Below are 247,676 nucleotides of genomic sequence, written 5' to 3' on the forward strand. Positions count from 1 at the left end.
GGCAACTATCTTGAATGTTTTCCACTTGTGAATGATTGACCACACAGTAGAATGACGGACGTTACATGGGTTGGAGATGGTCTTATAAACCTTCCAAGATTGATGGGCAGCAACAATTGCTTTTCTATTGTCATTGCTGATGTGTTTTCTCCTTGGCATTGTGTTAACACACATCTGAATGCTCCAAACCAGCAAACTGCTAAAACTTCAGCTTTTATAGAGGTGGGCATACGTAGTGATGATCAACTACTCAAGGGCATTTGATTAGCAGCACCTGACTGCTACTTAACCACTTAATTCCTATGGAAGCAGTAAGGATGCACTTAGTTTTTCACACATACTTTCTCCATTTTGGCTTTATTTTTGTTAAATAAATCATGACACTATGTAATATGTCATGTGTTGTTGTTCATCTGAGGTTGTATTTATCTAATTTTCAGACCTGCTAAGGACCAAATGATTTTTATTCTGTCCTGATATGCAAAACCATAGAATTCAAAGAGGGTGTACTTTTTTTTCACATGACTATATGAAATTTAGAAATTTTAAAAAATAAAAATGATATTAAATGTTTTTAAATCTCGATCAATGTTTAATTGTTTTTAATATACAATTGTGTATTGTATGTTGACTTATTATTGTATGGTTTTCATTGTTATGAGCCACCTTGGGTCCCCTATGAGGAGAAAGCTGGTATATACATAGAATGGTACCTCGCTTAACGATTGCCTTACTTAATGGGGAAATCACTGTACAATTAGGTTTTTGCAATGGCAAAATGATGGTTTAAATGGGTTTTTTCATTTAATGATGATCGGTTCCCTGCTTCGGGTTGAAATAGCTGATCATCGGGTTTCAAAATGGCCACCGGCTGAAGAAAAGTGCCCCCTGCTGTTTTCTAGGACGGATTCCTTGATTTACAGGCACCGAAAATGGCCACTGTATGGAAGATCTTTGCTGAACGAGCAGGTATTCAGCCCCTTGGAACGCATTGAACTGTTTTCAATGTGTTTCAATGGGTTTTTTTATTTCGCTTGACGATTTTTTCACTCTACAGCAATTTCGCTGGAACGAATTAACATCATCAAGTGAGGCACCACTGTACGTACGTGCGTACATACACACACACACACACACACACACACACACACACACACACATACATACATACATACATACAGTGGTGCCCCGCTTGACGACGATAATGCGTTCCAGCAAAATCACTGTACAGCGAAATCGTCATCAAGTGAAAGAAAAAACCCATTGGAATGCATTGAAAACCGGTCAATGCGTTCCAGTGGGGGAAATACCTGATCGTCCTGCGAAGATCCTCCATAGGGCAGCCATTTTCTGATGGCTGTATAGCGAAAATAGGTCAGCAAAACAGCAGGGAGCCATTTTGCAAACCGCCAATCAGTTGTTTTTAAATTGTCCTTAAGTGAAAAATCGGTTCTCGAAGCAGGGAACTGATCGTCGTGAAGCGAAAAAAACCCATTGAATCATCGTTTTGCAATCACTATAGCAATCACAAAAAACTCATCGTTAAGCGATTTCATCATCAAGCGGGGTCATCGTCAAGCAGGGCACCACTGTACATAGTACTGGATTTCAGCCACCGTCTTGCTCTATTCAAACAACTTCATTCCTCACCCTTGCAGCACGGCGTGGAAATACAGCACCAACCTGTCTGGTTTCCTCAGTAATAAAAGGAATGTGTTCCTCCTCTTGACTTAGGGCAGAATAATATGTACCATATTTGGATTAAAAATCAGTGTTTTCTTATTCAAGGTTTTTGAAGAGGACAGAGAGGTGTGTGAGAGAAAGTAGGTGTGGGAAGTACCTCCTTCTTTGCTGAATAAAGGAGGACAAGACAGGGAACATTTTTCATTCCGAGGCCAAATTCTTTCCAGGGTAACCTGTTAGGGCCAAACACCCAGAAAGGCTGAACTTGCAGCAGGCAGGGCTAGAGCAAAAGTGGATGGGAAGACTTATTCCTCAATTTCTGCCAGCCCCATGTCTCTCTCTTTCTGAAACTTTCTCATCTGTCACCTTCCTCCTTTCCCTCTTCATCCCTGCTGAGTGACTCTTCTTGTCAGAGAAGTGAACCGCTCACTTGCAAAGGACTTCTGGAACTGGGCCAAAGCTTGAAGCCATCGCTTGCCCATCTCTGGCAGTCCTGTGTGTCGAGAAGATTGAAGATGATTGATTGAGGAGGCTGGGAGAAAATTCTGGCTTGGAGAATTGTACTCTATATTCTATAGATGAGTAATAATTAATATAAATGTCAAGCTGAGAGGTAAATTACACATTGTATTGTGACCTTGTGAAGCAGAGGCGGGCCAGTGGCAGTTAGAGCCTACTGGGACTGGGAGGACAGAATGGCCAATATAATACGATTCGAAAGTCAATATTACACTGAGCCTGACAATTCTACTCTTGTCTCTGACTGCCTCCTTTGCAGTGACATTTCAGTACAACTTGTTTTAACATTTAACATCTAGCTGAGCCAAATTATAAAATCTCGTCTTGCTTCAGCAAGGTTCTGCACTACCAATACATTTGATGTATTTTCCATTGACTACACAACTGATCAAGAGTAAATGTGTCTCTTGAAGTGGGACCATCCTTATCAAGTAGGTGCCTCTTGTCTCTCCTCTGAACAATTTTTGTTATGCTTTTCCAGTTTAGTACTATATCAGATAAGCAATGTAATTTTAAAAGCTGGTTTATCAGTTCCCCACTATGTCATTTAATTAAGTGTTCCATGGGAATGACAACAGGGATTTAATTGTCCCTTTCTAGTTGTCCTCTCAGAGATCTTTTTAGGCACCATGCTCTCTGATTACCACTGAGCAAGAGTAGCCCTACTGTACTCACTAAATCTCTTTTTGGCTCTTTTTAACACAGAGAGAGAGAGAGAGAGAGACAGAGAGACAGAGAGACAGAGAGAGAGAGATTAATCAGGCTAAACAGCACAACTTCCTTCAATGCACTTTTCTTTTTAGGAGTTGAACACACAAAATTTTTGCACAGGCCTATATTCTCTTCCAGGAATGCTGAGTGGAAATAAAATCACGTAAGCATTGCTCCTTGCTAACAGGCTCCCCATCACATGCCCATTCTTGCATTGACTAGGAAACTGATCATGCACATGATCATGCAGTGGAGATCACAGTTAGAGCCTGCTTTTGCTCCTACCCCACATTTCGGTAAAAGGATACTGACCATAGTTTCTCTGGACAGAAGGCAAAACAACAGTGTTGCAAGCACCAGAAGGACTCTTCCAGGCAGGCAGCAAGATGGAAAAGTAAAGCAGTACAAACGGAGGCTCAGCTGTGCCAGTGTAAAGGGCTCATTGATGGGAGTAACACTGGATAGAAATTGGCACATTTATAAAAAAAACATTTTCTTTTTCAGGGCTGTGACATTTTGGATTGTGACAATATTAATGGTTCCTTAAAACAAACAAGTGTAATGCAAAGCAGATAATGGTTCTCAGCGAGCAAACCAAATTATGTTGTCAACAGCAATAGCAAGAATCAGGAATTTACATATTTCCCCTTTGGGACAGAAGGAGAAAGCAGGCTATGAGTTGCTGATCATTATTAATACTTAAAAGTCACTTGAAGTAATTGCAACCCCCCAAAAAGAACTATTTAAAACAGTTGTTATGAACAGTAACTCGAACAGCAGGGGTAATCAAAGAATGTTAGAAGGAAAGCTATCAGCCATTCCTTAGATCTTAGCAAACAAATTGCAACTGGTGAACCTTTTCTGAGAGTTCAAAAAGGCCCATAAACTCTAAACTCTGAGCAATAATCTCTCTCTCTAGCTCTCAGTCTCTCCCACACACAGAGAAGCTTGCAATTCTGGTACAGAGAATCTTTTCCTGCTCAAGTCCCAGACATCTATGGGTTTTCAGGAAAAGGAACATGGAGAAGATATATTTTTGCTTGTGGTCCCTTTCTCACTTTGATCTTTAAAAATAGTGTTTCTATTGCATCACTTAATCAGTTCTGGTTTCACAAAATGATTTCTGGGATTGATTCGTGATTGTGTTCATAGCAGTTGCTCATAGCATCATCTTTGGTTATAATGAGCAAAGATGTGCCAATGGTCTTTTCCATGAGTCTCCATATTAATTGGTGACATTTATCTCAGACCTTCAAAATGCTAACAAAGTTCCTCCTGAACACAATATCAGGAAGTGCTTTTTTGGAAAGTTGATGGCTGGTTGTAAAAATTCATTTCTGTGATGAACTTATAGCCGTCAGGAATCATCCAAGGCACTTAAGGCAACAGCCCCTCTCTTCCCTTGTCTGTTGCATCTAATTTGATGGAGCGACAGTTCCTCTATAAGGAAGTGAAAAGTGTGATCATTTTAGTTTTAGCCTTGTAACAGAAATGATACTATTCAGGCCAGACATCCTTTACTCTTAATCACATTTATCTAGTATAATAATAATAATACCTATGTGTCATGAAATTGATTCTGACTCAGGGTGACAGTTTCCAGGGTTTCCTGGGTATAATACAGTGGTGCCTCGCTTAATGATTGCCCCGCATTACAACGAAATTGCTGCACAACAATCTTTTTGCAATCGCAAAATGATGGTCTAAATAAGGTTTTTTCGCTTTGCGATGATCGGTTCCCTGCTTCGGGAACCGATTCTTCGCAAAACGATGTGTTTTTTAACAGCTGATCGGCAGTTTCAAAATGGCCACCGGGTGCTTAAAATGGCTCCCCGCTGTGTTTAGGGACGGATTCCTCGCTATACAGGCAGCGAAAATGGCTGCTGTATGGAGGATCTTCACTGGATGGTGAGTTTTTACCCCATTGGAATGCATTGAATGGGTTTCAATGTGTTTCAATGGGGTTTTTAATTCCGTTTTACAATGTTTTCGCTTAACAACGATTTTCCTGGAACCGATTATCGTCATTAAGTGAGGCACCACTGTATAATAATAGTGTGCAGTCAAGTCAATTCTGGCTTATGGCAGCTCTTTTAAGGGTTTTATAGGTAGAGAATAGTCACAAGTGAATTACCATTCCCTTCTTCTGGGAATGCCCAGGGACTGTGCAGCTTGTCCCGAGGTACACAGGCTGGCTCTTCTCGGATAACTGAACTCCCAGCCTCTGACTCCACAGCCAGATACCTAACTCACTCAGCTTTTCAGCCAGTTTTCTAGGTATAGAATAGAATTGGTTCATCACTCCCTTCTTCTTAGGTGGGATGGCACCTCACTTGCCCCAAAGGATCAGCTGGCACTGAGCTCTGCCCGTTTTTGTGAACATGACCTGTGTTAAACTTGATACAGGAAAGGGCCAAATTTGGAACTAGCATTTCATTTCCTCTGTTCCTCCACTCATCCACTCCATCCCAAAGAAATGAAGGAATTCCCAAGAGTAAGAAACAAGAAATAGTTTTCCAAATTCCATTTGTCCCTTGCCCTTCCCTCAAAACCACCCTTCTCCTTTCTTACTTCTGTAAGCTTTTGTAGCTGGGAGCCTTTCTAAAATGTACCTTTGGGGATTGCTCTGCAGGAGGCTTGAGGAAGAAAAGTAAGGCTACTGAGGTAGCTAGAAGGGAAAGGGTGCCTACAGGATAATGAGAAAGAGGGAGAGACTCAGAAATTAATGCTGTTCATCTGGTCTTAGAACAGTGGTGTCCAAACACTGGACTGGCTCATATTAAATATGAGGCTGGCTATGTGGAAGTGATAAAGCGCAACAGTTCTTATTTATCACAGGCCAGCTAGTAAACAGCTCTGTGTTATGGAATCAAGCCATTGTGAATTTTTGATTGAGTTCCATTTCAAGATTCAACTGCAAATTGTATCAACTTGGTTCCAATTCCACGCAGACATCCAATACGTTAATTCCAGTTCCCATGATAAAGTATAAATAGCCATATCATGGAAGAATAACCCCCCCCCTCCACCAATCTCTCACTCAGTCTCATTCACAATCCAGTAGCTCTCTTCCTGCCCAATAATCCCACAGTTTAGCTCTTCAGGGAAGCAGACTATAGAAGAAGCTTTTAGGAATTAAAAATATATAAATGTTCCCTGATGTTGGTTTTATTTCATATGCTCATTCTGTTTCTGATACAGCCAGTGAATGTACCATAATAGGCATTTGGTTGACTGGCAACTTTTTCCTGCCTTTTTGTTTTGTTTTGGTTCAGGTTCAACAGAAATGCTCAAATAATGCCTCAAGTTTGTTCCTGTTCAAGAAAAAAAAATTAAAGGTTGATTCCAATTTTTGATTCAGGTTTGAACTGTATTCCGTGCGATATATTAATCCTTCTTGCTTCAAACGATTCGGCAAACTTGCTTGTAAATGGTGAATTGACCGATAATATTAATATTAAATAAGGCACTACACAGGGATGTCCGCTCTCTCCATTGTTATTCATATTAATTTTGGAAGTATTAAATAGAAATGTGAGGAATGATCCAGAAAATAAAGGCACTAAAATAAAGGACGAGAATTACAAATTACAAGCATTTGCAGACTTTTTTGGTGTTCATTTTGGAAACAACATTGAGACTACTGGAGAAAATTGATGAATTTGGAGAAGTAGCAGGATTGAATATAAACAAAGAAAAAACAAAATTATAGTGAAAAATTTAATAGCCGAACAAAAAAGTCCACTTTCAGAGGTCAGACCTACAAATAGCTAAAAAAGTTAAATACCTCAGAATATATTTAACTGCTAGATGCATAACTATAAAAGAAGGCAATTATATAAAACTACTTAACCAAATAAAAATGGACCTAGAAAAATGGAAAAATCTACCCTTATCCCTATTAGGAAGGATTGCAACAATCAAAATGGATATCCTAACAAAACTACTCTTTCTATTTGAAACAGTGCCAGTGAATATAGAGAAGAAATGCTTTGATGAATCTAAACAAGGTGATATTAGAATTTATTTGACAAGGGAAGAAAGCCAGAATCAAACTGAAAATGTTGCAAGAATCCAAGGGAAAAGGAGGCTTCGGTTTACCGGACTGGACTTTATATTACCAATTATCTATCCTAATGTGGCTGAAAGAATGGATTAGTCTGAAAAACTAAATACTTTTGTATTTAAAGGGGCATGATTTATAGTTGGGTTGGCATGCCTTTTTATGGTATCAGAAAGCTAAAATCTACAGGTATTTCCAAAACCACTATATTAGAAACTCGTTATATATAATATGGGAAAAAATGAAAATGAAAATGTAAACAAAAATACCAGGATGGGTTTTACCTATAGAAACATTTGTTCATCCCAATCTTCTGAATTTTGAAAAAAAATACCTATACATATATATTAGATATAGATAGGAGATTAAAATCAAAACAAAACCTTATAAATCAAGGATTAGATGCATTGTGGTGACCCATAATGCGAATATAATCTAGGTATGAAAGGGATTTTAAATGTATGATTTTTATACATAACAGACGATGCTTGACCAAATAATGTTAGCATCAGATGATAAATTAATTAGAAAAATATATAAATTTCTTTTAAATTGGAAAATGGAGGACGAACAAGTCAAAGAAACGATGATTCAATGGGCAAAAATTTTTTGGATATAATATTGACTTTGAAAAATGGTCAAAACTGTGGTCTAGAAACTATAAAATGACAATAACATCTTATAAAGAGAATATAGACAGTTTTTGGGAGGAGGAGCTTCGTCTTGGTGAAGCTAGCAGCTCTTGGGAATAGCTCCCGGAGAAGCTAGAACCGCTTTCGTCTGGGACCTCCTAGAAATGGGGGAACCGAGGAAGGGTCAGGAGAGACCCTTCTGCAGCAGATGGTGAGCCACAGAAGTTAGAAGATTGGGCAGCAACTCAATTTTTCTTTCTTCTGGAAATTCACTAAGCACAAACCGAAGACGGGCATCATTTTTGGCAACTAGCCAAGACAGCTCCGTTTGCCGAGAATAAGAAAACAAGAAGCACAGCGAAAATATATATCAAAGTAAGTGGAAGCCCTTGTTCTATGAAAAACCCCATTAAAATGAAGAACAAGTGATTGTGTGAAAATTTATGACCAAAATGAGATAAGGAGCGGCGTATTCAGCATGCCAGCTTGTACTCAAGCTGAAGGTCGAGTTGTTTTTAAAGGAACAGCCAGGCTGTTTTTCCATTAAAGGAAAAAAAAATCCTGAATAATTAACACTGGACATGCTTTGAAAGAATAAATTCTGTTGTAAGCTGTTCACTTTGGACCCTTTTATTCTTTGGATATATATTTTTAGACTGTGTGCGACTCTGGTTTCTGTGGATAATATATTTGCTGAGACTCTGATTACTGGCCCTCCCTTTTCGGGGGAGGAGAAGGAAACCTTTGGAAGTAAAAGGGAGAAGAACGGACTGTGAGTTGTGAACTGGGGGCCATGCGGTTTGAACTGAACTGGGTTTTTTGATAAATGATACTCTAATAATATAGTCTTGCCGGGTGAAGGTAAAAATAAACTTTGAGAAGAGAAAGGAAGAAACAACCGGTCTGGAGGTCGGCGACGAGAAAAGGGACTGGACTACAAAGACACTTGAGAGATTCATGTTTTAGATTCCATTTCTTGCTTGACTGTGCCTGCTATTTTACTGTTAACATTGTAATAGTTGTAATGTGAAATATTAGAAACATTAGACTCAAGGTTGATCTACACATTATGTATATTTGGGCAAAGGGGAGAGGGAATTTCAAGTGAGGGATAAAATAGAGGAAACTGAAGAGTATTTTGTATATATAGATCAGATATACTGGAAAAATGGAACCTCCCCCTGAGAAAATTAGAGATCAATGGCTAGATTGGAAAACCTCTTTTCAAATGACAGTGTTGGAAAAATTTACACAGGTAAATTATTATCTTGACCAGATGCAAGACTTAATTAAAGACTCTAAGGAAGAAAAAATAGCAGAGGTTAAATTACACCTAAAAGAAATGCCAGAACTGGGTGTATTGATGGAAATATCAGATAATATAAAAGGGATGGAGTGTCACCCAGTAAGCAATGTAGCGATAGCAGCTAGGAAAATTGAGGTTGAAAAGCAAACTTTGAATGATATTGCTCCCCCTTTTAAAATATGGAAGAAAACAGAGTCACAGAAACAAAAGAAGCACATGGAGAAAAGGGGAGAAGTGAGCAGAATCTATACTATTTTAGGCCTGTCGAGTGTACTCTCAAGACAAAAGGAGGGTGAAAGAGGGGATATATCTGAAAATTGGTCTTGGTGTTCTGATGCTGTGGGAATAACTTAGATTTCAGCTGTACTATATGTGTAAGTTGAAAGCTAAAGGGGTAAATACTTAGACAAAATAGTTAGAAGAAGAAGAAGAAGAAAAAGAAGAAGAAGAAGAAGAAAGATGAGCTTTTACTGAAACATGAATTGATTAGATGTTTACATAGTTGATATGAAAAGATTGAATGATTATATATTTGATGTTTTCTTATACTCAAAACCCTCTTTCCACCCCTTCCACTGCCCTTTGCCTTCTGTATTCCTTCCCTATCACCCAATAGCTTTGAAAATAAAATACAATTATAAAAAAAGAGAATCTATACAAACTTTTTTATAGATGGCATATACCACCTGATAGATTAGCTTAAATGTGCTCCAATCGGTCAAGCAAATGCTGGAAATGTCATAAAAACCCTGTAACTTATTATCACCTTTCGTGTACCTGTGATAAAGCAAAAAAAAATTGGACATTTTAAGCCAGAACTCTTTTTATTAAGCATAATACTAGAGGGCTTTGATAAACAAAATGTATACTTAACACTGCATATTTTAGCAGCCACAAGGATTATATTCGCACAATACTGGAAGAATGAAGAAACACCTATAGATCAAGAAATAGTTAAAAATATTGGACTGTGCAGAAATGGATAGAGTGACACTGAAAATGAAAGGAAAGGAAGATGCATAATATTATCAAACACGAAACCTCTTTTAGCCATGGTTAGGAGCATGTTGTATAGAGCTTAATATGTATTGTAGTTGTATTAACAAATGATTATATGCTGAACCCAGGTGACACAATGTTAAATAAGCACAGATGGACTTTATAAATGATAATAATAATAATAAAAAGATTTTTTTTTTAAAAGAAAAGCTCAAATAATGCCTCAAGTTTGTTCCTGTTCAAGCAAAAAAAATTAAAGGTTGATTCCAATTTTTGGTTCAAGTTTGAACTGTATTTCCTGCTATATACTAATCCATCTTGCTTCAAATGATTGGGCAAACTTGCTTTTTTTTCAGTTTCAATATAGAACACAACCGATACAGAAAACCTCTTTTGTTCTGTTCTGTTCTGAAACCTTTAATGGCATTTACAAATTACAACAACACAAGCAAAATAGGAGAAATATACAGTAATTACACAAATTTCACAAATTAGGAGCGAGAAGCAGAGGACAATTTCAGAATTGCAGACATGAAACCTGCAACAGCAGCAGTCAGGGCATTACATTCATCGCTCATCAAAATAGAAAGAATTGACTTAGAGGAACTGGAAAAATAGAGGATACAAGAGTCAAGAAAAAAAATTCAGAGGTGAGAATGAGCAGGGCGGTATATGAACCATAGTGTCAGGTGTCTCCAAACAAAAAAAAAAAAGTCTTTTTTCACGAGGGATATTGAGAAATTGACCGGCATAGGTGGCCAAAGGAAAATATTAAAACGGGATTTTAAAAAGCCCTTCTTAGATGTGGGTTTACTAGGAAATGGAAATATTTGGGAGAATAATCCTGCAATGGAAAAAAATCCAACAGAAAAAGGGGAACATACAGGGTTAAGGTTATTGCATAGGTAATTGAATTCGGCATGACAGAGCTTGTCCTTGATTATGAAATAAGCCCTAGTGAGATTTGTATCTACCAAAGATTCCAGGGATATGTGAAGAGTTTCTTTTCAATAAGCTGGAACCAAGAAAAGGAGTAAGAATCGCACAATAAAATCATATATCAGGGATCCAGAATGTGAATTTTAAAAAAGACAGAGCCAAAATTTAAATGTGAGTAACCAGGCAGTTGTGGAAGGTAGGTGAATGCCCAATTCTAAAGAAACAGTAGAAAGCTGAATTAAATTGGGAACTTCTAATATTCTGCGAAAAAACGTTGCTGCAACTTGATCAATATCCAAATTAACCGAGTGTATCCATACAGGCACACCATATAGCAAGTGAGAAAGAATCTTAGACTGAAAAATCTGAATGGCTGCTCAGATATATTGGTTTCTGGAAGAATAATGAAATTTAGAAATAGCTTTTAATTGGGGAGAAATTGAAGAGATGGCAGCTTTTTAATGTAATGTCCAGCTGAGTTTGTGATGAATATGAAGACCCAGATACTTATAACAGTGTACTTGACAATAGGAAGAAGATCCTATTGTCAAAGTGGTAGGGGACCAAGAGTGGGGAAAAACCAAAATTTGGGTTTTGTTAGTGTTAATGGATAGATAATTAAGATCCCAGAAATCCTGAAATTTAAGTAAAGTGCGACGAAGACCTGATTTAGTACGAGTCATCAGCACTGTATCATCGGCATACAGGAGTATAGATAAGGGAACACCGTTAAGGGCTGGAGCCGACTGATTGCAAGGGGAAAGAAAAGAGGGAAGATCGGTTAAAAATAAATTAAATAATAAAGGAGCCAAAATGCAACCTTGGCGGACACCTTTGAAAATTGGATTTTTTTCATGAAGAGTGTTGGAATCAGGTAAACGAACCTGGCAGGAATTATGGGAATGCAATTGGCAGAGCAAAAATACCAGGCGTGGATCGATATTCCAATTGGAAAGTTTTTTCCATAGTAGATCTCTATTTACAGAATCAAATGCCCCTCAGAGGTCCACAAAGACAACAAAAAGTTTGCTTTTGTTGTAGGTTGCATATTTTTCAGCAAAAAAGTCAGCAAAAAGATATGATCCAGAGTGGACGCTCCGGCACGAAAGCCTATCTGTTCCTTTCCAGGAAGATCCTTATCAGCAGCCCATGTGGAGAGTTTTTTCAAGAGATATTTAGAATATAATTTTCCGATATTGGGTAATAAGCTTATTGGGCGATAATTTGAGGGTTGAGAGGGATCATATTTTTTATGAATAGGTATAAGTATGGATGATAACCAGGCATTTGGAAAACATCCACAGTGATTTATCAAGGTAAAAAGAGTAGCTAAGGGCTCTGCTCACCAGTGAGGGTTTATGGTCAAAGTCTCATTAAAAATGAGATCGGGGCCAGGAGCTTTGCCTGGCTTAAGTGAGATAATTAGTTTGAGGATCTCTTCAGGCGTGACTGGGGACCACTCAGGAAGGTCTTGTGATATGTTTACTGAAGAACATGAGGACATGATGGAGAAAATTTTAGTAAAATAATCAATCCAGGTAACAGTACAGAAAACCTTAACAATACACTATTGGAGGGAGGGGTGGGGTGAGCAGCAAAGCAGCAGGTCTCCTCGGGGCTCTGTGGAAGACAGGCTGTATAAAGTGGATCAAGACCCCCCCCCCAAGGAATCAGGGGCAGGGAGGTATAGGAGAACATCTCCCTGGGTCGCAGGGGATCGAGAGATCTCAAGGGGGGGCTGCAACCCGTTCTCTCATTGAGAGAAGATCCAGCTCAGCATCATGTTTTGGTGAATTAGCTGCATAGCACGCCTGGGACAGGAGATCACGCCCTTGGAGGTAACATTGATATCTCAATGAGGAAAGTGAGTAACTGAACTGAACCTTAGTCCCGAAGGACTATATACAGGGAGAGAACTCAATAACTTAATAATTAAACAAACAAGAATGATACCTTTATTATATTTTCACACAAACAAAGTCCCTTCCTAAAGAGAAGTAAAAGCAGGGAGATGAAGCAGCATGGAAGTCTTTGTCTAGGGGAAAGCTGTTCAGGTGGCAAGGAAAGCCCTGAGGGGGGACTGCAAATGGACTTGGAGAATTAGATAATTGACTTCTAACAGGGACTGTTGTGGTCTCAACAAAGGGGGAAAGGGAGGGATAGATCCTCAGTTAAAACTTTCAAAGCCCTTTTTTCCAGTCCCTCAAACCCCACCCCCTGTATCTAACCTGAGAGAAGAAAAGAACTGCCAATCTTACAGGAGTAAAGTGGCATCTATGAAACATTTTAAGGATGTTTTATCTAAGATACACTGGCTTAATCACTTTATGATTCTCTTTCCACATTTTTGTCCATTCATCAATATCAATACCCAAAGTTTTGTGCCCGTTTTACCATTGTATCCTTCACCCTCTCATCCTCTAAATCGTATTCTAATAAGTATTTATACATTTTTAAAATGATTTTCTCATTAATGTAAATCCATAATTCATCGACCTGGACTTTTCCCTTAAAAAAGCTTTTATTCTTTAGTTTTATCCTTTTTGTATCTTGATTCTGATTTCATCATTGATCACCAATCTGTAGCAAGGCCACCTCATGGCGCAGTGGTTAAACCGCTGTACTGCAGCCAAAACTGTGCTCACGACCTGGGGTTCAATCCCAGGTAGCGGCTCAAGGTTGACTCGGCCTTCTATCCTTCCGAGGTCGGTAAAATGAGTACCCAACTTGCTGGGGGGGGGCAATGTGTAGCCTGCATAACTAACTGGTAAACTGCCCAGAGAGTGCTTGAAGTGCTATGGGGTGGTATACAAGCAGCACGCTTTGCTTTGCTTTGCTTTCATATTCTGGTCTTTAGTTAATAAGTCTTTATACGTGAGTAACACTCCCTTCTGATTCTAACCTAAAGCCTCCATTCCAAACAAACAAAAGTAAAAATTGGTTAAGAAAATAATTGTTTGATAGTGAATAACTTTTTATATATCTGCACATTGTGAGAACATGCAAGTGAATAACACTGAGTGGCTGAGAGTACGTGACATTTCTTGCACAGTCAGTCAGAATCAGCAGGAGGAGAGAGTCAGAATCAGTCAGTGTCAGGGTGAATGAATGTTTGGATGGACATTGCAATCGTGTTTCTTCTTCAAGTCTTCTTAATAAAACCATTTGGTTTTTGTCAGGTAAAGTGACTTTCCAATATTATTACAGTGAATTTTGTAACAGTACATTTTTGGCTGAGCCTCAGAATAGATTGCTGGCTGAATTTGAAATGGAAAAGAACTGATGATGTTGATGAAGGTGCATCCTGTTCAAATACAAAATGAAGATTCTTCCAGTCCTCTTAAAAGGTGTCACTATTATAGCAAGGAGTATCTGTCAACTGGGGTCATGTGTACAAGTCCCAAAGACAAGCAGGTACCACATTGGGTGTTTTGTTATGAGATACTGTCCAACAAATCCATGAAACCATCACAATTGCAAGGACATCTCAATGATAAACTCAGAATACAAGTTTCAGCTATAATCCCGATATAACAAGGCTTGTAAGTGAAATGCAGCATCAGCCATCTCGTTAATTATACTGTAATTGTATGAACATAATATGTTCCCTTTTCCCCCACCCAGCATGTGTTTAATGAGGTACAATTTTGCAAAAATTATATTCATGCAGTTTTCTAACTTTGATTTTCATGTGACTTTTTATATGTGTCATACTATTGATGTTATAAGTTTGTAATTTCAGTTTCTCCAGCAAAAATTAAAGGCTGTTGTTGTTGTTGGAATAATTCCAATAAAAAAATTATAATAGGAGAGTGTATGCATTAACAGATTAACATATTTCTCTCTTCTCTCCAAATTTGAAGACCCTTCATGAAGAACTTTAAATAAACTTTTGATGCACTTTAGGGTTTTAAATCTTAAGTCTCAGTGGTCTGCAGCAACAAAAGATATTTAAAGGGGGTCTGTGGTAAAGAAAAGGTTGAGAATTGCTGGGTTAGTTCATTCTATTCAACTGAAATCTGCCAGCAGCCTACAGTACCATTTTGAGCCACTATGTGTCACGTCATAAAACAAAAACCCATTAAGGTGGAGGCCTGGCAGATTCGTCGGTCCACAGGGCCTCTTGGAAGTGCCACGTGTCTTCTCCTTTACAGTAGTGGTGCCCAACGCCCAGACTGTGGACATTTGAATGACCAGGTCACCGAGGCAGATCTTTGAGGGGTGGAGGAACATGCATATATGCATGCCCGCCCACCCCTCTGGATGCATGGACAGCTGCCCACTTCCTGTATGGATGTCTACCCACCCCCAGCCCTTCCACATGCACGCACAGAAACCTCCCCCACCCCCTGCATGCATGCACGCCCCCCCACACACAGGTGGACACCACACCACCCCCACCCCACCCCCACTCCTTAGGGGAAAGTTCTTCAACAAACCCAGTCTCTGGTGTTAAAAAGGTTGGGGACCACTGCTTTACAGGGTCCCCAAATTCTTCAAACAATTGAAACAGAAAGACTCTCCTGGTAAATTGGGAGAAGAGTGAAAAGAAGTTGGATGAACACCACAAAGAGGGCTAGAAAGATTAGCAAGGAATGAGTGAGAAAAGAAGGCATGAGGAAAAAGAGTACACAAACTAAGGATATAGAACTGCTGCTTAGTTGTATTTGATTTGTTTTTAAAAAGCATGCAGCAATCTCTACACTCCATAAAACCAACTGAAATATGGGATTATCATTTTGACTCCTTATAGGAGGCAGCCTAAATCTCGCAGGCAGAGACCAGGAAGAGCTTTTTAAAAATGTATTTTTCAGCAAAGTTGCATGGTGTGGCTTAACTAGCACTGTATATTGAAAAAGCTAATCAAATGGAGGCAAATTGGTTGCTTAGGGAGGGGGCAATGCTATTGTTGTCCCACATCTTTATTGATTAATTTATCATGCCATTGTTTGCATTTGATTTGTAGTGATTTCCATTCCACTTTGGATTAATAAATGGATGTGACTGCAAAGAGCCTAGCCTGACATCCAATCATTACAGCACTTTGCCCTGCTTCACTTTTTAGAATATATTCCTGGTGGCTGTTGCTTCCATGGACGATTCATCAAGTGTCACTTAACAAAGGTTGCTGTTCAGCTGTTTAAAACTAAATGCCACATAACCACATACTTTTAAAATGGTAATGAAGGAGCTCTCTTGTGCTGCCAGATCAAATATAAGATAAGGATAAGGATAATGAGTGAGAGGGAGGGGAATATGCTTCTATTTCATATTCATATGCTTGCATTTCCTAAACGAGAGCACCACAGGTGCTGGCAGTCCACCCCATGACTTTATCTTTCTAGGCATCAAACAAACACAGATTCAGATACTGTAAAGGAGATGATCCACTGCAGGTTACTCAAACTTTTTCCTAATGCCTTTTTTAATTGAAATAATATCAACTATGGGTCCCGATGGCAACTGTAGAGTACTGTTGTAGCGTTCACCCTTATTATGTTAAGTAGTTATGAATATTAATGTTTCAGGCTAATGTTGCTGAGAGGCGGAACCAAGAGATATATAATAAAGAGGTGGACTCACAGAGAGAACACCACAACTGTATTCTTAATTGTATTCTAATTTTTTTTAATCTTTTTATTGTATTTAAATTGTTGTAAGCTGCCCAGAGACCTTTGGGTAGTGTGGGTGGCATAAAAGTTAAATAAATAAATAAATAAAACTTTGCAGGAGCCATCCAAGCTGTAAAATAGTCTCAATAGCTTGGATAGTTCAGTAGACTAAAACCTGAAGTGGTTTCACCTCCTCCCACAACATTGGAATCACCAGTACCCACTTCAGTGATTTATATTGAAAGAACAAACGAGAAACGTTTCATTTTTCCTATCAAGCCTGATGAAGACTCTGCAGGACTCAAAAGCTTACATACTTTTGTGGCATTTTGATGTCCCAATACAGAGACCCAGAGTGGCATACAGATGATCAGTAAAGAGATATAACAAAAATACAGTAAGCTATAATATACATTTTTAAAAAATTTAATGTATAGAGGCCAGTATCCAATGACGAGTTCCAACAACAGCCGGTCTGCTGAGTCAGTGGGATTTACACAAGTGTTGCCTCACGATAATTGATTCAGTGAGTCTTGTTTGGAACAGGTTTTTGTGAAGTTCAGCCTGCTTCTTCAAACACACAATACTTGTTTTTGCTGCAGTAGACTAACAGAGATCCCTACCCCCTGAAATAATTACCACAATCTGAGTGAGAGACAAGGAGAAATCAGACTTGGGCAGGGTCAGCAAGAGTCTGGATTGGCTACTTATCTATGGCATGTAAGAAATATAGGAGAAGATGGATGAGAAGCTTTGGTAATTGTCAACCTCACGGCAGGATCCTTTCTCTCTTCTCTCAGTATGACAGTGATGGATTGCCCTAAAAATCCTGATGCTCCACAATCTCTTCTGGGGCTGTGTACGTTCTACATCCCATTGACAGGCAGCTGAAAGTCTGAAGACAGCAGAGGGCAGAAAATATTTTTTTTTCTTTATATATTTTTCTCTTTGACCGAGAGAACAGGAGCCCAGGGTTTTTCAGACCTGACAGTTAAGTCCCCTACTGTACAATTGTCAGAAACTAGACAACTTTAGCGACATGAATTTTATTTAACAAACCTCACAGTCATCTTCCTTAGAAATCCCTGTCCTTTCATCTCTAGCTTTATTTATTTATTTATTTATTTATTTATTTATTTATTTATTTATTTATTTATTTATTTATTTATTTATTGAACTTAAATGCCACCCATACTACCCAAAGGTCTCTGGGTGGCTTGCAACAATTACAATACAATTAAAAAGATAAAACAATTAAAATACAATTAAAATATGGTGCTCTAAAAATTGCCATCAGGACCTACAGTTGATATTATTTCAATTAAAAGCCTTCTGGAACAGGAAGGTTTTGACCTGGCGCCAAAATGTCATCAGCGTCGGCGTCATCCAAATCTCAGTCGGGAGGGCATTCCGTAGGCTGGGGGCAGCTACTGAAAAGGTCCTTTGTCTACAAGCCATCTCTCTTACTTCCTTGAGGGATGGCTCTTTCAAAAGGGCTCCTTGGCTAGATTTTAACTGCCAGGTAGGTTCATATGGAAGGAGGCGGTCCTTCAGGTATCCAGGGCCCAAGAAGTTTAGGGCTTTATATGTCAAAACAAGCACTTTAAATTGGGCCTGGGCAGCAACTGGTAGCCAATGTAATTTATACAGAATCGGCTTGATGTGTTCCCTAGTGGCCCCACCACTCACCAGCCACACAGCTCGATTCTGGACCAGTTACAGTCGCCGGACCATCTTCAAAGGCAGCTCCACGTAAAGCACATTGCAGTAATCTATGTGAGATGTTACCAGTGCATGTGTAACTGTCATGAGACTCCACTTGTCCAGGTAGGGCCATAGCTGGTATAATTTCCTCAGCTGAAGCTTCCTGTTGGTGGAATAAAAAGATCAATAGAGAGCCCCTGGCCACTGAGGCCACCTGGGCTGCCAGAGTTAGACTGGGGTCCAGGAGCACCCCCAGGCTGCGGACCCTGTCCCTTAGGGGGAGTGTAGCCCCATTCAGGGCAGGGAAATGGCCCTCCAACCTGTCTGGCGAAGCACCTACTAACAGCACTTCTGTCTTGTCTGGATTGAGTTTCAATTTATTGACCCTCATCCAGTCCATTATCAGGTCCGGACACGAGTTCAGCACAGAAACCAGCTCACCTGGATTGGTGGAAAATGAGAGGCAGAGCTGAGTCTCATCAGCATATTGCTGACTCCTCAGCCCAAACCTCCTGATGACCTCTCCCAGCGGTTTCATATAGATGTTAAACAGCATGGGAGACAGCATCACGCCCCGAGGAACTCCATGACATAAACACCATGGGGCAGAGCAACTGTCCCCCAACACCACCCTCTGGACACGGTCAGCCAGGAAGGAGCAGAACCTCCATAAAATGGTGCCCCCAACCCCCAACCCAGCCAGCCTATCCAGAAGGACACCATGGTCGATGGTGTTGAAAGCTGCTGAGAGGTCCAGGAATATCAACAGGGTCACTCCCGCTGTCTCTCTCCCAGCAAAGGTCATTGTACAGGGTGACCATACCAAAACCATTGTACAGGGTGACCATACCCGGCCTGAAACCCGATTGAAATGGATCCAGAAACCCGGCCTCAAACCCGATTGAAATGGATCCAGAAAATCCATTTCATCCAGCAGCGCCTGGAGTTGCCCGGCCACAACCTGCTACAACACTTTGCCCAAATAAGGGAAGTTTGCCACTGGTCGGTAGTTAACCACCAGCCTTGGGTTCAGGTCAGGCTTTTTTAGGCGTAGCCAAATTACCACCTCTTTCAAGGTGGTAGGGACCACTCCCTCTCTCAAAGAGGCATACACGGCCTCCTGGACCCAGGTGCGAACCCCCCGGCAGATCTTCCAATTAGCCAAGATAGGCAAGGGTCAAGCAGAGTGGTGGTAGAACGGACAGATCCAAGCACTCTATCCACATCCTCGGGTCTCAACAATTGGAACTCATCCATTAATACTTGACCTAAGCACGGCACAATGGACACATCCTCTGATTCTGCAGTAACGGTGGAGTACAACCCACTGCGAATCTGAGCGATTTCCCCCTCAAAATGAATGGCAAACTCATTAAAGCAAGCTAATGAGCAGTCCAGGACCTCCACTGGATTTTCCAGTTGAAGAAGATTCTGGACCATCCGAAACAGCTCTGCTGGACAACATTCCAAGGAAGCAATACAGCTGGAGAAATATTGCCATTTTGCCAGTCATATTGCCACAAAATAGGCCCAATAATGGGCTCTAAGACATGTTCAATCGGACTCCCAGTGGGATTTCCTCCCCCTGCCCTCCGGCCATCTCCCCTCTCGCTTCATCACCTGCAGTTCAGAAGTATACCAAGGAGCTGTCTGGGCTCTGTGTGCAGGGAGAGGGCACTTAGACACAATCATGTCAACTGCCCAAGTCATCTCCCTATTCTATAGAGTGACCTGAGCTTCGACAGGACCGCCGACCATATCAGACAGATAATTCCCCAGACCATTCAGGAAACCATCCGGATCCATTAGTCTCCAAGGGCAGATCATCTTAATAGATTCCCCCACCTTTGCAGAGGGGAGAAGAAGCTAATAGACTAAACTTGATTAGGAAATGATCTGACCATGACAATGGGGTCACAACCAGCCCCTCCACATCCAAACCACCATCTTCCAATCCCAATGAGAAAACTAGGTCCAAGGTATGGCCCTTCTCATGCATCGGGCTGATGACACATGGAGGCAGCCCCATGGTTGTCATGGTGGCCATGAAGTCCTGAGCCGCCCCAGTCAAGGGAGCCTCAGCATGGATGTTGAGGTCCCCGAGCACCAACAGCCTGTGAGTCCTCAACACCAGGTCTTCCTAGAAGACTAAGATCTTTTTCTTTTGTTTTGTATTTTGTTTTGTTTTGTTTCACTGTTGCTCACTGTGTTTCACCGAGTGCCCATCCTATTATGTGTTACTGTTCTCCCACATAAACATACAATTCACCTTCTCAGAGAGGACAATTGAGCAAGCAGATATGACAAAGAAAGGACAAAGCAGAGGATAAGGAGAAGCCATATTCCTTTCAGTTAATTATCCCTTTTTTCACTGACCACAACATTTCCTCTGACAAGAGCCTTAGCTTTCAGATTTGCAAATGAAGACTGTGTTAACCTTATATTAACAAATCACAAAACAAAACGTTCCAAATGCAAGACACAGAGGCAAGGAAAATCACAAGCAGATCTTTTCCATCATTTCAGGCAACACTGTTTACATATGTATGTGCTAAACTGGAGATTACCAGGAGTACAGTGGTGCCTCGCTTAACGACGATAATCCGTTCCAGGAAAATCACTGTTAAGCAAAAATGTCGTAAAGCTAAATTAAAAAACACATTGAAACACATTGAAAACCGTTCAGTGCGTTCCAGTGGGCAAAAAACTCACCATCCAGTGAAGATCCTCCATATGGCGGCCATTTTCGGTGCCTGCATAGCGAGGAATCCATCCCTAAGCACAGCGGAGAGCCCTTTTAAGCACCTGGTGACCATTTTGAAAACCCGACAATCAGCTGTTTTTGATCGTCATAAAGCGAAAATCGGTTCCCAAAGCAGGGAACTGATCATCGATAACCGAAATTCCTCCATTTAGACCATTATTTTGCTATCGCAATTGCGATTGCAAAACATCATCGTAAAGCAGATTTGTCGTAATGTGGGGTAATCGTTAAGCGGGGCACGACTGTATCAGATTGCTGGGTTATAGGCATTTATAGATGCCAGACAGTACCAATCCCTGATATTAGCCTTACATACTCTCAGATTTGTATTCCAAGGCACTCTTTGATTTGTCCTTTGCATGACGTGCAAACCATCAGGGTTATAGTGCTTGTGATCCCACAGATCTTCAAATAGATATTGAACCTATTTCCAACTATTCCTTATATGTCAGCTCCAAACCCTGAGCACCAGCTGCTTGCTAGAATGTTTTTTTTTTTTAATCCATGTACGAGACAGTGGTATCCTGCAAACAACATTTTTCCCCATCTCTGAGTGGTCAAACTGCACCATGCTTCACCCACTATTACACTAGTGATTGATTAATCATTTCTTAGAATACATCATCTTTTTCTTTCAATAGCAAAGGCTAAAATAGTTTCCTACTTGATCAGGTAGGAGACAACATGTCTTTGCTTGTATGTCCGATGAGACATAGGACTGAAAGATCTGCATGCCTGCTACAATAACAAATATAGCCATTTGTCTTAATGTTTGAGCTGATCCTACCTCACTGTTAAGCAAACCAAACATTTTCCTCTAACTTTATGTCTTCAGATTGATTTTTAATCAGTTCCCCTTTTACCAGACCCTGATGTGGAAGACAAAAGTAAAACTATGTTCTTGCCTTGCTATTAGCAAGGCTCTCATCTATTACCTCATTAAAGAGAAAGTGGATGCATGTCCTACTTTTCTCTCCAACTAAACTTTTCAGAGATTTTTTAAAATTCATTTTTGTTTTAGTTAGTATCCATCTTGCCTCCCTACATTGATTAACTAGACCACCTTCTTTCCTGTCAGTGGAATAAAAAGATCAATAGAGAGCTCTCTGAACTTTATAATGTGCTTTTTGCCCGGTTCTAACAGAACTGAAAGAAGAAAATTCATCCACTTCCAAAGAATATTTGTTTCCCGCAGCTTGGCACAGTTTCTGGTGCAAAGGTTCAGAATTTGAGGGCCAAGCTGGAAGCAGCAGCCGTGACAAATCAATGTGCAGTTTAAAAGAGAAAAGAAAACATGAATTTTTCTCACTGATGTAGAAAACAAGGGATTCGGGCCTTGTCCACCTGGAAGACTGAAAAAAGAATCTTTATGGGTGAGGTGTGCAGCCTTTGGCTGAAGGCTAATACTTGTTGGTCCAGCGGACTCTTTCACCTAGCCTGCCAGAAGTGTGCTGCCCTGTCATCTATATTCAATTAATGCTTCAAGACTGTAAAATCTCCTGAAATAACCTAGGGACTGCAGTGTGCATTTCCCAAGCAAGCACTTCAGGCAAACACCTGAAACGGGACTTAACTAGATGAAGAATAAAGGAAAACTATGTTGAGGCCATCTCCCCACAACCATCACTGCTCTTGCTTTTAACTTCCCCACTATCCCAATGGAAGGCACTGCTTTTCAGAAAGTTTAAAGTTTGTATACCCTTCTTGTTTATGCTTCTTGTTGCTGGTCCACTGAATAATCAGTCATCTATGAAGTAAATCATTTAAATGGCACAGAACAAAGATTGCTGGAGCGCGTAAGACTGAGTGTTTTGATGCGCTCCAGAAGAGCAGCCTTGACAAATAAATATTTTTGTTGTTGTTGCTGTCATTTCTATGATTTTTCACAGTGTACACAATGACTGGGTCACTCATGTAAGATAAAAGGGAAGGTCTGGTAAAGGGAGTGAGTTGCCAATCTGACCAAGCCATAACAAACCAAGAGCAATTTTGTACTCCAGTTGAAAGTGCAGCACTCAGCACGAGCCTCTGACATCCTCAGTCTTCAACCTTGGGCCTTACTTCCAACCGTAAATAGCATTGACAGCTAGAAGGCTCACTTCTGGTCTATTCTCAGTGACCATACACACTGGAAATGGACCAAACCAGAGTGATCCTACTTACACCAAAAACACAGAAGCCCTTGATAGGGACTCAGAGAGGTGTGGGTAGGAATACTCCGGGCCTGATTTGGTTTGCTCCAATGATTACATTGTGTGATCACTCCAAAAAAGGGGTGAACAAACCCGTCCCTGCAGCAGACCAAACAGAAAGTGAAATGCCCATCTGATATCCTGAAATGACCCTCAGACTACCATCACTCATACACTGCTGCTTCAGCAGCAACCTACAATTGACCCTGCAAAGTGCCAGTTTTCACTTTTGAAGCTCTACAAAGATCTAAAGACGGGAAGATTACATGGACTGCCTCCACTCACTGAAACCTCCCTATACAATTAGATCAGCATCCAGGAGCCCAGTTCCATCTTACAGCCAGTCATGCTGGCTCCTTCCTATTGAGCTTCCAGAAAGCAGCCAAAATTATATCACTATGATTGGCCTTTGGTTTTTAAAAAAAGGTTTCAAGATTGGCTATTAAAATAGATTTCCATCTGTTTTTAAATTGTGTGGGGGTTTTTTATGGTGCTCTATTTGGTGATACTGGTGCCCAGAGAAGTGTTAAATACATATTTTTAATGAATAAATAACAAATAAGACAGGGTATTCCCCACCCAGCTGAAAGATCTTTATTAGAACTGGCCCTACAGATGCTGTTGAGTAGAGTTCCATCCTCACTTAACATTGAGTAAGCTAGTCCAACAACATCTGGAGACAGTTATCCATCCCCAAACTATTTTGCTCAGCTTCCTCCACTTTGCCTTCCTCGTTCTTTCTGTTTAGGACTCTGCTTGCTGCCTTGTTGTGGTGAAGGCATCCAACATCCTACTGAGGAAGACCAGAGGAAAAGTACAAGCAGCTCCAGTGCTAATTAAGTGGTTGGGCCAAAGCCAAAAGGACGCTCAGCTGGATATGGAACAACTGATTGGTTCCAAATTGGGAAAGGAGTACGACAAGGCTCTATATTATCTCCCTGCTTATTTAACTTATATGCAGAATACATCATGCGGAAGGCTGGACTGGAGGAATCCCAAGCCGGAATTAAAATTGTCGGAAGAAATACCAATAGCCTCTGATATGCAGATGATACCACTCTAATGGCACAAAGTGAGGAGGAATTAAAGAACCTCTTCATGAGGGTGAAGGAGGAGAGCGCAAAAAATGGTTTGAAGCTCAACATCAAAAAACTAAGATCATGGCCACTGGTCCCATCACCTCCTGGCAAATAGAAGGGGAAGATATGGAGGCAGTGACAGATTTTACTTTCTTGGGCTCCCTGATCACCGCAGATGGAGACAGCAGCCACGAAATTAAAAGACGCCTGCTTCTTGGGAGGAAAGTGATGACAAACCTAGACAGCATCTTAAAAAGCAGATACATCACCTTGCTGACAAAGGTCTGCATAGTGAAAGCTATGGTTTTTTTCAGTAACAGTGTATGGAAGTGAGAGCAAGACCATAAAGAAGGCTGACCGAAAGAATTGATGCTTTTGAATTGTGGTGCTGGAGGAGGCTCTTGAGAATCCCCTGGACTGCAAGGGAAACAAACCTATCCATTCTGAAGGAAATCAACCCTGAGTGTTCACTGTAAAGACAGATCCTGAAGCTGAGGCTCCAATACTTTGGCCATCTCGTGAGAAGAGAAGACTCCCTGGAAAAGATCCTGATGTTGGGAAAGTGTGAGGGCAAGAGGAGAAGGGGACGACAGAGAATGAGATGGTTGGACAGTATCACTGAAGTTACCGACATGAATTTGACCCAACTCCGGGAGGCAGTGGAAGACAGGAGGGTCTGGCATGCTCTGGTCCATGGTGTCACAAAGAGTCAGATATGACTTAGCGACTAAACAACAACGATTTAGAAATTAAACTAATTTGTGTGTGTTTAAATGTAATGCAACTAAATCTTAGGTCCTGCTTCCAAATGCTCTGTGAGACAGTAGATTTTATAGATCCAATTGGTTTGTAGTGAGGGTTTTAATGGTTTTGTTGTTTACTTTGCTTTTAGTGATGTTGTTAACTGCCTTAAGCACTATTTTTATTCCCTGATGGGATAGAAACGTTATAAGAAGACAGCTATGAGATGCAGTGTGCAAAATAATGGACTAGAATACAGGATACTCACAAAGGGGTGGGAGTAGTAAGTCATTCCTTGAACATCACACTTATCCCCCCAAAAAAATCATTGGGGTTTCCATAGGACAGAAGTGACTTGACAACACATAGCAATAACTAAATAAACAACATACACTAAACCTGAAGAATCAAACACGATCATTTTGCTGTCCTGCAAACATCTGTGCTCAAGTGTTCATGGCAGCCTTATTGACTACATTGTGGAGCTGCAGAAAAGCACAAAGCAGGGAATTTAGGTACTTTTACCTCTCTCTGTGGCTGAGGCTAAAACATGTACGTCATTCTCTCATGACAATCATTGTTGGCATTTGACTAGTTTAAGCCCTTTTGTAATTTCTGTTTTTAAGAGACATCACACACACACACACACAAAACCCTTCTTTTCACAAATCCAGAAAGTTGTTCTCCTTTGCCAAAATTACAATGCTTTATTCCTCTGCTTTTTTATATATATACTGACAAGCCAACACCAAAAATGACGGTGGTTTCAAACCTGAAAGTCTTTTTGTATAAATACTCATATTAGGAAAGAGATGGGTGTGCTTACATGGTCTACAAAGCTTTATGTAGCTCATTTCCTCTTGATGAAGGAGGGAGCGTACTAGCAGTAGCACGTTAAAGAATGATTGCTTAAGTATATGTTTCATCTGCTGCTTCTATCCTTGTGCCTGGAGAAGCAATCAATTCACTTCTCATTTAATCTGACCACCATGTATTTCTCACTATTTTTCTTCCTTTTTTGGGGGGGGGAGGGGCTGCAAAGAGCATTCAACAGCTACAGGGCTGTTGAAAAGTTTTCAACAGCCCTGTAGCTATATAAAAAAACTTTTTAAAATTCCTGCTTTGTGACAGATCCCCAGTTGTCAGGCACGTGGTCACTGAAGTGGTAGGGAACATGGAAAGCATGGAAGGCAAAGGAGTGCCAAATATATATAAGAACAATGCCTTTTGCTGAGAGAGAGAGAGAGAGAGAGAGAGAGTTGTGGAAACAAGGAGGCTCGAGGAGGTCTTCTTACGAAGAAACAGGCACAGAGTGACATGGAAATCTATATTTCCTGCCATGTGCACTTTTTGACAGAGGTTATTGCAGCTGTCATACCAAGCCTTCGTAAGCAGGAAATGCTCTTTCAAAAAGAAAAGTCAACACTTTGATTCTGAGTATGAAGAAAGCACTTCTTGTCTTGAACCAGTTGAATTTATATCAGAACATAACCCCTCTCGTCTCCACTCTTAATTTCTCTGTGTGGACAGTGTCACGTCCCCACCTGTCCCCTGGCTGTCTTCCCAAGCAAAGGGCACAAGCCACATGTCCTGTCACTGCCACAAGTTGATTACCTCAACATTGTTTATTATTAATAATAGAGGGACTGGCAATGTGTCATTTTAAAAAGAACCAAATAGAAGTTGTTTATTGTTACAGGTGATGTTGTTAACAAAACATCATCCACCATCAACTGAATCCTCTCTCTCTCTCTCTCTCTCTCTCTCTCTCTCTCTCTCTCTCTCTCTCTCTCTCTCTCTCTCTCTCTTGCTCGCTCTCTACTCCCCAAACTCCAAATTGACAAAATCTCCTTCTCCCCCTCCTGCATAGACTATTATATCTGGTGACTCTGCCTCTCCAGCACGCTCATTGGTACATGCAGATAAGCTATTAATATTCATTACCTGGGCAAACACCACAGACAGCAATGTGTCTGGGAAAAAAATTCCAGCTTGTATGTAAGCTCTGCATGTGAGCAGTGTTAGACATCCTTCAGTCTCAAGAGACTATGGTAATGTGCTCTATATGGAGGACTTGGAACAGCGTCTAGTGTGGCTGAGAAGGCCAATTTGAGAATGACAATCCCTTCCACACTGAAGACAAATACAATCTGTCCCCTGTCCAGCTCCCTGATTTTGCTGCTTTCGGGACTGCCTCTTTGCCTCGGCCTGCTGGACAAGGGTCTCTTCAGACTGGGAGAGGCCGTGATGCACCGCCTGCCTCCAGGCTGAACGCTCTGATGTCAGGGCTTCCCATCTGTTCAGCTCCATTCCTAAGGCCTTCAGATCCCACTTGCAGATATCCGTGCATCGCAGCTGTGGTCTAACTCTGGCATTCCATGTTCTTGCTTATGTCCATAGCCTAGATGCAAACAGAAGGTCTTTTTCAGACCCATCGCTTTCCACATGGAGAAACAGCGATAGAGAGGAGAGGGCCTTATTGCACTTCTCTAAGTATGCTGAGAGCAACCTAGTAGGTAAAGATTGAATCAGGTTATTGCTGACACAGGATAACCACTTAGAAGGACAAGTGGGTTGGAAGGTAGTTGTGCCTATCTGTTGTAACAAAAACAACAAACTGGCACCTGGAAGGCTAATCAAGTTTTATTTGGCCTAAAGTTTCATTTAAAGAGCCAGTGTGGTGTCAGACTAGAACCCAAAAGACCTGGATAGGACTAAGGTGCAAGAGATCTGTATTCAAATCTCTGCTCACCCATAGAAAGGCTCAGTAAGGTGGCAGTGGTAAGTGGCTTCTTGAAAAGTCTCTCATACCTTGGAAACTACAATGGAGTTTGTGACAGCCTCCTCACACATCACAAAGGAGGTGTCACGTCACTCTCACATACACACTTTACACGCTGCCACCAACCACACACATATCTGACTCCTCAGGCAATTGTATGGATTTTAAAAATAAAATGATTGTTTATTGATACAACATAAGTAATAGTAAATCACTGTATTAACTAAACAAGGCAATCAATATAATAAAGTATCCCCTCATACACTCTCTCAAACAGACCTTCACTAACACAGTACCTCATAACCTGCACATGCCCTAAGTCCCTAACAAGACCCTAACCAAGTCCCTATCTGACTCACACATCATTCACTCCCCCTTATATACCTTAGCTCCTCCCTCTGAAGTCCCACCTCCTGTCCTGCCATAGGCAGATGAACTCCAGCCATAGCAATGACAGGCAGGTGACATCAACGCAGCCGTCACAGAGTTTAATAATAATCGTGTGCCGTCAAGTCAATTCTGACTTCTGCCAACCCTTTTCAGGGTTTTCTAGGTAGAAAGTACTCAGAAATGGTTTACCATCCCCTTATCATGGGGGCATCCTGGGGCTGATAGACTGGCTTCTTTCAGAAGTGGGGAAGTGAACAACCAAATTCTTATCCACAGCCAAATACCCAACTCAAAAAGCTATCAGTCAAAATTTCCTTGACAACATATGACAACTTTTGAGTACTGCAGCTCACTTTGTCAGAGGCACTAAAGTTCTGAAGATAAATTTCAGTGGAGGCTTGGATCAGGCAAGAAGGCATATGTGATGGGTGGTGACTACTCAACTTCCTTCCAAACCCCATGGTCTCTTGCTACACACATAGAATGAAGGGGAAGCTATACCAGTCCCTAGAGCAAATATCAGTATTTTCCCTTCCATTGAATGCAGACAGAGGGAAAACAGAAAAAGAGAAAAATGTCATGCATCCATGAAGGTTTTAAAGTCACACACACATACATCCCTCCTGCTCTGGCCAGCACAAATCTCAGACAATCCAGGTAGGGCAGTTTTTCTAATGCAGATTTTCCATCCTCTGCTGTCATAGGGCTGCATATTTAGGATTAAACCATCGTGCTAGCCTAATGAAAGTAAATGCAGGGTCATTCAGATAGCAGAGATAATGATGGTGTATACCCTGTGATATATCCAGAGATTTTGTGCCTATAAAGCAAGGCCTGGTGCCCATTCTGGTAGCCACTCAAGCCAGCTGGACAAAAGGTGGCTCTCCAGATGTTCTTGAACTGCAGATCCCTGCTATCCTTGCCATTGGCTAGGCAAGTTAAGGCTGGTTGGATAGAGAAGCAGTCCCCAACAACATCGGAAGGACTGTACTTTGCCAGTCATTCAGTAAGGTGAATCCTTGTTTCCTGCAATGCTATCCAGAAGTTTCTGTTGATAACATTAAAACACACACACACACACACACACACACACACACATACAGAGAGAGAGAGAGAGAGAGAGAGAGAGAGAGAGAGAGTTTCATTATACATGAACCAAATGGCTGCATCCATCTGCAATTAAATCTGCAGCCCCATGTAAATACAAATGCATTTGTAAAGTCAGAATAATTTATAGAGATTCTAATAGGGCTTTCAAGTGAGAGATTTACCAGTTCCACCACAACCTCCAGGGAGTTTCCATGGCTGAACAGGGATTAAAACTCAGGTCATAATCCATCCTTCTGTTCACTGCACCACAGGATAGGTGGTATATAGGTAACAGGAATGGGGATATAGGACATAGGAATGGAGTCATTTAGGAAAACACAGTCAGTCTCAAACAAACAGAATATGAAATTAAATATGAACATGTTAGAATCAGTTACACCACATAAACTCATACTTTTGGGCATTTTGCTCTTTACATGAATTAATAACCTCTTTTTCCTCATTTCTACCACAACATATCTCCAAAGCTCATGGTAATTAATTTTACTACGTGGTTTCTTATGACACAGTAATTGGTCTAGAAAGTACCTAGAGACGTCAGTCCTAATCATGCTATCTCAAAGAAGAGATGTGGCAGAAGGAGGGGGCAGAGTTTTACAAACCACAGTGTGAATCCATTTCTACTAGTAGAGTAGTTTAACAGTACATCCAAACCAGGCCATTGAAGACATTTCGGGAGCATGAATAAAATGGAGGCGAGGGTGGTTTCATTTATTTGTTGAGGTGTTTATACAAATTGTGAGGATAAATTCAAGATACTGATAATGTCAAGTTAGAATAAAGATTGTTCCTGGGAAGTGATACATCTCAGTTGCAGAATTTTTTTTGGGGGGGGGGAGGTAAAAATACCAGACAATCCATATTTCAAAGTCTGTGTGCAACACAATATAAGTCCTTACAACACCTTGCATTTGGTGCCCTTAAACATCAAAACATATTGAAAAAACTGCTTTCTAATTGAAATAAATAATAGAAGAGATCAAAGCAGTACAACAGCGTTCTGAGGTACGCCACTGCAGATGATTTCACACTGAAAATATTACTAGTCTATTTCGAGTAATTGTTATAGCATTGGTACTGGTCAGGTTCTCTAATGTTGGTTGAGATTGAGTACTCATGCATGCTAGTAAAGGGGCCACTACTAGTAGTAATTTCTTTAGCACTTTAAAATTTTGCAAAGTGCTATGTAAGTCTTTATTATGTTTTCCTTCTTATTACTGTCTTGGGAAGGCCATTATAATTCACATTTGGTAGATATGGAACTGAAAGAAAATGATTTGCCCACAACTTGCTGAGTTGTAATAAGAAAGAACTTGGAGCAGGCCAGTGATCCAGGTACAGTATGTTTTTGCCTCAGTAATGTTGAGTCTACCAACCAATTTCCATAATCAGAAAAGGCCTCTGTCACAACCCCATTCTCTCTCCTCAAATTTTGAATATAGTAGATGGATCATATGATTAAATACCCTTTCCCCATGTTTAAAGTCCTTTCCCCTGAATTCTTCTTAAAATGATGTTACAAAGGTATACTGTACATGTGTGTAAATTCTGTACAAATTTACTTTGTGAAAAAAAGTTTTTTAAAAGTATTCAGACACAATGACTTAACTACATCATTTCCCCTTAAATAAAGCCCTGTCTGCTTTTCTCTCTCTTTCCCCTTTTACTAGACCTGGCTGTGGGCCTGTGTTTTTAAAACCCTGCCAAGGAGCTGTAACTTAGCATTCTTTCGAAAATTTATTACCATTGCTGAGAGCCAAAATTTAGTTTAATTGAGTATGCATTTTTTTAAAAAAAACAACAACAGATCTGTTTGTGTATGTATGGGGGGGGGAGCAAAATACTGTGGCACCCTTAAAACTAAAAGGTTTAATTTTTGTACCAGGTGTGTTAGTCTTTCTCAGAATGCTGATTCCCAAAAAGGGAGAAAGAACAAAAAACAAAAAAAAACAGGACAAAATGTTGTGGAACTTTAAAGATTTAACAAATTTGTTTCAGTGTGAGGCCAAATCCCGAAATGTACCAAAATCCCATTCTTCAGGTACATTGGATACTTATACTGTGTCCTCATATAAAGTAAATCCCCGTGAGGGGCCAGACAAGGATCTGGTCTAGGGAAGGCATGAACTGCTGAACCAGCAATTAGTGCCCATTCATTTTTTTGGCCAAACAGGTGTTTGGTGCTTCCCCGTCCTGCCTCCTCTGGTGGGAACCCAGTCAGAGGCAGTGCCCAGAGGAGGCAGGGCAGGGAAGCCAGGGCATTGCCTCTGAATGTGTGCCCACCAGAGGAGGCAGAGCTGAGCAATGCCAAACACCTGTTCTGAGGAAAAACAAACCAGCACAAACTGTGGAATTAGAAATTCTTGCCCATCTCTAATCAGGTCCAGTTGTCTCCACAAATGATCTGGGATTTTGAAGCTGTTCATCCACAATGAGCAGGACCTGGATTCAGCAAGCACATAGATCACTTGATCACTGTCTTCCCCATTCCAGTGAGATCCACAGTAATTGTTACACTGAGTTTTTTTTTTTAAAAAAATCTCAGTTTGCATCTGTACATATGAATTGGCCTATACTATTTTATGCAAATCAGTGTTTCCTTCTGTTCTCCTTTTTGATAAAGGTATATGGAGTAGCAACAGGGATTATCTGTCAACACCATACAAGAAAGCTAAATTGTTTTCATCTTACCTGTCTTCAGAAAATTCTCAACATCTTGTTGTAGGCATCCTTCAGTCTTGAGAGACTATGGTAACGTGCTCTGAATAGAGATCATGGAAAAACATCTAGTGTGGCTGGAAAGGTCAATTTGAGAATGACAATCCCTTCCACATTGAAGACAAATAAAATCTTTCAGGACTGCCTCTTTTCCTCGGCCTGTTGGACAAGTGTCTCTTCAAATTGGGAGAGGCCATGCTGCACCGCCTGCCTCCAGGATGAACACTCAGATGTCAAGGTTTCCCATCTGTTCAGGTCCATTCCTAAGGCCGTGTATCGCAGCTGTGGTCTACCTCTGGGGTGCTTTCCCTGCTCTAATTCTCCATTCAGGAGATCTTTTGGAATCTGACTGTCAGCCATTCTCACGACATGCCCAAGCCAGCGTAGACATCACTGTTTCAGTAAAGCATACATGCTAAAAATTCCAGCTCATTCTAGGACTACTCTATTTGGAACTTTGTCCTGCCAGATGATACCAAAGATGCGTCGGAGGCAACGCATATGGAATGTGTTCAGCTTCCTCTCCTGCCATGCACAAAGAGTCCAGGACTCACTGCAGTACAGGAGTGTGCTCAAGACACAGGCTCTATAGACCTGGATCTTGGTATATGCCATCAGCTTATTATTAAGCCATACTCTCTCAACATCACATAACAGGATGTTAGAATATTGAGAATTTTACAAGCCTGAACAGGTCAAGACAGTAGTGGTAATAAGCTGCCATAATGATCACCTGTGTAAGACTCAGAAGTGCTGAGTCACAGTGACTGTGAAGAAGATGATGCAACATCTGTGTATGATGCAACACCCATGTATGAAGATGATACAACACCTGTCTTGATTGGACAGAGGCATCTGCTTAAATGTATATAAGTGTACAATGTGTATGTGATGTATCTTTTTCCTCTATACTCTGTTCTGCTATCCTCTATGCGCTTTGCCTCTATATTGCTGCCACATCGAAGGACTGCTGCTTTATATATTTGTACATTTCTGTAAATACACATGTCTTGAAGAAGAAGAGCATGTGTGCGTTTTTCTTTCATCAGAACTCTGCAAATTACCAGCAAGAAGCTGTCACAGGATAAAGACCCTGACACTGAAGCCTTGGAACAAACACAGCATTTTTGCAATGATCAAACAAGAACTTCAGGATGTCATCAAGATGGCAGATGATCATCTATCAAAAGGTGTTTTTTTTAATGGAACACTTGTTGTAGGTGTTTGACTGCTGGATGACCAAAGCATCAGTTCAGGGATACATTGAAGACAACACTGAGGGAATTTCATATTAACCATGACAATTGGGTTGATTTGGGCTATTTAGTCATGTGCATGTCCATCAACATGTTACGACTCAACTTTAGCCACCCATCTCTTCCTTCACTTACCCCCCATGGTGAATCTGATTGAAATTGTCTTCTTTGAAAATGGTGGATGGGATATATAGAGAGAGAAGCAGCTATCTTTAAAGAAAATGAAAGTCATTGGTATAAAGTCTCCAAATATCTCTGTTTAGAATAACACAAAGTACTGTTGTCTGTTATGTAGATATATATCCATGTAGCCCCAGTGTTGCTCTTCCACTGAGCTGTAAGCCCCATATTTTAAGGGTCATAATAAGCCTTAAATGTCCTTCTATAATCATAGAAAAACCTTCCTTTTGGAAATCTAATTCTTAGTTTCTGGACACTTACCAAAAGCATTGCAGTTTTTTACACTAATGTTTAGTATTCATGGAGCGCTTATATTCATTTATTCTTAATTTGTTCTTTAAATTGCCATCATTAGACACTTACTTCAAATGCTGAATCAAGTTGTTGACATTATGCAGCCTTTCTTTCTGCCCTCTTTTTAATCTCTTTTTAGGTGCTTTTATCTTCTAATGGGGTTGTTATTACCCTGAATTCGTGCCCATCATACATTCCAGAGCATCTGAATCTGTCAAAACAGTTTGAGGTGTTAGGTGCCGTCTATTGGTTTTCAGCTGACAGAACATAAGTATACAGTTTTCTCATTTCAGCGGGTCCTTTCCAATATTGAAGTTCAGCTTTATTATGACATCTCACATGCCCTTTCCACATATGAAGCCATAATGTTGCTTCTCATCCATCACTGTTTGGTTTTTGAACGATCTGTGAAAATAGGCTCAGTTCTGTACTGTTGTCTGCAAACTTCAGCAACTGGACTTTTTTTTATCTTGTTCTGTGTATAGCTGTGGGCATAACCAAGATTCAGCTCACCTTTTGTAAAACATATACATACATAGCAGTTGAGGTCTTGCAAGGAAGTCTGCTTCTACCAAACCTCTTTGCCATGCTTGTAATAGTTAAAATATTGCTGTTTTCATTCAGAAATGGAGAGACTCAAGAATTGCTATAAGAGCAGAGTGACACCTCTAATTCCCAGTCCATCAGGCTCATAATTGGACTTTTTCAGAGAAGGCCTTTTTTTGGTGGCAACTGCAAGGAGAACAAACCTATCAATTCTAAAGGAAATCAAACTTGAGTGCTCACTGGAAGGACAGATCCTGAAGCTGAGGCTCCAATACTTTGGCCATCTCATGAGAAGAGAAGACTCCCTGGAAAAGACCTTGATGTTGGGAAAGTGTGAAGGCAAGAGGACAAGAGGACGACAGAGGATGAGATGCTTGGACAGTGTCATCGAAGCAACCAACATGAATTTGACACAACTCCAGGAGGCAGTGGAAGATAGGAGGGCCTGGCATGCTCTAGCCCATGGGGTCACGAAGAATCGGACACGACTAAACGACTAAAAGACGACGGCACATTTCTCAGATGTTCTCCTCATGAGGCCCACCTGGTGCTGACATACTCATCTTTCTGGCAGCAGAACAAGACTTTTATGTCATATCCCTACAATTTGTTTGCAGGGAGGAACTGTTGCCCATTGTATGTTGTTGTGATGGAGACATTGTTTTAACTTTTGTATATTTTAATTGTCAGATGCCTTGAGTCTTTTCTCACAGGGAAAAGGGTCCATGAAACAGTAATAATAAGTAAAACTACATAAAATCCAATGGAAATATTAGAAGAAACTTGTTTTGCTCAAAACATTCTATGATTCAAAAACTATTACATATTTATAACCAAAGTCAGTGAGGTTTAATTAGCATTATAGATAAAATACTGTCCAATAGCCCTGTGCTGTTATTGTTGTTATGGGCCATCAAGTCGGAACCAATTTACAGCAGCCCTAATAGAGCTTTCAAAGTAAGTGAGATATTTAAAGAGTAGTTTATCAGTTCCATACCCTCAGTGAGTTTCCACAGCTGAGCAGAGATTTGAACACAAAGCTCCTGAGTCCTAGTCCATAGATCTATCCACTATACCATACTGGACATGCAATAGCGCTGGCTTGATTCAAATTAAAATCTCAGGAGTTCCACCTTACAGTGCCTGTTCTCTCTGCTCTCCCTTCTTTATTATGCTCTGCTTGCTCTCGCTCGCTCTCTTTCTCTGTGTCTTCATTTTAGTACTCATTCGTCTCATCCAAAGCATACAACTCTCAGAATCTTCCAGCCAACATGACTCTGATGAATGGACATTTAGAACTCTATCATACATAAACTTACAACATAATGAAAATATGTATGAAAATATGTAAAGTTTCTGAATTAATTGAAAATGTTTAAAATTATTGAGCTACACAGTTCTTCAGGCAACAAAAAAATCTTGCAGTCGTTTCTACTTTCTAATTCTTATTCGGGCTATATGTACAAGTTTCCCCTGCCCCACATATACACATTCTCAGTAGGATTACAGCTTTCTTAATACCACAAGAAGCATTTAATACTAGAATTTTCCAAGATGGAAAGAGGAACTATCTTTTGTCCTTCAGGGTGATAGAAACACCTTTTTTGCCTTCTGTCTGTTTGCTTTCATTTGAGGTTCTCCCACATCGGGTCTTCAGCAAGTACTAGCTTAGCAAAGGCCAAGGAATACTGAGGAGAAACATAGCAACATTCCACCATACATGAAAAAGGTTCAAAGGATATAAACCTGGCTCTATGTTTGGGGTTCTGTCAGCTATGTTAGCAGAGATATCTCTTGTATATCTGGAAGAAAAGGAGGGGAAGGATAAAGTGGGGGAGAAGTTGGAGGTGCATAAATAGTCTGCAATAATCTTCTCATGGTGTCCTATACCTTACCTCACCATTGCAAGTTGTGTTTGAAAACCCACAAGAACATACAATATGGAGGGGAAATGAACTGATTTGGTGCTGGAGCAGATGGCTACACATGTGAGAAATATCACAGGAAAAGTCACTGGCAGCCTGTACCCATCCGGAAAATTCCACACAAACCAAACAGGGCAGGAAGAGGGAGATGAGGATCCTGATACAGTCACTGTGACCCTATGGGTGTGTGAGCCCTGGGAAGCAGCTAGCTCATGTTTGCAATGAAGACTAGATGTATTCGCGAAGGCTTTCACGGCTGGGATCTAATGGTTGTTGTGGGTTTTTCGGGCTCTTTGGCCGTGTTCTGAAGGTTGTTCTTCCTAACGTTTCGCCAGTCTCTGTGGCCGGCATCTTCAGAGGACAGTGTTAGTGCTGTTCTCTGAAGGGTGCTGTCCTCTGAAGATGCCGGCCACAGAGACCGGCGAAACGTTAGGAAGAACAACCTTCGGAACACGGCCAAAGAGCCCAAAAACCCCACAGCAACCAGAAGATTAGATGCATTAAATCAACAGATCAGATTTCTTCTAAATAAAATCCATTTCAAACAAGCCCCTTTGTGAAAAGGGGGCATCTGCCAGGCAGACAGGCTGCTGCCAAGTTTTGAAAATGTACCAAAGGAGGGTAATCAAGACTGTCAAGTATTTTAACATGCTGTGATTTTTTTTCCTCCTGACTGATCAAATGCCTGAACCAGTTATATTGAATTAAATTCCAAAGCCTAATCAGGGCTGTGTATTTATTTTCTTAGATCATGTCTTTTTGTGGATGAAGTGATAGGAAATGTTAGATACATCAATTTCTTTTTATTTGCCCATCAGTTTTTCACATCCTCTGTATATGGACACCAGAGTCCCTATAAACACTTAATTATTCTTCCTGTCATGTGCTGTCTGTTTTCTTTGGGTGGGTGGGTGGATTAGTAAAGTGGTCTACAATTTTGCAGATCCTGTCTGGTTACTATCCCACAACAAGGTTTCTGTGTAAGAAAATTGGTACTACATTTTAAGAGTGTGAGGATCAGGCTAGACAATAAGGGAATGCATATCGCCTATAATTAACCAGTTTCCTCTCCCACAATGCTTTTTCCTCAGAAATGTGTGCCTCAGGAATCTGACATGCAAAATAATTCCTTATCAACCTACCAGTGACCAATAGCAAAACAAAGAACACTAAATCCTAGAGACCTGGGGGGAGGGAATCATATACAACAATTTCTGCCTGTCAGGGAAACATGTCTGCAAATAATATACTAAACATATTGTCTACTGGTACCATTAGTGACTATATTTTGCTCCCTTTCTGCATGATATGCTATATTGGGCTTCATATAGCTCACTGCCATGTAGTTGAGAAAAAGTTAGCTACGCACTACTTGAAGGAGTGTAATTTTCTTTCAGCTAACCTATCCACGAACAGGAGTTGTGGAGAACTGCTCCCAAAAATTTATTTGAAGAGATAAATGAATCTCTTTGAGATTCACACAGGGTACTTCTATTATTCCTCCAATTAGTTCCCCCCCCCCACCATAGAGGGATGTTTAATGTATTAGATTTTCTAATTAAGATGCTGGGAAACAGGACCATTCATAAGGTGCTTATTTATTACATTTATTTACAGTACTTGTAAACTGCTCAGCCTCTTAAGAAATTTCAAAGCAGGGAACGACTATAAAATTCTCAAAAGACAAAAGGACAAAATTCTAATGATTATTTACATTGGTGTAAGTGCAATGGCATAAATTCCAGCAGTGAAATGCCATGAGTTAATACGTTGATGCTTGTACTCCACATTGTGTCAAGGAATATAAGGAATGCTGACACATGACAAGGATTGCAAGCAATAACTATTATAGGTAAAAAAAAAAATTAAAAATTAAAATTAAACTATTAGAAAAATAAAATAAAAATGATTTACTTTTATTTTTAAATTTTGTTTTTAACCTATAATGCTTGCACAGATTAGCACGACTATCTCTTCTACAAGCAGTTACTAGTTAACTAGTGGCAATTCGACCCTGGCATTTATACCAGTACATGTACGCCAGCATAAGCAGCTAATAGGATCCTGGTCATTGTTTTAAATGTTTAAAATCTCAAACAATTGCATTAATAAACTATGGGTTTTGTTTCAGTCAGGGAAGGATTGTTTAGTTTAGAAGTGCATTCAGCAAGCACCAAGCACTGTGAAGGTCAATGGACTGGCATAGCAGAAGAGAACGCGGAAGGGGCAGATAGAGGGAAGCAGTGAGGAATAATTAGCAGATCTATTCCTGACATGAAAATATTCAACATTTGTGGCAAAAGCCGTTGCATGATAAAGAATACAAGCTGCCTTGAGTGACTCTTTTGAGAGAAAAAGTGTAGGCTATAAAATATCCAAATAAATATAATTGAAAAGCACTAATGAATTTGGTTCCCTACCATCCATTGTTTCACACTGTTTTTATGGTTCCTGGGCAGCTCCTTATTTGCAAGTACTGCAAACTGGTAAGAACACAGTAGGAGTAATGAGAGCCAAAACATCTTTTAAAAGAAATGCAGTCCGGAAGGGGTGGAGGAATTGTCTCTGGCGTGCGATTCCCAAGCCTTGAGTCCTCTGTCCTTACATTACATTACATATTTCTAGTCCTAAGCTTTGTCTTGTTTCTCATTTAAATTCCTCCAGTTCAAATTCAAAAATTTAATAATGTCACAAAGAAAGCCATAAGCTCTTCGACATATAGACCTGCCTTCAGCTCAGCTTGGGAGCAGTTTGAGACTTCTGCTTCACGGTTGTCTGCTGCAACCCTAGATCAGTTGTTACTGCAATACTCCGTATAATGGCTCAGGCTTTTCGTACCCAGTCTACTCTGACGCAACCTGACATCCTGGTGAGGCCTCCATCAATTCTGTATGCTCGTTTCTATATGCCACTTCTGAAACTCCAACTAAACCCATTGGTTGGCTTTTGCACTGAGTCAGTCTGTCCTGCTACATTTTCCCTCTCTTTCTGTTGCGAAAGAAGAAGGAGCAGTGAAGTTTCACCTCAGAATTGTCTCACGTGGGCTTCTGTCACATGAGCACCAGTGCCATTTTTCTTTGGTGGGTTGCTGCTTAAATGAGACCAAGGAATGTCAATCACTAGGTGCCATGCACGCTTTCAAGTAGTTATTTATAGTTATTTAAAGAATCTTCTACTTGGCAGGGGCAAGCTGTTCATATCTTCTTTAAATGTAATGAATCCTAAGAAGGACAAGCAAGGGCACTGACAAGTAACAAGGTGGGAGACTCAGTGAGCACTTGGGATGGCTGTTCCAAGCCTTTCCTCCTCCAGTGCAATAGATGACAATCTGTTTAAATTATAAATTTAATCTTTCATGTTGTACCCATTGTGTAATTCTCTATGAACCGATGTCCTTTTTGGTGACACCTCATAAGTGGCCACCCTAAAGCCAAAGCACAGGGGCCCAAATTAAGCACACTCCAGCAGTGTCTGCCCAGTAATTATGCAAAATTCAGGCTCTGGTTCTTCACATCTATAAGCAGATATTTTCTCTTTTAATCTCAGTTACTCCTTCTGGGAAATTGTTGCACTAACACTCAGTGTTTCCAGGGTTCTTGTTTCTTTACATTTCATAAAAGAGACTCCTTCTGGGTCAGACAGTGAGGGAAACCTGTGGTGTCACCTATTGCATCCCATTAACTTTTGCTCCTGAAAATCTCATCATTCTGAGTCTTTGATCTATTTTTTTTTTAAGGGCACATATGTAGAATTTATTCACACTCTCTTCACAGGCAAGCAACATGAAGTCATTAACATGCATTTCAATTAACAGGACTACAGTTGAAAATAAAACTAACACCTGGAAGTAAAGGACGGAAGTGGCAATAGGGTACATATTTGAAATCCTTCTTCCTTTGAAACTTTGTTGAACCTTTCATGAGAAAGGTTGCTGATGAATATGTCCACATAGTCAAGGAAGCTAGGGTTTTAGAATTTAATATTTGCACATATTTAGCATTTGCAAAACCATAGTACTGAATATTTCAATATTTGCACTCATTTAAATAATATTCCTAAATGCCCATGTTAAAAGCAAAAATATCAAACACTTCAGGTTGCTATGAATTAGGAAAATGGTAGATTCTGTCTTTATTCCTTTCTATTCATAAACTCTTTATCTAGGTAGCTCCTGTTGACAGAGGCAGGCCAGGTTGAGATTTGAACAGACCCATAGCAATGAAGAGAATGGAAAAATTAAAAAAAAAAATTGGTCAATAACTCTCAGAATCTCTCAGCCAGTAGTCCATTGGCCATGGTAGATGTGAGATCCTAGGTGCCATATGACAGGTTTGGGATAAACCTGAAGGAATTGTTAAATGCAGTTTTATGCATAGAAATAAGTATTTATCAGAATCACTACTAAAGAGAAAAGTAAAGTAAGAATTTATCCAGCTGAGTAAATTGTAACAGCTGAGAGAGCAATCCCAGGATTGGCTAACCCTGGGATAAAAGCTAGCAGGCCTAGCACACACACTCTGTGGTGGTGTGGGTTGGTGTCATCGTGGATTGCTGTTGTTGTGTTGGAGTATCCTGGAAGAAGCTGTGTCTTTGTGCTGAATATTGGGAGAAGAACTCTGTCTACTGGACTGAACATATGGTATATGACTGCTGAACTAATATACAAGGACTTTGACTCTGATTTATGCATTGAACTCTGTTGAAACTGCTGTGTATTACTTTGGGACTGGAAAGAAGGACTAAGCTGTACATGTATGTATATATCCTGTAAATAATATAACAATTCTGCTATCAACACTACTTTATTGCTTGGCGTCTTCATCTCTCAGGGAAGTTCTACTAGTTAGTGCCACCTGGTGCATCCTGGTAATACCGCAACTCTGTCACCATAGGACCAAAACATTACTTTTCCGACATCTGAAATTGTCCTTCTTGTGAGCCCCTCTCTGACACTGGTTAGCCTACTTCACAGCAGTATATCTGAGTCTGTGATCTGCCTTTCTGATTCCCCGTAATGCCTCAAAGCAACACAACATCACAGGTATGCTGGGAAATTTAAGTGTTGCCAGATCAAGAAGAGAGGTCAGGGGCTGTTGGGCTTTCAGCAGCTGTCAGTGTAAGTTTCCTCCTGATGCTAGCCTTGACAAAGAAGCTCAGGTATTGCCAAGATTTGATTCCAAGCTCTCAGATTTGAGCAATAAAGCAACAGCTCAGGTCTAGCAAGCTTTCTCTCATTTAACTCTCAAAATTGCATACTGCAACTTTCATAGGGCCATGTGAGTGCTGTCCCTTATGACTGTGAAACCTCCTATAATATTCTAGTTCAGTGGTTCTCAACCTTGGGTCCCCAGATGTTCTTGGACTGCAACTCCCAGAAATCCTGGCCAGCACAGCTAATGGTGAAGGCTTTTCAGAGTTTTAGTTCAAGAATATCTGGGGGGCCCAGGTTGGGAACCACTGTTCTAGATTTCTTACATTATATCAAGTATATTGGAAATGTTCCCCCTTTGGCCCTTCTTCCATCTTTGAAATGTCATTGCTTGCTGCCCTGAACCATCAGAACTGGTCATCCCAGTGGCATTATCTAATTCTATTAACAAGATTCTCAGTATGTCACTTATCTATGAGAATTCATGATATCAGTTTCCAGAGGGGTCTGTAAAGTCACATCTATAAGGTCATTCCTCACACGGTTCTTTGTCATCACTTTAACATCCTTTTCAATGATGTTGATATTAACTTAATGATTCCTTTTGATTTGTCCCTAATGCTATTCAGCAAGGACCATCATGATCACCCCACTAACAGCTTTTTTTAGCAAGGAGAAATGAGAGGAATAAGTGCATTTTGCATTCAGTGTCTTAACAAGCTGATTGACTTTAAGCTAAAGTTTCACAATTTTCCATTTGTCTCTAATTACATAGAGGAAGATGAGACATGAGCCTGAACTGAAAGTAATTAAAGAAGCATTGGAGAAAAGGGGGGAGAGGGGTGTTGTCTTCAAACATGAAGTCATGAGAGAAAGACAGAAAATGTGAACACCTTACAGATGCATTCTTGTGATCACTCCTTTGCTTGTAGTAATTATAGAGGACCAAAACATGTATGGCACAAACAAGAATCAATTCATTGAAGGAAGTCAATTAGCATTCTCCAAAGAACCCTTTTGTTGTCAGTCTAGTACTCTCTGATTGGAATAACCTTACTCCCAATCTCAGCCAAAAGTGAAATAAAAACATTTACGTTCCCATTTTTGATTGTACCACCTATCAAAATTGTCCTTGCTTTAATCATTCCAGATGACTGACTGTGCTATCAAAGGAAAACATCAGCACAGATCACACATCAAAGTGAAATATTTAAAACTCCTTTGAGTAGAAAAGGCAGGACAAAACTGGCAGAAGTACTCAGTTCTATGGAGCTTTTCTGCTTACAACTTATCACAACTCAGATTTATGCAGCATTGTGCTGCCTTTGGGTCTCTTTAAAAAAAAACAAAAAAAAACATTTGCTTCCCTGAAGGCATCAGAGTCTGACAGACACAGAGACAAGATGTATAGTAGAGAGTGTCTGTAATCAAATAAAAATTATTTTGCACTAAATCCATTAAATTGGATTTATAGATACTGAGGAAATTACTGATCTGTTTTGCCTGCCCACTCCATATATTTTACTTTCAAGTGTGTGTATGTGTGTGCACGCGCAAATGTGCACATCTATTCTATATGCATTGATGGAAAATATGTTTTATATACAGGAATACAGTATTTCTCTCCTGACAGAACCAGCTCCCCTCCCCCGCTGCCCTTGTGTGACTCTTTAGTTCCCTGCTAGGTGTGGATAGGCAGCTTCCAGGCCTTGATTTCTTTATTTGTAAAACAGACCTGCCTCTCAAACAGACAACTGTTCTTCTCGACCCTTTATATAGAAGGTAGTCCAGAGTTAAGAAACAGAACAAAACCTGATCACCTTAATACAATCTGACCCTTGGCAATGCAACAGTCAGTATCAGCTTCAGGGATAGTTAGACATCTGTAGGTCAGCCATTGATCCGTAAGCTCACAGTGTAATGAAACACTCACAGTAACAAGCCAAGGGCTCAAAAATTTGCAGTAGTCTGATGCAGGTTTCCATTTTTGGCTTTTTGTTTTTGCTTTATGGTTTCCAGTTTATCTTGATTCATACTTGTCACATTCTGTATTCCAATTTTATGTTTGTGCAGCATCAGACTTTCCTTTCACTTCTATGCATGTCAGCAACTAGACATCCTTCCAGCTTTAATCTGCTTGTGACATTAGCAACAGAACTATTTATACTTGTCTTTTTAATATTTTATTTTATTTAAAATATGACATTTATAAGGCTTATAGATGACTCAGCATATTGAAATCACTACTTATGGTGGTTTACAAAACATAAAACAAACCATACAATGAAATTTAAAAATATTCAAAGAAATATTCTCAGTAACCTAATCAAATGATATGAACAGAGAGAAGAATAGAGAAAAAACAAAAATGGCAACCCACAGCTGACCTCTGTCAATAACTAGAACCAAACTGGAGAGCCATAACAGAATAAGTATATATATAATATATCCAAATAATAAGTAATAAATAATTAATCAAATCCAAACCAGCAACTTATCTCCAGTAGCCAATTGAGTGCTTTCTGAATTGGAAGTCTCATCTTCCAGCATTATCTCTTATTTCATTTTTGACTGTCTCATCAGAGGATTTTCATGGTAAGAAAAGTTCAGCATTGGTTTGAATATTGCCACATTCTCCCAGTACTAGCAAAAGTTAGCTTGAGTGTCACTACCATTGCTTTCTCCTTCAACTACCACTGCTGCCCAGTAGCTTTCTTGAAGGGGGTGGATGCATCTTAGTCTGATGTCTCAGCCATGGCCAGTCCATCATGGGTGACTCTGCTAGGAGTCCAGGCTCATAATGGAGTGTGGTTTCCTGACGGCATTGCTCTCAGCTTCACTGACACACTCAAACGCTTTCACCACATTAAGATGTGACCCAAGAAAGGGATGTCTGTCTATCTGTCTGTCTGTCTGTCTGTCTCTGACAATGTATAACACTACTCTAAGCAATTTACAAATAATAACAATGACCCCAAACATCAACAGATCAACAAAAGACAATTTTAAGTACACAAATGCAATAACTAAATAAGACCCGCAAGTGATGACGCACTATGGGAACACTTGTAAAATAATGTAAGGGATGATGCCCTAAAATGCTTCTCAAAACACTTGTGTCTCAAGCATCCTCTTAAAAGAAGGGAGGGAAGATGTTTGACAACCTCCACTAGGAACCCATTCCATAAGGTGGGAACCATGGCACAGTGACTGGGAGAAGCAAGGCCTGTGAAGAACATTCTGAGGGAGAGACACTTCAACAAATATGTCATGTAGTCAATGGAAAACAATGCAAGTATGACTGTCCCAATCCTGGAGCAATTTCCATATTATTTGCCAAGGTAGTCATCTCCTAGGTAGAGAATAATTCTCAAGACTTGGAAAGTGACCATCCCAGGAGAACTGGAATAATCAGAAGCACTTAGGAATGTGAAATTGACAATTTGTCACCTAAAACAGGAGCTCAGTCTGGCATTAGTCCACTGTCTTGCAAACGTAGCTCCGAAAACACCCACAGCTCCGTTTCTGTGAACTTGAGCATAAGCACTTGGATTTAAAAGGATGAGGGAAGAAATGGCAGAGCCAGCTGCCTCTGGAGTAGATCGAAGCTGTTGTTCCTTTGGCTTTCAATGAGTTGTTTTATCTCAGCACTCCAGCAGCAGAAGAGTGGAGAAGCCATGTCAAATGAGAAATAAAAATGAGTGATGCCTATAAAAGAGAGATATCATGAGAATCTGCCATTTGGGAATAATGAAAGGCACCGGCAGCTCGAGCCGATTAGGCAGCCTTACCAGAGGCCTGTCAGCTTCGATAACAAAGGCAGCCATCAATTCCTATGAAAATGGCAACAGTGTGAATTGGAAATTCTGAAGCACCATTTAAGGTTGAAATGAGATTTTCTTCTGCATGCATTTGTCTGTGTGTTCCCGCTTGCTTGAAAGGCACTGGACAAATCAGAAAGAAAATGCAGCTATCAAAGCATTGGGTGTGGCTTATTATTACTACTACTACTATTAATTATTACTCATGCCATCTTCATTTTTTCCTCTCTGCTTTCTGGAAATAACATTTAAGTGTTCAGCATATTTAGAGAACAAATGAACTAACCAGTGGTACCCAGACAAACCATTCAAAACCAAAGGACAGTAATTTTCTTGAATAGCATCCATGTGAGTTACTAAAAGGGAGGGTTAAACCCCAGGTTTCCTCATCTGGTTGACAAGGAAAGAAGCCAGAAATTGTTTGCAAAATTATTGGACTTCCATTCAAAATCTCCAGGTCTGATGGTGGCTTGTGACTGCGGGAGATGGGTGCTCCCCCAAACTTGTGGGTGATGCACCCCTTCCAAATCCATGAGCCATCCCTGTCCAGGGCATTTTACAGTTAACTGTTAAAGCATAATGCTGTAATAGGGAATTTCAGCCTTCTGAGGGCATTCAAACTGGTGAGGCTGCGTCAACCAGCCCAACCTAATTCATTAAGCAGGAAGATATAATCATGTTTTGCTGAATGCGCTTACATTCAGTGTGTGACAATGCAGTCACTGGTCAGCAAATACAGAACAATTGCCAGGATGGAAAGTTTAGGGGTAGCAGAAGCAGAGCTGACCTGTATGGGCCCTCCATACCTACAGTTCTGAACACCCGCACGATGTTTTAGCGGCACTATAGTTAAACTGAAATCAAGAGGATTTCAGTTTGTCATGATCACATTGTCCCAATGGAACCAGAGGATTACTGTGGATACAGCACAACAAACCACTTTACTACAATAAAAAGCAATATGAGAAACAATCAACAAAGGATTTTTAAAATATATGCATAAGGTTAAGAGACCAGGGACAAATTGTTATTGGCACAGAAAATATACATACACATCTTTTAGTAAATGTATTAAAATGAACATAATAATAAATAGTATCCTGTTTCCCTGAAAATAAGCCCTAACCTGAAAAAAGCCCTAGTATGATTTTTCAGGATGCTCATAATATAAGCCCTACCCTTAAAAAAAGCCTCAGTTAAGTGAAACCCTGCCCTCACCATTGTACGGCAACCAGAAGAAGATAACATGACTGTATTTGAATAAATTTAGTTTGTTGTACATGAAAATAAAATAAAAATAAAACATCCCCTGAAAATAAGCCCTAATGCATTTTTGGAGCAAAAATTAATATAAGACCCTGTCTTATTTTCAGGGAAACACAATAACTGAATGCCATTTGAATCCAGTTGTTGATACAACCAACCTACAGAACTGATCTACAGCACATACTGTAATTAGGAATGATCAATGGTTTAAATCCAATTATTAGCCCCAACTAAAGTAGATCTATTGAATCAATGGGATTTATATAAATGCTGACATGGGAGTTAGTCATTGGTTGAATGGGCCTATGGAATAGTAATTGGATTTAGGCCATTAATTAGTTACGTGCTGTCATATCAACTGTGGCTTGTGGTGACCCTTTCCAGGGTATCAGAGTACTCAGAAATGATTTACCATTCCCTTCCTCCAGGAGCACCCTTGGACCACACAGCTTGCCAAAGTCTACAAAGGCCAACTCTTCTCTTCTGAGGCTCAGTGAGGAACACCTAGCCCTTGATTCTACAGCCAGGTATTCCAACTCTCTGAGCTACCAAAAGAAAAAAAACTTGAATACAGCTGTGCTCCATTGGTCTCTCAAAATTCTTTACTCTATTTATATACAAACAAATTGCAGAGATATAATTTCCCCATTTTTTCACCTATTTCATGAAACTCACCATTAACACTGGCTCTAGAACAATTTCTTTCTTTTTCCTGAGTTTATTGCCACACGGATTGGCACAGGGCAACATCAAGAATTGTGTTGACAGCCTGTCGGTCACTTGGTATTTTTCACAACACCCCAGACCTAGCACTGGGATGTTGTGTGGCTGACCAGGGAGAGTAGCTGCTATTTTTAAACGATGGGGAGAATATGGGAGTGCTTTTGTGCTTCAGGGATCAGGGAGAAAAATCTTACAATCTTACTCCAAACAGGGCACTGTCCCTTGTCTTTAAGTAAGGTGCTTCCAGGACCACTACATCCCAGCAAGCCCTGTAAGAGGTGGTGGTGGTGGTGGTGGTGGTGGTGGTGGTGGAGGAGGAGGAGGAGGAGGAGGAGGAGGAGGAGGAGGGCATGGTGTCCAGTTCCAGGAAGGAGTTGATGTGATGCCAAAATCCATCCTCCATTTTCCATTTCTTCTCTGTTCATGAAAGGGCCCCTTGGTTTTGTTGGTTGGTTTGGGTTTCATTTCGTGAATGTCTTTTGCCTGTACCTTCTGATTTACCTTATCCCTGCAACTTTGCAACTTGGCCAAGGTGTGGTGTCTGTCTCTCTCTCTCTCTCTCTCTCTCTCTCTCTCTCTCTCTCTCTCTCACACACACACACACACACACACACACACACACACACACACACACACACACACACACACACACACACACACACACACACTCTGACTGTACATCCCAATCTGAAAAAGTGCCCATGGGAGAGAAGTTGCCTCATGATGTCTACTCCTGGGTTTTAGCTGAAGTGGAGAAAGTCAGAGATGCTGCAAGATACTAGAGGGATTGTATAATAAAAGTTAGGCATTGCACCACACACACACTTCAGTCACCTTGCAAGTAGGATAAGCAGAAGAACCCTAAAATCTACCCTTAAGAAATTATGTTTTTCCCTCATTAAATTTTTTGTTCAGAAACAATTTATTTTGTATCAAACTGAAGGAGAAAGGACAATTAAATATGAAACTCTTGATAACACTAAAAAGTCAGTGCTAAGTTTTCAGTTCTGTTAAATTTTTAATTGAGATTTAAACTGAGGACAGACAAAATGTTACTGGATTGGGACTTCCAGTATTTTACCAACAGTGGTTATACAGCCTAGAACAGATGGAAGCGGTGGCCCATCATACCAGGAAGGGCACACTTTGTCCATCACTGATTAGAACAATAGCTACAATTCATTGTTCATCTCAGCTGGAATGGATGCCCTGAAATCAATGAAGCCTACTTTACTTGCGAGTAACAAGGCCCATTTATTTCAGTGGGCATAATGTAGCTGAACTCTACACCAGATTTATCCAAGGTTGAATGAACAGTTCCGACTCGGTAAATGTGTGTCTTCAAATATTTACAAGTTTATTTCCCCAAAGGTCACAGCAAAGCTTTAAATTCCTTTGAACATAATATTTAAACTACATAGGAAGAGAAACAGACATTCAATTCAAATAATTTATTGTCATTGTAAGTCTATACATAGTGTATGTATGTATATATATATATATATACAATGAAATTTACACAGACACCCAGAGACCAGATCCACATGCACACACATAAAACATCCCCAAACACTCCCCACCCACTAAAAGTCCCCCACTAAAAATGCAAAAATACAAACATGCTGCCAGACAGGACTGGAGGAGATTTGCTGGTGGAACACTCACCACATCCTGTGCCCTGATGTTGTGTGATGGACAAAGCAACAGCTGGAAGCAACTTTTCTTCCTCTTTTTTCTCCCATTGGCTGATGTGGTAAGACATTAGTTATGGCCGTTCCAGGATATTGCATCTTGTCTTGGAGGATGCTGAGAAAAGAAAGCAGCTTAGGATGTGACATCCATATGCCCACTCCCAGCATGCCCCATTTCCCCCAAACTGTGCCAGTGGAACCTCCACTAAAGGGGCAGGGGCATGGTCTCCTTTTCCCACCAGTTAACTACTAGCAGGTATCTTTGAAATATGTGAATGGCAAGAGGATTTCAAGGAGTTAAGCAGCCTACAGTCTGGGCAAGCAGCTGAGCAAATCTGATGGTTGGCATTCATTCAAACTAGCAGCTTCCAAGCCAAGGTCTATAGTCCAAGATTAATAGCTGGCCAAGAGAACGGGTGTTGGGTAGTAAAGAAATGCAAAACACAAGAAAGACAGCCCGGGCCATTTATAGCAGGGCATCCAGTGAGCATGTTCTGATCAGCAAAGAACACACCGAAGTAAACAAGTGATTCCCAGCACTGAACCCTAAGGAGTCAGAGGGTTACATGTTGTGGCTGAAACTGCCATTGCTTGGAACTCCATCAGGTATGAGCTACCTACCTCCAGGTCACCCTGTGAGCAGAGACCACTTGCTCTGGAGGAAGCCACTAATCAGGGGATGAGTTCTCCAACAGCTGTGGAGTCACCTTTTTTTCTCAGTATCAACCTTTCTCAGGGAGAGCCAGGCCTCCTCTACCAGAGGTGCTGTCCCTTGCATCTTTGAAGGTCCTGGGTTCATAGGGAGCGCTGGATGTTCAGCATTTATCCAATTCAGGACCTGAATTCCTCCCAACTGGAAGATTTGTCTGAAACAGGCATGGTAGACAGGGAGCAGACCACTTTGGATGGCCCCTTCAGCTGATATACCCAGTAGGGAAGCACTGCTGTATCAATTACTTGGGGAAGGGGGTTCCCCCTTCCTAATCAAATATTTTAGCCCAAGCATGTTTGGCTATTTGGCAGAACGAGGGGACTTCTACAACACATAAAACTAACTAGCATGTTTTTAAAATGTTGCTTTACCGTATACACACACATCACATACACATATATAAAATGAAGAAGAGGAGCCATATAAGAGCATGCTGCACATTAGTTATTATTCACCTCAAGAAAAATGGAAATAAAAGCTTGCATATTCTCAGTAGCCTGAAATTTTGTGGCAACAGTTCAAGTTCCAGCTCAAGAATATCAGCTTCTATGATTAATTCATAGTGCAGCCATTTCAAACACGGCTTCCATTAAGCTTTTATATTTTAACAGGAAAATCTTCAAGGAGAAACCAAACCTCTTAGGATGTATTTAAAACCAAAATCTACAAAAACAAAGTCAGTTTTAATATGCCCCTTTATCCTACCTCTCCAGAGTTCCTTCGTTAACGCTTCTTCAGGCAAATTGGAAAGTCCCCAAGTCCTCCTTCTCTCAGCTGGACTAGTTATGTCACTTAACTTTATTAATGTTTCTCTTTCTGTCGGGCACTTTTGCTTTGATAGGAAGAAAACAAGCCTGGTCCTCAGTTTTAACAGAAGTCTGGGGCCTCTGTCTTTGAGTCACTTCTTCATTTCTAGAAGTCTGCCTCAACGCTTTTCACTCTCCTTCCATTTTTACAAATAAGAAAGCATGACCTATTGGTTGTTGTGGGTTTTTCGGGCCCTTTGGCCATGTTCTGAAGGTTGTTCTTCCTGATGTTTCACCAGTCTCTGTGGACAGAGTTCCTATTCCAGTCCTCTGAAGATGCCGGCCACAGAGACTGGCGAAACGTCAGGAAGAACAACCTTCAGAACATGGCCAAAGGGCACGAAAAAACCCACAACAACCATTAGATCCTGGCCGTGAAAGCCTTCGCGAAAGCATGACCTATGTTTGAAGTGAGGCACATATTGGGTCTGTGTGACTAAAGCGCGTCTTTAATTCAGGGGTGGACAAAGTTTCTCTGCCACGCCCACCCTATGTGTTTTTCGCTGTTGGGTATATTGGCTAGGGTTGCTACGAGCTATGGTCCAAAAGCATCTTTGTGTAGCCCTGCTTTCATAAGTGATCTCTCTCCTGTAAATGTGAATTAACTATTTATCCAAATTACCTCATGAAATGTACTGTAAAAATTTCATTCCCTCACCTGTCAGGCCAATTTCATTATATGATTCTTACAGATCAATCTAATGGGAGGGGAAGACATCCTATGAAAGAGTTATCAGCACTGCTTGAGCTTTGCCAGTGTGCTGAACCCAGACTGAGCGACTCAGGGCACCTTCTTCCTCATATTTTCACTCCTTGCTTTTGTTTTTTGTATTTGTTTAATTCCCCCTGTCCACTGCAGTCAGTGGAAGGGCTGGTGCCATTGAGTCACCTTTTGTGAGGATCTAACAGTGGAAGTTACATTGCCCACTGACACATGACTGACAAGAAAAGAACATTAGTGTTTATAAATAAAGGTAATTAACAATACATCTTACCAAATCAATTTTGATTTACAGAGATTCTTTCCAGAGTTTTTGAGGAATAGAGTACTCAGAAATGGTTTGCTATTTCCTCATTCTGCGAGCATTCTGGGATTGTGCGCCTTTCCCAAGGTTATTCTTCTCTCAGGAATCACAAACAAGTAACTAGTCCAGGTTCTGAAGAAAACTCGAAGACCCATTTCCATTTCCCCCTTTTGCAGACCATAAGCAATATGATTCTCTAGTTTACCTGTATAGCCATGAGTGATGAAGGTCCACAGTTCTTTTATAAATTAATCCTCATGCAGGATTCTAATATAACCTGAATACAGCCCCCCCAAATCTGTTTTCCAAGTTCCAGTTTTGTCCGGCAAGTTGTACTTCAATTAATCTCTCCCATGGACAGGAATGGATTTGAGTATTTAGTATTGATTCGAGTGACCATTTTTAATACAATATTTGTTTTATTCTTTTTAAATATTTATATACTTACTATTTTTAGCTTTCAAATATTGCATTTTAATTGCTATAAGCCACCACCAGTTCTTTTAAGGAGAGAGGCAGGGTAAAAACAGTTGGAAGGAAGGAAGGAAGGAAGGAAGGAAGGAAGGAAGGAAGGAAGGAAGGAAGGAAGGACAGTTGAAAAAAACTTGTTTTGCAGCCAATATAAATTGATTTCACCCATGTGTCTTGTGCCCAGGAATCCATACATCGATATAAATAACATTATTATCCATTTAACTGCAGTTATTCTTGCCAGTGGAACCACACCCAAAGTTCATTAAACTACCACTAGTCACTGCAACATGGTTGGAGTTCTAGACTCTTCTTAAAAATAAAACAACAGGGCTGCAAAATGAAGACTAGAGTGAAGACAAAGATGGTTCTGCCATTTCATGCACACCCATAAAAGCTTGGAAGTTACAAGTAATACTTCCCTAAAGGTCTTAACTGCAAGAAAATAGTGCAACACGAGTGACAAGTAACATAATTCCCTTTAGTAACCTCTTTTGGGTAATTAGTAATGGAACAAGAAATTTCAAAGTTAATTTTAGATGAAATATTACATGTAACATTAACATTTCTAGTTACTTTTGAAAGTTACTTTTAATTATTATTTTAAGTATTTTAGGAGCGTTCTTAAAATATTTTTTGCTGCCGCCCCCCCTCAATTTTCTGGCAAGGGAAGTATTCTTTTGTTTTGCCTTTCGTGTTTTAGCAAATATTTGCAAACTACAGTATCAAAATTGGTCACAAGAGGGAACTAGAGAGTATTTGCTTCTTCTTTTTTGGCCCACCATTAAAGACAACAGAGTGTGTTGATAACATGCAATGCAACAATGGATAGGAGCAGTGGTAACTATAACAACAACCTGGCTATGGAGAAATAATGAGTTCTTTAAAAAAAAAGGATGGTCCAAGTTCTGAGTTAATTCTACTTCAGCACAGGTGACAGGACAGTGTCTTTTACTGCAGAGATGTATCTTGTAACAAAGGGGATTGACTGGAAAGGGAATGTCTGATACCAATGATTCCACCCACCCACCCGCAAAAGCTTGGTAGCTGTTACTCATTGCCGAATGGCCCGCCCTAGCTGCAAGGAAACAGTGCATCACCATCTGCTGGCTGGAGGTGCTACACATCTAATCAATACAATAGCTGTGGCATGTTTAGCGGTCCCCCATCTCTTTAATAATCTGCTGTTCAAGTGACTTTAACTAAAGATCACCCCTTTGAGACTGCAATGGAACCCATCCCGCCCCACATTTAACCACAGGGCTATTAAGGTAATAGGCATTAGTGTTAGATCTTCCCCTGGGGAGCGTTTATTTCACTTTGTGGTTAATAGCTCTGTACTGTCTTACAGCCTGCCCTTGAGGTGCCAGCTGCCTGACTCCTTCAAAGCTGGTGGTGTGTTTTATTTCTTTCTCCTGCATTTCCCTGCTCTTTTCTGCCATTAAGAAAAGAATGCTGAGCAGCCTTCTCATTTTTCCTGTATCCTCGGGCTGATATATTTATAGGGAGATTTGACCTAGGAAGGAGAGGAGAATACATAGGGCCAATTAAACAGCTGCGCAAGGTGTTTGAGGCGGGCAGAGATCATATCTTCCAAGTGGCAAAATGTTGCAGTTTAAATAAGAATCATAGGATTATTCTTATGCTGCATCAAACGAAAAGCTGTCCAGTCTGACATTCTCCTCTCTGTTATTTCTAACACAGCTACTTGGATAGCTCATGGAGCTCAGCATCTGCCCGAAGAGCCAGAGGTTGAGAGTTCAACTCCTCACTGTGTTCCCTGTGAGAAGAACCACCCTGTGTAGCCTTGGGCAAGCTGTAGAGTCCCAGGACACCCCCAGAAGAAGGCAATGGTAAATGTCTTCTAGGTACTTCCTACCTGGAAAACCCTGGAAAGGGTTAACATTACTCAGAATTGATTTGATCGCACATTATTATTATTAGTACTGTATCAAAAAATGCCAGGCACAATCAATCAAAATTATAAAAACATTGTCTGGTGTTATATCATAGATACAAGTTTCAACCAAAAACCTAAGTATCTGTTAAATATTGACATAGTATATATGCTGTTTCTAATGTTGCCATTTTTGTAGCTCTGATAATGTTACTTATGAAATCTGCAACTGCTTATATTACTGTGTGAAATTTCATGATATTGTTCCCAAAAGCCCCAATGACAATGGGGACGACTGAGGTATGTTTCATCCACAAGCGAGAAGTTTCAACTGCCAGATCTCTGTATTTTGTTAATTTTTCAAATTCTTTAGCTTCAACTCTGGCATCTCATAGAATTGCAATGTCAATGATCCAGACATTTCTTCATTCTGTTACTACTATGGCTGGTGTGTTATGTTTGAGATGTTTATCAGTTTGGATCTGGAAATCCCACAAGATCTTGACTTCCTCATTTTCTGACACCTTCTCCACCTGATGTTTCCATGGGTTTTTGGAAGCTGGCAAGTTATTATTATTATTATTTTGCATAATGATGAGTGCACTGATTTTGCCACTCTATCGTGCCTAATTTTGTAATCTGTTTGTGCAATCTTTGGACATTTGCAGATGAGATGTGACACAGTTTCATCTTTTCTTGGCAGAGCTGACATTTGCTATTAGCACTACTTCCTTGAATTTTAGCTTTCATCACGTTGGTTTGGAGTGCTTGTTTTTGTGCAGCAAAAATCAAGCCTTTGGTTTCTTTCTTAAGGGTTATATTATTATTTCTAACACAGCATCATAGCATTGTAGAATTGAGGCTCATCAAGTGTATCCCACAACTGGAACAGAAATACCACAGCTAAAGAAACAAGAGCACCCAACCATTATTTTGAAATCTCCAGTGAAGGAGGGTCCACCACCTTACTGTCTCTTACTGTCAGGACATCCTCCCAAATGTTTCTACAAATCACCTTCTTGTTGTTTGAATCCATTACTTTAGGTCCTACCCTTGGAACCACAGAAAACAAGCTTGCTCTATCTTGGTGGTGACAGTTCTTCAAATGGCAGACAAGCTCCATAAAGCTTTGTTCCTGGACTTTTTATAGTCTTGGTCACCATCTTCTGACTTGTAGAAACTGATCTGGGGATGGCTTAATGGGTGTAATATGGACAGATATACATAAAGCCATAAAGTACAGGTCAATGGAAATATGATGTAGTCCATAAATTGTTATTCCTTATTGTTCTTGTAAACATATATGTTTTCTTTATCTTGTGTATTGTCTTTAATATAAGATTGTGCTTTTTGTACATAAAAGGGGGCAGGTAGGTGGTATTTCATACTATACTGGGGAGGTAGAATATGGGGTGCTTGGTATAACTTTGTAAAACTTTGTTCATTATACTTTGGGCACATGGTGTAACTGTTCCATTGCTTGTAAATGGTGTCTTCTGTCTTGCTTCAGGAATTTTCTATGATAGCTGTCTCTATAGTATTATAACCATTCTGTACATCTAGAGTGGAAGCAAACAAATGTAGTATGTCTTTTTAACAATTAAAAAAAATCCTTAAAATGTCTTAAATCTTCTCTGGACACATTTCAGCTTGTCAGTGTCCTTCTTGAACTGTGGTGCCCAGAAATGGACAATGTATTTGGGGTGAGGTCTGATCGCAGTTCGAGAAAACTGTGCTGCGCTTTGGTAATCATAATAGAATAGTACTACTACTTCCCTTGGTCTGGACACTATACTTTCATTGATCCAGGCTTATACTGGATTCACTTGTTTTGCTGCTTCATCATCCTAGTGGCTTACATCTGTGGTCTAATAAAGGCCTTAGAGCCTTTTGACACACTGTACCGCCAAGCCAGAAGTTACCCCTTGGATTTTTTTTTGCCTTTGGTTTTTCCCACCTAAAAGTAAAACTTTCCTTTCCACCCACTCCCACCAAAATTTCTTTGGTTTTTTTGGACAAGTTCTACAATCTGATAAGCTTGTAGCTATCAGAAAAAGACGTACGATTAATCTAACAGTACTTGTTTTTGAGAAAACTGTGCCGTGTCTTGGTAATCATAGTGTTCTTTTCTAAATGGTAACAGGCTGACTATGTAATGATCTGTTCCAAAACCATTTCTGGTACTGATGTCAAGCTGACTGGTCATTAGTTGCCTGGATCATCTTTTTCTCCCTCCCTTTTTTGAAGATGGGGATGACATTTGCTTGCCTCCTGTCTTAAGGGACCTCATTTGTTCTCAAATAATTCTTGAGGTTTATAGACTGAAGCACTGTGATTACATCTGTAAGTTCCTTTAGTACCTTTGATGCAGTTCAACTGGCCCCAGAGACCCGAATTCATTTAAAGTAGCTAGGCGTTTTCATATCACTACTGGCTATTCTATTCTATTCCACCTAAAGTTCTCAGTGCTTGGTGAATTCTTCCCTGTTAAGTTAGGACTACATCCAGAACAGCTAATCCTCTTGCGGCTGTTTTATCACAATAGGATTGCTTCTGAACATGGTGATCTCATTACACAGGATGTATGGTACAGCAGTGTTAAGAATGGCACTCTAAAGATCCAGATTCAAATCCCCAGTGAGCCAGGAAATGACTGGCTCTTCTGATTTTCTCTCAGGCTGACCAACTTTATACGACTGTCATAATCATGAACTCCTCCTTCCAGGAGGCTGATATTCCTTCCCATTTGAAGGAGACAATGATCCACCCCATTCTGAAAAAAAAGTCAGTCTTCTGACCATTTAAACAACTATCGTCCTGTTGCTAATATAACAGGGAAATGGACTGAGAGGTTGGTGGTTGATCAAGTGCAGGCATTCTTGGAGGACACTGATAGTTTGGACCCATTTCAGATGGGATTTAGGCTGCACCACAGGACCGAGACAGTTTTGGTCTTTCTGCTATAGTAGATGACTTCCTTTGAGAGGCCAGCCGAGGAAATGTGGCCCTGTTGGTTCTCCTGGACCTCTCAGAAGCCTTTGATGCCATCGACTCCTGGAGTGGTTTGTCAGGGTTGGGGATCAGAGGTACAGCATCATCCAGATTGGAGGCTTTCCTCTTCCTCGACGATCAACACGAGAGGGTTCAGCTTGGGGAGGCCGTTTTGTCCCCAAGGGTATTGCAATTTGGTGTCCCACAGGAGTCAATCATCTCCCCATTGCTGTTCAACATCTATCTGAGGCTGCTAGGGGAGGTCATCTGGAGAGTTGGAATCCACTGCCATCAATATGCTGATGGCATACAACTCTATCTCTCTTTCATCTTCTCAATGGAAAGCTGTACAGACCCTGCAGCACTGCATGGCCACAATTATGGACTGGGCAATGGCTAACAGGTTGAAACTGAATCCTGACAAGATGGAGATCCTGTTCTTGGGACGGATTGATTAGGATGCTGCTTACCTGGTCTAGATATGGTGAGACTCCCACTGAAGGATCAAGGTTCACAATCTGGGTGCATTCCTGGACCTGGCCGTCTCAATGGAGAATCGGATCTCAGCCGTGGCCAGGTCTGCCTTTTCCCAGCTTAAGCAGATTGCGCATCTTACCCCATCTCGATGGGAGATTAGGGGACATCCCAAACAACAGTGTTTCATGTGCTGGTAATCTCAAGGATAAATGCTCTCTACGTGGGGTTGCCCATGAAAGTGATTCAGAAGCTGCAGCAAGTGCAGCATGCAGCAGCCAGGCTCGTATCAGGAATATCAAAATATGGCTATATTTATTTATTTATTTATTTATTTATTTGATTTTACCCCGCCCCTCTAGACCATGTCTACTCGGCTACATCTCGCTTGTGCTGCCGCATTTGGACTGACTGCCGGTTTGCTTCCAGACCAAGTTCAAGGCGCTTATGTTGACATTCAAAGCCCTAAACTGTTCAGGAACTTGATGCTTGTCTGAGTGCTTCTCCCATAGAATGACTTCCCATACCACCCACACCTCATGATCTGAGATGTTACAGATGGCAAACCTGAGGGTGGCCTGGAAATCAATAACCCAGAACGGTCCTTCTCTGTGGTGGCCCCTCACTGTGGAACTCCATCCCAGTACGGGTGCGACAGGCTCCTTCCATCCTTGGCTTCAGAAAACAAGTGAAGATGTAGTTGTTCATACAGGCCTTCCACAGCCTTCCCTCACATTAATTTTGTTGTTCTGGTTACTGACATCCCATACTGACATCCCGTGGAATAATTGTCTCTGTTATTCTGCTGTCTTTTATATCCATTATTTTTATGTATAGTTTGTAGAGATCTGAGGATTTTTTTTGGTTTGCCATTTTATTTTGAGTAGTATTGAATTATATATTATACAGATGTTGTGATATTGTAAGTCACCATGAGCAGTGGCCTGGCCACTACATGGGTGGGGTAAAAACTTAAACAAACAAACAAACAAATATTAGAAGGGGCAGAGCCATGTGTCCTATGTTCAGCAAACTGTGAAGGGAGTGCAGGATATAAACGTGACTAATAGAAATGTTTAAAGAAAAAGTAGCTGTCACGATAAGCAGTCATGTTGGAGTTAACAACTCTCCTTCCTAAATGACTGTCATGTTTTTCAAAGCCATCTACTTTGCCAGCCCATCAAAGGAGTACTTCCTTGAGCTGTCACCAGAGAATGCTTTTACCCCAACCCACAGCAAATAAGTGATAAATTCCTCTCCTTCTTCCTTTGTACAACTTCCTTTTTTTCTGACCTTTACGATATGGAGTAAGAGACAGAAAACAGACGTGCAGAAATGCTGCTGTCACTGTCTCTATTTCTTCCAGCATATATGATGATACGGGAGATATAATGGTGTCTTTAACTACCGGAACATATTGTGGCAGATGAAGGCGCGTGTAACCTTTCTCGTGCAGCGATGGCACACTTGGAAGTGCCACCGTTGTCTTCCTTCCAAATCAATGTACCTAATCCTGTCAAGGCTGAGCTTTGGGAAAGAGAAAGCAGACCCCCCCCCCTCCATGTCAAGCTGAAACAGGCTGTGTTCAGCCCCTGCACCCTTAGCCCCAACACCAGTCTTCACTGAATTCAAAAGAGTTTATGTCTGTCTTTCATTTCCTCTCTCCACCTCTCTCTTTTAATTAATAAGACAACAAGAGAGGAGGGTGTGTGTGTGTGTGTGTGTGTGTAATGGATGATGTATAATGATGTATAATGATATATAATAAAAATAAAAACGGAAGGGTTGGAGCACCTTTAACAGATTTGTTTAATAGTTCAGAGAGACAGTCTGCTTAGCCTGTTTCAACATCAACAACAAAACACAAAAACAAGCATTTTGCTACTTTTAAGACAAACTATATTGTTTCAGTATTCAGTGTGAGTTTTTGTGCATTAAAATCCACTTCTTCAGACACATGGATTACAATATTTAGACTACAGGTTTATAGTTTGAGGACTGCAATCCATGAAAGTTTGCACTGAAATATATCTGCTGGCTGAAAAGTGCCACAGTACATTAGTTTGTGTTATCCATGCAAAAAGGGACTAACATCATTACCTCTCTGAAAGCTTTAGACTACCATTCCCAGAACCCCCTAGCCAACATGGCAAGAGGGTTTTCCAAACTGGAACTTCCAAAAAGGTAAGAAAGCAGTCCATCTGCAGCACATAGGAAACAAGAGCAATGGTAGCATCCGTGGTGCCTCAAAACTCTGGGGCAGAGATTAAAGAAGGCACTCAATGGCATGAGTAGAAGAGTCCTCAGACACTGCAGGCTGGCTGATCACATTTGGAAGTAAGAGAAACAGCACAGGTTACTATCAATGGCCTAAATCCCAACTAAATGAGACCTACTGGATCAACAACTGACTATTAACATTTACATCAGTCCCATTGATTCAATGGGCCTACTCTGGTTGGTATTACCAGCTGGATAGAGGCCTAAACAGTGTGTGTGCATAATATCATGAAGTCGAGAGAGTCCATGGATCAGTAGACTATTGGGTAAGAATAACAACTGGGGCAGCATTTGATTTGCTGGTAGACCTTTCTGTCATTTCAGCTGTAAAAGCCAAAAAAGGAAGCTAATTCTCAGTGGAGCTTAAGAATTTGCTTTTCATCCTCCGTCTGTCTTCACCTTCAGTGTCCTGTGGCTCCATTACATTGTGTCACACTCAGGGTAAAATCCTTGGCACTGAGCAGCTCAAAGATGCATGAAAAGGAAGCAATGGAGAACTGCTCTTACCATGAAGCAACAGCGACACCTTAAGACGCTTTTCTTCCAAGACAGCTATTTAGCAGCATAAAGGTTTCATGGCTTTCCTGGATCACTAGAAACAATTGACTTTCATAGTACCCGGGAGGCTATTTGACCAGTGAAAGCGTTGTACACAGTCGTTGTGCTTCTTTTTGGGGAAGGGAAGGGAGAACACAGATGGAAGGTTTTCTCCCCCTTTATATAATAACAATAACCTTAGAATTCCAGGGCTAGAAGGGACCCTATGGATCATCAAGTCCAGCCCCATCAAGGAGCCACAGTGGGGAATTGAACTCTCAACCGCTTACTTCACAGCCAGAGACCTACTGTAAATCACTGAGCTATAGATGAATTTGTTTAGGACTGGTCAAATTAGACAGCAAGTGTGGTGAGAAGCTGTCTTTAGTAAGAGAGAGGTTTCGAACATGAGCAAAAACTAAACAGTGGATGATTATGTCAGCACAATTATGTATATCTTTATTTATCTGTCACCTGCATTTCCTTTGTGGAGGAATCTATATGTGTCCATTGTTCTTTTTAAGCTGCGGGTGCACACGCTCAACCCATCGGGGTTGTGCACGGGCACCCAGCAGCCTGTTTGTTTACTTCCCATTTTGAGTGAAGCCCTGCCCACCTCTGCACACACAGAACAAGGCTCCCACATTGTGGGACAGAAACTTAGAGGAAATGTTGCATATGACATGTAAACAGTACATTTGTTTTCAAGAAGGACTGGGGAAAGTAGTGGGGCTTGGGATAGCAGAGGTCAATAGAGTATTGGACTAGGACCCACAAAACCTGGGTTCAGTCATCACACAATAATGGAAACTCACTGCAGGGTGGCAATGGAACATCTGACATCCTCAAAACCCCTGTAGTATATGTGACACAAATTCACATCTGAATTAATGGTATTTTTAAGGTAAATGAGGAATTAAGGGGTGGTTTTCCAGAGCCGCCCTCCTCAGTGACTTATGCATGTTTTTGTGGCTGAGCAGGGATTCAAACCCAGGTCTCCTGAGTCCTGATCTGTACTTCTGCACTCTAGACCTCACGTCCTTGAAAACCTTATTAGGGTCACCATAAATCGGAACTGACTTGGCTATACAGTATATAACAGTGACTTTATCAACCCTCCTTCCATTCCGCACAGGCCAGTGCACATGGCCCTTTTTCTCTCCATTTTATTGCCACAGCAACGCTATGAGGTCAGTGAGACTCAGAGTTTGCAGCTGGCCCAGGGTTGTGAAAAGGGACATGGCTGAAAAGGAAGTTGAAAAGTTTTCTCTAAGAAGGGAACAGAAACAACTGCTCAGAGTGGAGTAATGTGACACTGTGAGAATGTGATAGTAATGAACACTTTGGTTGACAAGTCAGTACACAAATAATTGTGAAGTCAGTCCCCCCCCCACCTTCCTAGGGCCAGCAATATCTGAGTCTTTCCATAGGTGGTTGACGCCAGATTATTTTCCTTAAAATCCCCATCCCTTTAAAGTCCCCATCTTTTCTGGAAGTTCTGAGGAGAATGATGTTGACCTCATAATGGTCATATACTACTATGCAATTTTTAGTAGTTGCAAGCATAACGTGCTATCAAACTGTGTGTCAATTCAGCACACTGCTTAGAGTGCTAGTTCCAACACGTCAGAATGTATAAAGTAGGAAAAACACTCAACCAAAATGATGAGTGGGTTGGAGCAACTTTTTTTATGAGGGAATGTCATGAAATTGAGTCTTTTTTTTTTTTAATAGGCCATGGTATATAGGCTGATTTTCTTTAGAGGTCAATTCAGCAGTTTGGGCTGGATCCAAAGTGATTTGGATTGGATCTGATTTCATTTGCACCCCCAGATCCTAACTGCGACTCAGAAAATCCGATTCCCAGCACTTCCACTGACTTTCACTGAAAAACCAAAACAGCTATAACCTTTTTCTTTCCTCACTGATGAAGTGCATGAAATTTGAAGACATGGTAGATGCTAAAAAGCAGAATAAACCTGCCAAGTTTCAGACATCTAATAAGTTTGTTTGCTAGCTACCTTTAATTTTTTTTTCAGGAGGAGGATAAACAACATGGAGAATGTTCAGAGAGAACAACTCAGGTGGTTAACATTTAGGCCTGGTTGGGAGGAGGGAGAATATCTGTTTCTCTACCTAAAAACAAACATAAATTTACACCCAGTGAACAAATTGACAAACAGAGAATCAGGCAAAACAAAGGCAAAGCAATGGGAAGAGAAATTAAAATGCTAATCACTTGCTATCTAAGCATGTGAACCTACACGCCTAAAGGTAGTGTTTTAGCCCCATGTTGCTTTCAAAATGAAGATATATAGGCAGATTCTTCCTATGACCCAGAAACCCTCTCCTTCCTTTTGTTTTGCTTTGCTTTGTTTTGTTTCCCTCTTCTGGCTTACAAGAAGAAGCTGGTTGGACAGACAAGCTTCCCCTTTTTCAGGCTGTTGCTTTCAAATGTTGAAAGTGCAGACAGACAGAGGTGAGACTAGCACATTCCCTTCAGTGAATGTGGACTCCATGGACTTAGATAATGACCAAATTGGGCTAGAAAGGCAGAGCCACCCTCTGCAATCCCAAGGCCCACTATGGATCCCTAGGATCTGCAAAGTACTACACAAACTGCTAAACAAAAGAAAGGGTGTGTGCAATAATTGACAGGATAAAATTGATAATCTCATACAGCTCCTATTTCAGGCACAGTGATTGGAAAGCGGTGGTGAAATTCTTGCCTCAGGCTACATGTTAGAACTGCTCATGAGAAAATCTTAACTTCCCTCCCTATAACACTACCCTTTGTTGCTGTTGTTTAGTCGTTTAGTCGTGTCCGACTCTTCATGACCCCATGGACCAGAGCATGCCAGGCCCTCCTGTTTTCCTCTGCCTCCCAGAGTTGGGTCAAATTCATGTTGATAGCTTCGATGACACTGTCCAGCCATCTCGTCCTCTGTCGTGCCCTTCTCCTCTTGCCTTCACACTTTCCCAACATCAGGGTCTTTTCCAGGGAGTCTTCTCTTTTCATGAGATGGCCAAAGTATTGGAGCCTCAGCTTCAAGATCTGTCTTTCCAGTGAGCAATCAGGGTTTATTTCAAAATGGATAGGTTTGTTCTCTTTGCAGTCCAGGGGACTCTCAAGAGCCTCCTCCAGCACCACAATTCAAAAGCATTGATTCTTTGGCAGCCAGCCTTCTTTATGGTCCAGCTCTCACTTCCGTACATCACTACTGGAAAAACCATAGCTTTGATGATGCTGACCTTTGACGGCAAGGTGATGTCTCTGCTTTTTAAGATGTTGTCTAGGTTTCTCATCACTTTCCTCCCAAGAAGTAGGCATCTTTTGATTTCGTGGCTGCTGTCTCCATCTGCAGTGATCATAGAGCCCAAGGAAGTAAAATCTGTCACTGTCTCCATATCTTCTCCTTCTGTTTCTCAGGAGGTGACGGGACCAGCGGCCATGATCTTGGTTTTTCTGATGTTGACCTTCAGACAATTTTTTGGACTCTCCTCTTTCACCCTCATTAAGAGGTTTTTTAATTCCTTTTCACTTTCTGCCATCAGAGTGGTATCATCTGCATATCTGTAACACCAACCTAACATTTTCATTTCATTATTTTATTTTATTTTGAAAAAACAGTATGATTTTCCCCACTCGTTTTCAATATCCAGATCACCAAATCGGTCCAGATCCCTTTGCTCCAGAATCTAGCCATTCCACTTTGATTTAGATCTCATACAAATTGGGATGAACTGAGTTGATTGATTTGGGGATTTGGCCAAAGTGGATGCACAGCCCTGTTTTAGAATAAAAATACACACAGCATACAGAAAATGGAAAGAGATTTTTTTTCTGCCTCTTATACTGTACTACTAGATTTACTAGGGTCATCCAATTAAGCTGAATGGTGAGGGATTCAGGACCAATGAAAGAAAGCAACTTCTTCACATAGCCCATAGCTGAACTCTCTCTCTTTAGCACAAGATGTAGTTCCATTCCTGCTTTCCTTCACAGCAGCAGACAAAACCTTTTTCATTTAAAAAGGCCTGTGACAATTAAAAGCCTCCAGTTATAAGATCCCAGCAGATTGCTGCTTCTCATTGTTTCAAGTTAAATTATTATTACTATTATTTTAATTAATTTTATGGAGTTGTAATTGTAATTGCATCTTTAATCATATGATCAAATTTAATTCTCTCTTAGTGTTTGTTGTATTTTAATTTGGTATTGTTTTAAATTGCCCAGTAGGCTGCTGTGGTTCCCAGTTCTGGGAGAAAGGTGGAATACAAGAGAAACAAGCAAGCAATTAAATAATAATGGCCACCAATTCAGATGACATCAAAAGGGGATCAGGCAGTTTCCTAGAGAAAGTTGCTAAGAGCCAGAAGTCATGATAACTATACACTACAGCTGGCACAGTAGTACTGCAGCATCCACCTGGGTCCGTTCCAAAGACCTCCCTGCAGATGCCAAAAAATGCTAAAGTATCTAATAGTACACCTTGCACAGTCTCTGGCTCCCTCTAGTAGCCAGTTCTGGTAAATACACCCTGGAGGTTTTTATTTAGTATTTTCAGGCAGCAGATAAATGAATCAGCAAACACCGATTCTGCAGATGGGTGGGGTCTATGGTATTGGAGGCAGGATATATCTCCATACCAGTTATTGGGGAATATATGAAAAGGGTGAGGCCACTGTCTTTGTGTTCTTCATGTGGGTTTCCCATAGGCCATTGATTGGTTGCTATGACACATTCCTGAACCAGAAAAACTTTTGGTCTAAACCAGCAGGACTATCCTACATCTTTCCCTGCCAGTTTTACCCTGTCCCAAGAAACTGGAGAGGAGAATTCAGGAGGAAATAAAAGACATGTGGTTTAGGTATCTGGCTGCGGAGAGAGAGTTTGGGAGTTTGATTCCCTTACTATGTCTCTTGACGAGCAGGACTCGATGATCCCTTCTAACTCTACCATTCTAATGTGATGATGATGATGCTTGATTTGGTTTCAGTTGCCAATCACAGATGATCAGTAAGCTTTAAAATGGCATAGTTTACCAGAAATTTCTTATGTGCTTTCAAGTCAGAATCGGCTAGTAGCAAACCTAACGGGGTTTTCAAGTGAGGTATTTAAGAAGTGTTTTTACAATTTCCAAAAACCCAGTGAGTTTCCATGGCTGAGCAGGGATTCAAACCCAGGCCTCCTCAATCTTAGTCCATCACTCTCTCCACCATATCTCTTTCTAATACAGTAACTTACTTATGTTGGTTGGATTGCCATTCAAGATCCGCCAGAGATTCTGGCTTTTGCGAAACACAGTGGCCTATCTCTATAGAGGGGATGGGGAGAATCAGCTGTAGAATGGTCTCCTGGGTCTGCACTGGCATGGTGATTTTTTTAAAACAGAAATATCCTCATTTGTACAAGCTGTAAATATTTCTGGCCATATTGACCAACCTTTTCTTTTGATCCCACCTTAATCTCCTCCATTAGTACAGCCCACAATCAGTGCTCATTAAGAACTGCATGTTTCTTTACCTTGGAATGTGAGCTATACTTCTGAATAATCAGAAGTTTGTGAGTTGTTTTGTTTTAGTCTACTAAGATATTTATCACAATTGATGTAGCTCGGATTGAAATCCTAAATTTTACATTCCTCTAGAGATTTAAAGGGTTTGCTTTTTTTTCCCTTCAGGGAACTCCATATTGGTTGGTTTGTTTTTTATACATGCCTGCACTGTTGCTGACATTTGCCCACTCTTGGACAAATAATAGCATATTATTTCCATTCAAAATGATAACTCTGTGGTTTATGTGTCTGGCTGGTTAGGAGTTTGATTCTCACAGTGCCTCCCAGGAGACAAGCCAGTTTAGGAATACTTGAGCAATCTGGATTGCCTCAGAGCACCCTCAGAAGAAGGGAGTGGTAAACCATGACAGTATATTTTAGACCTGACAAGTCATGGCAAGGGTTCTATTTAGTCAGAACTGATTTTATGGAACATAAATATTATTAAATGCAGGAAATGCTATAAATGTCATGCCACAGGTGGATACCCAACGATCTGTGCTGGTGTAAATAGTTTGCATTTATTAGAAGTGTCTCTTTCCCACTTGTAGCAGCAGCCTGTCTTTGAGATTCTTGGAGTAAAATGGGTAAGGCTTTCTTTTCTGTTTGGTTTTTTAAAAATAAGACTTTACCAAGATTCACACATTTGGGATTAAATGTACTTGAGGGTTTTTGCTTTCGTTTTGGAAACATTAAATGTGGAAGAAAACAAAACTGATAAACTGATTCAGAAACAAACAACCGAACGAATGAACGAACGAATGAACGAACGAACGAACGAACGAATGAATGTGTAAGTCTGGGTTTGAAACACCAGCTGAAATCCTGTTGCTCAGTACAGTAAATTGCATTAAAGGAGGCCACTGTGTCGCAGAGGATTGGATGAATTAATTCCCCCATAAATTCCTTTGATTCAAATGGCCTACTCTAGTTGTGACTTACTTTAGCATAGGAAGTTGGAATCAATGAAACTTAGAGAAACTTACCAAATCCCCACAGATCCAATGGGCCTACTTTAAGGCAATTTCCTATGCTATGCAACAGGATTCCAGCCACTGGGTATTTGACCCTATCAGAATGAAATTAGGACTGGCACCTTTTTTTCCAGCACTAATTCTTCCATGCTTTCTTTACATAAAACACAGGCAGCTTTTTCTCTCACTCCTCTTGAAGAAAGATGGACCCTGCAGGTATATGATCAGCCTATTAAGGTTAGTGTCACTTACGCACATGCATTAAGATGGAGAACAATTCTTTTAATGGGAGTATGCATCCTTGATAGGATTTAATTGGTGCCTAGCTGGAGAGCTACACTTGCCAAGGAGGTAGAAAGTTCAAGGGAAAAGGAAAGTAGGGAAGAGCCATTACAAATTTAACCAGCTGTGTTAAAGCTTCAATGCTTTCAATTAAAAGCTTTCTTAAAAGCTTCCATCAGAGTCATTGAGTCATCAAAATTTAAATGCAGAATGATTCAAACATCAATGTTAACTAGATCTTTAGCTAGAATAACAAGAGGATGAAAGACAAGGAGACAGTTGGTGTGGGAGCCCAAGAGATACTCTTGTGTTATCAATAATGTTCTTCAGGGGATATAAATCCTAGGCTTAATCTGCAGAGTGCAGATTAAGCCTGTTTTGTTGACAGCAGGGTCTGCTGTCAACAAAACATCAATGAAAAATACCTCCATGAGTAAGAATAACTCAGTGCTATGACAGAACTCCCATATCCCCACAACAGCTCAACTCATTGCATGGGTAAAGTTGGCTGGTACATCTCACTGCTTTTGTAAGAGAGCTGTTGTGAAGAAATTCAGAAACCTAACGGCTTCCATCTTGGCTCTGAGGCCTGGTGGTGGTGGGAGTACTGTTCTACCGGCTGGCAAGATGCCATTCCTATGAGAATCTTCTCTTTTTTTTCCCTTCTTTTTTGCGGGCTAGATGGAACCCAATAGCTAATGATTTCCACCTGCCTGTTCATGGAAGTTGTGCAGCTTTGTCAGTGTTCCAGAAGTTTCTGCCTGAACTGGGTTTGGCTTGCCTGATGCATACCATCTCTATTACTAAGCATTAAAGTATATATATGGGTAAACACAGAGCCTACCTGGGCCTGGTATCTTTGGATGTTTGGCTCAACTCTCTATTTGAGCTGAACTCTGTATGACTTCAGGAACCTCAATTGTACTACTTTGAGGCCCTATTGTGTGAAAGTACTAGTTTGGCTAGTTAGACTTTATTTTCTCTGTGTTTTGGTTATTTCCAAACGGTTTCTGTAATTTGGCCTGGCTCTCCTCCTCCTCCTCCTCCTCCTCCTCCTCCTCCTCCTCCTCGTCCTCCTCCTCATTATTATTATTATTATTATTGTTGTTGTTGTTGTTGTTGTTGTTGTTTCTCTTTTTATTTGGCTTTTTTCCTTTTCTTCAAATAAATACAAAATCTTCACAAATTGTGATTATCGTTGTCGTTTAGTCATTTAGTCGTGTCCAACTCTTCATGACTCCATGGACCACAGCATGCCAGGCCCTCCTGTCTTCCACTGCATCCCAGAGTTGGGTCACATTCATTTTGGTTGCTTCGATGACACTGCCCAACCATCTCATCCTCTGCCGTCCCCTTCTCCTCTTGCCCTCACACTTTCTTAACATCAGGGTCTTTTCCAGGGGGTCTTCTCTTCTCATGAGATGGCCAAAGTATTGGAGCCTCAGCTTCAGGATCTATCCTTCCAGACTTCCTTCAGAATTGATAGGTTTGTTCTCCTTGCAGTTCAAGGGACTCTCAAGAGCCTCCTCCAGCACCACAATTCAAAAGCATCAATTCTTCGGAGGTCAGCCTTCTTTGTGGTCCAGCTCTCACTTCCATACATCACTACAGGGAAAACCATAGCTTTGACTATGTAGACTTTTGTTGGCAAGGTGATGTCTCTGCTTTATAAGATGCTGTCAAGGTTTGTCATCGCCTTCCTCCCAAGAAGCAGGCGTCTTTTAATTTCGTGGCTGCTGCCTCCATCTGCAGTGATCATGGAGCCCAAGAAAGTAAAATCTGTCACTGCCTCCATATTTTCCCCTTCTATTTCCCAGGAGGTGATGGGACCATTGGCCATGATTTTAGTTTTTCTGATGTTGAGCTTCAGACCATTTTTGCAGTCTCCTCTTTCACCCTCATTACAAGGTTCCTTAATTCCTCCTCACTTTCTGCCATCAGAGTGGCATCATCTGCATATCAGAGGTTGTTGATATTTCTTCCAGCAATCTTGATTCCGGCTTGGGATTCCTCCAGTCCAACCTTTCGCATGATATATTCTGCATATGAGTTGAATAAGCAGGGGGACAATATACAGCCTTGTCGTACTCCTTTCCCAATTTTGAACCAATCAGTTGTTCCATATCCAGTTCTAACTGTTGCTTCCTGTCCCATGTATAGGTTTCTCAGGAGATAGATAAGGTGGTGAGGCACTCCCATTTCTTTAAGGACTTGCCATAGTTTGCTGTGGTCCACACAGTCAAAGGCTTTTGCATAGTCAATGAAGCAGAAGTAGATGTTTTTCTGGAACTCTCTGGCTTTCTCTATAATCCAGCGCATATTAGCAATTTGGTCTCTGGTTCCTCTGCCCCTTCGGAATCCAGTTTGTACTTCTGGGAGTTCTCGGTCCACATACTGCTGAAGCCTACCTTGTAGGATTTTGAGCATAACCTTACTAGTGTGTGGAATGAGTGCAATTGTACGGTAGTTGGCACTCCCCTTCTTTGGGATTGGGATGTAAACTGATTTTTTCCCAGTCCTCTGGCCACTGTTGAGTTTTCCAAACTTGCTGGCATATCGAGTGTAGCACCTTCACCGCATCATCTTTTAAGATTTTAAATAGTTCCACTGGAATGCCATCACCTCCACTGGCCTTGTTGTTAGCCAAGCTTTCTAAGGCCCACTTGACTTCACTCTCCAGGATGTCTGGCTTAGAGAGCATTAAATCTACCATTGTCATGGCTTCTTAAGAAAGATGTGAGAATTGGCTTAGGGTAACGTTTAATTATTGTGAAGATTTTAACTGTAGCTTGAACTGATTTTTAATGCTTTTTATGATTTTATCTGAGTTTGCTTTTATTTTATTTTTATGATTCTATGATTGAATTTGTTTTTACACGTTATTATTATGTTTCATGATTATTGAAAACTTCGTTGAGTGTTACTTAGTAGCAGAAAGCTGGGTTGAAATGTAATAAACCATCATCATAATTAGGAAAATTGTGACAAGGTAGCCTTTCTCAGTTAGCAGCCTAAGTGGTAGCCCAGACCATGCTTACCCTTCAGATGTTTATCTTTATGCTGCACTTCAACTAGACTGCCCTTGAAACAGAGGACAGCTTCAGAGAGAGGATTGTCTCTCATAGCCACTCTAAGGCTATGGAAAGCAACTCCTATGAAGAAATATGGAGAAAACTGGGAGGGTTTAACCTAAATAAGAGAAGGCAGAGAGAATGGAGATTATAACCTTCTTCAGATTCTTGAAAAGCTGTCACACATTGACTTGTCCTTTACTTGCCCAAAAGGCAGGTTTACATCTAATGGGCTGGAGCAATGGAGGGAGTGTTCTAGTTGGACATTCTTAGAAATGTCCTGGTGTTTAAGAGACATTCAACCATGGAGTCCTAGACAGGTGGATGGACTCCTATCACCAGAGGTCTTCAAGCAAATCTGAGCATTGATCTGGGGCAGAAACTCTAGATCCTAGATTTCCTCTGCTGACCAAGGGATGGCTTACAAAACTTAGTCTAGGACTGTGATTTCTGTATACAGAGGATGATTTACAAGTCTACTCGAACTCAAGGATCCTTGCAAGTTGTTCAGAAACTGTCTGCATGGAATAAAAGCATGGAGGAGAGGAACAGACATGATTAGACGTTATTATGGATAGTCTGTCACCTGCAACATGGTTTCTGCTGGCCCAGGTTTTAGTTCTTCATACTTTCAATCTTGATTAGACTTCTTTCTCTTAATATCAAATGCAGAGTTCCTGTTTGGTGCACTTTTATCTGTTCCTTCAGAAGCTGAGAGGTTCCTATTAATTATGGGGAATGAAATGGGAACAGGGGTTCTAGAAGTTTATTTCTAATAATTTCATGCCATAAGGTCAATTCTGATTTATGATGCTCCTTTCCAGGATTTTTCTAAGTACAGTAAAGAGTACTCAGAAGTGGTTTACCATTCCTTTCTTCTAAGAACACTCTGGGACTGTGCAGCTTGCCCAAGGCTGGCCATCCTCCCAGAAGGCACAGTAGAAAAACAAACACTCAACCTCCAAACCTGCAGCCCAATACCCGCTATGCAGTACTCGCTATGCAATACTCGCTATGCATCTAGCTCTGGACATTTACCATTTTGTTAAATTTCAGACTTGTGCAAGTATTTATTTCTACTCTGACGTGGCTTTGGATAGCTATGCTTTCATTTTATCCTGGAAGAGCAAGGGAAAAATAGAAATAAAATAGGCTGTATGAGGTGGTGCTGATAAGTATTGAGCCTTTCCCATAAAAAAACTGAGCTAGGAAGCTGTAACTGCCACACTATTCCACATATTCCCCCAGGAAGTCAACACATTTGCGACAACTGTCCTGCAGCTTCTTAAGTCCCTGCAAATAAAATTCTTCCGACTGCTGGTGTAACCACTCATTTGCGGCATTAGTTGCCTTCAGAACACTCCCAAAGCATTGTCCCTTTAGGTGTTTTTTGTTTTGTTTTGTTTTAGTTTTAGTTTTTTGTTTTGTTTTTTTGTTGTTGTTTTTTATTTTAGTTTGGGGAACAGATAATAGTCACAAGGAGCCAGGTTGGGAGAATAGGGTGGATGAGGCATCACTTGAAAGCCTAAGGATGTCAGTTTTGCCATTGTTTCTCCTGCAGTGTGCGACAAGACATTGTCATGCAACAGGATGACACCTTTGGAGAGCTTTCCTCGATGTTTTTCCTTGATGGTTTGCCTCAACTTCGTCAATAAAGCACAGCAATATTTTGCATTGATGGTTGAACCCTGTTGGAGGTAGTCCACCAGAAGAACTCCCTTCTTATCCCAAAAAACTGTTGTCATTTGTTTCTGCACTGACCTTTGCACTCGGAACTTCTTTGCCCTGGGGGAAACACTATGCCTCCATTCCTTAGACTGTTCCTTTGTCTCAGGATCATAATAGTAGGTCCATGTCTCATCACCAGTTACTGATTTTGCCCAGGAAATCTGATTCATTTCTTGCAAAATGTTCCAAAACAGCCAATGATTACTCCACATGTTTCCTCTTTTGTTCGGTTGTCAAAAGTTTGGGGATCCACTTTGCTGCCAGCTTTCTCATTTCCAATTCATTGTGGATAATGGCACCAACTCTCTCACATGATATTCTCAGATATATAGCAATACTTTTGGCTGATATTCGGCGGTCCTCCATGGTCATGTCATGGATGGCTTTCACATTTGCAGGCAGAGACAGAAACAGGCCTTCCACTGGGTTTCTCACTTTCAACACCGAAATGGCTAGTTTTAAAACTGACAACCCAGCCAGTCCCTGGTTCAACAAAGCATGGTTTAAGCAAGGAAGCAGATGCCTCTGGACTGCTCTGCGTGCCAAAGTCAAATGAAGAACCGAAACCCAAATTTTGAATAGTCTTGTTTCCATAACACCTCAGCAAATCAATTTTAAAGGCAGATCTTCCTCTGGTAGCAGAATAGATTTGTGTTTTCCTTCAAAGTGCCCCATAAGGGACGCGGTGGCGCTGCAGGTTAAACCAAAGAAGCCTCTGTGCTGTAAGATCTGTAGATCTTCAGCTGTAAGATCGAATCCACGCGCCGGAGTGAGTGCCCGTCACTTGTCCCAGCTCCCACCAAACTAGCGGTTCGAAAGCATGCAAATGCAAGTAGATAGATAGGGACCACCTCGGTGGGAAGGTAACAGCGTTCCGTGTCTAAGTCGCACTGGCCATGTGACCACGGAACATTGTCTTCGGACAAAACGCTGGCTCTATGGCTTGGAAACGGGGATGAGCACCGCCCCCTAGAGTCGAACACGACTGGACAAAAATTGTCGAGGGGAACCTTTACCTTTACCTTTACCTTCGAAGTGCCTGTTCCCGTGTTACACTCCAGAGGCAGTTGCTGACAAGGCTGCCTTAGTGACCTGTGGCCGTATTCTACAAGCAAAAGTAGCACTGCTGGAATTTTTCAGGCTTTTCCACTTCTTGTTCTGGTTGCTAATACAGAGGGCAAAATTCTGGATATGTAGGAGCTATCTTTCCTGATCGGTGGAACTGTTGTGTGTGTGTTGACATGCCTGAGTCAGGCATGTCCAATCTCCCACGGATATGGGTTTTTTTTTTCCTACTGTAATTATTATTTGCTCATGGATCTTACACAGGTGCTAAGTTAATTGAAATAAGTTGCCAACAATCTCAAGGGCAATATAGCCATGTTGACACCAAAGCTTTGTATAGGGAAGGTCCCATGTCCAACCCCAAGGATCTCAAGATAGGGCTAGGAGAGCAGCTGCCAGTTAGAGTTGACAACATTGAGCTAGACCTGACTCAATATAAGGCAGGTTCCCATGTTTCCACTCCCAGCTGGTGGGACATGACCATAGCCAATTTGGTTTCCATGAGCCCCATGGTACAGTGCTTAAATTGCATTACTGCAGTCAAGACTCAGTTCATGACCTGAGTATGATCTCAATGGGCTAAGGCAGCTGGCTCAAGGTTGACTCAATATACCATTCTCTTGAGGACATTAATTTGAGTAATCAGCTCGGGGGGGGGGCATGTGCAGCCTGCTTAATTAAATTGTAAACTGCCCAGAGAGTGCTTTAAGCACTATGGGACCATATATAAGTAGCACATTTTGCTTTCCATGAAAAATGAACCATGCAAGGGAGAAGGAACACCTTCCTGTAAAGACACAGGAAGCATCATGTGCAAATGCAGCACATTGTTCTAGAGTTAGCCCACCTTGCATTATTCTACTCATCCTTGCAAGTTTTTTTTTTCTTTGCCTGAAGCAAGGGGAGGCTGTTCACTTTTACAGTACTGTTATTTATGAGGAGTGAAGTATGCCATAATCACAAGGCTGGAAAGAGACTGTTCAGCTGTAGTAAGATGCTCTTCAGATAGCGGCTCAGGGGAGAGCAGACTGTTTTTGCACTGCTAATTGCCTCATAAATTGGTTTTATTTTTGTGGCTGAGGCTAACTTCTCCATTTAGAGTCCATAAAAGGATTCCGTGTGTTCAGTATTTTCAGTCTCTGCAATCAGGGAGAGAGTTGGGTATTGTGGGGAGGGATCACTAAGAAGGAGAGGGACAGCCTTCACACTACAGAGGTAGTTTCAGGTTTTATGTGACACTGGTAGCATGGAGGTCATGCAAATGTTTACTCTCCTCCTAGCCCTGAAGATATTATAATTGTTGTTGTTGTTTAGTCGTTTAGTCGTGTCCGATTCTTCATGACCCCATGGACCTGAGCACGCCATGCCATCCTGTCTTCCACTGCCTCCCAGAGTTTGGTCAAATTCATGTTGGTAACGTCAATGACACTGTCCATTCATCTTGTCCTCTGTCGTCCCCTTCTCCTCTTGCCCTCACACTTTCCCAACATCAGGGGCTTTTCTAGGAAGTCTTCTCTTCTCATGAGATGGCCAAAATATTGGAGCCTCAGCTTCAGGATCTGTGCTTCCAGTGAGCACTCAGGCTTGATTTCCTTCAGAATTGATAGGTTTGTTCTTCTTGCAGTCCAGGGGACTCTCAAGAGTCTTATCCAGCACCACAATTCAAAAGCATTAATTCTTTGGCAGTCAGCCTTCCTTATGGCCCAGCTCTCACTTCCATACATCACTACTAGAAAAGCCATAGCTTTGACTATTTGGACCTTTGTCAGCAAGGTGATGTCTCTGCTTTTAAGATGCTGTCTAGGTTTGTCATCGCTTTCCTCCCAAGAAGCAGGCATGTTTTAATTTTGTGGCTGCTGTAACCATCTGCAGTAATCATGGAGCCCAAGAAAGTAAAATCTGTCACTGCCTCCATATCTTCTCTTTCTATTTGCCGGGAGGTGATTGGATCAGTGGCCATGATTTAAGTTGTTGTTGTTTTTATGTTGAGCTTCAGACCATTTTTGCACTCTCCTCTTTCACCCTCATTAAAAGGTTCTTTAATTCCTCTTCACTTTCTGCCATCAAAGTGGTCTCTGGCTTTCTCCATAATCCACCGCATGTTAGCAATTTGGTCCCTAGTTCCTCTGCCTCTTCGAAATCCAACTTGTACTTCTGGGCTTTCTCAATCCACATAGTGCTGAAGCCTACCTGGCAAAATGTTCCTTTAATAGCTCCAATTTTCTTTTTTCCTTCCATTTTTTCCTCTATATCTTTGCACTGTTCATTTAAGAAGGCCCTCTTGTCTCTCCTTGCTATTCTTTGGAAGTCAGCATTCAATTTCCTTAACTTTCCTTGTCTCCCTTGCATATTGTCTCCCTTCTCTTCTCTGCTATTTGTAAGGCCTCATTGGACAGCCACTTTGCTTTCTTGCATTTCCTTTTCTTTGGGATGGTTTTGTTGCTGCCTCCGGTACAATGTTACGAGCCTCCATCCAAAGTTCTTCAGGCACTCTGTCCACCAAATTGAGTTCCTTAAATCTGTTCTTCACTTCCACTGTGTATTCATAAGGGATTTGGTTTAGATTAAACCTGACTAACCCAGTGGTTTTTCCTTATTTCTTCAGTTTAAGCTTGAATTTTGCTATATGAAGCTGATGATCAGAGCCGCAGTCAGCTCCAGGTCTTGTTTTTGCTGACTGTATAGAGCTTCTCCATCTTTGGCTGCAGAGAACATAATCAATCTGATTTCAGTATTGCCCATCTGGTGATGTCCATGTGTAGAGTCACCTCGTGTTGTTGGAAAAGAGTGTTTGTGTTGACCAGTTTGTTCTCTTGACAAAACTCTATTAGCCTTTGTCCTGCTTCATTTTGAACTCCAAGGCCAAACTTACCTGTTGCTCCTTTTATCGCTTGACTCCCTACTTTAGCATTGGAGTCCCCTATAATGAGGAGAACGTATTTCTTTGGTGTCAGTTCTAGTTTTCATAGAATTGGTCAATTTCAGCCTCTTCAGCATCAGTGGTTGGTGCATAAATTTGGATTGCTATGATGTTGAAAGGTCTGTCTTGGATTCATATTGAAATCATTCTATCATTTTTGAGATTGTACTCCAGTACAGCTTTTCCCTCTCTTCCATTGACTTTGAGGGTTACTCCATTTCTTCTACAGGATTCTTACCCACAATAGTAGATATGATAATCATCTGAACTGAATTCACCCATTCGCATCCATTTTAGTTCACTGACGCCCAGGATGTCAATGTTTATTCTTGCCATCTCCTGTTTGACCACATCCAGCTTACCAAGGTTCATAGATCTTACATTCCAGATTCCTATGCAGTAATTTTCTTTGCAGCATCAGAACTTCCTTTCACTTCCACGCACTTCTGCAGCTGAGCATCCTATCGGCTTTGGCCCAACCACTTCATTAGCTCTTTGTACTTGTCCTCTGCTCTTCCTTAGTAGCATGTTGGACGCCTTCTGACCTGAGGAGCTCATCTTCCAGCATCATATCTTTTAGCCTTTTGTTTTTGTCCATGGAGTTTTCTTGGCAAAGATACTGGAGTGGCTTGCCAGTTCCTGCTCCAGGTGGATTGTGTTTAGTTGGAACTCTCCAATATGACTTGTCCGTCTTGTGTGTCCCTGCACGGCATAGTACATAGATTCTCTAAATTACTCAAGTCCCTTCTCCATGACAAGGCAGCAATCCGTGAAGGGGTATAATAGTACTGCCATCTAAACGGGGGGGGGGGTGTCAGATTACTGGCCATCTTTTGTTTAGAAAGATGGGTAATGAATTCCAAACCACTAGTTCTTGCAGACTACAAATCTCTCCATCGAAGAAGCTACACCTGGCCCAGCAGTGTTCATGAAATTTTTGGGATTTTAATATAAACATCTAATTTTGGAGGTACCCATGAGAACTTATTGGAGAGCCAGATGAAGATGAATTATCATTGAAAGCTCACTTTGTCGTTTGTTTAATTTTCTTAATGATCCAATAAAGGTACCACTGTTTCTACATTTGTGTAGTAACACAAAGGAAATTCAAATCTCATCTCAACTACAGTGGACCCTCAACTTATGCAGGGCTCCACTTATGAAATTTTCGACTTACGGACTTCTCCGGCCACAAAGTTTCTCATCGACTTGCAGCCAAAGAATCAACCTTTGACCAGAAGGGGGAGGCGGGGAAAGTGCCACATTCAAATTTGGCCCTTTCTGTGCCTCCCCCTTCCAGTCCGTAGGCTGCCACTGTTCTAGCAATGTCGCCTTCTTATTTGCAACATGAAAGGATTGTGTTACAGGTCTGTTATGAGGGCGAATGAGATAAGTGGGAGGGGTCCAAAGTTAAAATGAAGTTCTATATGCATTTGCTGAAATGTCAGCTGTACTGTGTTCAGTGAGACATAGTCTTATATGGCTAGGATTGCAGGCTCAGTTGGACCGAGAGTCAAGAGCCTGGAAAAGTTGCTTTTTGGACAACATCTCTCAGGATGTCCTAAATCACTAAATTGGGGAGCTGTAGTCTCCCAAATGTACTTTTTCCATCTCTAAACCAGACCCTGATCCATTTCATTCACAAACCCATTCCTCGCTTAACACACACAAACACACACCTGTAGTTACACATTGCAGGAAGGATCCAAACTGATGGGCAAGCTGGTCTTCAGGAAAGCCTATCTGCTGATATTGATCTCCTAATTTAATACCTCTGATCAGCCTCCCAGGAAACCAGTCTTCTCCAGAACACATTCTGAAAGCTGTTGTACAAACTAATAATAACATCTGCATTTACACAGATGAGGCAAATAGCCACTGATCAAAACAAAACAAAAATGGGAAAGAACACCTACGTTTAGATGTATGCCATTTTTTCTGCCTCATATCCAATCTATGTATTCGATTGTCTGACGTCTTTAGTGCTAGCATCAAACTTATGTAACTGTAACCACTTTTAGCTATTTTTTAAAGAAAGCTTTAGTGTCTTGCTTATGGACTCTAAGGGGTGCAATGATGCTCTCCAATTGTATCTCAATTAATTTCATTCTGGTGGCTGGCTGGGCTTAATTAAATAAAAATGTGAAGTGAGTTTAACTAAGGGCAATTAGATGGAAATGCAGTGTGTCTGGATATGAATGCTGATTAACCTAATAAGAGACAGTAATGCAGTTTTATGAGAGCTAAATGGTTTGTTTAATGGATAGAATGGCTTATAGTGTGTAATATATAAAGTCCTTAACAATAAACATTTAATTAGCAACTCCTCCTCTGTTTTTCTTCACCCTGCGGAGTGGAGCAGTTAATAAAAAACCCTCTTTGGATTGGAGTAATTTATGTTGGGATGAAAACTAATCTCTAAAATGCACTGGTAGTAACTGATAGAAATGTCTCTTCCTCTGAGATTTTGGAAGCCTTGAAAAAAAGCATTGCTTGATCATATATCATGTGTTTCAAGGCTGGTAGTTTCTTTCTTATAACAATACAGGGAAAGGGTTAGGTTGTGGGTCTTCTTCAAGACCATTCTAAGCAACCTGGGGTGAAACAGTCTTGCAAAGGTCAGAAAAATAAGGTCCTCTGACAGCTACAGTCATGTGAAAAAGAAAGTACACCCTCTTTGAATTCTATAGTTTTACATACAAGGACATAATAAAAACGATCTGGTCCTTGGCAGGTCTGGAAATTAGGTAAATAAAATCTATTGGTTGCCAGGAGAAAGCCTCTTCTCTCTGAAAAGAACATGGCAGCACAGCTTAGGTTTTCAAAGTAGCATCTGGACAAACCACGAGACTTCTTAACAATGTCCTTGGGACAAACAAAGCCAAAGTGAGGATGATTGGCCATAATGCCCAGTGCCATGTTTGGTGAAAACCAAACACAGAACATCAGCATAAACACCTCATACCAACTTTCAAGCATGATGGTGGAAGGGTGATGATTTGGGCTTGTTTTGCAGCCACAGGACCTGGGCACCTTGCAGTCATTAAGTTGACCATGAACTCATCTGTATACCAAAGTATTCTAGAGTCAAATGTGAGGCCATCTGTCCAACAGCGAAAGCTTGGCCAACATGGCATCATGCAACAGGACAATGATCCCAAGCACACCAGCAAATCTACAACAGAATGGCTTAAAAAGAAAAGAATCAAGGTATTGTATTGCAATGGCCCAAGTCAAAGTCCAGACTTCAACCCAATTGAAATGCTGTGGTGGGACATTAAGAGAGCTGTGCATAAACAAAATGCCCACAAACCTCAATAAATTGAAGCAATGTTGTAAAGAAGAGTGTGCCGAAATGAAATGAGAGAATGATGAAGTCATACAGAAAATGATTACTTATTACTTCTAAGGGTGATTTTACAAGCTATTGAATTGTAAGGTGTACTTAGTTTTTCACACATGGCTTCTCTATTCTGGCTTTATTTTTGTAACATAAGTCATCACATGATGTAATATGTCATGCATTATTGTTCACCTACCTAATTTTCAGACCTGCTAAGGACCAGATGATTTTTATTATGTTTTGATATAATAGATGTTGTCCGCTCCGTGGACTATCAATTCTGAAGTCCCACAGGGTTTGATCATCTCACCAATGCTATTTAATATCTATATGAGGTCACTGGGGAAGGTCATCAGAAGTTTTGGAGATTCACATGATCAATATGCAGATGATACCAAGCTCTATCTCTCCTTCCACCCTTCTGCAGGTCCCATTCCTTGAGCGCTGCCTGGATGCTATGCTGGGGTGGATGAAGGATACTAGACTGAGGCTGAACCCAGACAAGATGGATATCCTGCAGGTAGGGGCCCCTAGTGTCTGTGGTCTGGGTGCTTCCCTATTTTTTTTGGGGGGGGGTCACTCTTTCCGCAAAGGATGAGGTACATAGCTTGGGCATACTTCTGGACCCAGCTCTATCAACGGAGTCTCAGATACCATCTGTGGTCTGCACCTCCTATTTCCATCAAAGATGGACCGCTCAGGTGTGTCCCTACTTTGACACCAGGTCCCTCACCACACTGGTCCATGCACTGGTAGTCTCGATATTAGACTACTGCAATGCTCTCTACGTGGGGCTGCCCTTGGTGTTATCATGGAGATTTCAGCAGGTCCAGAACTCAGCTGCCAGATTACTAAATGGGGTGAGAAGACATCAACGTATCTCCCCAACCCTGGCCACCCTGCACTGGCTACCTGTTTCTTTCCATGCCAACTTCAAGGTAATGGTGTTAATATATAAAGCCCTAAATGGTTTGGGACCTTGTTATCAAGCAGAACGTCTCCTTCCGATCAGATCTGCCCATCCTGTAAGATGTTCTCAGGCTGGACAGTTGAGAGTTTTGACCCAAGAGAGGTTCAGAAAACAGTGATCAGTAACAGGGCCTTCTCGGTGGTAGCTCCATAACTGTGAATGCTCTCCCAACCCAAATCCACTTGGTGCCTTCATTGGTAATTTTTAAATGATTACTAAAAACATTTTTATTTAGAGAGGCCTTCCCGGACTCTATTATATCTTGATACAACAGTGCTTAAACAACCAGATATTCGCTAATGTTCAAGACCTGCCATGCTTTCAATATTTTATTTCAAAGTCTTCTGGTGATTATTTTCATTTGTCTTTGTTGTATTGATTATTTATATTATTGTCCTTATTGTATTGTTTTGTCTTTATGTTTCATTTTATTGTACTGTGTAAACCGCCCAGGGTGGCCCGGGTCACCAGATGGGCAGTATAGAATTTAATTAATTACATAAATAAGCAAAACCATAGATTTCAAAGAGGGTGTATTTTCCCCGTCATGTGTAACCTTTGAAATGAATGGGACTTGCTAGTCACAAGTAACATAAGCTCCACTAATTGGAATCGGTCTGCCCTGAGGGAGGGTGACTAAAATGGGATTTAGGCAGAAGGAGCGTTGTGCATAATTTTTTTTTTAAATGGCCTGAATTCGAGTTGGCCCATGATTGTTTGCTGCCTAAAGCAAATAGAACCATTACCTCCATCTAGATATCTCTCTCCTAAAGCCAACCAAATAATTGCAGAAATAATGCAGAAATAATTGATTGGCTTTAGGAGAGGAAAACCCCACAGGTGTCCCCTCAGTAGCAATAAAAGTGGACCCCAATACCTTCCAGCTATCAGATTAGTCCTGAATCATTTTAAACCCATCTCAGCCTGAAAGCTGCCAACCAGCTACACGAGAGGCAGGAAGAGTTCAGGCAGGAGAATTATGTTCTCTTTCCGGGGCTGCCAGCCAGGTGGAACTCCACCTACACCAGTGTGCCCTGCCTGGTGGAGTAGAAGGCCATTTTGGAGGACATCATGTCCTCCATGCCCATTCTGCCTGGGGGGAGAGAGGTGGGCATCAGTGCCATGGATTGGCTGGGCCTCTCCCAGATGGTTGGGGTGCTCAAGCCCTTCCAAGAGACCACTGATATCTTGTGTGACTACATGGTGTGCCTGGAGCAGGTCATCTCCGACTGATGCCCTCAATTGGTCCCTGGGGGTCTACTGTGGTGTCAGGATCCTCCCTCCTTCCGTGGAGTGAGGATGCAGCCAGGCATGCAGAAACAACTCCATCCTGTCTGCAGGGACAGAGCTTACAGCATGGCCTCCCGGTGTGATCCTCGAATCAAGGGCCGCTTGGTGGCACACACCATAGAGCTTGAAGAGTGGAGAACAAAGCTCACTGCTGAGGTTTGCAGGGCGATGGGCAAACAACACATGTGTGAGGAGCCGGGGATTCCAGGGCATGAGTCAGAGAAAGGGGAAGGGTGGTTCACAGTAGCCACAGACAGGTGAAGGCCCCAATTCCCATTTCTGGAGCTCTGTGGTGACCTGCTGCGGAGAACAGCCAGGCGGCAGAGGAGGACTCAGCAGGGACAATGGGGTGGGAGTACCTTTCAGAACCCCTCCCCCCAGCCCTCCAATCAGATTCCCTCCTTTTTGGGGTCCAGAATGTGGTCATATGGCCAGAGTTGTCCAATGTGGCCATGGACTGCCTTTTCATCCCTCCCCAACCAGCGTCCAGAGTGAGTGTGTGTTTTCCCATCTTGGAGACATGCTCCAACCATGCTGTTCGAGTTTGTATCCTGTAAGTGGGGAGAGACTGTCATTCATCAAGGTGGACCTTCCCTTGTTGGGCTTCCCCTATTGAACCCAAAGAGATATGGTTCCAATTACTGTCTCTCTGCTACCACCCTGCCTGCTTGCTTGCCCGAGGCCCCACTGGTTCACCATGCCACCTGCCTGCCTGCTCATTTGCCCACCCACATGCTCACCTGCCCATCTGCCCACCTGCCCCAATGCCTATTTCTGGCCTCAGGCCAAAACGAACTCAAGCCTCCAAATGGTCATCTCAGAGCTCAGTGCCTGCTGGGGGCAAACCAAACTCCCTCAATACTCCTTTTTTATTATTATTCATTTTCAATAGGAATAGGATTGGGAAAGGGGGGAGGGGGAGGGGGAATATATATGGATGGGGGAAAGATAAAATTCCAGAGATTTTACATCAAAATTTACATCCACTTGTACAGTTATGCTAAAGACAAAGATAACAACAACAACAAAATGTAACAAGTTTTACCAGAATTGCTATAGTTACTAATCTCTCCATTTCCTAGTTGGCCCTTTACAGTCTTCTTTTATCTATGTTTTCAAATCCATATTTCAAGTCCAGGTATAAAATTGTTCCCAGGATTTGAGTCCTTTTTTTTATGACCTTTCGTTTATTACTTCTGTTAGTACATCCATCTCCGCCACTTCCAGGTATCTTTTCTTGCGAGCTCCTCTAGGGACGGTATTTCTGCTCAAACTTTGCCTGCTGGAGACAAACCAAACTACCTAAAGGCCATTGGCCTCTGTGCCTGATGGCAAACTATGCCAGCTGGCTCTGTCACTTTCCTGAGGGGACCCATTTTGTAAGTGAGTAACTCAAGACATCCAAAAACCAATCTTCACCAGTGCCTTTAGAAAAGAGACACTGGAATGTTCTGTGTGATTTTGTTGTCTCTAGGTACCTTGGGGGGGATTTTCCAGGGTGAGCTCTCATTGTGGGTATTTAACCTGGACGTCCGAAACCCAAAGTTCACCAAACTTGCAGGGCTTGTAGAAAAGAGTCAGAGGAAGCTTTTTTGTGAATTTGGTGTCTCTTGGTCCTTTCTAGCAGTTTAAAGTGAAAATGAATCCACTAATTGATTCATCAAATCATCAAGAAAATATTTGTAAATTCCTATTTATTTAGTTGTCATTCTTGTTGAACTATGAATCACAAAAAATTGCCATTTTTTCGATTCATCCCTATCTCTACTTATGACTTTTCTTGTATTGAATGCACACTAAATGGGCATATGCAGAAACTAGGTTGTATTGATTTGGTGGTTAGGCCACCCTTTTCCCTGCACAATGCTCCCAATCAAAACAGGAGATGCTACTGTCCACACAGAATTGCTACTAACTCAAATAAAGGGCACTTTAGCCAAACATTGTATGCCTTGACACATATAGTCATGGGGACTAACCGTCACATAACCTGATGCCTTACACTGCTTTGTTGTGGCACCTCAAGACTGCAGTACATCATCTTGCATTGAACTCACTTTTAAATCCTTCCTGTGAGCTGTACAAGAGGGGCAAAACTTGGGAGAGTCAGTGTTTTAGATTACAATTCCCCCAAAGCACTAGGTCTGCTGGCTGGTGGGTTCTTGCTACAGTCCAAAAAAGTAACATTTCCAAACTGTATGCAGGAGTTATAAAGGACTCTTCTCTTCTAAGAAGGTAAAAAAAGTATAACAAGATCAACAAACCTTGACCTGAAAGAGCACTCCTGATCAATACACAAGCTACAATGCTGGTGCCAGGACAGTCTTACAAAAATTCATTTAAAAATGGGAAGTTTTAACATTCTTCAGGCTTTAGTCTCTCTTACTTTAAATAAAACAACGAAAGTAAATTCTGCTTCTGAAGGAGGCTTTTATTGTGCCATGATGCTAGCTCATTCGTGGGAGAGCCAGATGAACTCATCCCCAACTCGCAGGCCTCCTTTGTTTTCCTACCGTTTTTTTTTCCCTAACATTTTTTCCTCACCTAAAGGAAAATGTATGCAGTAACTTCAGAATGCCATTTAACTGTCCATAGTAGAAGCCTCCCGGCTGGAACCGCTCAGTGACTGAATGCTGAAATCAATGCCAGGGATGTCCACAGTCCCAGAGATTTGGTTTGGACCCAAGTAGGATATTTTGGAAACGAACCCATTTCTGACTGGACCCTTTCAGAACCCGTCTGCTTTGACTCAGTCAGTGTGATCTTGACCAAAATGTAAGAAAATCCAGTTATCATGTGGAATAAAAAACGAGTATAATTTTTGTTCTCTAGATGTGTTTTCTTTTAAGTTGGACAAAATTAGTAGATGGTTGTTGTGGGTTTTTCGGGCTCTTTCGCCGTGTTCTGAAGGTTGTTCTTCCTAATGTTTCGCCAGTCTCTGTGGCTGGCATCTTCAGAGGACAGAGTGCTGTCCTCTGAAGATGCCGGCCACAGGAAGAACAACCTTCAGAACATGGCCAAAGAGCCCGAAAAACCCACAACAACCATTAGACCCCAGCTGTGAAAGCCTTCGCGAATACAAAATTAGTAGACTTTGGTCTCGATGGGCAGAGTACTAAATAAATAAATAAATAAATTAGCAGGCTGAGTTAGTAGTCCCTTGGAAGAGAATTACTGTATGCCTGTCTAGTTGCATAAAACAGGGCAGACATGTTTGTGATGTGTGCCCTTTATTTATTTAATATAAGGGAACTTCCAATATAACTTCCCCGTGGCATAAATGAATGCTTCTACTTGGCAACTAATTAACTGAAATATACCTACGCAGAATAAACTGTCACAAATGTGTATAAAATTCATAGATGTGATGCCAGGAGAGCTGATTTAAAAGTCACAGTGTTTGGGTTGTAGCAACAATGAATGGTGAGGCCAAAACAAGCTGCCGTAGGCTGTTTCAAAATCCAGGAAATAGGAATATTAGGGATGGAACTTTCTGGTAATCCTGAACAGGGAAAACATGAAAAAGACACTTTTATTTTCAGAGTCTTTTGTGGTTTTATGGTAGACTGCTTCTGAAATACAAAAGATTCGGGATTTCAAGAGAGAAATTAATATTATTTATTTTGTACTTTATATTAGTCCACTTTGTGATCCTTTTTATTATTAATGTTTTGAGGGATTTTCCTCTATTTCCTTAATTGTTGCCTGGAGTGCCTGGCTGGCTGCCCTTCACCTGGTGAACTATTGCTTGCACTGCTGGACTGAAGCTATAAAAGTGGTAGAAGGCAGAGCAGCTTGTCCAGTCCTCCACATATTTTGATCATGATCATGATTATCATATTTCTCTTTCTCATCTGTATTATTCCCTCCCAATGAATTGATGAAAATGGTGATGTGATCATAAATACAAATATTCAAAAACTGCTAGTGTCTGAATAGGCCTGTCTGTGGTTGACTTGAGTTTTCTTACTCATGTTGGTGCCCATTTTTGGAGTGGATGATTGTTGGGGGGGGGGGTAGAATTGAGGATTTTATAGTGCTTAATTGGATCTAGCACCAGAAACCAGAATAAGAACTCTAAACCAAAAGAATCCCAAAAGCGTAGGTATTTCCAAGTTTACCAAAAGGGCCTGTATCTGAGAGAACCTCAAAATAAAAAAAGAGCCCACCAAAAGACCCCTAAACAAAAAAATAAGTTCTGAAGTCCTCTCCCCCCAACACACTCACATCTTTACTCAATATTTCACGGTTTCTAAGGCTTCTGGAAAATGATGGTGAAAAAGATATAAAGAGAAAAGGCTAAGCAGTTGGGAGTGAAAAGGGGATTTCAAAATGGTTCATAAGATCAGACATTTTCAGAAGAGTGGCTGTGCAGTCAAAACAACATTCTTTAGGCATCTTCAACAAGCAAATTTTATCGCAGAGTCATGAAGTCAGAAGGGCCCTATACAGCCATTGAGTCCAACCCCCTGCTCAGTGCAGGGATATAAATCAAAGGTGGTTGTCTACATTTCTCTTATCTAGTGTAAGTTTTAGTGTTGTCTCCTTCTTCAGCAGCTGCTTTTCATTCTTGGTGAGAGTAACCATAGGATTGTGAAACCTGACTAACTCAACATGTGGTCTTCCTATAGAGAGAGCTGCTTCATTCAATTTAAAGGGATCAAGACTAGAAAAATCAAATTCCATTATGGACATGCATGTGATACCAAACTGTCTGGCTATCACAGATACACATAAGAGCAAGAGGTTGGGTGTATGCACTACAAATAACCACCCCCACCCCCTAAGATAGATCAGTGAGCACAGAGGACAGATTTGTTGGGTTACACCCAGAATCATTCCAGTTAGAAACTAAGAAACATGGAAATTCTCCAGAAAAATGCAGAAATACAGGAGTCAGGTAAAATATCAGTCACAGCATGTCCCAGAATATCAGACTCCAGTAGGATACTAAAATATTCTGGCAAATATGTACGGCCTATTGATTTCTGCTTGGAATATGTGTGAAACCAGCTGACTTTATCAAATATTCCCCTCCATTCCTCCACCACCCTGCTGGCAAGAAAACAGCAACATTTCAGAAAGATTAGAAACTGGGCAAGGGGAGTTACCACAAAATTATGAAGTCTAAAAGGACCTCAATGTCTTGCAGTCCACTTTCTTACCAATATGGGAAATTATCAGCTAAAGCACCTTTGACAGATGGACACCCAACACCTGCTCTAAAATGTCCTGTGGAGAAAAATCCACCACTTCCTGCGGTAGCCCATTCCATTGTCAAGGAGTAATTACCATCAGGAATTTCCTATCATTTTTCATTGTTAAATATGATCCATGGAGGGTGAAAGACAGTAGTTTTTAACTGTGAATCAATAGCCTGGATCTAAACCAGAGGCATTTGCACAGGTTTATCTGCTTACAGTGATATAACTCATTTTCTTTATGATGAGAGTTCTATTGATGTATGCAGACACATAAGGCAATTGTGCAAACAGTGGGAGGTATTCTCTGGAATATCTATTGCACCCTGATCCTCCTGACTGTGCAACAGATTGTTTGATTGAATGCACTGTTCAATGTATGATCCCCAACTGAAAGAAGCAAAAAACAAAAAAAAAATAAACTCTGATCCTATTACCATTAGACACACAGTTTCCCACAACAGAATTTTGTGTAACTTTTGTTAGCACTGCGCTGGCACTACATGAAATTGCACCCAAAGCTTGTATGTAGAAGAACCCTGAGCGTAGAGATAATCAGATTTCCCTTGGATTTTCCCAGATCCATAAGTGTATGGTCTTAGAAAGACAGATGATAAAATCACTTACATGCAGAGACTGTAAAAGAAGACCAGTACACAAAGAGGCAGAATGACACAAAATTATATTTTTGAACATATGGGATAAATAAATCCATGAAATACATGTCATTAAACTTAGGAGTCACACACCAGGATCTTTTTAAAAACTTTTTGTAAAACAAAAGGAAATAACACCTGAAATGTCAGGTGTTCTGTGAGCTGCAGGGTCAAAATCAGTGGACTAGATAACAGATGAAATGATGGCATTTTTTAAAATACAGAGAGTCAAAGTCATTGACCTAGGAGAGTATTAGAAAAGAGGGACAGCATCCAGTGAGCTTCAGGTAAAGATTATGTCCATTAGGAACAGTGGACAAGTTAGCTGTATCTGCAAGTCAGAGAATTTCATAGGCAAGAAATAGTAAAGAATGTTAACCGCAGTGTTCCATGTATTAGTTTTCCTAACAATGTAGAAGTACCTTATTTTTAAAGCTCGATTATGGTATTCTCACGCCAAGAGTAAATAGAGAGGGTAGGAAGGAGGATTTCAATATGAAATTAAAAGGCAGCTGCTATCTGTTGTTTCAGGATCGTTTATATGCATTTTATGATACCTGTGTAAAGCATGTAATACAGAAGAGTGAAACGTGCCACCAAGAAACCTCATTGAGCAGGGAGACATTTGGGCCCATCCAAGATCCAAACTAAATCACACTTACTGATCTGTAAACTGGCCACTTCTGGCTAGCAAGAAATACAGTTCCATTCCAAACACTCACATCCCAAATCTGCAATCTTCACCCAATTTTAACATCTTCCATTCTCCACGGTGAAATAGCTCTAATTGTTGGTATTGTCTCAAATTTAAAAACAAACACCCTACCTCATTTATGTTAGTTTTTATGGTCATGATTTTCTCTCACCATGCAACTATGTGTAGAATGGCCTGGCTAGCCATGTACATAAACTGGAATGCTCCTTTCCACTGGTTGCAATAGCAGCCTCACTACATTTTGGGAAGGCTGAGCTCTAGGGAGCGAAGAGGCAACTGTGGCTTCCAATCCAATCCATTGTGTTTCTCTCCTAGTAAGGCAGAGGCAAAGAGTGTATTTCCTATCCCTTAATGACAAGTTTCCAAGAGGATCCCACCCCCATTTGATTTGGCAATTTCTAAAGACCTTGAGGAAACTCTCCAGAGTGTAGTATATGACTAACCCACTGAGATGCTCAGCATTAGAGAAACTCTTGCAGTCCCAAAACACCTCACAGAACAAAATCTTCTGAGCCTGCACTTTGTCCAGCAGAGTGCTGGAATAGGTGGGAAATTGACTGATTGGCTTTTAGCACTGCACTGCTCACCTGGAGCAGATGAGTTGTTTAAATGTGTGAATTGGCCATATCTGGTACTAGTCTCTTCGTAACCTATAAACATGTTATCAGTGACTGAAAGTTTAAGGGTATATGGGAATCCTTAGGAGAACCTTATATTTCTGTTTTCTTTCAGCAGTGCAATATGTGGCTGATTGTGAGTAGTTAGAAATGTGGTGCACATTCTCTGCCTAAGTTGCTCAAGTTGTTCACATGGTAAGAAACAAGGAAGGGTGGTTCTCTATTGAAATAACAACATTCTATATTGGAATAAATGTAGGAAACTCCACCAGGGAGATAAGAGCTTTAAAACAAAGAAAGTGGGGGGGGGGGAGATAGAATTAGTTGTCCAATTTGTTTCCTTTTGATCTGCTCAACATTCAGTAATGACCTCAGACTAATGTGGCATATGAGCCAACTTCAGTGTTAGAACATAAGATGCTTTTAACATGGGCCAACCATGCTTCTTTCTCAACTAAAGTTCCTGCAGCAATCTTTCCGAATCTTTTCAGTGTATCTTTGTCAATGTTATAAAGTTTTAAAATGCAGATTATGGTCGGTGAGCAGCTGGAATGTTCCTACATGTGGTACAGTAATGTGTTCTTTGGTAGAGGAGGACCAGACCTACCCCTCCAAACCTCTCCCTTATGAAATGCATTCCACATTCGAATACCTTCGTAATAATTGTTTCAACTTGCAAAGTTATCCACTTATCTGTTGGCATATTCACAATCTTTCTTAGATTTAGGCTGAAAGCCAGTAATAAATTGCAACCAGAGAGTAGAGTTATTGAATCAACAAAACTTATGGAGTTGACTCACCATATCCCCACTGATTCAATGAGCCTACTCTAGTTGCAATTTGCTACTGGATTTCAGCCTTAGGGTCTGAGATTTAAAGGATCTGTTATCTGATGTTCAAAACCTCTTGACTTCTTCAGAATTCAGTAAGGCCCAGACAAGCTGGTGCTTTGCAGATGGTGGTTACAGATGCTATCGCACACATAATAGTTGAGAATATGGCTCAGTGAAATCCACTTCCAAGTAGTCCAAAATTTATATTAATTTAACAGGAAATCTGGAGGTTATTGATTTAGGAAGAGAATAGGATATTAATTATTTCCCCCCTTTCCCCTAAGTCTTCTGTAAATGATACTTGTCACTCAACAGGGAAGAAAGATAATGTCAAATAACCATGTGCAAGTTTCTCATTAATTTTCCTAATTTCACATTCTTTTCCATCAGGAAAACCCATACATCCTTGGGGTCACTATTCTGTTGCAAAGGGACCAGGCATAATGCTCTGCCCACAGAGTTCACACACTATCTCTAACTAACTGTAATTCAAGAGGAAATCTCCCTTTCAAAGCAATAGATCTTCCATTTGGCCAACAGAATAGCCATTTACAAAGGCTCCAAAAGACTGCTGTATGACCTGAAGGAATTAAGAGGGTTCCACTCTAGGGTTGCAACCCAATTAACGAATTTTAAAATTTATGTCTGGTCTACTGCATTTAATATGCCTACAAGTGAAAACAACTGAATCCTGCATATTTGTTCAACTAGCAGTAGAGTCACCAAGTGGAGTTCTGCTCAGAACATATCCATGTATGGAAAGCAGGGGAGCCCATCTTCGCAGAGTTGCCAAATCACCCCAAATTCCATTCTTCTATCCTGCCAGGGGGAAAAAATCAGGGAATACTGGCAATTCCAAGGGGAAGGGAGGAATTGCCTCAAGCTACCTCTTTCCCTGCCTGGTCAGCAGAAAAGTTTTGCTGAATCAAAAACCTCATACCAATTGCTTCCATCAGCAGGCAGCTTTTTTCTGAATGCGACCCAGGATTGTTTAGCAAGAAACAAGACAGCTTTTTAGATTATTCATATGTGATGTGTCACACCACATCTAGTCTCAGAAGAGGCACTGCCCCTGCATATGAGATAAGACAGAATGCCTCTTTTAAAAGTGATGATTGTTGTCTGCAGCTTTTATTAAATGTTATATGCTCTATATTTTAAAAAAAAACCTGTTGGTTGATTGGGAACCATCTTAGTTAGCTAAAGATATTTTGAATTGATTCATCTCATCAGTCAATCACTGAATCCCAAATACAAGCATATTCTATTCTAATGGGAATTTTACTTGTCCACATGAAGCAGTTGCTGTTAATTTCAGCTGAATTATGCCTTCATCATTGAGCAGATTTCTTCAGAAGCAAATTGAGATCAAGTGAAAGAGACCCGTTTCCCTGCTGCAGCAACTGAAGAAAACTGATGAAACCTGAGAACTACAAGCTTATCAACCATCATTTTAAAGGCCAAGCGCTATACCATTTTGTACAGCATCAGAATACATAACCAGTAAAGACACAATACAGTACTGAATGGCTGCTTTTCCACAACAAAAACATTTTTGTAACACTTCTGTGAATAATCAGACACAAATGTCAAGAAAAGAAACAATGAATATGAAGTCAGCAAAAAATAAAAAATAAAACAGGTATTATATGCCCTAGCAACTAGAGAAGCAATATAAGTGTCACACTTTAATTCTGGAAATTTATAATATCACCACCACTACCAGCCTCCTTTTTAAAAAGAAAATCCACAGGGTCAGATTTTTTTTCCTTTTTGCAAAAAAATAGATATTACACTTATACTTTCTCGTTGGATAAAGACATTTTTAGTTAATATTCTTTTACAGATGCCTCACAATCTTTCTCTTAGAAGGACAGCCTCATTTTTATAAATGCATAAAAATACTTTTTTTAAAAAGGACAGGCTGTAATGAGACAAATATGTTGCAGCAACTCTGTACACCAACCGTGCCATAGTGTCCACACTTGCAGTGGGTGAATTTCAGGAGATCTGCATTCCAGGATACAGAGGAATCTGAATAATAGGAAGTGTGGCTGGAGGATATGTCATTAAATCCAGAATTTATTGATCTTTTTAAAGCCCCAATGAGTAAAATGCAGTCTTTAAAACACTACCATAAAGACTAGTCCTTCCCCAAAAGAGAACTTAAGTGGTTGTAAGTGATAAGCAATTGTAACTAATCTACAGCATTCACAGTATACTCTCCAAATTCCTGGGCTTTATGTAGGCATTATTGACATTATTGATGGTTATTTACATTGGCAACACATAGCTGGACTAATGACTTGTTACCAAGTAAAACAAAAGCTTCCTCTTTGGACCTAAAGTCCTGTATTGTTGGCAGTCTCACACATACTTTATGCTCCTAAAAGCTATTTTAAGTTTAACTTGATTTTATTTTATTTTTGGGGGTGCAACATGGCTTGTCATGCTTTTCTAAAAACATTTTATGGGATTATTCAATATAACAATCTCACATGTTATTTCAATGCAAGAGGAGATATCCTGTCCTAAAGGAATACCTTCACGCCAAAACAGAAAAAGCATTTAAAACAAATCAGTACAGAATTTGGAAACAAACGAACCCAGCCATAAAAGGATCTGAGGAGCTCCCTAGCTACATCAGTCATTCAAGTACAGTCAACCCTTGATTTACGAACTTACGTTCCGGAAGTCAGTTCGTAAATCGGAAAGTTTAAAGTCCTGTTCAGTACAGTGGTGCTTGGAGAAAGCAAACCTGTTGCTACTGATAGATTCATTGTTCACTCTACCAACTGCCTAGTAATTTGCTTGCTCATCATAATGCACAGAATAAACAAACAAATAAGAGGAGCAATGCAAATGCAAATACATTAGACCCATGGTGTTCACCCTATCTACCATGAGGAAGTCTTCCCAACCTTGATTAGTGATGCATCCTCTGCATGACAAAGGATTCTAGGAGAAATTCCAAGGGGCATGTTCAGTTCAACAGGTCAGGCCTGTTAGGTGCCATGGCTGCCCTGCATAAAGTGCTGCCTAAAAAAACAGACAGCTCCGCATTGTAGGGGAGATAATTAACACTGAGTTGATTTGTAAGAAAGCTGCCCCTCCACTGCTGGCCTTCTCACTGAAGAACATATGCTAATCCGAGCAGACCTCGGTTTTCCCAAAATAAAGTCTGAAACCATTGTAGTAAACACAGGGGTGCCATTTTCAAAATGGCAGTTTAGATTACAATGCTTGAAAACTGAAAAATTTCAACCAACTTGTTTTTTTGAAAATAAGATGTGAATTATCTATGAACCACTGCATGAGCCAATACATGTTTAAGATAGTGTGTGCAAATTGCTCCACCAGCATGCTTGCCACAAGCAATGACCTTGCAAGCAGGCCCAGGGAGTTGCACGGGTACAGCGCATGAGAAGGGATTACTGGATAAGCAACAACCTCCACCAGCGTACCAAGGTAGCCTCCTAGGAGGCCTCTGTACTACAGAGCCACCTACAGTAGTGGTACTGTACAGAACAAACATTTGGTAGTAACACAATGGAACAGCTCCTGACAGGCAGCACAGCTGGTTGGATTTGCAAAGCACAGGACATTCTTACAGCTTAATCAGTGCTGAAAAGATTTGGACATTCACCAACTGTGGATGGGACAAAACAAATAAATGAGGTGCTTGCATGCACAATTTCCCCACAAATACTGAGAAATTAAAGGCCATATTCCAGCAATATACTTTGGTATCCAATTCTATTGGAGTCAGAACTTCCTTCCCCTCCTGCTGCAGTCTTCTGTGGTACCCATGAAGCTTCAAGGATTTTAGGGTGCCTAGGGGACTACAGGAGAAAGACAAGGGTGCTGATTTTGGCAAAAGCAATGGGATTCAGCAGAACTGGCTGAAAACTGAAAGCAATTTTTTTTGTTCCCATCAGTGGAAACAAAATGCAATCATGGCCAGGTTGAACCTGTTGGTATTTGTGTAAGGACTGAGTAACTTGCAACAGCCAACTGCAGCTAGTTGCTGAGGTGCCAGGAGACATCTCAGTTGAGTGCCTGGTCACATAGTTCATCATGCAAGCAAGATGCGCTCTTGCACATTGTCAGCTGGCTGGAAAGTTATGCAAACCTTATACAAACACCATCAGGATTCCAGCCAACATGTTCTTTTTGACATGTTATTCTTTTACATTTCTCTCTTCGTTTCTCCCTTGGATTTTAAGCCAGCTTCTGCTCATTCTAAGTTTGGTTTACTAAATCAGCAATAGGTTAATATTTGTTTTAAAAAAACCAAATAAAGCTATTTTTATACTTGTATAGCATTTTTAAAAGGACAAAAAGATACCAATGTAATAGGCTAACTCACATCCTTGAAGCAGCTTTGGATGAGGCATAGCTTCCTCATCTTTCTTTCTGATATGCACTCAGGAGTTTATTTTGTTTGCATTTCAATGTATAAAACCACAGGTCTTATTAGAGTTTCCAAAGGAAGAACAACACACTCGCACACATATACATAATCATAATTTGTGAACATTGTACACTAAATATTTCTTTTCAACAGCATAACAGGCTTATGGCAGCAGGTTTGAGTAATCTGAAAGGTCTGAAATTCAGGGGATGCCACATAAGCAACTTCAGCCACAAGACAGGTTGACTTCACCTTCCCACAAAGGTAAACATTATTGTGTAGTGTCAGGATAACGGGACAGTATTTCACGGCTTATTATGCCAAACACGCCCTAACGCCAATTTTCACAAAATGACTCTGCCTTTTGGTGATAATCTTCTTAACATTAGCACTGTTCAAACAAAAAAGTAAAGGGGATTGTTTTCAACCTATCTTTCTTTATGACCTATATATTTGATAACAACACTCTGAATTCAATGTACTGTACTTCTAAAACATTATGTTCTGTGAAGAATCCAACCTTTTTATGCTTTTGTTCCTTTAAAATTCTCTTATTTTTAGGCTATCCCCAAGGGGATGTGGGGACAAAACACCTTTTCCTGCTGAAGAGAAGCCACATTGGAGCCATGGGCCCTCACTGCACGCGCTCTGTGAAATTTTCTGGGAAAACTCCTCGACTTTGGTCAAGTTCTTTGTGCTGAAGCCAGTCAGATTCTTTTACACCCATCAACCATCCTTCATCCTGCCAGAGGTGGAAAGAGATAAAAGTTCACATTACATGACGTGAAAACTCCCAATTCAAAGAGCATTTACGGCTTAGATTACGGAAGATGGTGTCGGGTATATAAAGTGACATTCTGCATGTCCATGAAAAATAAGGCTGCAATAAATGTTTTAGTCTTTAAATAACTGCACTTGGGTAAATTAAGTTTCCTGACCAATTTTATTCTGTAGTAACCCTATTCTGCTGTCTATGTGGTAAACTAGACCCTGGTTAGTAGCATATTTTGGGGATCTTAAATCAGTAATCTAATACCCATAAAAGTGATCAACCAAAATATTTTCTCTAAACTGGCTTATTTACTGTGTCTTGGCCATTTCATGTTCTTTATGCAACACAAACAATTTCTTTAGGTTTTCCTTTAATGAAGGTACACGTGAACAGTTTACCTTTAGTGAATGTACACACAAATTTCTGTACATCCATAACTCAGCCCCAAATTTTATGTTCACTCAAAGTAAAAGTAAGTTACAACTGAGGCACTGACTTCATTCATGCACAACAACAAAACCCAAACCTTCCTTTCTCAGAAACCACAGAAAACTTTATTTGTCTGGACTGTTAGAATAACCTGACTGTCATATTGTTAGACAACACGTGACATTAGCCTTCAGAGCACTATATACCCTTGATCATTCAGTCTATGAAGTTTGTCATAGCTAACTATCCCTATGTATGGTTTTGTATAGAGTGGGATCCAGACAACTTGTTATATACATAAGTATTTTTTCCTTCTGGATATCCTGCATATTTCTTATCCCAGAAGCAGATAAAATGTCCAGAAGAATTATTCCTTATCTTCCTTTTATTGAATATGCAAACAAGACTGTATCTAATATCATTTTCTCTAAAAATTTGAATAGCAAATATTAATCTTGAATTATGAAATAATGAAAGGAAGCCATTTCAATAAGTAAAGTTTTAAGGACCTAAACATCTATAGAATAGAACTTCAAAGAACACTACAGTTTCAAAACCACCCTTATCTTAAAGTCTATAGCTTAAGCCAATTATATAGTCAATTTCAGTTTAAGCATCAAGCTTACCCAAGCAGAGTGTCTCCCCGTAATACTTTTAAAGGAGAAATGTAGTGCTACTGAACTGAACTGAGTCTGGAGCATTGCCTAATGCACCACTACAAAATGACACTGCTGTAACTGGATTTAACAATCCTTTCCCACAAGCACATCAATCAATACTGTCAATCACTGGTCATACCATAGGGCAGAGGGTGCCAATTCTGGTGGGTCCCATGGGAATTGTCTGCCCCAAGACCCTCCAAAAGTTAGTTTTACCAGCAAAAGATGAAACTTGATGTGGCAAGAAGTCCACTTTCAGTTTAAGAAGTTACTATCTGGAGGTGCAGTGGGCCTCTATGATGTATTTAAAAGATGCAGTCTTAATGTAACATATAGTGTAAACACACTTAAAAGTGCTGTTGGCTAAGATGAAACATTCCTGTTTGTTCACTGTGAGAAGACAGTATGCTTTATTTTTTTAAAAAAAAAATTAAAAAGCAATAAAGTATTTCCCTCCCTCTCTCAGAATACAGTGCCATCTGCTGGACTGCTATTCAGCAGAATGCACTGTATTAAAAAACAAACTTGATTGCAGTTTTTGCATCACAAAGTCTTTGTTACAGAAAGGAAGAACTCACATAGGACAGAAAACCATCTGCAGTATCATGCGATGTTTTCTCATACAAGTGAAGAACAGTCACGTTTCAGTTTGGATGCCAAGACAGTGATTCAATGGCTACTTAGGCAATGCATTGTGTTATCTTCCGAGGATGTCCTCAGGTTTGATAGCAAAATAGTGTGCAGAGGCCCAGGGCTCTGATCAAACCTGAAGAGATTATTTTTTTTAACCTGGTACCATACCTCTTTTGCATTTAGTGGAGTGAGCTAACCAGACACTATGTCTCCTCACCATTCCGTCAGGTTTATACAGTAATTTGGAATGTCTTATTTTGTCCCCTAAATTGATCTCCCCCATCTCTCAAGTACATCTCGTTATTTCTCCATTGAAGCATGTGAGTATGGGTACTCCCAAACAAACCAGTTCAAAGAGCCAAAGAGATTGTTATGTGGAAGGCCAGGATTTTGCTACATATCATCCTCTTTGTGGGATCACACTGAAGTTTCATTATGATAGTTTCATGCCCCAAACGGTGGTTTGAACCCAAGTCATCCTGGCCCAGGTCCGATGTTCTATGTACTATATACCACTGGAACAAACAAACGTTCCGCATGCTCTCCTTACCTGCTCCTCGGGGTTGTCAAATGGAATCACCAGGACAACATCCCCAGCCTTCAGTTGTAATTCATCAGCATCGGTGGCAGCATAGTCATGCATGGCTTGGACCTGCAAAGGAAAGACAATTCTAGTGAGGAGAGTGGAGGTCTTGTTTAATCTGATAAACAACAGCTACTCCACCTTTTGTACAGCCATAGCTCACCTGCATACCAAATACATGAACAAACTATTATCAGTCATCTGTTTGGCTTTTCCTTCCCTGGTGAAGTAGGGAAGCTGTGTGGTAAGCTGATTATCTCTAAATGGTTCCTCAGCCAAACATGTTAGAAAAGAGGTATGGGGAACAATTGAACTATGAAGGAGCAAAGTGGCCCAGTCTCCTGTAAGCTCTTGATCTTCCTTAGCTATTCAAGTAGAGAAGACTAGAAGAAAGGGTTTGGTTTTTCCCCTAAAATTGCTGGGATGAGACTTAAGAGGGTATATCTACCACTCCGAACAGCAAGTAGTGCTGTAATAATTACTGAAATAATGTATGTGAGCCAAGTTATGCATTTAAAAAAACGATACATGGTCTGTTTTACGATATCCACAGCATTTCCCAAACAGATACTAATGTATCTGAAGCCACACACTCAATGTTATATGTAATAAAGATGTAGGTCATCAGTCCAAATACATGTGGAATGACATGTATAAGGCCTTGGGTTTTTCAGGTGACCCAGATCAATGTTGTGGATCGTTACTTCCACGCTGCTTGCTTATCATTTTCTATTTTACTAGCAAACTACAGTATTTGGTTTTTATGAAGTTCTTTTGGAAAGGCTTGCCTAGCCAGGGTAAGTAATCCAAGCATGTCTCATACTTACTTTAAACAGAAAACCTGGCGGCATGTCCGCCCTTTCAGAGGAGGCTCCACTCTCAACTGTTCCATTGACCGTGGCTGGGAAAGTCTCCACAACTACAGCAGGCAGAGAGCTCTAATGCAGGAAGAGAAAGGAGACCGAAAAAAATGAGGATTTAGGTAAAAATAATGGAATGAAACAGTAGGCCCTGCTTCAGAGGATGACAGAGGCCTATAATAAATCCCAGATGGTTCAATCCCCAAATAGCAGCCCTTGTTCATTTATTTATGACTCTTTTGTTGAAAAATTCATTAGGTGCCAAGGCTTTCCCTGTTTTAACTCCGTGCCCTGGAGGTTCTGAATTACAGCCTAGAGTAGACACTGAGATAAGGAGAATGATTTATGAAAAGATGGGAATAAAAAAAGGCAAGCACAGAAGGGGGCAAATATTAGTAGGAAACTGGTGGGTGGGTGTGTAAAGACTAATGAAACAAACAGGAGGTTCTGCCAAAAAGGAATGATGAGAGTTAGGTTCACGGTAATAGGCAGCGGTCCTTCTGTATCTTTTTTTCTTGGCTAACTCAATATATATTGTTCTCATCCCATGTGACTAAGAACTGAGTGTGAGCTTCTGAGGGCAACAAGTGTAGTGCCTAAGGTGAGACCTTTTTAGCACAGCCGGACATGGGGAGACAATGGAAGCTGACTTTAGTGAGAGCAAAAGAGACTTTTCAGTCGTGGATTCTGTGCTAGGCCTTTATAATCAGCCTGGAGGGATGTGTCATAGCAAGCACTGGCTGTCGGCCATGTCTGCTTAGCTCTTTGCATCAAGGCAAAGGTTTTCCTAAGAAAAGCCATCTACAGATAATTGGTGGGCTTTGCTCTGTTAAAAAAGCAAGTACAGTAAACTGGGTCTCTCCACCAGCAATTCTGTCCATCAGGCATTATATGGGCAACACAAGCTATAACACTCTAGCTTCTAGAGTTGGGCTGGCATCTGTTTGTGATATGGGGGAAACAGTGACTAATCTCATATGCCAGCTTGAGCCAGCCGCCGGGGAGAATGAGAAACACAGACCCTCCCTCTTCCCTTGCCTGCAATCTTACTGAGGCGGATCCTGAGTCAGTTTCGGTTTTAGCAGCTTCAGCTCCAGCTACTGCTTCTTTGCCAGCTGCCTCAGCACCAGCAGGAGCGGCTTCTGTGGACTGCAACACAAAAGCCAGTTAAATTCCTAGAACCTTGGTGTGCCTTTTGGAGCGAAGTGCCACAAGCTGCTGCATTTTTAGGGCTTGTCTAAACTATGGGCTCTTGCTGATCAGTGCTAAAGGAATTACATTCACACAGTAAATGGCTGGGATTCAGTGTCAGGCCCTCCTGATGTGTATGCTAGCATGGTTCCAAACAGCACTACTATTATAAAGAGCAAAAAGCCTCTAGGCCAGGATGTAGCCTATGATCTACACTGTAGTTATAGCAGTTTTGTTCTACTTTCTATGGCTCCAGAAGGAATTCTGACATTCGTAATTTGGTGAGGTGCCTAGAATGCTCTGCAACAGTTCAGAAAAGTTCACAAGAAGATGAATTCTAAGTATCTCACCAAACTACGAAACCCAGGACTTCACAGCAGGCAGCCATAGCAGTTAAAGTGGTATCATACTGATAGAACTATGTAGTGCAGCTACAGTCCTGGAACTACTCAAGTTATGACTTTATATTACGTCCTTGTGGTTGTCTTGAATAGATTAAGGCCATCTGTCTCGAAGCATTTTTATACTGAGGCCTGAAGCAGACTCACCTTTGTACTGTCTCCTGCACTATTTGAGTTAATCTGGGTTCATGCGGAAAAGAGAGGAGAGGAGAGGTTGCAATGCAATGAAGGTTTTACACATGTGAATTACAAATAGGTTGAAAGCAAAGACTAAAACTTGACACCTGAAAACATGTTTGTTGCCCATCTCTTCACCTCTGCATAGTTGCCCCATCCTTTGGCGCATAGACCCGTAGCATGCACAGCTTTTGTATCTTCCAAATGATTACAGGGATGTTGTGGCCTTCCCACCCACCCATCCATTACTGCTGCTGTTTCTTTCTTGCAAAAACTCTTGTTAAAACTTTCATTCTGCTTTGGATAAATGTGGTTGGCAGACAAAACTCCTGCTGAGAAGACTGGGGGGGGGGGGAGGGGACTATGAATTCTACGCTGACAATTAGCTCCTTCTATCAACAGAACCTGTGTATTGGATATGGGATGCATAAACACCAAGCTCACTGTTTTAACCAACAAGAAAAAGTAGACAGCTCGTTATGAAAATGGCATGTCATTGGTCAATTACAACACAGAGACATTAGCAGAAGTAACTACAGATGGTAAAAAATATAAACTGTTGCAAAGGCAGATTTCCCCTCTTGACTGAAAAGAACATTCATGATATCGAAGGCTGCTACCCTGATGAGAAAGCTAGTAAGAACCTATCTAGTTTTATATGTCTCTATATAAATCAGAATGGGCAACGTGTGGCCCTCTAGATGCTGTTAGACTGCAACTCTCATACCACTACCCACCATAGCTAATGGTAAGAAATTATGGGAGCTGCCATCTCAGCATCATCTGAAGTTCCACAAGTTATCCTCCCCAATCTAGAAATCATACAGTTCTCAAGTCTAGTATGTTCTATTCAGGATACAGGTAAGAAAGATTTAGGACCTAGGTTCTTAACCTGCAGTGCCCAGACCCACGGAGAGGCGGGATGGGTGGGGAGAGGCACAATGTTATCACAGGGGTTCTGTGAAGGCTTGAAGAAATGTTACGATCTTTTTTAGTTAAAAACAGAAAGACTGAATGAATGAGAGCAAGAAAGAAAAGGAAACGTAAAACAAAATCTTAATTTCCCTTGCTTGTTTGTGTAAATGTTGGCTTGTCTAACAACAATTAAAAACAAACAAAAGTAAAAATCAGTTATGAAAATAGTTGTTTGATAGCAAATAACGGTGTGATATTTCTGCACATAGAGAGAACATGCAAGTGAATGATGCTGAGTGGCTGAGAGAAAGTACATGACATTTCTTGCCACTGCACAGACATTCAGAAGCCATGGGAAGAGAGATTCAGAATTGGTCAGTGTCAGTGTGATAATATTATTATTTTAAATTTGTATGGAATGATTCCAATAAAAATAACAGGAATGTGTGCATTAACAGATTAACTTATTTCTCCCTTCTCTCTAAAGTTGAAGACCTTCCTGAGAAACTTTAAATAAACTTTAGGGTTTCAAATCTTGAGTTAAGTCTTGGTGGTCTGCAGCAACCTTAGAAACTTAAAGGGAGTTCGTGGTAAATCCATGATTTAGAAAATGGTAGTGGATATTGTGAAAGAGGTAAGACAGAAACTCAACTTGCTATGACATTCTGAGTGGTTGTTTGACCAGATAGGTGGGATATATATATATATATATATATATATATATATATATATATATATATATATATATATATATATATATATATATATATATATATATATATATATATATATATATATATATATATATATATATATATATATATATATATATATATATATATATATATATATATATATATATATATATATATATAAATAAATAAATAAATAAATAAATAAATAAATAAATTTACTGCAGCAACTGTTCCTCTGAAACAAGGCGGGGAAACATGTGACTACTGAACTTTAACTTCCAGCAACTATGTTAAAATCAGTGGTGATAGGTTATGCAGTACAAAAATTATTAAGAGGACCATAGGTTCCTTGCCCCTGATCCAAGGAAAGCCAGATGTAAGTCCCATGCCCTATAAGGCAAATGGTTGTGCTGTACTTTTGATTCAAAAAAGTGCTTCATAAGACAGAACAGTGGGAAGTATCAGCTAGAACAGGGGTCTCCAAACCTTTCAGTATGAGGGCCACATCATATATTTTACACATTTTCACGGGCCAAAGGAGGGAAGGGGGACCCAAGCAATCCCCCACACCCGCTGTCTTTGCAAAGACAGAGGGGGGTGGGGGATTGCTTGGGTCCTCCCCCTTCCCTCCTCTTCCCATGCCTGAGTCGGATAAAAAGGCAAGGCGGGCCGGATGTGGCCCGCAGGCTGTAGTTTGGAGACCTCTGAGCTAGAATAATCTAAAATAATATGGGCCCAAAATCTTTTTAGAACATCCACTTTTTCATATGCTTACTGAGGATTAAGTTATGCTGTGTTCAAGTTAAAATATGCATGGGGATGCATTCCTTGTTCTCTCTCAAACTGCCTGCGTTGGGGAAAGAACGCAGCAATTTCCTGCTGTCCTGTACAAAGAACAAATGCATCCTCCTGTGTCTCATTCCATCTGTTCTGCCCCCTGCCCCTCAGACTCACTATATGAGTCCAGAGAAGCTATAGGATTTTCCTAGACCTAGATAACTGTTTTCCCAGCCCTTGACTGCATAGAAGTTGTAAGATCTGACTAATGATCACTGTTGCTATTGATCTCAGCTGCAGATAGATTGGATATCCACATCTGATTGCCACCACTCCAAGCGACTGTAGGTGAGATCAGGTGCAGTGGTTCTATCATAAATTTTACAAATACTTGGTTTCACATGAGCTTCTGCTCTTGTGGAAATGTGGGAACATCCAACCTTAAGCTAATCAGAAAATGTAAGCTAGCACACAGCTTTATGACGTCACAAGAATGAGCCATTCTTCTAATCAATTTCATACACATGCTGCTTGGTTCATTTGGGCTGCTTTCCCACTGCTAGTATTCATCTGCGAAACACATAATTTTGCTTTTCAATGGACGTCTTTAAAAAAATTATTCACTAGTAAGGAAGGTAGATTTACCTTTTTTTTAAAAAAAAACTTTCTTCTTTTTTGTCTTATCTACAAACAGGACTATAAGCATGAGGCATTGGATAGAGACCCAGCCACTACCCGTGTCTCTCACCCTACAGAACTTAGGATAGTGGTCAGTTGTTCATATTTGCATTTTCTTCTTGTTTATTAACATGATTCGTAGTAAATTACTATTGTATTTGTAAATATCTCACTCAGCCTACTTTTCATATAACTACAGTGACCACCCACATTATACTTAAGGCCAACTCAAATCCTCTCACTATAAGCCTGTTTATGCAAGGAAACATTCTTACTTTTATTCTTACCCTCATAATTTTTTTCATACAATGGTACATAATCATGATAAACGAATATCCTATAGGATGCTTAAAAATGAAATTTAAACAGATCAATGAGTAACAAGCCTCCAGGAATTGCCTTTTTCCTATTTTCAATTACTTTCCTGGACTGTTTTGTCCTGTGTGGTCACTGTTAAAAATCTGTTTCTTTACCCAATTTTGCCTCCTTTTCTGAGACTCTGTACTATTTTTCTATTATTGTATTGAATGTATTCTTATTTTCACCTACAGCTTTGGCATCTTTGATACCCTTGGTGCATATGGTAACTCTTAACTTTGAAAAGCAAATACTCAGCAGGCCTCTATGACTTTATGCATTTCTCTCATGTCCAAAGCATAGACTGTGAAGGAAAGTGCAGAAGAAGGGCAAGTAATACAGAAACAGAGGCTCCGTGCTGTGAGACTTCATCAACAACACCAAAGCAAACGACCAAGTTTGTCCCCTGTTGTATCAATGGAATTACTTCACATCAGTTTTGCCACAGAAGAGCTTTAAGAACCAGAGATGGAAACGTTGACTTTTTTGGACTACAGCTCCCAGAATCCCCCAGCCAGCCATGTTAAGGACATACCACTTGCCCCATGAATAGAAATGTATGACTTCATAGACTAGAAATATTGGATAACATAAAGCAAACCGAAATATTAGAAGGTGAGACTAGCTCTCCTGTAGAGACACATAGGAGGATCTCTTAAAACTGCAGTCAAATACATCTTCAGTAATCATTACCCATTTCATTGGACACGGGTTCTATAGCTTAACTTTCAGAGGAGGAGCCCTGCTGTGTCAGTCCTAGGTTCTTCTGTTTCCTACAATGAAAACCAGTTGCCTGCGGGAAGCTCACAAGGTCTACTGCATGAGGTCTCCTGCAACGGACATTCAGTGCTATAGAACATCTGAATCTGGAAGCTTTATATAGTTGTCATGATGAATAGAGATAATGGAAGGAAATGAAAAATATTAAAATAACTAATATAGATAAATAAATATTGGCTAATGATAGACATACCCTCAAAATAAAAGAGAAAAAGGTAGGGGGAGAAAATTATCCTAGGTCTCTAAAAACCTTCTAAGCTAGCAGCTATTACCACACTGTGTGGCAGCAGGTTCAATGTACAGTGGTGCCTCGCAAGATGACTGCTTTGCATGATGACGCATTTGCTTTACGATGAGGTTTTCGGAGCGATCTTGCGCTTCGTTTAACAATGTTTCCTATGGGCGATTTTTGCTTTACGATGTTAGGGACCTTGCCTCACAAGACGGTTAAATTTTAGGTGCCTGTTTTTCGCTTTACGATGTTTTTGAGAGCTTGATCTTGCTTCGCTATACGAGTCTTTTAATGGTCTCTGTTTCGTTAGACGGCTGTCTTCGCTTGGGAACTGCGTTTCGCTTAACGATGTTTCCTATAGCAATTTTCGCTATACGATGACAATCTGTTCCCATTAGAACGGATTATTAGGTTTTCAATGCATTTCAATGGGAAAACGTGTTTCGCAAGACGATGTTTTCGATTAACAGTGATTTTCGCGGAATGAATTAACATTGTCTTGCGAGGCACCACTGTATTAACTATATGCTGTATTAAGAAGTCCTTTCTTTTCCCTGTACTTAATGCACTACTGGCCACTTTCAATGGATAATTCAGGGTTCAGGAGGGGAAAAAATCTTACTGCCTGCTTTCTACACTTCATATATAATTTCCCCTGTTAACCGACTTATTTTTCTAAACTACAAAGCTCCAAGCAGCCCCTTGCAGGGAAGATGCTCCAGACCTTTTGTCACTTAAGTCACTACTTCCACAAATTCTCCTGCTCTGCTATATTTTTATTAATGAGGTGATCAGAAATATATACAATATTTCAATTGGGGCTATAATGCCATTTCATTTTATTTTTTCTTTATAGCATTATCAATACGGGGCCATTTCCAGAATGTCCTCGGCTATGTTTCCCTCCATATCCTGCAATTGTAAAGATTCCCCTTGACATTTTAGTCCAGTCATGTCCGACTCTAGAGGCGGTGCTCATCCCCATCTCCAAGCCGTAGAGTCAGCGTTTGTCTGTAGACAGTTTCCGTGGTGACCTGGCCAGCACAACTAGACATGGAATGCCATTATCTTCCCACCGTGGTGGTACCTATTTATCGCATTTTTATATGCTTTTGAACTGCTAGGTTGGCAGGAGCTGGGACAAGCGACCGGATCTCACTCCGTTGCATGGATTCGATCTTACGACTTCTGGTCTTCCAACCGTGCAGCACAGAGGCTTCTGCGGTTTAACCTGCAGCAGCATCACATCCCTGCATCCCCCGTTTTCTACATGCTTATTTCCTGAATCCATTTTCCCCTTCATATTTTACATAGCAAAGGGGGGGAGATACACCTTTTTTTTCCTATGTTGCACATATCACAACCAATGAGGTAAGCTGCACAAATTTACTCCAAGTTGGTTTTTCTGCTGATAGAATACATAATCTTGTGCAAAGTATTGAGCAACACAGTACTTCAGAAATCTGTGTTTTTAAATTATGCTTATAAAATATGGAATATATGGCTGAAATGAAACACTGTACGTACAGTGGTGGGATTCAAATACATTAACAACAGGTTCTATGTCCTAATGATAAATAAATAAATAAATAAATAAATAAATAAATAAATAAATAAATAAATAAATAAATAAATAAATAAATAAATAAATAAATAAATAAATAAATAAATAAATAAATAAATAAATAAATAAATAAATAAATAAATAAATGCCCAGGACAGTGGATCCGATGAGGGTTTCTTCCACAGTGGTCTCCCAGCGGTATGCGCAAACAGTGTATCTGTTTGGGCATACCGCTGCTGTTACCCTCACTATGGGCATGTGCCAAACACACACACACACAAACACACACCTCACAGTGGGTGCTTATGACCAAGTTTGACAGAGAACTGACACATCTCTCCTTCCCTTTACCTCCTATTTCACCCTATAACTCACCAGCAAAAATTGCTTCCCTCCCCTTTCCTCCTCCTGAAATGACTGATAGCCCTGCTTGTTGTTACCTGGAGGCCGCCTTTATGCACCTGTTGTGGAGTTATTCCCCACACACACACACACACACACTTCCTTCTGGCTTGGAAGGTATGGTCTCTTTTCAATCTGTCACCACTCCACCTCAACCCCACCACCTAAATCAGTCCTTCAGTTACTGACTCCTCTGAGGTCTCCTCCTCCTCCATCTTTCCCCTCCACCCCGCACCCACCGCTTCTCCTCACCAGTCGCTTTGAGGGGTGTTGGTGTTGGTGGAGGCGCTGGTGGTGATGATGGCTTCCCTCAGAGCCCTGGCAGGCTCCACCTCCCCCACTGACCCTCAGCGGCCGCTTCTGAGAGAAGAGTTTCAATTCCCCTTATCTATTTATATGTTTATGTGTTTTCCTTTCTTGGACCTGGATATATGGCCTTCAAGAATAGTAAATCTTACTAGTGTTAAAATACTGATAGCTGTCTTCCTCCTTCTAACAGAGTGGGCCATATGTGTGCCATTTGTCTCCCAAAACTGTCAGTTTTGAGGCAGGAGGAAAAGTTCTTTGCTATTCTAAATGAGGCCTGGAGGTTTGATCTCTTTGTGGTGTGAGTGACTTTTCTATTGCATACTTGCTTGCGTGGATCAGTGAGACCGTCACTGGTTCATGCATTGGATATTCTCTCAGATATTTTTAAAAAAACTGTTTCTAGGCAGAGCAACAGTCTTATGTGGTACCTTTAACTTGAAAAAAATCATAGTAAAACGAGGACGGTTGGGTGTTTGACTGAAGCGGTCTCACCCCAAAACTTTTTCCCTGTGTCCTGCCCACATGCCTTGTCAATCACCACCCCTCAAGGAGTCATCCTCCCCCCTTTCCCCCCAGTGATGCCTCTTCTCTTTCCAGGGCTCTGTCTCTCTCACCCCCACCCCACCTCAGACGGCACAGTGTGGCACGGGAAGGGAGGCAGCTAATTGTGCCCCCTTCCCCCCCCGCTCGTCGCTGGTCACCTGGCCCCTCCTCCTTCATTCATCTCAAGCCAGCAAACGGTTCTAAGAACCAACAGTACATTTAGGAACCGGTTCTATAGAATAGGTGAGAACCTGCTGAATCCCACCTCTGTGTACGTACTAAATGCAACCACCTTGCAAAGGCAAATTGGTTGGCAGCCTGTCAAGATAACGGAACCATTGCTTACTGTACTTGAAGTGTTTACTGTATCTTATGGAATTACTTTTGCTGCCTCAGATTCATGCTACTCTGTTTTGTGTGGCAGCACATAGGGCCACCATATTATTAGTAGTTGTAATAGTAATAGTAGCATATATTGTGTTTCTTATTTGTTTGTTTGTTTAACTTATATGCCGCCCACTCTACCCAAAGGTCTCTGGGCAGCTTACAACAATTTAAAATTCAATTAAAATACAATAAAAGATAAAATGATACAATTAAAATTGCCATCAGGACTCACAGTTGATGTTATTTCAATTAAAAGCCTTCTGGAACAGGAAGGTTTTGACCTGGCGCCGAAATGTCATCAACGTCGGCGCCAGACGAATTTCAGTCAGGAGGGCATTCCATAGTCTGGGGGCAGCTGCCAAAAAGGCCCTTTCTCTACAAGCCATCCCTCTTACCTCTTTGAGGGACGGCTCTTTCAAAAGGGCCCCCTGGCTAGATCTTAACTGCCGGGTAGGTTCATATGGAAGGAGGCGGTCCTTCAGGTATCCAGGGCCCAAGCCGTTTAGGGCTTTATATGTCAAAACAAGCACTTTGAATTGGGCCCGGGCAGCAACTGGTAACCAATGTAACTTAAACAGAATCGGATTCTTGTTTCTCAGCATTGCTAATGCAAGAGACTAATTATTATTCAAAAATATGAGGCACAGTCAATCAAATTATAAAAACATTGACTGGTAGTGTATTATATAACAGATACAAGTAGTTTAGAGATTAAAACTCAACTCTGTGGGACTGTGGGGGTAAAAGGCAGAGAGAACTGCCGCTATACTTATACTGTAACTCTAATAAAAACTGATATGAGTCAAGAAGCTGACCTTGAGCCCACAGAGTTAACAGGGAATCCCAATTTGGCTGGCAGGGTGCACACCAGCACATTGATGAATAGTGTTGATGGTAACCACAGTTTCCTGATCTCCCCTGCATGCAACAGAGCACAACACACCTTTCATTTTTTTTCTCATATTTTCCTTATTCTTCAGCAACATCTGCCATGAACAAATTAGAAGTTGCTGAAGGTAAAAACCAGGAATTGTATTTCTATCTGGCTATTCTCACTGTGCATGCAGAGCCACCGATGAGACAAAAACAATATACAGTATAAAGACCTTAATATGTCTTGTATCCTTGGGCTGAAGGAAGAGTGTTTGATGCAGGTGCCTTGCATGGGCTGTGAATTTCATCCTGCACATCATTCTGTAAGAGTTGATGGGGCTTTCAGTCTACAATTACTTCACTCTATTTAAACCTCTTCCATTACTTTGTATTCTCTCGCTGCAAACTTTGCTCTCCTCAAGGTCAGTTTCTTTCCCCCTCAGGGGAAAGGGTAAACAGGGAGAGGCGACCTGGCACTAAGGCTAACACTCTTCAATCATAATTGCAATGCTTAGGAGACCTTTCTCCAAGGTATTCCAAACATTGAATTCTGAATATTTGAAAGGTACAATGCATTTTTGTGGAGCAGATAAAGGCTGCTCAGCCTACCCCTCCGTGCTATGCCATAAACCAAGCACTTTAAGAACAACATATAACCAAGTGTTTGTTTTCCAGATAAATGGAATGTAACCATAATAAACTCTAATCTCACTGGAAATAAAGGGCATAGGAGGCCAGAGGGGATAACTTTGCCTGAGCCTCCATGGCTCAGCACATTCCACAGGCCACTGCTGGGTCAGCCGTGGGCTAGTAGGCTGAAACAGGACAGTTTCTCAAATATATAACAGTTTCAAGTACTTTCACTTACTTGGCTGATCTCAGTCTCAGTGGTCTGGTCAGGCCAGTCCACCACGAATGCACTATTGCTAGGATTATCGGCAGGAACCTGATCCATAGATTGCACGCTGCTAGAGGGAGTCTTTTCAGGCTGATGGGATGGAGATGTGAAGGAGGGAGAGAGGAGAAACAAGAAATGGGCAGAGGTAGCAGTGGGCATGGGGTATGGGAAGATACAAAAACGGGAAGAGTGCAGTGAGAAGTTAGACAGCAGACAATATGAAACAGACCCAGAATAAACAAATTTGGTGGACTGGAAATGGCCAATGCTCTTTACTACTAGGTGGATAATGGAGGAAAAGGCAGCTGCAACCATTACCATTACATCCACATTTCTGGCAATAGCGAATTACTGATTGACGTAAATGCTTCAAACTTAGATGCACTGTCGGGCAGTGGTTTACCCAGAGCTTGAAAAAGTTATTTTTGGAATGTAACAGTCAGAACTCCCAGTCACTATGACTAGTAGACATTCTCAGGAGAGTTCTGGGAGTTGTGGCCCACTGAATTTTTTTTAAGCCCTGGCTTTAACAGTTTCAGAACAACTGCCCTAGAGGCCCATTAATGCAAGTATCCAGCTGGTCCATTTCCAACAGAATGCTGTCCTGGCTTTTACCATAGTCACGCCAATCCTTCCACATCTCAAAGTACTCCTCTTATAGTAGCAAATGACTCTCCTCTTCTGCATCATACTTCCTATGCACAGCCTAACCCAAAAAGGCAGCATAACCGTGATATAGACTCTTGTTGGTTGCAGGCGGAGGGATCAGGTCCACATTGTAAATTGTGTAAAAGGAAGGCTAATGTGAAGCGGTCTTCACATTTACTTAATAAAGAAAAGACAGTTGCTTCCACTTCAGCTAGTATGATATTGGGTAATGAATCTAAGGAGGCCAGCCATTCTACAAAGAAAATTCAAAGAGAGTTTTGTGTGAAACTACTGCTATTTTAATCGAAGAAGGCAAATTTTAACCAGAGAAACAAGGATCTCATGCTTAAGCAATTTACTTTCCCTGTTTTAACTTAACATGGAAGAAATTTATGAAAGAGTTAGTGGTATCACTTTATAACTTACAGATAAATAACATACTTTGATCTTTAAGGCCTTTATATTGAGTTTGAAATTTGCAAATGTTTTCTCATTTAATCAGCTAATTGGCAGTTAAACAATTAAATCTTCAACTGCTCGACAACTCTTGTTCCAGTGCAGTTAAATCCAGCTATATAATAATATATTTTTGGTTGAGGATAAAAAGGCAAGCAGGGTGTGATATCCATATATTTCTTGACCTTAAGACTGGAAATCTGGTGCCATTCCTATACTGTACTTTGTAAGGATACATATTGAAAGGCTATCTACTAAATCATTACAAGAAAGGGATGAGGAAAAATAACAAAAAATGTTTGGGACAACAACTGGAAAGGAACTTGAATCAGCTGCTTCAGACAAGGCTACTTCACAAAGGAGGAAAAAGGGAAACAGGAAAAGGTTGGCTCTTTTGAAAGGCCAGTGGCATCTCAAAGGCATATTTTGGCAAATACATGTAACCCAGATGTGCACATTTTAAACATATTAAGCATTATCCTGTAGAGACATAGAATTAATGAAGGCAATAGAGAATATACAAAAATGACAGACAACGATAGTTTGTTAGAAGACAACAGAAAGAAAGCAAGAACTTATGTTTCAACATGCCCAGTGCTGGATTGGTTTTTTGTAACCTTAGTTATCCCAGAGGGAAAATGCCAAACACAAACAAAAAAGAAGGTACATTTCTTCAGCATTGACAAAGAGATACTCCATTTTTGCTATGGATGATTTAGGTACAACAAGGCTAGGAATATATGATACATTTATGCTGAGGATGAGTTAGTTTGATGGGAGCTAAGAACTAAGCATGGTCAACAAGCAGAGACAGTAAGCGACATGCAGCCTTCTGAGGGGAATAAAGGAGCAGTAGAGTCCGCAACTACCATAACAACAAAATTTAAGCTTCACTGAATGCCACTAAAAACACATTCATATCACAGCACAGGAGATGGAGTTTTCCACTCAGAGCACCAGATGAAAGGCAGAAGGTTGTAGTTGTAACCAAGACAGAACAAGGGAGAAAAAGGGAAAGCAGGCATGACAATCTTCGCACGACTGTGACAAGGAAGAAAGTACTTGTACAAGCTAAGCACCGTACAAGCTGTATTAATAGAAATCTTACCTCCCATAAGTCCCAAGGCAAAGACTAAGCATAGCAAAGAAGGGAGGGGACACATATACACAGAGACGTCATTATTTCAGCCAGCACTGAAAGTGCAAACATACAAAGTTTTGATATGCTATTAAGGGTTTACTCCAAGTTAATTTAAGGACAGGAATTTAGTAATATGTTATACACTGACAGCAAACCAAGCATATTGTGTATTATTTTGCCTGCTCATTTCCTTATTGGTGTTCTTTAACTTACCTAGCTACTAACAGGAGATAGATTACTAATTTTAACATCATATTCTGATTTCTGCAGTTGCTATATGAGTTGGAGATCCTTCTACCAATGAGTCATTTAAACAGGCCTCAGGCATTCTGGGAGACCCAAAAGAATCAACCATGTTGTGTTGGTTCTCATTTTAGTAACTTTTTAAAAATATTGTTCCATAAAGCTCTTCTATCAGTAATGCCTGCATGAGCCATCATACAACAAAAAAGAGGAAAAGGTTATGCATTGTAATTTTGTTCAGCCCTGTATGTGCATGAAATCCAGAGATTACTTTCCTATTATTGTGGTCCCCCCGCCTTCAAAAAAAGGTCAATCAAAACCATTTCAAGATTTGCAAGAAGAGTTCTACACAAGGACTAGTGTCATACATTAAGGCTACAAACTTAATGGACTCTCAGGAACTCCAACGGTGACCCTTGGCAAATCTCTGGCCCAAATCCTCCTGCCTAGTTATGATGGTGTAACACAAATGACATAATTAAGACAGTTTGCCATCAAAAATTAAGAAGTCACCGTAGACATTATCTGTTGCATACTGAGTTCTGTTACTCAATGTGCAACTGATAATGTCTACAGTGATTTCTTAACTTAGGACAACTTGATGCCAAAAGTTATGCTAGTTGTGTAGCAACCACAAGAGGATTTTGACTACTCTTTCAACCTGAGTAACATAACCCATAAGATAGACTTGCCTGCCTTATAGGATTGGCCTTAGAATGGCTAAGATAATGTGAGCACATTGTGTAACTATTCAATGTTTGTTATAGAGTGTCAACATCAGTAAGCCTCCAGGGTCACCTCAGCTCCCTATTTGTACATCCTGCAATGGCACTGATGCGGTCTCTGCTGTCTTAATGCAGTCAAGAAATGGTAGTGGAGAACCAACCTGAGCTGCAGGCGTAGGAGACTTCCCTATGGGGCTGTTATCTGGCTTAATAGGGTCAAAATCCAGATCCAACAGGCTTGCTCCCTCCTGGAAGGGCCCAGGAGCATCAAACTTGGCAGCATGAAGGAAGAAAAGCAGTATGCATATTAGTCAGATAGAGAAAGCAGCTGTTAGATGGAAAGTGGTATCCAGGAGCTGAAGGTGCAAAAGATGTGTGTAAAACATTACTGCACAAAAGCAGAAGCAAATGTCCACTGGCAAAAAGTGTGCTTAACGCTTGAGCAAAAACACAACCATGAAAAACAAGGCATCAACATCCTGCATGGCTTGAGCTGTCACACCTATCATGCTACAATCTCAGAGAGTATTGTAAGAACTACTTTTCGTCTATCCAAAGAGAGATCTTAACTGTGGATCTGAAACTCTTGGATCTTAAGCTTTCAACACACCTGTAGAAGCTGTACTCTAGGCACTTCAAGCTTAAAAAGATGAGGAGAGGACTTTCAGAGGAAACATCTGCTGTTAGTATCACAATACATCTGTGCTACCTTGAACCTGGCAATGTATTGCTTTGTTGGCCAGTCCATACTCTAAAGATCTCCACACTATGGTGTTACTTCCAATAGCAACAAACTACCCCAGTTCTATTATACATCTTCTGAGTACATAAAGTCAAGTACAGTATACAGTAATGGATAACATGCCAATTAAGAGAGATATATTAAGGTTTCCTTATCAACTACTATTTTATATAGCCTTAACAATTAGGGTTTTCAGGCACACACCTGCAATACCGACATTTAGTACTTAAGTAATGTCCCTATTCCGGCAAGAATACCCACACTTTCTTCCCACTTCAGCTGAACCTCAAACAGGTTCCATCCACCTCTTTCAGCAGAGCTGTGCTCAAGCATTATTCCTTTACCCCAATATACAGTAGGATAATTCTTGATTCTACTCAAGAGTAATATAACACTTCTGAACCAAACTAAGACACAACACTACAAATGATATCTGAAGCAGTGTTTGGGTGAAAGGATAATTGACCAGCTAACGGATCTTAAACTGTGGGTATTTTCAAGCCAAAGCCATTATAATTTTCACACACTCACATGCGCACAGATACATATACTTCTTAGTTCTTTACTTTCTCCACAGCTGTAACATTTTATCAGCTGCACTTCATTTTTAAATCTTTTGCTTGCTCCTTTCTCTACTTTCTGATAACAAGGAGTGAACTACCAACACTAGAGAGACAGTTCTCTGAATTGCTCTTTCCCCACTCAAAGCAATTAAACCTTAAAACTTAAGCAGTACATGTGATTCGTCATCTGAAGATTTCTTACGCAGGTTCTCCTTGAAGTAAGGCCTTCCAGGCATTTGATTTCCAAGCTCAGCTAAAAATACAGGGGGAGGTGAAAAGAAATAAGTCATGCTGGAATCTTACCTGTTACCTGCACCAGCTGTCCCAAGGGTTTTCTTTCTTGTTAGCTTTCCCTCCCATACTTCCCAAATAATTAACCCAATAAAAAACAGTGTTTTGAATAGGGAGTGCATGGAAGGCAACAGCCACCAGTTTTTCCCAATGGTTTCACTTCTAGGAATCAAACTCCTCTGTTGGAGACCCAAATTCCTTCAGAATGATGGTATCCAGTTTGGGTGATGTGCATTCCAAATAAGTTCCAGTCGGAATGCTATTTTTTTTTTAAACACAAAAATGTACAATGTAAGACATGGTGTAAGAGTTGATGAGGCATGCTACAAGGAAAGAATAGGTGTGGAAGAGGAGGGAAGGCTGCTCAGTGGCCCACGGCTTTCTCAGACATCAAAGGAAACAAGGGATATACAACCAGAATGCCTACTTTTGGGACAGCCCTTTTTTTCACCTGTCAAAAAGACCATTATAAAGTGCCACTTTACTCATTTGGAGTCTTTGATTCCCCCTCAACAGCAAATAATTTTTCTAATCTCTCTTGTCCTTTCTAGCTCCCCATGGTGTGCCCTGCTGCCTCTGTGCTCTTCTTACGTTTCTTCAGAAATAAATAAATAAACAGTGCATATTTGCCCATTTCATTCACAGTTGCTAAATCTGCCTATCCTAAGAGCTAAACAACCGAGCCCATTAGGAGATCTCTGAGTAGAATCATCTCTTCTAATGGTGAAGGTCTGTGTTTTAGGAACCAGCAGATTCATACAGATTGGGAAGGCTGCATCCTGAGAGAGGACATTGAATCCTGCCCTCCCTTGTCTTGTTCCTCAATCTAAATCCTCTCCTCCCTGAAACTATTGTAACTGTACCTTTTCTCTTTACCCCTAACTAAAAGCTGCTACCAAAATAAAATAAAAAAAATAACACCAAGGAGAAGAAAAGGGAACAAAGGAGCAAACACAAGCTCCTGGAGCACCATTTCCCCAAAATCTGAATCAGCCCCATAAGTTGACTACTTAGAAAACAAAGATTGTGGGACACCTTACAATTTTCCACATCATGTCTATTTTGTTTTAAGGCATATTTTTCACTGATGTGGTCAATTTGATTCCAGTTATATCATTCCAGGCAACAGGTACAGCTTCATGCGACTGGATCCAGAGGCAAAGATGGACAATACTTTTATTATACTATTTAAAAAAGGATCACAAACATAAGCTGGCTTTCAACCCCATATAGTTCTTCATCAGGCTGAGCACCACAGACATGTGAACGGTGCAGAGAAAAAAACATAAAAGTTCAAAAAAAATCATGACCAGATATGCAAGTCAGGTTCCCTCATTAGAAGTAAGTTCCAAAATGATGTTAAAAGCTAGCATACAGTTCTGACTTTTTGGTCTGATAAAGGTAATCAATCATCCACCCTTGCCTTCAGACTGTGAACAAAGATCATATTGCTTCTGAAAAAAATATTAATACAATTGAATGTTTCTCCAGACTTCTGGTATGGGCTCACATGACTGAATATTTTCGCACAGCTCCAAAACAAACACACACACTCTCTCCAAAAGTTAACCCATTAAAAACGACAACAACCAGATGCAAGAGAAAAAGATTCTAGCTTGTCCTTTCCCTGCTTTGCTACTTTCCAATCAAGGATGGTCATTTTGCTGCCTTAAACTGACAGCAAAATCATACACCACACCATTCCTAGTCAAGATGCATAATTAAATTATGCTGCCATGCAAAGCAGGGCTACAAGTCCTTTAATAGTTAAAGTGTTGTCATTGGTGCCTTCTTCCTTCCTTCCTTCCTTTTCATGACATTTAAGTTTAGTTACCTGCAGCAGCACCAACTAATAATCATTGGACCAACCCTGCATGTGTGGTTTAGGCCTCTGGCTGCAGAGCCAAAGGTTTGGAGTTCAATTCCCCACTGTGTCTCTTTGACAGAAGCTGGACTTGATGGCTCAGCAGTTCTAAGATGATTATCCGGGAGAAAAATGGAAATACATTCAGTCATATGAGCCACCAGCAAGCGTCTGAATTTGCAGAGCTGGGTGTATGTTTTCTATCTAGGAATTAAGACACAGTTGTTAAGAATGCAAAAGCTCTACAACTTCCAATGAATTCCTGGGAAATCACCCCTAAACAGGAGCCTGTTATTCCTACTTGTTACACTTGCTTACCTCCATTTAAAAGGCTGATTTTGGAACCTAAAGCAGAAGATCTAAATGACAACCCTCTCCCCTCATTTTGGCTGGTTTTAGAGGCTGTCAGAATCTTAGTTGATTCAATGTGTATATATATGCACACTGAATTAACTAAGATTCTGACAGCCTCTAAAACCAGCCAAACCTGCCACCTGATACAATTATCTCACTATGCCTCATGCAAGGCAGGCTCTGTTTGCTTTCACATCTGTTCACTTCTTATTTTCTACTTGGACCTATCTTTTTCCATTAACATTTCTCCAGAGGCAGGCTTTCAAATAGCTCTCAGTATTGCACAACCTGGTTGGTCTCCTTTTTTTTTTCGTAATCATGCATGCTGCCACCACAAACCTCTTACATTTTGTATTCTGAAACTATCGTTTTGCCAAAGGTTCCTCTTTTTCCACTTCTGTTTTGAATCCTTTTCTTCAGTCCACTCACACAGAAGACTTACACACATTTTTTTTTGTTTCTTCATTTGTTTGTGTTCCACCTTGCTGCTGCTACTTTGCTTTGTACTTTAGAAATGACCAATTCATAAATATTTAGAGGCTTCTGACTCTTATATCTCCTTGATTCAACCACGCCTACTACTCCTTTGTTAATTTATCTCAAAAACACTTTAAAGCCATCTTGGACTACAGTTACCATGGCCTGGTGTTTAAAACATTAGATTAAAATATTTAAAAAGTGATAGGTTCATGTATTTGATTCTACTCCAGCCTCAAAGGGAAATCCTAATTGACCTGTTAGCATTATGTGCCCTTTCAGTGTAAACTCTTGTGAGGTGACCCCCCAAATCCCTGCAACCTGTGGCCTACACTTGCCTTTTCTCCCAACTCCAGGCCCCTCACGCAACGTTTCAGCCGTCGAACAGGAGGAAGAGGTAAAAGCCGCAGGCCACCGCACTGAGGTAGGGAAGGAAGAGCGGAATCAGGATACAGAACTGCTAGAGGTGTCATGCAATGCTTTTTATGAATAATGTTTTTTTTAAGTATATATCACAATGATGATTATAGTGATGACTAGGATGATGTGAGTTGTGCAAAATGTAGCCAGAAAACTGATCAGACTGGGCTTCATCTCCCCTCACAGGGATCAGGCAAGTAATCCCTGAGAAAGATCTATTTCCCTAATAATTCTAAGGTCCCGTTTGCCTAATAATTCCCTCAGGCAATAAGCTATAGGACAATGTTTTGCTGTCAGATAGTTTGCCAACAATTCAAAGTTAGCTTGAGGGGCCATGGGAATTCTTAGGAGAAAGTGGATGCTAGTGACTGAAGAACAATGAAGTGAACACTGCAGGATTTGAACTGACCTGTCTGGAGGTTCTCCCTGGAGTGTCTGAAGTGACTGACACAAAACTCATTCATCTCAGGGAATTACTATCAGTACGAATAACCTCCCTACTTTTCCGGCCTTGGACACTATAACAACTATGACAGTAGTTGTTGCTACATGCCAAGTCGCTTTCAATTTAGGGCAACCCTCCTAATGTTTTCAAGGTATGTGAGATGTTTGAAGAGTGGCTTATAGTTTTTCAGAGTATGTGAGATGTTCAAAGAGTAGCTTAGCATTGCTACTCCCCTGAGTTTTCATGGCCAAGGAGAGATTTGAGCAGGTCTCCTGCATCCCATTTCAATCTGCTCCACCACCCTGGCTCTAACAGTAGGCAACTCTAAAACTATGCAGGTACTTCAGCTTACTATTATAAGTGGCTCTGAAAAGGCATGGGCCAGGTTCATATGCACCACAAGCCATATGGAGTCAGGATGTCTATACTAGTGTCTTGTTACATGGTTCTTCCAACAGTGTTCGAACATCATAGGGGCATTGCTTTCAGAGGTTCTGGCACTAGCATGGATATCCTGACTCACATCTTCAAGTGTAGATGTTGCTGGAACTCTTCACCTGGGAGACTTCAAATGTATATACGTAAACTGGAACACAATGATCTGTAAGAATGAAGCTTTCTTCCATGCACATCCCTTGTTGGGGGAGAAATGGGTTTGGTCTTTATGGCCTTAGCTGCCATGAAGGAAGATGTGAAGGAGTATAGTGGGGCCACTCCACACAAGCTGCTTCCTTTTTTGTTTCTGCTTTAGTCACAGACAGGTTTCTGTCCCTGCCCCCCCCCCAAAATTGAGCTCCATACCCCTTTTGCTCAGCTGAAATCTTGTTGTTTCCTCACATCTGCTGTAACCCTCACTGAGCAGTTTTCATGGCCTGACACCTCTACAAAAGGGAAAGGGACATAATAGGAAGTTGAAGCAGACAGAGGAGGGGGCAAGGGACGGCAGGGAAGAAGGAGAAGCTAACCTGTGAGGGGGTTGTCACACTGATCTCTGGGACAAAATTGTCATCAAACAGGTTGATGATGTTCTCCTGCTTCATCTCCTTGGACGGAGTGAGTTTTGGAGGTGGTGGCACAGGAGGGCCTTTCCTCAACTGCATGCAAGCGAACACATGGCGACGGCACAGACAGCAACACCCAAAAAACCAGAGACAGGAACCAGGTTAGCAAAAAATAAAATAAAATAATTAAAACTACAAAAAGAGGGTTTAGAGGGAGATCGAAAAGAAAAAAAAAACACACACACACGGGAGGAGGGAGAAACATTCACACACTTCCAAAAGAAGGCTTTGCATCATTAGTTACACTTCGGGTCGTTGGCAGCGCTCCCTTCTGCAGAGGAGAAGCGTAACACAATTAATATGCATAAGATAAGTCATGCATACGTAATTAGATTTTATGCAACCTTCTAGTATAACAAGGTAGGGATTTACATATTACAATCAAAAAGTGCTGAGGAGCCAGGAAAGACAGCAGCACTACCCTATCTATATAGAGAGACAGAAGATACCCAAGCCAGATCATTTCGTCCATGAAAGATGCATGCTCCCAACATTTCATGACACAAACCTGATGAGTGATGCTGGGTCAACTCCACAACTTACAATGAGTTTCCTGCATGTTAAGCATGGTTGGGATTCAACCATAAGCACTTGGGTCCAGTTTCGTTTTGGAATCATAATAGAGTACCATTGTGACACCCCAGATGGTACAAGAACATTTTGCTGGTTTGGGAATCTCTGTCTCCTACCACATATTGCACTGCACATTTTTTTCTTCCTTTCACGAACATGGTCCAAATGTAGCAGTCTGAGTGGTGTTTCATATTTTATTTTACACAATTACAGCTTTCTCCCCTCCTTTACTTTACTCTCCCCCACTCCTTGTTTTTCTTTCATTTCCCTTCCTAGAACTTCTCTCAACTTTATGCCTCTAAATGAATAGGAAAATTGTAAATTTGCTCGGATGATTCACTCTTCCAGGTAAAATGTTGGAACAGCAGGCTGAATATCTCAAGTGTAAATTTTTTTTTCCAATGAAAACAACGTATGAGCATCTTTTGTTCCCTATTATTACTAGAAGAAGATAGGGACATGCCCTAAAAACATTGCTCAATAAGGGTAGATTTGCAAGTAAGAGGAAGTACTAAAACAACCGTTAAGTTACACACTCACATTTTTCATGTAAAATTCCATGCTACGTTTAGTTTAACTTTTTAAATTACGGGTCTGAATTTAAATGGCTTTGTCCTCTTACAAGTATGTTCATTAACAGACTTAAAAGTGAAATAGGAAGATCAAAGAATAGTCAAGTAAAATGGGGCAACTTGGATACAGGACAAATTTTCTGTGACTGGAGAAATTCAATCAATGCAGCACTTATGTGTATGCAATTTATGCCCCACCATATGTACAACAGAAGATCTAGCAAATGGCCAAGATAATGCTATTGATGTAGCCTGCTTCTAGTGAAAAATAGTCTAATTACCTTAAAATTTCAATTTGTTTTTAATTTTACCTATATATCATATACCTTGATAATCTTAAATTGTGCAACGCTCTAGTACAAATAAAGAAAAAAAAAGAAAAGTGTGTTGCTAATATACTGCCCCATAGCGCTTAATGTACTCTCTGGGCGGTTTACAAGTTAATTATGCAGGCTATACATTACCCCTACTCCCCAGTGAGCTGGGTACTCATTTTACTGACCTCGGAAGGATAGAAGACTGAGTTAACCTTGAGCCGGCTACCTGGGATTGAAGCCCAGGTTGTGAGCACAGTTTTGGCTGCAGTACAGCAGTTTAACCACTGCACCACAAAAAACAACCATTTGACAAGAATTTTGACTGCAGTTTATTTTGGACAGAATAAACAGAATGGAATGGGCCCCATACCATTGGCTTCATATAAGATGGGGAAAATGTAGGCTGCCTGGGAGAATGCTACATAATTTACCGTATGACTCCTTATACTTTAATAAAAATAGAATTAGAAATAAATTCATGGCTTAGACATGAATTTTGAATGAAAGGCCTGTGAGCTCTCTTCTGGTATCTTTAATTTAAAGTTTCTTATTCCCATCCAACCCCCTCTGTTTCCAAGGCTCCCTAAAGACCCCTTTCCCGCTGGACCTCCAGGCTCTCAACAGGACAGTCTTCTGACAAAAACTGGCTGAAGTCTAGATGTCTTACAAGGAAAGGGTATTCTATCTGGAAAAATATTAAGTCCCTCGGATGCCCTCTTCAAATGCTATTCATGATTTTTAGAAAAGAAATAAATAATATTTTTCTGCTCCGTCCACTGAACTTGCATTAGAACTCTACTGAGAAATAAAGAACTCCGCTTCAGCATTTTGGCATGTAGGCGATTTTTTTTTTCATTTATTGCCAGTGTTACAGGTAAATCATCCTGCATTCAGGTAATGTGGTTAAATGCTTGTTTAGAAACCAGAAGCTTTACTCAGAGGAATTCTCACCTTTCTGTACATTTTGCTGTACGCTTTTTGCTACATATTTATTATTTTAGCTTTTGAAATTGCTGTGGTTCTTCTTGATATTTTCTTTTAATTTGAGGTTTTTCAGTAATTTAAGTGCATGTTTTCTCAATAAGCAAGTGCACTTTATGTTTCCATAAAATTGTTGTCAGATAAGTTATTTGTTTTCCCTCTTCAAGTTTAAAAAGCTTTATATTTTAATTATGCAATATCTCTGTAGGTGAGTAGGAAACAGCATTATGAACAATAGCATTTGAAGTTACCTCTGGCAGAATAAAAATGTCAGGATTTAATGTGTTGAAAAGGAGGAATAAAAACAAGTGAGACTGCAGGTTTAAGAAGTATTTTTGCTGACTCCTACTTCTCAGTAGTAAGCCAAGGTACACAAAGGTGTAGAATAGGAAGTTGTCAATTTTGAAAATACCATTCACTGGGCTGAATAGGGCTTAGCTGAACTCTAGTCTGTCAACACTGCCATATCTTCATACAAAGACTCATGCTGAAAGTTTCCAGATTTTATTTCTTCCTCAACACACCCAGTTTACTAATTCACTGACAGATAGCAACTTCTGGATTGTGTCAGAGAAGGTCTATCAGAAGCATTCCTAAGTGATTAACAGCTTTCCTTCTTTGTAGGTGACCTACTTATATTCTATTTGAAATTCCTGTGAAGAAATGAATGTGTCTTTCCTTCTGCTGGTTTAAAAATCCGGTGTTTTATGGTCCTTTGGATCTGCCCCTAGTGTGTGAGCACAAAGAATTATAAGGCTAAGATCTGGCTGCAAATGCATTGGGAAAAAACACCAGCTGATGGCAGTGTTTTACAATAAATTTTCTGTTTGTTCTTCGCCTTAATCAGTCCCCACTGATATAACTATAAGAATGCATCTTATATATTCTGCCTATTTCATTTTATTTTATTGATTGATGTTCTTTAAAGAACTGGGGAGAAAAGGCAAAACACAGGCAGCTGGAGGTCATAGAATATAAGCAACCTTTTTGTTCAGGTTACACACCCCAATCTCTCTATAATATAGATTCTGCAAGGTTATATATTGGTTTAAAAACTTACTTGATTCAAGTCAACAAAGGAAAAAAGGAGTGTGCATGTGTGCCCTTGGTAATGTTGTAGTTACTGCACCTTTGCTATCACTGTCTGCAACAGAGAGCAACCATCCAAGTACTCCAGATAAGTAGGGGGGAAAGTTCCTCCAAAAGTCTAAGAGGACAGTTAACTGGTATCATTTGAGTCAAGTATGGGAAGGAAGTAGCCCTTCAAAAGTTGGTGGATTGCAACACCCATCATCCTCCACTATTGGCTAAGGCTAATGAGACATGCAATCCAATAATATCCAGAGAAGATGAAGATGAAGATTATATTAGGAAGAGGACACCAATCATGATGGACTGGTATCAGTGAAGCCAGCTCTTGAGGAATTCAAGACTTCCTTGGATTTTAAGGCTTGGAAAGAAAGGTTGAAGTGTGTCAAGTCCAGACAGACGAATTTATTCAATCAGCATGGCCAAATCTAGTGACACCTTAAAGAATAATGGTGAGCTTTTGTTGGATAACTGTTTCAAGTTCTGTTCAAGTGAAACTGGATCAAAAGTCTAAGTATTTTATTTACTTTTTAATAAATATAATCTTATAAATTGGATGGGGGAGAAGCCCAGTATCTAGAAGGCTGCATGCTCCCAATCCTAATCTAAGAGGAAGACAATCATAGGTACCAGAATGACAAATCTATTTTATTCATGGATACCTTACCTGTATTGTAGCACTGATTATTACAATGGCATGGGTATTGTGGATTTGACTGTTGTTATTCACTTCAGACTCTTTATTTAATGAAAGTGCAGGATATAAAGGTAACAAATAGTGTAAGAGCTAATCTTGTCAGCATAAAGAACAATGGTTTTTTTTAAAAAAAAAAAACCCTGCAAAACCAGAAATCCAATATCTGTTCTATTTCCATAAACAGTAAGTCTAGTTTACTGGATGAAATTACCATTTTAATTAATCCAAAGCAGCTAACACAGTTATAGGTTAATATGCTATTGAAAAACTCCCTGTATAGACTTCATCCTTCATTTTCAAAGAAATCCATTTCTATCAGATTTATCATTTAGGGAGAGAAAAAGAGGTGAATGGTAAAGGCTGAACAGTAGCATGCTGATGGATGTGTGTGTTGCTAACTAGCCCAAAATGAGCCCAGAATATACAGGAACAGTGGAGGCAGGTTAGCTGTTCCTTAAAACTCAGCTGGAAGCCTTGAAATCATCTCATCCCCATACAAAAAAATTTATCACTTTTAGACCTTACCCTCTCATTCAGACATGAGATAGTGTAGAAAAGAAAACAGGATCAATATGAAAAATACAGCTAGAGGAGCCAAGGAATTATAGTAGAGCTTCCTTTGAGGAATATTGTACATGTAAATATTGACATTAAGAAAAGCTACCAAAAACATAATGCACAGATATAAATGTGCTGATTAATATGAGTAATTGCTCTGCAAGACAGGCCCATACAAAAGCCTAAAAAGTTTAGGTAATTATGTAATGGATGGCACTTTTTCTGAAAAATCTCCATGGCTATCATGTCATCAGCCTTACATAGTTCAAGTTACAGAACAGGATATCATATAGTCTCCAAAACATCTAGAGGGCCAAAGATTCCTCATCTGGGCTACCATCAGTTTTTAAATGGGAGCAGATGTACCACCTGCATTTCTTAATCTCAACTGTCTGAAATAGCAATAATTGGGATTTGAAACATGGAGACTGTGAGTGATTAGTGCTCCAGTGCTTTTCCTGGAAAATACTATTATCTCAATCCAACTAGGTTGCCAAAAATAGCATACTTTCACAAATATAGTCCTAGATGGCTGGAGAAGTCACACACAGAAACAAGTCCTTTAATTCTGGTTGACCTCCCTGGATCCAATTTGCAGGACTGTATATATTGCAACTTTTCAAATAAAGCAGACACTCCACCTACCAGCTGCCTGGACTGATATTTATATCAGAAGTGCCACTGAGTTACTTTCATAATGAAATGCCTGTAGTTGAACTTTTAAGGTTTTCCACATCCAAGTTTAATGCACTCCGTAATATCTGGACACAGTCTATCTGGAGTCAGAATATTTCCAAGATAAGAAAAGGCATTTCAAAGAAGTAACTTCTAGACCACAGGTGGCATTTGATTCACATCTATGTCAGGAAGATTAGCCTATCGTTTTACAAAAAAGAGAACCACAGGTATTAAAATAGTACTTGTCACTTTCAGTGGGAAGCTGAGAAAGTTCGGGGTGCAATCTTCTACACATTTATCTGCATGTAAGTACCACTGTAGTCAACATGACTTACCTCTAAGAAGGTATATATAGGATTTCTCTGTAAGGTTACAATTCTACCCATACTTACCTATCATCCCTGTGACTTGATTCTGCGTAAGTATGCAGAGGATTGCCCTGCATTTACATCTGGGATGAGGAATATATGGTTCTCCCAATGTTGCTGATAGGAAGAATGGGCCAATATGTGGAGGACCCCCCATTTCCTACCCTAGCTTATATTAATACTTCTGGTTGATATCACAGAAGGGATCATTTATCTCCACAGCTAGACGTAAACATCAAAGACTATCATTCATGGACATGTGTTACAGTTTAAATCAACACAACAATTTCAAAATACAGCTTGGTATTTTAACAAACTTACTTTTGTCTGGCCAAGGTGAACATGGAAACGGCCAGATACAACTACATACAACTACCATTATAACTGAGAATTGTTAAGATAGCTGTCTGGCAAAAACAAAACATGTCTCTTTGGAAAATACTGTAACATAAATAACTTTAGGTCGTGCTCATATTTTTGTCATTTCCTGCTCTAACCTTCTGATTAGGCTGAAGTTCTCATCTGTACTGTTCAGTGACTGGTACGATTCCCAGCTGCTGAGCTGGCAGCAGGAGATCATACAGGGGACGTTAAGGCATAGGTTTTATATGGGACATACTATTGTAAGATCAGTTGCCACTCTATAGTTTGTAAGATGGCTGCAGTTTTTGACTGGTGATCACAGAACTGACCTCCTGAAAACAATTTCATTCTTCTTTAAAAAGGCAATCATACACATGTGCCACATTGCATCTCAAACACAGCCAATACAGATGCTAAACATGAAGGAAGGTGACACCCTTACCCCATATCTCATCTAATTCTCTTACCTGCTTCATTTATAACAGGGACAACAGAATTCATAACCTGTTTTTCCCAACTAGCAAAGCATTTGACTTTTTAAAAAAATCCACAGCTCATTCACTTCCTTATTCCACTGCCTAGTTCTCCTGATGTCTTATATCAATAGTTCACCCACAGGCTATACATGCCTATGCAAGCTTTTTTACCTCAAATATACCTTCCACTGCTTTCACATACAATTATTGACCCACAAATGTTATATAATAGGAATGGCTTAGCATATGGATGGTCCTGTTGAAAATAAAGTACTATTGTTGGTTACTAGTTAGAGAAAACAGATTAGGCAAGAGAGACTAGATAAGCTTATTCAGAATTATAGAATAACATGACTGGAGAGAAAAAACACTATTCTATGTAGAATAACAGCCACAGAAACCTAGTGAGGCACATGTAACTCCCCAAGAAAAATACAGCAGTGATGACAGCAGCTCTTTCTACCTGAGATGGAGACTTAGGGATGCCTCCCCCAGGGGCTTCCAAAGTGGATGGCTCTGGCTCATGGTTGACGGCCTTGGTCTCTGGGCTAGTGATGGGGGCCCCATCAGGTGGAGATGAGGGGGCTTTGTTTGCTTTTGTGCTATCGCTGCAAGAAAGACAGAGAGAGAAAGAGAGAGTTCTATGATCAGTGTTTGGAATGAGCCTGTTTTTATCCCTAGGAATGTTACTGAAATGCTTCTTTCCACTGCAATGCTAAGAATACTTCACAGTATACAACCTAGTGCTACTATAGTGTATGCATGCACCTGCAGTTCATTTCAGAGGAAGACAAAATAATGAGAAGCAGCACCAATACAAAATGTCAAGATCAAATGAGAAGGCATAATGTACAGGTGCTGTAACAGATGAAGGAATGTGTTCTTTTGGCAAGAATCAGAAAAGTGTATACCTGACCCAATTTTTCAGAGCCAAAAAGTTACTGATAAGGGGGGGGGGGGTTCAGGTTAAATTTAATTATTTCCTCCTTTACCACAATCTGAAGCCATCGCTCATCAACTAAAGATATCAGGAAAGCTACAATAGAAGCTTCCCTTCCACACCAAACTGCAGTGGGAGTAGTTTGTTGATCTTCATCATGATTTTCCTACAAAATAGGAAAGCCTTGTTTTAAAAACGTTCTTCCCAGGTGCTTCCCAATTCTGACATATACAACCCATTTAATGTTAAATGTAGCTTGGCCTTTGTATATAGTGATTTCTTATCCTCTAAGAATAAAGAATTTGGACTTTATTAAATACAAAACTAAGCAAAGCTTCTGACATACCAAACTGACATACACAGTCCTTAGTGAATTATCTTGCCTCTTCCTACACAACTCCTGTATCACACAATAACTACTTCCATTTCCAAATTATGAAAGCCATTTGGGAAGTACATTTACAGAAACATACCAGGAAATGGGGCAGCATACTTTAATCTGAACACAGAGTAGAAGGGTCAAGAACATAGCAAACAAGCTGCACTTAATCTGACTGTTCTTGGAAAGCAATGCTGACAGCTTGCTTCTCACACCCTATTCATCTGAGTATCTGGATTATGGTTTTTATTTTTTATTTTTGTAATCTTGTCACTGTAGCAAATAAAAACTATGCAGAAGCTCATTTCCTGTTACTTCACATACATATTAGAAAGTAAATCCCACTAAATTCAGTAGGACTTTACTTATTCTCAACAAAAATATTTGGAAGCACCTGGTAGACGGCAGAGATGCAAGTCATGATGACTGGGGTCACCAGGCATAAATCCTCAACCATGTCTATTTCACTCTGCCTTTTATTTTGTCTCACAGAGGTGTTTTAGCTCTCAAATCATGTCCAAAGACACATATAGTCATGGCAGGGTGGGAAGGAAGCAACTGAGTTCACTCTTTCAACTAGAATCACATGGTAATGTCAGCCACCATGCATGTTATTCAGCAAGCTAGTTAGTATACGAATACATAGTAATACAACACCAAGTCCGCCATGCCTGCACTCAACTTTCCTTATTCTCTGAGCTCTACATTCGTTTGAAAGAGTATAAAGTAACAAATTAAGATGACCAACTTTGTATCTATTGAAAACTAAAATCTCCACCAGGATAGAAAATGCAATTATGCCATTCTAGGCTATCATAGAGTATAAAGAAAGAAAATGTGTGATGAGGTAGGGAAAAAAGATCAGTTTTCCTACTGACTTTCACAAAAGTAAAGGCAAAAAAAATCCTCCTCTCCCTTCTGTTGTTCATTTACTTTTATTCTTGCCCATCACAAGGATTCAAAAATCTTCCTGCACTTAAAATCTGGGTCATGCAGCAAGAGTATGACAACTAGCTTCAAAGTTTGAACATTTTCCAAGAGGCAAGCCAGCAGGAGGAAGAAGAAGGCAACTAATCATGCTGTGATTTCACCACCTTTACATCAAATGAGAATGTCCAACAAAGTATAGTTACATAGCACATCTCCACAGACACACAACAGTCCATTTACTCCAATATGCATCTATGTGCTCCTTGATTTCTGTTTCCTCTTCAGTTGCTATTGCCAGCTACCAATACCTACCAACCTTCTTCAGCACCAATGTAATTGCTATAGCACATAGTCTGACCTCCTGCATAGACGTGACACAGACACCAGAACTGCCAGACAGAATAACAAATTGTATGCAAAATGTGTGTGTAAAAAAGAGATTTGGGACATGAGTTGGAACATCTCAGTTCAAACCTTGCCATATAGTTTTTATAACTGTAAGACTTTGGGATATAAAGTTTTGTGCCTATAACATCACACAACTGTAAGATGTTTGGATGTTAGAACAACTCTGAAATAATTTTATGTTATGGAAACTAGAAGCTATACAATGATAAACCTCGTAGAACTCATCAAGATGAGATTGCCTGGAATTATTATTGCAACACTGAGCAACAAAGAAAAGACCTAATACTTAGATACACAGATGAAGTTGGAAATGATTGTCTATGATTATCTGGTTTCATTCTGGGATTGGCATATTTGTCAGCTATGATGAACCATAGGTTTCTGAGCTTTGCCCAAGAGGTCTATAAATCTCTGTAGGACTCTTCATGTCACATCCTCTCTGGGATATGACATGAAGCTAACACAGATGGAGACACTAAAGAGAAAGGCTATCTTTTTTCCTCATCGGGAAGGGACCATAATCTTTGCTTGTAAGAAAAAGCTGCTGCTTATTTGACTTGTTAAGCCACTACCCAGACTATGAATGCACTGTACAAAAAAAAAGCACAAGATATTAGTACGACCCTTCATCCATGCTATGAGATCTGTAACTTTTTATTAATTTTTTGTTTTTAATTTTTTACATTTGGAGATTGACAGATCTCTCACTACCAAAGTGCAAAAAGAGGGAAAAGGAACAAAATAAAGAATTAAATAATAAATTATATGGATTAGGTAGACACACGAGTATAATCTTAAACAATTTCAAGACAAGACACTTTGAATCATGCAAACACCACCATTGCAATCATCAGGCTACCAATGCACTATGCTGTTAGAATACATCCTTGTTTTTTCACTTTTGCATCCAGATCAGAGCATATAGGGAATGCAGCTCAATGTATTGGTACCTGCTCATCTTTTTCCTCAGTCTGGAGAACAGTTTAGTTTTCTTTCTGTTGAGGACGGCACACGTAAGTGATCTCCATTACAACACGGCTCAACCAATGAGAAAGAAAGGCGAAGATTCCGTGCATGAGCTAACACAGCTACCATGAAGTTATTTGTATAAAGATGACCTATAGAGTCATCTTCCAATATACATCAGATGAGCTTGGAAGGGAAGGTGTCCACTGGACATTTGCAGCAGAGAAATGTTTGTTAAGCACTGCATAAAATGCTCAGTGGATGAGAAGATGATAAGCAGCTCCATGATCTCATCTGCCTCAAAGTTACATCAGAAATCACATAGGGGAAACCTACATTTTTGGGTGGGAAGCTGCATTGAGTCCCCTGCTTGGGAGAAAGACAGCATATAAACTGAATACATGAATGAACCATTAGGAAGCAATTGGCCCAGAACAACCAGTAGGCTCTGGTCAGTCACCATATTCATGAACAGACTGAGCTGTCTCCCAGACACACAATTTGTATTCCCAGGGATCTATAGTCTTCTTCAAACCTTACATAGGAATCACTTTATAACCCTGTTCAGCAAGGCACCCCATCGGTTTAGCACTCAGTAATGACACGAAGTTTCAGTGCCCATAACTACCTGGATGAAGCCAGCTGGGTAATTCCTTAACATGAAATCATTATTCATAATTCCAGCTAGGCAACATTGTGTATTAAGGACCCAAATGATGGTTGAACCCACTGTGATATGTAACCGTCTGTTAGACACTGCATTTATATGAGTGCATTTGTTGATGTGGCAGATGAAATCGGTCCAAGAAGATCCTGAAAAGGTCTTTTATTTGGAGTGCTCATGTCCTTCTTACTGTCTCATACAACAACTTTTTACAGGAAGAATTGCAATCTGACACAGCTTGCTGGCTACTTTGGAAGTTCTGTAATCTCCCAAATACGCTATCTTTGAACTGTGGTTATATATTTACCATATTTTTTTTAAAAAAACTCTTGCTTCTCTTTCTTTGCTTGTGACACTATACATATATTTGGAGTGGTCTTGTCTTGTATATTACAGAAATTACAAATACAGTGCTTGATGCTAGATTCAATCCTATTAGTATGTTTGTCCTCCAGCTCTGCTCTCATTCTCCTTGCATCTTGTTCTTTGATTTTTAAACTTTTCACAGGTCTGCTTCACTTAGTCTGGTTCAGAATAGTGTTTATGGATGCTTTATGAGCAATCACTCTGTGTCTTTGAGACACACAAAATGCTGTCATCTGTTACCAAGAGTATACATATATCTGATGCACAGAGAAACTGTGGGTGTAAAGTAGTACATTGACACTGGTAAGGCACCACTACACTCCATTTGCTTTCTGAAAGCACAGTGCAGTGAGGCCACATTTATCCTTCTCCTAATGCCGACTTGGCACATTCATCTCATTACTGCTCACACAGCAATTGGGACTCAGAGCAGCTGGGAGCCCAAGTTCCCAAATTGCTTCATCACTCACGCATGCATTTTGGGTGATAGCCAAAGGCCATCTCATCCAACAAGTGAGGCCTACCTTCCCCTTCAGAGCGAAGGGTGGGAGAGAAAACATATAATAGTTATAATCTTCTTCCTCTTTTTGCTACTAAGTTGTGTTGGTTGCTTCAAACAAAACCGTGAAATATATAATGATTTACTTCACAAAGAATGTCAAAGTAACTTGGTAAAAAGAAGTAGAAAAATTCTGGATGTGTGCTCCTCAAAGTCTTGGGGTGGGGTGGGGAAAACATAAATGGATACATGGCTTCGAAGCTGCTATGAGCTTCAACTTCAGCAACTTCAAAGTTTCCCTACTTCACAGCAGAACCAGTACCAAAACATGCCTAACCGGTTTCTCTTCCATTCTATGGCAAACACGGAGACATTAGCCTGTTGGTCTGAAGATGTGGACTGGAATCGAAAAGGTTCAAGCTAAAATAAATACTTTAGTCTTAAAGATGGCACAAGAGGGGTTTTTCTTGTTTTCCTTTTTGTTTGTTTGTTTGTTTTAGAAGTAATATTTAGGTATGAGTGGCTCCCCTCCACACACAAAAAAGCTTGAAAGAGACTGAACAGTATCCATACAATGGCTTAGCTCAGAGAATTATAACTTGGCTTAATAAGTCAAGATGTGAATTGTTTTGTCCATGCAGACTCCTGAGAACCCCCCTGTGCTCCTCCTTTTGTGCCATAGGCACAAAACCAGAAACCTCGAATTATCCAACCCAGAATATTAAGCCACAGCTCAAAATGGGCTAAATACCTCTCTATGTTCCAAAGCCGACAGTCTTAGTTTCTCAGTTTGGCAAAGATAAGATCATGTGAGCGTGGACACTATGTGTGGCTAAATGCCAGCACTAAATGGTGCTGCTTAACTATATTACACCCTCATGGCTGCAATTCATATGTTAACCCCATCTACTTTTACTGAATTTATAAATGTGTCAGAAGATCTCTACTCCTTGATAATAATATGAATCATAAGTAACAGAGTCAAGCTTGAATAGCCAGCCTTTAACCCAAAGCTGAAAATAAGGTTTATTGCTATTACGGTTTATTTATTTGTTTATTTATATAGCACCACCAATGTGCATGGCATTTTACAGAACACAAGTGAACAAGTCCCTGCCCCAAGGAGCTTACAATCTAGAATTTGACAAAGGGGAAAAACAGAGGAAGGGAAGGGAAGGGGAGGGGAGGCAGGAGTAAACAGGGAAAGAAAGTGATTAGTTCAATTACGCATCCTTGGGCTAAGTTGCAGGCTAAGTTACAACAAGGTATAGGAACCAGGAGATTGTGCCAATGGTTCCTGATGGATGCTGTTCTAGTTTGTTTAAACTATAGCCCAATACCCACAGTGCTCTTCCCACACCTATAAAGAGGACCAGACAAGAGTCAAAAGTGAATACTCTTACTTATTATAGAAGCAAAATATATACATATTGTTTCCTACCTCTTCTCTATCATCTCTCCCTCTTCCTTCCCTTCAAGTACTATTATATTTAACAAGGTGTTTCTAAACCGAATGCATTTTTTTAATAGAGTGAATGTGCCACCATATTCTGTGCATGTTAAGAACCATGTGCTGTTTGGTGAGTATAAGGAGATTGTACCCCTACACTGAAACACACATCCACCACGTGAAACAGAAAAACAATGTATGAGCCAATTCTTACATTAGCAGAGTGGAAGCTGAGAGAGATGACAGGCATGGTTAACTACCCACATAGAACAGAACCCAAGTCAAAAGAAAAAGGCAAACACTAGTAACAAATATTGTCACACATTCCCACCATATGAAGAAAACTCCCCACATCCCTAGAGAGAAAGACAGCCGTAAGCATTCACTAACCTTGGCTGAGCTTTAACAGGGTAGGTGCTTGTTGCATGTACTTTATCTAGATTCACAAGGACATCATTCATGTTTTGGTTCAACTGAAACAAAAATTAAAAGGAAAATAAGGCTTAACAAAAGGAAAAACTGAAGGAAGAGTTTATAACAACGTATCAAAAAAAATACATAAAAGAGTATCTGGAATCTAAGGAAGATGGCATTATGCTGAAGGAAATAGTTTACGGTATTTTCATTGCCCCAGGTTGCCGTCACATAATTTGAAAGCACCAAGTATCACTTGATTTCCAGGACCGGGTGCCACATGAAGTCTCTGTCTCGTTGGCAAATAAATTCAGTTTGTGTGTCTTTCTGCTTCCTGCCTCTCCCCTCAACAACTGACCACCACCTTTCAGTCCTACACTTGTATGGCTATCGCCTTTGCATCAACACAGGGGCTTTGTTTCTCACAGGGACTTAATGCCTTCCTTCTGTTCTCCCTCCCCATCTGTAGTGAGGAAACCTTGCCTGCAAGTGCAGTGCTGGTTGCTATGGAACCACAGTTTTCCACAAAACAAGACATAAGGCCAAACACAGCTTTCATACTGGGCAAAGGATGATTAGATCTAGGCCTGGATCCATGGGTCTGCCATGGCAGCAGTTCAGCTGAACTCCCTGGACTCCAATAAAATATAGATATCTCCTAACAAAGAGGCCTTTTGTATACAGAATGTTTGACACAGAAAATATGTTGGAAACCAGATCATAAAGTTTAGTTACCAAGGCAAGCAGTATCAAACTAAGATTCTTGTCCCATAAAATGCTACAGTGTTGGAAAAATGCATCACTGGTTATGATCTGACCCAACAGTTTTGTCTACACTTGAAGAACTCCCTTGAACTACAGTACGTGAAAGATTTGAGAAGTACTGTCTCCAGAACTTGGAAAAGTTACTTGTTTGACTGCAACAAATTTTGGCTGTTTGACTCCAGCCAGACAATCAGAGATGACACTGACAGAAAGATCCATCAGGCTGTGGAGTCACTACCAAATGGAGTAATTGCCAATTTCTTGCAAATGTAAAGGAGGACTCAATCAACACACAACCTAGACTTATGACACTGTTTGAAGTTACTTGGGATAATAACATATGGAAATCAATCAAGTGAAGCGAGGCGAGATATTTTTTAAAAATAAAAGACTGCAGGTAGGAACCATAGCCACTGCCTTCCTGAAAAGCCACTCAGTCAATAGGTCTTGCATTATTTAAAACATAAATAATACACATAATATACATAACATGTGGCTCTCCAGATGTCATTGGAATATAATTCTCATTAGTCCTATCCAACATAGCTAATTAAAAGATGCCATGAGTTGCAGCTCAACAACATCTGGATGACCACAAGTTGTTCCAATCCTGATTTAGAAACAGCTGCAATGTAAATTCTGACTGAAGGCTTATCTAGTCCAGCGGTCTGCTCCAACAGTGGCCAAACAGCTGCCCATGAGAAACTCTCAAGAGGAGCAGAAATGTAATAGAACTATCCCTGTTTATGTTCTCCAGGAACTAGTATTAAAATATTCACATATGAAGCTGCAAAGGTGGGCAAAGTGCAGCTTTTGGACCACACAGTGTCCTCCTGGAGCATCAGCATTGTCTCCAAGACTGCCACAGCTTCTGGCAGGTCAAGTAAAAAAAAAAAGTCACCTCTCCAAGCTGTGAACTCAGATCTTTAAAAACTAAAAAGATCTCAGGGTTATAACACATATTGTTCCTAGATAGTGTCCTGTCCAGGCTTTGCCCAGAACTGCCTGGCTTCAATGAGCCTGCTACATGAGATGCTTTTGAGACCATGTCTTGAGACTAGCTATGAAAGTATCCTAGAAGAGGAGGCCACCAGTGAGGTAAAGCATGCTGATATTAGCTGAGAATCATGTCCTTAAAAGCACCTCAGAAGCAGCGGAACACCAGAGGTTAAAAACACTGATATAAGCTGGGAATTGTGCCCATATCAGTGCCTAAGACTACCCCTTTACAGCAATGACTGAGAAAAGGATGTAGGGGAGATGCTACATGTTATATCAATATTCCCCCACCAGGCAAGAGAGTGTTATCCATCCTTACCTTGCTCATTTCCTTATGGAAGTTCTCTTCTAGTCCAGCAATACTCTGGAATGTGTTGACATAGAAACCAACACGACTGGCAAATGAAACATAATACAAGTCAGTGGTGGCACAAACAGGTGCTTCTCCTTTAATCTCACCTGAGTTGCTTACAGGATCTTATTTCCTTCAATTATTCAAAATTGAAGAATTACAGTGGCAGGCAGGACTGAGCCACATGATCTGCATTTAACAAAGGAGTCTTGACAGATGGCTATGCTTATTGAGCCTTCCTGGAGTTAGAATCTGTCAAGATCTACTTAGCTCTTCCACCACCACCACCACCACCAAGTAAATACATGGGCATGGTATAGAGTTGTCTCCAGAGCTCACCTATTCCATAGTGAAGGCAATTCTTCCTGAAGATCAATGTTCATCTCCTCAAACACCTTCTGAGCTTTTACTAACTCTTCTTCAGCCTGGAGAAGAAAGATGGGGCAATTACTGTCATGGCATGTAGTACCATTTAGGGAAGGGCTCACATGAGTTTAATGCACGTTCTACAAATGGGTAAATCTAAAACATTCGATATATCTATATCTACATAAGGCTCAAGAGTCGTACCTGTTCCTCTCTGTAAAAGATGTGAGCGGGGGGGTACGCTGGAAAGAATTGGCCAGGCCTGATTCAAGGAAGCCCAATAGACAAGAGTGGAAGAAACTGCCAATAATCTCCTACAATGACTTTGGATGCCATTTTGTGAATGCTGAGAGAGCAGTAAATTCACATGTCTTCTACATCCTGTTACTTCCCATCTCCATTATATTACTTTGTATCATATCTAATGGTACTCTAAGCTTTAAACTAATTCTCATATAATTTAAGTCACAATAGCAGAATGTGGATTTACATAAGCAACCACAATAGAAGTTCAGAATCCTGGACTGCTACACTACAGAACCTTCTTCCTCTAGAAACCAAAATGAGCTTGAACCAGCAGAATATTTGTTCTAATATCAAGGCCAGCTCTTGAGCAATGGCCTTCCACAGTAATTTCTAATGTGAAAATCCAAAAAAATATGGGTTATGTTGTAGTCTCAGCAAAATGCTAAATCAGATTACGTAATGCTTTCCCCACCACCAAATCTGAGGAGACCAACAGATCCCATCTCTCTCAGACAGAAGATCTCAAGCAAATAGGAATTATAAACATGAAACGGAAATCCATCTTTTTTCCAGTAAATATACAAAGGAAATGTTTTCTAAATAGGATCCCCACTCTCAATTGATCCTAACCTCACACCGCACTCCCTATTATTGACCACCCATTTCATAATCACAGCTGGCTCTTCTAGGATGCACAGTGGGGGACTGCACTCTCAAATCTCTGTCTCTGCAACCAGTTTCCCAACTATACTGTCCTTTGATTTTCTGGTCTACCCTCTTCTGGCATGCCAAATCATGGCATGAAATCTAATCTAGAGGACAAGACATATAAACTGTTTATGTAGGGGCTCTCTACCAACCTACCCCACAACATGATTTCTTTACTCAAAAAATGCTTCCATTAATGATGGAGAAAGGTTTTGTTCATAAAAAGTGAGTGTAATCATGCATCCTCAATCAAGGTGAACTTTGTGTAAGTGAGAATATCACACAACTCAAGTGTGAATATAAAAACGCTACTTGTGACCCCAACTGTGTGCTCGGTGCTGCCAGTGGAGAAGTGTTACAGAGCCAAACACATTATAAGGAATAGTTTGTTTCTACCAGACAGCATTCTCTTTCAGAGCTTTCATATGGATCCATTTATAGCTCTGCACAGTATAGATAAACAGTGACTCTTGAGTCCCCAGTACAGTTGCTGGCCAAATTGGGAGGAGAGGACAAAAAGCAGTTTGTTCACACTCTACCAGAAGAACAGGTCTGCCACAAGCCCTTATGGACTGCTTATAGAATGTATCACTGCCATGACCAGGCCTCTGAATACTCATACTGTCAAAAAGGGCCTATGTTCTACACTTCTTGCTTTTATTTAGAAAAAGAAGGGAAGATCTAATCTGTCTGTCTAAGGTGCTAACATCAGTAACATTCTAGAATACAGAGTCAGATTCTTTGCCAAAAAATGTACATTTTTAACAAAAGCATTTGCTATAAAGCCAATAGCTTTGTTTAAAAGGAGGTTGGTGATGAGTAGACTTATTTTGAAGTATCTTTTAATTTATTCTGTACAAATGCGTAGAAGAAGAAAAAAATGGGGAAAAACTGAGCCGCTATGGGTCCCTTGTTGGGAGAAATGTGGCACAACAACAAAAACAACAACAACAATAACAACCAAACAGCAACAACAACAACAACAACAACCAATCTGTACTTAGGAATGACTGAAGCAATCAGTCATCAGGATTCAGTAGTATGGTTGTGGTTTGGAGCACATCAGCTGCCTATTAAATGATGTTCTCACTCAGTGCTATACTAAACTGGTTCTATACTCTTGGGGGATAAAACTATTAATATTCTATAGCTCCAGGAACCCCTCTAAAAAAATCTACATCAGGGAGGGCTTGTGACATCCCAATACACCAACAAAGAAACATCCAAAGCAGCGTTCACCCTAGACATGAGCAAGTGGAGACTTGCAGACCCATTCCAGATTCTGTTCTTTCTCCATAGGGAATCACATTGCCAATGGAGAATCAGTTAGATGACAGTGCCTTACCAAGCAGTCTTATTAATTTGTTGCTGTTGTCTTTATTTATTTTTTTCTAACATTCAAAACAAGAAAGGGCCTTCTCAGCAGCTGCCCCCAAGCCATGGAATGCACTGCCGCATAAAGCTAGGCTGCCCCCTTCCCTCTTGTCCTTCCATCACCAGGCAAAGACATTCCTTTCCAAGCAGGTTTTAAGAGATAATGGGGGAGGACATATCAGGAGTGCCATTTTTGTTGAATTTAAAGATTTTTAAAATTGTTTTTAATTATTTTAATATTGATAAATGTTCGCTTTTTAGTATAATACTGTGGAATTTTAAAATATGGGATTATTGTATAGTTTTAATGTTGAGCTACCTTGGGTCCCCTATGTATGTATGTGTAAATAATATAAAAAATCTAGACAGCCATGCCCACAGGCATATAATGCAATGGCAAAAACGGACATGTCAGGGACAGAACATAAAGGGAAAACTGGATTTGTCCAGTTACTTTTGGTGCAAATTGCTAGCTCAGGGTCAATATCTTAGGCCTACTGTGAATTTCGTTGTATGGTATACTGTGTATATACTTACAATGACAATAAATTATATTATTATTATTATTATTATTATACCACCTTTTAATGATGCTAGAGTACTTCCTCCTGTAGCTGTACCTCAATGTCTACAGTCATTCCATTGTGGGGGAAAGCATCAAAGCCATGCCATCAGCCCAGACAGAACCAGAAGACATGGATTCAAATCCCAGGTAAACAGATGACTAACTAGAACATACTGGGTCTTACAGATGTTTGTTCACCTACTCCTGAGATCTGCTGAATCTCTAAATCAGAATCAGCTGTTTTTCTGGGCCTGCTATGTACAAGTTATATGAACCCTTCTAGCAGTGTTTTATTGGTGTGCTACATTTTGAAAACTGTATACAGCCCAAGAAACAATGGCTTCATCCCAGAAGTGGTACAGTGGTACCTCGACTTACGAATTTAATCCATATTAAGTTGAAAAGTTTGTAAGTTGAGGCAAACTTTTCCATAGGAATGCACTGAAAACCATTTAATCCATTCAGGCTGTTTTTTGTTTGTATGTCGAGGTGCTGTTCGTAGGTAGAGGCATTAGTTCCCATAGAACTAATGCAAAGCCGGTTCTCTACCACTAAGGGGTGAATTTTTTATTTTTATTTTTTCTTCTTTTCACCTCAGATGCACTTAGGTCAAAAAAAAGGGCAGGAAAGTTTTTTTTATTTTTTCGTTTGTAAGTCGAGGCTCCGTTTGCAAGTCGAAGCAACTTTTTGCGAACAGAGCTGTTTGTAGCTTGAATTGTTCGCAAGTGGAGACGTTCGTAAGTCGAGGTAACACTGTATTACTTAGATTACACTCACTGAAATTTTCATCAATTTCAATGGGTTTACTCAAAACAGACTACTTACTGTTGCTTGATCACAATGGGTTACTATCCCACCATCTGAATTCCTTTCAGATCTTCAACTTAATAATCTGTTTGTATATTTTAAAAACTATAGTTGGGAGTTCTGCCAAATCTTAGATTCCACTGTGTTTTATTTTCCTGCCCAAATTAGGGAATTCCCTTACAAAGCAGGATGAAATTATAGCTCATTCTGATCCAACAAGATGTAAGAAAGGAACTGTTTGACGTGTATGGTTCATAGGTTGCCACTTCTCAGCCTGTTTCACAAAGCAGGCATCTGGATTACTTTTAGTCAGCATTTAAATTGTCGAAAGGCAGGAATTTGCTGCCATAAACAGTTTGCCTCCCTTCTTTCACACTCTGAAAACTGAATGTGATCCAAAAAGGAACACACTGCTGGTGCATTAACTTTGTTTTTGTCACACAAGTCTAATCTGGACACATTTCTCTGGTCTGTTTCTCTAGCCACTTCCTACCACCTTTCTTATTTATCTATTAAAAGACTCTATTCCAGTTTTTATAGTTACAGAAATAAGAGCCTTTGTCCATCTGGCAATGGACAAAGTCAGCTGATGAAAGTCAGCAAATAATGGCAGTGAGAAAGAAACTAAACGATTGCTCATACATTCACTATTACATCTGGGGAAGTGGGCTAGTTTCATAAAAGCTTACATTAAAATATAGCAGTTAGTCTTTAAGGTCTCACAACTTTTTTTCTTTTTCTTTTGCTTTGCGTTTCTTGCTAATATTTTAATTACAATTTGTAGAGTGAACCTCAAAGATCATCTAGCTTGGGCTGAGCAGGTAGCCTTCCCAAGATAAGACTTAACAGCTGGAGACCCCTGTCATAAAGTCAGAGCATTCTGTACACAAAACATTAGAACAGATTCAGTCTTGACTCATGGCAGCTGTATGCTAAATTTTAAAGCAATCTGATGGATCAAACTGAGCAATTCTAATAAAATAGAACACAAAGAAGAAGAAGAAGAAGAAGAAGAAGAAGAAGAAGAAGAAGAAGAAGAAGAAGAAGAAGAAGAAGAAGAAAAGGGCTCTTTCTATGAAGGGTGGAGGGCAGAAAGTGCTCTGGTCTTCTTAGACATTTGAGGGAACCCAAAGCTTGATTGGTGGACCCATCTGGAAGGGTTTATAATAGAATGTTTAATGTATAAAAGGGGAGTTTGGAAATAAATTCAGTTGGCTTAGCTTACCGCTAAGGAGATGCTATGTGCAGTTGCTATCCTGTTGTGCCTTGCCATGTACTTTGTGTATGCTTCAGATCTATGCTAACGTCTACACTAGTGTGTAAGTATTAGGTAGAATAATTTAGCTTTATTGTTTTTTGGTATGTTCTCTTAATTGTCTTAGCTTTGTCTCAACTGCATTTTTGTTTCAAATCCTTTTTGAAAAAGTTTATATTTTAGCTCTCTTTAATAAAATAGGTAAAAAATCTCCAACCAACTGTCTGGGTTTTTGACCCAAAGGATTTGTGGTTAAGGCTTTGTCTTAACCATCTACTGGGAGTTTTAGTACCTTTGCGGGTGTGTAATGGCAGCTCTACCTTGCAAGGCAAACATACTGGTTCTGTGTGCCTAGCATTGTGGATTTCTAAACTCCCTAAAAGCACTGTCGAATCTGGGAAGACTGGAGTGCTGTGAGGCACAGGTGCCCAGCTGATTTCATAGCCCTAACCACAACTTACTCTGCTGGGCTCGAACACCTCTGGGCAAACAGGACAGTGCAGTTTAAAGGATATAGTCTGGACCTGGGTATAATAATCACAACTCCCATGAGCCCCAGTGAGCATGATCAACTTTCAGGGATCGTAGGGGTCGTAGTGTAGAGGGTTTTTGGTTGGGGAAAGATCCTTTGATGCATCCAAGAACATACAACAATGAATCCCTAATTTGCAAGGAGCCATTTCTCAATTTGTAGTTAGCTCAAGTTCTACCTGTGACAATGCATTACTGTCTTCCAGTCCTTGACTACTTGTTTTTCTCTCTCTACTGCTCAGTTTCTCATCTGGCAGTTGTATCATCCAGTTTCCTCTGCAACCCTGCTTCTCAACTCAGGTCTGCTGCCAGGACAGAATCTAGCAAGAAGATTCTTGTTTCCAACCCCACAGCAAGTAGTTGTCCATTAACGTTCATTGGTTTATTACTAGTTTCTTTCCCCTAACTCCCAGGCATCATAAGGATTTTGAGCAGGGTTCCATTTCAAGTGGCACCCATGTTCCTGTCAATGATTTTGGAAAATTTAGAATTAGAAAAATCTTCATAGTCCAGCCCTCTTTCTAATTCAACGCAAAAAGTGTCTCAAATTGACATAAAACCCTCCCTGTGTTTGCTCTGGATCGAGCTAAAAAAAACATTTGGGCTTCCAAGAAAGCAGAATGATCAGATACACTAAAAGCCACAAGAAGGGTCCGTACAAGGTATGGAAGTGGAAACAGACTAACATTGTCAAATGCTATGAAAAGCTGGGGGGGGAGGGGGTACAGGGGATTTAGCAGTAGCTGTAACATTTTTAGAATGGTTTCCTGGGCTTGGAGGAGGGAGAACAGCAACCATGGGCTGGGGATCGTGGACAAGCAATAGAAGGTTAAGATCTGGGTGGAAGGCAAACATTGTGGGAGTAGGAGGCATTACAGTACTGTGAAATTTTTAATACACAACTTTTAGGCCAGCAAGGGACAGAAAGAAGGGACAGCTATATAAACTGACTCTGTCCTCCCACTGCCCTTGTAAATTTCTCTGAGGCCAAAGGCATTAGACCAAGGATCACATCTAGAAGCCCTAGAACCAGGTCATGAGTTAGCATCACCAGTCAGCATTCAAGAGAGATGTGTAGATGAAATGATTGTTTTGGTACTAATTTTTTAAAAACCCACACAACTTGAAAGATTACAGAGCTCTATAGCTTCAAGAAGGACAAGAATATGTATTTTCATTATATATTACTTCTACGTGAGAACCTTTACTTAGAGTGAACGCTGCCTGGGGAATCAAACTCACAGCAGAGGGTTTCAGCCAGAAATAGCACATGCAGAGTTAGACAGCAAAGTAGGCTGGGCCGTCACCTGGTTCCGCAGCAGATTAGTCTGAGCTACGAGATGCGCCTGTAGTTTCCCTTGGCACCACTGAGGCGCAGCTTTCTCAAGCAACGAGACAGGCTGTGTGGGAAGCATTTTCAAAACAAAAACAAGAAAACAGACAAGAGTTTTGCTTTTTTGTTTGTTTTAAATGGTAGGAGTGTTATAGGGTCAGGCTGGGCCAATGACCCATGACAAACAGGAGAGAAAGGAAGCATTAAGAGACAAGTCAAGGATGAATCCTACAGTAGCATGCCAAATCTACTGTAATTAACACCCCCATGGTATGGTCAAAGAACACCAAAGCCAACAGAGCTTACGAATGATCGCTCCAGCTGCAGAGAGCAACAGAGAAGAAACTGTTAGTCATTTAGAGCACAACAGACTCCAGCTGGGGGAGTGTGTGGAGGGGCGTCCCTCTGTGAGATAGCAGTAACTTTTGAGAAAAGCCAGGATTAAGAGACAACATCATCATTATTATTACCAGCATGCAGATTACTCAGAACTTTCTTTTTTACATGACATTATAACATGGCTAGCAAGGCCTATTCTTTAAAGAGGCTCTTGTGCCTTTAACTGAAAGACTGGTGCACAGATGAGTGAGAGGATTCACTGGTTTTCCTGTCAGTTCTAGAAAAAGAAAGATGTCACAGAAACCAAGCATCTACCAGCCATACCTGTAGTTAAAGCACAAGAGCCTTTCTTAGGTCAGAAGATGGTAACATTTGCAACCTATATGAAAGGGCATCAAGTGATTAAAGGGGCTGCAGAGCTGTGACTTTGGTCTTCCTCTTATGGATGCCTGATTCTCTTGCCCCCACTATCCATGTGTTAGCTTCAAGATCTGAGGGCATGAATCCTGTATAGGTGTATACCTACAAGCTTCTCCAGAGCTTGGAACATTATGCATAGAGGTCTACAGGCATAGTTTTCCCCACTCCAGACTTAGGGGAAGCCATGTGCTGTCAGACCAGAAGCATAGCCTCTTAGCCCTTTAATCAAGTAATGCCCCTTACTATGTAAACAAACATTGTAAGATGCTAAGGAATACACATTACAGAAAACACAGGAAGAAATGTTTCCAGAAGTGATGTCCTTCTAGTCTGAAATGAAATTTCTTATCTCTCTCTATTCCAAAGAAATGTTTCTACTTCCCTGGCTGACACATATTATAATACCTGATTTTTTAAAATACTGCATAACTTATCTAAACAAACTTCATGTTCTAAACATCTTAATGTAACTTTATCCAGCTGTAACATTTGATTTTTTTTTGTCTTGTAAGCCCCAGTAAAAAACATTTCATTATTATTCTTAAATAATCTAACACTGGTTTAGAAACCAGCCTCTAAGTGCTTAAAATAAATTGCTGTCAGCTGACCATCAGAATTCTCACTCAGACATACAGATTAACTATTAATTAGCTCCCTAATATACAGAAGTGTTGCTAACATATTCAAAAATCCAAAATATCTCATAACTGGAACCTATTATTCAGCAAAACTGCGCCTTTGGAGAGTAGATGAGTCTCAGCTCTACTACACTCTGGTCTAGTTTGCTCTAGTACTTTAATGAAAGAGAGATGAGCCAAGCCAATGATAGCTACCATTCTGAGAACTGAGAAGAATTCTCACACAGTGGTGATGTGTTTACCCCTTTCAGAGCAAAAACAAAACAATATTCATGAGGAGAGTTTTACAAAAACCTACCGTTTCCCTGAAAATAAGACCTACCTGAAAATAAGCCCTAGTATGATTTTTCAGGATGCTCGTAATATAAGCCCTACCCCAAATATAAGCCCTAATTAAGTGAAACCCCACCCTCCACCATTGTGCAGCAACCAGAAGACGACATGACTGTAAAATAAAATATCCCCTGAAAATAAGCCCTAATGCATTTTTGAGCAAAAATTAATATAAGACCCTGTCTTATTTTCGGGGAAACACAGTGTTTTTTATAGACATTGAACCTGAATTTACAAAATCATCCCAACATATATATGTTGCTCATATGAGCTCCTTCATTAACAGCCTTCATGACTACATAGCAGTTTCATTTCCCACACAAGACGATGCATTCTTGGCTATCCCACTGAAAGAGGTTTAAGGTAAGAGTGGGCAACTTGTGGCGACCATATGTCACTGGGCAGCATCTCCAATTAGCCTCAACTAGCATCACTAGGTGAGGAAAAATAGGATTAGGATAAATGTTGCTTTAGTTCAGCAGTGTCTGAAGTGGTTTACGCCACAATTTGCATACCTCCAGTTTAGGGCTTTGGAACAATCCATAGGCTGAGGCTACAAAACTGGCCTCCATCCCATTATATGTATGTCTGGTTATAAGAAGATGGCTTTTCAAAGAGTTCTTCAAATTGAACATACTTCATTCTTCAAGTCTCCTCTCTGCCTTTGCTTAATACTTTCATTTTAGCATAAACACACAGCTTACAATCTTGACCACAAATATCAATTCATGGTATTCCCTTCAAACTAGGCCAATCTTGTTTTTCAGGAATTGTACATTCACTGATATCTGCTTTCTTGACTTATCTTTTAAACAATCAGTTAGTTATGGGAAAGTATAAAAGGCGGCTTAAGCATTATTGTACACAACCTGCTTCTGCAACTGCAAGTATTTTGTGTATACATACAGAATATGTTCTTCAAACAGAAAATGAACAGCAGTCCCTTCAAAACAGAAAACACAGCTAACAACAATCATGTAAATGCTACCTGATAAAGAGGCAAAAAGAGAACAAAAAAGAGAAAGGAAAAAAGAAAAACAAAGAGAGAACTCATACCACTTTTAACAAGAGCCTTTTTACCTTGGCAATTTTAGTTTCATCCTTCTTCTTTGCAGTCTGTAGAGACTCATAATGATGTCTGGCACTGTCATAATCTACAAGTTTCCTTCCCCGTTTAGCTATGCGAGACTGAAAGAAGTGGGAGACATGGAAAAATAGAAAGACAGATCATAACTGAATATTAGAGACATGTAATTTAATGGACTTATTTACTATGTTGGAAACCGCAGGAGCAAGAAACATAGAAGCTGGGGCAGCACAACAGCAGCAATACACCATGGAGAAGTATTCCCTTTCGCCCTTTCTTTTTCCCTTCCCCTCCACTTTTCAAAACTTTTCACAGATGGTGTCATGATAAATGTGGCAGAGCATGGTAAAAATACAAATGGACATCACATTAAAGAAATAATTCCCATTCTTTTCAAAATAATAGGTAAAAGAACAAAGGGCACAAAATATGGTGCTTGTTAAACCTAAGAGGCCAAGTAAACCGTTCAAGGGAATATGTCATGTCCTCTCAAGCATGTGCAGCTTTTGCTGTATTTATGTCCAAGTCTATACATTGTGCTCTCACATCTCTTTCCTGACTTGGCAGCCAGTCAGACCAGCTGTACTTGGTTTAAGCCACATCTCTAACATACTTCTATTACCAGTTAAAGTCTGAAAAGAATCACTTGACATATTTTAAAAGTCAGCCACATTAAATGCACCTGGTAGATTTCAGATGGTTTTGTCAAGGAAGTCATTTTTCTTTAATATTTGGCCCAAGACTATCCCAAAGACTCAGCTACAAATTTTGATGGTCACTGGGAAAGGCAAGTGTAGAAAAATGAAATTATTAGTTAGATTTGCTAACAGAGAGCCAGCAGGATGGAAAAATGATTGGAGAGATCTATTAGGTAAACCACCGGCTCCTAACATAATCTGCCTCATAAGGTTGTTCTTTAGAAATATATGAACATTCCCAAAATGAATGCACCTAAGTATAACTTCTTGACATAATGTGATAAAACTGGGAAGGAGGATAAAATCCTGAAATGAAGAAGCCTCTAACAACACATGCTTATTTCTCAGAAGAAACAAGTCTTGCTCAACAAGACTTACTCTCAAGAAAGCATAGGCAATATTATTTTGCCAGGTTACAGCCTTTGCACACCTGTTTCCAAGTAAACATGTTTAGGAATTTGTTATGAGAAATTCTATCCATTCTACTTTAATATCCATTTGGCTCCTCATAGAGGTAAATGCACCTCCTCTATTTCCTTAAGGGTTTGCAACATTCAGAGAGCTCTCCAAACGATTACTATCTATTTGAGTAAAACAACTCTCTCAAACACAAGAGCTTGAACATGAATATAAAACAGACTTCCCCAGAGTAGTGCCATTAAATATGCTGGCTTCCTCCCCTGTTCATTCCCAATGAACAATGCCATTGGGGTTGGGGGGCTGGGAATGATGGTGTTGTAGTTCAACACATCTGGTAGACATGTGTCTGACATAAAAATAAAACTACAGTTTTGGTTTGCTTCTCTTCATAGATGTCCTTTATGAAGCTGCAACTAACATATCATGATACTTTCAACTGTATGGCTACTTGCAATATCTATAAACAGGATCAATACCTTTAACCAATAAATCACAGGCTGAAATCCTGTTCTGCAGTTATACAAAGAGCAACTTTTTGAAATGAATTGCTAGAAGTTAAGAAATTTTTATCTTGCTTATTCAGTCCCATGACTCAGCATGCAATAAATAAGGTCTACAGAGTATCTGTGAAGATTCTCAGTCATCCAGGTGAGATTATCAAGCAGTTGAGTCATGGCAACTGGACTTCTTTCTTATTAGTTTGAAATGTTTCGCTATTCATCCAAGCAGCTCTTCAGTCAACTCAAGACTCAACTTCAGATTCAACCTCCAGAAGGCTACAGAGATTTCTTAACTACAATTTGCTTCCACGATACGCCACTTCGATAACTGTGCAACAGGATATTGACTTCAGTATCTATTGGCAAACACTTCAGCATTCATGTTACCACTTGTTATACATTCCCCTCACCCCCCAATTCTGTGAAATATCACATTTATTTCTATTATCAGCATTAAAGAGATATTGCACTGCAGCACATTTTACACAAAATTCCATCTAAAGCTGAATCTTCTCAGTCACCTATATATGAGACTATACCATCTGAGGAAAATAAGAACTATGCATCTATATGAGACAACATCTGAGGAAACCAAGAACAGTATCTACAATTGTTCCTTCCTTCCACTTAGCTGCCACTTGTCAAGGCTGTTACACACATATTTCACATTGACTTTCTGGCACATATTCCCATGAAAAGTGGGTCTTCTTGGCATGAACTATCTAGAGTTGAACTGCAACTCTCAAGAGAGATAAATAGGAAGATACACACATACAAATACATACACTTTTCCCCCTCACAGCAGTAATGGAGTCTTGCCTATGTAATTAAAAAAACGCTTTTACAGAGTTTTTTAAGCAAATGGCTAGCCAGGTCAACAGTTTCAAATGCAAATAGGTCAACTAAAATGGGGGGGGGGGGGACCAACAACCCTACCACTAGAGGTAAATGATGTAGCTGATAAAAATTAAACGTGGAAACAAATATGCATGTTTGTACATACACGCTAACAATTTTATTCACTAAATTTAAGCCATAAGTGAAAGAGAAAATTGTGTGTGTTCTCTCTTTTGGGACGCAGGAGAAGGAGATATTTGAGTTCACTGGGACAAAGCCAAGCTGACCTTTTCCATGTGGGAACGTAGTTACAAGCTGTGCCATATGGCAAGTACATTTCCTTTTCAGCCTTCTCAAAACTATTCAGCATTTGTTAGAGGAAAGCTCATGGGATAGGATCTGATGCCTGGAGGGAGAAAAGTTCTCAGGATAGGACAGCAGATCTCCCCCATAACGTTATACGTAAGAACTTCACTGCATCTAACCAACCCTTCAAAAGTGTGTTAATGTGATTTATGTTTCTTGGGGAAAGAAGGGGGTGTCATGGGAAAAACAAGTCAAAATGAGGAACAGACTCTTTACTCTGGATAAAAAGGAAGGCCTCATTCAGTGACAAAGGGGATAATTCAGTCACAAAAGCTACTTTGCACAACATCCTTTCCTTCCATTTCTTAAATGAACTGTATTTAAATACTCATCTCTCCTACTTTAAAAAAACAAAGGAGAAACTTTTTTAGCCTGAAGGAGAAACGCACAAGAAGAACTGTAAACTGAATTAAGATTTACACAGATCTCCTTTATTTACAAAACATATTCTGCAGGTATGTCTTTGGTCCTTGTGTGCAGAAGAAATCTTTGTGCAGACTGATCATTTGTGTACAAAACAGGCATTGTAGCAATATACATCTATTTTTCCTATGAATGTTATTTAAAATAAATAAAATAAAAGGGTGCACCATTTCAGTGTTGGAGCATTTTGGCCTGGGAGGTATGAGAAATGAAATAGGTGGGAAAAGACTAAAGAGATCTTTTGTCTGGGCCACGTGAATTTTATATAAGCTTATGGCCATCAGATATTGAAAAAGCAACTGCTCCTTCCACAGTCAGAGGACAAAGTTTGAGGCTAAAAAATGAACCCACATGAAGGAGGAAACTGCAGAATAAAAAGTATTTATGGATGTTGAGGGACTGGTGGAATGCAGCCAAACATAGCAGTTAATATTGGTCAGGAAATTGGGCAAGACAATACTTTTTCATCCTACTGAACAGTACTTCCGAATAATGCAAGAAACAATACTTAGCAAAATCTTGGTACACATGAGATCAGTTTAGTGCCCTGCTTAATTGTGACCAAAGACACTGTTCTTCAGACAAGCTTTATTAGAATCCTTATTGCCAGACAATTAATAAGATTTTAATATATTTTTATCCAACTGCTATTAATAAATAACTTACTGCTGGATTTGTATTTTATGATTACACTGTATGTTCTCATTCATACTGAAAACTCTAGAATCTTCTGTAAAATACTAGACATATCAAGAAGTTTTACAGTGACCAACATATTTGGACTGTAATTTGCACATTATCTTGGGGAAAGTCTGAGGCGTGGATCTCGCTGATGGCACAAAATTCTAAATCACATTGGATCTGTACATCAGCTATGCTTCAGCCCCTCTTTCCCCAATATACAGATGACATGCACAGCAAGAGGAGTCAGCAACAACATCTTGGCAGAGATGAAAGCCAGTTCCAAACCAACCGATGCTAAGGTTTGTAAGCAGGTTAGGAAACAATACCTCACAACTGCTTGGTGGAATTCTACATATGGTCATGTTAGTTACATGCAATGCAAGGAGGCTAAATGGATTGGGGGGCAATTTTGCTATCCTACATTGACTATATCCACTTTGGCCAGTGGAAAAATCAGGTTCTTTACAGAACAGACCTCGTTTCTACACCACAGCCTGAAATAAGTACAGCAAGATCCTAAAGAGAACACAAGGATTTCTTGTAGAAGTCAACTTCAGTTCACAGATCACATGGACCTAGTTTTTACAAAGGAAATACAAGAGAGCAAGAGAGGATAAAATGAGTCCCATACTTTTATGTCTGGAAACTGGCCGAGGTAGGTGTCCATAGTTAGCAGTGCCTGATCCACCAGCTTCTGATGGAAATCTGTCCATAGCAAGTCACTGTTCTAGAACAGAAAAAACTATTTGTGATCAATCAACAGCATAAAATATGGTAACATCTCTTGCATATGCCTTTACTTCCCACATTATGGATGCCACTAAGCATATGTTCAACCATGAGTTGCAAAGAATCCCTAAATGCCCCAAAGCAAACCTGTACGTGTTTTAAAACATATGTTTCTACTTTACTTCTTCCTTAGTATATGCTTAAAAACACTGAACTACATCTTGGATTGCTACCACTTCTGCTGGCAGAGCTCCTGTATTTTTAAAAGGTATCTGTAGAAATTCAACAGACAAAGGATTTTCCTTCACTGTATCAGTCATAGAAGAAGGTTAAACCCTCCTCTTGAATTTCTACCTGTCACATAGTAGATAGAGCCAAGAAAGGACCTGTCAATGAAAAGAAATGACAAGTTCAGCTATGCCTTCTTCTAAAGTTGATATAACTTGGTTTGGGGGGATTTTTGATTTTCAGCTGTTTCCTGTAGCTCCTAAAGGAAATACAAGAGCTTAGCAAGTGCGCAGGTCTACTCAATGACTCAGAAATGGCATATCTCTGTTGGTATTGTTCTCTCTTAGGAATTTAAATGAGTTCCCACTGTTCAGCTCATGTTACGTTGTTGTTGTTGTTGTTGTTGTTGTTGTTGTTGTTGTTGTTGTTCTAAAGATCACATGATGTATTGTGGCACACTGCTCTCCTTCATATATAAAGGTTAACCATAGTTTAGATTACATAAATGATTCTATTCAACCTTTGCACATGTGCACACATTTCTCTGCTGGAGTGGCCATGGGGAAGATGTTAAAACATTCACATTCAACATTAACTATGGCTTACCGCTATGTTCAAAAGAAAAAAACTGCACTTACTTTAAATTATGATTTAATGAAAACAATCAAGGATCAAATTATAGTGTATGATCCTGGCTTATCGTATTAAGTCATAATTTTAGTTAAACACAATTTATTCATTACAAAGACAATGATAAACCATGGTTAGTATTCATGTGGATATTTCTAAGCTATTTCTTATGCCCACACCAAAGGACTAAGAAGGGAAGGATATATATATCTGGATCAGGCTGCAATGCTATAAATCCCTATCATTATGGCCCCCATGGAATGGAGATAATGGTACATAATAATGATTCATGATAAACTAGAATCTCACCTCTGCTATTTTGTTAGTATCATCTCTTCCTGGCCAGTCTGGCTCATACACTTCTTGCAAACATTCTGTCAGTTTCTTGGAGGCCTCGTGCATTGCTTTAAGACAGAAAATAGAGATTCAAATTTTGAATGATACAGTATCATCCCACCAAGTATCCCTCCCAATGAAAAAAAGAACAGGGATGAACCTTATTTACAAAACAAGGTCTCACCATAAACCCATGGCAATACTTTATGTGAATTATATGAACAAACAAAAGTTAAGACAGGCAGTTAACATTTACCTCCCTTAGTGTGAGCTAGTAGGAATAAATCAGAATAATGTCTGTTTTGCAAAAATGTACAGTATATCTATACTTTTACAAGTAGTAAATTAGCTGTATTGAACATAAACATCTTCTTTCCAGGCTTTTATTTTTATAAAGTATTTATCTTTGGACACTGAAGTTCTTTCTCTTTCTTCATATTATGATAAAATAAATGACAATGATCAATGGAATCACAGAATTAAGTGGGAGCATTAAAAATCACAGAATTAAGTGTTGTCTTTAAAAAAAAGGACGAAGTTATATATTAAAAAGGGAACAGAGAGAGGATCATGTCAGAAACATAAACTTTTCATTTTGTTGTTTGTCCAAACTGTCTTCTGTATCATAGGAACTGAGTTATAAAAAATGTTTTCTATCAGCTACTAGCAATCTGAAATGCCCCAGGAGTCTAAATACCTTATAACAAGAGTCCCAAACATTTGTAGTACATCTAATTTGCACATTGCGTTTCTGTAGCATGCCACTAAGGAAGGAGTGGGCTTCCATTTTATGCCAGAGGCCAATAACAACCATCCCCAAGATATGCCTATTAACCACACCAAACATTTCATACAACCAGTAGGCTGCATATTTCTACCATTCTAAAGTAAATGGATATATGAACTCTCAGCTTCCACTAGTCAGTGTCAAATAAACTTTTTATTCTGTCATACACGGATGTCATTTACTTCACAGCACAAAATGTTACAAATGTTATGTTACCACAGCTATTCTTACAGACCGTACCTTTTACTGCTGCCAGGTATGTCCGGAGATCTTTCTGCAGCTTGCTTCCTTCGAACTGGAAAGACAGTAAACAGAACCAGTAAGTTAACTATAAAGGCTTCAAAAGAGTAGGTTGTTTTTCAAGACCAAATTCAAAATGCTTATGTTAATAAAAGATCAACATCCTGAACTAGGGCACTTAAAAGAACTACCATCTCCCACTTAAACCTGTCCAACTTCCAAAATCAGCTTCAGAGCTCTTTTTCTACATTGTTCTAACTCTTAGGGATAAATCAGGTGGCAGGGAAATATTCCAATTGTTGTGATCAGTATATAGAACACTGTCTATTACAAACAGAATCAACCATGTTTTCATGTAAGTGCCAAATTAAACGTCTCTTTATTGGCTCAGTGGTTTAGGTATAGAGGTTTGGAGTTCAATTCCCCACTGTGCAACCCAGGAGAGCCAACCTATGTGGTCTGGGACACCAGAGCACCATAAGAAGAAAGGAAAGGTAAACCACTTCTGAGTACTCTCTATCTGGAAAACCCTGAAAAGGGTCACCACAATTCAGGGTCAATTTGATGGATGAGGATGATGATTTATTTCCAACAGCTTTTAATTTATTTTTTATTTTGCTTCTAAAATGGTTCCCTGCTCACTATTCAGCCAACAAAATAAAAATAAAAAAACTAACCTCTATGTTTGTATGTATGCGTGCATGTGTGGATAATAATGTTTGGGGAAAAGAGAAAGGCTTCATCATTCACCTAGAAGTCCAAGAGATGGGGACTAACCAGACTAACCACAGAAAGAATTTTTCAAGTGTTATTGCCCAAAAGGCCCTGTCCTATGTTTGAAAGCAACAATGTAGAGCAAAACCTTTTGACATGTGAGAGCAAACCACAGCCAGTACAGAAGCCCAACTATGGAGACTGGTGCAATAATCTGACAAGGGGCAGACTGCACCAAGCCAGGTACACAGTGGGCACCCTGTCAGCATGCTGCACCAGTTTCTACAGATGAAGTTTGGCATGTCTAAATATAGACTAGGCCAGCTGAGGGGGCTCCTTGCCCCCTCCAACCCTGCTGGCCCTCTGTCCAAAGCATCCCTTGGGGAGGCACTACTCTGCCAGGAACAAGGTAGGCAGGTAAATCTGCCCCCCCCTTTTTTAAGTTATGCTGATCAAACTTCCTAAATTTTTCTGTTCTGATAAAGCCAAACATCTCCTTTTGTAATGATTTTGTCTTCACGATGCGCATCTCTAAAGACCATATAAAGGAGAAAACAGGATCAAATGCTGTGGCTGACTTTCACAGCTACAATCAGCAGAAGTTGGACAGGATTTTCTGTTACCAAAGAAGCAGCTGTGGCTCTTCTAAAGGGGGGAGGTGCAGGAAAACAACACACTTATGCATGATACTGTGGTTCCATCTTCTTGCATTCCTTGTAAAAAGAGCTTTAAAGAAAGGAAACTCAGAGAACATCTGCCTCAGGAGATACAAAGCTTTGAGTAAATGTTTCCTGACATGGTCCTCTGTCTTTCTTGTTCACATTTATCTTTAAAGCTCTTGCTTCACCGTCTTTACCGTGTACTTTCCAAACTAAACAGTGGCTGTCCTACGGCTGCTATGCTCCAAGAGTTGCACTTTTTGCTATACAGTCTTTCTGACTGACTGTTGTCCCAGCTGCTGAAGTAGCAAAAACAAGAAGGAAGTTGGGTAACTGTTACCCAGTATATCCTGTTCAGTCCTAAAGTTAATACAGATTTAGGAAGGCATGCCATCAGTTAAAAACATATTCCCTAGTGATTGCTATCCTTAACTATCCCGTCTTGCAAATGTATATAGATATTAGTTAGTAGGTTTTTATGTATGTCATTTTATTGTATTTTATTACTCATGTAAGCCGCCCCGAGTAGACTTTGTCTAGAGGGGCGGGGTATATGTTCAATAAAAGTAAAAGTAAATTGCGAAATTAGGGCTAAGTCCAACTGAACTCTAGGAAATATATGCATTGGACTGAAGAGGGAACATACACAACTGTTTACTGGTATGCCACTTTTAAAAATATCACCTGTGAACCAAGCTATTGAGGTGTGTTAGTACTGTACATCTACTAGAAAAAATAATCAAGGGTAAGGATGCATCACTGACCAAGCCCAAGATCATCCCCTCTTGTATTTCCAATCCCTATATAGCTACCTGGATGGCTCAGTGGTCTGGGTATCTGGCTGTGGAGCCAGAGGTTGGGAGTTTGATTGCCCACTGTGCCTTCTGCAAGCAGAGCCAGTCTGTCTAGCTTCAGGCAAGCTGCACAGTCCCAGGTTGCCCCCAGAATGGTAAATTACTTCATGGAAAACTCTAAAAATTAACTTGATGCCTCATTGTGATGATGATGATGATGATGATGATGATGATGATGATGATGATGATGATGATGATGATGATGATGATGATGATGATGATGATAACATTTTATTTATTTATTTATTGAATTTATACCCGGCCCATCTAGTCTCTTTATTCATGTCTAACCATACAAACTTAAAAAACATTAAAAATCTAACAAATAATTAACCAAAAAACCCACAACTAAACATCCATCCTTCCCCTGTGGATCAGAGATTTCCCTGTTGTCTGGTCATCAGAGTATTTTCAAGGGATTCCGGTGAGCACTGGTTCGCTATAGACTAATTTTCCCCCCAAGTTCCTGTCTTTTTCTGGGCCCAATTATATATCAACTTCCAACTTCCAAAAAATTAATTTTTGCTGAACAATGCCATTTCCCAAACCTCTATCCAAATTTCTTTTGGCTCTTTCACATATGATAATACAGTAAGCCCCTGGGTTGTTTTTTTTTTACATTTCCAACAAACATTACTGATCCCTTCTAATATTTTTACCAATCTTACAGGAGTAAAGTGCCATCTATGAAACGTTTTAAGGATGTTCTATCTAAGATTCACTGGCTTAATCATTTTACGTTTCTCTTTCCACATCTTTGTCCATTTGGCAATATCAATATTGTACCCAAAGTTTTGTGCTCATTTTACCATCGCCTCCTTCACCCTCTCATTCTCTAAGTCATATTCTAATAAGTATGTATACATTTTTAAAATTATTTTCTCATTAGTGTAAAACCATAATTCATCTACCTGGACGTTCCTCTCAAAAAGCCCATATTTTTGTCCTTTTTATATCTTGATTCTAATTTCAACATTGACCACCAATCTGTAGCGAGGCCCAGTTTTTCTAGATTTGTTTATCTTTTATATTCTGGTCTTTAGTTAATAGGTCTTTTTACGTGCGTAACTCTCCCTTCTAATTCAATACAGTACTTTGGTGCTACCCATATTGGAATTTTCTTGTAGGTTTGTATTTGAAACTTTTGCCATACTAAGCAGAGTGCCTTCCTCAGAAAATGTTCTGCAAAATGTGATAATTATCATTATTTATTTATCTGTCTGTTTTATTTATTTATTAAATTTATTGTCATTGTAAGTATATACATAGTATACACATACAACGAAATTCACAGACACCAGAGACCAGACCCACATGCACACACATGAAAAATCCCCAAACACTCCCCATCCACTAAAAATCCCGCACTAATACAAATATCTACACCGCAGGCTAAGTAACACTGATGGTCTTTAAGTTCATTATTAAGTGCAATTATAGCTTTGGGTAAAAACCACTTGGAAAATGTGTGGTCCAAGTCATAATTATTCTGCATATTATGCCAGACAGCAACAGTTCAAAGAAGTTGTGAGCAGGATACGAAAAGTCTCTAAGAATGTTGTATGACTTCCTCAGACAGTGGGATGTGAAGATGTCATCCAGGGTTGATAGCTGGAGCCTGATGATATTCTGGGCAATTTTAATGGTTCTCTGTAGAGCTTTTTTGTCCACTACAGAGCTGCTGTAACCATACGAGAATGCCATAGGTTAGGACACTCTCAACGGTGATACGATAGTAGGACAGAAGTAAATGCTGGGATAAATTTAACTTCCCAAGCATTCTCAGGAAATAAAGCCTCTTCTGTGCCTTCTTCACTAGCATGTTGGCATTTATATTCCATGAGAGGTCCTCTGAAATGTAAGTGCCCAAAAATTTAAAACTACCAACTCTTTCCACTTCCTCATCATTTATGTACAGTGGTAAATGTACATTTCTCTTCCTCCTAAAATCAATGATGAGTTCTTTAAATTTTTTGATGTTAAGTGTAAGATTATTTTCTTTACACCAGAGTATCAACTCTTGTACTTCCTTTCTGTAAGCAGACTCATTGTTCTTATTTATGAGCTCCACCACTGTCATATCGTCCGCAAATTTAATAATTGTGTTGGTGTTATACAGTGGGGTGCAATCATGTGTGTACAGGGAATAGAGGAAGGGACTTAGCACGCAGCCCTGGGGAGCTCCTGTACTTAGTACCAAGGCAGAAGAATTGTGTGATCCCATCCTTACTGACTATGGCCTATCTGTCAGAAAGTCCTTTACCCACACACAAATCTTCTGAGGTACCCCCAGGTTTATCATTTTTCATTCAGCTATCATTTTTTCATTATTTAATTGAAAAAGAGGAATCATGCTGCTTAATAAATTGGAAATATACAAAAAAAGGGAGAAGAACAGGAAGGATAAGGTTGTTTACTTAATACAAGCAGAGCTCAGTTTACTCCTGAGAACAGCAGATTTCCTATAATGAATATGTCAAACCCAGATCAAAACTTTGTTATTTCTAAAAGACCTGTTTCCTTCCTGGAAATCCCACCATCCACAAAACTGAGACTGGTTATTCCCATGCACTCAGGTATCTCTGTTTTCACTGAATGTTTAGATTAAAAGGATAAGATGTAACAGAAGTGCAAACTGTGGGTGGAGAGCACACAAATTAATCTTCTAATCAAGATTGGCTCTTGTGATGCTGTAACTTTATTTTATTTATTGTATTTATTGTATTTATATATTCTCTGACAGAAAAAAAACCACATCCATATTTTTCTTCTTTAGTCCCTTTCCACAGTAGACAATACTAACTGGTGCAGAAAGCTCTGTGCTCAACCATAAATCCCTCAATACATCCATAGAACATGCTGGAGAATTATTTTTAGCATCAAAACTTTATCCAACAGCTCCTGCAAACAGGGATATATGCATATAGGAGTATCTGTTGTGCACCAGCAGACAGAACATGTGGAGCATTTAAGCAGCTCCAGATGTAACTATACAAAGAAAGAGTAGAGAAACTGTTAGTTACATAGGCAAGTTATATAAAAAGCACTAGGATTTATCCTGGATAAGCACCTACCTTCTAACGCATTTCAAGTCAAGCAAAAATACATAATGCACATTTCAACTATTCAGATGCCTTCACATGCTTCCCTTAGTAATTTTTAAAAGAGTGCAGTTACAATAAATGTCAGCCTACTTTTTTTATTCTAACATTTATTTTTCTACTACTCTTCTTAATATATATCCCATGGCAGTTTACATTTGCAATAAACAACACAAGAAACACAAGAAAGCAGGAAAAGCATTTCAAACCACAGTATAAGCTGTGCAATAAAACTAAAAGTGTTTAAAAAGAATATATGAGGCAGTAAAAAGGCCACTATAATTTAATGTATTCTTGAAGGCTTTCACAACCGGGATTTGATGGTTGTTGTGGGTTTTTCGGGTTCTTTGGCTGTGTTCTGAAGGTTGTTCTTCCTGACAGGTGAAACGTCAGGAAGAACAACCTTCAGAACACGGCCAAAGAACCCGAAAAACCCACAACAGCAATCACTATAATTTGTTTTTATAAAACTGCTTGGTGCCTAAAATATCACAGAGGAGCACCAGATAGGCTCCTTAAGGAATGAGTGCCACAACTAGATTGACAGCTTAAGATGTACAGGTTTGTATTTTAAAAAAAAACTACAACTCCCAGATTTCTGAAACTGCTCTTCTGACTTGAGTCTTCAATCCTTATTTTGAAATGTATGTTTAATTTCACAAAACAAAAAGAAAAGCTGACCTACACATCTTGGCAAGATTTTTGGAACTTTTAATTTTTTTCTGCACCATCCTCAGCATCCTACAAGTGGAGGACAATGTTGTCTGGAGCCCCCATAACATTCAGCGAATGAGACAGAGGGATGGCATGATCTTAAAACAAACAAACAAAAACCTGCATCTGGAACAATCCCTAGTTCAGAGGAAAGTTTTTCTCAGAAGACCAAAAACCTCAACCCTTATTTTGTCCGGGACATCCAGATCTTTCTGGTATAATTCCTCTGTGTACGTATTCTTGCCACCTCTTCTTGATGACTTCTGCTTCTGTGAGGTCCCTACCGTTTTTGTCCTTTATCATGTCCATCTTTGCACAAAGTGTTCCTTTAATATCTCCATTTTTATTTTTTTTTTAAGAGATCTCTGGTTTTTCCTTTTCTATTTAATCAGCCCTAATAAAAGGCATTATACAGTATACTGTTCCTCAGGGAGATGGTTCTGAAAGTGAAAGGGATGAAAAGAGGAACACATTCATCTGCCATTCTGTACTGGTTTCTCATGGCAGAAGTGGCAGTTATTCTTAGGAATGGTAACATAATATAGATCATCATTATAGGAAGAAGACTCCTCTTTCTAACCACCACCAGCTGTGCTGCCCATCAAACTGCAGAGGTGCCCAGGATTACCAGAATGCTAATATCTCTGCCAAGGGGGAGGGAGGGGAACCCAACTTATGTTTGGCTTGTATGTCACATAGCAAAGTCAGTTTCTAAGCAAAGGGCAGAGTCAGATCTCGTGCCATTTGCAGGGTGACAGGAAGCACTCTTGCGGTTCTCTGAATGGACATACAAGGTATTTAAAACAAGATCCCCTGCTCCCCATTCAGGAAGAAGAATAAGATGACAGTGCTACTGCATGAGACAGACAGCTAATTTTATACCCCCTCCACTTTCAGACAAGACCACATGCCCATCCTGACTGCACAGAAGGAGACTCTGAGCCCAGGGCAAATCACAACAGCTGCCTGATTTCACAGATGCACTGCAAACAATCATTCCTTCTTTTTCCCCAGGGGATGCAGAGAAGCCATTTCCATTCTTCCTGAGAAATCAATTTGTATAAGGTAGAAGCTTTCACCGATGCTATTTTTCTTTTCATTTAGAGAACGGACTGACCATCTGCAGAAATCCAGGGGCCACACCTTACCATCCCTGAATCTTGTAGAGCCACACATACTCTCTACATGCCCTCCCCAATATTCTCCAATTCTTACTGTTCTTTCGAAATTCTTATCATTTTTGTTTTTTTAATTGAAAAATCCATTTGTGTCTTCTAGTGACATTTTTGGGAGGTGTGGGGAGCCCAAGAGTTCTAGGGGAACCATGTACAATAAACAATTTCCAAAAGCAGTAATGAAATACAACCAACACAAAACAGAACACAAAGTGGTAAGACTGCAGGTTCCCTTTACATTAAGAGTAGCAACCAAAACACTAGGTGAGTTACACATTAAAAGCCCATTGAGAAATGAAGTGTTTTTAGATTCTGCCAAAAGCCTGGTGTGCAAAATTATTTCAGCTGTAACTGTTAATGGTTTATAATACTTGTAATATCTAATACTTATTTTTTTAAAAAACAGAAATAAATAAAATGAATATACTGTATATAAAGAGGGAGCCTGGTTAATTTTAATTGAAAGCACATTCCAGAGTTGTAGCATTGTAGCACTGCCAGAGAGATGTCTTTGTTCACTTGTCAAATCTCCTGATATGACAAGTAGGCAGAACTTCTAATGCTAAAAAATCCTTCTCCTGCAGAACTACAAGTAGGCAGGACACAAACTAGTTTACCATACAGACAGGGAATTCCCTTATCTCCTTTTTGTTGCCAATTTTGTTTCACATACTCCCTCCTGAACTGTTTCTGAATCCATCAGTGTTTCAAGGAGAACATTCAAAGTATTTCAAATTCATTGTGAATAAAACTCAGAAAGTTATTTGTAGAAAAGAATTAGTTACAGTTGTAATATCATTGTTTTGTGTCATCAAGCCTCTTCTGGAGCACCCCTATAAATTCGTGACCTCCAAAAGGTCCTTAATTAACAGCTTTGATCATAACTTGCAAACAAGGCCATGAGTTCCTTTCTGAGGACAATGCATTTCATTTTTGGTCTTTCTAATTTCCTAGCTCCTTCAGCTTTTCCCAGCGTTGTTATCGTTTCCAGTCAGTCTTGTTCTTCTCATCATGTTCCCAAAATACAACCTCAATTGAGTCATTTTTGCTTGCCCCACTAAAAACATTATTATTTTTAAAAGTAACTCCCATTTCTTAAAGTTGGCTATAATAATCACTTTAATTCCATTTTCTGAAAATCTGAACACTGCAAATTGATGGGAGGCCTCTAATCCCCAAACACTTCCCTTCCATCAGCCTCCCTGTCACTTCAACAGACTATGAAATATAGTAGGTAAATTGGCTATATAACTATAGTACTGTACTGTAGTGTATAAAAATATACTAAGTAAAAAAGTAGTGGGGGGAAAGAACTGATTACATTACTATTTGTAACTAGTTATTTACAAGCTGTGGAACAATTCAGTTGCATAGTTGCTTACCAGTTGTTTGTTGAAATTTTGCACACACTGTTCAAATTGCTCATCTTTTGTTTCATCAGCTTTGCCAAGTTTCTGGAGAACCTAGACATGATACACAAAAAGAGAACAGAGAAGAATCTTTAAAACCACAAAATCACCAGATTTAGTAGCATTAGTGAGAGAAAATGGGAGACCGGAAAGAGGAAGAAACTGTGGTTTCAGTTGTACTGATTGATGACAGAACACAAGACTTAGATTCAGTCACTGGCATTGCCAATTAAGAATCTATAAGGTAGGATAGCTGTTAAATACCATGGTCTTGTATAGCCAATGCCAAATGAGTGAATACTAGAAAAGATAGATGAGTCTGACATTATAAATCAGCCCCACAGCACCACTTGGAGATGTGGGGGCAGTTTCTCAGCACCACCATTATAATATGTTTTCTCACCTACATTGCAGATATAGTAATGGTACTGTACTAGTCTATTTAAGAGAAGAGCTTTTCAATTGCTGTCGGTAATCTTAATTCCATATGCAGGGAGTCTACAACCGATCTAGGGTGTGTAGATCTACTACACATGAAGGCAAAGTGTGGCTTTTCAAATATTGTCGGGCTGTGACTCCCATCCATTTTAGGTAGCACAGCCAGTGGTGAAGAATGCTGGGAGCAAGAATTAAACATCTGGGGGGCCAACTTTGCATATCCTTGCTCTACAATGTGTACAGGAAAACTATCTGGGCTACAGAGATCAGGGTATATTTACTTGTCTAGCATGTGCTAGAGGGACCTGAGGACACTGAAAAATTCCAAGAGCAGGACAGTAACCATCCATATTACTACACAAATCCCCAATCAGAAACTTCAGAGCATCTCTTCACACAACATGAGATATTTTCTGAAAGAACAGAACAAGGAGCAAAAAAGGTTGTGATTTAATGTTGGGCAAAATATTACAGTGGTTCCAATTATTCCTGTCAGAACATATGCAAATGGCGGTGTTGGGGGAGCACTGCTGAACACTCTGGCCTCCGACCTTCCTCAGAGCTCCACCTAACCCCATATTGTTTTACATCTCTATGTACCAAATCTATCTCTCACATTTGGTCTTTGGCAATGGTGCATTCACAGTTATATGGTGGACATCCATTCAGCCAGGCAACACAACTTAGTTGAGGAAGTCCACCAACAGCACACACAACTTATTTTCCTTCATGGTCTTTGTGACTCTCACATATGGGTTCTCATGTAGATTCTCATTTAAAATTTTCAAAAGCTTTGTAGTCTCTTGGCAGGAACCCCACCCTCATTCATCTGTCATTACATGCATCAACACTCAGCCTTTTTTTATCCAGTGACCAGCAATGAGTGAGAACAAATTTCATAGACATAGCCATTTAATAGCACATTTCATCTACAAGTTTTTCATTCCAAGGTTATTGTGTTTTCCTGTTCCCATCTTCAAGCAACGTATAGTCTGTAAGGAGCAAATAACCTTCTTTGTAAAGACAGACTCTGGATGTAATGGTCTTCTTTAATGTGGGTTGTCCTCTCTCCAGATGGCAAAGCGTAGATATACTTTTTATTTGGATCCCTGCATTATACAGAGGATTCAATTTGATGGCCTTACAGGCCCCTTCCAACTCCATTATTCTATGATTCAATGATACTTTGTACTGAATGTCAGTGAGGAACGAAAGTAATCTCTATTCTCATTATGTTGTCACCAGGAGGGCCTAGAACACTATGGCAACCAGCCAGAACTCTCTCAAAACTAAGAGTGCTTCTTGACAATGAAGTTCACCCATGACTGCAAGGGGGACAAGTTTTAATCAGCGTACTTCATTTATCAGCCACCACTTTTTAACACTCCTTGCAAGGTATGAAGTACTCTTGAGTTACCACAGATACAATTCTTTTTCCTACATGACTAACCCAGGACTGTTCAGCTTCAGTGCATACATGGGGTAAAAGCTGTAGGAACGCTATCTCCAACAGCTGCAGCACATAGTGATTGGTTTAAGCTATCTCCCTAGCCTCCCTCAAAAAAAAACTCTCCTAAGGATTATATCATATGAAGACTGGAAGTCCTGCTATTTAGCATAATAAGTTGTATTAGAGTTGTTGTTGTTTAATCGTTTAGTTGTGTCCGACTCTTCATGACCCCATGGACCAGAGCACGCCAAGCCCCCCCCCGTCCTCCACTGCGTCCCGGAGTTGGGTCAAATTCATGTAGGTAGCTTTGATGACACTTTCCAACCATGTCATCCTGTCGTCCCCTTCTCCTCTTGCCCTCACACTTTCCTAACATCAGGGTCTTTTCCGGGGAGTCTTCTCATGAGATGGCCAAAGTACTGGAGCCTCAGCTTCAGGATCTGATTAAAATGGGCATACTCTCATTGCAACTTATTTCATTAAAGAAAGTTGCAACTTGGGCACAAAATATAGGACATAATATTGATATTGATCAATGGTTGCAAATATGGCAAAATAATATAAAGCTTATAACATCGGTTAATTTTAAGGAGAACATATATAAGATGTTTTATAGGTGATATGACTCCAGAAAAATTGTCGAAGATGTATACAGATGTATCAAATGTCTGTTGGAAATGTGAAGCACACGTGGGAAGCTATTGTCATATGTGGTGGACTTGTAGAGTAGCGAAACAATATTGGATAGGAGTGCATACTGTGTTACAACAAATATTGCTTTGTAAGGTTCCATTAAACCCAGAACTGTTTTTATTGAGTATGATACCAGGTAAAATAGGTACAGTAAAGCAAAGAAATGTATAGCTATATATATAGTCACTGTACCCAGAATTCTCTATGCCAAAAATTGGAAAAGTCCGGTGGTACTGAAGCAAGAAGAGCTTACGGAGAAGATAAGGGAAACGGCGGAAATGGACATTCTATCAGAAGTGATGGAGGACTGTCCTTTACAAAAGGCAACTGAAAGATGGGACTTATTCTACAAATGGTTAGAGTCACCAGATAGTGCTTGAATGACGTAGATTGAAACGTAAATTAAAATTTGGAAGGCAGAAAATAGTAGAAAAGCAGAGTTTGGATTTTGATACTGCAATATGAATAGAATGGATGTTAGTATATTTTTTGTTTCTCCTCCCCTCCTAACTCCAACCCCCTTTTTTCCCCTTTTACCTTTTGTATCCCACACCCTAACCCAAGTTATCAAAACAATAAAAAAAAAGTTGCAACTTGACTAGGCCCATTCAATTCAGTGGAACTTACAGAGAAGTTGACTCACCAAATCTTCATGAATTCAGCAAATCTGTTCTAGTGCAACTTACTACACTAAGCAACATAATTTCAACCACTGACCATTGGTTTTTTGAGGCCTATATGTCAAATGTTTTACATGTGCACCTCAAAATATAGCATATTAACACAACACATATGAAGATCATTCAGTTAAACGTACCAGGAATTTGGACTGAGCAGTATCTACTTCTCACCTTTATACAGATCTTATTTTCTAACACGTATAAAACAGTGTGAAGCCAGTGAATGTACTGTATATCCTAGTTCTACATACAGTTTTATGCTTTTATTCTGAACCAACCAGTTTACGGCTTATTCCCAAACAGAAGTAGCAGAGTAAGAGGAGCTGAGGGAAAAGTAATACATTCCAGTCTTTCAAACCAAGACCCACCTCAGAGTATATCTTGAAAGCTGCATTTCAGTGGTGGGAAGGGCCAAAAGCAAAAAGATGGGATCCAAAATAATAGCTAAAGTATTTACTGCCAGTTACTAGGCCTTAGAAGAGGGTCTGCAACCTTCTGTAATGAAACCCATACAAAACCTAGCAAATGTAAGCAATGGGGTCATAAGAAATGGACTGTGACATTCTAAAGAATCCCAGAGGGACAGATTTGGTGCATAGACCGAGGTCCCCATGCTTGTTCCAGTCCCTGCTCCATTAGTGATATGGAATGTTGTCTGATTGCAACCAGTTCTCCTTAGAATGATTATCACATGTGCTTTTGGGAAACCCTCTTAGTCAATAAAACAGTCCAATTTTTTTTAAGCATTAACACCAACTAATGGCGCAGGCAGGTCTGAGCCCCTACAGTAGGTGGAAAATAAGCACTGTATATACTGAAAAAAGGTTAAGCACTTCTTGATTTTGCTGCACTACAATCCCCATAATCCTCGACTCTTGGTCATGCAGGCAGGGTCTGAGGGAGATGCACCCCTACAGAATTAGGGGAAGGGCTACAGGCTCAAGGAGTGATGCTGATAACATGCTTCAATAGGACAGGAACCCGCTTCATGTTTTATGTCACAACTCTCAGGGCATGATTCCCATGTCCCTTGTCAGCTTTCAACGCCTTGTTTAGAGATGTCTGCCTCATGCCCCCAAGACCCCTTTGTTTATACAAGTACTGTAACTGGAAATGAATCAAGAGTCCCACACAATTTACAGTGTCATTTTGGATTTAGTTACACATGAACACCCATGCAAACAGCTGATCTCTATAAGACTGCAACACATATCTTACTGTTCTCAAGTTTCAGTGTACTGTTATATCGGAGTGTGAAAAAAATAACATAACAGAAGGCCAGCATTTAATCAGTGAGAAAGTGGCTTGCAAAGCACCATCCTCTGCAGAAACTGGAGCTCTTAGAGCTCAACTGCTCTGGAAAAATAGAGAAAGCTCTGGTAGCAGGGAATGTGATATGTAGCTGCAGCCCAATGTGTGTTTCCACTGTGCCTGTCATAAACCAGGCTGATTTTTGCAAGGTGGAAGAAATGCTCCTCATCAACCCTTCATTTCGATTTAGTCAACCTCAGGTAGCTGCAAATGCATGTATACCGTACATAATTTGCATAAACAAATTAGAAATTAATAAGAGAAACAGAAAGGGGCTCACAGTGGTCTCCCTACTTTGCTTCAGCAACATGAGTCCATCCGGAGGCCTAAGATCATCACATTCCCAACATGGCTCAAAAAGTTCCAGAGCAGTCACCCAAAGGACCCTATTTTCAAATACTGCTCCAGATTTTTTTTTAAAAAAACTCAGTTTAGGGAAGTTACATGGTGTTTGAATCTGCTTAAGCAGGTTTGGAATCGATTTTAAAATGTCTATTTACATACCTTACAGCTCAGCACACTTCTTTCTTTCTTTCTTTTTTGCCAGAAAATGTGTTGTTGTTGTTGTTTTCAGATGCAAGGTAGAATAACAGGAGCTTATTTATTTGTACTCGAAAGTGGATTCCTTTTGAATCCACTTGGCTTATGTGAATGCCTTTATCACAGTAAAGACACTTTACTCCGTGTCTATGGGGTCTGTCAAGTAATGGATGCCAGAATCGCAGGTTTCAGGCTGCAGGAAACATTGCAGTTCAATCTCTCTCTCTCTCTCTCTCTCTCTCTCTCTCTCTCTCTCTGTGCGTGTGTGTGCGCGCGCTTCCCATCTGTTATACTGTAATATGCCAGTTTGAAAGAATTCCTTTTTTTTAAAGGCAGCCAGCCTTTTTTTAAAACGTAGCCTCTAGCCCAAGCCTAGAGGCTGCTACGCTTTGTCCATTTCTCTGGTCAATTTCTCTTGCCTTCCCTCTTCCCAGCAGTTCCCTCCCTCTAATGAACGAAGGCAAGAGAAATTGACCAGAGATAGTGACAAAGCCAGCAGTTTCTAGGCTTGTGAAAGAGGGAGTACTTTCCCTCTTGCAATACTGACATAGCAATATGCCAGTTTGAAAGTGAAGCAAAAACATTGAAAAGAACATCAGAGTAGCAGCAAGTAACCAGTGTGGGGGGCAACTGGGTGCAGGACAAAGCCTCAATTGCAATGATTTTAAAGCCCGTATAGCCCCCTCAACACAGCTAACAATGGTTTAAAAGGTTTCCCAAGTGAACACATACATCAACCCCAATATCATGTGACTATCATGTGGCTTTAACTCAATTTTTAAAACTCTAATTCAGCTATTGATGCATATTGTGGTGTAACATTGCTCTTAGGAATCATGATGTATTAGAAGCATAAAATTTGTTATTAATGCAACTTAAAATGTATCTTTGTTTAGCCATATAAAACAGCAAAATGTCCCCCACCTCACTTCTTTTTTTGCAAATTGTTTATGATTAGAGATGGAGATGAATATAAAAATGAACCAGCAAATTTGTCAAAAATTGCTGATTCGTTGATTCGGGTTGGTTTGGATTTGTCCAAACTGGAGAACCTGAACTTTCCCGAATCAACGCTTTTTTTTCCTGATTTAACAAACTTCTTTCCCCCCGACAGCCTGCCCTGCCTCCTTCCCACTGCCCCGTTGCCTCCCTACCTTGTCCTGCTGCCTCTTCAACCACCATCCAGAAAGATAGCAGCCCATTTCCTTCTGGGAGCCCAGTCTGCTATCTCTGTATCTGCACAGGCGCTGTCTCTCAGCTGAGAGGCGGGCGCATTTGCAGAGACAACCAGCTGGCTGGCTGATTGGGGGGGATTAGCTGGCCTGTGAGCCCACCGGGGGGCCTCTGCACAGCTCCCCGCCTCCATCTGCAGATGTCACTGGGCTGGCTGACCCACAGGATAAGTTTTAAAAAATTAAGTTTTTTTACGGCCAACTTGTCAGCCCACCAGGGGGACTCTGGACAGCTCCTGTCCTCTCAGCTAAGAGGCAGGGGGGCTGTGTAGAGCCCCCCTGGTAAGCTAAAAAGCCTGCTAACAAATTATTATTATTATTATTATTATTATTATTATTATTATTATTATTAGTAGTAGTAGTAGTAGTAGTAGTAGTAGTAGTAGTAGTAGTAGTAGTAGTAATAGCAGCAGCAGCAGCAGCATTAGCAGTATTATTAGTATTATTAGTATTAGTATTAGTAGTAGTAGTAGTAGTAGTAGTAGTAGTAGTAGTAGTAGTTAGCCATGTGCATGTCTCTACCTATTATTTATTTATTTATTTATTTATTTATTTATTTATTTATTTATTCTATTTATATCCCGCCTATCTAGTCAATTAAGACCACTCTAGGCGGCTGAGAGGTGGGGACATGTGCAGAGGCCACCAGTCCATGGAGCTCTCTCAAAATGGTGATGGCGACAGGAGGAAGAAAAGGTAGGGAGGCAAAGGGGAGGCAGGCTGTGGGGGCGGGGAGGTAGATGGGCTTTTTCTTTTTCCTAGACAGCCACTGGTCTGTTTAAAAAAAAAAATTCCCAAAGGAACCAATGATTTGATTCATGGTTCATTTGGGAGTAAGTCCTAAATTTGCAGTTTGTGGACAAAGACGAATAGCTATTTTGGCAGTTCGTGCCCATCTCTATTTATGATTTTATATAATACATGCCCAGCAAGACCTAAGAGGTCAATCTCAACTTATTTCCTTTGTAAAAACATTTACAGTCAGTCTCTGACTCTAATTGCTAGGTCTGTGTATCTCATCCAAAACTGCACAACCCATTATTAAGTTTTTATATGCAACAGCAGCAAAAGAAAAGCTCTATAAAGCATGTTTGCTGGTTCAAAACAAAGCATCTGCCCTGCCGCCTTCATCTAGATATCACCAGTACTCCTAATTTAGCACCAGATTTTGGGATTAACTCTCATGCCTTCATTAGTTCCCATTCAATAGGCCTCTTGTCCCCCCTACCTCCCCCAATTATTTTGGATGCAATAGAGGTGGTTGTGGTGGTGGTGGAGCTTCTGGTATTCTCTTCTTTCCTTGTCTTCTTTCCACTGTTGCTGAAGGGTCTCTGCCTTGTGATATCAGAAAAATGTATGCTAGATCTCGGGTTTAGACTCTACAGAATGGGATGCTGCTGACCTGGCAAGTGGCAGTCTTATCCCCCACTCATACTGTCACTTAGAAACACGGGCATTTAGAGAGAGAGATGTAATCATCAACATATCCCTCATCCAGAGCAAAATGTTACCCTTCAGAATGGTCCAATCCTACCTTTCTGTAACTGCCACTTTGGCACCCTTTGATTCAACTCAGGGCAGCTGAGGGAGAAGTCACCTAATTTGGCTTTATGACTCCAGTAATTATGCTGTATGATATCAGTGTTTAATGGCATTTTCTGGAACAGAAAAAACCCCACACTTTTCCGAACTTCCTTTGTGGGCTTTAAAATTTATCTGTATACTCTTAAACTTCACATTAGACTCTCAATATTATTCCCTTAACCAGCTTATTATTATTATTGCAGTGCAGGTCCTGGATAATATATTAGTCAGACTCCTATATATGGTCTGTGTAACTTGCCACATCTAATTGTGGCTAACTGAGCAGATGCTGGGGCTCATCTCAGTTGCACCATCAAGTGTGTGATTCGGCAGACAACCAAGATGTGAATAAGAACTTGTCAATCAGCCACAAGTACTTCCAGTGACTTTACTAGAATTCACCAGAAGCTCTTTTTAGGGTTTTTTTTTCAGGCTAAAGGAAAAAAGGGTGGGAACACTGACCAGTTATTGTTTCTGAAGTGGTTGAACTGCAGTACTGCAACCAAAACTCTGCTCATGACCTAGGTTCAATCCCAGGTAGCCAGCTCAATGTTCACTCCACTCTATCCATCAGAGGCAAGTAAATTGAGTATACAGCGTGCTGGAAGGGCAATGTGTAGTCTACATCACTGGTTCTTAACTTTGGGTTACTCAGGTGTTTTTGGACTGCAACTCCCAGAAGCCTTCACCACCAGCTGTGTTGACTGGGGTTTCTGGGAGTTGCAGTTCAAAAACACCTGAGTAACAAAGGTTAAGAACCACTGGTCTACATAATTAAATTGTAAACTGCCTACAGGATGTTTTAAACACTAAGGGGCAATATATAAGCACCACACTTTGCTTTGCTTTGAAATATATTGGGCCTATTCTTTCTTTCAACCTGTCTTCTGGAAGTCACCATTCTGAGAATATCCTCCATCATTTTGCTTCTTCTTTTTACCTCAGAACTACGTACTAGGCTTCAGTGCTGCTGTTTGCCTTCTACTCCTATCAACCAGCCTAGTATCTCATAAAGAAAATGGGTTGCTGGGTTCCTTGTAAGGGGCAGCAAGCCCTTACAAGGAACCCAGCAGCTCTTTTCCCACCTGTTTCTTACCAGGAGGATAGGAAGAAAAAGTTCTACATTTACCAAGTGTATGAGGATGAAATCAGCACTTCCGTGACTGGCAGAAACTCTGTAGGTGGAGATTCTCTCCCCACATGGAAATGGCATCTGTACTCACTGAAGTTCTGTCTGTCAAAGAATTGAAGTACAGGCAGAATAGCAGCAGGTGCTGTTTCTATCCTCATGTTCTAGCATCGTGCTAAATGATATGCACAAGCTGTACATTTTGAAGGCTATTCCTGAAATGGCATTTATATAGTTGTGTTTTCCACAACATACTTCAGAAATCAAAGCCATACTCTTACTCAACAAGTAAGGAATTTTATAGCCTTACTAGATGGCCACCTTCTTCCAACCCACCAGCTTTCTGTCGCATAACTCATGCTGGACTCTCACCTTCCATTCTCTTTCTCTTTCTCTCTTTCTCTATCATACACACACACACACACATCACAATCACATGCAACCTTCACCAAGGTTGCAAAGGTACTTAATCCGACCAGCTATGTGGGATCAATCTGCTGAGTCATTTCTGATTTGTGCAACAGATCCCCTGACCAAGCTGAGAAGATTAAAAGTCTAAACACACGTATTTAAAGAGCTGTCAGATCACTTTTTCCAGAGCAGCGCCAAAAAATCCAGGATGACTTTCAATAGAGGCTACAGGAAATGAATTAAAGCATGTTTCTTCACTAGGTCCTGGAATGAATTTTTGGAAGCTAAAAACACTAAATATGTTCTAGGATAATGCCAACAAGGATGCAGAATTCCAATATCATATCTAGGAAATTCACAACTCTGGGTCACAGTCTAGACATCCATGTGTTCTGATGAAAAACAACACAAATTAAGTCAAAACTTCTACAGCAAATTTAGATGCTCAAAGTACTGAGAATGTTGTCATTTTCCTTTAATTTGTATGGCTGGCAAGGGAGGAGAGCCTGAGCTTGTACTAGTGATGTTTATCTAAGGCTTAAATCAGGGCAGAGGTTCACCAAGGGAAGCTGTATGTTGCAACAGATGGTTAGCTGCACCATCAGCAGATTACGTCTTATGGTTCCAATTCAAACTGAGGGAAGAAATATGTGCACATACCAAGACAATGGGAAGGCAGTATTGGCTATTAACAAGAGACAGCTCCCTGCCCCCAGGAGATGGACTAACACCCTACCCAAGACAGGGCAGGGTAGCTCCGCTATCATTCCCATATAAGCATGCGTGCCCAAAGCAATACAAATGGATTTATAGGCATGGATACTTCAGTACAAAAACTTTTCGTAGAGCAGCAGATAGCAAACAATGTGTGCAGCACCAGTAATATCTGTACACATCAGCTGTTAATAAATGTAAGCCTACAGGATAACACCCATCCCTTAGAGAACTACAGTCAATGTCAAATATTACACCATTCCCAGACAGCGACTGCTGTTCTATTCTCCTGTTCCCCCACCCTGCTGCACAACATCAGGCTTAATCTGTCAGATCGTAGCAAAGCCAGACAGATTTAGTTAGGATGGAAACTTTGGGCTATTAATGGAGTAGATTTACTCACGCAAAGATGGCTGATGAAAATAATGTAACAGAAGTCAATGTAGCATTCAGGACTGACGGGGGTGGGGGGCTGAAGCGGGGGGATGTCAGATATTTGCTGCTTGGGAAGAGGAATGGGTGAAGAAGAACCACACACAGGCAGAAGAGGGACACCGAACTAGTGATCTAGTAGCATTCAGTCTGTGGAACAATACATTCTTCTCTTGCTACCTCTGTAGCCTCTTATTGCTTGGTGGCATTTAACAACTGGAATTCAAAAGGTTATCAGTAACACAGAGACCCATGGGTTATTCCCATAGCAGCCAGTGTGAAAATAAATGAAGTCCATAGCTGAGTAAGGCTTTGGATTCTCCAATATTCCGGGTATATTTTTAACAGAAATTTCAGTGGAAGCTTCCATAAAGCCATCCATTTTAACCGCTCCTGTCTTGCTTCTTTTTTTTTCTACACAGGCTGAAACAGACTAAGAGGGCTCCCTGTCTGCAAATTTGTCCAACGCTGTCACATATGTTTCAATTTTTTAAAAAAAAAATCTCAATTCACCTTCAAAGCATGGGGACTTTTGTTGTTCTTTGCAGAAAAGGTTTGTAACAACCAGAAAGATATGCCGTAATATCAAAAATAGCTAAGCAAGTAGCATTTTAGCAACATTGTATTACGTTAAAAGTAGGCAATCAGCCTTTTATTTTTTACTAGCTCTTCTATCAATTCCATAAAGAAAACTGTTTTCATATACTGTACAATGTACACATTCCTTAAGGCTGCCACAATAATATCAAGGGCTTCTGCCACCCTAGTAAAGGAAACAAAGTTAGACTGGTGTCCTGCTGGAAATAAAAAACAAGGCACTCACACACTTTACAGTTTGTGCCCCATTTCAGCAAATGGTGTAAATAATCAAGCTGTTGATTTCATGAGCAGTGATGGGAGAATGTGGAACGTGCATTTTTATTTCTGACTGTGAAGACTAACCATGTACAAGGGTCATTTTCAAGTGGGGGGAGTACACCTGGCTACAGTTCTCTGGACTAATACTGTATATTGCTTTCACAACACTGTGTACTGAAATACTCTAGCATCACAGCCAGGAACACACTGTGATAGTTCCATGACAAAATGCTCATGCATCCTCTGTAAAGTAAGTTGGAAGGTCAGTTTAGCTAGCAGAAGCTACCTTCCATTCCAGCCCTACCATTTGGCAGAGGAAGGCAATTGATCATGGAGTGCCCATGGGGGGGGGGAGAGCAAACTGTTATACATTTAACATTATTATTATTATTACAGGGGTGCCTCGCATTACGACGTTAATTCGTTCCAGCGAAATCGCTGCAGAACGAAAACATCGTAATGCGAAATTAAAAAGCCAACAGAAACACATTAAAACCCGATTAATGCATTCCCAGGGGCTTGAAACTCACCGTCCATCGAAGATCCTCCATAGCGCGGTCATTTTCACTGCCTGTGCAGCGAGGAATCCGTCCCAGAAAAGAGCGGGGAGCCATGTTTTTTACCCGGAGGTAAAAACATGAAACCGCCGATCAGGTGGCCGAAAATCATCGCTTTGCAAGAATTGGTTCCCGAAGCAGGGAACCGATCATCGCAAAGCGAAATTCCCCCATAAGAAACATCATTTTGCGATCGCTTTTGCGATCGCAAAACCTTCAACATAAAGTGATTTCATCGTAAAACGGAGCGCTTGTAATGCGAGGCACCACTGTAGTAGTAGTGGTGGTATTATTATTATTATTATTATTATTATTATTATTATTATTATTATTATTATTATTATTATTATTATTATTATTATTATTATTATTATTATTATTATTATTATTATTATTATTATTATTATTATTATTACTATTATTATTATTATTATTATTATTATTATATTACTACTACTACTACTACTACTACTTACTTACTTACTTACTTACTTACTTACTTGCTTACTTGCTTGCTTGCTTACTTACTTACTTACTTACTTACTTACTTACTTACTTACTTACTTACTTACTTACTACTACTGATTTTTTTAACACGAAAGGAAGGAAAGAGGCAGTTTTTGGGATTTCATGCTTCATCCTAGCAGATCTTCAGTAGTGTCTCGGGTGGAGAGCCATTTATTTATTTATTTATTTATTTTATTTGATTTGTATCCCGCCCATCTGGTCTGGTCAACCACTCTGGGCGGCTTCCAATAAATATTTAAAATAACACATAAACATTTGTTCCTCTGTCTCAGGGAGCACCTGTCTTGCCCAGCCATATCATCCCCTGATAGAGAGGGGCCATTGGTTGGTTGTTTTCAGGAACAGCCCACACAGGCGCAACTCTGTAGGGACAATTTCTAAAACTCTAGTTTCTAATCATATTAGTAAGTGTAGCTCTGATAGCTCACAAAAAGAATGATAAAATGTCCCACATATAATTCAAGTATTTTTCATTTTTAGGTTATCCAGTCAGTGGCATGACTGGTGCGTCAGAGGATGGACAACTGTTCTTTTGGCAGACACATCCAAGTGCTAAAGCAACTTAAAAATAGAGACGTCTCTTGCTGGTCTTTGTCACTTTTGCACGTGTTCTCTCTCACAAACTTGTTGTTCACTCACAATGTTCCATTTCTGCATTTATTTTGAACCCATATGCTTAAATATAAGCATTTGAACATATGGCTTGAAAACTATTTCCTTTCAATGAACATTTTCAATGCATTTTTATCCCTCCAACTTTTCTTTTTTGAGCTAATAAGCACATGGGAACATTTCCAACTGGCAGAAGGACAGAAAAACTCTACAAATAGGACTTTTCTTAATCACATTCTGATCTGAATATTATACCTGAAAGATGCAAATGAGGTCAGCTCTCAAGAGATCAGCTCTCAAGAGATTGCCCCAAGATCAAAGTTTTCAGGGAACACACATCTGTACATGGGCCTTAACAGAGCTGCATGCAATCTTTGGGTTGAGCAGGAATGAAACAAAATCTCAGGATAAAAAAAGTACTAGCTTCCTTTTATTTAATTTACAACATCCAATCCTCTCTGTTGAATTGAGGTCTACAATATTGTTAGCGACTGTACTTCACCAAACAATGTTAAAATCTCTACCAAGAGACATGAAAGTGGGTGCTGGGTGGTTGTAAAAGGGTGTAAGTTCAATTCATAAAGGACAGGGCTATCGGGGCCTGTTGGTTTTACCATGGCTATAAGGAACTTCCATGTCCAGAGTCACTATGCAACTGAATACAGCTGGGAGCAAAGGGAGGGGGACATTGTTCCCTCCTTAGTGTGTGATTAAGCTTTCCATCAGCATCTGTGAAAAAGAGGATGCTGGATGAGATGGACCTTTGGTCATATTCAGAGTTTGGAAAAGTCACTTTTTGGAGTGCAAGTGGCAAAATACCATAGCCAGCAAGGCCACTAGCTGGGTGATTTTCTGGGAGATAAATTCTAAGAAAAGCTTGAGTAGATCAGGCACACTCCATTTTCATCAATAATTAAAAAATGATCAAACTTAGTAAGTTAAGGCAAACTTCTATTGCTTCAGAAAAATTCATTTCAAATATCTATCCTTACAATTCATATCTTTATTTGGATGAAGGCATCTCCCTGTACATTAAGAGTGACTTTAATTCATATGTAGGGGAAGCTCATGGGCCAAGCAGGATAAAAGTACTAGTTTCCTTTTATTTCCTCACCCCAAAAATTCAGGGAGTGCTCCTTTCTCAGGTCACAAGCCATCTGTGACCCTGTGTCTACTATTTTTTCTAAATCCACTGAAAATTAAATGTAGCAAGAATAAGAAACACTGTATGCCTATGCAAATGAATTAGAAAAGATACATTCAGGAATTCATAGGCTTGTACAGTATGTACTAAATAATTTCCTGTAACTGAAATGCAACATCATTTCTAACAGAAGATTACACAGCAATCTATAGTCAGATGTCTATAGTCTTAAAATTTTTGACAGACAACTATTCAAAATCCAGGAGGCAACATACAGAAAAATATTAACATACTCATATCTCAGCAAAGATGAATAAAGATCACACAACAAGCAGGAAAGTGTGAAGGGGATGTTTTAAGCTGCAAAATATGAAGCATGGCATTTGTTACCTACTGCCACAGATAGTGCTTTTCAAAACTTGTGTACTTTACAGGGGATGCATCCTAATATCAAGAGCAATTTTACTGGTGTTTTCTTACAATTGCCTGCTTCCCTGAAGTATTGAGAGGCTGGGCAAACATGCAATAATACCTCCAGAGAATGATCTAAAAAAACACTGAATACAAGAGAAACAGCTACATTCATGCAAAGAGTTTCTGCTGACAGAAAGATAGTGGAAGGCCTCCTTGTATTCACAAATAGATTCCTTCCTGGATCACAAAGGAGGCACACAAGCTATAAATTTCCAATTCAGCAACAGCTATTCCATTTTAGGAAGAGGAATTACAGCTCTAATAGAATCTATATCCACCTTGCTGTCTTGATAGTAATACCAGTTTTTCTATCTCATAATGAAAGTTCAACAGGATTCTTCTTTATTTATGTACCTTTAGAACAGATTCTTTGCAAAAATGGAGAGCAATGGATTCAAATGCCCCTTTTCCCCCAAACACTAGGCATAGGAATAGGAAGGAACCAAGGAAAAAAGAAGCCTGTTAAGCCTGTTATCTTGTATCCAATTGGTTTTCTAAATTAGGCATTGACATTTCCCTGAACCAATGTCAGTCCCTCGGGGAAGCCTCCATTACAAGGCCTGTTCACATTGCATCTAATTATAGATTTTTAACTATGGAGGGAATGAGTATAAAAGGATTATAGGATGGTTCTGTCACTTCCTATTCCACTTTCCTGCATGCTCCATACACAGTTGGCCTTCAGGAGAATAATTCTAACGACGAGGCATTAAGCAGCCCTGGTCTAAAATGTATCTAAGAAGTACAATCCTATGGTAACAAAATGAAGCAGGACTGTTTCCAGAGCTTTAATTTGGACAGAGAAATGGGAGCAAGGAATCTGGTTATCACCAGAAGCTAATCTCATAAACCCCTGCACAGGATGACCCTAAAAGCTGGAACCCATGTTATCTTCCACAGTGTCACCTGACATTCAGCCCATGGGCTAGAGATCCAGCCCCTTTGAATCTGGCCCTTCTATCTCTTTAGCCCACAGCACAGTGACCGATACAAATGGCATTCATTTGTCTCAGCCTAAAACTGCCATGAGGGATTTTCAATCAGAAGGGACCAAACATGAGAAAAAAGAAACTATTGAAAAGAGTATTGAGAGGAGGAAGAGGAATGTGGCAGGATAATGAAAGACAGGATGATCAAGAAGGTGGCAGAACAAAAACTGGCAGTCCCTCACTCATCCTTTTGTATGCACACTACAAGATATTTTCCCCAAGGGAATATAGTCCTCCAGATGGAAATAACTCCCACATTCCTGCCTTTTAAAAAAAATCAAACATTTCCCCTCAATTTCTATTTCTCACTATATAAACCACTCCACACACACATACAAAAGGGTGACACACATCATTTTCACTCCATATTTAACTGCCTAACAGTGTTTGGCAGCAGTTAAATTACCAAGGAAATGTTAATGATGGGGGTGCGGGTTTGATCCCAAGTTGCAATGTGAGGAGCAAAACAGAGGTGGGAACATAAATCAGATGTATTTGTTTGTTTACAGTTAAGCATGTGGCACAGAGAGGGAGACAGAACAAGAGAAGGAATGGCTGCACTTATGCAGTGGAATCCTATATCAAATTTGCTACCTGCCTCCAGAACAGATACCACATTCACATCAAGAACCTTGCGTTCTTTTTTTGAGGCTGAGGGCTGATCAAACAACACAAATGTGAAATATTACCTTGATATTAAACAGATTGTATGAACTGAGCCCCTATATTCACATTAACACACACACACAAACACACCTCTGAATCTCAACATTTCTAATGAAGAGATCTGTAGAGAGACGTGGGAAATCCCTGCACCTCTCCATTTCTTGGCTTCACCTAGCAGGCCCAATGTGGTTGCTCCTACTCCATAAATGTTTTGAGTTCTCAGATAACAGAGCTCCAATTTAAAGTTCAGCAGGTTTTATTTTTGACAACAGTGGGAAAAGGCTCGATTACCAAGCTTATATATGAAGCCTTGTTTGCTCTGTTCTGGATTCAAAGTGTGGTGACAGATGCTGAATATATGACATACAAGTGGACAGGAGCTGTCAGTGCTGGATGGACCACAGGGTCACACAATGGACACAGGTTTTGCTATTGCGGCTTAATGGCCGCTCCACTGAGATAGCCCAGTGTAGTAGATCTTTATTCTGGGTGCATTCATTAAGGCTGAGTTTCTTTAAGACATCCCAGAGAAACAAAAGAGTGTAGCATACATGAGAGACTTTGTTGTGTGACAGAAGGAAGAGATCAGGAGATTGCACTAATTTAATTTATTGGAGAAGGATACCAGGAAAACATTCCTAAGGTTTGATTTAATCAGTCCTCAGCTTTAAGCCCTAATTAAACAACACAGCATTTTTGCACTTCCGCTTTCTTTCAGAACTTACACAAATATACACCAACAAAATGTAGACATTTTGCACACTCAGCCAGGTAGCTTCGATTATCAAGCAATACTACAAGGGAGAAGGATCTTGAAATTATTGTAGATCACAAGCTGAATATGAACCAACAGTGTGATGTGGCTACAAAAAAAGGCAAATGCTATTTTAGGCTGCATTAATAGAAGTATAGTTTCCAAATCCCACTAGGTGCTAGTCCCCCTCTATTCAGCACTGGTTAGGGCCTCACCTTGAGTATTTTGTCCAGCTCTGGAGACCACACTTCAAGAAGGATGCTGACAATTTGGAACAAGTTCACAGGAGGGCAACAAAGATGATCAGGAGGCTGGAAACCAAGCCCCATGAGAAAAGATTGAAAGAATTGGGCATGTTTAGCCTTGAGAAAAGAAGACTGGGGGTGGTGTGATAACACTTCCCAAATACTTTGAAGTCTGTCATACAGAGGAGGGGCAGGATCTGTTCTCAATCATCCTAGAGTGTAGGACATGCAACAATGGGCTCAAGTTACAGGAAGCCAGAGTTCGATTGAGTATCAGGAAAAACATCCTAACTGTTAGAACAGTAAGACATTGGAACCAATTACCATGAGAGGTGGTGTGTGCTCCCACACTGAAGGCATCCAAGAGAAACTTAGACACCTGGCAGATATCCTTAGATTTGTATTCCTTAATCGAGCAGGGGGTTGGACTTAATGGCCTTATAGATTCTATGACATTTTGTTATATTGTCACCTGTGAACACTGATGTCCCTGCCTAGGGATGAGGCAGCAGGCGAAAACTCTTCTGACATGATATCCACAGGTTCCAGACTTGCAGAGTGATGCAAAATATGTTTTTATTAAATATCGAGAAGGGGACACAACATAGGCAGCCATCATTGTAGCTCCCTCTGTTTGTCCCCTGATGGGTTGAGTTCTGGTCACTAGCCCCCAAGACCAATACACAGTATTTTTAAGTTCCCCAGTTAACTCTACTGGGGTCAGTCCAAGAGTTATTGGTCCAAGGAGATGATTCAGCCAGCTAGCACCCTGCACAGAGAGTCTATACTGTCAAGCCTCCATCACAAGATGGGGGTTGCTAACCCCTTTTGGAGGTGTCACTGATACCCTCTTTGGCACTTGTGACTCCAGCACCTCTTCTGAGTTGGAGTAGGGGGTCTGCGACCCCACCAGCTGCTGTGGTCTTCAGCCACATGCAGGGCAAGATTGACCAGGAATGCCTCACCTCTTCCCTGGGGCAGGTAAATCTGAACCAATCAATGCCTTAGTCCAAGGATCTTCTATATTAGCGCAGTTGAAGACCCCTTTGGCAAAGATGGCTACTTTGGGTCCTTCACTGCATTACTGCAAGTCCCTTCCTCCTCAAACTCCATTGTGCCAGTGCCCATATCCTCCTCCTCTGAAATGCCAGACACATTCTCCCCTTCTTTGGCAGCGCCCCCCTCCATTTCTCTTTCTCCTCCCTCACAGCTGGTTGTGAAGGCACACTCAACCAAGTGCCTTCCATTATCACACTTCTCCTCCCTACTGGCTGGCTGACTGGTCTCTGCACCTGCTTGAGGCCCTGCAGATGCTGTCTCCAATGAGCGCTCTAGGTGGTGAGTGGCAAGGGCAGATGGGAGGGGGGCACTGGAGGCAAAAGTTGTAAACTATGTTTCCTGAGTTTCAACAAGCAACCACGTACAGTTGCTCATTTAAATAAACAAGCAAAAATAGATGCAACAAATCAATAAATCTATCACATTTTTTCATGAGGATATTGAAGTTTAAGATCCTCATTTTTGTGGGTAAATCACAGTGTAAGCAAACCAGAGTTTACTGGATACTGGCACAAAGGAGAACTATAGTTTACTGGTAAGTAGAAGTGGAAAGTCCTACTCTTCATCCCTCACAAGCACAGGTATTAAAGAAGGCGTGTATAAAGCTAAGTATAATACCTACTATCCTGTTTCCCCGAAAATAAGATCTAAACTGAAAATAAGCCCTAGTATGATTTTTCGGGATGCTCATAATATAAGCCCTACCCCCAAAATAAGCCCTAGTTAAGTGAAACCCCACCCTCCACCATTGTGCAGCATTGTGCAGCGACCAGAAGATGACATGACTGTAAAATAAAACATCACCTGAAAATAAGCCCTAATGTGTTTTTGGAGCAAAAATTAATATAAGACTCTGTCTTATTTTCAGGGAAACATGATATTCCTCAAAACAACAAACATAACACTGTTGATTAAGTCTATAAGCTCTTAAGACTCCTTGCAAGTCTCTCATCCATCAGACTGAAAGAAACTAACCCTTCTCTTTTGCAGTAGACATGGTCTAGAGGGGCGGGGTAAAAATCAAATAAATAAATAAATAAATAAATTGCATCCCTTTGGTTATCATGCCAAAATATATTATGACCTCTATTCCAGATTTATATTGCCATCTTGAATGTACCAGCCCTTAGTATGAGCTAAAGATTACAGCACATCTGGCTGTAGTTCCTGGAAATATCCAAAAACCAAGAATGAAGGGGGGGGGAATCTATGATTCATCAAAAGGAGGACACAGAATAACATTTTAGCTCCATGGAGCATTCACACAACATGACATCAAACCCAATTAGCATAAACAAAGGCATGTTGAGGGAAGAATTCCAGCTCACGGACTGCCAGAATGCACAAATATGTGGTGCTGTTGCATCTTACTGCCCTGAAGTGAACTTAAGGTTCCTCCCCCACTCCACCAAGCCTCACATAAAGTTATAAGCTAGAGACACAACCATGTATTGACAGACATTATCTGACAGCACAGAATGTCCTTAGCTGTGCTTAGCTTTCTTACATAAGAAGCAGAAGGGGAAGGACAACGAATTTGGAAGGAATGCCCATAATACTTTATAACAGATTGTTCCTCCTCAGGCTGCAGTGTCAGCAAGTTTTATCTTTGACTATCTTTGTCATCCAGATACACCTGAAGCAGCACTTACACCACAGAAAAGAGTGTCACCATAAGTCAAAGCTGACTTGAGGTCACATTGTTATTATTATTACTATTAATTATCACTTACTCTCAGATTATGTACAATTACATTACTGTTGCCTCATGCTAGGATCTTGATGTCAGTTGCTTCTGATTAAAATGAGTATCTATACATTTATTTAAAATATTTGTATCTTATCTTTCTCCTTAAAAGGGACCCAAATTGACTTATATTATTAAAATACAGTACAGTATTTAAACCTAACAGTGAGTATACAAAAGCATGTGCAGGTAACAATAACTCTTTTCAAGCATTATAACTGGAGTCAGCTCATCACACATAAAATAAAGTGCACTAAACTCATCGTCCTCCATCACCACTTTTCCCACTCATTTTATGTATATGGAGATCTATGAGTCTGAAGAAGGAGAGCTGAGCTCTCCTTTGGTACTTGCCATATGACTGAGAATCCTGATTTTTATCTTAGCTCGGCAACCCATAAATAGCAGAGGTCTCTGTCTTCAGACTCACATATACGGCAGCAACTTAAGTTATAAGGGAGTGCATCTAAAGCATTCCCCTTTATCCATGATGGGTTTACCTGAAATATGCTTTGAGCAAGGCTTTGAAAGGAGAGGAGGCAGTTCCTGCTTTGATGCAGCAACCACAAAGAAGAACAAAACATGAACAGCAATATTTGCATACAAGTTATTTTTCACATGCTCTTTCCCACCTCAATTGTGCTTAATCTCCAATGTGTACAAGAGCAGCAAATGCCTAAGAACATATTGAGGAATTACTGTATCACTGTTTCATTTCTAACTATGGAATACCTACTAATCCAATCCAGATCTTAAGGCTAAATAAATCCACCTTAAAAAAAATTGAAGGTGGATGGCTATCTTAGATCAAGGCATCTAGACAAGTGGTATCTATTCTGGATGACAAGAAGATTCTGAGTAGTTAAGCAGTGAGCTCTCCCACCCTTGGTGGCAGAAATCCTTTCAGCAGGAAATGCTGAGGAGCAATCTTGAGATTACACACAAATTTAGCTGTGTAATGATGGCCTCTCTTCTTATTTTTAAGTGCAATGACAGCACCCTGTCAGCTGATCATTCCACTCCAGAAGCAATGCTGGACTGCTTCTGGCATGAAAGAAGATGACCACTTACAGCAAGGGCCCACTGCAACATAGTGTGTGCCAGCTAAACTCAAGTTCTCACTGTAAAAACCTGAAGATTGACTTTAGCATCTAAAATATCATTAGGACATGTGTCATCTTCTACAAGCCCTATCATTATTGTTTTGAAAAAGGCGACACACAATAACCTCTTAAGACACTGCCCCATCACACTTCCCTTTTAAAGTTATAGACAATAAGTCACATGATGGAGCAAAATGGTGCAAATATGCTTGATGCTATTTGGTAGTGGGTCATATATGCTTCTGTCAGTATCCAGTGTAAATTCTTTATGCATCCATGAAAGGACATGCAACATATATTTCTCATGGGTTCAGTGATATGCATGGTAAAGCCTTACAAAGAATACTACTTTCCATTTCCAGTGTAGTTCTCAGGCATCCTCCAACACTTTCACTATTTATTTCAACCTCCCTCATTGGCTTTGTCACATTCTATGTATTATCATTTTAGTATTTGAATGTCAGGAAGTGCTCTTACCAAATCTAGGGTGCAGTTTATTATAAGAGACAGTCAACAATGACAATCTTTGTGTGCTCTTAACCGCAGGACATAACTATGGAATGAAAAGGGAAGCTCCTTGTGTACTGAGGGAGAGCAGGGACTGCCATAGTACAGGAAGCCTTCTTTCTTTAGGTCACTGTTCCAAATCTAGACCATGTGATCTAAAGGTTACTGACCCCTGATGCACACTCAAACGTCTATGGAAAGCCACATTGACTCATACCTCATAATAAGACAGCTGACATTATAGAATAGTCAAGTCTAGGAAACAAAAGATTCACTTTTAAAACTGAAGGGCATTTGTAGTCTTTGCAATTTCAGTGGAAAGACCGAGAGATAAAAAGATTGGAAGAGAGAACATATTCCAAAGTAATGCATAAATTTTCCTGGAAGTGGTTCCTGGTATACTGAAATTAGTCCTGGAATTTCTCTTTCTTGAAGACCCATTCTCTTTAATACAGAGACCTGGCACCTAAAATTGGGGTGGCAGAAAATAGCTCCGATTGTAAATGTCATGGGGTCTAAGCGACAGTGAAGAGGACAGTGACGATGTGTTGCTGTCAGTCAAATGCCCAGTTGAGTTGTGCTGCCGTATCAGGCACTATTGTCAGCTGTCGACTTTAGTGCCAAGTGGCTATTCTCAGCCATCCCAGTTCCTCCCACCATCATTAATAACCACCAGACCATCTGTAACCCATACCATGCCCAGATGCTATCCCTGCACATACAGACACATTACTATACAAAGCAGATGCACATGTGCACACCATAGTCATATACCTAGAGGGAGTCAAATATTTTAATAATGGAAGAGTTTGAATTAACTCAGAAGACAAATATATACACTTGAAAGACTCAGAAGGGATATACTAACACTGCAATCCTAAGTACGGTTACTAGAGAAATGCCCAACAAACCCAAGTGGAGTTAACTTCTGACTATACAGCAAGAACATTAGACTTTAAGAAGGCTTCCGGTTCTATTGAACCTGGTCTTCTTCACAGAGTTTGTTTGGTCAGCATGTCAGGTGGTGGTGCTTTTTAAAGAATGTTCTTATGAGTGCATATTTTTAAAATAAGCAAGCTGTGTTTGCTGAAGGTCCAGAAGCCTTCTCAGGGGACCTGGGAAAGTTCTGCTGGATGATGACTCTATGAATAGGATAAGAATAATAAAGAATGGAAGTAATTCACAGTAACATCAAGTACTTTAGTAATTCAATATTTTGTGACTGGGGATTTGCTAAGAATTAAAACGTGCAAAGGTCTGTGGATCACAATTAAATAAAATGACAGAAACCTGTATTATGCCACTGCAGAAAGGGTATACTGATGAATCAGTTCTCCCAACTGCTGGGTGCGATCTGAAGCAGAAGCAATCCTATGAGTGTTATCTTGTTGTGAAGAGTAAATATGAATGGTTTCACCAAACCATGGTTATCCTGCTTTACACATGCAGTTTCACATACCTTGAAAACTCTATTAGGTTCACTGTAACTCAGTACTACAAATTATTTTTCTATATATATTTAGGTGTTTGTTTTTTAACTTTAGGTCAGTACATTTTTAAAAAAATTAGTGGTGATTAAATCTGTTTTGAGTCCTTGTGGGTCTTATTTTATGGGAAAAGTTGGTTGAATATGAATGTTGAAAGCTGGTTTATGTATTTTTTTTTTAAAAAGTCTGAGACATGATCAATAAATAGAACAGTAAAATTAGAGACTTAATTGGTTAATTCATAAATTGTTTACGACCTAATAAATATTTCACAAAGTTATCAAGCAGATAATTTAAAGGAAATTGTTAGTCACGTTTAATTCAGCTTGTTAACACTTCCCACCCCCTGCAGCACACTAAAATGCTTCCTTCATTTTTGGCTTTCTTTGAACTCTCACTGCAAAGGAACTAAGTAATGAAATGATATAAGCCAGTCAAGCCTTTGGACTCCTTAAAGGGCACTATTTCCAATTCCCCTTTTTCATTTTCTTCAATTTGAATCAAATGCTGGAAATGAATAATGTGCTGTATGCATTACCAAAATAATACTAGAAAATAGTTTATTGATTTCTTATGATAGGCTAATTTCAAAGAAATACCTTTTTACCCCCAAGGTTGTTATGTACTGGTGGAGCACACATGAGTTGATGTCGGGCAACCTGTGATCTGGCATCTCAATTCCTGGTGAAAGCAAGTTAGATGAACTAAGTGAGATAGAATGTGCAAGACTGGAGTGAGCAGTAACTTCTGGAGCTGTTATAAGTTTTCAGAGTAATTAAGCTTACTTTGTAAGCTTTCGAGGTTCGTGCAGTAAACACATCTTCAGCAAAATGTCAGAAGCAAGAACATCTATGTTATCTCCACTAATATACTTTAAGAAAAAAAAATCTGAAGTATCTTAAATATACCATGCAAGAGATCAGTGGCTCTAGCTGGGACAGACAAATTCAGAAATGTGTGTATGTACATTTGTGAGTTCATGTACGTGTCCCAAGAAACATAAAATAATGACTCATGGTTAGGCCTTTAGTAGAATAATCAGATCTTTAGAAAAATGCAGCTTTAATTAAGAAGATGAGCCACAATGGCAGTTTTTATTTTCTAAAATCATTCTGGAAGAGAGCGGCTTTTGGGGGGGTGGAATTATGTAATGCAAAAAATCAAAGGGAAATCACCACCTCATATATATCTGCTAAGGCATGATTACTTGTCTCCCAGATAGCCCAGGTTATCCATGAAGCAAGCCGAGTTGCACTGCACTAAAACACCGCAGAAATGCCTCCCCTTCCCCCACTTCTCATCTTATACTCTGGCAGAAAGCACACGTGCTCATCCACACAGCTGCATTTTCCAACTGTGTCACATTAGCCTCACACAGGCAGCTCCCATAAATACCCTCTCTCTCTCTCTCTCTCTCTCTCTCTCTCTCTTTCTCTTTCTTTGAGCTGGTAGGTTTTAATAATAAGGAATGAGTCACGATGGGTGACCAGCAAATATCCTTCCGCCGTTTGCACACATACGAATCTCACAAAGAACAGATGAGGAACGCATACACATGCATGGTCACGTATAACCTCTCCCCATGCACAGAAGATGCTTCTCGACTGGGCAGGAGGGGATGGAATTCAGTCAGCAGGAAGCAGCGCATCTGAAAAGCAAAAGAGGCCATGCTGCCAATAGGAATACAGTATGTTGTTACTCAGAGCAACCAACTACAGTACTGTAGGTGGTTTTATCCAAATAGCAAGAATGTATTGTCCCTCAGAACAGTGATACAAGGATGGACCCTGACAGTGAGAAATGTGAGGTATTTAATTTAACACCAGAGCCTCTTGTATTCGCATACTCTTGTGAGCCTTCTCAGCATTTAAGATTATCAGAGGAGGCCCTCATCTTAGTCCCATTGCCAACACAGACACAGTTGATGGGAACACAAGAGAGAGCCTTCTCTGTGACTCTTCCCAGCTTATGGAATGCTTTCCTTCAAGAGGTCAGGATGCCCCACTCCCTTTTAACTTTCTGTCAACAGCTGAAGACCCACATTTTCAGGCAGGCTTTTAACAATCATGATGGAGTTCCTGAATCCCATTTTTTTCTTTAACATTTTATATGTTTTTAATTATTCAATGTATTTTAATCAGTCTCATTCAATTGTTTTTAATGTATAATTTGTTATTAATTTCTTTTTAATTCTCTTTCAATATTGTGAGCTGCCTTGAGTCACCTTATCAAGAGAAAGGTAACCTCATCATCATCATCATAGGCATCCTTCAGTCTCGAGAGACTATGGTAACATGCTCTGAATCGAGGAGTGTCCTCTCCAGAGCATGAAGCCCGGGTAAGGTAATATGGAGGATAGGCTGTTACCCAAGCAGCAGATCCCCCCTCTCCAATGGTCCAATGGAAAGCTAACTAAACTAACTAAACCAACTAACTAACTAACTAACTAACTAACTAACTAACTAACTAAATAAATAAATAAATAAATAAATAAATAAATAAATAAATAAATAAATAAATATTTCAAAAGTAATTTAAAAAGTAGGATTGAAGTTACTTGGTTGATATAATACACAATGTTTACTTAGTTACTCTCAAAGATAATTTAAAGCATTTTGAGAGGATTCTTTTAGGTTTTATTCCATTTTTCCATCAGTTCTAAGTCTCCACCACAAAGGTAGTGGAAAGTAGCATGAAGAAATCAGTAATGCAAAAACTAACACAACAAGGTACTTGTTTAGCATTATACTGAGCAATGCTCATTTTCAAGCAATGTAATGAGTAACAGAGACAAATTACTTTTAACCAGTAACTCTAAAGTTCTGGTTTCATATATGCTATTTTCTCTCATAACAAGATGCAGAAGCAGGGGAGGAAAATGTAGTGATCTTTGCAAGGGCAAGAGACTCCAGATACTCAGTCAAGGTATATAGATCCTGCCAAAATAAAAGATTTTCTTTTTATTCCATGCCCAATGTAGAAGCCATTGTCCGGAACTCTTTAGCCCAAGATATTAAGTAGCAAGTACCTATCATGCATATTTGTTACATTACAGTTCCTGTTTCAGATAGAAACCTTACAAAATGTCCTGTAAAAGTAAAGTTGAATTAAAGGAATCCGCTCAAATGTAAAATTGCTGTGATCTTCTTTAATCTGATGAGGTTATGTTGGTTAAAACTCATACATGTGGTAATAAATATTACATCAGCAGCTCATGCACCAGATAGTCTTAAGTTAATTATTATTTCATTATTCCTCCCCCTTGCTTTCACTTTCTAAAGAATGGAGCTGGATTGATTGATTGATTGATTGATTGATTGATTGATTGATTGATTGATTGATTGATTGATTGACTGACTGACTGACTGACTGACTGACTGACTGACTGACTGACTGACTGAAACAATGAATTTTTCATTTGCCATGTGCCCTGCCTGCCCTATTATGGGCAATGCTTGCACCTTTACATCTCTGTATTGTCAGTTGATGTTATTTGTTCTTATTTTAATACTGTATCTTTTGTTTGATTTTTTATTATGTCTGTTTGGTTTTATCGTCTGCTAACCACCCAGAACAGTGCTTTGCTCTAATGGGACAGTATATAAATTTATGAAATAAATAAATAAAATGATCGTACCCTGCTTTTCTCCTCAATAGGACACAAGATGGCTTACAAAATTAAAACAATCTACCATATATTATAAATTTTTAAAAAAAACAACTGCAATATTCTAAAAAGAATTAGACAGACCTCAAATTAAAAACTAGTGGATAAAAAAACAGTTTAAAACCAGTTTTAAATGCAATTTGAAAAAAAGGAAGAAGAAAATAACAAAAATTAAAATGAATTTGTTATCCAGAAAATTTGGCCAAGTATGACAATAATTTGGTGATAAGGACTGTAAGTAGAAGGGCTATAGCTCAGCAATAGCTCCCACACTTTGAACAACAGAAGTTCTCAAATTCAAACCCTGCTGTTGCCTGGTAAGAGGTGAAAACACTTCTGACCGAAACTGTGAAAACCTGGTATCAGTCAGTGTAGAAAATACTGAGCTAAATGGACCACATGTCTGACTCAGTATCAGGCAGCTCCATATGTTCTTCCTAGTACTCATGGCAATGTTGGATTTCTGAATAATTTACCTAGCACTGAATTCAGTGCTAAGTAGAAACACAAATACTCAGTGCAGCCCTCAAAGAAATATTGAGAGGATTCATAGTTAGAGTAAAATCCATGCAGGCTCCTCATATTAAGAGATATGGAAAGCCAGCAACCTCCTAAAGGGCAGCCAATCTGGGATGAGCCATCGGTTGCAGTCATTGTATTAAAAAAAAAAAAACAGATAAGAATCCTATGATCTGCAACAGCGCCCTGATCTCTAATTAAACTTTAAGGACGAAAGAGGAGCAGAGTTGCATGTGGCATGCATGTCTCTCGTCAAGGTAATCAGATCCCTGTTATTAGCTACCAGCCTGACATTTGAGAAACATTTGAGCTGTAGTTCCCCATGTTTCCCGCTCTCATTGCAGTTCCACAATAATTCTATTAAGAAGACTGAGGTGGGAGGAAAGCTGGACTGCACTAGATACATTGCTGTCTTTCTCTCAAACTCCACAACCTAATGGCCTGTATGTAGACTAACAAATGTGGAATAGAAGTACTAAGTCCAGAGGGTAGGGAGAAGACAAAATTCTACACCAATGATTCCATGCAAAACCATATTACGTGAGTTCCAAAGCCTGATATAGAAGGTTACATCTTGGGCATCCTTTGGAGGACCAAATAAACAACTTCTCTCCTCTGAATTTCAAAGATGAGCTATTGATTGCCAGTTCCTTTTTGAAATGGTGGCCTTGTAGCAATACATGCTTTTGTAAATCATTGACTTTGTTGTGATCTAACAGCATCTAGAATTTATTCTACGTAAATATCTTGTATATTTATAAATAAGAGTATTTATCTCTAGCATTCATAAAGTCAGATAATCAATGCAACAAAAATTTTCATTTCAAACTTGAAAATAAGTCAGCTATCTTGCCTATTCTGCTTGCCTACGCAAATCTGAATCCGTGCTCTTCTCACCTTTTCTGAAAGCTCCATAACTCAAGCTATCAGGAAGGAAAACTCTTTTTAACTACCCCAGTTAATACAGAAGAGGAAAATTATGCTAACCATCCCTCAAGTCTTGAGATAATATGTGACATGAAAATAAATCTATCTATCCTTTCATGTGGTCATCATGGTCATCATCTTAGAACTGCAGAGCAGGAAAGGACCCTTATGGATTATCGAGTCCACCCCCTTGGTTTAATACTGGCTGAATGCTTATATGAAACTACACCAACAAGACCATCTTGTAGCCAGGGAAGAAAATGGGTTGCAAATTTCCTGTTTGGGTTCATTCAGAACTGTGCTGGTACAGAGCTATCTCAACACATTCCCAGATCTGATTCCAAAGAATGCAGAAGAAGCCTGAGGTCATAGTACAAGAGCTAAATATATGAAGGTGATAACAACATTCATGGGATCTTCTCACACAGCATCTTCCTGACCCTTACAGATCTCTAGGTAAACGAGAGTGCTAGGGCTTTTAATAGTCAGCCTATCCACTGTTCTACCATATCTATAAACATACCCCAAATAAGGAATTACCTTCACCTACTAAATTACACAGTACTAGAAGTCTCTGGGTGATGTGCATTATTTTGATTGCATACACACTAGAATGCAGCTAGTATCTGAAACAGCAAAAAAAGTTCCATGTAGTTCAAAAATATACCATCCAGCAACAAATACTCAATTGATAGACAGGAGTAAATAATACCTCTACCTTACGCATTAACCCAATTTTCCACTACCCTTTCTACCAGTCATCAGGGCCACCATTTTTTTTTCATCTCTAGTCCTTTCCAGCACCCTCTTGGTATCTGTCTTCTTCCACTCTCTCTCCAATGTGCCCTTCTCAATTGACACTCCCATTGCCTGTCACTCAGGCTCTGCCCATCTTTCCAGCTCACACTCCTACTGTCACTCATTGTTCTGTTGCAGTGGTTTATTAATTAGCCTTTGAGCTGTTACTTGACAATAGCCTTTGAGCTTGCAAGAACTGGGCATTCAATCACATTGCAAACCAGACCAGAAAGTGCTGTTTTGTGGCACATCACCATTTTTTCCAAGATTTAACACACACACACACACACACACACACACACACACACACACACACACACACACACACACACACACACACACACACACACACACACACACACACACACACACACACACACACACACACACACACACACACACACACACACACACACACACACACACACACACACACAAATTGGGTCATATACAAAAAGCTTGAAAAACGGTACACCATGTGAAAAGTAATTTATTATACTCTTCCCAGTGGTGTTTGTTTAAAACTTATTGTAAAAGCCAAATGGAGTAAACTATATTTGCACTACTCTGTGCTTTTGGGGCAGCTATTATATCAGTGCTTTCTTTCCTAGCCCCAATTAAAACAAAGATGCATACTGCAGAGGAACCACTCTCTCTCTCCCATCAGTATGACATAAGAACAGGACATTACACGTGCACTCCAATACATTAAGTAACCCTTGTGTGATATCCTGCCAGAGACAGAAATGGTGCTTAGCACTGAAATGCAATGGTAAAACAGGCTATTGAGCTCATGATTACTGCAGCTGACCTCATGATTGCTGCAGTTGTCTCTACTGATATGGGTAGGGGAATATTTCATATTCCTTCAATGGAAAGCAGGACAATCCAAGAGTGATTGGGTTCTTCAAAAAAATTTGACAGTTCCAAGTGTTGCACAGGAAAATGATGCGTAGACTCCTTCAAACTATTAACAGGTTTATTCGGTACAACTTTAGGATAAGTGCCCTTTCAACTCAATAGACATACTCGTGCGCACATTGTCTTTCAATAATGGGGTGCTGGTCCAAAACGCTCTTTGTCCATCATATTTCGTAGTGGTGCACTCCTCACAGTACACACTGTGCCACAGCAAGGGTGGCGAGCCCAATCCCCCTCAGGTGGTGGTTGGTTGTAAGTGGGGTCCGCGTGTACCACCTTCCTCCAGCATCCACGACCCCTCGGAAAGACCACCACGGTCCAATTCAGAAGTCTCTGTGATGGTGACTCCTTCTTTATTCTGCTCTGGGTCCGGTAGCAATCCTTCCACTTTCAGGTTCGGGAAATCTCTTAACAAATCACATGTGCACTCATATTCTCTTCTCTCTCCTCCCTTCAGCATCTCTCCCAGGATACTGAAATGTCACTCCCCTGGCTCTCCTCTTATATCCTCCTCCCAAACTGGAAGATTTAACTCCTCCTCCTTCCCTTTTCCTTCCTCTACCAGACACACCTCTGTTTTAACCCTTCCTTCTCTCATTATCTCCATTTTCACCTCTGATACATTTTCTTTTAATTTTACCGGCTCGTTTTCCCCCTTTGGAGGAGACAGTGCACTCTCCTTTTCCAGCCCTCCTTCACAACAAGACAACCTAACATCTCTTATTGCACCATCTCCAATGTAAATTTTTGCAGCTTAGCTGCTTATAGGTTAGTTCCAAAACTTCTGAACATGGCCCATGCACCAAGCTTTGAACAATCTTTAGTTGACAGCAAGTGCAATGTGAGCAAATGTTCAGTCCCATGATGAGATATTGCATAAGGTAAGAAGGAAGTTCACAGTAAGTATTGCATAAGAGGGAAACTCAGTTACATATGTCTAAAAATACTGAATTGTACTCCAGCTTTTTTCATGCAATATTTAAGATTGCTGTTATAGGACCTGTCCCAGACTCTGCAGTTTTTCCAAGTTACCAGATTGCTGAAGATGAATCAGATAATGTCCTCCCAGTAAAAGCTTTGATTATGCTGGTTTGCAATATTCAAACCTCTAAAGCAAAGCTGGGCAATCATGAACCTTCAGACATTTTCGGCCACAACTCCCATAATCTCACCCTATTTGTTATGCTAACTATGGGTGATGGGTTGTAGTCTCAAGACATCTGGAATGAGAGTGTTACCTACTTCTACTCTAAACTGTTGACAATATGGCATCATGCCTAACTGGTGGCTCAAGTGATGAATTTACAAACTGGCTACATCTTGTCATTTCACCTGCTCTGCACTTCCTGCAGCTTCATGCTTTGAATGCTTTAAGACAATTTGTTAAATACACAAATTTGTTACCACCCCATATTAAATTTAGGGACGTATGTTCACTGTATTCTATCGGCCTTCCATTTTAGATTTTGCTCTCTGCCCATTCCCACTCAGCTCAAACAAACAGCTCACAAGCATGTCTGCTAGCCCAAAATTTAATTGTTGAGAATAATTTTCAAAATCAGAGTGAGTCATGTGGTGCCTTAAAGATTAACTCATTTATTACAGCACAAGCTTCTGTAGGCTACAGTCCACATCATCAGATACTGTAGGCCTACAGGAGTTGGGTTAGGATTCTTAACAATGAAGTCAGAGGGAAATTAAATGCAGGAGGAACTGACATGACAATTATATTAACACTAGCCATTTACCAACTACATAAAGTGAAATTCTGGATAATAATCAAGGATAGTTAGCTACAGTCCATGAATGCTCATGCTGTAACAAATGTGTTATAGCCCTTAAGGTGCCATAAGATTCTGTCATTTCAGTTGTAACAGACTAACACAATTCCCCCTTTGGAATGTGTTTCCAAATAAACTGTTATTTCTGTTCTTGTACCTCCATTTTTACACTCCTGTTACAACTGGTAAATCAACAAAAGTTATTAACCATATACAGGATGGCAAAAGCCTCAAGCAAACCCGTATTTAAGCACAGACACAGAGTAGAATAATTCTGCAAGTAATGAAATTTAAGCTTTTCAAAGCCCAAACCTACTTATGGGATCAGCATCTGAAAACAAATCAGCCAACAGTACAGAAGAGTACTTCATCACCAAAAGATGGTTTCGCTAGCCATTCAGCCATTCATATCACACTGGTATCAAACACTGCATTCCTTCATTGTTCAAAAACTTGCATGTTCCTCAACCCTTTTTCCATGCCTTTTATCTTTCCCTGTAATTTAAAACGGCGGTCCACTTGAAGCAGTTCCTAAAATGCAAGTCTTTGAAAAAAAGATGAGTACATTCCAATTTTTTAATTCTCCTTACCAATAGTGGCCACTAAATGGTGTGCTATGATAGACATTTCAGTAAACTCTGAGCATATATTTTGCTGAATGATTGACAGCAGGATCAGTATGGTATTAAGCACTCTAAGTATACAAATCGATAATTCTGAAGTCTCCATGCCAGGATAATAAAACGAGTATTATACTACCTCTATCCCCATTTACGGTCTGATCTGTCTCAGTGAAGTGTACTGTATCTAGGTCCAGGTCCTCATGCAGTGACATCCCTGATATTTAAACTGTGTATCTAGAGTCTAGTTAGAGCAAAAAGCTACAGCAAGAGGAAAAAGAAACTTACCTTCACTCTAACTGGATGCACTGACTACTTCATTTTGGCCACTATAATCTGACTTAATACAGGTCATTCACCTACAGCTTATTGCAGGCCCTGAAATGATAGGCTTAAGCTTTGCAAGGGAAACTGTCACTGATTTTTGTCTGGAACAACTTTTTATTAACCACAGTATTCTAAGATGAGCCTAATGGTTTAATTATTTGTCGTACTATTCCTACAGATGTGCATGTGTGGTTCTTTGTTGTGAACTCTCTACTCCCTGCTTGCTACTCCAGAAGTGGAAAAGTGGGATCAAATTCTTCTTTGAAATAAGGCATATGGTACAGAGTTGTTCTGGTGACTTAATTCCAAAGTAGTAAATATTTTCTGTTTAGTGGGATTCTTGCTCTTAAAAAGCACTCTGGAGCAAAAGTGGCAACACATACCACTTTAATTATCACAATCTGACTGAGGACGTACACTGTGCAGAGTACAGAAGGAATTTGGCACAAGCACTAAGATCTCATAATTTGTTCTTCCACAATGTTCCTTCAGGAAGGCAGAAGTAGATGAACTTTCATAGCGGTCTCCAGAACAACAGCACTCATCACTTATTATAGTTTTAGTTCACAATTTCTAAACTTTAAGATCTCCCAGATGCCACAGCTGCTTGACAATCCTAAAAGAACGGCCAGAATCCCCTTGGTGTTCATGTAAGGTCTACCTATGTTGTCACAATTAATTGCTATTAATTGGCAAGTTGCTGGGGTGGGTCCCAGTTATGCAATTGCACCTCATTGGTTAACCGCAGAAAGTTAACACACACATTACATGAATACTAATAGCATTCTGGCCAATGAGTCCAAAAAGCTCCACTCTTTCCTCAAGTCCCTCCTCAACACTTACAAGATGTCCATGAATGTTAGAACTGTAAATGTAGCGTGTGACAGCTCTTACCTATGAGCAACAACCTACTATATCGTAGTTTCACTTAATTATTACCAAGCTTATCTTCCACCAAAAGGATCTGGTCCTTATCAAAGCTGGTGCAGCACCCATGCCAGAGGTGATTTCCATAGGGATTAACACAGCTCAGATTGTGGAGCAGAGGTGAGGCCTAGATGAAAGTAGTGGAGCCATCCACAAAACTCCTTTGCAAGGGCCAAACATGCTACTTGTATCCACACCAAGGTTTCTACTTTATAGGTGGCTTCCCTCTATTTCAGTGGTTTCCAACAGAGATGGGAGTATTCATATTCATGTATGAATAGCCCCACAAAAGTGGACATAATGAGGGTCCAGCCCCATGGGGCCAGACGGTACACTCACCGATCTGCCATGGGTGCCACAAAGCCTTCCAATGGCTCCAGAGATCGCGTTTGGCTCACCACTCCTGGCAGGAGGCGGGACAACAAGCCTCTCTGCTAGGTGGAAGAGTGGTTCACCAAATGTGATCTGTGGAGATACTGGAAGGCTCCACAGCGCCCGCAGCAGATCAGTGAGTGGACTGTCCAGCCATCCTCGTCATGTCCACCTGTGCAGAGGTATTCGTATATGAATACAAATACCCCATCTCTAGTTTCCAAGCTTGACTAACTCCAGTATTCTTGGACTGCAACTCCCTGAATCCCAAGCCCTCACAGCTAGTGGTGAAGGCTTCTGGGAGTTGCAGTCCAGCAATACCTGAGTTATGCAAGGTTGGGAAGCAATGCTCTATTTTAAGGGTGACTGGTTCAGCTCCCAAATAAAGATCAAGTACCATTAGGTAGGAAAAGCAAGACCATGAAACTGCCCATAACAGTTGAAGCACTTGGAAAGCAGACTGAGGAGATACACAGGGAATCAGATCACATTCTTCTCCATTATAGTGGAAAGACAGTGACTGATATTCTCTTGCACAGCTCCACACAAGCATGAGAGATGATATCAGAATCAATGGCAAACTACTGATTAAAGGTGACTTTGGGATCAATGTGACTCATACACATTGCAATGAAGTCACGTGCAGCCCAGAATGTCACAAGGAAGCCTTTAATCAGCAGCAATTTGACACTGCTGGTGACATCGCCAGCATTGTGCATGAGGAACTGCACAACAGGGATTTCAGCCGCAGCCAGTATTTTTATTTAAATAATATACATTAATTTTGTATGTTCATCTATCATTATAAATTAACACATTTCAAATTTCACATAAATCTATGCCCTCTTCACTGGGGATATACAAGTGGCCACCATGCTCATGGGGAGCAAACACTAAAATGGCTCCATGAAGCTCAAGGTCTTTTTCCCATTGATGCTTCATCTATAGGGATATGTCCATAACATATTAAAAATAAAATAAGACAAGTGGAAGGAAATTCACTCCTAAGTGCTAATGTGCCAATAATTTGTCTCAAATCCAGGAAAACAGAAATTAATTTCTCCAACTCATCACCTCCTAGTATTTACTTCTGCAAGTGACTAACAACATTGCAAAATGATACACTGAAAGAGCAGAAGGTTGAAGCATAACTTCCAGTAGTCAAGCATAAGTTAGAGCAGTCATCCCGACAAGAGCTGAAGAGGGTGATCAGAAGTGCTGAGGCATCCACAGAACAGGAAATAAAAGTCATATGGGTTAATTTTAACATATATGCATATGACTCTCCCTGAAAACATTTGCTAGACACATAGCCCATCAACAGAGTCTACTGTTAAGAAAAGTACACACCCTTTGTTACTTAATCCAGTTACAATTAAGATTTTTTAGTCTTTTCTCATTTTTTAATCTGCAGTTTTAAATTCAGCCTATTATGTCATTCTTCCTTGAACAAATAATTAATCTGATGCTCACTTACCATAAGGCAGAAAAAACTTCCTAACTGTTAGAGTAGTAGAACAGTGGAACCAGTTACTTTGGGAATTGGTGAGTGCTGCAACACTGGAGGCATTCAACCTGGCAGATGTGCTTTGCTTGTATTCCTGCATTGGGCAGGGGGTTGGACTTGATGGCCTTATAGGCCCCTTCCAACTTCACTTTTCTATAATTCTATGATAAGGACTAAACTTGTTGGGAGGTGAAATTAAGCTAAGAGAGTTATTTTATGGGACCTACCATCTGAAAGTGTGGCCTGTACTAAAGGAAATGTTATTGGGAAAGTACACTGATGGCTGGACTAAATCCATTACAAAATTAATTGTAAGTATTTTCATCTTCTAGTTTTGTTTTTTGTTTTTGTTTTTTGTTTTGATCTTCCAACACACACCCTCCCCACAACTCAGGCTAGAAGCAATTAGAATCATGTAACATTCCAGAATTATTTTCATCTGTACATTTAGGAGTTTTGGCACATCCCACTACAAGACAAAAATTAAAGGATTTAGGGATGAAGCACGAGAGAAATGTGCTAACAGTGTATTAAATTACCAAGCACCATAATGGGTGCAAATAGACTTTTCCTTCCCTCTTCAATACCAAGGCTTAGGTTCACCGTGTGGAATACATTCACAATAGACAAGGACAGACAAAAGACCACATAATTTGCATCTGGGACGGTCCTTAAAAGCTTATGCTAAAGGACCCTCTGAGTTCTTCGTTCTTGTTTTTGCTGTAACATGCTAACCTCCCTTAAAAAGTACTGTATGTATCATTAATCTAGTTAATTCACTAAGATAGAAGATGAGGGATGATCACTAGTTTAGACAAGGTTTTTAAACTGAAAGTTGCAAAAACAAATTAAAGGAGGATTTCAACAGCTTTTAGTCAAAAGAACTAAATTAAATTTCACTGTTCTGACTCAGCAGACTTTTCAACCACACCTGCTGGGGACAAAAAAAGGTGGGTATTGCCTTCTAACTTGATTGTAAGCATGCCAGATTTATCTAGCTGGCTATGGGACTTTGACTAGTCATTCATTAATCCATTCACTCATCCAACCAACCAACCACGTGCGAAAACAACATCTTAAACATAACGTAAATGTTCCCCATATATTCTTATTGCATGCCATATTAGAGGGTAGAGAAGAGACACAAACCTAAACATCTACAATGTGTCCTGGCAGACTTAAAGAACCTAATCTTCTTACTATTAAGTTCCACTATACACCATGAGTGAAGAACCTTTCATCCTTCAGATCCCTGATATGTCTGCCTCCCAGACTCCCCAGTCAATGTGGCCAAATGCAAGGGATTGTGGGAATGCTAGTGCATCTGGAGGCTAGAAATTCACCATGCCTGCTCCATCCCCTTTGCCCTGTTTTTTCAGTAAATTTTACAGAACTGGGTTCTACTGGAAGAAAAAAAAAACATGCAAAACATCCATTCTACAGTGGTGTGAGCAAGTCCTCCACAAAGATCTGTTCAATGGTAAAATGAAGCCATTAAAATTACCTGCAAGTGTTGTAACTTCCAAGCATAGCCTAAATGTCATGGAAAATTAACCAAAAACAAGAAGTAGGCAAGCTTAAAAATTAAAATGGAAACCCAACTAAAGATAAACATGCTCATGTTATCAAAGCAACTTTTGAAAGTGGTACTTCAGTAACAGTAACACTGCCAGAAGCAGAGGAAAATCAAGAATGAACATAGTAATACCAAGTAAGAATCAAAGTCACTATGAGACCTTAAGACTACTGTGCATTGATGGAAGAGAACTATTTAACTATTTAATATACAGTATCTGCCTATTTCCAGAGGCAAACAGATGTTATATTATCATCTGTGGAAAATAATCTTTTTAAAGAAGAAACTGGACAGCAGATTTCCACCTCCTGCAGAAAACAAAAAAGTAGAAAGAAGAATAAATACCATTCAGCTAAAGGATATTTTCCACTTATTATAAATCTTTCAGCCAGCATCATAAGCCATGAACACAACTTCACTCAGGAGGATGGGGGAAAGAGTTTAATGTATTATCGGATGTGGGCAATTACTCCTTAGCAATCATGCATTAAAAAGACACATAACTGTCCAAAATTCAGTAAGATTCACGTTACCATGTTGATGATGAAATTTATTTGAGCTAACTGATCGCAATTTTACTGTCTTACAATCTTTAACACAGGCATGTTTAACCATTTTGACATGGGACTGATGCCTAATAACATGGCAGAGGCTAAACATGAATGGAGGAGATCAGCATTTCTCAAAGACTGAGATTTCAACCTTTTGTACAGATCTTTCTGCCTTTGTGAGATTAAAATTACTGGACAAAAATGTGCACATGTGCTTGATTGCTTTAGCTGAACCAGTAGCCTAGCATAGTATTACCTCCAGTATTTATGAGTCTGAACCTCAAGGAATATGTCATCCCTATTCTACCCCTAAACCACCGTGTATATGGGTCAGTAGTTTAGCTATCTGGCTGTAGAGCCAAAGGTTCAGAGTTCAATTGCCCATTGTGCCTCTTGGGAGAAGAGCCAGCCTGTTAGTAATGGGCAAGCTACACAATCCCAGGGTATCCCAGAAAAAGGGAATGGTAAAACACTTCTGTTCCTCCCTGGAAAACCCTGGAAAGGGTCACCACAAGTCAGAATTGACTTGATGGCAGACACTTATTATTATTCCATCAGAAGCAACTCAGAGCATTTCCCAGCCCCACTGACCTCAACAGCTATTAAAAGAATGGAATATGCAAGAAATCTCTCCTCTGCAAGGCACTTTCACCCATTTATGATCAAGATCCAGAACTTGGAAAAATTACTTTTCAAACTACAGCTCCCAGCATCTTCCAGCCAGCATGTTCTGTTCAAACCCAACTTTTTCCAAGTTCTGAATCAAAGAATGACATCTGCACAAGGACAGAAGAAGCTTGCTGAATTTGACCAAAAGCCCAATTTAGTTTGGCATTCTGCTTCCAGGAGTGACCAGGCCAGATGGCTCTGTGAAGTTCAGAGAGGACGAAGTTCAGAGAGGACTAGACAGAGACAGTTAGTTCCTTGAGGCAGCCCCCACTTCCATCAAATCAAAGTACAAAGTACTGTACCCACTTCCAGCCAAATTTATTTTGTCACCAGGAGGCAGAGAATCACTCATATACTCTCTCCTTTCTTGGCAGGAAAAACACAACAATAAGTATGTAATCAACACTTTGCTGTCCTTTAGTGACACATAAAGTCAGTTGCCTCTGGCAACCATCACACTCTGTCTAATGGCAGGTGGAAAATGAGTAAGACAGACCTCCCCTTTTCATCGCTAGAAGGCAATGAGAGAGGCAAATGCAGATTAGTTGGCAGTCCTTTGTCTGAGGAGTTGGGAGAGGAAATCCAGCCAATGGCTACCAGAGGTGGAGTCTGAAACCACAACTGCAATGGTATTTGCAGTCTGAGTTTTTGAACTCACCTTTAAGGAGGAGGCCTAGTACAATAATCTGCCAAGAATTTCTGGGACTCTGCCATAGTCACAGAATGTGAAGGAAGGCTGGTTCAGGTTGAAAGCTAGGTCTTTGTTCAGTTTTTTTGTGGTCCAATAAAAGTGCCACCTGCTGTTGCCTCAATATGCAGACAGGATCCATCATGGGAAAACAGCTGTTTGTAGCCCTACCTCCACTAAATAATCCTTTTTTAAAAAGCAGCAGCAAAGAGGAATTGTCTGTCCTTACTATTTATTACTTCACAGTAACGTAACTGGGGAATAGAGGTCATACTGCAAATTGGGGGGGGATGCATTGAGAATTTTTCCATGATGAGGATTGCAATGCAGCTCAGCAGAGCAGCCACTTACAAGGTCACCATAAGAAAGGGCATGGATCTGAATATCTGCATATCCTAATATGCATTTCTGTTTAGGTTAACATATACGTAGGCACAGGCAGCCTGTTAAAAAATAATTACCGTTAACTAAACAGAAGTACAATACTGCTTACCACCGTGTGGAAAATTGTAGCTAGGTGTTCTGTATGCCTGACCTGTCAGCTGTCCAGGTGCTCATTGTGGATGGGCAATATCCAGGCCGGTGCCCTGCTCTTGCTTTCTATGCTTCTTTATCTTGAAAGGCGACTTGCTTCAAAGAGAGGACTGTCATTCCCAGCACAGGACAAACAGCCATCTGCGCTCAGGGAAATTAGAGACAACAAGGGAAGCACCATGTGACCACCTCCCCTCACCAGCCCCACTGGACTTCATGGGGAGAATTGGAATGGTTGCTAAGCAACTGCCTCCATGTTTGTGCTTTTCTCATGCTTTCTTCCAGAAGCCAGCTGCAGGGCTCACCTGCAGCTCTGGGCCTTTGCAAGCTTTCATACAGAACAGGGAGAGGGAAAAGAGGTATAACAGGTGGCCACCTGTCCTCTATTAAGACAAGTAACCACGGTGCAAAGGAAAATAGGGCTCTTGTAGGTTTTATGACCCCAGCTTCCTTAGTTTCTGATTAATCTGTTAGAAATACCACTGAAGGACTTCTATATAATACAGTGGGGTCTTGACTTGAGAACGTAATCCGTATTGAAAGGCGGTTCTCAAGTCAAAAAGTCTGTAAGTCAAGTCTCCATTGACCTACAGTGCATTGAAAACCGATTAATCCCGTAACAGGCCGTTTTTGTTCCATTTTGGTTTTTTTCTGGTCTGTAAGTCAAATCTCAGTCTGCATGTCAAACCTAAATTTTGCGGCCAGAGAAGTCTGTAACTCAAAAAGTCTGTAAGTCAAGCCTTCTGTAAGTCAAGGGTCCACTGTAGTTTAGAGAGAAACGAAATGTCTAAACTCAGTTTTTCAGAGGAACTGGGACTGCATGTGTAAATGACTTGGGGGGGTTAATGGGATTGTCAATGCATACAAGTCTACGCAGAATTACTACTGAGTTCAGCTGGCTTGCTCTGAGGTAACTGAATATAGAATCACAGCCACAGACCTGTGGATACCCAGAAAGTGATTCAACATCATAGACTGCAGAAAACTTTCAATAGTAACAACCTTTTTCTGAGCTAGTTTTCAGAAAGGCTTCTCACTCACTCCTTCCCAAAGAATAGAATAGGGACTCTTCCCCTCTTCCCTTCCCCACCATTGCTGGGGCTGCTTTTAATAGCAGTCCAATACATAAAATGGAACAAATGAAGCTTTTTCCCAGGAAACAGTTCTCCAACAGGCAAAGCTTCAATTCCTCATCTTGTCTACCATTTCAAGCACAGGAACAAGGCTAAAAGGCAGTAGGAAATCTTTTTTAAACTCTGTGTGTACCTATTCAGAATTAACTTCCACTGTGTTCAGTGGAGTTTAGAAGCAGAAAGCCCCGAAGCTAAGACCAGTGTGATATCATATCTTATTTTTAATTATTAAGATCCTACAGCAATCAGGCAAGATGAATTTATTTTGGTGTTCAGACTGCTAAAGACAAACTGTGCAGATATCCAGGAAACTAGATTATTAACTGTGTAACCACAGTAAGGCCAGAATAGCATCACTTAATGCATCTTGCATCAATGTCACATTCCATGCCCTGTAATTTCACAACATCATAACTCTCTGGGTAGGCATTTACCATGGGTTAGTGAAATCCTATCTATAGCTCACTGTAACCCTAGCAAGAGAGACTGCAAGCAAAAAATAGCATACTCTGCACAGACTTCGCAGTCCCTGTCTTTTCCCTTTCCACTATCCCAAGAACATTCATGTTAAAATGCTGGAGGGGGGGCACCCTATTTTACTTTAATGTGTTTCTTCAGGAACAGACATAGGTGCAAAATTGAATGAAAAGATTTGATTAAATAGATTGGGATGAAAGCAGAAAATAAGAAAAGACAATGTAGAAATGTCTTCTTTCTCAGTGCAGGCCCAACTTGGAAAGTAAAATAGAACTGAGGAATACAGCAACCTCTTAAACTTCTTTCTAGAGATTAACAATCTGTATTTCCATTTCTGTCCCCATCAGACTCTAGTCTGGTGGGGAGATCTCTCCTCATCTACCATGTATCCCTGCAAATGTTAGCTCACTATTATTTTTTTTATTTTATTTTATTTTATTTTATTAGATTTGTATCCCGCCAAACAAGACTACGCCTACTCTGAGCGGCTTACAGTAAAAGCATAAAAAACATATAAACAATTAAACAACAATTCAAATCTAATAATATTGGTGGCATTCAAGATGGAAAAGCAAAATGGAAGTTAAAATAGAAAAGAAAATCAAGTAATGACCGGAGGGAAGGCCTGCCTAAAGAGCCAGGTCTTAAATTGGCTCTTAAAAACACAAATCCATTACCCTTGATTCCTCCTGCCAGCACTTCACAAAAATGAATCACAGTCTGTCCTCTCATCAAGGTCTTCTACTGAAGTGTCTTCCATTCCTCTGCCATTGGCATCATTAAAGGATTCAGCTAGTACATTCATTAACTCTACAAGAGCTTCTCTCATACTATTTTGAAAGCACAGGGAATGTTACCCAGTACTCTGATACATGACAGTGCAGGACAAATCTCACCATTGCAGGATATAACATGGAATACTGTACTATGTTTTGCACTTATATTCATGCATGTACATCTATACTAAAACAGGAGTGGGTGCAGATTAGGACTGTTATGTCACTTTAGAAGTTGTTGGAGTAAGGATCCCATCAGGTCTAGCCAAAATAGCCAATGTTGAAGGATAATGGACTTGCAGTCCAGTAACATCTTAAGGGACTAAAGCCTGTAATTCACATAAACAACAACAACAACATATCCTCTAAAACCTCAAGGCAAACTAGAGCCAGGGCTGTTTTACTGAATCAACAGCACTCCTCCTACATAGCTACTGTGACGACACTGCTGACCCAACATTAAGCTGCATTGTGGAGCTGCAGTGTTCTAAATAATACATGCTTTTTTATTCGGTTGAGCATGATGTTAAGGAAGAATCAACGATTCCTTGAAATAAAGGATGTGTGGGATAAGAAATGTTATTGTTATTCCACAATAACTCTCCAGAGCTTGGTAAGCTATTAAAATGCATGAGAAACATTTAGGTAGTTTATAAGTCAACTATTTCCTTTAACCTCAAAACATCTGCAGATAAGATTGTGTTTAATGTCTTACCCACCCATCAAATAACTAATAATACTATTTGCTGCTTCTAAATGTGGCACTTTGAAATATTATGATTGCCTTTCTGGCAATATCTAGACAAAGTCTCTTACCGCCACCACCAAAGTAATACAGTAACCACAAGTCTACCAACTCTGTCTCAAACAGAAACCTATATGGCAATTTTGCACGCAAAGTGCTTTCATATTTTATGATGCATGGTCTTACACCATAACTACAAAGCAGGTCACTCTTGTTCATATTTTAAGAGATGATTTCCCAGATACTACATGGAAACCCTTCAAGTACTATTTAGAGTTTCCAAAGATGTTCCATGTAATATGTCAATCTCTTATTAAATTTCCACTAAACACATTTTTATTTATCTATTTATTTGCTTATTTATTTATTATAATCAGGCATCATAACCAAATGACTCCTGCAGAGCTGTTAGACTGCAGCTCATAGATCTACAAAGCATACACTGTCCAAACAGACTATTACTAAATGACTACTGTTAAAAATGAACATAGTGTATAGCATATTACCAAAGCAAAGAAATACTGCTGATTGAACCTGAATAATTTCTGGAGAAAGAGCTCTAGTCCCTTCATAGCTAGGTACAACTAAGGCAGCAATGGCGAACCTATGGCACATGTGCCACACCTGGCACACAGAGCCCTTTCTGCGGGCACGCAGGCTGTAAGTTGCCGGATCGCTAACACACACACACACACACACCCCGCAGCCAAACCTCAGGAGGTGGCTGCAGCCGCGGTGCTGGCATTTTGACAGGCAGTGGGCCAGGACCCGGAGCAGCTGGCGCTGGCAGCGGATGCAGAGTGGTGTCTCAAGGCACCTCTATGCCTGGGAGGCCCCAGGCATTCTTAGACTACAAAATCCTCACCATTGACTTTGTTGGGCTGAACTTCTGGGAGCTGTAGTCCAAGAAAATCTGGGGCTCTAACCTTGGAAACCACTGATAATACATTCCATTTGTAACTAGAAGATATCAAGTGGTCTTTTTAAAAAAAATAGCAAAAGACATATCAGTTATTACCCTGACCCATCCATAGACAGATTAGAAACCACTCTAAAGACGGAACCTCTCTCTTCTCACCTAAGTAGACAGATCATAAATATTCTAGAAAATTTAATATCTGATCTGAAGATTCCAATATTCCCCTATAGGCATGTTTTGTCTGTCAGCCCACATTAAATATTTACGTACTTATGTAAGCAATTCGCTACAGCCTCCTCTGCTTCTGGCCCTTTAGATTTACATACAATGTAGCACAAGCCAAACAAACAAGGGCCTGCACCTAAAACAAGCTACTCCCTTAACAATGATGTTTTTCTCAGATTTTGACCAAGATTATTAATTCTTGGCAGAACTACCAAATTCTCTTTCGCTGTCACTGTGTTAAAGCACAATGAATGGCCCATTTGAGACCTCAGTTCCCTCCTTAACACTGACATCATTGCAGAATATTTCAGCATACATACTTCTTTAGATCAGCAGTACTGTACCTAAAATAACTAATTATGCAAAGCAGATTATTTAAATCTTGTTTTCCTTGCAATTGGGAGTAGGAGTATTCTGCAGCAGATAACTACTCTGTTGAGGAGCTTGACTCAACCTTTTTAGAAAGGTACAGTATATTAAATTGTAAAAAGAATATAAATATTAATTGCCCTCTTCCTGGTCCACTCCCTCCCCTCTCCCCCATGAAACTTTTGATCTGAGAAAATTTCAGTTTCCAAACATTTAATGAAGAACTGGTAACAAAGCTTGAAATTTTTCTGCTTTGGACTATAACAACCCCAGTATATCCCTGTCTAGTTATGGTGGCATGCTGCCTAAAGGATTCTGGGTGTACTGGTCCAAAATTTGGAAAAATTCAGATCACACAGTTCTTAAGAATCAGAATTAGAAAGTTTGAAGTCTTGGACAACAAGTGCCAGAATTTTCCTCAGCAAGCATCGTGGTAAGCTGCTTAGAGTATTCAGGAGTTGTAGTCCAAAGAAGAAACATCTCGAAGATTGGAATTATTATTCACAACTAGAAAGTACCATGAAGTGTAAACACCAAATGTGTGGTCACTGAATGTTCATCATAAGCAGCATCATGTTAGATGACACAAGTAATGGTGATCCTGATGTCTAAAAAGAGATGCAATCTCATCCAAATTATAAAACAAGAGAGACACAGAAACATGAAGGCTACTTGTTCAGTTTCTGAATACCTCTTTCCAAAAGAGAGAGAGAGACAGAGAGCGTAGGCTTGCATTTCAAAACAAGCAATATCAAGTTTGATTTAGAAATGTCTCTTTGTGGTCACCAACATTATACAAAACCACATAAGCCTTTCAAATTTCCGAGTCTTGATCCAGAGTTAATTCTCCCATATTTAACCAGCAAATGAAAACTCGGGTCTAGCAGTTTTCTAGAACTGCTCTTCTTTTTGTCATACATGTAGAAGTTGCCATCAGAAGACACTGAGCTCTTGACAAAACAAAAACATCATTAAATACCTTCCAGTGTCAAGAAGCATCATCCACTCTGATGCACACTTGCTACACGCAGAGTGCAAGCAAGATAGATGTATGCTCACATCTGGATAAATTAAGCATATTCATTCATTCATTCATTTTATATTATTTTATTTTAATCCTGAGGGTAGCTGAGGCAGCAAACATAGTAGGAATTGAGAACAGGTCTTTTAGGAAGAAAACATGCTCTTATGGAGGCAAAAAAAAATGACGAGGTTTTAATTCCCTAGTCCAGCCTTTTCAATTTTGAAGCCAGAAAGGAAAGATTCAGAACTTTATTTACATACTACAGTGTGACCATCAACACTGAAAAGGAGAGGGGGAGAAACATATGCACCCTTGCCAAGCAATCAATCCAACGGTTATGGTAATTACATTTTTCTTGTGTTGATGAAATGGGTAGAAGGTATTGAGAACAGGTAGAGAAGCAAATACTACTTGAGTAATTTCTGAACAACAGACTGACTATAAATAAAACCAAGCACCACTGTTAGGAGCAATGGATAATTAATTTGTGAACTTCATTAATGATGTAAAAGTTAACTTGCTGCTAGAACTGGCACAAGATATTTTGTGATCTGAGGCAAAGAACAAAAGTGGTTTTACACTTTCTATTCCAGATACAAAAGCAAACTGACGTGGCAGCTGATTTTACTTCTTTACCTTCAATGGAACAACGTCTTCAATGGAACAACCTGTCCCCTTGTCATGGTCAGATCACCACCTAATTAAATGCAACCTGAAAATGGCCCTCCCCCCTCGCAGGGAGCTGGGACCTAATTTAATGGTCCACCTTCGCAGACCACTGGATCCTATTGGATTCCATGCAAGGGATACCAATTGATCTGCCTGGCGCTCCTGTTGAGCCTCTGGTTGACGGATGGTTCACCACTGCCACCAGGGCTGTAGGCACGATCGCTCCTAAACGTCCTCTCCACTGCAGAGCTCGTTCACTGCCCTGGTTCGACCAGCAGCTGAGAGCTATGAAGCAAAATAGGAGAAGATTAAAGAGCAATTGGAGGCGAGACTCGATGGGAAATAAAAGCTGTCAAAATCGTGTCCAATCTTTATCTTTCTAAGATAAAGGCTGCAAAGAGAGCTTACTTCAATGTCCAGATAAGCGAAGCTTCTAACCAGCAGGCAGAGTTATTCCGTATAGTACATGACCTATCCGGAATTGGTTACAGTGATTGGCCTTGCCCTAATATTTCACCTGACCAATCTGCAGTATTTTAAAAATCTAAAGTGGAGGCCATCCACCAGGACCTATCCCCCTATTTGAAGCCAGTAGATCAAGCAGAGACATCCAGTGCTCTGTCCTGTCCAATGAAGATCACACAGTTTCAGTCGGTGACGTCACTTGAGGTTGACAAGGTGCTTGACCACTGTTGTGCACCACATCCTCCCTTGACCCTTGCCCGGCCTGGCTAATCAAAGCGGCCAGGCCCTTAACAACTGAATGGGCCACTGCTAAAATAACTGGGTCTCTCCAGGAGGGCAGGGTTCCCCTTGCTCTCAAGGAGACACCCATTGGGCCCATTAGGAAGAAACAGAGTTTGGCAGCAGACAACATTGGCAATTATTGACCTGTCACCAATGTTTCTTTCCTTAGCAAGGAAAGTAGAGAGGGTGGTCGCTGATCAGTTGCAGGCTCTCTTGGATGAGACCAACGCCCTGGATCCATTCCAGTTGCTCTTTAGGCTGTGCCATGGCACAGAAATGACATTGGTCACCCTACTCGATGACCTTTTGAGGGAGGCTGATGGGGGCAAAATGTCCTTGTTGGTTCTCCTTGATATCTCAGCTATCTTTGATACCGTCGACCATGGTATCCTCCTGGGGAGGCCCTCCAAATTGGGGATTGGTGGCCTAGCTCTTGCTTGGCTCCAATCCTTCTTGAAGGACCTTTTCCAAAGAGTCCAATGCTGTTTAATATCTCTATGAGGCCACTGGGTAGGGTCATCAGGGGATGTGGCACTTTGTGTCACCAGTATGCTGATGACACACAGCTCTACATCTCCTTTTTTTTCCAAAAACAGTGGATGCCTTTGCATCCCTTGAGCACTGCCTGGGGGCCATACAGCAATGGTTGCAGGATAATGGACTGAGGTTGAACCTGGACAAGACAGAGATCCTGAGGGTGGGTGCCCCTTCTATCAGTGGTTTGGGAAACTTGCTCTCTTTTGGGGTTGCAACTCTCACCACAAAGAATGTGGTCTGCAGCTTGGGGGTCCATCTTGACCCAATACTTGACCATGAAGTCCCAGGTTGCATCTGCGGTCTGCTCCATCCACTTACATCTTCAGTGGATTGCCCAGCTGTGCTTCTATCCTGATGTCGAGTCACTCACAACTTTGGTCCATGTGCTCGAAGTCTCGAGATTAGACTACTGCAATGTGCTCTACGGGGGTTGCCTTTGAGATTGATGCAGAAGCTACAAATGGTCCAGAACATGGCCACCAGATTATTAACTGGGGTGAAAAGACACCAACATATTTCCCCCACTCTAGTGGCCTTACACTGGTTACCCATTCGTTTCTGCATTGATTTCAAGGTACTAATGCTTACATATAAAGCCCTACCTCTGGGTAGTTTGGGCGGCATATAAATTGAATAAATAAATAAATAAAATAAATAAATAAATAAATGGTTTAGGGTCTCAATACCTGGCAGAGCGCCTGTCCAAACTTAACTCTACTCGTGTCACTCGATCAAGCCAGACTGGAAGGTTGAGGGGCTTAACCCCGAGAGAGGCCCGGAAGGAGACAATAAGAAACCGGGCCTTCTCAGTGGTAGCCCCTCATCTTTGGAACACCTTACCCCCAAAGATTTGACTGGCACCCTCGCTGGGAATTTTTAAAAACAAGTTGAAGTCTTGGTTCTTCCAGCAGGCCTTCACCCCTCCCATTACACAGCTTCTTTAACCCATCTTGGATCTTGTTTTCTTTATTGATCTTTCGCTCTTATGATCAAAGTTATTTTAATGCTATTTTTATTTTCACATTCTGTAAGCTGCCTAGAGTAGATTCCAGAATCTAGATGGGTGGGGTAAAAATGGAACAAATAAATAAATAAAATAATCTTCATCCATATCTGAAGACAACAGGCTAGGTTAAGAGTGGAGCACACACACTTCTGTCCATCAACAAAGGGAAATGTTTAGGGGCTTTCTACAGCTGTTCCTTCCACAACAACAGCTTGCAAAGGCAGGTGCCTTATTCTGCCCAATGGCAGAACCAGCCCTGCTCACCACCAATTTAAATTTCATAGCAGTGGCAATCAGAGTTAACAGCCACTCCAGCTGCTCAATTTTCAGCATGGCCATTCTTGCCCCCTTTGCCCACTGGCCCCTTACTAATCTTACCCTTCCATCACTTGTCTCCATCCTGTTTCCCTACTTTGCCTGCTCATCCTCCCTAGTCTCTTAACACTGTTTCAAGGATACCTGCACAACATGGTTCCCTTCCTTCTGGAAAGTCAGAAAAGATCCTCAAATGTGGATACAGCAGGTTACTTCTGCAAATGATGAACTAAGCTACAACTCAGAATGGCTCTCCAATCACTTATAATGTTCATGGTGGTTAAGAATGCAGGGGAGGCTAAGCAAAAAGAGACATCTAGAACAGTATGTGAACTCATTAGATAACAATATTGTTTGTTACCATGTAAGTAAGCTGCACATTTGTTAAGACAGCCATTTGTCCTGCTGTTTGGTACATTGTAGGAACAGATAGGTTCACTCTTTTTTTCTGGCAACCACATGACGAACAGACCACTTTGCCCCAATTTGTACCCAAAGCACCCCAACCCTCACTTTTTTGAGCTTCTACTGGGGTGGGGGACAGGTTCTACTTTTTTGGTGCAGGTTGGTGCACTCTAGTTAGTTTATTCCCAGCACGTGCAATCACTGGGAACAGACTAGAAATTGGGTCTTCTCTGCAGTCGCTCTGCAACTCTGCAATAGTCTTCCACCTGAAATTCACCTGGCCCCTTCATTGGGAACTTTCAAAAGATTACTACAAACATGGCTGTTTAGACAGGCCTTCCTGGACTTTAGAACATCTTAATACAACAGTGCTTTTAACAATTAGACTCTCTGCCATGCCTTTTTATTATTTTAATTATTTCATTTGTCATTGTTGTTGTATATTTTTAAGTTGTCACTCAGTTAATATTTGTATTGTTGTTTTAAAATGTTGGAATCTGTAACCCACCCAGAGTGGCCTTAGTAGACAGATGGGCAGTATAAAAATCAAATAAATAAATAAATAAATATTGAGCCTTGCAGCTGTAAAAGCTCCTTTTGGTTTAAATTTCCAGTATTGTGAACTGGCTTAATAAATGAGCCACTTCAGGATATCAGCAAATTGGACATTTCCCCTGCTCCTCTGTGAAGGGGCAAGGGAAGGGAAGTTAATTTTTGTGTATGCTAGACCATAACAAATGCACTGAATTACTTACACTATTTTTTTTCCTTTTTCTTTCTCTGAAGCATTGATCCAAACTCTATTGAAGCTACATGCAAGACAATTTAAAAAAATAATAATCTAAGTGATTCAGTGCACCAGTGAAAATATAATACAGACAAAAGTATTAATTTTACTTCCCTTGCTACTCTGCAATTGGTATAGCAAAATGAGCCAGAGGGTTGTTTCAATATGCCATTTGGACACAAGGATTATACCAAATAGCATATTGCTCCAACCTCAGGCAATCCTATTTAGACTGCACCAGTCTGCACCAGAAGCGCCAGTGCATACTCAAATAAAGCTGTTGGAGGCACATTTTCATCTCTTGCAGCAAACACATGCCATGTACATTCTTGCTCTGCAGTAACTCCCATTCAGTGAGATTTACAATCAGGTCACTGAGTCAAAGTTTAGAATGTTTTGGGGAGAGGTGTTACAGCTGTTGACCACAGTTATGGTTCTAAGGTTGAAATATTTTATAAGTATTTACAAGGGAGATAGCCATGCAGCAAAAATAGCCAAGATTGTCATGGCATCACAACTTTTAACAAGATCCACCTAATTAAGTGGGTACATAAGTTGCATTAAAGTTATGTCAAATAAAACATATTTGTCTTTAAGGCTCCATAAGACTCATGATTTTCTGTGTAGCTCATTTTTTGTTACAATTGCAATCCTGAAAAGACTTCACTTTGACTCTTCTCAAACATAACTAATACAGTGGCCAGAATCCTACTGGTGTTTATGTACGGTATGCATAACTTGTCCTGGCTAACTAACAAGGTGTATCTCAGCCACATTACTGGTCACATGCCTCAATGCACAACCAGCACCATCACAATACAGTAATTCAATAGTATAGGTCTCTGGCTGAGGAGCTAGATGTTTGGAGTTCAATTCCTCACTGTGCCTTCTTGTCAGAGTCTGGATTCAATAATCCATAAGGGTCCCTTCCAGCTCTCCAATTCTAAGATGACTAACTATGATAAATCACACAAATCTTTATACAGACACCCATCACCGACAGAGAAACTTCATTCCTCCTCAGCTCCTCCCTCACTAGCTCATCCCATTTTGCTCCCTTTTACGTTTTATGCAATATTATGTTTCGAAATCCAAGTTCAAACCACAAAATGCACTAAGTAACCTGGAACCAATAATTCTGTCTCAATTTGACCTGCTTCACGGGGCTGTTGTGAAGTAGGAAAGAGAAGATATATGTACACCAGCTTGAACTCACTGCAGCTAGCAGCCAAGTGGAATATAAGCAAAAGAAAAGGCACTTCCACATACAGCAGATGTTCCATCCCCCTTTTTATTGAAGAAGAACAGTGCTTAACAGCTTTCATGTCCTAACTTCCCCTCTAAAAAAGCAATTCTCTTACAAAAGTCACTTCTCTTTAAGACATAATTTTAAAAGTATTTTAAAAACTCTTAAAGAACTCTTCTTTGATGGAAATTTCTCTTCTGGTACTTTTGAGGGATACCTGTTTTATTGCTAAATTGGAAACTTCTGACTTGTATCTTACTTACTAGGATGGCTTCAAATAGCAGAAAGCATCATAGCACCAAATTCCACCCCCTAGAGCAAAGCTTAAATAAATAAATAAATAAATAAATAAATAAATAAATAAATAAATAAATAAATACATACATACATACATACATACATGCATGCATGCATGCATACATGCATACATGCATACATGCATACATGCATACATGCATACATAATCCTTCTAGTAGAGATTAAACATTTTGGAAGGTCCAGAAAATGTCAGGGGATGAACTAAGGCAAGACATGTGTCATCTATATGGCAAAGAAAATACCCAAAAGAAAATGTAACACTTTCTCCTGAACAAATAAACATTCTTCCCTCTCTCTCTCTCTCTCTCTCACACACACACACACACACTCACTCACTCACACTCACACTCACTCACACACATACACACATTTCAAAGACACTTCTCCAAACATCAGATCTGATTTTCAATAATGGTACACTATGTATCCGTGAACAAAAGGGAACAGAATAGTAGCTTCAGAGATAAAACAGGGCCAGCTCTGTTGTCTCACAGAGTGTTGGGGTTGTCTTAGGTGGCTAACTTGCAGTGTCAAGAAAAGGCAGGAAAATGTTATTTATTTTAATTTTGTATATTTACACTATCAAGGGAAGGTAAAAAATTTGTGGGGTTTTCTGCCTCACATATCAAAATTATTTAGGCCATCTTGGCATGACAGGCATTGTAAGGATACAAGTATTTTAGAAAGTGTGCCATTTCATACCCTGGGGGTGAAGGGTGGATGTTTTCATTCACAATGGCTTACAGGTTTATTACAACTTAAAAACAAATAAAGCAAGATCAAGGATTACAATTGGTTTATTTCAGAACAAAGCCAACCCAAATACAGATGCTAAATTCACAATTCATTACAACATCATGAAATGAATTTCAAAGTGAATCAATAACTATCCCAGTCCTAAATTGATTTAAGAGAGTAAAAGATTCCCCAGATTCTCCAAATGCAAAGGAACTAAACTGATAATAAGCAGTTTTTCTAAACATATCCCATGATGACCACCAAGCAGCAAGAAAACTCTCCAACAAAGAAATCGTAGATCAAAGTGAGCCTTAACTGATTTGGATTCTGCTTTCCTTTGTATATCCTGCATACATAAGTCATTACATTCTTCTACTGATTAGACAGACAGATAGACATAACTGGTACATTATTTTTCAGGAAAATGTCTCTGCTATTTATTATCTTCCCTTTGAGGAGTGAGGAAAGGAGGACACAGTTTAATAACAGAGACCATGTTCTCCATGCAGGTTCCACCTATGGCATCTCCAGGTAGACTCAGGAAAAATCCCTGTTTGAAACCCTGAAGACTCTCCATTAGTCAATGTTGAATCTGTACTGTAAGAGATAATGACCTGACTCAATATAAGGCAACTTCTTAAGCAAGAACTCCTAGATTCTGTGTAAGATCCATCTGAGGAACTACTCCTCTCTACAACATCAAATCTATATTTATCAATAGGACCATGAAGGAACCATGCATGGATCCAGAACTGAAAGGGCTAAAAGGACCCCATAGGAGGTTGTTTTTATAGACTCCTCTCCATTACCCTCATCCATGCTGCTCCAGTAAGTCTCTAACCTTCAAGAGCATGTTTTCTTCAGCCCACAGTAACTTTCCACTCATAAGAATGTTCAATTCTCCACTGTGCCTCCTGGGAAAATAGCTAATCTATGTGGCCTTGGGCAAGCTATACAGTCCCAAAATGCACCAGAAAAAGGGGATGGTAGATCTCTTCTGAGTATACCCTACCTGGAAAACCCTGAAAAGGGTCACTGTAAGACAGAATTGATGGCACACAATTATTAATCCATGAAAGTTCACAGTGCAGCAGTAAAGATGCCATGTAAATCTTTGTTGTTTTCTTGTAACAGATTAACATGGCTACTCTCTTTGAAAACCAAATTACTGCACACTCCAGATCATAACATTACTGAATAGTTCTTTGTAAAAGACTTTTAATTTCTCATATCCCCCATAACCAAAATATACTATATTTTATAGAAATTAGGTCTGAGAAACTCTTTCCATAACAATCTGCAGTTTTTATAAGAAGGTTAAGAAACTTCCCACCACAAAACAGGTTAAGTAGTAAGGACAATGTTTGTGCATGTGTACAGAGCATTCTTATTTCACAAAGGAATAAGAAGGAGCCATTCTTCACACATCTACACTTTCCACTATCAACAGCAGCACGTATTTCTGCATTTTACCTTTCTATTATATGGGACACTTGTTGAGTACTCATGCCAGCCCAAAGGGAAAATATCTCTGTATTACATGGACATTTGATATCATAAACCACAGATTCCACTTAAGCAGCCATGGAAACAATGGGGGGAGGGGGAGTTACCAAGCAGGTTATAATATTCCTTTTCCCTTGCTCCATGACTCCCCTCCTTCAACCATTGCCCACCATTTTGTGTACCATGGTTTCGTCCTTGCAAAGTTTTCTGTTTCCTTCCAGCAGAATTCTATAGGTTCAGAGCCAGGAGTCCTTAACTAATGCAACCCTCTGAATGTCACTGAAGAAGTTTCTCTCTCATCCATGATTATTTGGAGCGATTGTTAAGCCAGTAAATTTGCAATGACACTGTGCCATTTCTGGAAGCACCACACAGCATTCTTGTCATCTGCCAGAGACAGAGAAATCAGGCCAAGTTACCGTGTAGAATCAAGACTACAATCCTATGCATGCTCGCTACAGGCAGCCCATAGATTAAATGGAGAGGGGACATACACCTTAATCTGAAATGATGGGGTGACCCCCACTCCCACAACCTCCGTCTCAAAACTCACCCAAAGGCAGAAAACTCTGCCGAGTGAACTGGCAAATAACTGTTAGTGGGGAATCCTCAGAACACCACATCCTTAAAAAGGAAGGTGTTTGCTTCAGCGGAGAGTTGATAAACATGCAATTGCAGTGCAGACATTAGGACATAATGGTACTGCACCCCACCCCATCCAGATATCCACCTCCAAGTCCACTGTCATACAAGGAGTCACACAGATATATAGGAAGGTGAACCTGTTTCCCACTTGGCCACTAACATCTCTGGAGTGATATTATGTAGTGAGTGTAGCACTCAGAGCAGTTGTTGCCTGTGCTGGTTGGATTGTTGGCCAACTGCAGGTAATTAGTGGGAGTGGGGTGGTTCCTTGGGTGAGCATTGTATAAATGTGCATGTGTGTTTTCCTTGGCGTCTTTCACCTTATCTTGTTGCTGAGAAATGCTGAATGAAGGCATGCTGATTTACAACTTGGAGTCATGAGCCCACGATTTAACAAGTGACTTCTCAAAAGGTGCATATCTACTTTCAAAGGAAAGCGGTACGGAGGTTCAATCCCGATCGTCATCAACTTAGAACTGCAAGAAGGGACCTTATGGATCATAAGAGTCTAGCTCCTGTCAAGGCGGTACAGTGGGGAATTGGACTCCCGTGGTTCACAATGCCATCCGTTTCCCTGAGTTAATTCCTAATGGTTGTAAAGAAAGCCCTTCAGCTCATACACGAGCTCGCTTTTAAAACTTCTACACACGAAATGGCCAGCATGGGGAGGGGGCCCGCAACCCCGAAAGAAAAGCAGAGAAGGGGCGGCGTTCATTGCTGCCGTGGCGGCCCACACGCAGCCTGTCACGGCTCGACTCGGAAGGAGAAGAAAAAGCACAGCGACGCCCCAGCCGCCCACAGCCAGTCATAATCCGATTCAGAACAGAGGAAGCGTGGCTGGCCCAGCGTGTGGCGTTTGCCCCGCCTTTCCACCTCGGTTTACAGCCCTTCCACACGACCTGTGCGAAGGGGACGGGGGAGCAGAGGCACTCGCCTCCATGGGCGCTATCAAGCGTTGTCTTCTTTCGGCCTTACGGGAGGGAGAGGGGAGCCTGGAAGTGCAGCCAGAAAACCTCTAATCCCCCCGCCGCACAGCCGTGACAGAAAACTGCTTTTTATAAAAGCCCCTCCAACACACTCCACCATCCTGTTTGACCGCTGCACGTTGGTAACGCCAGGAGGCGGGGGCGGCAGATAGAGAGAGGTGGATTAGGGGAGCCAGCTCTGTGGAAGGCTGCAGCTGTCGTGCATCCACGAAATTTCAGCCTCCCTCCTTCCGCCGGCGCTAGAAGAGAGATGCCCACAGGCGAGGGCCATAGACAGTTCCCCGCCATCTCCAGTCCGAGACACGACGGGCTCTTTTTTTGGAAATGAGGGCCGAACCCTCGAGGCACAACTAGAGCCGTCTTGAGGCGTCGTACTGCCTGAGGCGGGATAGCAAATGGCGCCCACCCATTATCACTCAAGTCAAGGCGCTGGACCCTAATTCAGGCGGCTCTGGGGAGCAGATACGGACAGAAAGCCTTACGGCCCGCCCTGTCCTCTCTTTATTGTCAACAAATAAATCAAGAACAACGCATTGTCGGGTCCACGGCTGCCCAAATCTGCTTCAGGAGCAGCCCCCTCCCCACTTTGCCTAATGGCAGGGCCGGCGTTTCCTCCACAGCCCGCCGCTCCTCAGCAAGTCACGAAGGCCTCGTTGGCTGAGGATTTGCAAGCGAAGCCTATTAACCTTGGCCAGAAGAGGTGGGGTGGGGGAGAATGGGGGACCGAAAGAGGAGGCGGAGGAGGAGGAGGAGAAGCGGCTGCCTGACTGACATCCTCACGTGTGTTTGGGGTGGGGGCAGGAGAGGGAAATCTCGGCCGCGTTTCATCAGGCGTCGTTTTCAGCGGCACTCGAGCGCTTTTTTTTAACCCGTGCATCTTTCCGTGTGAAAGGTGTGAACATGGGAAGACGGGTGGGGGAAGGGAGAGAGAGGAAGGGAAGGCGCTCGATCCTGGAGCCTTCCCTCCCTCTGCTGTCCGCCCACGACCCCGTGCCAAGGCCTCACGCCATCCCGTCCAGAAGCGAGGAGTGGGGGGGGGGTGTCTCGGTCTTTCACGACTCAACCTCGCGCGGTTGACCTTCGCCGCTATAAATAGCCGCCCGCCCGCCCGCAGGCACGCACGCAACGCTCGGGTTTCTCTGCTTCTGCACGTCTGCTTGCCCCGCTTTGCAAACGGCCAGGGCCAAACGCGACCCCGAGCAACTAGACGGATAAGGCTTTCAGAAAGAGGAGAGGATCAGCCTTCCCCACCCATCCGCGCACTCTGAAAAAAGGGGAAAATTCCAAGGAGTTCCTATGGGCAGGGGGGGTCTGGGTTCGCTTTTGACCCCAGTCGCACCAGAAGGCGCAGTTCTCTGTAGCTGCAGAAGCAGCTGCCCTTGCCCAGAGCCGTCTCCAGCCCTCTCTATCCGCCGTCCCTGCGGCTTCCCTGACATCTCCTCGGGAAGCGCGTGAAGAACACGGATCCTGGCCTTCCCAGTTGCCCTTGGGTGAGATTTTCTACCACGGCCCAGGTTGACGTTTCCAAGGCGGTAACCCCAGGCTCTCCTGATCTGAGGAGACTCGGAAGCAATGTGCTTTTTACTCTCTGGCTCTCGCTCTCCCCCACCTCCCCGCAGAGCTGCGGAGGCGAAATCCGCGTGGGCGCGGGGAGGGGGGGCGAGACAAGGAGGGCGCGGGGAGGCACTCGCGGCTGAGCTGTCAATATATGTCAGTGGCGATCGGAAACCCTTCCCAGGAGCAACGCTACGGAGAGGAAGCGGGGCTGAGCGTGGATTCGATGAAGCTCCCCAAGGCATGGCATTGCACCACAATAACCAACCTGCATATCCGTTACACAGCACGGCTTTTTTGCACAAGCAATTCTCGCCGTCCCTCCAAAGATAAACACTTTAAATGTTTAAGCACCCCCCCCGGGGAGGGGGTCATTACTCGGACCCCCATTGAAGCTCCCCACTGAGCGGCCTTCAAAAGCATCACCCGGATCCGTCCCCGATTCCCTTTTTCCCTGCGTTTCCCGCCCCTGCCTCTCCCACTCGCGTTACCTTCTCTTGGGCCCGCGTGAGTTTCTTCTGCATATTGCTGGCTATTTTCCCGGCGGTGACTCCCTTGCCCATCTCAGCCATCTTGCCGTCCGGGGGTCTGTGTGGCTCTGTGTGTTTTAAAACGGTGCGGTGGCGAGTCAGTTAATCAGGCTGGGAGGAAAGGGGAGCCCGACCAGGAGCGAAACAATGGCCATAGCCCACTTCAAGCGCTAGGGACGAGGAGGATACAGCCTTTTAAAGAGACAGTGCAGGCAGGGCACGCCGGCGTCTTAAAGGTACAGCGCGCCCTGTTTCGAGCAGGATGGGAAGCGACGTGGGACACCCCTGAGCCGAAGGTGACAACAGCTGGGCGAAGGAACAGAAAGGGAGACGCAAGGTGGCTTGCAAATCAAAAAGCTTCCTGGGTTATCGGCAAAGCTGTTGGCACATTTAGTTATATGTTTCTAATGAAATGTCCAACAAATGTATTGCAAAGGCTGTCGCTGAATCCCGGCTGAGACGATTTAAAAAATTAAAAATGTTATGGGTGAGGCCCATGACCCCACGGTTTGATTTAAAAAATACTTAATTCTGTGACTACAGCACAGAATTCTCAAGTTGATTCTGATTAATGACGACCTTGCTGGATTTTCTAGGTATAAAACACTTAGCAGTGATTTACCAATCCTTCCAATGGTGTTCCTAATAGTGAGGCTTGGACAGAGCTGCACAAGTGACAGGGCACTTAACCCCATGAACCAGGCACGCTCCTGATGAGCTTGGCTGATTGCTCACAGTAGGGATTCAGACTGCTAATTCCTAGCTGATATCTGCTCCAACCCCCTGAGCCATTGAGCTAGTTGTGTTTTTTTAATCTTTAACTAATGGAAATACAGATGAAGATGTCTGTAGTCTTTAATTATGCTGCTATCATTTGTTGAAACTGCAGTGGTCTTGGATGAGTTAGTCAATTTGAAATATTTAACCATCTTTAAAGATAACCCAATATCCTATGTCGTCTTCTCCTAGAACTGTGTATATTCCTCCATTGCCTTTTGGCTGATACCTTGAAAAGTATTTAGGATAAGTACACGCTGTCTAAAAGACTACATCACTATGAACCAGCCTGGGAATTAAGATCATCAGAGAAGGCCTTTCTCTTGGTCCCACCACCCTCACAGATGTGCTTGGTGGAGACACAGGAGAGGGCCTTCTCTGTTGCTGCTCCCAGACTCTGGAACTCCCTCCCACAGGAAGCTAGGCTGGCCCCATCCGCAAGCAGGCAAAGACCTTTCTCTTCAGGCAACCTTTTCCTTAATGACTGAGAGGGACTTTTTAACTGGATTGTTGCACTCTATTATTCTAAAATATGGTTTTAGTATTGATTTTATTTACCATTTTAAATATAATATTTTTAAATTCTTTTTTTCAATATATAATTACTGTTTGTAGCTTTTAAATATTGTCTTCTTAACAATGTAAGCCACCTTAGGTCCTTTTAAGAAATTGTGAGATTAGATAGATAGATAGATAGATAGATAGATAGATAGATAGATAGATAGATAGATAGATAGATAGATAGATAGATAGATAGATAGATAGATAGATAGATAGATAGATAGATAGATAGATAGATAGATAGATATTTACAGATGTGGGGATGTAATCAAAGGCATGGTGCTTTGCTGACATGGTAAGAATAGCAAAAACAAAACTATATGCCATGAACATTACAATCTAAATCTGCACTTAGAAAAAAGGGGCATCTCTAATTTGCATCTAAAATCCTAAAGATGAGGGGACATCCAAATCTCTAGTGGCAAAGAATAATGGGGCCTTGGGTTCCACTACCAAAAGGCTGTCTGCCTTGTACTCAGCAACTACTGTTTAGCTGGTGGTGGAATATAGACCAAGCTTCCTCTGAAGTCTAGAGAATAAAGTATATGAAGCAGATCTTTCTCATATTTTAGCATTTGGCAATAGCACTGTGAGTTCTAAAGCATACAATCCACTTATCACTTACAGAGGAAAAGAAAGGTCCTTCTATAAGATAGTATGAAGCTGCTTCTTCAAACAGAAGTAGACAAAACATTGAATTAATAGTCAAGTTGACTGTTAATTCAATGTTTTGTGCCCAGGGTAGGAGTTTGGTTTCATTATTTGTTTGACTGAGATGAGTTTGTATCCTGCCATCCCAAGAAAGAAGCCCAGGAGTCAAACAACAATGTGACTGACTAATAGATGCACTGGCAGGGTGAGGGAGGACTGAAAGTCTGTGTGACTTGTGCTGATCTATTTGGGGGGCATGAGGCAGAGTAAAACCTTTGTGAAGAGAAAAGGGCCCATCCCAATCTAAGAGGGAAGTGAGCCTGTTGGAATTTGCCTGCAGGGCAACTTAATGAATAAGGGAAGAGGCTTTGTTCAAATGAGGGGGTGGGGATGGGGAGGAGAAGAGAAGCCCCAAAAGGCCTGTGGCAAAGTCCAGAATGAAGCATCACCATTTGACTAGAGATAAAGGAAAGGTCCCTCTAGGGTTATCAGATCTCAGGATGCCAGCTGAAATTTATACTTCTCTATATCTATGGGTGTGGGGGGGATCTCAGGACAAGGGCACTGGGAGTGGAGAACATTTGACTTTTGTATATGAGGTGTGGTTTGAAAGCCTCAACATGTATTTCCTCCTCTTACCACTGGCAACAGGGCTCACTGGCTCAGGATGAAGGTGTTTTTATGTGTCATATGCTTATACAACATCTACACACTAAAGATCCAGAGTGAGAGCAGGGGGCTTGGGAAGGATCTGGTAGGTGAATGTACCTGAGCCTTTGTCCTATTTGGAACAAGACAAGCAATTGAAACGTTTCCTGTGCTTATTTCCAGAATCAGTTGACCCAGGAAGAGTTCCATCCCCTCCCACCTGTTACCTGCCCTACCTTTTTGACATCACAGGGTGCCGCCTCCTATCTCCCATTTTGGCCTTGAAATATCAAGAAAATGGAATGCTGCAGACCTAAGGTCTAGGAAAGGCCCTCCAAGTAGACTAGCAGGTGGCGCCAGAAGCCCAAGTGGCTCACTTTTGAAAAATACTGAAGATGCTGATATAAAGGATAGAAATAAAATGGTGCATGCAGGGGAAATAAGTCAGTTGTACAGTACACTCTTGAGGATGGCACTATACAATAGGAACACACAACCTTCCAGTAGCAAAGAACGTTAGATGGGAAAGCAATAGCTTTTCCCCATAAATGAAAACATTAAAGCTTATCTATCACTGGAAAAAATGACATCTCCATAATGCTGAATAAAAAAGAGGAACAATTAGGCTATCTAAATTTGATTATCACGTGATTCTGTGCAAAATGTTATCTGTTCTGTTCACTCTAATTATTTTTTTATATGTGCCTTTTGCATTCTGCAGAAATAGCAAATAAAGTTCTAAAGTCTGGGTTTATTTATCAGTGGGAAGAAGTATTAAGTGTAAGGGCTTAAAATGAAGACATACTGGTTGATAATGGCTCATTTGCCTGTATCTGTTTCAATGTGGCTGGAATGTATAACTGGCTCAATCTGGTGTCTCTCTAGATGTGCCAGACTATGTTACCCATTGTCTGCACCAAGCCATAATGGAATGGCAGCCAAATGGGGCAAAGAGGATGGGAGTTGCAGTTCAGCAGATCTAAAGGGCACCAGTTTGAGAAGTTTAAAAGCTTCATGTGAAAAAAATGACTACATGTATATTTGTTTCTTTCTGGAATTATATGTTGCCCAGAATCCTATACTACACAAGGTCTGTGTAATTTGGCTTGACTAATTATTATTAATCAACAAGGTGTCAGATTAATAGGCCTGGTTAGACCACTGACCGTTTGTGAGACAGAGTGAGAGGGATGCCCCATTCGCGGGAAAGCTGTCCCTCAACAACAGAGATAGGGAGGTGGAACCCAAGCCCATACGCGAACCTTCTGTGGAGCCACTGCAGGAGACAGTGATAGAGGAGCTGACGGAAGATGTACAGAAAGTGACAATAGGGGCAGTTCAGGGAGACAAGGTGGGAAAGGAGAGAAAGAAGAGGCTGGAGTTTGAAGCCGGAGCCAGGAAAGTGGAAAGGAGGGAAGGACAATTACCGCCTGGATGGGAATTGGGTGTGGATGCAGGATCTGTGGACTGGATTATGGGAAAGACTGCGAGTGCCCAAGGAGGAGGCAGATTACAAGAGAAAAGTAGAGATTCCCCCTAAACCCTCTTATGGGGTGAAACAGAAGCGAGGGAATGGAGAAGGAGACTAAGGGAGGAAAAGGACCAAGTAGAGAGAGAAAGGAGAGAAAGATTAGAATGGAGAGTGAGAGAAATGAAGAGAAGGAACTACAGGGAAGACCCTGAGAGAATCGAGACCCCGATGGACAGATCTTGTGGGATGACAATCTGGATGAGGAGACCATGCCCTTGTTGGAAAGTGCAACAAGGCAGACAGTAAAGGACTGGGTCTCCAATGATCTGCAGGGACCCTGGGACTATAGTTACAAAAAACCATTCTTGTTCCACGAATGGAAGCCCCTTCCGGACCAGTTGGCAGAAGGATAAAAGACTCCCAATCATGTTCCAGATACAGTACTTGTTTATTGTTTAATCCTCCAATAAATCCCACACCTGTTTTGAAACAACATGGATCTGCTGATTTCTTTTAATTGAATTTAGAGCCTAAAGCTGAACCCTCACATCGTGCAACTGAGATACAAGCCACTTGTCAGTTTGCCGCAATTAGCCAGAGGAAGGTACACAAGCCTTGCACAAGTACTAGTAGAATTCCACCCATTATCTTACACTTCCTTTTTCACACTCACATTCAGACACTTTGTATTTGTTTCCCTCCCCGGAGCTGAGGGGGATGTAATATTGTCAATACCAGCAGGGGCTCACATCCTGAGAACAGAATAACATTTTAACTGGAGATTGTATTCCCCCCCCCTCTCTCTTACTTTTCTCTGGTTCTAGGGACATAATCTGCAGGATTTATTTTTTAAATGAAAATTTCAGTGTTTGGGGAGTCAGAAGGTGCGCCCCTTCAAAGGTGGAGGGACAAATTTTAAAAAATAACCTCCAGATTCTCAGGAGTCCCACCCCTACTCCACCAAGCTCTCCCTGGAACACCATGATCTTCCAGCTAAAAAAAGAGATCACCTGCATAACCCACATCATATTCTGTACTATTACCATATGATTTGTTTAACAAAGGTCTATCATACTGGCAGGCACAAAAACACTATGCATAAATGCTATTTCCTGATAGTTTTCACTGTTTTTGTATACACCATATAGAGAAAGCTCTAAATAAGTAAATGCTGAACTGTCAGGATGCAGCATAACCAGCACTATCTCCCTCATTTTATATGGGGGAAAGACACAGGTAGAGATCAGTGTTAGTGAACTTTCTATAAGGACCAAAGTGTAAAGATGTTTCCTGTGCTCACTGTTCCAGGTTACCTGTGGGGTTGCCGAGGGTGTGAATTGAGAACAGATCACTGAGTCATGTTAAGAGAGAAGGAACCAGATTGCCAAAACAAGGACACTGAGTCAGTCTCTCAATGACAAAGCCTGTCAAATCATTCTGAGACAACTAGGGAAGGAAAGGCTTGGCAGAAAATGCAAACAACATTTTGAAAGGTTGGATTAGGAATAGGCAGCAGTTTTCATTCACCATGAATCAGTCCCTTGGTTTCTTGGTTACCTGGACACACACAGAACACACACAGCAGTCTGCATGCCCATGGTTGCTGGGGAGAATTATGGAAATAGCTGCTGCTCTTCCTCAGCCAGGGTTGTGCAGATGGAGCCCCTGTTAATTAAACCAAATAGCGAAGGACAATGAATGTAATTGCCCTCCCCTTCCTGCCATCAGTGTGATTATTCAGAGCACTTATCCAAGAAACAGTAGGGATAGGGGTATTCCAGCAACATAGACATTTTTTTTATTTTTAAACATGAAACACACACAACGATCACCCCAAAGAGAGGGGGCACCTGCCAATGTAGGTGACTGGAAATGACACATTAACATAAAATTTGCCATTTTCTCATCAATGGGAGAAAAGGCACCAAAATATCTAATGATTCAAAAGTCAAAGAGCGAGTTCCACTACTATCTAGAACCTATTGCCACGTTGGTTGTTTACTTGCCATGCTATGGTGGAATGGGGGTGGTGGTGATTAGCACTACAACAGTGTTGGTAAGTAGTGGGTATTGTGAACCTTTGGAATTTTCCAGCGTGCCAGTAGTTCCAGGAAATTAATGTGATGCTGCACTTCCCTGGTTATCCATCAGCTCAGGCAGAACAGAAGTCATACTGTGGAATAGATGTATAGGCTCCATCCTCCATGAAGCATGCGTAAGATTTTTTGTGGAACCATAAATCACATTTTCATCGAGTTGAAGACCAGATTGTAACGGTGGCCTCATATGCAATCTGTCAAATCAGAGGATGCAGACTGTAGAGACAATAAGGCTTCAGGATCCTGAGAGTAGTGCCTTTAGCATGACCAACGATGTCCTGAGACATGTCTCTAGTATGGAGACCTCTTTCCTTGGGAACTGTGGCTATGTCAGTGGCTAGTCCCCTGAGCACAGTATCTTGTGTTGAAGTCAGATGTGATTTTTTTTTCATATCAGTGTAGAGGCCCAGATCCTGTAGAAGGTTTAACAATATTAGGATAATACACTATTAATGGTGTGGCGCAACCACCTCCCAGTAACTGATACATGGAAAAAGGCTTATGCCTTGTTTCCTCAGGTGTGCTGCAATCACTTGATGAAAGCCTTTGGCACCATGGAGAGACCAAAAGGCAGAACCAAATACTGGTAACAGTTTTTTCTAAGGGCAAAATGAAGGAAACTTTGATGCAAGGGATTAATAGCTATGTGAAAGTCAGTGCCCTTCAAGTCAATTGTTGCAAATCAGTTGTCTCCCCTGAGTAGGGGGTAGAAGACTGACCACAGGCACCGGGGGGAAATATTTTGCATTAGGGTAAACACTAGCACCTCTAGAATAGGCCAGAAATGTCCACCCTTATACAGAACTATGAAGTACTGGGAGTAATTACAGGTGCAACTGAGGTTGCTAAGAGCAGTCAAAATGGCTCCTTTTCTGAGGAGACTGTTGATCTCTCAGTGTAAGAGCCTGAATGGTGGTGTTGAGCAGAATATGGTCATAAATGGAAGGTAGTCAAATTCTGCACTATAGCAAGTATTCTGCACTATACTCAGTATTGATACAGTTCCAGGTCCAAAGATGTAGAGCAAGCCTGTATCATAGATGGTGGTTTCAGTCTCAGGGTGGGAGACTTGAGGGATTTGAAGATACCCAGCCTTTAAAATGGCATTCATTACATATATTGACAGAGAAGCCAATGAAGACATGATGGTCAAAAACAGTGTTTTCCCCTTGTAGGCCTACATTTTGAACCAGAGGAGGCAGACTGCTTAGGTTAAGGTGAGGCAGAGGGACTTTCTTTGGGTTACTACTAGAATTCTAGAAGAACTGGGGCCATTTGCATTATAACAACAATAGGTATGGTATTTGGCCAACTTTGTTGTTGATGCCAAGAAGTACAGGTACACACTCATGCATCTGGCCATATTAGTTATCTCGTGGTCTGACTCAGGGTTCTCATTTGTTTTAGTGGCAAAGAGACCATGGCCTTTGAAGGAGCTACCTGGTATCTTGTCTTTACCATCTTCTGGCTGAGTGCTGGACCAAAGCCCAGAATATCAGTGCATGGTAACTGCTCCCTAAAGAGTTTTTGTGAACCATTCAGTCATATGGCCGATTTTATTTGCTGTCCTTTTTAAGGGAGGCCATATTCCTGGCCTCCCTTAAAAAGAAAATTACAACCTGTCCCTTATTGTCTGCAGGTGTTCCATGAGGGCAACCACCTTGGCACATAAGAACAGCTGGTGTCAGTGCAAGTCAATTTGCAATTTCTAGGCCAAATATTTCAGCAGAACATGTTTGCAGCACAGCAGGTCTAAATGTCTTTCTTCTTTACAGGGGGAGGGGAGCAATTTGTGTTTTGTGCTCTAGATCAGGTCAAGCTCAGTGGTTTATGTATCAGGCTGCAGAGCCAGAGGTTGGGAGTTCAATTCCCCACTGTACCTTCTTGACAGGGGCTGGACTCAATGATCCATAGAGTCCCTTTCAGCTCTGCAGTTCTAAGCTCTCCAGTTCTAAGATGTTGATGATGACTGCTGCATTCAATACTGGGTGTAGAAAAAGATATTCATGGTTCTCCTGCTGCAGTCTGTATAACTCGCCTGGACCATGACTTAAAATCAGTGTCGATGGCAGTTTTTTTTACCTCTCAGCTTTATACATATTGAATCAATGATGTCAGCATGCAAAGGGCTACTGGTGTATTATTTCTGACATGGAGAACAAAGAAAGAGAGGGTCAACCTCTGAAGGCTCCTAGTGGTGGAAAAGAGTATTAAGGCATTTGGCCAGGTGAATTAATAGGCTGGAGCAGGGCTAAAAGTCCTCTCATAGGGATGGCAGATTATTGGAAGTCACCAGTGAATCAGACAATAATGAGTGTTGTTCCACTGGAGATGACAAAGACTGTATCAAGTCATCATTCAACTCAGTATCAATTACTATCTCTGTCTCTGAAGCATGAGAAAAGATAGCAGAGGTTGCATGGGTGCTTGGACCTGAGTGTTTGGAGCTGGTTGGGTTATGGATTACCTCAGTGGTGGCTCAATTATGGGGGGATGGATGGCTACAGTGGACAGTCAGTGCAAAGGAGATAGAGAATGTAGTTGGTGTCATGGCTGAGACTGGAAATTGGTATGGGCTATGAAAAACTTGACATTGACAATGTAGTTATCTCCAGGATGGAGGACTGTACCAATGCTGAACTCAACTAGTCTATGATTGTATGATTCTGTGTTCAGGTACTTATCAGTGGGCTGATATAGCTACACTGGAGTCAACTGGTATTTTGCCCTCTGACCAAGACTTTTGGGTTGGGGCATTAGGAGGGGTAAGTCTGGCAGCTGGCGGAGCTTCCACCTGGCTACATCTGCAGGATTTCCCCAGGTGGTTCTGCAGAAATCCCCTACCTTTCCTCAACGCCAGGCAGGATTGTGCTGCATGTTTTGTTTTCTATTTCTTCTTTTCAGGGTGCTCTGATGACTTGGTCCTCTTCAACCCGCACAGCTTTAGCTTTATTTATCAAGTAACTTACATTAACACTGAAGAGACTGTGAGGATATGGGTTTTGTCATACCTATTTCCCATGACTTGTAGGTGTTCATCGTGCCTAGAGACTGTTCCTGTGAAGATGAGCCAAGGCCGTTTCTCAGGACTGGTCACCAAAACATTCCTTACTAATGGCATACCAGTGTACCAGCCTAGGATGAAGAAGGAGTTGTGGAAAGTTCCAAGTTGGGAGTGGAGTTGCAAACAAAGGATTGCATGCTGACTGGATACCATCATGGGACAAGGACTTTGATTTAAGTTATGGAAGAGGGGAGGTTAAGTTGTTGGTGTGTGAAAGTAAGTTAGAGAAGGCGAAGAAGATGGAAGTCTGGTTTACAGCCTTCGTTGATGAATTTGAGACTTAGTTATGGTAACTTAGAATAGCCTAGCAATTAAGTAGTAAAGCTATTACTGAGAAAGTATTTTATTGTTTTATGAGAAAGGCTTACAGAAGCTTACTTAATGCCTAGATGCTTTGCATTTAACCAGTACAATTGTATCTTTTGTATTTTTCTTTGTTTTACAACTTTGTACTCTTTTAAAATAAATATTCTGTATTTTGCCCCAGTGCGATTCTTGGGGGCAAGGGTGAGAGTGCCTAAAGAAAGTGTCTTGGCCACAAGGGCTTTATTTGCTATTTTTGTTAGTTCTGTGTTCTACCTGGTAAGGGTGGTGTGCAAGGACCAAAGTACACAGCTAAAGAGTTTTAAGCTCAAATAAGGGAGTAATTGGAAATCTAGCAACAGAAGCTTGCCCATAGTTGCACACCTACACACCTACTAGATCTCACCTGGTCTAGATTGAAAAAGTGGTGGATGCTGGGAACTACAGTTGGCTCCTTCCCCTAGTGGAATGACTTCTCTAAGGAAACACGTTCATGACAGAGACATCCTTTGACCGAGCCAACACAAATGGCAGAAGTGTTGGCAATGAAACCCTGAAATACATGGTTTCTGAATGTACATGCTTCGTTCTTGAACATTTCTTTTAGGGTCTGGATGCTGTGCTGGACAAAACCCTAGCCATCATAGGGTTTCTAGACCTATCTAGCCTGTGTATGAGTGATAATGGCAGCGATGGGATGGAGATGAGCAAACTTTTGTTAAGACTATACTTCCAGGCAACATTCAATAGGGCTCAGCTAAACAAGTGCCTTTCAAAGGAAGTATAGGCTCTGTCAAGAGATAGATAGTCTTGTTGGATGTCCCTAGGAGCCTCTTTCTGTGCAAGTGGAGAGAGGAGATCTTCTATTAGGGGGTACATCATTCTCTAGCCCAACCATGCTCACATCTGTTGGAACCACCATCCTTAGCTAACAGTTGTGTTCTGGGACTTATAGTCCACATTGAAAAATGCCAGAGAGGGGAAGAAGATTTGCAAAATGACAAAAATCACAAAAAGAGCACTTTCAAAGGAAATAGTAAAGAAGTATTATCAGAGGTCTGTGGTGACAAACTATGTGCCAAGCTCTGCCAATACCATGGTTTATCATAAAACAAACAAACAAAAAACCACCCAGTGATGGCAGCAATGGTGGTCGTTCCTCAGCAGCAGCTGCTCCTCCTCCTTCTCCCCTGCCTCTCCTGTCCTGATCAGGTTGCTGGCAAAGGACTACAAAGTGATGGCCACTCAGCAAAGTTGCAGCTGTGCATCACTTACAATTATTTTGCCCTCTTTAAGTAGAAACAAGATTACTTAGCAGGAGAATGCCTTCAGGAATGTGGGAGTAAATAGAGCAGCAAGGGGGCCTTCTTCTTGCTACCCAGTGGCTGTGTACAACAGCCTTCATAGGCATCCTTCAGTCTCGAGAGACTATGGTAACATGCTCTGTACGGAGGACTTGGAACAGCATATAGTGTTTTGACACTGTGCGCAAAGCTGGAGTGTCCTCTCCAGGGCACGAAGCCTGGGTAAAATAATATGGAGGATAGGCTGTTACCCAAGCAGCAAATCCCCCCTCTCCACATCATTGAAATAGTCCAATGGAAAGACAAGAGCCAATACAACTGGTTTCAGCGACGTCGCAGGAGTTGACAGAATGACACAAACTGCCTCTGGGACTCCAGATACAGATTTTTCCTTGAGGTTAACTCCTGAAGCCTTTTCCATCAGTGGATATGGCCATAAGGCAGTGGAAGTTTGAAATCAGAGTTTTCCTTTTCCTAGATGGGCTGCCTTCCAGGCTTTGGACCCAATAGTCCAAAGAATTTTAAAAACAATAGTTCCAAAGCAAAGACAAGTGCTTTCTGTATACTTGTGTCCTTGTTTCTAATTTGCTACCAGTAAGGAAAACAAGGCAGGCCTTCCATGTTTGGCCTGTCGGGTAACAATACCTTGACCAAACTTTGTCATCCCACTTTGTGATGCAGTTCATCACCTTTATAAATATCTGGTCCAGCAGAGACTTTTTGCCCCTCTCTGGGGGTAGAGCCATGTTGTCCTCAAGAGACAAGAATCTGGAAAGCAGCAGAGGCTCGCTGCCAGCATAACCAAAAAAGAGAGAGGAAAAGACCCCAGAAGACGTTTCCTCGAGCAAGAGATCCAGGGCGGGGAAGTTCATTCTAACTTGCTGCTTAGGTTGCATTTGTGTCTCTCCACTGAAATCACCAGCAGGACTGGCAATTGATGACAACTCCAAAGAGGGAAAAGAGTCAGAGGCATAACACCACTACCAGGTAAAGTATTCTAACAGTTTGGGGACTGAAATAGGTGGCAGGGAAGGCCAGGGAGTCCTCTGGAGGCAGAGGCGGCTTTCCCGGGGGGGGCGGGGTTTAGACTGAGCCTACTAGAGAAGACCCAAGACCTTTCATCGGATAAAACAACTAGGGTCAGGAAACCAAGGGTTTTATACTTCATCTGTTGCAGCTGCGTTTATACCCCGCCAAGGGAATCACCAAGAGACAAGAACAACGGTGAACGATCCGGAGCCGCCCCGCCTCTCCTTCCTCCTCCTGCGCAGCAGGAGTAAAGAAGTTCCCTGACTGCTCGCAATTTTTTTCTCTGGGCTTGAGGTGGGGCTGCGATCCCCAGAGTCCTTTGAGGCAGCTCAAATAATACCAACATCAGGTAAACTATTCTAACAGTTTGGGGACTGAAATAGGTGGCAGGGAAGGCCAGGGAGTCCTCTGGAGGCAAAGGCGGCTTTCCGGGGGTTAGACAGGGCCTACCAGGAGCTCCGTTGGCAAGTAGATTCAAAATTTTGCAGCCGAGGAAGCAGCTGATTGAACCATCCACTGCTAGTCAAACCTGGGAAAAATTGACTTTAAATAGTGTATGGCTGTAAGGAGTGCCTCAACTCTCTGAGCCACAATCACTGCAGCATTTCCTTTGAGGCAAGTGACCTCCTGTCTATGTGTCATTCAGAGGTGACTGGGACCAAAGAGCTTTGAAGCTGCTGTGATTCTGACTATCTGGAAAAAAGAGTACAGTAGTGTCAGACATTAAATATGTCCGTATCCCCCTCTGAGCTGCAGGGATAGGGTAGGGACAAGCTGGGGAAGTAGATTGTTAAAGAGCAGGAATGTACAGCTTTGGTAATTTGAGGCAAAACATTTGTTGCAAAAGCAGCCCTCTGTGTCTGGTGTGATCCTGCTGTAAACTGGGAGATACCAGATGGGGATTGGCATGCTTAGTATGTGGATTGCACGTCAGTGATGCTTTGTTAACTGCAGGTCAAGAGTTCAGTGATCACAAAACTCTGTGTCTGAAAAGACCTGAAATACTTGAGGACCTTCCAAATGCCAGATTCCTAGTGTTACTTATCAAATTATTGTTGTTGTTGTTGTTGTTGTTGTTGTTGTTGTTGTTGTTGTTGTAGTTCTGCTTCTCTGGTAAGAAAAAAGAAGGAATGGAAAGTAGGAAAATATAGGAGTGTCATAAACTGAAGGTGACAATGTCTGGACCTCCTGTAAAAAGGATGTTCAATAAAAGCCTTAGCTGGAAGCAACAAGGATCTCCTCTGTTTTAGTTTGCTATGACTGTTCATAGGCAAAGCAGAACGTTTTACTCAAGGCTTCCCTAAAGGTTAAGGCTTCATTTCAGAGACATGGTCGCTCACTTCTACAGATCCACTATCATGTGAAAGTATTAAAACTCTTCACATGATAGTGTATATTTTAAATGGTAGCTACATTCTATCAGAGCTAGCAGGACTTGCACAAAGGGCATTAGTACTCTTATCAGGTTTGCCAGATCACAACCAGGAGACCCCGTTGCACAGCTTTCAGATTCTGGATGCATTGGGAGACATCATGCTGTAGTTTCCAGCAGATCAGCACTCAGTCCTGTTCTAGCCATATTCCTCCCATCCATCTTCCTTCCCCACCTTTTGTTGCAAGCAGGATAAACAGATGTTCAGCACCATGGGAAGGAAGGAAGTGTGCCTAGCAAAGGCTTATATTCTGACGTAACTCTACACTACCTCCTAGAATGTCTGTGTCATCACATACACAGTGTATTCCTCAATATGTCAAAGCTGTTATTTTGTTCCTTAATATACATTGAACTTTGCTGCTTTTTTTACACATCACTTTGTCGAGTCTCAACTGTTCAGTCCTACCAACATCAATACTAGCTACGTATATGGCACGCCTTGATTCTATTATTTGGGAGATCATGGAGTTCCACTGAAGTGGAGTGGTGAACTACTTTCAGTTTAGGTTTTATATATCCCTGAATGTCGTATTTTACAGAATTGTGCATGAATTTATGATATTTCTGACAATTATTTACAATGTATAAATATTATAGTGCATTTAAGATTTTATGAATTCTTGATTAAGAAAAAGAGAAAAAACACACATACTGTATATACAAATCTGTATAATAATCATTATAGTTGCAATTTTTAAAAAGTAGATTCTTTTCAATCAGAAGTAGCTAAAATAGTTACTTTTTTAATGCTTCAAGTCACTGATTCACCAATGGAATGAGGCCACACAAACAAGTACAGTAGTTATAAAAATAACTAGAAGAGTTACAGTTTCAATGAAAACATGGGTATATTTATCCCTTGCTACATGATGGTTGTAATGTAACTTTGTAATGTTATCTGTACTAACAAGGAAGAAATTGGTTGTGGATTCTTGCATGATTCAAAATGTTCACTGAATTCTACTTCATAAAATGGGTTTATACGGATGTGTGTTTTTGAAATTTGAAGAAAATGTCAGTTTACTACCAATCTATAGATCCCAATTGAGTTGAAAGGGCTACACTATTATAAAACTTATTTTAGAAATATTTGCAGAGTGATTAATTCTAAATATGAGATGTATAAGTTCAGCATTCCTACTTTTTACAGTCTAAATTTGATATAAATTATACCCTTTCATAGCTGATTGTAGTTGGAATTGAGAAAGGAACATAGCTATGTACAATGTGTATGCTCAGATTGTTGTATATAAAGTTCATCTGTGAAAGAAACAAGAATGTTACTCCTGATCTGCTTTATTCTTGTATGATAAATAAGAAAGTTCCAAAGCAAGAACAACTCAGTGCAAGATGATAAGACAGTTTTCTATAAATGTGCAGAATTTGAAACTATAGTAACTGCTATTGTTACATGGGCTATTGAAAGTAGAAGCACTGAATGAATTGCTTGTGTCTTTCTGAATAATCAGTCCCAGCTTTTGGGTTTCTGAGACCCCTTACTGGGGCGTGAGATTCCTCAATAGGCTTGCCATATCGAGACAATCTGTCTCAACCATGAATGAGACCTTAGTGACATTTCTAACAAAGGCAATGTTATTTTCCAAGTGAAGTGAAAGCTGATAACAAAGGTTCATTTCACCATTCCCATAAATATTTTTGAAATAAAAGACTTCCTGGCCAAAGAAAATTAAACTAATAAAAATAATGATGCATTTTTAGAATAATTAGAATTATTCTAATTATTTAGAATTATTTCTGAAGCCTCTCCAAATATACAGTGGGGTCTTGACTTGAGAACTTAATCCGTATTGGAAGGTGGTTCTCAAGTCAAAAAGTCTGTAAGTCAAGTCTCCATTGACCTACAGTGCATTGAAAACCGATTAATCCCATAACAGGCCGTTTTTGTTCCATTTTGGTTTTTTTCTGGTCTGTAAGTCAAATCTCAGTCTGCAAGTCAAACCTAAATTTTGCGGCCAGAAAAGTCTGTAACTCAAAAAGTCTGTAAGTCAAGCCGTCTGTAAGTCAAGGGTCCGCTGTAGTACAATTTAAGCCTTGAGACAGAATCTTGCTAATAATTGTGGAGTGTAACACCCAGAGGCATAACTCTCTTCATCATCACCTTGCAGCTACATAAACTGGATATTACCCTGTTTGAAGTAGTACACAATGGAGTAATAACCATCCATTTATGCAGTGCTGAGAAAACAGAAATGGTCATGTAACAGATCATTGCTTGTGTGGTTGAAACAAAGAGGATACTAACTCTGAAGTTAACTATTGCCATAAGGACACTATACTTTTGAGTCTAAGCAAAATACTTGATAAGATAGACCAGTATATGGGCATGATAACAAACACCAGTCAAGAATAAGTCTACATAGCATCAAGATCTAGATTTTTTGCAGAGTGATAATTATCCTCCAGTGATTATAGTTACAGATAAGTTATCATTCCTTCCATACACTGAACAAAAGTCCTTCTGACTTTAAAGGAATAAATCACTAAGACTGAACTAATCTGCTTTCTTCTGTTGACTTCCCCACAGCTGTTGCTGCAGCTCTAAAGTATGCAGTTCTAAAGTTCAGTCATAAGAAGGCAGTGTGTAGAAACACCTAAAACAGATTGCTTCATTCCATATATGATAACATTGTTTACACAGGCCCAGGGCACTAATGAAAAGGTCTTTTCTTTTGCTTTTTGTGGCATCCACCCTAAGTTATGCCTTATTCATAAGTTGTATGTTAATATGTGAGGTGGGGCCAAGGAGGGTGCTGGGAGGCAGAGCCTGGGGGTTTAAAAGGAGGAGGAGGAAAGAGGAATGGGGGAGGGGTGACTACATGTTGATACGCTGGTGGCGTCATTTAAACAATAAACTTCTTCATTTTGTTAACGATACACAGTGCCTGGGAAATCCAGTGGCTCTGCTGGTTGGTGGTAGCAGAAACCAAGAAGCAGCAAAGTACTAGTCAACAGTCCATGAAAAGGCCGGGGGCTAGCACTGGCACCACTACAATTGGCAGCAAGCAGTGGGATATGAAAAACCTTGGTGGGATCTGAAAGACCCAAAAAGCTCTACAATTGGGGGCACAGCCATACAGGCTTAGACTGAAGTAAAAGACACACTGGTAGATTGTGAATGAAACCAAGGTGTGAAGAAGCCAGTTTGGCCTTTTTAAGCTCTTTTTAAGAGTTTTTTTTAAGCTGAGGGGTTTTTTTTTTCTAGGATTTCTGGCTGTAGAAATAGGTCACTCGTAGGGTCTTTGGGGAAGACCTAGCACAAGGCTTCTGCACAAAAGTCTGGGGTGAAAGCATAGCCTGCAAGGGAATAAAAGGACCCTGTAGGAAAATAAAACTTTTACCTCACGATTAGGGATCTGTAACCTAGCCCAGAGTCCACAGGCTCTAGTGATACAGAGTGGGACAGGGTGAAAGGCAGTCCCTGTGAGATCTGAGGCAAATGTATTTATAATAAAGACCAGAAATACTTAAATACAACATCTCAATACCTATGAGGGGAAATTGCCCTGGGACTGAGACTGGTAGCTGAAAACCTCTGAGAGACAGTTTAGAGGGCTGTTAGTGAGAGAGATACTTGGTATCTGTGAAAGTCTAAAGGAATATCTATTCCTATCTTGTTAACAAGTCACTTATTAAAACATGCCATCTAAAATGTCCAAAAAGCCAGTCAGGGACACACAATCTGAAAGTTCTGATCTGGAGGAAAATGGGAGTCCTCAGGTGGAGGAACAAATTCCTCAGGTAGAGGAACAATTGTCAGAGGAGATTAGAGAGACAGAAACCTCTCAGCAATTGGAAAAATGGAAACTAGAACAGGAGTCAAACTGAAAATGGAATTAAAATGTATGCGGTGCAAGAGAAAGCCAAGGCTGACAAGGAGTTGAGAGAGAAAGAGATGCTGTTTCAAACTGAGATGAAGAAATTGGAACTTGCAACCCTTGCAAATCAAAACAATAACAGTTCAAATGGCCAGACCCCATTTTAGGTAAATCTCAAAAAGTTCCCAGAATTTAAAGAAAAGGATACTGTAGCTGAAGGAAGCCTGGAAGAAGAAACTTCTTTAGAAAATCAGCCTAGTAGTCATGAAGAAGCTGATCTAATTCTTTTGAAAAACCCAAATAAAAATAGTTTTGTCCAGGAGCAGAAGGAGGACATTAGCTTGGTGGGTTGCTTTGAAGCAGCCAGTTCACGAACCTTATTGTACCCTGAGAGCCCTGAGAGATTTTGCATAGACAAGGAACTCTTGTACGTATAGGGAAGTTTTAGCCACCCCATACAGAGGAAAAGGAGGACTCCAAAGGCAATTAGTGGTCCCAAGTAAGAACAGAGAGAAAATCATACATCAAGCTCACAGTAGTTTGTTTGGAGCACATATGGGCATCACACGAATAAAAAGAAGGGTTGCCCAGAACTTCTTTTGGCCCGGTATGGGGAAACAGGTTAAGTACTATTGCAAAACTTGTGATATATGTCAGAGAAGAGGGACAGGGCAGGACAGAACCCAAGCAAAATTATGTCCTCTGCCAGTCATCTCTATACCATTGCAGAGGCTTGGGATCGATCTGGTAGGTCCACTGCCTAAAACCACCAGATGGGGAAATAAGTATATATTGACCATCATGGACTTTGCCACAAGATATCCTGAGGCAATTCCTTTATGCAACATAGAGACTGACACTGTGGCAGATGCCTTAATAAATTATATGAGCCGATTGGGATTTGCTAGTGAGGTAGTGATTTGGAAACCAGATTCACATTCAGGCTTATAAACAGGCTATGGAAAGCCTGTGGAATAACCCAAGTCAACTCTTCACCTTATCACCCCGAGAATAATGGGTTAATTGAGAAATTTAATGGCACATTAGTACAGATTATCAAGGCCTATGTGGCAGAGAACCCAAATTATTGGGATTGCAAGATGCAACCCCTGTTTTATGCCTATAGGAATAATCCACAAGAAAGTCCTGGACGCAGTCCTTTCGAGCTGTTACTAGGACGGGGGATGCGAGGACCTCTAGATTTGCTCTGTATGAACTGGGAAGTCCATAGAGACAGTGACCCAGAATCTGTAATAGAATATATGGACAAATTGCAGAACACCTTGCAAAGATCTATGGAAATAGCAGGAGAGAACGTAAGGGCTGCCTAAACCAAGCAGAAAACCTGGTAGGATAGAAAGGCCAGGGAAAGAACCTTTGGGCCCGACAATGAAGTTATTTTACTTAGACCAGTCAAGGGAAATAAGTTACAATTAGCCTGGGAGGATCCCTATAAAATAGTTGCTTGAAAGTGAGCAGTGTAAATTATGTGATCCAGAAGGGAGAGGAGGGTCGCAAGGTAGTGCGTGTCAACATGCTCAAACCTTATTATAGGAGAAATCACTGGACCTTATAAGCTATCAAAAAGGACCCAGGTGAAAAAGAGGAATTTATGTGCCGGGAAGGGAGTGGTGAACAGCGCTTTAACCGAGAGGAAGTAAACCTAGGCCACTCCCTTACTATACCACGGAGGGAGGAAGTAGCCAAGATTTTGCAGAAATACAAAAGCATTTTTACCAATATGCCTGGGAAAATAAAGCGTGTCGTCCACCAAATTGACACAGGGGGTGCTAGTCCCATAGCTGTCACATCTTATAGAATTACGGGGGCTTATGTTGATAAAGTATGACGGGAGGTCCAGAAGATGCTCCTAGCAGGAATAATCACCCCATCTGAGAGTCCCTGGGCCGCATCAATAGTACTAATAGACAAGCTCGATGGTAGTGCCAGATTTTGCCTAGACTACCACGTTGAACCATGTCACCAAGGCAGATGCATATCCCATGCCACACCTATATGACTTGATTGAAACAATAGGAGGGTGCAGTTTTATCTCCTGCATTGATGTCACTGAAGGACCAAATGATTTTGGCAGATTCAGATGCACCCTGAGGACCAAGAGAAAACTGCATTCCGAAGTCCTCTCAGCCTGTTTGAGTTCCGGGTTATGGCATTCAGATTGAAAAATGGTTCTGCATTTTTCCAAAGATTGGTAGACAAGACATTACATGGCCTGGGAGATTTTACAGTCGTCTATATGGACGACATCAGCATTTTCAGTCATACATGGGCTGAGCACAAAGAACATTTAGAACAGGTGCTGCAAAGAATTTTTTAAATTGTTTTATTTTAAGTGCTTTTAGCCGCCCAGAGTGGTCAATGGATCAGATGGGCAGGAGATAGATAGATAGATAGATAGATAGATAGATAGATAGATAGATAGATAGATAGATAGATAGATAGATAGATAGGTAGGTAGGTAGGTAGGTAGGTAGGTAGGTAGGTAGGTAGGTAGGTAGGTAGGTAGGTAGGTAGGTAAGTAGATAGATAGATAGATAGATAGATAGATAGATAGATAGATAGATAGATAGATAGATAGATAGATAGATAGATAGATAGATAGATAGATAGATAGATAGATAGATAGATAGATAGATAGATAGATAGATAGATAGATAGATAGATAGATAGATAGATAAAAAGAATCCACAGAGCCAGTTTGACTGTGAAATCGAGTAAATGTCAAATCAGAGACTCCAAATTAAAGTACCTCAGACATTTAGTGGGTGGGGGAGTAATCAAACCCCTGGACACCAAGATTGAGGCAATAATTAGATGGCCAAACCCCACTTCCAAAAAGCAGATTAGATCTTTCCTGGGACTGGCAGGCTATTATCGGCGATTCATCCCACACTTCAGTGACATCTCTGCTCCATTGTCGGACCTCACCCGGAAGAAGGAGCCAGAGAGCATCAGATGGACCCCTGAGTGCCAACAGGCATTTGACCAGCTGAAGGAGGCGTTAATGGCTGGACCTGTCCTCAGCGCACCATCTTCACTGATGCATTGAACATTGGACTAGGAGCGGTGCTTTGCCAAGCAGACGGAGAAGGGACTTTCCATCCAGTAACATATATAAGTAAAAAGTTACAACCAAGAGAGTGACATCTGTCAACCATTGAAAAAGAATGCCTAGCAATTGCTTGGAGCCTGGGGGGGGGGGGTTTAAAAAGGAGGAGGAGGAAAGATACACTGGTGGCATCATTTCAAAAATAAACTTCTGCATTTTGTTAACGATATACAATGCCTGGGAAACCCGATGGCTCCACTGGTTGGTGGCAGCAGAAACTGAGAAGCAGCGGAGTGCTAGTCAACAGTCCGTGAAAAGGCCGGGGGCTAGCACTGAAACCACTACACTTGGCCTCAAAAGGTTTCAGTTGTACAAGCTTGTGCAAGCACCCGGAATTTAATTGAAAAACTTACCCGTGTACAGATTTGCTGTTTTGTACTGATATGGTTGTTGTAGATAAGAGGGCACACAAATCTGAAATATACTGACATTTGATAGAGCACAGAATTATGACCATGCAGATGGGTTACTCCATAGCGAAAACCCTGTGCCTCAAAGTGACTACCATTCTGTATCCCAAAGAGGCTAAATCCTGACCATGAGTGTAGTAAGAAATTGTGTATTTGATTTCATCCCTATGGGGTGAAAAGTTTGGATGACTCCTTGGATGCTTTCCAGTTGCACCAAGGATTATCCCAAGGGTTGATGTGGCTGGAGATGCCAACCAATAGCGGGACACTTTTGAGTAACATGTAGGTTTTATGTTTTGAAAAAGTGAAGATTACCCATTATCTGCCTTCCTCTATTCCAGTAATACCTGGGAGAGTCTTAGGTGCAGCCTAAAGCCATGCCATCATGTCACGGTGTCTCATCAGAATACACATGTTCTATTAGATCTTAAGCTTTATGGTGTATCTTCCTGACTCTTAGAAACTGCCTGTAACTCAGGATTGGGCAGCTTCCAGAGAGTTTCTGTCTCCCACAGTCCCTCAAAAGTACATCCCAACACTGTTGTGCTACCAAAATTCAGCAGCACATCAGCACACACAAAAAAATAGTTGTAGAAGAGGTAGCCTTGTTAGTCTATGCAAGCGTTACAGTTGAAAGCAAAATAAAAATAAAGATTTTTTTTTAAAAAAGATAAAAACATGGCAGCATTTTAAAAACTAACTTTTAGGTTGCAAGGTCGAAAGATCAGCAGTTCCAATCCACACGATGGAGTGAGCTTCCATCACTTGTCCCAGCTCCTGCCAACCTAGCAGTTCGAAAGCATGTAAAAATGCGAGTAGATACTGTAAATACATACCACCTCAGTGGGAAGGTAACGGCATAGCGTGTCTAGTCGCGCTGGCAATGTGACCAGACAAACACTGGCTCTATGGCTTGGTAATGGGGATGAGCACCGCCCCCTAGAGTTGGACATGACTGGACAAATTGCCAAGGGGAACCTTTACCTTTATGGACAAATCAACTTCATCAGATATAAGACTAGTATATGGTGGTGGTGATGGCCACTTCACACCCAAATTTTGTGACATCAAAATTAAAAGGATGTTTCAGTGACTGAAACAGGGAACACTGGAATACGTGTGAGTTACATGCAGATGACAGGAGACATGGTGGCCACCTTTCCTGTAATAGTTTGCAAACTTCATGGTTCAGTCCCAGTATGGATATACTCATATGAACATTAACCACATTTTCCTTCCTCACTCTCCTTTTTGCTTTATTAACTAAGGTCTGATGAAAAGTTCCAGAGAACTCAAAATGTTGTATGCCATTTTATGATGTTTAGTTGCCCTAATCGAAGTGTCACCTGAAAATATATCTGGATTATTGATCTGTAACTGTAAATTGATGTTCCCTTTAAGTAGATGATTTCAGCCCTCTCAAAGTGTTTTCATACATTACTATTGCTGTTAGAAGTTTTGTCTGATAACAAATCCTCAACTTATAATAGATGCCACACGAAGTGCACGATTCAGAAAATAAAACATACATACATGTATCTTGCGTTGCAAAATGAGAAGTCAGGTGAGCAGAGAATTGCAAAAACAGCACCCTCTAGTGGTGTTTGGATTCTGAACGGCAGGGTGTCATAGACTGAATTTAAGCATGTTGGCATTCCCCTGCATGCTTACTTTCATGGCTTTGCAATTTTTCTCCACATATTGGATCTAATTTTCCCTCAAAGAAATGTACATTCTAATCATACAAAATCAGGACAATCATGACGATCTTCAAATAGGACAGCAAAATTTGTGTGGGTGATACAAGCATCCACACTTCCATGTGTGCTCCAGAGATGAAATGTAACCACAGCCATTCTAAAAATAGTAGGTTAAAACCTGCACCTGTTTCTTGGCCAAGAAGTAACCCGAGAGCCAAAACTTTCTTTCTCCAACCCATCCCTGAAATTTGCTAAGCCATACATTTTACATACAAGTCAATGTAGCTTTTTGTTGCTCATGGATAATGTATGGTTCATCCCCTAGAATATTATGAATCATGTTGCCTTAAAGCAGTACGAGCAGTGATTACTCTTCCACCGTTTTCTTCCACTATTCGTTTTGATAGCAAATTGTAAAGAATTATAAATAGATCATGGCGTAGTGGTAAGGCCCCCTCCGTTTTGGAGTGAAGCAGATCCTGTCCCAGTCCATGAAACCACTGCTATAATAAGACACTGGAAGTAGCTGTAATAACACACACAAACACATGTACACAGACACACACACAAATGATCTAGCAATCAAGAATAGGAGTTGCTTTCCAATTAAAGTAGTTCTTCAAGTAGTAATTTGTGGGGGGTTTTTCCCCCCTTGCTCAGGACCTGAGTGCAAAATGTAGAAGTGCTTCACATTCCCTGTGCGGCCAGGGCTGCCAACATATGTACTCTGTCTAGTGGATGAGAAAGCTCTTGCCACTCTCATGTCCAGGACAAACAGCCTCTAGTATTGGGGAACGCGAGTTGGCTCCTTGGCTAAAAAGCCCCTGGTTGGAAAACAAATGTAAAGTGAACCACAGGTTGTTCTTTAAAACAGTGCTGTTGTTTCATTGTAACGACAAATCACTGAGGGAAGGAAATGCTGTAATTCCTTTTGTATGAAAATACAGTAAACTGCCACATGTGTCGTGCACATTGTGAAGATCCTGAGTATTGTGGCGAGGCCAAAGGAGAGCATCCTGAATTGGGAAAAAAAAACTACTGACAGTTCGAGCTGGAGATGTCTGCAACCTGAAAGGTGAATAGTGGACACGAAGATATGTGCTCTTTTAATATATGACCACGATCCAAATTCCGTCACTGAAGAAAAGGAAAAATGGAGGTGAGCATCACCCTCTAGAGTTTTTTTTATATATACAAATATATAAGTTAATGTCTCTGGACTGGACCATAGGCTGCTATCCTTCTTGAGTACACGACTCCTTCAACAACACTGGAGTTAGGGGTGCTCAACCCCTGTGTAGTTCAAAATCTGTGTATAACTCTTGTGCCTCCAAAAACATAACTACAAAGCATAAACAGCTGATTCACACACACACACACAAAAAACACAAACACACATACAGAACAGATGAGTTTGTTGTATGAACTGTGCAGCATGCCTTAGCACCCTCCCCAGCCACCATATGAAGGTGCCATGCCAGGAGATGGGGGTTAGCTGCCATTGAACCAGGGACCACCTCAACAAAAACATCATGGGCCTTGGTAAATCCGAGACCCACCTTTCTCTGGAGACTTCCTAGAGACAAATAGCAGCACTGTATTTACTGAATATTTATTTATTTAACATATATCATTTAACACAGTACTCACTAAATGCACACTGATTCAATGGGCCAACTCTAGTGCAATTTCCTACATTACACAACAGGATTTTGGCCATTATGTGTTAAGGGTGTGTGTGTGCAGGAATGTGCACACACCATCAAGTTAATTTTGACTTATGGTGATCCTTTGCAGGGTTCTTTTAGGTAGTGAATACACAGAAGTGGTTTACCATTCCCTTCTTCTGGGGATGTGCTGGACTTGAGGAGTCTCCTCTCATTCAATACATTGTTCCTACTGATCAGTCAATGTCAAAAGCAACAATGACATTCTCATAGTTGTCACAGGACTCATAGCAGACAGAGCAGCTGAGATCAAAAGAACAGAAGCACCGACATCAAAGATGAGGGCAGCGGTGCCAGATGTCTGAATACAAGACAATTCAACATCAGCATCTCATACGCTGGAGATGTAGCAGTGAGGCACAGAGTCAATATTATTATTACCGTAGCTAAGTCAGACCGTATAAGACTGTGGAGGTCATGAATCCTTAGCAGAGGACCAGGGTAAATAATGATCTGCGGCTGGAATTGGAGTGGAAGAGCAGAGAGGACATCCTTTCCACCTCGCTTTACTTTTATTTGGCTTCAGTTCTTTCTGTGTTTAAGGTATAACCAGCAGTCCCTCTTGAGACCCCTGCAGCACCGTTGTTTCTGATGAAACTGGTGATTAGGTTTCTACTGATGCCAGTTTGCTGGCACTGAGGCTGTTGGTATCTAGGAGGTTGGAACTGGTGGTGTCAAGGTTTTATTTGATGCATTTATTTAAAATATTTTTATCCTGCCGTCATAAAAAAGGACCCAAGGCAGCTTACATCATTAAAAATACATTATTAAAAGCTAAAAGCATTATTAAAGAAGAATTAATAACCTTGTTAACTATAATAACCTTATATTAATGTTAGGTAGAAGCATTACAAAAAGCAGATTTAGAAGCAACAAATTATAACCCATTCCGTTTGTTGTCTCCCAGACAGTCAGTCACAAAGAAAAACTTGCCTGGTTTGATAATATCAAACGTTGTGTTGATGGTATCTTGCAAATTGCCAACAAAGCAGTGTGTAGAGGCTTGTTCTGGGTGGCTAAATCAGCAGCCTGTAACATTTTTTCCAAAATACATAAATGGAATTTCAAAACTCTGTTCCTTAAAATAACCTTGGTAAAGCCTCTGCAAACCAAACACTGTTCTACAAATACACTTTGTAATTCATCTGACGGGGCTATTTTCCCCCACAGTCAGAGCACTTTTTAAAGTGGGCCACAGAGGCCATAAATCAACTATGTACATGCAAAAAGCACATCAAGCAAGGAACTAGTTAAACAATGTATTTAATGAAACAAATAAAGGATACTACGAAAGAAGCAAAGAGAAAGGAAAAGTACTCTGTAAAAGTACTTAGTAGAGTAATTGTGTAACCCCTATGAAATATTGGTTCAGCTCAAAGGGGTGGGACTAAGAAAGAGCAGGGCTGTGAGTAACAGATTTTTGAATCGGAAAGAGGGGAAGAACTGAAGAGCTGGGGTTGCTGTTGCTTCTTGAACAGCTGAAGCCCTTGCCCACTTGGTCTAGGGTTTCACAGAGTCTCTCGTGTCATGGAATCCCAACCCAGTTGATGAAGATATCTTGGATTTTTTTTTCAGACTCTGAAATCAAAGGGACAATCAAACTTTGCAAATTCTGCAAGCAGCCCCTGTATAGATAGATGCTGTTGCCAAGGTCTTGGGTGCACAAATTGTAGCATGACATTGTTGTTACCACTGCTCACATGGTGTTATATAAATGCAAATAAGAAGAGATTGGTTTTGTGAAATTGTGTTTGCAAGCTTCACCAATAGTAAGCAAATAACCCCATAGAACTTTAAAGTGCTAAAATGACTCAAAGAAATATCCAAACAGCCAGTGAAGGATCCTGTTGAGGCATGTTGGATGAAAAGGAATGGAAGTAACACCATTTAGGTATGCCTGTAATCATGAGCAGTGGAAACGGGCATAAGATACTTAGAGCTAGAAGGTGCTGAAAAAGGTGCTACTGGGCAGATGCAAAACCCATCTGTGTGATCCTATGGACTACGAAGCAGAACTTAACGCTTACCTTTCTAGGCATATGGACAAAATTAGTGTCTTCTTCAGTTTAACACTTTTTTGAATGTGTCACATTGAGAATGTTCAGTGTCACTTCTCTGGAGAAGGTGTGTGTTTTCGAGTGAATTCCTGCTTATAATCCTGACATGCAGATCAACCCTCTAACCCTCCCATACTGGAGAGGCCAGGCATTTCTTAGGGTGAAGTTGCAAAGGGGACTAGGGAAGTGAACTATGAGATAGGCTCTCTTTGTGAAAGGAGGATGAAAAATGTACATTCTGACTCAAGGAAAGCTGACCTAGCCAACTGAGATCAACGTTTTAGCTGGAAAACCCCAGGAATAAACCAAACAGTACAAAGGATTGGGTTGATCCAAAGACAGCTGTTCAGTAGTCATGCTTCAGACCTCAGAGAGGGTGTGACTACACTGGCCCTTTTGATGCAAGCTGGTGCTGTCTAAAATGGTTTGCTAACAGGGGAAGAAGAGCAATATGTTATTTGGTGTGATCATCACATTGAATGTTGGAGTTTTATTTGCAGCCTTTCATGCTTCCTGTAATTTGTTTGACTGGGAGGGACTTTTATGGGCTGGGGTCATTGTCTGTCTATCCAACACTAGCCAATTGTTCCTTCCAGTCTTTAAATTCAAAGAGAGTCCCACCTCTCTACTAAGAGTTTATCCCCTCTTTAGTCTATTGGTGTCAATTGTTTGTTTGCTGTTGATCTGTTTGATTGGTTGCTAAGTATGTGTGCAGTTAAGAAAGCAGTATACACATGTCTCTAATTTCAAGCAATTGTAAGTAAAGAAACTTTCTCCCACAAATATCTCAGAGTGAGGTACTGAGACTTGAAGTGCCAATTAATGAGAAAGGGATGGACTCTGGGGAACTTGTAGCTATTCTCCTCTGAGGACCTCTGTATTTCTACTGCATAGCAAAGAGAAATTTTGCCAGCAGGTCAAAACTCTGCAACATTGAAATGGTATATCTCCTCCTCTCTGGCAACTTCAAGGCTCCTGGGCTTGCTTGGCAGTTGTTCACCATGATCAATCCTTATCCTCTCCCAAGAGCTTTAGGCTAAGGTCCTGGGCCAGCAGAGGACAATTTGTCCCACATGTGACTTTAATTAGGAGTAAACATGCTGTGGATCTCGCTTTTGCACCTTTCCATTGTTGAAAAAATCATTGATCTGGGCGAGTGGTGTAGCAAATGTCTACTCAGCAGTATTTGCCCCGGAGTTCAGATGAGCTTGTCTTCCAATCAACGGGTTCATCAGGCTCCTGCTTTTTGCAGCAAAGGCAGTTCCCTCTCAGAGATGTAAGGGACTCCCTTACCCTCCAAGGAAGGGTGGAGTTGGGCTGGAGAGCACCTCCCCACCACCTTTTGCAAACAGGGAATTGAAGAGTGGTTGTCTCTTGCAACTGCAGAGGTGAAGGGCTGGACTGCAGTCAGTGCCAGGCTGCAGCCCAATCTGTGTTTACTCAGAAGTAAATCTCGCTCATTTGTGAGATCTTGGTCCTAAGTGTGTGCAAACTGGGTGGTGGCCAAAATTAATTTCTCAGTCTCAGAGCAAGGCTCAGTGTTCGGTTCTTTCCCAGCAGTCACGCATACTGGGAACAGACTAAACTAGAGTACCCCCTACCTGCGCCAAAAAATAGGAGCCCTTAATAGGGCCTAAAAACAGTGCAGGCAAATTGGTCCACTTATCTGGTGGTTGCCAGAAAAAAAGAGTGAACCATTCCACCACTCCCACAACTCACCAAACAGTGGGACAAATGCCCATCTGAACAAGTCCTGAAACAAGACTTGAGGAAAACTTTTCTGGATTGAAGTAAGGGGACTGGGGAAATCTAAGGATGCTAATAAATAATTACTTCCCAATTTACAAAAAGTTATTCCAAAGGACTAACTCCATTTTGTTTTCCTGCAGGATGCAATAGACTTGGAGATAATTTGAAAGATGGTGCTTACATTAGATTAATGGGGTTAAGCAGAGCTGGAAAACCTTGTGTGTGTGTTTAGTCGTTTAGTCGTGTCCGACTCTTCGTGACCCCATGGACCAGAGCACGCCAGGCCCTCCTGTCTTCTACTGCCTCCCGGAGTTGTGTCAGGTTCATGTTGGTTGCTTCGCAGACACTGTCCAGCCATCTCATCCTCGGTCGTCCCCTTCTCCTCTTGCCGTCACACTTTCCCAACATCAGGGTCTTTTCCAGGGAGTCTTTTCCAGGGAGTCTTTTCTTCTCATTAGATGGCCAAAGTACTGGAGCCTCAGCTTCAGGATCTGTCCTTCCAGTGAGCACTCAGGGTTGATTTCCTTTAGAACTGATAGGTTTGTTCTCCTTGCAGTCCAGGGGATTCTCAAGAGCCTCCTCCAGCACCACAATTCAAAGGCATCAATTCTTCGGCGGTCTGCTTTCTTTATGGTCCAGCTCTCACTTCCATACATCACGACAGGAAAAACCATAGCTTTGACTATTCGGACTTTTGTTGGCAAGGTGATGTCTCTGCTTTTCAAGATGCTGTCCAGATTTGTCATCGCTTTCCTCCCAAGAAGAAGGCGCCTTTTAATTTCAGGGCTGCTGTCTCCATCTGCAGTGATCATGGAGCCCAGGAAGATAAAATTTGACACTGCCTCCATATCTTCCCCTTCTATTTCCCAGGAGGTGATGGGACCAGTGGCCATGATCTTAGTTTTTTTGATGTTGAGTTTCAGACCGTTTTTTGCACTCTCCTCTTTCACTCTCATTACAAGGTTCTTTAATTCCTCCTCACTTTCTGCCATCAGAGTGGTATCATCTGCATATCGGAGGTTGTTGATATTTCTTCCGGCAATCTTAATTCCGGCTTGGGTTTCTTCCAGTCCAGCCTTCCGCATGATGTATTCTGCATATAAGTTAAATAAGCTGGGGGACAATATACAGCCTTGCCGTACTCCTTTCCCAATTTTGAACCACTCAGTTGTTCCATGACCAGTTCTAACTGTTGCTTCCTGTCCCACATATAGGTTTCTCAGGAGACAGATAAAGTGGTCAGGCACTCCCATTTCTTTAAGAACTTGCCATAGTTTGCTGTGGTCCACACAGTCAAAGGCTTTCGCATAGTCAATGAAGCAGAAGTAGATATTTTTCTGGAACTCTCTGGCTTTCTCCATAATCCAGCGCAAGTTAACAATTTGGTCTCGAGTTCCTCTGCCTCTTCGGAATCCAGCTTGTACTTCTGGGAGTTCTCGGTCCACATACTGCTGAAGCCTACCTTGGAGGATTTTGAGCATAACCTTGCTAGCGTGTGAAATGAGTGCAATTGTACGGTAGTTGGAGCATTCTTTGGCACTGCCTTTCTTTGGGATTGGGATGTAGACTGATCTTTTCCAATCCTCTGGCCACTGTTGAGTTTTCCAAACTTGCTGGCATATTGAATGTAGCACCTTAACAGCATCATCTTTCAAGATTTTAAATAGTTCAACTGGAATGCCATCACCTCCACTGGCCTTGTTGTTAGCCAGGCTTTCTAAGGCCCACTTGACTTCGCTCTCCAGGATGTCTGGCTCAAGGTCAGCAACTACATTGTCTGGGTTGTCCGGGATATCCACATCTTTCTGATATAATTCCTCCGTGTATTCTTGCCACCTCTTCTTGACGTCTTCTGCTTCTGTTAGGTCCCTCCCATTTTTGTCTTTTATCATGTTCATCTTTGCGCAAAATGTTCCTCTAATATGTCCAATTTTCCTGAACAGATCTCTGGTCTTTCCTTTTCTGTTATCTTCCTCTATTTCTTTGCATTGTTCATTTAAGAAGGCCCTCTTGTCTCTCCTTGCTATTCTTTGGAAGTCTGCATTCAAGTTTCTGTAACTTTCCCTATCTCCCTTGCATTTTGCTTCCCTTCTCCTCTCTGCTATTTCTAAGGCCTCGTTGGACAGCCACTTTGCTTTCTTGCATTTCCTTTTCTTTGGGATGGTTTTCGTTGCTGCCTCCTGGACAATGTTACGAGCCTCTATCCAAAGTTCTTCAGGCACTCTGTCCACCAAATCTAGTTCCTTAAATCTGTTCTTTACTTCCACTGTGTATTCATAAGGGATTTGGTTTAGATTATACCTGAGTGGCCCAGTGGTTTTTCCTAAACCTTAGCCCCTTTAGATGTTCGAGATATTTATAATCCCTTACCACAAGTTACACCTGTTGAGGAATTTAGAAGACAAAATCCAAGATGAAGGTTCCTCACTCCTGAGTTGAACTATTGCATAAGAGTGGCACATTAACATGTACATTTTGATGTATCACATAGGAGGGTGGGTAGAATACATTCTTTTTCAATGGAAGTTGTTCCTCTTCAAAAAAAAATCTAGACTATGTCACTTTTTTTCATGTACATTATATCCATTATAACATTATGTTTCAAGTCAGTATAAGAATTGGTTTCTCTTCTCTCCCAAACCATTGTGTGCTTAATCTTTTTGATACCAGTCCTTTGGTTAGTACCTGGACCCCCTTTGCTTTGGGTCATTAACAAATCTAAAATACAATATGAGTACTTCCATTTGCAAGACTGTCCTTAGAAATAAATGTCAATGAATTTGTTCCAGTAGAAAACAGTTGATAAACGGTGGTCCACTGGGTTTGCTGGTATAAGGCAGGAGAACCCTTTTAAAGGAGC

The 247,676-nt window shown here is 40.7% G+C and overlaps 1 protein-coding gene and 1 long non-coding RNA gene across 45 annotated transcripts; both read right to left on the minus strand.

Annotated features, from left to right (window-relative positions):
• Window positions 1–30,208: 30,208 nt before the first annotated feature.
• On the minus strand, window positions 30,209–56,918 carry LOC144584011 (uncharacterized). Its single transcript, XR_013538006.1, has 2 exons — window positions 50,213–56,918; window positions 30,209–48,910 (listed from the first exon to the last, which is right to left on the minus strand). It is a non-coding gene; the product is annotated as an uncharacterized LOC144584011 (long non-coding RNA).
• A 30,137-nt stretch (window positions 56,919–87,055) lies between these two features.
• On the minus strand, window positions 87,056–217,130 carry BIN1 (bridging integrator 1). Of its 44 annotated transcripts, none has more exons than XM_020805344.3 (20): window positions 216,827–217,130; window positions 159,454–159,534; window positions 150,855–150,909; window positions 149,801–149,895; window positions 148,536–148,631; window positions 143,970–144,077; window positions 141,134–141,226; window positions 134,314–134,399; window positions 133,942–134,017; window positions 131,835–131,917; window positions 128,450–128,494; window positions 125,306–125,450; window positions 118,075–118,203; window positions 112,115–112,225; window positions 110,953–110,976; window positions 108,711–108,830; window positions 98,612–98,710; window positions 97,529–97,639; window positions 96,669–96,770; window positions 87,056–94,367 (listed from the first exon to the last, which is right to left on the minus strand). In XM_020805344.3, the coding sequence occupies exons 1-20, from the start codon at window positions 216,905–216,907 to the stop codon at window positions 94,260–94,262; spliced, it is 1,848 nt and encodes a 615-aa protein (XP_020661003.2). In that variant the 5' UTR covers window positions 216,908–217,130; the 3' UTR covers window positions 87,056–94,259. The 44 variants fall into 44 exon arrangements, with proteins under 44 accessions (XP_020661003.2, XP_072841351.2, XP_078235306.1 ...); XM_072985250.2 differs by having other exon boundaries at window positions 98,600–98,710; XM_078379180.1 differs by lacking the exon at window positions 128,450–128,494.
• Window positions 217,131–247,676: the final 30,546 nt, after the last annotated feature.

Source organism: Pogona vitticeps, chromosome 1, assembly GCF_051106095.1.
Source record: "Pogona vitticeps strain Pit_001003342236 chromosome 1, PviZW2.1, whole genome shotgun sequence".
Taxonomy (NCBI): Eukaryota; Metazoa; Chordata; class Lepidosauria; order Squamata; family Agamidae; genus Pogona; species Pogona vitticeps.

Bases quoted from the DNA above. Each gene is read 5' to 3' on its own strand.
- BIN1 (XM_072985250.2), bottom strand. From the start codon at position 216,907: ATGGCTGAGATGGGCAAGGGAGTCACCGCCGGGAAAATAGCCAGCAAT. The intron at 97,640-98,599 runs GCAAGGGAAGAG...TTCCTGCATTAG, and splicing joins CCGCCTCAGTAAGATTGCAG to AGCTCTCTGCCTGCTGTAGT. The intron at 96,771-97,528 runs GTAAGTATGAGA...TTTCCTTTGCAG, and splicing joins CGCCAGGTTTTCTGTTTAAA to GTCCAAGCCATGCATGACTA.